General features: G+C 46.4%; 2 protein-coding genes and 1 non-coding gene across 3 annotated transcripts; 1 reads left to right on the forward strand and 2 right to left on the reverse strand.

Annotated features, from left to right (window-relative positions):
* Positions 1-11,916: 11,916 nt before the first annotated feature.
* On the reverse strand, positions 11,917-35,635 carry SELENON (selenoprotein N). The gene is made up of 12 exons (XM_056847011.1): positions 35,438-35,635; positions 30,268-30,385; positions 27,859-27,992; positions 26,204-26,416; positions 24,183-24,307; positions 22,869-23,006; positions 21,668-21,749; positions 18,352-18,540; positions 15,615-15,720; positions 14,781-14,893; positions 13,000-13,101; positions 11,917-12,087 (listed from the first exon to the last, which is right to left on the reverse strand). Exons 1-12 carry the CDS (start codon positions 35,633-35,635, stop codon positions 11,917-11,919), a joined length of 1,689 nt encoding a protein of 562 aa, XP_056702989.1.
* A 3,370-nt stretch (positions 35,636-39,005) lies between these two features.
* On the forward strand, positions 39,006-39,074 carry TRNAA-AGC (transfer RNA alanine (anticodon AGC)). Its single transcript has one exon. It is a non-coding gene; the product is annotated as a tRNA-Ala (tRNA).
* A 6,851-nt stretch (positions 39,075-45,925) lies between these two features.
* Positions 45,926-236,112, reverse strand: MAN1C1 (mannosidase alpha class 1C member 1). Its single transcript, XM_056846936.1, has 12 exons — positions 235,693-236,112; positions 170,104-170,200; positions 95,356-95,471; positions 87,036-87,116; positions 78,146-78,240; positions 68,612-68,735; positions 64,151-64,244; positions 57,816-57,931; positions 55,692-55,911; positions 51,147-51,319; positions 49,540-49,655; positions 45,926-46,084 (listed from the first exon to the last, which is right to left on the reverse strand). The coding sequence occupies exons 1-12, from the start codon at positions 236,110-236,112 to the stop codon at positions 45,961-45,963; spliced, it is 1,776 nt and encodes a 591-aa protein (XP_056702914.1). The 3' UTR covers positions 45,926-45,960.
* Between the last annotated feature and the right edge of the window lie 32,329 nt (positions 236,113-268,441).

The following is a 268,441-nucleotide window of genomic DNA, read 5'->3' on the forward strand; positions in this document are numbered from 1 at the left end:
CCACAAACACAATGCCATTTTTGAAAATTGCAGTCTTCTAAGTCTTAACTTTGGACGATGATCTGGGAGACTCAGGTTCAAGTCTCAATCTAACCTACCCCCACCCAGGGCTGCTGAGAGGACAAAATGGAGATGGGAGAATGCTGTAAGCCACTTTGGTTCCCCACTGGTGAGGAAAGTGGGCTATAAATAAAAAAAATAAGCAACCTTGACCACCTTTATTGTCAAACTTTGTTAGATTTGATGCTGACAACAGTTTTCTGTTGAGGTAGAAGGCTGGCGATTCAGAGGAGGCAGGCCCTGACTTCCATTTATTATATTTCTTTCCTGCTTTTCAGAGAAAATTGGCTCCTAGTGCAGCCCACAGAAATAAAAATAGTCAGAAAACAGATACTAAAACTCAATATGAATGTTCTTTAGGGAAAGCTATGATGGCCTGCAGTAGAAGAGCAAGAAGAAGCAGTGGAAGTAGCATGAAGAAGAAGAGTTGGTTTTTATATGCCAACTTTCTCTACCACTTAAGGAAGAAATCAAACTGGCCTACAACCACCTTCCCTTCCCCACAACAGATACCCTGTGAGGTAGGTGGGGCTGAGAGAGCTCTAAGAGAGCTGTGACTAGCCCAAGGTCACCCAGCTGGCTTCATGTGGAGGAGTGAGGAAACCAACCGGGTTCACCACATTAGCATCCACTGCTCATGTGGAGGAATGGGGAAACAAACCCGGTTCTCCAGATCAGAGTCCACCGCTCCAAACCACCACTCTTAACCAGTACACTACACTGGAGCCACTAGACTCAAATCATGCTCCTTAGAGGAAGGGGATCACAGGTGAGCTTCAAATATGATAAAGGGATGCCTGACCTTGCTTCCTGCCCTCCATCTGATACGCCCCATCACTGAAGGCTGGAAGGAGGGATCTCCCCTACAGTTGGCTCCAGACAGGATGAAGCTGTCGTGGCTCCTGCCCTCCCTTTTGAAGGCCTCATTTACAGAGTCACACCCTTCCAAGACCACTGACTTCACAGACTTAGAAGGGTGTAAGTCTGCTTAAAATGACAGTATGGGCTACCCCTTTGACCAGTTAAACAGAGATAAAAGCATTACAGAACTCCCAGAAGAGTATGAATGCTAGTGCATGAATATAATTTGTTATGGCATTCCCTTTTCATGTTCCCTCCCCTCAACCTGGAACTTACAAGACAACCAGAAGGGGCTCAGCTATTCCTGATGCTGAAGAAACTGCTGTCTGATGTCTCGTTCACCATAAAGGGGGGAAGAATATCGGTGGTCCAAAACTCGGTAGCTGTACCAGTGTTGATCTGCTTGTTCTAAAGATGGAAAACATAGGTGTTTAAGGAGAAGCAACTAAGTTTTCAAAAAAGAAAAAAGCAGTTTCCTGCTTCTGGTATTCATGATTATTCAACTCCTACAACAAACCAGAAGAGCAGTGTAAAATCTTCACAACCATAAAGTTACCAATCAAAAGTCACCAAGTTGGGAAGAGGCTGTGGCTGCATAACACAGCACATGCTTTTTTTAAATGTAGAAGGTCCCAGGTTCAAATCTCTGGCAACTCCACTTAAAAGGTTTTCAGAACTGGAAGAGAACTTTCCTCGGGACCTTGGAGAGCTGCTGTGAGTCCAAGTAGACAATACTGGGCTACACAGGCCAATTGCATCGACTGTATGCTGAGTCAGACATCTCTCCAAGTTTCAATGGATTCTGGACACCTATCATTTTTGCTTTGGAGGTTTGTCCTTGTAACATAACACATTTTGTAAACTACTTTCCTTTCCCCAGCCACTCAAATCAAGGATGGCTCTGAATTCAATCCCGATGGAAGTTGGTTTCAGATAACCGGCTCAAGGTCGACTCAGCCTTCCATCCTTCCGAGGTCAGTAAAATGAGTACCCAGCTTGCTGGGGGTAAAGGGAAGATGACTGGGGAAGGCACTGGCAAACCACCCCATAAACAAAGTCTGCCTAAGAAACGTCGGGATGTGACGTCACCCCATGGGTCAGGAATGACCCGGTGCTTGCACAGGGGACCTTTACCTTTTTTTTAACCACATTACTAGTGCAGCCAGCATATCAATTCCTAGTTCCTAGCCTCAGTTTATCTACATAAAAGAGGAGAACAACCAACTATATCATAGGTATAAAAAAGATTAAGATTATAAAGCAGATGCTCTATACAGCAATATTACTAGTTAGTAAGGTTTTTCAATAAGCTCTTCCCCAGTGTTGGCTAATGTCTTCCTATACAATGCTTCACTTTTACTGTGTTTGTTATAAAACCTTGCAAAGTAAGAAATCCAGCCAAGACACCTGCTGAGCAGCAACAAGTCTGACAACAACATTAGGAAGCCCACTCTTTAGTTGCCTCCTCTGGTGCAATCCAAGGTCAAGACACTGGCATACGCAGAGTAATGGTATTGCAGCTCATCTAACCAAGAATATACATGGCAGTGAATTGTTCTCTGAGAAGTTACTCAGCCAGAGTGGGAGATTATCTGTACCCAGCTGCTAACCGAGCATAAGGAAGAACTTGTCTGCCACAGGACCCTGCAGCTTATCAAAAAGAGAAAGGGAGCCAAAGAAGGATTTTTACAACATCAGCAACTGCAGATCAGAGATTAAAATCTATTGCTAAGGAAAACTCAGCTGCTATCTCAGCTGAAAAAGAACCATCACTCCATCACAAAGAGAGCAAGGGTATGTTTGTGTACTTAGAAAATGGGGGGGGGGGAGATAGAAAGAGAGGCTATGTTCGCCAACCCCCCTCCAGACCAATATGCAACGAAGCAATCATATAGTTTCCCATGAAAAACAAAACTTTCCCCCAAGATATCAGCATAAAAGAATTTTCTGACACCTCCCCCAAAAAACAATAGCTAAGACTAGGAGAACATCTGTTTTAGATTAAGTGTCAGAGCCAAACAACTCAATTTAAAGAGATACTGACAGCCTAACAAAGTTTATTACTAGTAAGCGTGCAACTCAGAAAATCCAAAGAGACTTAAACTATTCCCTGTGGGGTTTTTTTTTTTAATCCACAGTTGGATGAACACAGGTTTATTTATGCATTCAAATGCAGCTCCCTTCCCCTTTTATCAGAGTACATTCTCACCCCACCCTTCCTCCAAGCACTGCAGAGTTCCTCGAGAGAGAATAAAAGGAATTCTGGGCAGCATTCACAGTCAAGGCTACCTTTCCTTGCGAACTGTGCTGAATTCCTCCTCGAAGAAAGGTGTAACGTCCACTGCAACCATAAAAACTTGCCTAGGGGGAAAAAAATGCAAAGCAACTGCTTTGACCCTAGAACCCTTTCCTTACTTTACAAAAACAAACCCCTGATGCACAAGGCAGCGGGGCGAAGTCATCACAGTTAAAAGGAAGCGCACTCTGCACCGGCTCAGAGGGCACCTCTGTCCCTGCTCAGGGGAACCGCAACCCTGTTCCGCTTTACCGTTGTCCCGAAGGCGACAAGCCTAGCGCTGTTGGGAGTACGGGACTGGGAAACCCACCGCTTTATTTCCTAGCCGTGACCAATATGGTCCGCAAAGCGCCTGGACGAGGCAGACACTGAGCAGGGCGACCAATTATAACGGTACAGGGGCGGAGGCGAGCCAAGCCCGCGAGCGCGCCACCTCCCCAGGCCCGATTCACACGTTCGCCCGACACGCCCACTGCGTGTCTGCCTCTCCGTTCATCCCCCCATCTCTTACCCATCCCCCCCATTTCTTACCCTCCCCCCAAATTCTTACCCTTCCCCCATCTCTTACCCATCCCCCCCAATTTCTTACCCTTCCGGCGACCTGGAGACCACCACCACCACCGCCCCCAACCAACCCCCGCCCCTCCACAGAGCTGACCCGGAGGCGGAAAATGCCCCGCGAACCCGGCAGCCGCTTCCCAGGCAACCCCGCGTCGCTCTTCCGCCGCCGTCGGCGCCCACCCGCCGCCCCTTAGTACGCATGCGCGATACGACTGCAGGGGGGGAATCGCGGATTTCATCCCCTTCCCCCCCCATTCCTGGCTGGCGCCTCAAAATGGCGGGAAAGAAACTCCTCCCCTCAGGCGTCGGCACGCACGAAGATGCTGACAAGGGCCGTTGACGCACGGGAGGTTTTGCCTTGGGTTTGCCGCTCGCTAGATGCACGTTCCCCATCCCCCACCCCCGGTCTGAATTCTCAAAACTCTGCTTTTTGAAAATATTGTCCAAGGCTTTCACGGTCAGAGTTCATCGGTTCTTGTGGGTTATCCGGGCTGTGTGACCGTGGTCTGGGTATTTTCTTTCCTGACGTTTCGCCCGCAGCTGTGGCCGGCATCTTCAGAGGAGTAACACTGAAGGACAGTGTCTCTCAGTGTCAAGTGTGTAGGAAGAGTAATATAGAGTCAGAAAGGGGTTGGGTTTGAGCTGAATCATTGTCCTGCAAAAAGTATCAAAGGTAATGTGCTAATCATTGTCCTGTAAGTATCAAGAGAATGTGCTAATGAGGGTGTGGGATGTTAATATGGAACCATTGTATTCTGAAGTGATCTGTTAATGTGTGAAATCCAAAGCTAATCCGCATGGATTTCATACATTAACACATCACTTCAGGATACAATGGTTCCATATTAACATACCGATACTTTTTGCAGGACAATGATTCAACTCAAACCCAACCCCCTTCTGACTATATAAATTACTCTTCCAACACACTTTGACACTGAGAGACACTGTCCTTCAGTGTTACTCCTCTGAAGATGCCGGCCACAGCTGCGGGCGAAACGTCAGGAAAGAAAATATCAGGACCACGGTCACACAGCCCAGATAACCTACAAGAACCAATCTGCTTTTTGAGTTTTGAGAATTTAGATGGGGAAAATGTGCACCTAGAGAACAGCAAATCCAAGGCAAAACCTCCCGTGCGTTACATTTTTATTGTTACGGCTGTTGGCCAGCGCAAAAACCTCCCATGCACAAATGGCCAAGCTTAAGGAAGGAGCTCCCTTTTCGAGCATCCTTTCCTCATGGCTAATGGCCATTTATTCATGGGAGGTTTCGCCTTGGATTTGCCACTCTCTAGATGCACATTTTCCCCCATCTGAATTCTCAACTCTGCACGGGGGGGTGGGGGGGCTTATTGTTGTTGAGTTTTGAGAATGTGGGTGGGGGGAAATGTGCATCTAGACAGAGGCAGATCCAAGGCAAAACCTCCCATGAATAAATGGCCCACTCAGCCCTCTCCTTGTTGACTCAGAAACCAGGCAGGTTTGTGTGGAATGGTGTTTTTTACTTCCCAGTGAAATGTATGCAGGGTCGTCTGTTGCGACTGTTCAGTACTGGAGTTGCAGGCGTCAGGAATAGACCTGAAGAGATCCCCCCCCCACAATGCATATTTATTTGTTTAGGAAATATTTACAAGGAGCCTCTCCAGATATGGGCTCAAGGTGGCTCAGCTTTTGACATCCGCCTGTTATAAAGGGAATTCACCCTGTCAAAATAAATCACCCCGATCTGCAGCAAGCACAAATGAGTAATCTCATCTAACCGTTTAGTGTAGGTCATTGCTTCAAATGTGACCTTTTGTAGCATCTCCCCTCTCCTGCTTGTCAGTTGCCAGCGACTTTATCAGTGGCAATTTAAAGACTAGCAATATTTATTCCAGCATGAGCTTTCCTATCTCAGAGCTCGCTTCCTCAGATGCAATATTTTCTCTTCATGCACCTGAGCCCCGACTCACTTCCTTGTGCCATAATAAAAATTTTAAGTCTTTAAACTGCCAGTACACTTCTATCCAATTTTGTCACAACAGACTAACAGGCTACCCCTTCCAAAAATACAAGCTTTATTGAACATCCACTTTCTCAGATCGTTGTTGCTTATAACGCCTAAACATCACTTTAGAAGCTGTCAAAATTATGCTCTACGTTCAACGAGAACACATAAAGTTGGACTCTATCCGTAGATGCTGAACCTGTGCACGTTTTCTTGGGAATCATAGGATTCAAGGAAGGGTGTTCCTGAACTATGCATACTTAGGATTGATCTCCGTAACGAGTGGGGTGGGGAAAAAATCTTTCCCACATTAGGGCAAAGGCTGTTCCAGAAACATGCCTTCTTCCAATGAACCTTCCAGAGATCAGAGACAGCTACCATGCTGGCTAGACACTTATGAACTGGTAATACCCAGGGCTTTTAGGTGTTGGCTTTTAGTTGAAACACAAGCTTCATATGAATTATCAAGCTCTACCACCACATTTACAAAGCTCTGGTACTCTCTCCCCAGTGCGGTTTCTCTTTCCCCTTGTTGCCATCTTCCGCCAGCGGGTGAAGATTTTTTGTTTTGTTTGGCATTCCCTCAGTGGTCCCTCTTTTCTAACAAGTGTTTCAATTGTTGTTTTTATGTTTTATATGCATTTTAAAAGGGTTTTTTTTTTAATGTACGTTGATTTTAATGGGTTTAAAATCTGATTTTAATGTGCATGTTTTAAACTGTGTCCCTTGTAAGGGCAGGGGTAACATACAAACTTTGTAAACGGATACAAGTATCCTTCAGTATATGCTACAATTTCAGCCTTGCCTTTCCCACCTGCTCTGCAAAGACAGTGTAAATTTTTGCCTCCCCAAATATAAAACACGCAAACATTTGAGTTTTCCATTTTTTATTATTTGGGGAAAAAAACCAGTGAACGGGGCTGCTTCAAGGCAGCAATTCTGAGGCCATTCTATACAAGAACACACCTATGAGGTTTTGTTAAGACATTGAGTTAATGCTTGCTAAACTGGACGGTATGTTGCTACACGTAGGTAATGAAATGTGCCCTTGACTATTCAAATATGTAAAGCCTTTAAAAAAATTTAAAGGTACACTTTTAAAACACTGCACTGAACAATCACCAATACTTTTGCTGATGTTCAACTTCAAAGTAAACAGAACATATATGTGGATTTGGGGCAAAAAAAGGAATGCCCCAGGCTAAGACAATACATATATGAATATAAAAGCCAGGGTTTTTTTAAGTTTACAAAATATGTAGCGAGCCCATTAGTGGCCTTATATTTTCTGCATTTTCTTTGAAATCCTTTCAGTACTCTTCCTGTCCAGCACAGTGTTTCTAGTATCATTTGCAATTAGCAACACTGATTAGATCTGAAACATTCCCAATGTAATATAGAATGTACAGTATCTGAGGAAAAAGTCGCATCTTAAAATGAGCCATCACTACAAAATATACTTATGGCAAAAAATCAAAAACCTTTTTAAAAAGTAACTTTTTTTTTTTTTAGAAAAAAGAGAGAATGGAATAAAGGTTCTTTCCCTCCAAACAGCAACTGTCAGAGATCAGGCCTGACCCGTTCATGATTTAAGATCAGACCATCATAAAGAACAGATGATTTAGGAAGAAAACGCCTCTTTCAACTTTCTTCTCTTTGGATTTATCAAAATACCTATAAAATTCTTGAAATATAAAGGGACTATAAATATGAAAAGCTTGGCACAAAAAAAGGCAAGACATACACAAGAACCCTTATTAGTCGTCCCCCCCCCCAAGTTCTTTCTGGATGGATGTTCTAAGGATCTGTGTTGGTCCCAAGAAAAACCCAAGAGAAAAAGTCTTGTAATAACTTTTGTTAAAACTAACCACAATGACACAGAACAGTGAGCAAACCCTTCTAAACCCATGAATTAGTAACTCTGTTTAGGATTGCACTGTAATGCAGCAAGCAAATTGGGGGAGGGGATGCTATATGCCATGATCTGAGCAGCTCAGTAGGATGTGTAGAATGCCCAACCTGCTCAAACACTTAACCCCTCACCCCGACAAATCCAGCCTGATGAAGACTTCTGGAGTACCCAAAAGCTTGAATACTGTAGTGTGTCATTTTGGTTAGCCTTAATAAAGGATATTACGTGGCCTGCTGTTTCTATATGAAACATCCTTTCCCAAGGAGAAACTGGATTGTTTCCAGTTTACTTGCATCAGACACAGCAATACACCTGTCCCTCGTAACTGAAAGAGGTAAGGTCTAACCTTGTGTTTTTCCTACAATACTACTCATGAGGTCTGAAAAGCAGAAGCATACCATTACAACAAAATAGACATAGAACAGAGGTTGTGTTTTTGAACTGAAGGATGTTATAACAACACTCCTAAGAGGGGTGAGGAAAGACATGTATTATGCCTGGCGGCAATGTCACAAGCACCATCCAATAGGGCAGAGGTCCCCAACATGGTGCCTCTGGGCACCATGGCACCCACTGACATCTTTCCTGGCACCCACCAAGTTTTGTTTTTTTAGAAAGTGGGTGTGACCATGTGAGGCTCTTGCCCAGCAGGACTTCTGAATAGCCATTGGAGATCTGATTGAAGAAGAGTAGGTTTTTATACCCCGCTTTTCTATACCGTAAGGCATCTCAAAGCGGTTTACAATCACCTTCCCTTCCCTTCTCCACAACAGATACCTTATGAGGGAAGTGGGGCTGAGAGAGTTCTGAGATAACTGTGACTAGCCCAAGGTTACCCAGCAGGCTTCATGTGGAGTGGGGAATCAAATCTGGTTTTCCAGATTAGAGTCCACCACTCTTAACCACTACACCACACTGGCTGTGCAGATTCAAATAACATTGTTTCAACAGCAGCAATCATTGTAGTGTTGGTTTTATTCTCTTTCACTCCTCTTTCCCAGTGTATTTTTAAAATTACCCCACTTCTCCCCCTGCTCTTGGGCTTCCTTTGTATGTGTGGCTCCGCCTCCTGTGGCTGCCATTTTATAGTTGTGCCCAACCCCATGGGTCAGAGTTCCAAAGGTGCCCACAGGCTCAGAAAGGTTGGGGACTTCTACAATTGGGGCTTGTGGAACTACCATCCCAACAGCAAAACAGCAAGTGGGACTAGTCTTCAATGGTAGAAGCTCTGCATTGCATGCAGAAGATTCTTTTGTTCAACCCCTGGCACCACCAATTAGAAGAAGAGTTGGTTTTATATGCCGACTTTTATATGGCTTACAATCACCTTCCCTTCTCCTCCCAACAACACACACCCTGTGAGATAGGTGGGGCTGAGAGAACTCTAAGAGAACTGTGACTAACCCAAGGTCACCCTTCGTGTGGCTTCGTGTGACGGAGTGGGGACTCAAACCCGGTTCACCAGATTAGCTTTCGCCGCTCATGTGAAGGAGTGAGGAATCGAACCCACTTCTCCAGATCAGAGTCCACCGCTCCAAACCACTGTTCTTAGCCACTACACCATGTTGGTAAAACGACCTCAGGTTAGCAGATGCCAGGAAAGACCTCACCTTGAGACTCTGCCCTGTCGGGATAAATACTGCTAGGACAGATGGATGGTTTGGCACAGAATGGGGCAGCTTTGCATTACGAAACAGGAACAACAGCTGTAGCAGGAGTTGCTATTTTCCAGGAGTGTTGTTCAGTGGTCAGGAATGATGGGAAGAAGCGCACAAAGGCAGCACACCTGAGCAGACTAGGGGAAAAAATCTGCACTGTCCACGCTGCAGGAAAACCAGTATGCCTGAGGTTGGCATCCAGAGCAAAAGCTGACTGTTCCATTTCCAGATCTGCAGATGAGCTTGGACACTTCACTGATCCTTTGTTTGCAGATACAGGCTTGGTTCTTACGGAACATTTCCAAGCACTGTTCCCAGTCCCTCTTCCTCAAGTATATGCAGAATAAATTAGTTCCTTCCTGATACAGGCAAAATTCAGTTTGCCATGACATGACCGCACTGGCAAAATCTGGTTAGGCATTGGGTAAGTATAGTTTGGAGGACTGGAAATATTACACATGAACTAACCCTTTATCTGCCAATGTTTCATTAATATATTTTTTTTAAAAAACTTGGGACTTCAAAAAGCTGCAATCTCACGCCAACAGAACAACACAAATCAGTGTGAATGCACTTTGCTTGTATCATATGTGCTTCGGGGGGTGGGGGATGGTATTTTCTTGTTTGAGGCAACAGTCATTAAGAAATACTGGTGAACAGCTTAATGGTTCCAGTATTGGGCTGGGGAGACCTGTGTTCATCTCCCCCACTCAGCTAAGAAATGCCCTGGGACACTTTGGGCTGGCTAACCTTTCAACTTCATCTACCTCACAAGGTTGTTATGAAGATACAGTGGAGGAGGGGGAGAACACATGAAGCTGCCTTATACTGGTCTGTCAAAGTCAGTATTGTCTACTCAGACCGGCAGTGGCTCTCCAGGATCTCAGGCAGGGGTCTTTCCCATCACCTACTCACCTAGTCCCTTTAACTGGAGATGCCGGGGATTGAACCTGGGCCCTTCTGCATGCCAAGCAGATGCTCTACAAACTGAGCCACAGCCCCTCCCAGAACTGTATACATTGCCCTGAGCTTTTAGAAAAAAGGATGGGATAAACAAGTAACCGAGATATAGGTTCAGTAGCTGGAGGCCCAGTCCAGCCCAAAAGTAAGAGAGTTAATAAAAGGAGAAGCAGCTGTCGCTACGGAGAAAAGTTCACGACCCACTACCTTCCACCCTCCCTCTCCTGGACTAGTTGGCTGACCAGGGATGTCCCCTCATTCCCAGTTACGCCTGAAGGGTTAGAATTTTAGCCTAAAAGCAATTCCAAAATCTATAACCAAAAAAAGACCCTAATTTTGAACTTGGAATAGATTTGAAGAATGACAGACATGTGCATGTAGTGTTCTTAATGCGTATACTTCAGTTCAGTCACCATGTTTTGGTTTTTAATTCTGTTTTGCTGAATGGAAAAGGAAAGCAAGAGGGAGCCACTGGCATGTTGAAGCATGGGGAGGTTGCTATTTCAGGAAGCCCCACCATGAGATTCATCAGAATTTTTTAAAAATCCCTTCCCCAATACTGACTGCTAGAAATGTTTTCTTTTAAAAAAGACAGCATAGGGCCTTTCAGGACGATAGAGTTCTGGCAGTTGGGGAGGGGAGAAGAATGGTCAGAATAATGGTCCTCACTACATGGCTTATATAGAGCTACCTTCACAACTGCCACCAATTAAAACAGCCACATTTACTTTCATCCCCGGCATGAGGCCTACACTTCAAGGATAGCTCACAGCTTACCTGTACCTCTGGCAACAGCTGTTTCAGGTTGGGACCAAAGAGGCTCTCGTCTTAATGACAGAAGCACTCCATTTATGAATAAGGAGAGGCATCTTGAATCTCAGGAGGAACATGTGCACGGCCTTTGGTTGCCTGGTGCAAAAAATCTAAATGGTTGCTTAAAGGATTCCCCCGCCCTGTGTTTATGAAACAGCCCTTTTCAACACCAGTGGGAGTGTAGCTAACACACAGGACCTCTCTTCTGAACTAGAATTGCCAGTATGCATCCTGATCCCAAAAGGTACTTGTCATGGGGACCTACTGAAATCAAATAAGGCTTTCCAACGCAGAGTTCTGAAGTATGACGCTTCAGCTATGGACACACAGTTCAAGAGCCCTGAAAGAGGCCAGACTCCAGCTAGTGACCAAAAACACGGCATCTGACTCATAAATCAACACAGATGTGCTCAGACCTTAGACCAATGTGATGGTCCAGTCTTTGCTTGAGATAACAACTCCTCACTCATGCCCTGGTTTGGGAACCACAGCTATATCCCCTCCTTTGAGCTGCACTGTCCTCAATTTTCTAGCGCAGGGCACCTTGAGCACTCATTTCACTTAAGCCCCACCAACTCGTTGATAAGAGCCTGGCAACTTCAGTTCCTTCAAAGATACCCCTTCAAAAGAAAAATGTGTGCAACTACAGTTGTTACTGTTCTGTATTTTTCCAAGGGACACTTACTTAAGGAGGCCCTGGAGCCTACTCGTTCAAGAAACAGCGCTCCGCTATATAGCGTGGAGCAGGAGGAGTGGCCAGGAAACAAGGCCTCTGATCTTTGGTGATCTGCAGTAGCCTTCTCAAGTTAGGTCTGCAGGAGTGGTTTTGCTTTCTGAAGTCCTTCCTTCAGGAACTGGAGGTAGGTCGCTGTCGAGGGATCTTCAAAACTGGCGGAGAAACTGAAGATGCTGCTCTCGACTTCTTCGGGCTTCATAGAAGTAATATCCAGGAAGTGGTTGGCGTTGATGTGGTGTACCTGAAAAACGAGGGACGTCTTTAGGAAAACAAAGAGAGTTTCACACGCAGATTCCTCTCCCCCTGGGAGGCTATACCATTTCAATCTGGCAGCAGCTGCTCTCCCCTAAAAGGCAAAGGCATCAGATGCCAGATTAAATGACCCACGGCCGTTTTAAAACAAGACTGCTAATGAGGAGGGAAGATAGCGCTCCTCCTTCTTGGTCTAGGGTGCTCACAGGCCATAATGGCATTCAATTAGCAGCAGCTGCTTTGCTTAGCACAATGAGATGGCTTTTTGAGCCAAGAAGAAAAAATGCGTATTGGATGCTTAATTCCTACTGCAATTATATAAGGAGAAGGCAAATGGGACCCATTAATAAAAGAGAAAGGGAAATAGTTCTGTTTTGATGAAGTCTGGATACACATTCTCATAATTAACAAGAATCCATTTCTTCAAGAATGAGACTAGAGAGTTTTTTTCCAATTTTGTATAATCTGTTTTGTCTGTGAATTTGCCCAGCAGAGGGGAATTATTCTAAGGGCTAGTCCAGATTACACTTGCTGCTACTAAGAAATTTATTACCAGGTAACTTTTATAGTAAGCTGACAATCTGATAATTCAGTATAACCAGCAACGAACCAAGTGGTATCCTGAAAACCAATAATGACTTCAGTTCCAAAAGTCACTTATACCCAAATATTGTCATGCATGTAACAGTCCACCAATGCTGCCAAAAAATCCACAGGTAAAGCAGAAAATGAAATGATGTATAGCTATTTATCTGCAACCATATAGAAGTGAGGTGATTGTATTTACTTTCTAGTATATCTTAAGTTTACGTATATAAATTGTTTTAATAATAAAATGTATTTTAAAAGAAAGAGAGAAAGACAGCAGAACCAGGATGCTCAAACAGAACTAAGGTCATACCACAGTGCCATTGGGCAAGCAGATCATTATTTCCACCGGGAAACTGTATTTTTCAAGGTGCAGCTCTGCAAGTTTGCTGTTGAACGTGTTCTCTTTCTTGGCCTACGGAATAAAGAAAGCATGTTTTTAACTCTTACGCCGGCTTTAAAAACAGAACTAAATGGCATTTGTTTCAAACAGGAATCAAGGTAGTCATGTTTTGTTTTTTTTTAACTTGATGAATTGGACAATTACTTTAGTGTAAAAATAAATTATATCAGGAAATATTTTTTATCCTTTGGGGTACAAGGACAATATCTGAGGTCTATAAAGACCCCCATGCTAATTCCAAGGGGTCTCACAGACCCCTGACTAATGTAATGATCTTTTTAAACCCCCTCCTTATCTCAATTGCCATATCAATATAAAATAGCTGTTGTGTTGTCAAATGTGAGTTTTCACCATATTGGGATAATTTAAACCCCACAATATCTTATGTGCAGAGTTTAATTCACTTGAGTTGAAATTTAAATTGACCATGTAGCCCTTTTAATGAAACAATCAACTTCACACACACAAGAAGAAGAACACAAAGGGTGGGTTGAAACGCTACAGAACAGTTCACCTATTTCTGCAAAAGACACCAGGAGGTATGAAGTAGAGCAGTCTAAGGGTTTTTTTTTCATATTTTTTAATACTCCTCTGGGGTCAGTTATGATCCCAAAGTCAAGTAATTCTCAAAATTATAAGGCAGCGGCATGAACCCTGGTTCATCTCTCAAATTACATCTTGACCAGAATAAACGAAATACAATTTGACCCTTCCTACATGCTGTATGTCTTAATTGGTAAATTAATACTCTGAGGTTGATTAACTGGTAGAAGAAGAAGAGTTGGTTTTTATATGCCGACTTTAACTACCACTTGAGGAAGAATCAAATTGGCTTACAATCACCTTCCCTTCCCACAACAGAAGGTGAGATAGGTGGGGCTGAGAGAGTATGACTAGCCCAAGGTCACCCAGCTGGCTTCGTGTGTAGGAGGGGAGAAACAAATCCAGTTCACCAGATTAGCCTCCGCCACTCATGTGGAGAAGTGGGGAATCAAACCTAGTTCTCCAGATCAGAGTCCTCTGTTCCAAACTACCACTCTTAACCACACTACCCTGGCTCACCTTTGGGGTAAAAGGACAATGGTGGGAGCCCATTTTAATTGGAGAAGCTGTTTGGTATTTTTGAGGCTATTTTGATTCGAGTGGATTACTGTAAAGGATTTTGAAAAATTGTTAGAAAATAACTTTTCCTTTAAAACGCTGTAACTTTGCTTTATTAAGTTCTCTCACACACCTTTCAATACCTTACAAAAGCTGTCTAGGCGACACTCTTGGTGATGTTGAAGTTTATTTGCCCAGTTATTTAACTGGATGTTCTTCAGTCAACAGCATCAGCTCCAGTTTTTTATGGTATCTAGAAAGGACAGCAACTCAAGTTTGACCAATTTGGCCTGAGCTCTTCCGGGATTGGAGTGAAAAAGGGCTGGATGGGAGAACACCAAGGAAGACCTGGGTTGCTACACAGAAGAAGGCAATGGCAAACCACTTCTATTCATCTCAAGCCTGGAACACCCCATGGAAGGGGTTGCCATGAGTTGGTTGCAACTTGACAGCACATTCTTCTTCTAGAAAGGACCCTGGTGGAGAAGCTGCCGGAGACTTCACGGTTTTGCCATTCTGGGTTTGTACTGATGTCTGTGTCCAAGTGGCACCTTCTACTATCCCTGGATTCACAGGAATTAAATGCTTACCTGCAGGTCTTCTAGCTCCTTCACCAATGACCAAGAACTGATGAAACTCTCGTTTAGCAAAGCAAGGATGGGCGAACTTTCCAGGACAGTCTCCCGGAGAGTTCGCCCCGAACCTGGTCAGAGAGAGAAAGAAAGATGAGGGCAAGAACAAGAAAAGCTTGTGCCTGGGACAATTTCAGAGCAGATTTGTGATGCTTTATTTGAGTTATAGCATCGGTCCACATGCTCCCTTTGGGTGACAAGTGCCTAGCAGAAAATCTACTACATAAACTCTCAGCATGGATCCAAGCCTACAAACGTAGAAGACAGTGGGCACAGAAAGAAGTGTGTGCTTACTGAGGACTCCAAAAATGACTAGCAGGGTGAAGGAACCCAGGTCCCCTGAATGCACCCCTCATGGCTCAAACTTTCATAACAATTTGCCAAGGAGAGCATAGCTTTTGGGATTTAACTCCTTTATCTTCCACTCAGTTTTGCCATTCAAAACCAGATATTTTGCTTTATAATTAGCATTCTAAAAGGTAGGGGAGATGCAGGGTCCCCCCCCCCCTTTCGACCTGATCCAGCAGCGCTCTGCTTTGGTTTTTAACTCCTCCTAAATATAGCCTGGATGGCCCAGGCTAGCCTGATCTGGTCAGATCTTGGAAGCTAAGCAGGGGAGGCCCTGGTTAGTACTTGGATGGGAGACCACTAGGGAAGTCTAAGGTTGCTATGCAGAGGCAGACAGTGGCCAACCACCTCTCTCTGTCTCTTGCGGTAGGTCAGCTGCGACATGATGGCCCTTTCCACCACCGAAAATGCAGATGTGCAAAATACAGCACGGCAGCCTCTCACCTCAGCAGGACTGATCGTCCAGCGCTCCCCACAACAGTAAGGAGTGCACCAATTTACTCTCCGATTTCGCTCTTTCAAAAGCTTGCGTGAAAGGAAGGTAGGAAACCTGAAAGCAGAAAAAAAAGGGGCAGAAATTGTGTCATAGGTTTCTGCTAAAATTGCAAATAGTTTATTTATTTATTTTTCACATTTGTATCCTGCCCTCCCCAGCAAGCCGGCTCTGGGTGGGTAGCATCATTAAAAACGTAAGTTATACTCAATAATCATATAAAACCCTAAAAACCCCATATCAAAGATGGCGCACAAGATGCTAAGCTGTAGGCACCAGACAGGTGGCACCTTTTCCAGTCGATATTATTTATCCATGCTAGGAAAGGGAGGGGGGAGGCCGGAAATGATGGTATGGTTTCTGCGGCTGTCCTCAGTTGTAGGCCTGGTGGAAAAGCTCTGTCTTACAGGCCCTGAAGAACTCTTTAAGGTCCCACAGGGTCCTGATGTTACTAGGCAGAGCATTCCACTAGGCTGGGGCCGAGAAGGCCCTGGCTCTAGTCGAGCACAGCCACACGCTCTTAGGGCCAGGGACCACCAGCAAATTCTCTTCAGACGATCTCAGTGTCATTCGGGGGGTATACTATATAATATAGTTGGTATTAGGGGTATTGGTACACGTAGCAAGCAGCTCCTGATAGACCCTTGCTCCCCAGGGCATGTACTAGTAATGGGAAGACATGCGTACATATAATATGTGAATGCTACATATACACGTGGAACCATTAACCAAAGAACTTACTGTGTTCTGCACAGTCTGAGCAAACCAGAGGAACACTTTCCAAAGAGACAATTTTAAAATTGCTGGTATGGTCATTTTTAAAACAAGGCAAGGCACTTTAAAGAAATGTTTGGCTTAACTACAGTCATAGAAATGAGAACAGAGAGGCAGTTGTGGCCATTGGCTTTAGAGGAGAATTGAGGAAGAGACGTCTATCAATGCCTATTACAGTCATCATGGCTAAACAGAACCTACATGTTCAATAGCTCTCAATACCTGCTGCTGGGAGAGGCTTTGACCTCTGTGCTCTGCTCTTGTACACCTTTCAAGGACACCCGTCTGGCCACTCTGAGAAGTAGGAAATTAGACTAGATGGACCATTAGTGTGAACACATGAAGCTGCCTTAAACTGAATCAGACCTTTGGTCCATCAAAGTCAGTATTGCCTACTCAGACCGGCAGAGGCTCTCCAGGGTCTCAGGCAGAGGTCTGTCACATCACCCACTTGCCTAGTCCCTTTAACTGGAGAAGATGGGGATTGAACCTGGGACCTTCTACGTGCCAAGCAGATGCTCTACCACTGACCCTCGGCCCCTCCCCTGTTAGTCCAGCAAGGCCCTTCTTACATGCAGGCCCCTTTACAGCTACCTAGTCTTCTTTTAAAAAATGTGGCTATCATAACACAAGGAGAGACCTGCTGGATTGGGCCAGTGGTCTATCTAGTCCAGCATCCTGCTTCACACAGGATGCTGGACTAGTCACACATCCTGCTTCTTGCCTTGAAAACTTCACGGGGTTGCCATAATTCAGCTGTGACTTGACGGCAAAAAAAGTATAGGTATTCAGAGGTTTACTGCCACTGAACGAGGAGGTTCCCTTTAGTCACCATGGTGAGTAGTCATCGATGGACCTTTTCTCCTCCACGAATCTCTCTAATCCCCTTTTGAAGCTCTCTATGGCTCTCAACAACTTCTCCAAATGGCATCATTTTCCCACAGGCTCCTTCTCTGCCCCACCCCACCCCACCCCCAACTGATAGATTAGATAGGAGTGACACTGCCAGCTGCCATAGGGGAATATTAATTGCTCTCAACGACTCGCGCTGTAAGTTCACTCTTTGTTCCTAGAGGCTGAGCCACATGTGGCTTGAACGTTTCCTGCTGATAAGAAAAGAGCTGTTCTGAGACTGCAGAATGCCCTGCCCAAAGGGGGTCTTTGGAAACACCACTCGTGCTTGTCTCTTTTGGAAAAACGGTACCGGGGACTCCCGGCAGGGGAAGGATGGGTGGCAGGGCTCTTAAAGCTCCAGCTGCGCCCAGGAGATCTGGGCTCCGCCACAAATTTCCAGGGTGACCTCACGCAACCTCTGCATCAAATCTCAAAAAGACGGACCCACATGTTTATTTCACGGGATGCTGGGTCTTGGGCGAAAACCACAGAGATATTAGCAGTTATCAAAGAGAAAAACATGGTCACTTTTGCAATTTCCAAATAAAGCCGGTAGGCCCAGTTCTTTCATCCCAGGGCACAAACAGAATAATTCAGCCACCCAGGCTGCATCCTGAGGATCCGTTCCACTAAGGAATGGGGAGGAGCCGTGGCTCAGTGGTAGAGCCTCTGCTTGGCATGCAGAAGGTCCCAGGTTCAATCTCTGGCATCTCCAGTTAAAGGGACTGGGCAAGTAGGTGATGGGAAAGACCCCTGCCTGAGACCCTGGAGAGCCACTGCCGGTCTGAGTAGACAATACTGACTTTGACGGACCGAGGGTCTGATTCAGTATAAGGCAGCTTCATGTGCAAGCGCAGCGCTTTCCTCCAGCACAAGACTTCCTAGACACAATAGGCTTGAAGAGCCATTTACATCAGGGTGAGGCTCCTAGCATGAGAAGGGATGCTGCTCACAGAATCCAACCCTATGTACTTAACCCCTCTCCCCAAAAAAACAACTACACTGGGATGGTTCTCATACTTTCTTAAATGGATACATAGCAACTTCCAGCTTGTGCGCCACCTCTTCCCAAGTTATTTCTTGCTGCCAGGTGATCTCTTCAAATATGAACTGAATTGGTTCCCTTTCGGGGTCTCTGCTGTTAATCACGTTCCCGTTTTCGTCGTGGATTACAGAAGGGATGGACGGTCCCAAAGACTCCAGCTCCATCTACGAGACAACAGGAAGATAAGCCGTTTCAACACTCCTAAGACAACGCACTGGTCGCCAGAATGAAAGAGTAATGCAGGATCACGCCAGAGGGCCACCTAGTCCTCCACCGTTCTGTTTCCAGCAGTGGGTAGTAGGATGGCACAAGGAAGTCTGCACCCAGATCGCAGCCCTCCCCTGCTGACTGTTCCCCAGGATCTGACAATCAGGGGCACCCTGCCCCTGAACTCAGAAGCCCCCCTTCAGCTATCAGGGCTAACAGCCGATAAACCTATCCTCCATAAACGTGTCCTACCGCCTTTCAAGACCCCTACCTAAGCCCAGTGGCCATTCCAACACCTTGTGATGGTTTCTTTTGTAACTCAACCACCCTGTTGAGCCAGTGTGGTGTTGTGGTTAAGAACGGTGGTTTGGAGTGGTGGAGTCTGATCTGGAGAACCAGGTTTGATTCCCCACTCCTCCACATGAGCGGCGGACGCTAATCTGGTGAACTGGGTTGGTTTCTCCAGATCCACACATGAAGCCAACTGGGTGACCTTGGGCTAGTCACAGCTCTCTTAGAGCTCTCTCAGACCCACCTACCTCACAGGGTATCTGTTGTGGGGAGACGAACAGAAGGTGATTGTAAGTCGGTTTGATTCTTTCTTAAGTGGTAGAGAAAGTTGGCATATAAAAACCAACTCTTCTTCTGTGTGTGAAGCGTTGTTTTTTTTTCTGCCTTGAATCTATTGCTAACCAGTTTCATAGGGTGCCCCCTCACTTGCAGTCGAATATTATGGGAGACTGAATACACAAAAATTGTTACAGGAGATTTCCACACAGGTTGCCGTATTATGGTCCTGCCTTCCCCTAGGTTGCTGGTCCTGGATGCAGATCGCAACCAATCTTGAGATCACAACAAATGTGGGAAAACACATCAAGCTACAATTAGCATGGCTCCCTGATAGGCTTACTTCCATGGCTCCCCAGTTGACTAGATGGTTGATATAAATGACACAAATATAGGCTGGGTTTTAAGCTGTGATCTGCTGCTTAATTGTAAGGATGGGATGGGAGGGGCTGCACCTCTGTGGAGGGGGCATGGCTAAGCAGTAGAGCACCTGCTTTGTACAGAGAATGCCCCAGGTTCAAACCCTGGAATTGCCAGTTAAAATGTTCAGGTAGGAAGTAATACAAAAACCTCCCCCTTGAGGCCCAGCCAGTCAGAATGCACGGTAAGGACCTTGACAGATCAATGATCTGGCTCAATAGATAGTACCATCATATGTTCATGCTAAAAAGCATTAAATAAAATAGACAGCAACAACTATGGGGTTCAATACTGGGTGCTGGTTTGAACTCCACAGTTGCTGCTGTTTTATTTAATTGGCAAAAAGGCCAGGATCCTGCATACCTTGATTCTTCTGAGCAAAGATTCCCAACCCTCATTTTATAACACCCCAGCGCATTGTCAAGTATCTCTAAGGATACTGCAAGCTTCTCGACAAGTTCTCAAGACAAAATTAATTTTAATTTTTAAATAGCGCCACACAGCATTCCCACCTGCTCCTGCAGTTTTCAGAACAATAATTCCTAAGGATCTTTTCTGTTGCATCTAGAGCTGAACTGGGGGCGGGGGGGGAGGGAGCACAGAAAACTGCAGTGGGAAGGGGGAGGTCTGGAAAATGCTGCCCTGCAAAAAATAACTCCATTTGTTTGGCATATGTAACTCCAAGTGCAATACTACTTAAATGCTATTGTTCCTCATGGAATTAAATGCAATTATTCCTTTCAAATGCTTTCCTTTGTTTGAGACTGTCTTTAATTTCAAGTGTATTTTTCCTTCTGGGAGTGGGAGTATGTCACAAAATTAAACGACAGGGATGCACAACTTCAAAAAGGTTAGGGAACGCTGCTTTGCATTTTGTTTTAAAAATTTCCTATTATATTTCACAATTTCCGACAGAAAGTGATTGCACTACAAGAGAAATATTGCCCAGTGGAAAGGATTCAATCTTGCTCCCCCAAAATCAAGACAAATGAAGTCAGTAAGTTCAAGATAAAAAAATTAAAACAAATTACATAAAAGTTTCCCAGTACTGAGAAGTCTAGTTTCTCTTCTATAGCTCTTATGAGGTCTAAGAACATAACCACCATGGTGCCTAAACTATATTAATAATGCTCTTATTTAACTGAAGCCCCCTCTCTAGATTACTCCCGTGAAATATTTTCTCCTTTAGGACGAGAAAAGACGAGGTTTTCTATCTCAAAATGTATAGTATGAAAACGTCCTCAGCCTTTTCCAGTTTTTCCAATGGAAAAATTAGGAAATTTGGGGTGGAAACAGAATGAGTGAAATGTGTAGTATGAAAACATTGTAAGACAATCTACAGCACCAGATAATTATAATTCCTATGTATATTGTAAACAAATACAATATTTTCAAGTATGTTTTCTTTAAATGTAAATTCTGGCCATAATTAAGTCAGCTGTGACTTGACGGCAAAAAATTGATGTGTTTAATGATAATACATTATTAAAGAGTTCAGCGTTTTCAATGTTATAAAGTTTAACTTAACATCCAAATATGCTTGTAGTCCTACCTATTATGACTTTATGAGAGTTTCAGCCTAAGCAATACACTTTTTTGTTTTGTTTTGTAGTTTCAACTTGCATTTTTCCTACCTCTCAGATGGTAAATATTAAGATACATTTATCATGGTGTGCACCAATTTGCAACAGTACAAGCAATATATCTTATCTATTAATTTACAAAAATTACATTGCCGCCTCTCCGGGGAACCTACTAGAGTCAGTTTACAAAATAAAATATAATTTAAGAAATCATAACACATGAAAACGTATTAAAACTGAGCACTCAAATTTCTTATAGAAAATGAAGACATTTATACTATTTTGACATTTTGCTAGAATTTAAAAGTATAATTTTATATGCTAAGTAAGTTATAAATGATGCATGTTATTTCATTAAATCAGTGAAAGAAGTTTAAGTTTCATAGGAAGTACTGTATATTTCAATCCTTCCCATTTCGGTTTTGTTGTTTTTGTTTTTAAACAAAACACCACTTGTTTCTTCCATGGCTTCAACATTTCCAGAAGTTTCCCATCTCTAAGCCTGGTTACAGACCTGAGGCAGGTATCCTATATCCACCTCCATGTTGCTGCTCTCTCGGGCCCCGTACAGCCATTCCATGTCTACGTTGAGAGACCTAGAGAGAGAAAAAATAGTGCAGTGAGAAACAACCATTCAGCACAAGCTGTTTACACTGAAACAAGAAGCTTTAAGCCTGCTTCAAAGTGAAGCATAAGCAGGCCTGATCATATTCTGGAAGCAAACAACACACGTCACTAAATCACAGATTCTGGGCTCAGGCTAGACAAGACAAGCCAACTCAATCTATCATGCTTCCATATATTGTTTAAATGGAGACTTGTTTTGCTGCACTCATGGCACACCCCGGCCTAGGGGTGTGCAGCAAAACAAAACAAAAAGTATTTTTTAGCTCCAGGTATATTGGAGTTGAAAAATATTGGTAATCACAGTTTCCTGGGTTTCAGATACCGGTATGGCATTTTGATCTGGGTTCCTTTCGGGGTGGGAAGGTTCTGACATTTTTCTACTCCATTATTCCCTAAGGGAAATGTTTCCAGGAGGCTGGGGGGAGGTGTTTTTAAAGGTACTGGTGTCAAAATTGCAGGGTAGCTGCTGATGTCTGTCCTTTAAATAACCCCCACATTCCAAGTCAATTGGACCAAGGAGCCCAATTCTATGGGCCCCTGAACAAGCTGTCTTCCCCAGCCGTCTTCCATTTTTTTCTGTGGAGGAAAAAAATGTGAAAAAGAGTAAAACCCGAGACTCTCCTCGCCATGGGGTTATTGGAAGCTATTGTTAAGCCTAACCAATGTAAAAATGGGAGAATCTGAACCTATGTCAAACACAAGAATCTACACCTACATAAAATGTGAGAATCTCAATCTATATAGAAGGCAAGAATCTCAATCTATGTAGAAGGCAAGAATCTCAATGTAAAACACAAAAATCCACCAAAAATGGGGAACCCAACACAAACCAATTCCAGCAAAGCACAAACTTTTAAGAAACAACAAAAACACTTAAATTTCACAGAATCTTACCTAAAGCAGCCTGGCAAGCAGATATCAATCACCGGGAGATGCAGAAACCCAGAGGGGAGGGAGGGGAAAAAGAGGAAAAAACAGTCCTAGGAGCCTGCAACGCCAGCTCCCAATATTCCCAGTTATTCCCAAATATTTCCAGGACTTTTCAGGACCCATTTTTCAGCATCCCCCAAAATCCAGCTCCCCCTTACCTATTGTTAGGAACAGCCAGCTTGAATTCCCGAACGTGGGAGGAGTCTTTGGAGAGGACAATGTAGCCAGTGAACTGGGCAGGAGAAAACCAGAAGGGGAAATCCGGAGGCTCGTTGAGCTGGAATTCAGCGTGTATCCTAGGTGAGAGACAGGAATCAGCCAAAGTGCTCTCTAACGAAGGCGACGGAGCTGAGCGCAAGGATTCAACGTGCGGCTGACAGCTGTAATTAATGCTTTGTTATCTTTGAACATGGATGACAGGCCCGGGTAGGACCCAACAGCTCAAGGGTTTTATGCTGGACCATATTCTAGCGCCCCAGGTATTTTATTTCTACCGGCATTCCCTTGCTTTGAAACCCTGAAGGTTTGGGCTGTGAAGGCTGATTTGGTACTCTGTGTTGGCCATTCTACTAGGAGTCTAAGAAGAAGAGTTGATTTTTATATGCTGACTTTCTCTACCACTTAAGGAAGACTCAAACCGGCTTACAATCACCTTCCCTTTCCCTCCCCACAACAAACACCCTGTGAGGTAGGTGGGGCTGAGAGAGCTGTGACTAGCCCAAGGTCACCCAGCTGGCTTCATGTGTAGGAGTGGGGAGAGGAGCCTTGTGTATAGAATATCCTCAAGGAAGATGGAAACATCACAACAACCTCGAGACTAATTTAGATGTTATCAGAAGTCTGGCGGCATCTTAGAAAACAAACAAAATTAACTCTACCTTACATTTTCCTGAGTCAAAGTTCACTCGACTCACAAAAGCATACACTGGGTGCATTATGTTAGTCTTTTAAGGTGCCAATAGACTTCTGTTTAATTTCGGTGCTATAGATTAACTTGGGTGCCGCTCTGGAATGACTGGTTATCACTGAAGCACCAGTGCATCGATTGCTCCTGCAATCCTGCATCTCAGTCATTTGGATCTTGGGATGTCAGCATCCAGAGACGGAAGAACGGTTCCCTTCCCCTCCCCAAGACAAACACCCTGTGAGATATGATTTGTGATGCTGGCTAAACAGGGAGTTCTCAAGTGGTCATTTTTAATTAACTTGTACCGCGGTGCTGCTTTTGATTTTAAAATTCATGATCGATCGATCAGTGCATCAGCTTTAAATACCCAGTCTCTAAGCTGGTGGTTATCCGCTGAAATTCCTAGCAGATCATCAGGGATGGAGTATCGTGAAAGAATACTGTTGAGAAACACGAGGCGCTTCGAGTCTTTAGATAACAACAAATTAAAAGATTGAGGACTAGATTTGCAGCTCTTCACATTGACAGCAACCCCCCTTCTCTCCCCACCATTTCAGGGCTTTACCTGAAGGCTATCTTGTAATAGAAATCAGCCACTGCCTGGACGCAAGCGACAGCCCCCTGAGGAGCAAAGCGCGTCTTCACAAATGGCCGCGGATGGAACATACTCAAGAGCTTGTGAATGATGATCTGTGGAAAGAAGATCACAGCGCTGGAGGCAGTCAGCGAACATAAGAGCAGGAATCTATTCCCTGCCAAGGCCAGGTTCGATAATTAGCATCCTGGATCTGATTAAGAAGGGCCATCTTCTCTGTTTTCTTGGCCACTCTCAATAATTTATAGCCTTGGCTGTCTTGAATATTTCTTACAGTAATAGAAGTGTTGTCGGACTTTAAGACACCAGAGCCAATAATTCCAGCCAAGGTCGGGAAATTGATCTGCTCACTGTGCTTTTCCCTCCAGCTGCATTGATTGACAACATTTCGCTTGGGCTCTGATTTAGAGATCGCTGCGCTCAAAATATCGCACGCTAACCAGGTACTCTTTTCCTGCCCTGCAAAGGAGCCCCCGCTGCTCCCAAACCCCCAAAAAACAACCTGTCCAGGATTTAACAATGCACTCTGCACATCTAAAGTGAGATCCTGAAGAACAGAATTAGCCGCTACTCAAATGTGCCGTTCTCCAGTCACCCCAACCAATGCATCAAACTAGGAATAACCATACTGACCTACCTTAAAGGACTGTTGTAACTATTCCTGAAACAGAGGGTATGCACACTTGCAGCAAGAAGGGGAAACTGAGGGAAGAGGGCTGCCAGCTTGCAACATCTAGGCTGAGTGTTTTTTTCCTTTCTCCCGTTGCATGGGTTATTAGCCTGGGTGTGGCCGGGGCTTTGACTATGGTCTTGGCCAGTTGGGTTGACCTGGCAAACATCAGCACAGGATGTCTTTGACTACTTTCTCATGGCCCCATTATGTCCTGGCCTGGCTTTTATACACTGAGCCCCGGAGCAAGTTTTTGGCAAATATTTTTCTGTATTACAATTATTGCCCTGACCTGGATGACCCAGGCTAGCCTGATCTCGTCAGATCTCAGAAGCTAAGCAGGGTCAGCCCTGGTTAGTATTTGGATGGGAGACTGCCAAGGAATACCAGGGTTGCTGTGCAGAGGAAGGCACTGGCAAACCACCTCTGTTAGTCTCTTGCCATGAAAACCCCATAAGGGGTCGCCATAAGTCGGCTGCGACTTGAAGGCACTTTACACACACACACATTACAATTATCATCTGATGCTGACAGACTAATTTATTTGTTATCAGATATAGATCCTTGTATTTCTCAAAAAATGGCACTGTACAGCCTAGCGGCCAAGAAAATCAGGGAAAAGCAAATCGCAAAAGGTGGAATAACTAGATAGAGCCGAATGGGCGTACTTCAATCTTTTAACATTTGCATCCCTTTTAATGATATCGTATATGTTAATTTGCTGTCAAATTGTTTTAGGTCTGCTGTTGCAATGTTTTAGATTGCAATGGCCTATGGCCTCATACAATAAATTTGACTTTGATCTGCTTTCTCATGGTTGCTTGTTTTTATATTCTGTTAGTAATTTTTTTGTAAGCCACTTTCGGTCCCCAGCAGGGAGTAAAACAGGATAAAAATATATTAAATAAATAAAATAATATAATTGAAGAAGAAGAAGAGTTGGTTTTTATATGCCAACTTTCTCTGCCACTTAAGGCAGAATCAAACCGGCTTACAGCCACCTTCCCTTCCCCTCCCCACAACAGACACCCTGGGAGATAGGTGGGGCTGAGAGAGCTCTAAGAGAGCTGTGACTAGCCAAGGTCACCCAACTGGCTTCATGTGCCGGAGTGGGGAAACCAACCCAGTTCACCAGATTAGCCTCCGCCGCTCATGTGCAGGAGTGGGGAATCAAACCCAGTTCTCCCTATCAGTCCACCGCTCCAAACCACTGTTCTTAACCACTACACCACACTGGCTCCCACTACACCAAGCTAGCTTGCTTGTTGTTTAATAACACTATATAAATGCTTCTTTTAAAATAATAAACAGAGAGCTTTACCTCTTTACCCTTAGGAGCCGGAGGGTAAAACCGATTATTGGGAAGGTATCCAGTAAAAATGTTTAGTTCACTGGGAATTATCCACCAAGGATCTCCCAGTTCTAGTTTATTCTTTGGCGGGAGGAAGGCCTTGAACTGCTGGGCAAGCATCGTGCTCATAGGGGAAGCCGGAGCCGTCCAATTGCGAAGCCCAAAAAGGGCAACATGTGAAATCTGCAGACATAGAAACCTTCATTAGGAAACATCCCTAGGAAATGGGCTGTGGTTTAGCAGGTTTGAGGCCTGGGATACAGTTCAGCAAGGAACTGAACAAGGGGAGTCAGTTCCCCAGGAAGGGGTGAATATAAGAACGTAAGAAAGGCCATGCTGGATCAAACCAAGGCCCATCAAGTCCAGCAGTCTGTTCACACAGTGGCCAACCAGGTGCCTCTAGGAAGCCCCCAAACAAGGCTGCACTACTTGCAGCTTCAGTGTTCATTACTCAGCGTTAGGCTATCCCAAAGCCCAAGTCTTGAATCTAAGACCCAGCATGCCGATTCACACCGTTATTTTCGAAGTCTGTATATCGCCTCTATCCCTCACCTAAAATCAGTGTAAAAAAAAATCTTGTGGGCCACGTGCTAAAACACTATTAAGAAATTTTCAGTTAATCAGCTACCTTAAAAAGCTTGATTATACTTAATATTTACATTATTTAACAAACTTGATCATTTGCAACATTTAAATAAATAAAATATAGACAATGACAGGCAATAAGTAATGACATACAATTATAAAACTTGTGGTTCAATAAACAAAAGCTAACTGGCTCAAGTCAAATCTAACAGGACAACAAAAAGGGGGGGGGACTCTACCAAATGAGTTGAGTTTTAAGCTTTGTCAAGTCAAATCTAACCACAGTGGTTTGCCATTATATGGAATATAGAGCCCAAATCATGGGGAAAGCTTCCAAACATATGAACAAACCGCAGTCTAAGAACATAAGAAAGGCCCTGCTGGATCAGACCAATGCCCATCAAGTCCAGCAGTCTGTTCCCACAGTGGCCAACCAGGTGCCTCTAGGAAGCTCCCAAACAAGACGACTGCAGCAGCACCGTCCTGCCTGTGTTCCACAGTGCCTAATATATCAGGCATGCTCCTCTGATCCTGAAGGGAATAGGTATGCATCATAAGTAGTATCCATTTTTAATAGTAGCCATGAATAGCCCTCTCCTCCATATCTAAAACCTGACAACGTGATTTCATTTCTCGTCTTCTCCATACTCCTGTTCATACTCCATAGTTTGAGTAAACAGCCATTCAGTAAGGATTGTCGATTCAGACCCCACTGCAATCCCACAATCTGCACATGCCATGGTTTGTTGAAACCCAGGTTTGGCTTGTCAGTTCAAACGTCAAAGTTAATTAACCATCGTTTTGTATCATGTCTGGATCAAGCCACTGGGAGAAGCACTGTCTATTGTGTTATTTTCCCCTTCCCTATTCTGGCAGTACAAACAAACCAAAACAGCCTTAAAAGGAGAAACAACAATCAACCAGGCCCATTAACTCACAGTCCCACTGATCAATACACTCCTCTGCAGATTAGTCAACTGGCACTTCAGTTGATTAACCCACCGGATAGGATTTGCAGCCCATTTAAATGCAATACTCACTCCAAGGAACCCATCTTTGCTCTTTGTCATGGTTTCCATTAGCAGAGGCTGGAATCTTGCAACGACAGAGAGAATCTCCCCACTGGGATCCAGCACCTCCTCTTCTTCCTCAAGGACAGAGATGGGAGTAATGCCTGAACAGAGCAACAGTCATAGAAGGTTAAACCTGGGCTCCGTTTCAAAGGGTTTCATTTCATCTGTTCAGTCTGTTACTCCATCGACAGTCTTTCAAGCATGTATTCGGCGTGGCTCAAACTGCTCAAAATTTCTCCTGAGCAATTTCAGTTTGTTGCACACCCGTAACACCCTTCATTACTCTCCCCAACCAATGTGAGTCTGCGCTCTTAGAAAATCTGCTTTATGGGATTGTTTGCATAGCAATATGGCATAGTCAGATCATAGACTGGACTGTGGCAGAGGACACAACTGCTTCTTTGTATACCCAGCTCACAACACAATCCATGGGAACCACACGTGGGAGCCAGCGTGGTGCAGTGGTTAAGAGTGGCGTTTTGGAGCTGTGGACTCTGATCTGGGTTTGATTCCCCACTCCTCCACATGAAGAAGAAGAGGAGGAGTTGGTTTTTATATGCCGACTTTCTCTACCACTTAAGGCAGAATCAAACCGGCTTACAATCACCTTCCCTTCCCCGCAACAGACACCCTGTGAGGCAGGTGGGACTGAGAGAGCTCTAAGAGAGCTGTGACTAGCCCAAGGTCATCCAGTTGGCTTCGTGTGGGGGTTCACCAGATTAGTGTCTGCTGCTCAAGTGGAGTAGGGAATCAAACCCTGTTCTCCAGATCAGACTCCACCGCTCAAAACCACCGCTCTTAACCACTACACGATGCTGGTGGAGGCTAATCTGGTGAACTGTATTTGTTTTCCCTCTCCTGCACACGAAGCCAGCTGGGTGACCTTGGGCTGGTCACAGCTCTCTTAGAGCTCTCTCAGCCCCACCCACCTCACAGGGTGTCTGTTGTGGGGAGGGGAAGAGAAGGTGATTGTAAGCTGGTTTGATTCTTCCTTAAGCGGTAGAGAAAGTCAGCATATAAAAACCAACTCTTCTTCTACTTCATGACAAAGCAGCCAGAAGCAGGCTGAAAATCAGGCTGCGGCCTGTGTGGACTGAGCTACAGTGAAGGCAAATTGTACAATCCCTTCACAGCAAACATGGCTCAATTTTTTAAAAAAATCTCTGCCTGTGTAGATCTCCCTCCGCACTCCAGAGGGCAGCAGCAGACTGACATTTACAGGCTTCTGCCCTCCTTTCTTTAATCGAAGCTTATTTTTTGGAAAGCGCCCTGCTTTTGATTGTGCAGCAGTACGTGTGAGTCTATTGTTCCTGTGAAAAATTCTCTGTGCTGCTATGTGACACATTCCAAGGGAGATGTTAGGGTGCCAGCTAGCAGACTCCAGCTTCCATCCAACCCCTGCTGAGTCCATCCATGTCTTCTTCCACCCCCACTTGGTACCAGTCTGAAAGCACGCACTGCTGCTCTTAACTGGCAGGCACTATTTTGAACAGGGATGGATGGCAGCCAGGCATTTCAGCCTGGGGAACCAGACTCCGCTCTCTTAAACTGCTTAAACCAGGGAGGTTTGTGGTGCTTTATTACATTTTTATCCCAAGCATCCTCCCAGGAGTTCAGAGCCATGTGCATAGCCCAGTGTGGCGTAGTGGTTAAGAGCGGTGGTTTGGAGCAGTGGACTCTGATCTGGAGAACCGGGTTTGATTCCCCACTCCTCCACATGAGCGGCGGAGGCTAATCTGGTGAACTGGATGTTTTGCTGCTCCTACACATGAAGCCAGCTGGGTGACCTTGGGCTAGTCACAGCACTCTTTGAGCTCTCTCAGCCCCACCTACCTCTCAGGGTGTCTGTTGTAGGGAGGGGAAGGGAAGGTGAGTGTAAGCCAGTCTGATTCTTCCTTAAGTAGTAGAGAAAGTTGGCATATAAAAACCAACTCTTCTTCCATTCTTCACTTTGTTCTCACGACAGCCCTATGAAGCAGGTTAGGCTGAGAGGGTATGGTTAGCCCAAGGTCACCCAAGTTGATAATAATAAGCACTTCCCTGATACTGGTTTGATTTCAATCCCATTTAGGCAATGCTGGAAGATCCAACACCAGATTTTTGGCACATCCAGGGGAACAGCGATCATACAAGGAGAAAGAGGACAGTTTCAGAATTTGGAATTACAATTTCCCAGGACAGACAGAGCTGGCATCAGCAATATCCTCCTCCTTTCTTTAGGATGGGCTACCCATCCCTGGTGAGAAAAAGGTCCGGTCCAAACATACAGGCAGTAAATACATCAGACAAGCTCTGGTCAGATGGCTAGGTTAGAGAAGTTGCCTTTCAAGGAATATTGATTAGATCTTTGTGCTTTGAAGGATGTTAAATGTGTACCAGTGAGTTTCTCTGCGATTGGCTTGAACTCTTCAGGGCTGATGTACAAATCGTTGTTAGTATCCAGGGAGGAAAAGAGAAAGAGGCCTTCATTCCCCAGAGATTTCAGAGCCATCTCCTGATCGGGAAAAAGACAAAGAAGAATGATTTGTAAGTGAAGGTTAATTAAATAAACCACATTCTAAACAATCAGGGCTTAAAGCCACACAGCAAACTACACTGCTCCAATGTCAGAGCTGCACCAAACCAATCTGGACAAATATTTTCCAGTATGTACAAAAGAGGGGATGTTGAGAAGACCCAGGACACTCCCTCCAAAGACTTTTTGTTCCCGTGCAAAAAGAGCGCCTGTGTGCAAGTGAGCATTTAGGCATAACTTGCTTATAACTTTTAGCATTTCTTCAAAGCAACTGTTAAATAATAAACTGTGGATAGAGTAACAGCCTTCTCTTTACTAGACAGCAGACGGATCAAATGATAGTTGTGAGGACAAACGGGAAAGTGTGAAATCAATGGAGTAATAAGAGAAGATCCTATAGAAGAATATAAATCACAACTGAATGAAAAATGGGGAAGTGTTTCTGCCTTTGCCTTTCCACATGGGCAGACTCTCCGTTCAACCGGGCTGCCCAGGAATCTGCCAAATAATTCGTTGGGAGGTAAGTGGGCAGTTTGCAGAACTGCAGACGACTGGCCAAAGGTTGGCTAGCGAGCCATGGAGAATGACTGTGCTCCCACAGCATAGCTTACGTAACCAACCCAGTGCATGAACTATGAAGGTTACAGTCACATACAACTCTCACTGTTGAGTATACCCAAGCACAAAGCGACACTCTTGTTGTGAATGAGATAAGTCTGATTGCGCAGCATGTTCTGAACCCATGTTCTGTTGTGGGAAGGGAAGAGGCTCTTGGAAGATTTTCCAAACACAGGGTGTTGTTAAGGGATTACCGCCACTGGAGTGGGGTAGTGCTACAGTGAGAACAGGAAGATAGAATGTGAGTCCATCTATCCTTAAGACTAACAAGATAAAAGGAAGTATTTCTTCACACAACGCATAGTTAAACTGTGAAACTCCCTGCCCCAGGATGTGGTGATGGCTGCCAACTTGGAAAGCTTTAAGAGGGGAGTGGACATGTTGATGGAGGAAAGGGCTATTCATGGCTACTAGTCAAAATGGATACTGGTCATGATGCAGACCTATTCTCTCCAGGATCAGAGGAGCACGCCTATTATATTAGGTGCTGTGAAGCACAGGCAGGACAATGCTGCTGCACTCGTCTTGTTTGTGGGCTTCCTAGAGGCACCTGGCTGGCCACTGCGTGAACAGACTGCTGGACTTGATGGGCCTTGGTCTGATCCAGCATGACCTTTCTTATGTTCTTATGATAGCAAGGAACAGACTCCTGCCTCCCTAAGCCCATCAGCAGGTGAAATGTGTACATAGTAGCCGGCCTTACCCCATCCTCCATCCATTTCCATGAGGCTCAGAAGTCCCTACTGAATGGTGTCCACCATTTATATTCTTTCAAGCTGAGCTCACAGCTGTCGGGAGGCTCAACAATCCTTACTCTATTCAGTCCCTTTTGAGGATTTTAGAGTGATCCTCGACAATCCCATAAGTCCAGCAAAAGGAGAAGAGAATGCCCTCCAAGAGTTCACGGCTATTCAAGCAGGATGGAGGATTTATTTATGTTATTAAATTTCTACCCTGCTCTCCCCAACCAAGGCCGGGCTCAGAGCAGACAGCTCACCCACCAGGGTTGCTCTTTGTACTCTGCCTTCTCCCACGTACGGCACGAAAGCATCACTCTCCATCCACCACAAAGACCCAAGGAGCTAGAATGAGATTCCATCCCTCGGCGATGCCAGCTGCAGAGGTTCTGCATGCCATTAGTGGTCCCGGCGCTCTCCACCCCATTTATTTCCCATCTGCCGCCTGCTAGCCTAAAAGGATGCTTAACGCTGCCTGGAAGGCTTTGCTCTTGTCGATTACAGACAGCAAAAGCACTCGTGCCTCGTAGGGCAGAACCAAGACGGCACCAGGCAGATAAAGAGCTGGCAACAGCCTTGAAGCCAGGATTCAGAAGAGGCAGAAGCCAAGAAGGAACCAGAGACTTTGCCCCGTCAGGTACTCGGGGCCAAGAACTCGCACTAGGTGAAGCTACTGTGACTCAATTATTTAGGAAGAAGAGGAGTTGGTTTTTATATGCCGACTTTCTCTGCCACTTAAAGAAGAATCAAACCGGCTTACAATCACCTTCCCTTCCCCTCCCCTCCCCACAACAGACACCCTGTGAGGTAGGTGGGGCTGAGAGAGTGTGACTAGCCCACGGTCACCCAGCTGGCTTCATGTGTAGGAGTGGGGAAACAAATCCAGTTCTCTGGATTAGCGTCCGCTGCTCACGTGGAGGAGTGGGGAACCAAACCCGGTTCTCCAGAGTCCACCGCTGTGGACTGTATGATGAGATGCATGCTGCCAGCCTCCCTCGAAGAGTTCTTGCAGAATCCTGACAATACTCACAGAAGGAATCACCAGCACCAGAACTCAGAACCTGGCAGCATTCTAACGCACCCCTCTCGGCCTGCGACTTGAGTTTCATACAACTTCTACCCAGAAGAAAGCAGATCGCCAACTCTAGCTTTGCCCCGTTAACTCCCTGCCATTAATAAGGTGGCCCAAACTCACAAAAACACTGCACGGACTACATTTGCATGTATTACATTTCTTAAATGAAAGAACCGACAACCAGCTTTATAGCTTTGAAACAGATGGAAACCCCCAGCAACGCCTCCGCTCCCCCAAAATCCCTTTTGACTCCCACTTCTGCCCCCCCAAATCTTCTCTTCCCCCTCAACCCCCCCCCCAGTTCCTCAATGCCCTTCTTGCCCCCTAACTCCCCAGTCCCCTCAAGGGCCCTCTTACCCCCGGGGCCCAACTTTTCCCATTCCCAAGCCCCCCCTCCCAAATTTTCCCAAAAGGCCCTCTTGCTCCATTCCTTTATTCCGTTCTTTATGCTTGTGGACCAACAGGTCATGAGCAACAAATTCAATAATACAGAAATAACCAAACATACAAAAATACAATATCTGAGCAGTACAGTTAAAAGGAGGTATCATTAAAAATCACAGATAAAATTTTTACCACGGGAGATGAATTTGTGTTGAAATGGCAGTCTTTTTATGACCACTATTCATGTGACAAACAAATAACTTAAAAAATAAGAAATTAATGATTTATTATAAGAAAATGTAAAGTAACATTTAAGAAGTTTAAGTGCTTAAGATAAATGACAGAAGTTATGGTACTAGATTTTCTTACGTTTAGTCTATGCTGGGGCTTGAGGGATGAAATATTTTTTCTTTTTTTCCAGTGAATCCTGAGATTATTTAATGTTCAGGATGAATGATAGTCTAAACTTAAAAAGAATGTTGCCATAATTTCTATGTCGAGGCCAGGAGGACAAAATAAGTTTTACCTTTTCCCCCCTTCCCTTCTTTTTTCCTTTCTGTATCCCCTTTATATAAAATAAGATTTTTAAAAATTTACCACGGTGAGGGTTACATTTGGATCAGTTATCAGCCAACTGCTTTGCAACTATCATAGAATCATAGAGTTGGAAGGGACCACGAGGGTCATCTAGTCCAACCCCTTGCACAATGCAGGAAATTCACAACTACCTCCCCCACACACCCCCAGTGACCCCTACTCCATGCCCAGCTATCTCTTGCTTTAGGGCAGGCTCCAACCTCTGAATGTATACTGTGATCCATTTGCGCGGATTGTGCTTTTTACAACCAACAAAGGACGAACTCCCTGATCCACAATCCCAAAATCGCCCGGAAGGGGGACCGCTGAAAACCGGCCTGCTCACTCCCCCAATGGAAGTGCATTTAATCTGGCCTTGCAGAAAAGCACTCTGTATTTGGGAACAGTTTGCCCCCATCTCCCCCAAGCTTCAGGCCCACCACTTCCCTCCATCCCTACCCCCATCTCCCCCAAGCTCTCCAGTCCCACCACTTCCCTCCATCCCTACCCCATCTCCCCCAAGCTCCAGGCCACAACTTCTCTCCATCCCTACTGCATCCTCCCAAGCTCCAGGCCCACCACTTCCCTCCATCCCTACCCCATCTCCCCCAAGCTCCAGGCCACAACATCCCTACAACTTCCCTCCATCCCTACCCCATCTCCCCCAAGCTCTCCAGGCCCACAACTTCCCTCCATCCCTACCCCATCTCCCCCAAGCTCTCCAGGCACACAACTTCCCTCCATCCCTACCCCATCTCCCCCAAGCTTCAGGCCCACAACTTCTCTCCAGCCCTACTGCATCCTCCCAAGCTCCAGGCCCACCACTTCCCTCCATCCCTACCCCATCTCCCCCAAGCTCCAGGCCACAACTTCCCTCCATCCCTACAACTTCCCCCCAGCCCTACCCCATCTCCCCCAAGCTCTCCAGTCCCATAACTTCCCTCCATCCCTACCCCATCTCCCCCAAGCTCTCCAGGCCCACAACTTCCCTCCATCCCTACCCCATCTCCCCCAAGCTCTCCAGGCACACAACTTCCCTCCATCCCTACCCCATCTCCCCCAAGCTTCAGGCCCACAACTTCTCTCCAGCCCTACTGCATCCTCCCAAGCTCCAGGCCCACCACTTCCCTCCATCCCTACCCCATCTCCCCCAAGCTCCAGGCCACAACTTCCCTCCATCCCTACAACTTCCCCCCAGCCCTACCCCATCTCCCCAAAGCTCTCCAGTCCCATAACTTCCCTCCATCCCTACCCCATCTCCCCCAAGCTCTCCAGGCCCACAACTTCCCTCCATCCCTACCCCATCTCCCCCAAGCTTCAAACCCACAACTTCCCTCCATCCCTACCCCATCTCCCCCAAGCTCCAGGCCCACAACCTCCCTCCATCTCTACCCCATCTCCCCCAAGCTTCAGGCCCACAACTTCTCTCCAGCCCTACAACTTCCCTCCAGCCCTACCCCATCTCCCGCAAGCTCCAGGCCCACCACTTCCCTCCATCCTTACCCCATCTCCCCCAAGCTCCCCAGCCCCACCAGGGCCCTTCTCGCCCCCCAAGTCGCAGTCCCCAGCCCCAGAGGACCAGCACACCCCCCCCCACCCCCATCCCCATCCCCTACTCCTCCGCCGCCCCTGGGCCGGTACCTGCCGCCGGGCAGCCTCGGAGTCCCGGTACCACTTGGCGGCCAGCAGGGCGGCCAGCAGCGCCAAGGCCAGGCCCCAGCGGGGCAGGCGAGGCCGGGCGCCGCCGCCGCCATGGCCGCCGCGGCCTTCCCGCTCGCCGCCTCCTTCCCCGCGCCGCCGCGGGGCCTGGCCCGGACGGCTCCCTCCGGAGCGGCCCATCGCCCCTGCCGCCTCGGCGGCCGGGGAGGGAGGCGCCGCACAGGCAGGCGACGCCGCTGGGCCGGGCCGAGGGCGGCACCAAGGCCGCCCGGCCCTGCGCGGCCTCGGCAGGGACCCTCTGCCGCCGCGCCTCCGAGGATCGGGGCCCTCGGAGCAGCTCTACGCGGGGCGGGGCGCGGCCGATGCCGCCTCGCGGGGCCCGGAACCCGGCCCGGCTCCCCAGCGCAGTCCCAAGCAGAGCGGTGCCGTGGTCAGGCCTACGGAGAGAGAGGGAGGGAGGGGCGTCACTCTGCTTGGGGCAGGGCAGCCCTTGAACACACACGCAGCTGCCTTGGGCCGAATCGGACCCTCCTGGGTCCATCCAAGGCCGTATCGTCTACTCAGGCCGGCAGCGGCTCTCCAGGGTCTCAGGCAGAGGTCTTTCCCATCACCTACCTGCCTGGTCCCTTTAACTGGAGATGCCGGGGACTGAACCTGGGACCTTCTGCAGGCCAAGCAGAGGCTCTACCACTGAGCCATGGCCCTCCCCAAGTCAGTATTGTCTACTCTGACCAGCAGCGGCTCTCCAGGGTCTCAGGCAGGGGTCTTTCACATCACCTACCTGTCCAGTCCCTTTAACTGGAGACGCAGGAGGATTGAACCTGGGACCCTCTGCATGCCAAGCAGAGGCTCTACCACTGAGCCACAGCCCCTCCCCAAAAGTCATATGAACACATGAAGCTGCCTTATACTGAATCAGACCCTTGGTCCATCCAAGTCAGTATTGTCTACTCTGACCAGCAGCAGCTCTCCAAGGTCTCAGGCAAAGGTCTTCCACATCACCCACTTGCCTGGTCCCTTTAACTGGAGATGCTGGGGATTGAACCTGGGACCTCCTGCATGCCAACCAGATGCTCTACCACTGAGCCACAGCCCCTCCCTTAAACGGTCTCCATCCATTGAAATTGCCGGTGTTTATTAAAACAGATATTGCTGTTTCTCTCTGATGTAATGCATGGCATATTTTTGTGGTTGTTTTTTTTAATTGAATGTGAGACAGCAAGGTAGACTTCCCCTGACTATGGAAGATCCACTGATTTAGCAATTTGTAATAACCTCTTTTCCCCCCCCCAATAGGGAGCCCAAGCAGCTTACATTGCTCTCCTCTCCTCCAGAGCCAGCGTGGTGGAGTGGTTAGGCCAAGGGCATGTGACTGGCCCAAGTAGGGTTGCCAGGTCCCTCTTCGCCACTGGTGGGAGGTTTTTGGGGCAGAGCCTGAGGAGGGCGGGGTTTGGGGAGGGGAGGGGCTTCAATGCCATAGAGTCCAATGGCCAAAGCGGCCATTTTCTCCAGGGGAACTGATCTCTATCGGCTGGATATCAGTTGTATTATCATGAGATCTCCAGCTAGTACCTGGAGGTTGGCAACCCTAGGCCCAAGGTCAGCTAGCCAGTTTCCAGGCCAGAGTGGAGATTGGAACCTCACCAGAGTAAGCTTAGCAGTCATGGGATAAGAGGACCGGTCTGAATAGACAGTTCTGGCAATGGAGGGAAGGGAGCAGTTGGGGGTCCTGCAAGGATCGGTATTGGGGCCGGTGATATTGAATTTATTCATAGACGATTTGGAATTGGGGTTGAGCAGTGTAGTAGCCCGGTTTGCAGATGATGCCAAAATATTCACGACGGGGAAAGCTAGGGATGGTGAAGAGCTACAAGAGAATCTCTCTAAACCAGGTGAATGGGCAACTATGGGGCAAGGTACAGGTGAGGGCAACCAAGGGGAATGAGGGGTTGGAGCACCCTTCCTATGAGGAAGGCTGGAGAGACTGGACCTTTTCAGTCTAGAAAAAAATGCATAAGGGGAGACATGATAGAGGTTTACAAAATTACTAGTGCGGTAAAGAAAGTGGATAGAGTTTTTTTTATCTTGCGCGCATAATACTAGAACTCAGGGGCACCCAGGGAAGCAGGTTCAGCATAGCAAAAGGAAATAATCCTTTACTCAATGAAGATAATTCACAGTGGGTAGCCGTATCTGAAGAAGTGAGCTGTGGCTCACGAAAGCTCATACCCTGCCAGAAAATATTTTTGTTAGTCTTTAAGGTGCTGGACTCTTGCTCTTTCCTTTACTCAATGAGTCATTGAAGAAGAAGAAAAGTTGGTTTTTATATGCCGACTTTCTCTACCACTTAAGTAAGAATCAAACCATCTTACAATCGCCTTCCCTTCCCCTCCCCACAACATGAATACATTAAAGATCACCTGCCCCAATACCGATCCTTGCAGGACCTCGCCCTGTGAGGTAGGTGGGGCTGAGAGAGCTCTAAGAGAGCTGTGACTAGCCCAAGGTCACCCAGCTAGCTTCACGTGTAGGAGTGGGAAAACAAACCCACTTCACCAGATTAGCGTCCGCAGCTCATGTGGAGGAACGGGGGATCAAACCCGGTTCTCCAGATCAGAGTCCACAGCTCCAAACCACCGCTCTTAACGACGACACCATGCTGGCAAATTCGCTGCCAGTGGAGGTAGTGATAGCCACAAGCAAAAGGGATGGGATAGATTCGTGGAGGGAAGGTCTATCAGTGGGGAAGGCCTCGGCCTCAACGGCCTGTTCATTTGTCCCTCCAGGCCAACTGGTTGACCACTGTATGAAACAGGATGCTGCGCTAGATTGGCCATTGGCCTGATCCAGCAGGCTCTTCTTACGTTCTTAAGATTCAAACCTGGGTATCCCACATCCTAGTGTGACACTCTAAGCACTATACTGCTGGCCGTCACATGTTTCTTTCTATACATTTTTGCGGCAACAGAAAAAGGCTCATGAAGGCCCAGGGGCTTTCACGTATTCCCTAATGATAGCCTTAAAGTCCAGGGTTTACAATCAAGTATTCACTTGAAGACTTAAACACGCATGCAATCCTTCTGCACAGGAAGAACATAAGATTTCGCTCCTTTTTAAAAAGAGATTCATACCCTGGCCAATTTCTGAGGCTCAGGGCAAAGAACAGCCATGATTTCGTTGATGCAAGCAATAGTAGATGAACTTTTTAAAACCATCCAATCTCATTCAGAATCTCATTTCCCAAAAGCTGATTTTCATCCCGAGAAGGAAATTGCAGCTGTTGTGGCAGGATACAGCTGTTAAAGGTACATGGCTTCCATTGGAAAACCACACAGCTTGCACTATTTGAGGGGTGAAAGAGCAAATTGCTTTCCCACGGATGGATTGCACAAATTCAAAACAAAACAAATGTTTACACCCTGTCCAGGGCTTCTTCACACCTCCAGTTTCAGAATCACGCTATCACTGGCTGTTCCCATACGGTGAAGATTCTCCACACGGCTTTCCTAACCTAACCACAGGAAATGTGGGCTCATTCACAGTGGCAGAAGCTGTGGCTCAGTGGTAGAGCATCTGCTTAGCATGCAGAAGGTCCCAGGTTCAATCCCTGGCATCTCCAGTTAAAGGGACTAGGCAAGCAGGTGATGTGAAAGACCCCTGCCTGAGACTCTGGAGAGCCGCTGCCGGTCTGAGTAGACAATACTGACTTTGGTGGACCCAAGGGTCTGATTCAGTATAAGGCAGCTTCATGTGTTCATGTGTGTGTTCAATGTGTCTTCTGCACTATTTCCCAGCTTCCCTTGGATGCCTTCTGCACAGTGACTCTGCATTGGGTCTTGGGGTCATGGCTGTTGCAGCGGACGTGGCACCCCGCCACCCCCTTTCTTTTCATTTCCACGCACGTTGTTACAATTTAAAATAGGCCAGTGGCAAAAGATCATTATTGCCCAACGACGCTATAGCAATTGCCAATTTTTCAAGGAAGTCTTCAGCTGGCACAGCGAGGCAAAACGGTTGAGAAAATGATTCCCACGGGGGGAAGCTGGCAGGAAAATGGTTCTGGGAAGGCGAGCTGGATAAATGCGCACCATCCAGTCTAGCTTGCACGTTGATGTGTTCACGCTGGGTTCTTTTTGAAAATCTCCTGGAATTTCCCAAGTCTGAGTTGGCAACCCTATAATCTACGCTTCAACAGAGAACGACCAGCACACATCGGCTTCACAGGACCTAGGGACTGGCTCAGGAACAGCTTATTGTGTAGTTAGGGCTCTGGTACCATTCTACATTGGGTAGTATTCTACCATGACCACCCTTCCAATTACCCTTTTCCAGATCATCCATTTTGCTTGCCCCAGTCAGAGTCTCCTCGTAATTTCAACTACCCGTCTCTCCCTGCCTCTGAAAAGATTGTCTCCAACCAGCCTTTGATTAATTTCCTCCAATTATTCCCCATTATTATACTGCTTTCATAAGGCCCGAAAAACAATCCCCTCCCTTTCCTTGATGTTTGCGCTTGCTCGGGCCCTTGGGCTTGAATGTCACATCCCTTCTTAGCCAGTTGTTCGGCCAAGCGACACGTATTAAATTAATTTAATCTTTCTCCATAAATCACTGTCTCCCAAGCCCTTGGTCGGTCCCCCTGCCTATGAAATTCAAGAAGATTTAGTGCTTTCTCTGCTGGCTTTGGGGAAACTAATAACACCGAACATTTTCTGATCTCTTTATAGGTGGCAGGAAGTGGGAATTGAACTCTTTGAGGTGTTTATGGTTCTGACACCTGCTTAATTATTTTTGCTTTAAAGGGTTAAAAGGTCTATACCTTTTCCCTTAGCAATGAAATCAGAATCGCCTGCCTGATGCGGTGTTTTGCAGTTCGGCTCAAAAGAACCGGAAGGCTTTGGAGAGTTTATTATGAAGCCATGAAGACAAAAGAAGAGTTCTTCCGGTGATGGGTAATGTGTGGAACTCACTGTCACAAAACATACTGATGCCTATAAGCTTGAGATGGGTTTAAAAGGGAACTAGACACATCCATTGTGACAGGAAGATAGATTCCTTTGAAATGTGGTGTTGGAGGAGAGTGTTACGAATACTGTGGACTGCCCAAAAAACAAATAAATGGGTTCTAGATCAAATCAAGCCTGAACTGACCCTAGAAGCTAAAAGGACTAAACTGAGGCTGTTGTACTTTGGTCACATTATGAGAAGACAAGACTCACCGGAAAAGACAATCATGCTAGGAAAAGTTGAAGGCAGCAGGAAAAGAGGAAGACCCAACAAGAGATGGATCAACTCTATAAAGGAAGCCACAGCCCTCAATTTGCAAGATCTGAGCAAGGCTGCTAAAGATGGGATGTTTTGGAGGACATTGATTCATAGGGTCAAGAGTCGGAAGCGACTTGACGGCACTTAACAGACAGAGACACATCCACGGAGGATAGCACTATGAGTTCTTATGGAACTTCCATATTCAGAGGCAGTGTACCTCTGAATACCAGTTGCTGGGGGAGGGGAACTATAGGTGAGGTCATCCACTCTCATGCCCTGCTTGTGGGCTTCTGGTTGGCCACTGTTGGGAGACAGGATGCTGGACTAGATGGACCTTTCAATTCTGTGTGCATTCATTCACCTGAAGTAGCAGCAGTGTTGAGACACATTTAGACCCTAAGGCTATACCAAGTTTACGAGGCTCCATACATTACCCCAGAATGGTAATTTAGTAATTTTTAGGTGGGTTGTTTTTTTTAAATTTAGAGGTCCCCTCATTATCTGAAGCTCAAAGCTGCTTAGCTCGCACATAAATCCAGCTTTGATGACAACCACATGTTATCAGGAGCATTGCGGGTCATGGATACCCCCAATCCAGGCACCTGACAGGCCCCAGATACACATGGATGTGAAGGATTCTGGTCTCAACAAAATCTCAGAGCCACCTTATCACCCGTGGCCTGGCTTCCTTTCCCAGGCTCTGCCCCATTGCAAGAGATGCGCCTCTTGAAAAGACAGACCCCAGGATTGCAAAAGAGTCCCCCAAGGCCTTTCCAACAGCTCCTGTCCTGAGCTTTGTCTTCTGTGAAGGAGGATGGCCTGGGTTTGCTTGGGTGGAAGCTTCTCAGAGGGGTCCAGACCAGAGGATTCTGCTTGACTTTAAATCCCAGGAGGAGGTCCTTGGCTCAAGGTTCTCTTACTGAGGGATTCAGGCTTGCTGGCATCTCAGTTTAGCACCACTACAGCTGATGCTATTAGATGCTCGTCTTCTGAATCTGTGCTGCTCAGGATAGGTATCATGACAACTGTGGCTATACAGCCATGATGGTGAACGCTCTGCACATGCTCGGATACTCTGATTTCACAAGTTTCCCTAGTCTTACCCGGTTCCAATTGGACTCAGCTGCACAGTGGGAAAACTGGATTCATCTTTGCAATCATGACACAGTGAGAAGAAAAACCACCAGAAGCTTGCTCATAGGGGTGTTGTGGCTGAGCTTAACCATGACAAGGACAGTCAGCTTTCAAGTTGTTTGGGCACTGTTCCATCCCCATTCTGCCACAATCCAATTATATCATGTATAATCTGTACAGCCCCTGGCACTGAGCAATAACGGCTCTTGCTTTCTTACTATAGGAAAACTTCTATAGAAATGAAACTTTGAAAACTAGAAGTACCTATACTTAGGGTTGTCAGGTTCCTCTTTGCCATCAGCGGGTTTTTGGGGTGGAGCCTGAGGAGGGTGGGGTTTGGGGAGGGACTCCAATGCCATAGAGTCCAATTGCCAAAGCGGCCATTTTCTCCAGGGGAACTGATCTCTGTCGGATGGAGATCAGTTGTAATGGCAGATCTCCAGCTAGTACCTGGAGGTTGGCAACCCTATTTATACTGAACCAGACCTTTGGTCTAACACAGTCAGTATTAAAATATTGTCGAAGGCTTTCACGGTCAGAGTTCATCAGTTCTTGTAGGTTATCCGGGCTGTGTGACCGTGGTCTTGGCGAAACATCAGGAAAGAAAATACCAAGACCACGGTCACACAGCCCGGATAACCTACAAGAACTGACAGTCAGTATTGTCTACTCAGACTGTCAGCAGCTCTCCAGGGTCTCAGGTCAAGGTCTTTCACCACCTACCAATTAGCCCTTTTGCTGGAGATGCCAGGGATTGAAACTGGCTCTTTCTGCATGCAAAGCAGATGCTCTTCCACTGAACTATACCCCCCACCCCCACAAACCACAGCACATACCCCTTTCCAAAACCCATATTCTTACCCTCCTATTTCTCCCTTTGGAGAGCCAGTGTGGTGTAGCAGTTAAGAGTGGTGGTTTGGAGCGGTGAACTCTAATCTGGAGAACCAGGTTTGATTCCCCACTCCTCCACATGAGCAGCAGAGGCTAATCTGGTGAACTGGGTTGGTTTCCCCACTCCTCCACATGAAGCCAGCTGGGTGACCTTGGGCTAGTCACAGCTCTCTTAGAGCTCTCTCAGACCCACCTACCTCACATGGTGTCTGTTGTGGGGAGGGGAAGGGAAGGTGATTATAAGCCAGTTTGATTCTCCCTTAAGTGGGAGAAAAAGTCGGCATATAAAAATCAACTCTTCTTCTACTACTACTTTTCTTTCTCTTCCATTGACTGTCATTTGGGGGAGTTACGTACAATTTGGATTGGGATAGACTTGGGAAGGGATGGAGAACTCTCTTCTACCGATCATGCTGCTGCACTGCGCACAGAAAAATTAATCAAAATGATAAATTAAGAAACAAATTCCACAGAACTAGAATGACGCTCTTCAATTTGTGTCAAAAGGAAGCTTTTGATTTCCAGGAGCAGCACATTTTAATCCACTGTCAAATTACTTCAGGCTAAGCTTATTTCCCTGCAAGCAAAACCTCTCCACGGGATGATTCACTCCCAAAGCATTTACTTACCAACAACTCTCCTTCCAGGAGAAGATTATTTGTCAGACTCCTTATCCCCAAGATGAAATTAAAGTCCCCCATCTGACAGCTGAATTTCCCTTCGGGGTTGCAAGAGGTGTGAACGCGAAATGAAAATCTTTTGTCTTTTACAGATTGCTCGAAGTGCTTTCCTTCCTCCCAGACGACATACCCCGAGTCCATGAAAAAAGGACCACAAAACACATCTAAAAATCTCACAGTGGTTGAATGATTCAGAGTGGCAGAGCAAAAAGTCTTGTTTATAACTGTGAAACAAAATGATTGCACAAGGGCAGGACCTAACCTTAATGTAAACAGGCATGCGTCTGCTAGACAGAGGTCAGCAACCAATGTCTCTGCAGCCAAATGTGGATCAGTATGGAACCAGATATGGCACTTCTTTAAAAAGAAAAGAAAAAGGAAATGTACTTTTTAAGGTAAGGGGAGAGAAGGATTATGGGACTAAAAGGCTTCTTAGTGATGCTTTCCAGAAAGGGAAATGGTAGAAGGGAGCAGTTGCCTGTAATCCAAGTGCAAACCACATCCAGATTTATGCCAGCCCATTAGAACAGTCTTGCAAGGTGCTCCTTCTGTGAGACTACATTTGTGCCATTTCCTAATATAGGACTTGCAACAACCAGTGTTTGGGCTGCGGAAATGTCATGTCAATTAATCAGTACATCAATTATCAGTAATGTTAAGTTGTATGGTACCAGTTGTGCAAATGGGCTCGCTCTAGAGCCAGCGTGGCATAGTGGTTAAGAGCAGTGGTTTGGAGGGGTGGAGAACCGGGTTTGATTCCCCACTCTTCCACATGAAGCCAGTTGGGTGAGCTTGGGCTAGTCACAGCTCTCTCAGAGCTCTCTTAGCCCCACCTACCTCACAGGGTGTCTGTTGTGGGAAGGTGATTGTAAACCGGTTTGATTCTCCCTTAAGTGGTAGAGAAAGTCAGCATATAAAAACCAACTCTTCTTCTGAGGGGCACTTTGTTGATTTCTTGCTCTGAATTTTGATGTAGAATGGCTCTTTAGTTATAAAAGGTTGCTGACCCCTATGCTAGTCACAGCCTCATGCCTGCTGCGGATCCTGTATCTGCCTCTACTACTGTTGCATTGCGATTACCCCCCCTGCACTTGTTTCCCCCCTCTCTATTAGAGAATAAACCAATACATCTGCCACAGAACAACCCCACTGAAGAAGATAACAGCGGTTACCCAGACCTTGTTGCTGGTTGTGAAAGGCCCCCCATAACAGTTTAAGCTTCAGGGTCAGTGTGTTTCAGAGAGCCAGCGTGTAGTGGTTAAGAGCGGTGGTTTGGGGTGGTGGAATCTGATCTGGAGAACCGGGTTTGATTCCCCACTCCTCCACATGAGTGGCTGAGGCTAATCTGGTGAACTGGGTTGGTTTCCCCACTCCTCCACATGAAGCCAGCTGGGTGACCTTGGGCAAGTCACACTCTCTCAGCCCCACCTACCTCACAGGGTGTCTGTGGTGGGGAGGGGAAGGGAAGGTGAATGTAAGCTGGTTTGATTCTCCCTTAAGTAGCAGAGAAAGTCGGCATATAAAAACCAGGTCTTCTTCTTCTTCTTCTGGGTCCCAAAAATGTAGGTCCGCCACTGGAGGGAGGTATGCCTTCTCACCAGCTTCTGTGTCAAAAGCCCCAGGGGACCAGCTGGAAGTCTTGTGCCACCAAGTCTCCAATCCTTCGGCTTTTAAACATGCCGTGCCGAAAGAGAACCCAGTGACCCAGCCGCCCTTCTTATCAGACAGGAAATCTTTATTCTATTTCACATTTCTGAGTATTACAGAAACAAAATAATTACAAGTGCCTTGTAATATTTAAGTTCCAAAAAATATTAAAAGCAAAGAAAAACAAACAAAAAAAGCAAATGCTTCCCCCAAGCCCCAGAAAAACCTCCAACGTTAGAAAGCAAAGTCACACATGATGCAACTGACAGTCAACATTTTTTTTAAAAAAAGAGCACAAGGGGTAAAAAAGAAAAGAAAGAGTGATATAAAAATGACGTTTGGGATTCAGGATTTTGCAGACACCTCTTGATTCAGCGATGGCATTGATTCCATTTAGAATGCACGTGATTTTGAAAATATAAGTGATAAAAGTGATTACAAAAATCAACGTTATATTTAAAAAAAAGCAGATGGGGGAAGAGACAAAAAATGGCAAAAAAAAAAAAAAAAAGACACAAACACAACATGTCTATTTTATGGCAAACTCCAGATCCTTTGGCCCCGCGAAAACAAAGTCAGTGAGCTCCATATAAATCCTCTGTAGAAAGCAACGTTCATGATTCTCTATTATGGCCCATAACCAGCGTCTCATTACCAGGCTAAGTAAGGTTCCTCATAGAGGAAAAAACCCGAAGGTGCTTGATTCACAGTTTTTATACTCCCCGATAAAATACTGTCCGGAATTGGACGAATGCCCCCAAAAATACCTTTCCGGGAACATCACACATTCCTTTAGTGGAAAGGAAAAAACAAACTGAAAAGTAGAGAGAGAGAGAGAGAGGGTAGAAGTGACCCGGTGCGCCCCGCTGGGGAAGCTGGCCGCCTCTATTGCACGCTCGTCTTCAGGGCAAAGTCTGTGTGGTTCACGGGCAGCGGGTGGGCTTCCGTGTTAAATATCCAGTCCTCGAGAGACAGCACGTCATCTTCACAGAACAGAAGATACAGATACCTGCAGACGGGGGAGAAGAGATGTCAAGGCATGCCCAAAGGAAACAGCTTTTTCTGTCTTAGCCAAAGGGGCACTGGTTAAGTATCGCCGAGCAAGCTGAGCCAGTCACAGAATCATAGAGTTGGAAGGGACCACCAGGGTCATCTAGTCCAACCCCCTGCACAATGCAGAAATTTCACAACTACCTCCCCCAGTGACTCCTACTCCGTGCCCAGAAGGTGGACAAGATGCCCTCCCTCTCATCTTTAAACTGTATGGGATTCCTTGGAAGCACATCATGGGTTTCTCAGTAAGAAGGTCTGTAACGGTAGACATACTTCTCTGAAAGACAGCTTGCCCACCACAGGTGATTTGCTGCAACATGGGTTGGAGAAATTAAGAAGGGCAGGTCTATTGAGCCAGCGGGGTGTAGTGGTTAAGAGCGGTGGTTTGGAGCGGTGGACTCTGATCTGGAGAACCGGGTTTGATTTCCCACTCCTCTACGGGAGTGGCGGACGCTAAGCTGGTGAGCTGGATTTGTTTCCCCGCTCCTACACAAGAAGCCAGCTGGGTGACCTTGGGCTAGTCACAGCTCTCTCAGCCCTACCTACCTCACAGGGTGTCTGTTGTGGGGAGGGGAAGGTGGTTGTAAGCCGGTTGACTCTTCCTTCAGTGGTAGAGAAAGTCGGCATATAAAAACCAACTCTTCTTCTTCTTATTGCTGGCTGTTAGCCATGGTAGTTGAATGGGAGGCAGAATACCTCTGATTGGCTGGGAAGTAGTCAGCAGGTGGAGGCTGTTGCCAATGGGCCCTGCCTGTGGGCTTCCCTGTCCAGCATCTGATTGGCCACAGTTAGAAACTGGAGTCGATGGGCCATTGGTCTGATCCAGCACAGCTACTATTATGTTGCTTCAGAGAACGGTCGGATACGTTCTCGGATGGGCCCTCAGTTCATGCTGAGTGACGGTGAGGGCTGAACAGCCCAGCCAGTGGCCTGTTTGAACCACATGTGCACCCTCAAACGTGGTCTCAGAATCCTCTGCAGCACACAGGGGTTCCCTCAGCAGACAAGCTCATGTGGAAATGCTTCCTTGAAGGCAGCACTTTTTTTGGGGGGGGGGGATAAACACACTGGCTTACTGTAACATAAGAAAATAAGAAAGGGCATGCTGGATCAGACCAAGGTCCATCAAGTCCGGCAGTCTGTTCACACAGTGGCCAGCCAGGTGCCTCTAGGAAGCCCACAAACAAGACGACTGCAGCAGCATTATCCTGCAGTACCTAATATAATAGCACCGAATATAATAGGCATGCTCCTCTGATCCTGGAGAGAATAGGCAACACATCATGACCAGTATTCATTTTGACTTGTAGCCATGAATAGCCCTCTCCTCCATGAACATGTCCCCTCCCCTCTTAAAGCCTTCCAGGTTGGCAGCCATCACCACATCCCGGGGTAGGGAGTTCCACAATTTAACCAAGCAGTGTGTGAAGAAATACTTCCTTGTATCTGTTCTGAAGCTCTCACCCTCCAGCTTCAGCAGATGACCCGGCATTCTAGTATGATGAGAGAGGGGGAAAAGCTTCTCCCCGTCCACTCTCTCCACACCATGCATAATTTTATAGAGATCTTCAATGTCCTGATTTGTTTGCGAGTGTGAAAGTTTTCACCTAAGGCAGGACCATGCATCTTGTGGCCCAACCAGAATGCAGCCCACCACCCGCATATGGCTGCTCAGCAGGGACTCGGTAAGCCCCCTGTTTTGTTTGGTTCTCACTGCCAGTCAAAAAGAATACACCCCAAATAGAGAACACAAACCCAAGCCAAAAACGGAATTAGCTGCCACGAAGTTTGAGCAGGAGCAATGTTAAAAATTAATGAAACGAAAAGGATCAATTTATTATACAGTACACTTAAAATACAAATTAAAAACACAGGCCTTGAATAATCCAGAGGCTAAATTCAAAGCCTATGTTTAATTTGTATTTTAAGTGTGCACTGTGCGGTAAATTGATTTATTTTGTTTAATTCATTTTTAACATGGTTCTTGCTCAGCCGTGGTCCCTGGTTTTTGCTGCTTCCATTGGACACATGAACACATGATGCTGCCTTATACTGAACCAGACCCTTGGTCCATCAAAGTCAGTACTGCCTACTCAGAAGAAGAAGACCGGCAGCAGATCTCCAGGGTCTTAGGCAGAGGTCTTTCAAATCTCCTACTTGCCTAGTCCCTTTAATTGGAGATGCCGGGGATTGAACCTGGGAGCTTCTGCATGCCAAGCAGATGCTCTACCACTGAGCCACGGCCCCTCTCCAGGGGCAGGGGACAGGGAGAGGTTGGCAAGTCAAGCACCTGATAGGCCCCTGAACAATTAGGGGCTTCTTTAGTGTGTCTAATATGAAACACAGAAAAGGGTGTGGAGAGCATTTTCTTTTTACGTGAAAGACCGATCCTCTGCAAAGACTCTCCATCTGCTTGTCTTATGTAAATTGCTCAAACACGATTTGATTACAATATTTAAGTACCTAGATGTGAAGTGAACCGCTAGCTATTGAAGTGCTCTTTAATCTTGCAGGGGTTTCGTTAAGTCCTGCACACTGGGGTACCATAATGGATTTCTGCTCGCATTCATTGCTCAACTGATAACAAGAACCAACGGCCAGGAGTTAAAAGACATCTAACCCAAATCGGAAGAAACGTTCAGGATAAGCACAGAGTGTGATTAACGATTCGACGAGACTGTAAAAAGCACCTGGACGTAATCAGCCTCTCGGTGCAATATCCCTGCACACACTTAGTAATACTCATAACTATTACTTAGTACCTTTTATTGCCCACTTTCTGTGTTATGATATGCCGTGCCCTAAACAGGTCATTTTTCTTTTTCATTTGCGTTGTTATTCAATTCTGTAATTCTAGCCCGATCGCACTAATTGTTTTATATTCTGTATTCCACCTTGAGGCTCAGTGAGAGAAAAAACAAAGCAAGCAAGCAAATAAATAAATAAATACACCGGATGCGTATTGTACTTGCTGCAAGGTCCTTGAGAGAAGGGCCCGTGCTTGTGAAAAATCTATGTCCTGATTCACACATATAAGAAAATGAGGTGGTAACATGCAGAGGTGATAGAATGGACTGTACCCCATCGCTACAAATGCAGCATCCCATTTTGGATTGGCCCCTAGGCTAAAAACAAACAAACCACACAAGCAGAAAGTCAGCACAGCAAGTAAAAGGGGGGGGGCGCTCTCTCTTTGCTGTGCTATCTTTCTATCGGCGGGGAGTTTTTCATGTGAAGGAATCTTCAGAACGAGAATCCTCCATCTGCAGTGGGGTAGTCCACCCACCTCGTTCTCCAGTATGTGCAAACAAGGACTCAGGTTAGGCTTTCTGATCCTTGCCACGTCACCCACAAGGAGTAGGGGAAACAGCCTCTTTTGCCCAAAAATTTTAATGGTCCTTAGCAACTTACTTTAACGTCTCTGCCAGGAAAAAACTCTGTTGCATGTTGTCATGACTCGGGTTGGTGGTATAAACGTCCCGGATCCCGGAGAAACCAGCTTCTACTCGGCAATATTTCTCAAGTGCCTTGTGGGTGGGTGGGGGAGAGATGGGAGAGGAAAAGAAAGTCAAATTTCCTCCAGTTAGAGCAGTGAACAAGTAATTAAATTAATCATAATCAGCAAAAAAATTTTTTTAAGCCAGGCAGGTTTTCAAGTTTGATCCAGGTTTTATGGAGGCCTAGGGTCATGCAAATAACAACAACTGTAAATTTTGGGTTCAGATTTATTGGGCCCAATTTTATTCAGTAAACCCAGAATAAGCGAAATACCCATACCAGTAAATATGGGTATTCGGCTTATTTCCGGGTTTTCTAAAAAAATTCGGGCCCATTATGGTGATTTTTTTCGAAGATCCCGTTTAGATATTCTGTCTACCCAAAACCTGAATATTGCCAAAACGGATAATTTCAGGTTTATTTTTGTTTCGGGTATATCAATATGCACAACCCTATGTTTTTTTATGATTACCCTAGAAAATAGGCTAGCCTTGAGGAATTGTGAGCTGGTGGCAGGGAGGCTCTGACAAACGGCACTTTCCGTTATACCCAAAGTGCAACAGCCTTAAACAACGGGCACTGAGAAGAACTCTCCCAAAATGTGTTACCATTTTCTGGCAGTGATCTGAGTTAAGATTACCTCCAATAGGTTCGATGTCAGCCTGCACATAGTTCCGTGATCAGTGGTGGCCCAACCAGGAATGTCAGGATTATAACTGGGAACCCATCAGGGCAGAGTTCTCACACTACAGAAGGGGAGCCTGCTAGGGCTACAGGTGGAGGTCTTCCTTGGCTCTGGAGTGACACTGCCCACCCAGCCATTGGCTCCCCCTGATCTGGAAGAGCCATAAAAGCTTCCGGGTCAAGCTGGATCAAAACAGGAGACCAATGGCACTTTAAAGACTAAGGGAATTTACGCTGTCTGGTTTTTGTGACTTGCTTCCTCAGGCGCATGAAATGAACATCTGTTAGGCAGAGGACATTTACGCTACAAACTGCAAACCAGACAGGCAGGAGCGGGAGATGTTACAAAGAGAGGTCAGGCCGATCTCAAAAGAAATGAGGGGGGGATGGGGGGAATGGAAAATAATGAAGTGAAAACTAAAGGACCAAAAATGTGTGTGGAAATCAGGGGATAAATCAAAGTGGTATAGGGCTAGAACCGATAAAAACTCCATGCGGAAATGCCCTAAGTTTCTGGCCAGAAGATTTTGTCCCTTTTGCCTCACTTTCTGGCCCTCCCAGGTCCCTTCTGGGGCCTGCCAGCCCCTACACACTTGTCCTGACTTCCAAATTCTGAATCATAGAGGCCTTCACTTGCCCTCCTCACTTGGGAGGATCCACCCAGACCAGGCAATCAGCCATGGCGCCTGGCCCCCTAATCCTTCCAGGAGACCCTAGGCCCCCTACAAAATCACAACAGCAAATGCCCGTAACCAGCCATTTCACCACAAATGCATTCCTCTGTCAAGGAAAAGAGGGGAGGGGGTTAGCAAGGGACGCCTGGCGGCCGACCATACCTCGACAACTTCCCATCCCCACTGCCTGTACTTGGGATCGTGCGTCAATCTCCACATGTATAGGTAACTTTCGACCACTTCGGGGCGCAGGATGTAGTAGCGATCACTGAGCCGGGTGGCCACGGCTTCGGTGCCAAAATCAAAGCGAAATGCTTCTGGGCCCAGCTTGGAATCTAACAAAAGAAGACGAAAGGCGTTCAGAGGAGCTGGGAACTTTGATGCTCAAAAGCGTTGATTACTGTTTGCATGAGCAGACAATACACAGCGCAATATCCATCTATCTATCTATCTATCTATCTATCTATCTATCTATCTATCTATCTATCTATCTATCTATCTATCCATCTATCTATCCATCTATCTATCCATCTATCTATCCATCTATCTATCCATCTATCCATCCATCTATCCATCCATCTATCCAATCTGGAGAACAGGGTTTGATTCCCCACTCCTGCACATGAGCGGCAGACGTTAATCTGGTGAACCGGGTTGGTTTCCCCTCTCCGACACATGAAGCCAGCTGGGTGATCTTGGTCTTGTCACGGCTCTCTCTCAGCCCCACTTACCTCACAGGGTGTCTGCTGTGAGGAGGGGAAGGGAAGAAGATTGTAAGCCTGTTTGATTCTTCCTTAAGTGGTAGAGAAAGTCAGCATATAAAAACCAATTCTTCTTCTCTCTCCCTCTAAATCTGAGCACAACTGCCAAATACAAAACCTATCAGCAATCATGAGCCCTAGTCAAATGATGGAAACACAGCTTTTCTGCCATTCCTGTTTTCACTACGGTTTCTCCAAGAAATAGTTTCTTCTTTCCACAGCACCCATTAGCAGACTGCGTCATTTCTGATCTGCCCTGGGGCAAAGGGGATCAGTGTCAAGCTCCAGCCAAAAGCATCGGGACAAAGAGTTCCCAAAAGCCAGCGTGGAACTAGCAGGAGCCACCTTGATCCAACACCCCCGTAACGCCAACAGCCTAGAGCTACTTTCAACCTTCAGCCAAGCAAAAAAGGACAACCTGAACCTCCCCAGAGCCTGTCAATTTCCCTTTGCGCACTCCTGTTCCGAGCCCGTCTTGCGTCTGCTTAGCTGCTTCCGTCTTATCCCACAGGAAAAGGCCGGGAGGTTTAAGAGCTCTGGGAGCCGCTGAATATTTCATGAGCTCTAAAGCGGTTAACTTCAGACAGAGAAGGCCTAAGAAACATCCCAGTGGGGACCAGTCAAGACAGCTGGTGCGTTGCCTTCTATACCTGGCGTGGTGGGAGTTAGGGACAATGGGAGGCAATCAGTGACAGGGATGTTAACTAAGGCAACTCCACCTTTGCCATGGAGACTGTGATTAATGCATGCACCCGGGAACTATGCCAATGCCTTTGTGTGCCAAGCGTGGCATGTGGAACGATGGGCACCTCCTCTTTTTATACGAATGTCTGAGCTTCTGGGAACCCTGGTCCAATTGGGGTCCCCACATTTATTAAGTTTTTTCCTGTCAGGTCACAGCTGACAGGTGGTCTCCAATCCAAGTATTAAATAGGGCCAACCCTGCTTAGCTTCTAGATATGAGATCAGGCCATCCTGGGCTATCCAGGTCAGGGCTTCCCCATTTATGTACGCATATGTTTAATATCACACGTTTGTCCCATCACACGTTACGTGCCTGCTGTAGGAAACCCTGTGTAACACCAACATACACAAAACAACTATATTTGCCAATGTTACCTGGGAGGGGCTTGCTGCCTAGGGATTTTTAAAAATTCTAATACACACACACACTATCCGGGGCTACCCCAAACCTGTACCAAGAAAAGCTGGATTCCTCGTCAAACTGACTCTGTAAGTGTGTATTTATTGGTCTTTGACCTTAAATAAAATCTTGTCGAAGGCTTTCACGGTCAGAGTTCATTGGTTCTTGTAGGTTATCCGGGCTGTGTAACCGTGGTCTTGGTATTTTCTTTCCTGACGTTTCGCCAGCAGCTGTGGCAGGCATCTTCAGAAGAGTAACACTGAAGGACAGTGTCAGTGTTACTCCTCTGAAGATGCCTGCCACAGCTGCTGGCGAAACGTCAGGAAAGAAAATACCAAGACCACGGTTACACAGCCTGGATAACCTACAAGAACCAATTAAATAAGATCATTCATTCAACTGAATCTGTAAAAATAGATGTAAAAATAGCTGCCAGCACCCCACCAGGAAATTTCCTGGCAAGTTAAATGGCCCACTCCCACCCACTTCCCTTACAGCTGGAAGCTGACAGTGTAAAGCTTCTGGGATCTGGGCTCAGAGTGGTGAAGTGGGTTCAAGTGTTGGATTAGGATCTGGGAGGCCCAGGTTCAAATCCCCACTCCGCCGTGGAAGTTTGCTGGGTGAACCTTGGGCCAGTTATACATGCTCAGCCTGGCCTACCTCACAGGGTTGTTGTGAGAATTAAATGGAGAAGAGGAGAATGAGGTGAGCCACTTTGGATCCCCACTGAGGAGAAAGATGGGGTAAGAATGAAGTAAACAAAACAGCAACATTGACTTTTCAGTTTAAATTGGCCAGATAGGGTTACCAACCTCCAGGTACTAAATTAGTATAGGTCAACACAATGTATCATAAACATATAAAGACTTCAATTGCTATTTCAAAAATCATACAAAATAAACAACAACAATTCCAACTATCCAATATGTAACAAAAAGGATCCAAAACGGCAATTCTAGATAGTTCACTGTTTCCAATCTTGGACTCTATGGCATTGTAGTCCCTCCCCTCCCCAAACCCCACCCTCCTCAGGCTCCGCCCCAAAAACCTCCCGCCGGTGGCGAAGAGGGACCTGGCAAACCCTATGGCCAGAGGCCTTCTTAAACCCAATGCTTTCCAGGCAAACTGGTATCCTTTTATGGTTCATGTTAGCCCTAGCACAATTTTCCTTTTCAATGCAGGTCTTTTGGGATTTGATTTCTATGAAACTGAACAACTCAACAACACAGCCTGTACAAGTGTGTGATGGTTAAGCTGTTGTACAATTCTGAAGAATGATTTTACCTTTCTCGTCTAAGACAGTTTTCCACCCACCCTCTTTTTCTTTTTATCTTCTCTGCTCTGTGTGACAAACAAGCCGTCCGTTTTGTATTGCCCAAAGGCCTTAACGAAGAGAACTATATAAAGGATTTGTGTTATACATAAAAACAGCATCCATGCAAAATGAAAACTCAGCCATAACGCTTAATAAAACACCGACAGGAAAATTAATGGCTGCCACCCCCATCCAGTCCACAATCAACAGGACAACCGTCCAAAACAACTCAGATGGCTTCTGGTGAACCTGTTCTGGTAATAGCTTTGTTTAGATTTCCCAGTAGACAGTCAGTCATTTGAATAGATTTGACTTCAGAAGCTGCTGGAGAAAACAGCGAGTTTCCTCAGAGCTTGAGCATCTCAATAAGGGGAGACATGACAGAGGTCTATAAAATTATGCATGGTACGGACAGATTGGACAGGGAGAAGCTCTTCTCCCTCTCTCATAATACTAGGATGCAGGGTCATTTGTTGGAGCTGGAGGGTGAGAGATAAAGGGAAAACAGATAAAGGGAAGTATTTCTTCACACGACGCATAGTTACATTGTGGAACTCCCTGCCCCAGGATGTGGTGATGGCTACCAACTTGGAAGGCTTGAAGAGGGGAGTGGACATGATCATGGAGGAGAGGGCTGTCCATGGCTACTAGTAAAAATTGATGCTAGTCATGATGCATACATATTCTCTCCAAGATCAGGGGAGTATGCCTATTATATGAGGTGTTGTGGAATACAGGCAGGATAATGCTGCTGCAGTCGTCTTGTTTGTGGGCTTCCTTAGAGGCACCTGATTGGCCACTGTGAGAACAGACGGATGGACTTGATGGACCTTGGTCTGATCCAGCATGGCCTTTCTTATGTTCTTATGTAAGGCTTTAAGAGGGGAGTGGACATGTTCATGGAGGAGAGGGCTATCCATGGCTACTAATCAAAATGAATACTAGTTATGATGCACACCTATTCTCTCCAGGATCAGAGGAGCATGCCTATTATATTAGGTGCTTTGGAACACAAGCAGGATAATGCTGCTGCAGTCGCCTTGTTTGTGGGCTTCCTAGAGGCCCCTGGTTGGCCACGGTGTGAACAGACGGATGGACTTGCTGGGCCTTGGTCTGATCCAGCATGGACTTTCTTACATTCTTATGTTCTTAATAATTTCTATGTCTTCCATGAGCGACATCAGAATTGGACCGCCGAATAAATTATTGCCATTCTTCAACAATTACTTATACAAATATCATTATACGAGGAATAGAAGCTCTTCGGGGCAGGAAACTCACTTTCTTCCTTACTTATTCTATGTAGTAGATTGGTGGTGCCACACAAATTAATTCTAGGAGGCAGGCCCATCTGGGCAAGGCAGCACATCCACCTTAAAGGCAGCTGAGTGGGCACAGCTCCGCAGCCGAAAGAGGCAACTTGGATAATTTTAACGGGCAGCACGGTTTTGCACGGATCCTCAACTTAGAACAGATTTTGCATTTACCTGAACGCACGTAAGACTCGTGACAGGTGCGTGTGATTTCGGCAGCCAGGTCCATATAGTGCTGCTTCTGCTCTTCCACTGCGTGCTGCCCTCCAAGGGCGATCATGCCACCTGAGAAGCAAGCCAAGTGGCCCATCTTGTGGTCCAAGACGCCTCCTCGCCACTCGGCAATATAGGTCAGTCCACCGGCGGACTTCTTCACCAGGTTTTTTTCTATGGCCTACGTTTATCAAGGAAGAAGGAATAACATGCTGGATTTTTCAAAGGAAACAGAGGCTGAAATATATACTCCTGCCTGAGCGGCAAGATTCAATTTAACTGGAATACACGCATACAGGTCAGCTTTCTGCAAACTTATTCAGGACAACTGGAAATGTAGGGGCTTTTATGCAGGGACGTTTCCCCGCGGTCACCCCTGCCGACTGCTTAGGGCTTCCTTTGGATTATGCATGCCTTTTCCGCCTAGGATGCAAAAATCACACCACTGAGACAAAGCAAAAGCAAAATCTAAAACAGGAAGACCTATATGTAACACTAAGTGTGAATCACAATAAACACTCTTATAAACTCATGTAAAGAGTCAAATTCATTTACAATGCAGCTAGTGCACCAATTGCTGACTTTTCAAATACAACTGGGATAATAGATATCCACCACAAAGTGCCTGAATTAAGTCCATGAACTGAAGGCTCTCCACAGAAAATGCTAGGAGGAAGACACAGGGAGGAAGACAGTCTTCTAGAAGCAATCCGTTTCATGGTTAACTTCTTCTGTTCCAATTGCCTTCTCTTGTGCACTACATCAATCCTTAAGCTTACAATCAGCATACAAAATATGTGTAACGCCTTTCGCAAAGTTCCAACAATGGATACTTTTCTGCCTGTCAGAGGTTCCCACACGCTTTGCCTGCATTTTCCAGATGCTGTTTTAGCCAGAATCTGGAAAATGCAGGAAAAATGCATGGGGAGAGCAAGGCGACCTCTGACGGGCGGAAAAGGCACGCATGATCAAAAGGAAGCCCCAAAGCAGTCGGTGGGGGTGGCCATGGGGAAACAACGCTGCATAAAAGGCCTAAAATAAAAAGCAAAGTACAAAACAAAACCCACATTTTCAAAGTTTATCGCCCATTAAGACTTTTTTTCAGTCCATTTCACCCTTATTATCATAAGCTGCCTTAAGAGGCAAATCATTACAGTCCCATTTGACACAGAGGACAGCAAGTGTGAATGAAGGCAAATGCATGGGTTGCAGTGCAGACACAGCAGGTTCTTTGTCGAACAACTGTGCGCTACAGGAACAAGCTTCACCAAATCGAATGCTGGATCAGTTGTCAGTCTTTCCTCCATCCCCCCCAAAACCCATCAGTTAGATTGTGTGATTTTATTTTTATTTGTCAAAGTGCATGGGTATCTGTGTCCTTTGATTGTGCATGTGTGTGATGGCACAAGTGCAAGCCAATAGGTTCCCTGCACAGCAAGCTTTTCCTCCAGTTCGAATTCAATCACACTGAAAACTTGCAGATCTGGTTTTGCTTTTCCAGAGCTCACCCTGGGACAGAAGAAAAGAAGAAGAGTTGGTTTTTATATGCCAACTTTCTCTGCCACTTAAGGAAGAATCAAGCCAGCTTACAATCACCTTCCCTTCCCCTCCCCACAACAGACACCCTGTGAGGTAGGTGAGGCTGAAAGAGTGTGACTAGCCCAAGGTCACCCAACTGGCTTCGTATGTAGGAGTGGAGAAACAAATCCAGTTCACCAGATTAGTCTCCGCCATTCATGTGGAGGAGTGGGGAATCAAACCCGGTTCTCCAGATCAGACTCCACTGCTCCAAACTACTGCTCTTAACCACTACACCATGGCAGCAAGGGCCCCCACTACAAGGGCTCCAGCAAACTGCCCCCCCACTACTCTTATTATAAAAAGGTCACCACTGTCTTCATAGCAAGACTGAAAGAGGAGGGACTGCCCCATGGCTGACCAGTGATCTCCTGGCTGATGTAAGAGTTTCAATCCAAGCCTGGCGGTGGTTGAAGCGCTGCAAGTTATCCCCGGAATGACCTGGGCCTTCCATTTCCCTTCCAGAAATAAAGCAGCAGAAGCAATAAAGCCAGACTCCTTTCTTACCTCTAGCGCATGGTCATACATGCTTTTCGCTTCAGCGTCCTTCTTGTCTGACATCAGCCAAGATTTGATCAGGTATTCATAAAAACTGTCTCCGAGGCCACCAATGGAAACGTGGTCTGCAGTGGGGAGAAGAATAAAGCACAGCTGTGTGACTTCTGTGGCTGAAGAAGAGGATTAAGCTAGGGGCCCTTCCAGGTTATTAAAGCTTAGGATACACAGGGTCTGGTTTGAACCAGGAAAGAGAGTCTGACCCTGGATACCAGCTGAACTGCTACGAACTCCCAGCACATACTGGATCCCTCTTCTTCATCTGATTTCTTCGCAGAATAGGACAGGTAATCTCTGATCTTTCCCCTGATCTATCCCACACTATTTTCCAAACCACAATTCCCCATTTTCTATACATTTAGCTCAAAGATTAACTCCTGCTCCAGACTGGAGGAGCTGTGCTGCATATGTGTTAAGTTTTTGCCATATTAATTGGGATAAGGAATGTGTTTGTGCCTTAGTTTAGCACTGCTAGATTTGTTTAGGGTAGGTTCTCCCCCCACACACACACACACGCTATTGTACCAAATCCCTTAATAAAACCTGTATTCCTTTTAAATCAGGTCTCTGTCATCCTTTTCCTACTAAAGACTTGCTACTCACAGCCACCTCTTTAGGTAAAAGATCCTGGTTTACTGTGCCCTGCACAAACATGCAAGCTAATTTCCCATGTTAATCTAAATGTATGTTCATGGGTTTGTGGGGGTGCGGTAACTTCCTCATCTGTTGAATTTCTTGTCAAGTTATCTTTCCCCCATCTTTCAGGAAGCTGAGAGGACCATTTCTTTTGTGCAAAGCCGCTGCAATGGCTGGGTAGCTGGGATACCAGGTATATTGTACAGTTCCCTGAGTTTATGTAAATTGCGCTTCATTTTGTACAACGTTTTTGAAATGCTGCTGCTGTGCTTTAAACTGTCATGATTTAATTATTACTGATAATTTATTGTCATTAATTTTTTTTTATCAAGAGCCACCTTGGATGTCCTAACAGATTTACAGAATTCCTGCTAAATTCTGCAACAAAAACTAGTTATAAATGAGTATAAATTAAGTGTGCATAATGTCTATGATTTTGCATAAAATTAACTCTTCGACTGCTAGTTGTAGGCATGGCCTGAAGCCCCACTTTCTGACTACTGAAAAATTGCATCCTGCAACTTCTCTGGCTTCTGAGACTTTACTGGGCATGGCCCACATACTTTCAGTCACCATTACAACACTGAGGGCTAGAGATTTGAGGTAAAAAAACAAACAAACCACCACACACACTCCAGTACCACATTCTGAACTATTTCTGTGCTTCCCTAGAATAGAAGCATAGCCCTGCCTATTACTATCTATATACTAATAGCGAAGTCGGCCAAGTCTGAGGGTACTTAAATCCAGGGACTGGAGTGGTGAACGGGCAAGATGGATCTTTCTTCTACAAACCTGAACAATGCCCCACGTTTGCAGAAAAATCTGAAATCTAAAAAAAAAAAAAAAACATTGGCAGGTTTAAAAACTCCCAAAAGAATAAACAGAGTGCCTATAGCTTTAAGCAATGGATTCCCTCAGTGTCTGTTGCTAAGCAACCACAGACTCCAGGCTTTTTCCTCAGCAAAAGGCAGGGGGAGGGACAGAGTCCTTTCCAGGCCTATTTTAGCCTTTGAAGGAGGACTCATTAGGGCCAGGCCTGGCTAGGGTTGCCAGCTCCATGTTGGGAAATTCCTGGAGATTTTGTGGTAGAGTTTGAGGAGGCCAGGGATTGCGGGGAGGGGAGAGGCCTAAACTGGACATAATGACATAGAGTCCACCTTCCAGAGAAACCATTTCCTCCAGGGGGACAGATCTCTGTGGTCTGGAGTTCAGTTGTAATTCTGAGAGATCTCCTGATCCCACCTGGAGGTTGGCAAACCTAGGCCTGGCAGCAACCTCTGGGTGGCTTGATACCACCTGATTTGCATGACGCAACTAGGCCTAGCTGCATGCTATCGTTGAACAGCAGCCACTCTATGCAAGCCAGTGTGGCACAGTGGTTAGAGCTTCAGAGTAGAGTCTGGGAGACCCAGGTTCAAATTCCCACTTCGTTGTGGAAGCTCACTGGGTGATTTTGGACCAGTCACATACTTTCAGCCTAATCCACCTTACAGGGTTGTTGTGCGGATAAAAAGGAAAAGAGGAGAATAATGTAAGCTGCTTTGGTCCCCACTGTGGAGAAAGGTTGGGCAAAATGAAGTAAATAAGCAATAAATATAGCTCAAGATGTGAGACAAATAAAAGGTAGGTTGGTGAATGGCTGAGATGGAAAGAATGAGGAAGGGGAGGGGAACCCGGAATTACAAAACTGATCTCCAGATAACAGTTCCCCTAGAGAAAAGGGTTGCTTGGGAGGGTGGACTCTATGGCATTACACCCTGCTGAGGGTGCTTCCCTCACCAAACCTCCCAAGGTTCCACCCCCAAATTTCCAGGAATTTCCCGACCTGGAGCTGGTAACCCTAAGGAAGCAAGGAAGCAGGAAAAGGGGAGAGTCTATGGGGGCTTTCTGGGAAATAAAAAAGGAAACAGTGGGGGAGGGGGGAAATTAGATGCCTCTCACAAGTCCTTGTGTGTTCCCACGTGTATTTCCATATTGGCCCTCCCATTTTCCTTCCAGTGCAGAAACAAAACTGCAGACAATGAAGGAACTAGCATTTGATGCAAAGAGTCGCTGCGGAAAAACCAGGCTCTTTGATGGAATTGTAAGTTCAGAACCTCCTGGCAGCTGGCGAGGCTGGCTAAATGTATGCGGTTGTGATGCTTTGCCTGGAGTGATACACTCAAGTCCTGTGGAGGTTTAGACAGCCTTAGCAGATTGATGGGGTGGACGGTGGACCAAACGGAGCTATAATGCCAGGTGCGGAATGTGCCCGGAATACTGAAACGGCAGAGATTTGCCAAGGCTACCTGTTCAAACTAGAGCGCTCAGCAACCTGCGACGCAAATCACTACGGGAAACAGACATGCCTGACAGCAGCAGATTTCTGCCTGGGGGGAATTTGCCTGAGAAAGTGTAGGACAGATTTACAACTTTAAAGTGCACCAAGGGATTCTTTTTTTTTTTAATTTGAGCACAGATTCTTCAGGGCAACCAAGGTTGTGCAAATCATCTTTCAGAGAGACAGAGATAAAAAAAGAGAAAGAATGAGAACAAATTTATTCAAGACCTAGATGCAAGCACAAGGCATCTGAGCCTGTTTGTTTGTTCATGGATGCCTTCCATTTGAAAGGGAGGTTAAGATACAGGGGAAGACTCCAAAGGGTAGCAGGTGATCCCTGTTAAGTCCGCGTGGGGGAATACACGAGGTAGAGATCGAGTTCCAACACAACGCATTTATTGTGAACAGAAGAGAACTGGAGAATACAGTGAACCAGCCCTGCTTATATGCCCCCTGGCCGCCCGCGGCCACTCCCCCCCTGATCCGTGATAGGGGGGGACAACCTCCGGGTCACTAATGGCGCGTGCCGGCTTAGGGCCAACGGCGCGTGCCGGCTTAGGAGCCTTCGTAGGGGACTCAAGCTCCTAGGTTTTCCCCCGCTTACCGGCCTAACTATATACATACATGACAATCCCCACGAAAAATATTTCCTGTTTCCTAATTTCCTCCCCCAGAATTCAATTAAAAAGGTAAAGGTAGCCCCCTGTGCAAGCACCGGGTCATTACTGACCCATGGAGTGACATCGCATCTCAATGTTTACTAGGCAGACTGTGTTTACGGGGTGGTTTGCCATTGCCTGCCCCACTCATCTGAACTTTACCCCCAGCAAGCTGGGCATTTATTTTACCGACCTCGGAAGGATGGAAAGCTGAGTCAACCTTGAGCTGGCTACCTGAAACCAACTTCCATCGTAGGGATCGGACTCAGGTCGCGAGCAGATCTTTTGGCTGCAGTACTGCAGCTTACCCCTCTGCGCCATGGGGCATTCAATTACAGTATGTTAAAAGCCTGCAGCATGTTGTTTACAAAGTCCTTGCACCCCTAAAAAAGGGTCTTTGCTACTTCTTCACTCAGGAGGTGCCCAGGAAGTGAAAGGACCCTGGAGCAAGCCAATCTGAGGAGCCCCCACAATGGGAGACAATTGGTGAGCTGACACCAGTGACTGCTGCTGGTGAACCTAGCCAAATGAGGAGGAGGAGGAGGAGGAAAAGGAGGAGAAGAAGAGATGGTTTTTATATGCTGACTTTCTCTACCACTTAAGGGAGACTCAAACTGGCTGACCTGGATGGCCCAGGCTAGCCTGATCTTGTTAGATCTCAGAAGCTAAGCAGGGTCAGCCCTGGTTAGTATTTGGATGGGAGACCACCAAGGAATACCAGGGTTGCTGTGCAGAGGAAGGCACTGGCAAACCACCTCTGTTAGTCTCTTGCCATGAAAACCCTCCCCAAAAGGGGTCGCCATAAGTGGGCTGCGACCTGACGGCACTTTACACACACACAAACCGGCTTACAATCACCTTCCCTTTCCCTCCCCACAACAGACACCCTGTGAGGTAGGTGGGGTGGAGAAAACTCTAAGAGCTGTGACTAGCCCAAGGTCACCCAGTGGAGTGTGGAGGAGTGGGGAAACAAATCCAGTTCACCAGATTAGCCTCCACCGCTCATGTGGAGGAGTGGGGAATCAAACACGGTTCTCCAGATCAGACTCCACCGCTCCAAACCACCACTCTTAACCACCACACCACGCTGGCTCTCTATGACCCTGGCAGAAGTGGCTGGGGCTTGCCTCTGCTTGCTCTGGGTCACCAGCTGTCCTTCTAGGGCACGGGCTCAAAAAGGAGTTTCCCTGTAAATTCAATGGGCAGTCCACCCCTGCCTTCGCCCCCCAAGTAGTTTTTTGTAAACTTGTCTCTATAGGATACAGTGAAGCCTTTTTGATTTGCTGGCTTCTCTGTTTCTGACATGCCACGAGGCTTATCCAAAATTTGGAGATCCAGCCCTGAGAGTAACCCCCCACCACCATGCATTTTCACTGGCCTCAAAATGCAGTCAACCCTGACGACCAAGCATCTCCGCGGCAAAACAAACAACGGAGAAGTCAGTTTGGAATGGGTAAGGGAAGAGAATGTGTCATGAGCACAGGCTGTACTTTGAATTTAAAAGAGAGGAGCCGGTGTAATTCTAAATCGGGGCTCCTCTATGAACCCAGGAAGCAAGAGCGCCAGAACTGGGTTCTGCACGGAAGGTTCCCAGTGACTTTTCCTGGAGAAATGGTTCGATTCCAGCAGGGATTTTGACGGCCTCCGTTCCCTGCTGAAACAGCACTCTTTCCAGAGCGGAGGCTGGCGGCTTTGACTTGGAAGCTTTTGCATTTTTTAAAAAGAAAGGCAAAACATTGCCTGTGAGTACTCTGTGCTAAAATGAAAAGAAGTCTACCCAACAGGGAACTCAAATTCTGTGTGTTTAAATTGCACAATTCTGAGAGCATTCCAAGTTACAGTGGGGCTGTGGCTCAGCAACAGAGCCTCTGCTTGGCATGCAAAAGGTCCCAGGTTCAATCCTCGGCATCTCCAGTTAAAGGGACTAGGCAAGGACTATTAATGTAAATATTTAATTTTATTGTCAACATTTTATTCTAACTGATGTTTTTACGAACAGATATTGGTATATTTTTATACCTTTTAATCAAATCTTAACTCTTTTGAATATCTTATGAACAGATATATTGCCAGATTTTACTTTTTAAATCAATGTTAATTTCTTGAATGTTTGCTTTGCTGGTCAATGACCATAATAAATTGAAATTGAATTGACTAGGCAAGTAGGTGATGTGAAAGACCTCTGCCTGCGACCCTGGAGAGCCGCTGCAGGTCTGAGTAGACAATACTGACTTTGATGGACCAAGAGTCTGATTCAGTATAAGGCAGCTTCATGTGTTCAAGTGTTCAATCTTTAGGGACCTTCTGCATGCCAAGCAGATGCTCTACCACTGAGCCACGGTACAGGGACCTAAGAGGTTCTCTTTCTAAATCCAGGATTTTAAGAGATACTTGACAGGGAACAGAGCTCTTGGCTGTGGGAGACGACTCTGTTGACAGAATTAGTTCTGCATAATGAGGTCTACAATTAGCATCACCGAGGGTTTTAATCTGTCTGCTAATACTTTCTCTGGCTTGATGCTCCCGCATGTCTGAGCAGTAGCAGGAAGTCCGACACACACCTCAGTAATCGTTTCTCCAGCTCGACTTGAGGGATTTCTTAATAGTTTCGTTTAGATCTATTTATACACTGCCTTTCAGCACCCAGTCCCCGAGGCGGTGATACTCACGCTGCACCCAGTTCCCGGTTACCGGGCTGAGGAAGTTGGGATATAGCCCCTGCGGTTTCTCGACCCTGTTTAGAACTTTGCGGATGTTCATCACCTACAGGGCCAGAAAGAAAGGGAGGAGACACATAAGCCCCATTCTAGTCTTCCATTCAAAAATGCAATTAAAAAAACTAATTAACTCCCCCCCCCAACATTTAAGATGCCCAGTCATGCTAGTGTCTATCAGTTCTACAGACATTCTTGTCATTTGGTGGGAAAATTAAAGCAAGACATAAAAACAGCAGATAAAAGCAGTGGACAAGACAGCAGGAAAAGCTCTTACGCAGAGCTTTAGACACAGTTAAAGTTAAAGTGTGTTAAAGTGTGGAACTCCCTGCACCAGGATGTGGTGATGGCTATCAACTTGGAAGGCTTTAAGAGGGAACATGTTAATGGAGGAGAGGGGTATTCATGGTTACTAGTTAAAATGGATACTAGTCATGATGCATACCTATTCTCTCCAGGATCAGAGGAGCATGCCTATTATATTAGGTTGTGTGGAACACAGACAGGATGGTACTGCTGCAGTCATCTTGTTTGTGGGCTTCCTAGAGGCACCTGGTTGGCCTCTGTGTGAACAGACTGCTGGACTTGATGGGCCTTGGTCTGATCCGGCATGGCTTTTCTTATGTTCTTATAAAAGCCAACAGATAAAAATAGAAGGGCAAAAAGGGGGTGAAAGCCTGCAACTCAAGAAATTCACCCAGCATAATGCCTGGGTGATTAAAAGACATCTCCTGGTGCCCATTAGTTAGCAATTCAGGTGCCAGGCAAACTGCCTTGGGAAAAATAATCTACCACAGAAAAGGCGCTGAAGCATGATTTTTTTAAAAAATTCAGATATTAACTATTGCATCTTCATCATTATTTTACATCGTTAGCTACCTCTGGGATCCAAAATTTTCCAGCCTCTCCAAATGGTTTTAAAGACCACCGTTAACGCTAACCTGAGTTAACATTTCAACTGCATTAGGGCTGAAAAATTGACTTTGCCCATTCATCACCCCCTCCCACACAAACAACCATGACATACAGACTTCCACGAAGTCTCACGGGCAGGTTAATGACACGCCTGAACACGTAAAAAGTCCTGCAAGTCTCTGACTGTGAACTAATGAGTTCATCTACTTTTTTGGAAATCCGTTTCCATCCAGATGGCCGTTCACGACTGCCTCCTCCTGCGCTCTGTTTTGTCACTTGGCTTGAGCCATGCCCTACTCCATATCCTGGGTGGGCAAATCCATTAACAGGCAGGTTCTTACCCTTATTGATTGGCTCAGCTCAGTAACGGGAACAGGGATTTAACTGGCCTCTCTGAAAAGCTTTAAGCAAATGTCAACCCCACCCAGACCCCTCCCCACACTGAACAATACCTTAGGAACAAATCATTGGGGGTGAATCTAAGATTTCAATAAGGTCATTTGTCTAACCTTTCATTCCCTACCACCGGCTGGTTTTATTTCTGGTTTTGACTATGCAGCCGATTGCCTTTCACGTCTTCCTCTTTGCTCACACTCCCCCCACCCAACTTTCATTTTATTCTTCAGAGTACCTCATCAGACTTATGTAACCATTTTTACTCTGCTCTGCCTTTCATTCCTTATCTTTTCCGTTCTGTTTCCTGGGTTCCCAACTTTTCATTCATTCATTCAGCTACTTTTGTGCCTCATTCTTGATTCCCTGTTATCCTGGCCAGATTGACAATTGCAAGCTTTTTGCATCTTTTTTTGTTTTGTTTTTTAATTTATTAAGAGAAAATGAGAATATAACAATAAAATAAAATGGAAATATAACATTGCTAAAATGCTCATAATACAAATTCTTGAAAAGAAACTAAAACAGTGCTGCTAATATAACTAAAATACTCATAACAGTGAACCAAGCAATACTCTTATCTATTTATCTAAAATCCACATGATTATTACATCATTCCCTCTCTGCGATTTACACATTGGGGTGTTTTTTCCATCCTTGAAACTGTTAAATTCCAGCAAGTGTCCAGTTCTTTCGTATTGTTGTCGTTATTATATGTCAATTTGATTAAAGCATAGGTTTCTTTAACCTTATTAAGCCAATTATTTAAATCAGGGAATTTATTGCTTTTCCAATATCTCGCAAGATTTGTTCTAGCAACCGTTTCAAACCTCCCCCCCAACTTTTATGTTATTCTTCAGTGTACCTCATCAGACTTATGTAACAATTTTTACACCGTTCTACCCATTCGTTCCTTATCTTCTCCGTTCTGTTTCCTGGGTTCCCGACTTTTCATTCATTCATTCATTCATTCATTCATTCATTCATTCATTCGGCTACTTTTGTGCCTCTCTCTTGCTTCCCTGTTGTCCCGGCCAGATTGCCTCTTGCAAGCCTTTTGCATCTTGTTCCCTCTTCCTGCCAGGAGCCCCTCCCAAACAACCCCCTCCCCCACAGACGGCTGCTCTGCAAGCATCAGCTATACCCTGGGAACAGACTGTTCTCAAGCTGTTCCATTGAAAACCCAAGGAGGACACAATCGAGGCATTCTGTGCCACAAGCGGCGCCCCAACGGATCTGCTCCCCTCGGACTTGGCAAGTGGGTTCCGCTTCTAATTGGAGCAATTAGTCTCTCTCAGTGTGGGGTTTTTGAAGGAAGGGGCATGTGTGTGCATGCGAGCCAGCAATGCAATCCAGCGGCATATGGCGTTTCTCTCACATACGATTACAGGATCACTAGAATGAAACCGCAGGAGGAAAACCTGAGAGTTAGCAAAAACGCCAGTCATCCTGGGAAGGAGGAAGTGTCAAGATCCTCGGACCTAGTGAGCATCCAGGGCCTCAACCCTTACTCAAGGGATACTAACAATTCTTTCTGCAGCAGATGAGGAGACAGCAATACTCTGGCTTGCTCTCCATGTGGAAATGGCCCACTGCAAGTGAGCCATAAGAACGGCCATGCTGGATCAGACCAAGGCCCATCAAGTCCAGCAGGCTGTTCACACAGTGGCCAACCAGGTGCTTCTAGGAAGCCCCCAAACAGGATGACTGCAGCAGCACCATCCTGCCTGTGTTCCACAGCACCTAACATATTTGGCATGCTCCTCTGATCCTGGAGAGAATAGGTCTGCATCATGACTAGTATCCATTTTTACTAGTAGCCATGAATAGCCCTCTCCTCCATGAACATGTCCACTCCCCTCTTAAAGCCTTCCAAGTTGACAGCCATCACCACATCCCGGGGCAGGGAGTTCCACAATTTAACTATGCGTTGTGTGAAGAAATACTTCCTTGTATCTGTTCTGAAGCTCTCACCCTCCAGCTTCAGCAGATGACCCCGCGTTCTAGTATGATGAGAGAGGGAGAAAAGCTTCTCCCTGTCCACTCTCTTCATACCATGCATAATTTTATTGACCTCTATCATGTCTCCCCTCAACCACCTTCTTTCCAAGCTAAACAGCCCTAAGCGTTTCAACCGCTCCTCGCAGGCCAGTTGCTCTGGTCCCCTGATCATTTTGGTTTCTCTTTTTTGCACCTTCTCAAGCTCTGCCATATCCTTTTTTAGGTGTGGTGACCAGAACTGTACACAGTATTCCAAGTGTTGTCTCACTGTAGATTTGTACAAGGGCAGTACGACAGCAGCAGTTTTATTCTCTGTGAGCCGCTCACAGGAAGGGAAAATAATATAGGTGTGATCAAACTAGAGGTGGAGAGTGTGCTCCCTCTCTTTTCCAGAAACAGGGTCTTCTAAGAGCTTCACAGCGAGACCCTCCACGGTGTCCTGATGAGGCCGCAGTACAGACAGGAGTGTTGTCTTTGGCTGACAGACAGCCCCAAAGGCGCCTCAGTGCAACTGGCAGGGTTAGCCGAGGCTCTTAGCCCTGATGCACTCTGGGGCTGCCGGCACAGGGCTGACAGCTCCCCAGGGTGGCACGTCAGAGAGTGGCTGCCCTGCACTCCTCGAGACTGAATCACCCCCAAGGAGGCGATGGGGGGGGGATCGGCGCAGCGGAGCCCGGCGCCTGTTTGGCAGGGCGAAGCTCTAGCATCTGGACTCGAAATGAGCCCTGAACTCCGAAGCCTGGGATGATGCCAGAGCAGGGCAGGCAGAGGAGACTTGGGTGGGGAGAAACTGGAAAATTTGGGACTCCTTAGGTTTCTCCCCTTTTTTCCAAGCCCCCTCCCTTCCAATTTTTCCTCCTCAAATGTCTCCTAAATTGTTTACTTTTGGAATAAGTAAAATGCTTTTGGAAATGAGGTTTTACTTGTTCAAAAGACTTTCTAAGAACTGTTTAATATAAACATTTTAATGTAGGATATACAAGGGTAATTCCTGTGTATATCAGAGACACTCCATCTCCGTCCCCCCAAATGGCTTCTAAATTATCTGGAAAATTTGCATCTCTGGGGGTGGGGAGAAGGATGTGTAAGGAACAGGAAAGTACTTGCCTTTTCAGCATATACCGCATTCCCTGATAACTCTGAGAGGTGCAGGAATTCCAGGTGCAGGCTGCCGAATTCTGCCAAAATGCTGCTGCCCGCGGACGCCCATCCCCAGCTCCAGCTCAGGCCACTGCAAGGGCAGAAAAGAAAGCATTGAGTTCGAAGCACGCAAAAAAGAGCACTCCTGAATTATTCCCGTGCAAACCTGGAGTGGTCCTGGAGTTTGTCTGCTCCAGTCTCTACCTGAAGGGGGCAGTACCACCAGGCTGTAGGAGGGATGGCATCTTTTAATGTTCCCTCACGCGAAGAAGAAGAAGAAGAGGAGGAGGAGGAAGAGGAGGAGGAGGTGGTGGTGGTGGTGGTGGTGGTGGGAGTTGGTTTTTATATGCCGATTTTCTCTGCCACTTAAGGGAGAATCAAACCCGCTTACAATCGCCTTCCCCTCTCCACAACAGACACCTTGTGAGGTGGGTGGGGCTGAGAGAGCTTGAAGAGAACTGTGACTAGCCCAAGGTCACCCAGCTGGCTTCATGTGTAGGAGTGGGGAAACCAACCTGGTTCACCCAATTAGCCTCCGCCGCTTATACTTAGGGTTGCCAGGTCCCTCTTCGCCATCGGTGGGAGGTTTTTGGGGTGGAGCCTAAGGAGGGTGGGGTTTGGGGAGAGACTTCAATGTCATAGAGTCCAATTGCCAAAGCAGCCATTTTCTCCAGGGGAACTTATCTCTATCGGCTGGAGACCAGTTGTAATAACCAGAGATCTCCAGCTAGTACCTGGAGGTTTGGTAAACCAAAATTAGCGTGCTGTGAATAATTAGCAAACAGAAACAGCAACAACTGCACACAACAAAAAATACTTCTTTATGCTGTAAGAAGCATATAAGAATACAACCAGTATCTGGTACAATAATGGACAATGTCCACAATCATAGAATTGGCCACAATGAAAGGAGAAGTCCTAGAACGTAACTAGGAGCGTTTCTTTCTTTTCCAAGAGGTAAGGTGATGGTACAATCCTACAGAAGTCCGGTTTTCTTTCTGTTTTGGCTTAAAATAACAGCCTTCCTCAGGGGCCAACGCTAGCTGTAAATTACAGTGCTTCTGCGTTGGCCTGGAGGTTGGCAACCCTAAGCCACAGCTCAAAGTAACTAGGGGAAGGCAGTCCTAGGATACGTTTAGTCAGTTTTTACTTGGGCATCAGGGATGCTATTCCAAGGTATTCAGTCCCCTGCACATTCCAAATCGACTGGGTGCTTCAAACTGGAGATGGCCTAAATCAGACCAGTCCCTTGACAAAGACCAGCACAGGTTGGGTGTGCCGTGTCTATCTTTGGGCAACGAATGCATGAGGGCCAAGTGAACATGGGCATCTGCTTTATCCTGAGATACTTTCTGCACTCGTGAAGGTTCTGCTGGTATGGGACTCAAGAAAACAGAGCTGGGGGGTGTTTTGCATACCATAACCTAGTACCTGAGCCACGTGGTGCAGAGAGGTAAGCTGCAGTACTGCAGTCCAAGCTCTGCTCACGACCTGAGTTCGATCCCGACAGAAGTCGGGTTCAGGTAGCCGGCTTAAGGTTGACTCAGCCTTCCAACCTTCCGAGGTCAGTAAAATGAGTACCCAGCTTGCTGGGGGTAACGTGTAGACGATTGGGGAAGGCAATGGCAAACTACCCCGTAAACACAGTCTGCCTAGTAAACATCAGGATATGATGTCACCGTATAGATCAGGAATGACCTGGTGCTTGCACAGGAGACCTTTACCTTTAACCTAGTACAGATCAATCACAGATGCTCTTCCTAGCTCCGTGCACATCGTAACTAATTCTGCTGTCATGCAGACTTTACATGTGAACATACATCTGTGCAGCAGCAACTTACAAACCATCATGTTCAAGGTATGTACACAGAGACTTGCCAGCCATTGGAGAAAGCCAGTGTGGTGAAGTGGTCAGAGTGTCAGACAAGGATTTGGAAGACCTGAGTTCGAATCTCCACTCTGCCACAAAAGCTTGCTGGGTGACCTTGGGCTAGTCACATAGTCTCAGCCTAACCTACTTCACAGGGTTGTTGTGCGGATAACATGGAGGGGAGGAGAATGACGTAAGTCGCTTTGGGGTCTCCACTGGGGAGAAAGGTGGGATATAAATGAAGCAAATAAATAAATCATACCCCCCCAACTTTGCATTCCCAAGCAGATAGTAGGAACAGGGAGTTTACCATGGCCCTGAGGCTGCATCAGGGGCCTGGAGACCAAGCCCTATGAGGAAAGGCTGAGAGAGTTGGGAATGTTTAGTCTGGAGAAGAGGCGGCTGACGGGCGGGGGGACATGATGGCTCTTTTTAAGTATTTGAAGGGCTGACACTTAGAGGAGGGCAGGGAGCTGTTCCTGCTGGCAGCAGAGGATAGGACTCGCAATAATGGGTTTAAATTGCAGGAGGAAAGGTACTGGCTGGATATTAGGAGAACATTTTTTACAGTAAGAGTTGTTCGACAGTGGAATCAGCTACCCAGGGAGGGGGTGAGCTCCCCCTCCCTGGCAGTCTTTAAGCAGAAGCTGGACAAACGCTTGTCAGGGATGGGCTGTGGCTGATCCTGCATTGAGCAGGGGGTTGGACTAGATGGCCTGTACGGCCTCTTCCAACTCTATGGTTCTATGTATTCAGGTTGCTGGGTCCTCAAGGTTTGCAGGCCTGGAGCACAAGCATCGTTTTTTTTATGCATAAGTCTACACTCTCACACAGAACGCTAACACTGGTGGCCATTAAGGGTAGGGTTGCCAGCTCCAGGTTGGAAAATACCTGGAGGTTTTGTGGGTGGAGCCTGAGGAGGGCGGGGTTTGGGGAGAGGAGGGACTTCCATGGGGCATAATGTCATAGAGTCCACCTTCCCAAGCGGCCATTTTCTCCAGGTGAACTGATCTCTGTCACCTGGAGAGCAGCTGTATCAGCTGGAGATCTCCGGCCACCGCCTGGGGGTTGGCAACCCTAATTAAGGGGCAGCGACATGTGTCCCAAAACAACCTCGGAAAACCAGACAAGAGACTTTCACAGCTGTATCTGAAGCAACTTCAAGCTGCCTTCTCTACTTTGCTGGAATGGCCCTTTCTTCCTTAGGCACCAGGAACCTCTCAGGGTGCAGCTCCGGCGCTCAGACTTTGTACACCAGAGGCCAAAACCGCCTCTGGCTTTGCTTTCCGACTTGTCTGCTCCCATCTCCCAACACAACATTCTTGATTACAGCCTTTTAAAACCATCTCGGCCTCTCTGGCTCCTGGGCAGCGACCTATATCTTTAGGGCTTGATCTGAAAATAGCGTCCGCAGCTGCCAGCTCAGGAGAAGCTCAGCGGTTTTCATTTCAGGAGAGATGTGGGCCTGATTTTGAGATCTCTTGATTAGCATGATTGCGGGTGGCAGATTGCTGCTAAATGTTTTTGCTTGGAAGGGGGGGTGGGAAATAGGACAGAGGAGTATTGCTCCAGCTGGGGGGAGACTGTAGATGGCGCTAAAACACCTGTGCGCTGGGTTGTAAACTAAGATTGCTGGTAATTTGTTTTTTAACAAACCACTAATGCCCTTTTGCTGAAGAAGTGTCAGCTCTTTTCAGAGAAATGTGAAGAGAGGGAGGGAAAAAATGGAAGATGACATTTTCAGCTGCCGGATTATACCGCCGGCAGAACCAATCTACTTTCAAAAGGGATCACGAGGTCAGACAAATCCATGGCAAATAGGTCTATCAATGGCTATTTGCCTTGATAGCGGAATGGAACTTCCAGGCTCCAAGGCAGCGTACCTCAGAATACCAGTGGCTGGTGGGTAAAATGGTGTGCATGTGGGAGTTATCTGTGCCTTCACAGCCAGCCCATTAGGCTTGCCAACCTCCAGGTATTAGCAGAAGATCGCCTGCTATTACAACTGATCGCCAGCCGACAGAGATCAGTTCATCTGGAGAAAACAGCTGCTTTGGCACATGGACTCTATGGCCATTAATGCAGGGTCTTTTTTGAAGCTTGCTCAAAGCTCTTTTTTTAAATGCGACCTTTAAAATTACCAAGACCGATGCAAATGGAGAAATTCCACCCCACCCCACCCCCACTCGCCTGTTCCTTGTTTGCACAGCCATTAGCAATCACCGGTTGCATAGCTAACGCGCAGCTGTGATTTTGCATGTTTCTTTGAGGGAATTCTTCGCAGCGGCGGAGTAAACACAAAAGGTCGAGTTAAAGGGGCTCTTAAGTAATGCGAAGCAGGTATGCGCTGGCTTCGCAGTCACTTCCTGAACAAAGGTTCACCATGGGGGGGGGGGGGAAATATGCGGGGCAATTCAGCCTGGAACGCGCTGCTAATTACCGAGCATAAATGGCCTTAGGCATTGAAGTCCCTCCCTGCCCCAAACCCCGCCCTTCTCAGGCTCTGCCCAAAAAACCTCCCACCAGTGGCGAAGAGGGACCTGGCAACCCTACAGCCTGTGGATTTCCCAGAAGCATCCGTGAGTGTTGGATGTTCTTGTGGGCTTTCTCACCCACGTTGCTTCATTGCTGCCTTTAAGACAATGGTGCCTTGGGAAGCTATGGGGATTGTTTCTTTGGCCGAGCTTGGCCTGATTACTCTCAGTTAAAACAATGGCACACTTTCCTGAGAGTAAGCCCCACCAAGCACATTGGAATGAACTTCAAAGTAAATTGCATAGGACTGGATTGTTAGGTGTGCTACAGGCAGCAAGGCAGTTTTTATAACCTTGTGCTTAAAGGTAAAAAAAAGGTAAAGGTCCCCTGTGCAAGCACTGGGTCATTCCTGACCCACAGGGTGACATCACATCCAGACATTTACTAGGCAGACTTTGTTTACGGGGTGGTTTGCCAGTGCCTTCCCCAGTCATCTTCCCTTTACCCCCAGCAAGCTGGGTACTCATTTCACCGACCTCGGAAGGATGGAAGGCCGAGTCGACCTTGAGCTGGCTACCTGAAACCGACTTCCGTCGGGATAAAACTCAGGTCGTGAGCAGAGCCTGGACTGCCTTAAATTCTCCCTGTCATGAAAACAGAATCAAGGCCTTCACTTTCCTCCTGGTCTTAAACTACTAATTGTAGAACTGGCTTGTGACATTTGAACTTTCCAAATGACTGGCAGTGCCATCTCAGGCACACTTATACCCGTTCTAAGGGCCAGCGGGGTGTAGTGGTTGAGAGTGGCGGACTCCAATATGGATAACTGGGTTCAAATCCCCGCTCCTCCACATGAATCCTGCTGTGTGAACTTGGGCCAGTCACAGTTCTCTCACAGCTCTCTCAGCCCATGCTAGGATTGCCAGCTCCCGGTTGGGACTTCAGTGCCATAGAGTCCAATTACTAAAGTGGCCATTTCCTCCGGGTGAACTGATCTCTATCGGCTGGAGATCGCTTGTAATAGCGGGAGATCTCCAGCTACTATCTGGAGGTTGGCGACCCTAGCCCACGCAGAGGTAGGCAATGGCAAACCACCTCCAAACCTCTCTTGCCTTGAAAACCCTATAGGGTCTTCATAAGTCAACTGTGACTTGACAGTGAAAAAACCACGCACAAGGACTTAGATAGGCTTAGAAGGGGTAACTGTGTTTAGGATTGCACTGTGCATTACACTACAAAAGAGGGGTGCCCCCAGGATCCTAAGCAGGCCTACTCAATGGGGCTTACTCCCAGGAAGTCATTCTTAGGATTGCACTATGTGTGTGTGGTTTGTGTTGTGTAAGGGACCTAGTTACTACTGTGGGCCCTCCAGAACCAAAGCAACCAATCAATTCAAACACAAACCACAGATATGGGGCTCAGCATTTCAATTTTTTTTTTTTAGTATTTAGGATAGTGGTTGCCTAGCAATCCCCTCTCTACATCACTGCAGCTAAAGGAAGATTAATAGGGTCAAGCTATAAGAAAATTGTTGGGTCATAAATCCTAGCTCGGTTTGCCTTGAATAATAGGTCCTAGTTATTGGTTTAAAGTCGCCGAAAACTGAAAATGGAATTAAAAGATTGAGGCGGGTTTTTTTTTTTTTTTTTTGGTACCTCTTGGGTAGGAAGGACTGATTTCCTCTCTCTCCCATTTTCCTCCCCAGTCACCCTCTGGCTGCCAAATGATTTCTTTCATCCTCTTGGGATGATGTTCCCATTTAGGGCCGTTATCACTCTTGCAGAATCTCCCCTACTCTCTAATCAAGGCCCTATTGTGTTTCGGTTGTTGCAAAAATTTCAAGAATCCTCCAAATATTTCCATTTGCTAGATGTTAGCCGAGATTGCCAAACGAGATTCTGGATGATTTCTGAGCTCATCCTCTGCCTTTGCAAAAGGTTAGAATAATAGATTCATAGAGTTGGAAGGGACCACCAAAGTCATCTAGTACAACCCCTTGCACAATGCTGGAAATTCAAAACTACCTTCCCCCCACCCCGCACACCCCCAGTGACCCCTGGCTTCAAGTGTAGGAGTGGGGAAACCAGCCCGGTTCACCAGATTAGCCTCCGCAGCTCATGTGGAGGAGTGGGGAATCAAACCCGTTTCTCCAGATCTGAGTCCACCGCTCTTAACCACTACACCACACTGGCTCTCAGAAAGCTAAAACTCTCAGGCTTGGTGGATGTATATATCCCTTTAGGCACCTTGTGAGGCTGTGTTTTTAAAGAGAGATGTGGCAGAGAACACACAAACGGAGCTTTCCTTGAGCCGTTCCATCGATCGTCCCAAAATAGCCGGTACCCTCTGGCAAATGCTCACGGGCCAGCTGGCCATAGCCTTGCTGTTCTCGGGGCAGGGGGAGGCAAAAGCTCCCAAGCAGCTGTTGGGTTTCCGGACAGAGCCTGTGCTCTGGCTGCCCTTTCCTTTGCTAACAGAGTCCGAGACGAATTCTTACAAATGCCCATGGATCAGGGAAAAAAAGCACCCGGGAAAGAGGGGCAGCTGCCGCCCTCCCATCTCCAGAAGATACGAACTCAGAATTGAATCTCCCGCAGTAACAGCTTTCCCCTCTGTTTCAGGATGAAACATTATCAGCGTTCCAGCGTGGGTGTGATGGATCAAGGAACCCTTTCCAGGAAGGCAGTCTGCAGCTGGGGAGGGAAAGCTGGCCGAAGGGATGAATGTGGCGCGTTGCTCCAGCTTTTCAGCAAAAATGGCAGGTGGAAAGGGAGGCCCTGTTTCAGTAAAAGCTGCAGGCATGTAACGAAGCCTCTTTGTGCCTGTTAACGGCTATGACTGGCTGCTGTAGCTGGAGAATCCCCTTCCAGCTCTTGTCTTGCTCTGTGCTTCCTCACCGAATGAGTCTCCCAGCAGTCCCTCTTGGTCAATAAAAACAAAGAAAATCCTGCAATTTTTTTTGTTTTATTTCCTCGTTCTCTCTGGCAAGGACTGTTTCCTCCTTCCAAATAGCAGGCAAGGGTATAGAACACACAGTGGGGATCTACAAGAAATTAATCTGTGTGTGTGTGTGGGAATCATAGAATCATAGAGTTGGAAGGGACCACCAGGGTCATCTAGTCCAACCCCCTGCACAATGCAGGCAATTCACAACTACCTCCCCCACTCACCCCCAGTGACCCCTACTCCAGGCCCAGAAGATGGCCAAGATGCCCTCCCTCTCATGATCTGCCTAAGGTCATAGAATCAGCATTGCTGACAGATGGCCATTGAGCCTCCTCTTAAAAACCTTCAGGGGAGGAGCACCACCTCCCGAGGAAGCCTGTTCTGCTGAGGAACCGCTCTAACTGTTAGAAAATTCTTCCTAATGTCTAGATGGATTTAGAATTACCCCCTGCCTTCTCCATCCAGCCCCAATCTCTCCCCTCCATGATTCTCTAAGTTCTGAGGGCTTTAAAGAGGCTGATATCCCTACCTCCTTTCCCTCCCTTTAACAGACTCTCAATAGTTCTCAATATTCTTTGCCTCCTGGAGCATATTCATTCCCCATCAGGCATGGTGTAGTGGTTAAGAGTGGTGGTTTGGAGCGTTGGACTCTAATCTGGAGAACCGGGTTTGATTCCCCACTCCTCCATATGAGCGGTGGACGCTAATCTGGTGAACCAGGTTGGTCTCCCTACTCCTACACACGAAGCCAGCTGGGTGACCTTGGGCTAGTCACAGCTCTCTTAGAGCTCTCTCGGCTCAACCTACCTCACAGGGTGTCTGTTGTGGGGAAGGGAAGGTGATTGTAAGCCGGTTTGATTCTCCCTTAAGTGGTAGAGAAAGTCGGCATATAAACACCAGGTCTTCTTCTTTTAGATTGGGAGGAGGCTAATTTATAAACTGCATACTTGAAAACTTCCCAAAGTATGCGGAAACCCCAGATTTGTCCGTGGCTGCCCCATTGTGTGGCTTCTGTGATTATTATTGGGGCAAGCTGCTTTAATATCAGCAGTAATGTCATGAGTATCACTGGACACAGAAGAAGAGGGAAGAAAGATAGGATCTGGACACACACCCAATTTTAAACAATATTTTTATGCAGGCCTGAGCCCCTGCCCCCTGAGTATGCAGAAACAACTACCTTGTTTGGAGGTATTGTATTCCTTACCATAATGGGGGCCAATTACTTTATCATTAAAAGGAGGGGTGAAACTCCTACAAGAAGAGGTACACAAGAGACGTGGGGGATGGAAGGGGCATGGCTTAGTGGTAGAGCATCCTAGTTAACATGCAGAACGTTCCAGGTTCAATCCCCGGCATCTCCAGTTGAACAATACAAGTGATGAGAAAAATCTCTGCCTGAGACCCCTGAGAATCACTACCAGTCACAGTGCCATGACCATGAAACAATTTTTGATGATGAAGAAGAGCTGGTTTTTATATGCCGACTTTCTCTACCACTTAAGGGAGAATCAAACTGGCTTACAATCACCTTCCCTTCCCCTCCGCACAACAGACACCCTGTGAGGTAGGTGGGGCTGAGAGAGCTCTAACTAGCCCAAGGTCTCCCACCTGGCTTCATGTGTAGAAGTGGGGAAACCAACCTGGTTCACCAGATTAGCATCCTCCACTCATGTGGAGGAGTGGGGAATCAAACCCGGTTCCCCAGATCAGAGTCCACCGCTCCAAATCACCACTCTTAACCACTACACCACACTGTGTAGTGGTTCAGTGAGCAAGGCAGCTTCATGTAGTGATTCAGTGCGCAAGGCAGCTTCGTGTGGAACAAGTTCCACCTGGGGGGAAAATTTTAAAAGCTATGATTCCAAAAAGATGGCTAAGCAAAGGGTCATGTCTGAAGTGCATACAATCAAGGGCTTGAACTAGTACTGTAAATGCTTCAGTTCCATCCCAGTTTAGGTTCAGACGCAGCTAAAGGTGATCCAGTTTGGTTTCAGCAGAGCCTGGCAGCGCTACCGTAAACCTCTGACGGCTGGGGACACACCACAGGGCTGAGGGCCTTCCTGTCTTTCTCCTGACTTTGCAGGAGGCACTTGATGGGAAACAGGGAGCTGGGCTACATGGACCCTTGGTCTGATCTGGCGGGGCTATCCTTCCATTCTGAGTGCTGAAGTTGTCAAACAGAAACAGAGTAACAACATGTGCCTTGCCTGCCCAGGTTTATGACTCCCCGCGGGATACCCGTTGGCGTGTTAAAAGCTGGCAAAAGCTTCTCTCCCAGTTCTAGAGCTTTATTCTTGAAGACCTGTTTGGAGAAAGAGAGCAAGGATGGAGTGAGAAAGCTATTAAGAAAAGAGCCATTTGGAAATGCAAACAGCATCGGATTTCTAAATATAAATCTCCAGATGTACAACCCTTAAGAGGTACTTTACAGTGAATCACATTTTCAATCCATGTATATATATTTTTTATTTTTTTCTGCACCTGCACCACGTGAGCACCAATTGGCTGGATCCGGCAGACCCATTCCACTAGCTCAGGTGTTGTCTCCTTACATGACCCATTATGAGTGAAGATAGTAGGATTTTTAAAAAAAAGTATAAACACTGTGGGAAGCAATTCTCCTAGCGTACTACCAGCCCAGGAAGTCGAGAGTTACCATCTCCGGAAAACTCTGGTCGTTTATGCATGGGTATTTCCACTCACTTTCACCCCTGGTCTGTCTTGGTTGTTCCTTGGAGTTATGCATGAGTTTTCCCTCCTTTAGAGATGACCTCGCTGCTAGCCCTCACAAATCCCGGGACTTCCTGTCCCTCTATTAACCTGATTCTTCCCTCTTCCCTGAGCTCAGTCCGCTTGAAATCCCCATGCATAAGGCAAAGCGCGGGACACAGAAGCTTTGTTTCTCTCACAGCAAATAGACAGCCAATTACAAAGCAGCAAGTTTAGGGGTGGGGATTCAAATGCTTCCTGCTTCCTCAGAGTTCTTTCTGAGCAAAAGAAAGGCTTTTAAAAATTAGGCTTGGGTTTCTCCCCCCCTTCTTTTCAAATAGCTCCGTTTTTTGTTTTTGTTCTTAAAATGCTTTTTTAATGCAGCAATTGGGTTTGGGGGGGAACTTTTCTCTCACTACAGCCAATTACAAAGCAGCATTTCAAGGGGTGGGGATTCAAATGCTTCCTGATTTGTTTAACTGGGGCTTTTCGCCCCATTGAAAACAGCAAGGCTGTGCCTGCTAAATACCAGAAACCATAGCTGATGGGAATGTATTTAGTCTGGCCAGCATAAAGGCTCTGCACTGGGAGGGATGGACTAAATTGGAAAAATATTCAGCCATTGTTCTTTTTGGAAAGGAAAGGCCAAAAAGGCCTCCTAGACTCTTCATAGGAAAGGTGGGTAAGCAGGTCAAGGGTGGCTGCAGAGTTTAATGGACATGCGAGTAAAGAAAGGATCCCGACTCATCTGCAGGATGCGCGTGTGCTGCCTCGGCATCCGAACCCCACAAAGACCTACGGCTCAGAGCAAGCAGCTCATTTGCAGTAAATTGCCTACCCATCAGTCGCCTATATCTTCCTCTTCCCTCCCCTCCACCTTCCCTCAATGTAATTTCTTTTTTTACTGGCAAGCCCTGTGTTATCTGGGGAACTGGAAGATGAAGAGGATTACACAAAATGTTTATCTGATTCTGGCACAGAGAAAAAAACGTGGCGGCTCCTCGTGCGGAGCTGCTCGTCAGTCTCCTAAGCCGCCGGAGTTGCTCCTTTTAACCGTCAGAGTAAAGACAGGCGGCCTGAGCCAGGGGTTTCAGCTTCAAATCCTGGTGCCTGATCTGTGGCCAACTGAGAGAAGCTGGCTCATGATTTCCCCCCACATACTCTTACGCTACCGCCTTGGCAAGGCCCGCCTTAATTCTGCCTAGGGAAGTGTGCTGGGAGAACAAAGTTCGTTTTCTTGGCTGGAGAGAGGCAGGTGGTGATTGCAGGATGAGGCATCTGGGCTTCCCTGGGGACGTCATACTGGAGAAGACAGAAGCTGAGAGAGACTGGATGCTTTAAGCACATTCCTAACAGCTGCAGGGGTCAGCTGAAAATATATCTGCAGCTCGTGGCCTTCGGGTAAAAATTCCTGCCTCTTCAGGCAACAGGGCAAGGGAAGGCAGCATGGTATAGCCTGATCTCAGAAGCTAAGCAGGGTCGGTACTTGGATGGGAGACCGCCAAGGAAGGCTCTACAGAGGAAGGGGAAGAAGAAGAGGAGGAGTTGTTGGTTTTTCTGTACCAAGGGAGAATCAAACCGGCTTACAATCACCTTCCCTTCCCCTCCCCACAACAGACACCCTATGAGGTGGGTGGGGCTCAGAGAGCTGTGACTAGCCCAAGGTCACCCAGCTGGCGTAGGAGAGGGGAAACCAACCCGGTTCACCAGATTAGCCTTCGCAGCTCATGTAGAGGAGTGGGGAATCAAACCTGGTTCTCCAGATTAGAGTCCACCACTCCAAACCACCTCTGCTTCCCACTTGCCTTGAAAACCCCTTGCTGGGGTTGCAGTGAATCAGTTGTGACTTGCCGGCACATATGTATGTACAGGCAACAGGACCAGGATCAGGAACTCACCCTCCCTTTTATTTATTATTCTAGTTAATCTCAAAATCCAAGAATTAAAAGAACCCTCTGTGAATTACCCCACCCCCACCCTACCACACACATTTTCTACATTTGCGGATGACAGAATACAAGCAAACCACTTCAGATTCTTTTGAAGCTAAATTGCTAGCAACAGTAATCTGTGCTCATGAAATTACTCATGATCAAACAAGTCGGCTAAAGTTATTTAGGAAACTGAGTACATGCTTTTTACGTCCAGCCCCTTTATTGCAGTCCACGGCATCACCCAGGTATCTGTATAATTCTCCCAAAAAGCAAAAGAGAGTTCCGGGACTATGCAGGGGAAAGCGTCAGCTCTCCCTTCTTTTGCACTGTAGCCCTGATCCAACCTTCCTGCTGAAGCTGGAGGGCGAGAGATTAAAAAACAGATAAAAGGAAGTATATCTTCACAGAACGCATAGTTAAATGGTGGAACTCCCTGCCCCAGGATGTGGTGATGGCTAACAACTTGGAAGGCTTTAAGAGGGGAGTGGACATGTTCATGGAGGAGAGGGGTATTCACGGCTACTAGTCAAAATGGATACTAGTCATGATGCAGACCTATACTCTCCAGGATCAGAGGAGCATGCCTGTTGTACTAGGTGTTGTGGAACACAGGCAAGATAATGCTGCTGCAGTCGTCTTGTGTGCGGGCTTCCTAGAGGCACCTGGTTGGCCACTGTGTGAACAGACTGCTGTACCTTGGTCTGATCCAGGACGGCCTTTCTTATGTTCCCTTCCCTCCCCATGGCTACCCACCTTTGAAAAAACCTAAGGAGACAGCCAGACATGGATCTTCTACTTCAGTGTCTTGTTTGACCCTAAGACATACAGAAAGCTGGGGCCCATGAGACTTCCCACATGTTCAGCCGTCACCATGGGGCTAGAAATAGGGTTGCCAGCTTTATCTTGGGAAAATCCTGGAGGTTTGGAGGTGACACCTGAGGAGGCAGAGTGAACTCAGTGGGCATGTGATGCCACAGAGACCACTCGCTGAAGCTGCCATTTTCTCCAAGGGATCTGATCTCTGCCCTCTGGAGATCAGTTGCAATTCTGGGAGAACTCCCGGCCCCACTTGGAGGCAACCCTTGCTAGAGAAGATTTGGTTTGGGAGGCCATAAGGCTGACCCCACCAGGTCAGTCACCAATTGTATCTACAGCCAAGCTGTAACTTATTGGCGGTACACCCAGATTAGTAAAGGTAAAGGTCCCCTGTGCAAGCACCGGGTCATTCCTGACCCATGGGGTGACGTTACATCCTGACATTTCCAAGGCAGACTTTGTTTGTGGGGTGGTTTGCCAGTGCCTTCCCCAGTCATCTTCCCTTTACCCCCAGCAAGCTGGGTACTCATTTCACCGACCTCGGAAGGATGGAAGGCTGAGTCAACGTTGAGCCGGCTACCTGAAACCAATTTCCGTCGGGATCAAACTCAGGTCGTGAGCAGAACTTTTGACTGCAGTACTGCAGTTGTAACACTGCGCCAGCATGCTGATTAGCTTTGGATTTCACACATTAACAGATCACTTCAGGATACAATGGTTCCATATTAACATACCACACCCTCATTAGCACATTAACTTGATACTTACAGGACAATGGTTAGCACATTACCTTTGTTACTTTTTGCAGGACAATGATTCAGCTCAAACCCAACCCCTTTTTTGACTATATATTACTCTTCCTACACACTTGACACTGAGAGACACTGTCCTTCAGTGTTACTCCTCTGAAGATGCCGGCCACAGCTGCTGGCGAAACATCAGGAAAGAAAATACCAAGACCACGGTTACACAGCCCGGATAACCTACGAGAACCCTTTAGGTTTTCCCCACCACATTTGATGTCATCTATGAAATTGAACTTTATAACTTTTGTTCAATAAATCCAATAAACATGCCCTAGGAGGCATTTTAACCCCACATAAACTAACTCAGACAAGTTTTCCAAGAGACAGCAGGCCTATGGGGAAAAGGCTACCTCTCCCATGCAAGAAGGGAAGGAAGAGCTTCATGCTACCAAATCCATCAGGTTTCTTTCAAAAACAAAGCCAGGCTGTTATAGCACCTTTGCCTAAAACTCCTTGTTTTTTGGAATTGGCTTGCTGCAGCTTTCTCGCTTCCAATATGGAAGATTCCCTCCTGGTTCAGCGCGAGAGCAGTATGCCATTTGCTTCTCTCCCTGTCTTGGGTGTTTTGTGCAGCCTCCTTGATCTCTCTACACCTACCTTCACAAATATACGATACGTTCAGTCTCTGCCAGTACTCGGGAACACTGGGAGAATAAGGCAGAACTGTACTGCAGAGGAATTTTATCGCTGAGCGAAATTCATTTTGGTAGCGGAGATTAATCTTTGTTGGACTAGTGGCTGCATCGCCTTTAGGAAGCAGATGGCATTTACTCTTACATGGTTGCCAACCTCCAGATCCTGCTGAAGAAAACAGAACTACGACCCCAGGTCATATAAATAAATCACACAAGGTACTGGATGCTAAACCATCTTCAGACGGAACTATCCTATGATATATCTATGGACATTGGATTGAACTGTCATTGTAAATGTGCCAAGCAGAGTCCCAATTTCTATGTTCCAGTCTTATGCATATAAGAATGTACTGATCATATTGTATATGTATGTTGTTATAGTTTCATAGTTGTGATAGGTTATAGATAGTTTAATAGTAGTGTGGTGTATTTCTAGAGTAGCATTTCGGCTTCACAATATATTGGTTTAGCATCCAGTACCTTGTGTGATTTATTTATATGACCTGGGGTCATCGTGCGGTTTTCTTCAGCTATACTTGATATACAGCACAATCACATTTTGTGCCGATTTTTGCTAACCTCCAGGTACTAGCTGCTGATCTCCCACTAATACAACTGATCTCCAGCCGGTAGAGATCAGTTCCCCTGGAGAAAATGGCTGCTTTGGCCATTGGACTCTATGGCATTGAAGTCCATCCCCTCCCCAAACCCCACCCTCCTCAGGCTCCGCCCCAAAATCCTCCCGCCGGTGGTGAAGAGGGACCTGGCAACCCTATACTCTTAAGGAGCAGCCATCTTTGGAGGAGCACACCTTGGGAGGCTGGCATGGGCCGGGGAAGGGAGCAAATGTGGTCACTAAGCTGGATTTCTCTGACTCGGATCACCCCCCACCCAGGCACAAACCACATCCTCCGAATTTCAAAACTTATCGATTAAATTGCATCTGGGAAGGTGTTTTCTGTCCTCCAAATCAGATCGGGGACCCCGGGTCACCAGAGGAGGGCCAGTGCCTCGTGGCTGGAATACACAGCAGCATTTCCCTTTGGACCCGGCGCAAGCCAAAGTGTGTGTACACTGGATGGGAAGGTAAGTTGGTAACACCCTTGAATGCTAACAGGTTGTCTACCCTTCTGATTTTGAAAAGGGCCCCCATCTTTTTGTTATACCCTTGATGGCAACCCACCTTCATAGGCAGGAAGTCTCGCCATTAACCGGTTCAGGTTTGTGTCTGGTTGAGGCAAAGTGAAAGAAAGAACACCCCCCCCCCAAAAAAAGAGGAGAGAGAATGTACACTTGTGAGTTTGTGTGAAAGTGAGAGAGAGAGAGAGAGCAAGTGCTCCCATGTGGGTGTGGGCTTTATAATGGATCAGGAAGTTCGACTGTGTTCAGCTTGGTCTTTAGACGAAGCTTTTCTCACCCACAAAAGGTATTAAATTAGCTTGGAAGAAGGAGAAGGAGGAGAGTTGGTTTTTATATGCTGTCTTTCTCTACCACTTCCACTTAAAGGAGAATCAAACAGGCTTACGATCACCTTCCCTTCCCCTCCCCACAACAGACACCCAGTGAGGTAGGTGGGGCTGAGAGAGCTGTGACTAGCCCAAGGTCATGCAGCTGGCTTAATGTGGAGGAGTGGGAAAACAAATCCAGTTTACCAGATTAGTGTCTACCGCTCATGTGGAGGTGTGGGGAATCAAACCCGGTTCTCCAGATTAGCATTCGCCGCTCATGAGATGGAGTCGGCAATCAAACCCGGTTCTCCACATTAGAGTCTACCACTCCAAAACACTATACCACGCTGGCTCTCAAAGCTAGGAAGACTGCGTTATTGCCAATTACTGTGGTTGAGTTTTGCATGGAAGCATGACAGATGGTATCTCTTGCAGTGCACGGTCCCACTATTTACATTTTCCCCTGCATACCCATGTGCGAGTGTGCATCTATCCATTGACTACCTTACAAAACATTTAATGTGCCTGATGCAGTAGCCTCTAGTCCATAAAAGATGATGCCATCATAAATATGTTCCTTTTTAAGATGCCACAAAGCTCTGCCCTCATATACGGACACAAGTCTTATACATTTATATACATTTTGGCTTTGTCAGCCAGCCAGACAATGCTACACAGGGGACCAAACACAACCCTGGGCAGTAAACCCAAAACGACATGCCATAATGGTGGCAAAAATAATAAAATAAGCGACTCACAATGTGAGTCTGAACTCTGACTGAACTCCAAAGCCTGCCGTCTCAACCTATCTAACAAAAGGGCCAGGCCAAAGACAATATTCTTGCTATGGGAGGGGATGGGGCTTTGAGTGGCCACTCTGTCATTGTGTGAACTGAGCGCTGGATTTGATGGGCCTTGGCCTGATCCAGCATGGCTTTCCTTACGTTCTTACGATTCTGCTTCTTCCGATGGGCAGCCTCAGGGCAGTAAAGAATGCGCTGCTGGTGGGTACAGGGCTACTCACTCAGTGGCTAGCGCATTCACAAGACACATCTACTAGAAGGAGGAGGAGTGGGGAATCAAACCCAGTTCTCCAGATTAGAGTCCACTGCTCCAAAGCATTGCTCTTAACCACTACACCACGCTGGCTACAGGGGAGGGGATGTGTAATGATCTACAGGTTCAGAATCCTCCTCCTATCCAGTCCCAGAATTCCACTAAATAACAGGAAAGAGTATCTAATCTCTGAGTCAGTTGATAAACATAACCAAGATGCTATTTTAGCAAGCCCGTTTTATGATCTAAATTCTATTTAAGCTTTAGAACCTATTGGAAAAGGTAAAGGTAGTCCCCTGTGCAAGCACCGCTGGGGTGACATCACATCCTGACGTTTACTAGGCAGACTATGTTTATGGGGTGGTTTGCCATTGTCTTCCCCGGTCGTCTACACTTTACCCCCAGCAAGCTGGGTACTTGTTTTACCGACCTTGGAAGGATGGAAGGCTGAGTCAACCTAGAGCTGGCTACTTGAAACAGACTTCTGTCGGGATCGAACTCAGGCCGTGAGCAGAGCTTTTGACTGCAGTACTGCAGCTTACCACTGTGCGCCACGGGGCTCCATAAACCTCCGACTCACCCCCAAAGTCGCAATAAAAGTAGTTTGTGGCTTTAGATTATGGCTGCTATAAAAAGTTTGTGAACGTATTAATACTTTCATTACCAAGCTAGGCTATGCAAAAAGGGTGGAGTGAGGACATACGCACTTGTCCTGAATTGCTATTGCATAAATGTGACAAGAAAGGGAATGTGGCAGACCTGTGCCACTTAGTCCACACAGGTAGCCAAGATGTTTTTGGAGGGGGAAAGACCTATTCTGCTTTTTGCTGAAGTTCTGGCAACACCCACTAGGGTTGCCAACCTCCAGGTACTAGCTGGAGATCTCCTGCTATTACAACTGATCTCCAGCCGATAGAGATCAGTCCGCCTGGAGAAAATGGCCGCTTTGGCCATTGGACTCTATGGCATTGAAGTCCCTCCCCTCCCCAAACCCCGCCCTCCTCAGGCGCTGCCCCCCAAACCTCCTGCCGGTGGCAAAGAGGGACCTGGCAACCTTACTCCTGACTACATCACTGAGGATATACATCTTCTTCCTGATAAATGGAGATCCTTAAGCCGGGCAGAGTTGTGGTGGTTATTTGCCCCCAGGGTTACACGGGAGGGCACTGCCCTCCCTCTAGGATGGCGGAGGACCCTCTGGAGTGCACAAAACTGAGGTCAAGAGGCCCTGTCATGCTGTATTACTGCTCATGACGGTTTTTCACTCTTTTGGCAATGCAACTGAGAACAGCCGCCGCTATCCCACTGCAGCGTTTAGTGTGACCCTGAGGGGCCTATGAAAGTTCCTCTTTCCAGCATCAAGAAATTAACAAGTTCTGAAATGCAAGGCCAAGATCACAGCAAATGGCATTTCACAGCAAGGGACCAATGTACCAAACTGAAAAGCTATCTAGGAGAAATTGTCCACGGGAGAAAATATCTACACAAAATGATGGAGCCAGGCAAGGTAATCATGCGAGGCTTAATTAACAGCCATCATCAGCATTTCAATATTCATAAAAAAAGTTAGTTTTCAGCTTGTTGAGTTGGGGGGGGGATCGTTTTGAAGGGCTTGGTTTGGCAGGGCTCTCCAGGGAGACTGGCTGTCTTATGCGGAATTACACCCCTGTGTGTGAAATGCGCTGGAACAAACCTCTTCGCCGGTTAAGTAGAACGCAGCCAGCAACCCTCCGATGTAGCGGATGTTCACTTCGAACAAGGAAGCTTCGCCATTCTGCAGAGAACAAAAAAAAAAAAAAAAAGATTTGGTTCCAAACTGTGCATTAAATAAAAAAGTAAGAACGTGCTACAGGAAATCGGTACAAAGGAATGTTTTTTTCCCTCACACTCATAAAATTGTAAAGCAGAATTGAATGATACTGAGAATGCATGCCTGCTGCCAAAAACAAGAAGCCCTGTTTTTCCTCCTGCCCTCTCCTCAAATAAAGTCTAGCAACTTTCCATCATGTGACACTGCTAGGGTTGCTAACCTCCAGGTACTAGCTGGAGATCCCCTGCTATTACAACTGATCTCCAGCCGATAGAGATCAGTTCACCTGGAGAAAATGGCCGCTTTGGCAACTGGACTCTATGGCATTGAAGTCCCTCCCCTCCCCAAACCCCGCTTTCCTCAGGCTCCACCCCCAAAATCTCCCACCAATGGTGAAGAGGGACCTGGCAACCCTAGATACTGCAGGGTTGGGAAATTCCCTGCTTCCAATCCCCTACACTGGCTGTCTCCACCTTTCAGGGGTGAAGAAACTTTCAACATGATGATGATACATCATACGCTGGAAAGGATACCAGGAGAGAAGAAGATGGGTCTGTCCTGCTTGAGGAGGCAGGCAGCATTCTCTGTATTGCCTAGTTTTGCTTTTAGAGTGGGTTCTTTGTAGTCTATGTCACACTATGGTATGTATTATCTGTTCAATGTATGTATTATCTGGCTCTTACTACATTGTTTTCTACTTTTGTAATTCCATTTTCTGCAGTGCTTGATATACCATATCTGACACTTCTTTTGCATTGTTCCTAATTTGATATTCCTACTCCTACTGCGTGACTTATGGTATGTCTTGGGCTATTCGACTGCATTATTTTACACTGTGACAAGATGGGCTACAAATGAAGTAAAATGAAGGCAAGGTAACAAATGGTGCAGAGGAAAACAAATTCTTTAATACTTTTTATAACCCCAATGTGTTTTGCGTACAGATTCCTCAGGTGGAATCTAATAAATGAGAACATAACACAAAATAATAATATAAACATATATTATACATATATCCCTGGAGGTTTTAAAGCAGAGGCTAGATGGCCATCTGTCAGCAATGATGATTCTATGACCTTAGGCAGATCATGAGGGGGAGGGCACCTTGGCCATCTTCTGGGCATGGAGTAGGGGTCACTGGGGGTGTGGGGGGGAGGTAGTTGTGAATTTCCTGCATTGTGCAGGGGGTTGGACTAGATGACCCTCATGGTCCCTTCCAACACTATGATTCTATTAGTAAAAACATTTTCAAAAATTGTATAGAAAAATTATACATAGGACAATTCATAGAGCATGTACAGAGAGCAATATCTAATTACATCTTAATATTGAGATGAGAAAACGAAATAAACAACAATGTATACTATGTATTGTAAATTTGCAAAGAAATCACAAGCTAGAACCTATATGTGTACATTCCTGAGTATTTATTATATACTTCATTTATCTCCTGTCTTTCGGGGACCCAAAGCAGCCTACAACATTCTCCTCTCCTCCAATTTATCCCCTGAGAGGTAGGTTAGACTGGGAGTCTGTGAATGGGCCAAGGCCTCCAAGTGAGATTCCATGGCAGATCAGGCAGAGTAGGGATTCGAACCTGGGTCTCCCAGATCCTAGTCCAGCACTCTAACCACTACACTATGGTGGCTCTACAGCAGACGCCTTTTGTCAAAAAGAGGTATATGGGCTCCACAGAGGCAGGGATCTCTGAGATATGGATCTGTGCGCACAGATGTTCATTCCCTATCAGGATTACTTCTTCCAGAGGAGAGAAGATACATACTCACAATTTGCTCCCAAGCCTACAACTTCATGTCAGGGTCAGGTGCAAAGTGAAATGGCCCTTACTACTACTTATGTATGTAGAATTTTAAGATGTGAAAACCTTCATCTAATTGCTTTGTGCAACAGTCCTATGAAGCCTGTTTTTACAGCTGGAGAACTGAGGCTGTAACTGGTCAAAGGCCACCGAAGGAAAACATGGGTGTGATTGGGGGGGGGGGGAGAGAAGAAGTGAAATAGGACACACAACTACTGTGCTTCTCATAATAAGAACATAAGAAAGGCCATGCTGGATCACACCAAGGTCCATCAAGTCCAGCAGTCTGTTCACACAGTGGCCAACCAGGTGCCTCTAGGAAGCCCACAAACAAGACGAGTGCAGCAGCATTGTCCTGCCTGTGCTTCACAGCATCTAATATAATAGGCACGCTCCTCTGATCCTGGAGAGAACAGGTATGCATCATGACTAGTATCCATTTTTACTAGTAGCCATGAATACCCCTCTCCTCCATGAACATGTCCACTCCCCTCTTAAAGCCTTCCAAGTTGGCAGCCATCACCACATCCTGGGGCAGGGAGTTCCACAATTTAACAAATTAACTAATAGCAATGTTCAAAGAGAAACCCACCCACCCTTCCATGTTTCATAAGGAGTGGATAAATTACTGGCAGCCACTGTAACCCTGCTTACGCTGAGGAACAGCTCCACTGGAAACAGAAACGCGGTTTAAAGTAGATGTATTTTAGGACAGCCGGCAACAGCAACAGAGGCCTTGGTGGGTTTTTCTAGGGGCACTTGCTAATGTGGAAGACCGAGTCTCTCAGATAGCCATTTACCTGGAGCAAGTTATGCTCTATAATAATCCAGCTTCGGATCAGTGAAATGTCAAAGCAATTGCAGTCAAATTGCGCCTTTCAAAAATGTGCTCCTGGAGTCCAGCCTTGCATGCCAATTCAGTTTGGCTTCCTGAATAAATATCAGCTCCTCTCCGCACGTGCATACGTGCGCGCACACACACACACACAACCAACATCGCCCCCAAGGCACAACAGCTACGTCGGCGATAAGGAAGAGGCGGTTGAAGAAAAAGCCGCAGAAGCCAGTACCATAAACTAGCTTGGGGGGAAAGAGGCAGGCGACTCTCTTTCTATTGTGTGTGTAAAGTGCTTGACTTATGGTGACCCCTTTCTTTGGGGGGTTTTCATGGCAAGAGACTAACAGAGGTGGTTTGCCAGTGCCTTCCTCTGCACAGCAACCCTGGTATTCCTTGGTGGTCTCCCATCCAAATACTAACCAGGGCTGACCCTGCTTAGCTTCTGAGATCTGACAGGATCAGGCTAGCCTGGGACTGCAAAGGCCTGAAGAAAAGCTAGATTTTGGGAGCACAGTGTATGTAGAATTACTTAAGGAAAACCATAATATTTAGGTTTTATATAGCATTTCCCAATATTAATGGCACATTTTATACATTGTTATGCTGCTGTCCCTACAACAACCCGGAAAACTGGCTTAGATTATGACGTTGCAGACAGAGGCTGAGGCCAGGAGAAAGAGCAGTTTACCTGAGGCTACCCAATGCGTTCATGGCAGAGGACAGAGTCAAACCAGGCCCTTCGCAGCTCAATCCCTCAGCCATCACATCGCCCCAGGCATGGAGTTGCCTTCCTATGGAGAGCCATCTGGCCTCTGTTTGGCCTTCTTGTTAGAGAATCAGGAAACTTAGATTTAATCACTTGCACTTCTCCTCCGTGACACTGCACTACAGCCTCACTTTCTTGTTCCTTCGCTGGAGACAGGCAGCAGTTCTTCAGGGGCGAGGCTCCTCCATGGAGCTTCAGCCCACAGCCTCCCTGCGGTTTCCCTTTTAAGCTGGGGCAAAGGAAGTGGAGCAGAATGGTAAGCTGCAGTACTGCAGTCCACGTTCTGCTCACGACTTGAGTTCGATCCCGACGGAAGTTGGTTTCAGGCAGCCGGCTCAAGGTCGACTCAGCCTTCCATCCTTCCGAGGTCGGTAACAAGAGTACCCAGCTTGCTGGGGGTAAAGGGAAGATGACTGGGGAAGGCACTGGCAAACCACCCCGTAAACAAAGTCTGCCTAGTAAACGTGGGGATGTGACGTCACCCCATGGGTCAGGAATGACCTGGTGCTTGCACAGGGGACCTTTCCTTTTTATAAGGGAAGTGGAGCCTCATGCATTCTGCTCAGAAGAAGAAGAGTTGGTTTTTATATGCCGACTTTCTCTCCCACTTAAGGAAGAATCAAACCGGCTTACTATCACCTTCCCTTTCCCTCCCCACAACAGACACCATGTGAGGTAGGTGGGGCTGAGAGAGCTTTAAGAGAACTGTGACTAGCCCAAGGTTACCCAGCTGACTTAATGTGGAGGAGTGGCCATGGGAGGGGCCGTTTTGGGAACGCACCCCCGGGACTTTGCAAGACATGCCTCGCAAGTATTGGCTGGGAGCCTGGACTTTCGCCGGGATTACAACTTCACTCGGCTCAAGATTCCTATGTCATAGGCTAGGAATTATATGTGGCTTTGTTTACATTTTTTGGGGACTTTCTTTTTGCATTCATAAATGGTATATAGAGTTTTAAATGTATCCTTTGCTAATGATGTATATTAACTAACTGTGTATAGCTGTGTATGATGAGGATATGTCTTTGTCCGTAAAATGGAGTAGAGTACAATAGCTATGTATTTAGATTAGGGATTTATCACCTTGGATTAGAGATATATTGAATTATTGTAATGGTGGTATCCAATAGTTTTAACATGGCTGGTACTATATCGACTGCTGCTGGTCTTTGCAAATAAATCTGAACTGAATACAAGATGTCAGGATTTGAGCCTGCAGTGGTTCTTGAGAACTGAGAGAGGGCGTTTAGCCTCTTCCCCCCACCCCCAACTCTGACAAAAGAAGGGAATTACAGCAGGACCAGTTGTTACCCGAATTAGATCGTCTCCGCTTTAGTTGGGGGAATTAGCAGCGGAAGACTAAAGCTTTGAAAGAGGTCGGGTAACACAATGTCTTTTTAGCCAGTGTTTATGGGGACGAGCCTCTTTGGGAAAACTCTGAATAAAGAAGCGGCTTTTGAACAAAATGGGGTTTTTTTCTTGTAAAAATAGTTAAAAAACACACACAGAGTAAAAATCACGCACCCAATTCACACGAGGCCTAAGAAAATAACAGAGAGGAGGGGTGGGACACAAGGATGTGAGGGCCTGAGGTGATATTTACCAGTCCAGAAGAAAAGGGACGTCCATCAAAAGCAGCGCTGGGAAGGGAGAGAAACATCTCTCGGAAATAAAAGGACTTTACACAAAGGGCAACGGGTGGGTGTTTGGATTCAGAAATATGCACGCGACGAATGGTGCCACTATTTATAGTTAAAATGAGCCCTGAGGCTGCATGAGGTAACTGAGGAACAAAAGGTTTGCCATGGACAAGAGCCTAACTGCTTCTCTGGTAGCTCAGACAATGATTATGATGGGCATGATGTCATGTCGGGATGTTACAGAATGCCTGTGATAACGTAATTAATGGCCAGTGACTGCTTTAGTACTGAGTTTGAAACATGTTACGATGTCTGTGTTACGATGAAATGTGTTATGATGAGAAGTTTTCCCAGGATGGGTGTGAGTCAGACAGGAGATGGCTGATGTAATCTCCTCTGCATGTTGGATGAGGCTTGAGGATATAGCAGATATGCAGAAGGACTAGCCAGAGCTTTCTGAACAGCCTGTGATTGCGGATGGAATTAAGGTGTTTACTATGGCTATTTATGCATGGGAGGCTTTGCCTTGGATTTGCAGCTCTCTAGATGCATATTTTCCCCCATCTGAATTCTCAAAACTTTGCAGGGGGGCTTATTTTGAGAATTCAGATGGGGGAAAATGTGCATCTAGAGATCGGCAAATCCAAGGCAAAATCTCGATGCATAAATGGCCTATCAGTTCAGGTGTCTGCTAGGAGTGCTTAATTTAATATGCAAGGGAGGCTCTGCTTTATTCCCCATTGTTCTCTCAGCCTTCCCCACCTCAGGACTTAGGAAATGTTAAACGACCTTTTACTGCCTCTCAGCACCCAGGTTTCACCCAGGTCACAAAGATGGATTCCAAGATCCCTTGGAAGTATGCCCCACCTTTGTGGAGCTGTGGCTCAGTGGTAGAGCATCTGGTTGGCATGCAGAAGGGCCCAGGTTCAATCCCTGGCATCTCCAGTTAAAGGGGCTAGGCAGGTAGGTGATGTGAAAGACCTCTGCCTGAGACCCTGGAGAGCCACTGCCGGTCTGAGTAGACAATACTGACTTTGATGGACCAAGGGTCTGATTCAGTATAAGGCAGCTTCATGTGTTCATGTGTGACCTGCTAAGGCTAGCCTTGGTCCTATATGCCTTCCATGGCATATCAGGTAGCTTAGGGCAGTTCGGGTGCTGACACAGTGAGAGAGCAGCCCAGGATGCCCTGATCTCTATTGTGACAGCTTCCAGGTCATGCTTCCTTACAGGTCTGAGAAGCGAGGGAAGACAGACTTCAGCCTCTTCTTATTTTGTTCCCTTTTCAACTTTATGAATCTCAGGTGGGGGAAAACAAATTAAGGCATAGCAACTTAACATAGTATTTACTAGTGATAGTCATTGGCCCTATAAAAGGTGAGGGGCTGTGGCTCATCGGTAGAGCATCTGCTTGGCATGCACCAGGTCCCAGGTTCAATCCCCTGCATCTCCAGTTAAAGGGACTAGGCGAGTAGGTGATGTGAAAGACCTCTGCCTGAGACCCTGGAGAGCAGCAACCGGTCTGAGTAGACAATACTGACATTGATGGACCAAGAATCTGATTCAGTAGAAGGCAGCTTCATGTGTTCAGAAGTTTGCAGGTCAGTTCTGCTCTAAGCTAAAAGCGAACAAGTCATGTGCCCTGGAGAGCTATGACTGGTCACATTTGACGGCACTAAGCTAAACAGACCAGCAGACTAATCACTATAAAGCAGCTTCATATATTCCACACGAGGAGAAAGCTGCTGTTTTTCAAAGAATCAAAAAACTAGCCCCCCCTCCCCAGCTTGGAAAAGCTAAAGGCATTAATGCATCCAATTATCTTCTATTATAACAAAGCTTTCGTTCAGCAGAAGACTGCACCAAATTGCACACGGCTAAGTGTCAGCTTCATTTTAAAAAGCCAATCTGCTGAAGCAGAAGACAGAAGAATATATTTCTGGTTGTCAGATAACAAAGGTAAACTCATTTGCTCCTATGAGAACCAGAGTGGTACAGCTGGCAACAATTTAAGCCTGGAACTGCAAGACCCACATTCAGATCTCATTTATACTGTAACTTAGGATAGCTCTACGGTTTGGGGAAAGTTGTTCCTTCGGCCTCCATTCCCCCATACAGTGGTAACACTAATGCCCTATCTTGCAAAGCTGTTGTATGGCCTATTATAATGAACCCCGTACAGTTCTTAGCATGTCTAAATTACAAGTTGAATCAACAGCGCTCACATTTCAACTGCCCGGTGCCCACACCCGCTCTTGGTTTCTAAACCACTAACCCTGCCAAGCAGCAAAGCTCAGGAGACAGAAAAAGTTGGCACCTAAACTATAATAAATCAATCAATGAAGTTTTATTTTGATACAATATCAGCTCTGAGTAAAGATAAAAGTTAGGTTAAAATAATAAAGTAAAATAAAATAATAAAAGTTGATTCTGGGAAGGATGATTTGAAGAAGAGGAGGAAAGATCTTCTACGGGGAAAGGTTTTCAATTAGCCATTTACGAATCCTACTAGACTGGAGGCAAAATTTGGCTACTTGAGTGGTTCTCTCCCGAGAGGAGTCTGCTAGGAGAAGGGAAACGTTAGCTTCTTCCGATCTCCCAGGAAAGGATGACAATAGGGGGAGAATGTACTGCGATCTTATGTTGTTGTAGAAGGGACCTTGCAGCAGAACATGTTCTATGGTTTCCACTTTCTCTGTTTTGCATGGACATAGTCGTCGGTGGAAGGGAGTACGGCGATACCTGCCTTCCAGGAGAGCTGAAGGTAAGGCATTGAAACGCGCAAGAGTAAAGGCCCTTCGATATTTGGATACTTCCAAGAATCCAAGGTATCTAAACTATAAAGAAAATGGGCATTGATTGTGTTTTAGCCAGCTATAGAGGTCTGTGGTTAAAGAATAAGAAAAATCAAGGGCATCACCTCTTTAATATTTTGGTTCTTTGCTTCCCTGAATAACTGTGTTATTTTCCATTTTTCGGCTTCTTTGTACGGGTGTGTGTGTGTGGGGGGAGACAAAGCAACCCAAATAACAACAAACCAACCCGACGACAAAAGACCAACCCAAGGTCAGAACTTCAGGGTTCAAACACAGCAGGCAAGTATTTGAAGCAGAGAGAAACATATTTAAAGGGTGACTCACCACATTCAAGTCAAAGCTCTTCTCCACCCAGTCTTTGGCTTCTTGGAATTCTTCTTGCAGCTCCATCACATACAGAGTATCTAAAGCATCCACCACGGTAGCTCCTCGGAGACCTCCTGCATCAGCAGAAAACAAGGACCATTTGAGTGGATCTGTATTTCGTTTCTCTTGTGGAGGCATGGGGGGTAGGGGCAGCTTACATGTGGAATTTAGCATTGACACTGTTCTTGTTTGGTATCGAGATGGGCCCATCAATGTACAATGCCCAAGGCGGGTGCCAGCCGTTTCTGCAACCTAGGCAAGGCTAACTACCTGTGCCCCCCCACCATTGCTAACCAATTTTCAAAAACAGATGTCTTGCAGAAAAAATAAAAGCACAAAACTTTTTATAAGACATTATGACTAATTATATTCCATAGCATTGTTGTGGTACTTACCTTAAAAAAAAAAAACCCAAAAAACATAAATTGTCAGTTGCAATTTAAACTAATCTGTTTAAAATGATGCCCTTCAAGCCAGTTCTGTGCCCCTCTGAGGTCTGTGCCCTAGGCAACCACCTAAAGCACCGGCCCTGACAATGACCTTTACAGAGTTCCACAGACAACCACAAAGACTGTCTCCCTGTGGAGATTACAATCCAAAAGTCAAGGTGACACAAATGGAAGGAGGCGGAAGGAGACGCACAGCTAACTGAGGAAACAGAAGGGGCAAGGGAATGAACGTAAGCAAATGCAATTGCCAATACATAAGCTTCGCTTCAATTGGGCTTGAGGAAAGAGGGGTCAAGCTGGAGGTTTCACAGACAGGATGGGTTTGGAGGAGGGATCGTGGCTGAGTGGTAGAGCATTTGCTTGGCATGCAGAAAGTCCCAGGTTCAATCCCCGGCACCTCCAGTTAAAGGGACTAAGCGAGTAGGTGATGGAAAAGACCTCTGCCTGAGATCCTGGAGAGGCGCCGCTGGTCTCAGTAGACAATACTGACTTTGATGGACTGAGGGTCTGATTCAGAATAAGGCAGCTTCATGTGTAAATGAGAAAACACACCTTGTTATGGCTGTGCTCAAGGCCAAACTACATGTTGTGCTTTATATGAGCTGCCAATGGGGACTCTTAGCCATACTGAATCTGTAAATCCTCAGTGGCAACTCTTGGGGATGGAGAGGGAGAGGCAGGAAACTCTCCTCCACCTAAAATGGGAGGGGTAGCAAATATGGTAGAAGACAGAGCCAAGATGCAGGATGATCTTGACAGGCTGGAGAAATGGGCTAGAACTAATAAAATGCACTTCAACAAAGACAAATGTAAGGTTCTGCATTTAGGTAGGAAAATTCAAATGAATAATTATAGGATGGGGGAGACTTGTTTGAGCAGTAGTGTGTGTGAAAAGGATCTTGGGGTCTTAGTAGACCAAACACTGAACATGAGTCAGCAGTGTGATGCTGTAACTAAAAAGGCAAATGCAGTCTTGGGATGCATCAACAGAAGTATAGTGTCCAGATCACGCAAAGTGATGGCATCGCTTTACTCTGCTCTGGTTAGACCTCAACTAGAGTACTGTGTTCAGTTTTGGGCACCACAATTTAAGAAAGATGTAGACAAGCTGGAATGTGTCCAGAGAAGGGCAACAAAGATGGTGAGGGGTCTGGAGACCAAGTCCTATGAGGAAAGGTTGAAGGAGCTGGGTATGTTTAGCCTGAAGAGGAGAAGACTGAGAGGGGATATGATAACCATGTTCAAGTACTTGAAGGGCTGTCATATAGAGGAGGGTGCTGAGTTGTTTTCTGTTGCTCAAGAAGGTCGGACCAGAACTAACGGGTTGAAATTAAATCAAAAGAGTTTCCGTCTAGACATTAGGAAGACTTTTCTAACAGTTAGAGAGGTTCCTCAGTGGAACAGGCTTCCTCAGGAGGTGGTAAGCTCTCCTTCCCTGGAGGTTTTTAAGAAGAGGTTAGATGGCCATCTGTCAGCAGTGCTGATTCTGTGACCTTAGGCAGATGATGAGAGGGAGGGCATCTTGGCCATCTTCTGGACACTAGGGGTGTGGAGGGGGAGGTAGTTGTGAATTTCCTGCATTGTGCAGGGGGTTGGACTTAATGGTCCTGGTGGTCCCTTCCAACTCTATGATTCTATGATTCTATGCCATGGTCCTGATGTAAACTGGGCCCCTGCTGTGCTCATACAGGAGTTGCCACTGGGGACTCACAGCTGCAGTATGGCTGCAAGTCCCTATAGCAGACTCATGTAAAAGTGTAACATGTAGTTCAGCCCTCAGAGATGACAAATAAATTATGGCTTGGAAAGGATAAGAACAGGCCACAAAGTCCTTGAGGACTCCTCCCCCAACACACACATGGAGTCAAGATAGGAGACTCCCCGGTTGGAAAGAAACTGTTGTTTTTTCCTGGCTGACAAACAGGGGTTCGTTCCTGTTTAGAAGCCCAGCTTTTGGGTAAGAAACAAGCTGCGGTTTGTCAAAGGGGGACGGACGCTCTGGACATCACAGTGAACTGCAGCTGCTTTCCAAACCAGGAAGTCTTCAATCTGTGTTTAGGGGGAGCAGGGCCGCAACGGGGGGGGGGGACAAGGAGGGCAGCCACAGCCCGTTGCATGCAGAGGGGGCGGCAGAACTGCCTCTTCTACCCAGCCCGCTCCTCCTGTAGGAGAGGCAGTTCTGCCACCCTCTCTTCATGCCACAAGGGTGGTGGCTGCCCTCCTCGCCCCCCACCCCACTACAGCCCTGAGGAGGAGGAGGGAGTGTGTGAGCCTGAGGGCTTCCCAGATCCTTTTTCTCAGGAAGCAACAGGAGTTTGTTTGTCGCCATCTGAATGCAGCCTATACTTGAGATTTCAACTGGAACTCATCATTTTCAAAAACAAAACTTCAGATACATAGTATTTCCCGTCCCTTGTTAGGACTGTGTGTTTTAAAGAGCATTTTAAAGAGCACACTAATTAACAGGCCAATCGATCACCCTGGCCCCCTAGGCTGTCCGGCTGTCCTCAACCAGGGCCAGGGCCTTTTCAGCTCTGGCCCCAGCCCGGTGGAACTTTCTGCCGAACGAGACCAGGGCCCTGCAGGACCTAACTCAGTTCCACGGGGCCTGCAAGACAGAGATGTTCCGCCACGCATACGGTTGAGGCAGCAATGGTTAATAGTTCAGCTTGGCCTCCCTTAGCCCTCATCCCTGTCTCCTCTCCCTTGAAGGGTGTTCCCAGCTTAGATCATTGGGCCCTCTGCCTACGGCTGTGACAAGCTCTCCTCACGTTAGGAATTATTTATTGCATTAAGGGAAATTAGGCGGCCTTCTGTAAATTGTATGTTTTTAATCCTGTTGTGCTTAACCTATGTTTTAATTATTGTTTGAAGCTGCTCTGAGCTTGAGTTGGGAAGGGGCAGGCTATCAATTGAATAATAAACCAACCAACAAATAAATAAAGGAATGGAAACAGAGCTTAGACAGGTGGTTCCCAAAATGGGCAGTACCACCCTCGGTGGGGGGGATTACCCGGGGGGGGCACTAAGAAGCAAGGGGGCAGCCAGGGGGTGCTAGAGGTTGAGTTGTTGGATAGGGTAGGGGGCGCTGGGATTGAGTTTGTGGAACCAAGGGGGCGGTGGGCTGAAAGGTTTGGGAACCACTGGCTTAGACGAAGAGGGAAGCTAGGGAAGCACAGGCAGGTATTAGAAGTGGTTCACCTCCTCTTCTTTCCCTTCTGTATCACAAATGGGCCAAGAGACCCTCTACTGGGACAAGAGCCGCACCCCTGAAACAAACATCAAGTGCTGCAGAAGAATGGGCTATGTTGTGATGGTATGAGCTGTTCTGCCAAAGATTTCCTTCCATAGGATACTTCTCACAGGGATGTTATCCTATGCGAGGTGGATTCACGGGGATTCTAAGTATTGTACTTTTTTTATATCTACGACCAACTCTGTGAAAGAAATAGTCCAGGGGCTGAAAACACCCTCCTCTGTTTAACTGGCTCACAACCTCCTGGCAGCTTTTGGCTCTGCTAGCTATACAAAAGCAATGTGTCAACGCCTGCTGAAAGCAAATAGTGTGCTGGGAGGGAAACCAACTGCAACAGATGCTCGCTTCTGGAGCAAGACTGTCTGAAGAACTGCTGCTCGTTTGGGGGGAATTACCTAGCAGAATGCCAGGACGTTAAAGGAGAGGCTCACAGGTTAGAGACACTGAATCCCAAACGTGAGAGCGCTGCAAGGGAGCCTGATTTGTAAACGACGCATGGCTGGCCCAATAGCTTTTGAGGCTTGGAAGCAAAAATGTCAAATATGACCACCCACCAATTACATGTGACCCTGGAGAGCTGTCATTGGCAGTCTCGGTAGACAGCCCTAGCCCTGATAAACAGTGATCTCACTCGGAAGGCAGTGTTTCCTAGGATTCAGGCACACCCAGAAAGCCCTACTTTGGAGTATTGGATCTTCCGCTTTCATACATTCAGGTCGTTTATGCATGGGTACTTTCACGTTCACCCCTGGTCTGTCTCGGTTGTTCCTTGAAGTTATGCATGAGTTTTCCATCCATTAGAGATGACCTCGCTGCCAGCCCTCACAAATCCTGGACTTCCCGTTCTTCTGTTAACCCAATTCTTCCCATTCTCCTGAGCTCAGCCCAGGTGAAATCTCCGTGCATAAGGCAAAATGCGGGACGTACAAACTTGGTTTTTCTCACAGCCAATTACAAAGCAGCGTGTAAAGAGGCGGGGATTCAAATGCTTCCTGGGAGCTCTTTCTGAGCAGAAGAAAGACTTTTTAAAACCAAGGCTTGGGTTACACCCCGCCCCTTTCAGATTGCTCCGTTTTTTGTTCTTAAAATGGTTTTTTATGTAGCAATTGTTTTTTTTAGGGTGCGATTTTCTCTCATAGTAAGCATAACGAAGCAAGCCAATTACAAAGCAGCATTTAAAGGGGTGGTGACTTGATTTGAGCTTGGAGACTGCTGGTGCATAGATTCCCAACAGGAAAGTGTGGGTCAGAGAGCAACGAACCTCAAGTAAAACTCCCATGCATAAACAACCTCAGTCTCCACACTGTGCTGGTTTATGCAACCCTCAATGGCTGATTTCTAGAAGTTAGAGCACAAGCAGGGTAGAACACATATTTGAATGGACTCTAACAACCCTGAGGACTAGCATCATGCTATGGTCAGAACTGGCATGTTTGAACAGCTAATGAGCACAGATTTCAAGCTTTAAAAAATGAGCGAAGAAGTTCAGAGGAGTACAGAGTAAAACCCCCCACCAAAAGCAAAATGATGGTATGAAGCTGGAATCTGGTGCTTGAGTAGGGTTGCCAACATCTAGGTGGGGCCTGGAGATCTTGTGGCATTGCAACTGATCTCCAGACTACAGAGATCAGTTCCCCTGGAGAAAATGGCTGCTTTGGAGGCTGGAATCTATGCCACTATACCCTGCTGAGGTCCCTCCCTGCCCCCACACCCTGCACTCCTTTGGCTCTACCCTTAAATCTCCAGGAATGTCCCCACCTATGCTTGAGTTTAATGTGATCTGCTATTTATAAATAAGAATTTAAAAGAATGAATGCATTGCACAAAACAGCATTTCTACCTCTTTTCACCCCCACAGTTTCATAACAGATAGCATGCAGGCAATAAATTGGATCCCCCTCCCCTGCTAAGTCTTTAGAGAAGCAATTGTTCAGGGGAGGGGTTATATCTGGTTCGCATCAAAGCCCGCCGGAATCTTTCCGGACAAAGCGTCGCTTTCTCCACAGCTGCCCAGCGCGGGCAGGGAACAGCTCTCTTGCTGAGCTAGATGACGCCTGAGATCAGATAGCTCTCACAACGGCATATCGTTTGTGCTGTCGAACATCAAAAGTATATTTCCGGGGCAAAATGACTCACAGCTTTCCAGAGCCGATACAAATGCAAGAGATGACATCAGCAGGCAACAGCAGGATTCTAAACAAACCCTTCGGGTGTCCAAAACACCACATGTAACAAAAACAACCCCAGCATTGCCGGCTTAGCGAAGAGTGTACCGTTCCCCTCTTGAGCATGTCTAGACTGGTCGTTATTATAATTCTCCAGCAGGGGGCAACAGCTTATATCCACAGCAAGTATAATTCAATCGCAACTGCCGGGACTTCCATCTAAACAATTTCTGATTCCCCCCAAGCTAGCTGACCCCTTCCATTTTCTGCCTTCCTGGGACTGCGAGAGTATGCATGTGCACACATGTGTCAACAACCACACCAGGTGGCCCACAGGCCCCATTCAGTTATGCAAGCCAAACGTTGTGAAGGGCCAGCCTATGTAGTTTAACTTTTCAGCTATGCAGGAAGAATCAGAGCGGTGTAGTGGTTAAAGTGTCAGGCTAGGGTCTGGAAGAGGAAGATGAAGAGGAAGAAGAGTTGGTTTTTATTTGCCAACTTCCTCTACCACTTAAGGAAGGATTAAACTGTCTTACACCTTCCCTTCCCCTCCCCACAACTGACACCTTGTGAAGTAGGTGGGGCTGAGAGAGCTTCTAATAGAACTGTAACTTGCCCAAGGTCCCCCAGCTGGCTTCACGTGTAGGAGTGGGGAAACAAATCCAGTTCACCAGATTAGCCTCCACTGCTTGTGTGGAGGTGTGGGGAATCAAACCCGGTACTCCAGATTAGAGTCCACCGCTCTTAACCACTACACCACGCTGGCACGCTGGAGACTGAGGCTCAAATCCCCGCTCTGCCATGGAAGCTTGCTGGGTGACCTTGGGCCATTCATTCTCTCTGTCAGCCTGACTTACCTCACAGGGTTGCTGTGAGGATAAACCAGAGGAGAGGGAGTGTGATGTAAGCTGCTTAGGATTCCCCTTGGGGAAAAAGTCAGCATATGTATGAAGTAAAGAAATAAACCTCAGACAGAGTAGGGGGGGTGGGGGGAAGGTTTCCATCTTGCTCTGCAGTTGACAAAATGAGATGCAGGGAAGGGGACAAAGCCCAGCTCAGCCCTGAGGAGCTTCACCGAAGCCACCGGCTCTCAAACTCTGTTCGACACTGACCCACTTGCAGAGTAACTGTGAGTAGTTGGGGATGTAGGGACAGTGGGGGGGGGGGGTTGATTGCCAAATTGCATATTAGAACCTCCTCCCCCTCCCAGACCCACACAGGAGACTCTAAGACGGCGCCTTGAAACAGAGGCTGACATTTTTGTCCCGTGCTGTGAAATCTGTCACCTTACGGAGGAAGCAGGCAGCCAGGTAGCAGCCTTTCTATTACTCCACCAGACTTCCTTTTCACGGTGCGCTAAGAGGACATCTCCACTCAAAGGAAAAAAATTGGTATTAGAAAAATGGATAAAGCCTATGATAGAAGTTGTTGGAAATGCAAAGAAAAAGATGGGGGGAAAAGATTTTCATATGTGGTGGACTTGTAAAAAAAAGGGAAGAAATTTTGGGTTCAGATTCATCAGGAAATGCAGAAGGTCTTGAAAATCAACTTTCCTCTAGACCCTGAAGCAATGCCGTTGGGAATAGTGCCGGAGAAGATTGATAAAGACCATAGAGAGAGCTATATGATTACAGCTGAGAGACTAATATTGGCAACAACTTGGAAACGAGTAGAAATTCCAGAAATTGAGAAATGGCAAGATAAAATGGCAGAATATGTAGTGATGGCTAGATTATCTGACTTGGTAAATGGTAGAACGATGGAAGAATTTCAAAAGAAATGGGCTCTTTATTTTGAATATATGAGGCAGAAGTTAGAATTCAGCAAAGAAGGGTGGAGATATAGTAGTAATTTAGCAAAGAAGGGTGGAGATATAGTAATAAATATAAGAATAATAAATATCATGGTAGCAGAAATATTGTGTTTAAAGGTAAAGGTCCCCTGTGCAAGCACCGGGTCATTCCTGACCCATGGGGTGACGTCACATCCCCACGTTTACTAGGCAGACTGTGTTTACAGGGTGGTTTTGCCGTTGCCTTCCCCAGTCGTCTTCCCTTTACCCCCAGCAAGCTGGGTACTCATTTCACTGACCTCGAAAGGATGGAAGGCTGAGTCAACCTTGAGCCGGCTACCTGAAACCAACTTCCGTTGGGATCGAACTCAGGTCATGAGCAGAGCTTGGACTGCAGTACTGCAGCTTACCACTCTGCGCCATGGGGCTCTTAACATATTGCGTTTAGGTAACAGTTAAGTCTAGAATAGCAGATGAAGAACAAAAGTGAAGCATAGATTGCGAAACAAGAATTGTATTAAGTATTAAATATTAAGTATAGCTTTTATAGCCAGCTTGGAAAGTAGTGAAAATATGGATATTGGATATAAGCAGACAATTGATTACATGTGTACTAATTTAAAATGAACTCCCTGAAAGACTGCTTACACTGTATAGATACGAATGGTTGGGATAGGTATGTGTGTATGTTTGTTTGTATGTTTTTGAAAATTATAAATAAAAAAAGAATAGAAAAATAATAGACCAGGGTGTGGTGCTGGAGCACCTGAAGCTACTTCAACCATCCGCCTGGGAAGGTCTTCGCCTGAATGGGGGAGACTCTCTAGGAACAAGCACAGAAGCCGCTCTGAACTCTCAAAAAGAAGAACGGGACACGAGAATGACAAAAGTCGGATGACTTTGATACACATTGCTTTACTCCCACCGTAAACTGCATTCTTCAGAGCACTGCCACTTTCCCCTTCAAGCCTTCCAAATCGGTCCTAATTCTCTTTTAATGACTTCTTGTTTTAAGACCCCCCTGGTTTATTCCAGTACTAAAGCCACTGACAGTTCTGAGCTCGTCAGCACATTGCTGACTGCACACAGCATGCGCACAAACCCGACTGCAAGTTTTTATTGCCTGGCTTAAAAAAAAAAAAAAGATTGCTTACGCACACACACACAGTCCACACAATGCACCAAAAGCTGGGGGGCGGGGGGAAGAGAACCGCTACAATCGGTGGGAATTTGATCGTTTTTAGGTCTGCTTGCAGCGCCGCACCCAAGATATGTTTTAAGTGCGCACATGACAGAACGCTGTCACCCTACACAAGGCAGGACGGAAACTGGGTTTCCCGCCCAGGGAGACAGAAGTTGAAGAAGTTTTGGTCCTGCCTCCCTGGGCACGTGATGGTAATACCCACGAATGCAAGATGCCCTTCCACCCAGAACTGAGAACAATTCCACCTTGCACGCTACAGCCAGTGTGGTGTAGTGGTTAAGGGCGGTGGTTTAGAGCGGTGGACTCTGATCTGGAGAACCGGGTTTGATTCCCCACTCCTCCACATGAGCGGCGGAGGCTAATCTGGTGAACCGGGTTGGTTTCCCCACTCCTACATATGAAGCCGGCTGGGTGACCTTGGGCTAGTCACAACTCTCCTAGAGCTCTCCCACCCTCACCTACCTCACAGGTTGTCTGTTGTGGGGAGGGGAAGGGAAGGCGATTGTAAGTTGGTTTGATTCTTCCTTAAGTAGAAGAGAAAGTCGGCATATAAAAACCAACTCTTCTTCTTCTAAGTCCTCAGGATAGGGATACTGATCCATGGAAATGAGGTGGCATCAAAAGAGGATTCGTAGGGCCACATCAGAGGCAGCATAGACCCTACTGGACACTTTCCCCAGTGGAGTAATGCCCCAAAAAACAAAACTCTGCTCCAGGAGGTGGATCACTCACTCAAACCTCCCCATAGCCTGAGACTTACTAGGAGGCACTAGGCATGCCGTGCCCTCCAAGCCTCCATGCCCCCAGCTGCAATATGGGAGGGATAACAACAATACTGGTCTGCCTTACATGGCTGTTGCCCAGATTGTGGCGATCATTGCCTGAAGTGCGTTGAATGCTGAACGTGCTACACATAAGTCCCATGTTCTAATCAGGCATCTAGTCACAGTTCTCTTAGATTTCTCTCAGGCCCACCCACCTCACAGGGTGTCTGTTGTGGGGAGGGGAAGGCGATTGTAAGCCAGTTTGATGATTCTTCCTGAAGTGGTAGAGAAAGTCAGCATATAAAAACCAACTCTTCTTCTACATAGTGACATGCACCAAGGACTGGCTGTAGCTCCCCCACAGCTCATAAGCAAAAACCAGCTGCCCATCAGTGGTTTTATCTGGGCTCTCTCCACTTTGACCCTTCTGGTAGGTTTGCACCAGCACCTCCCGCTGGCTCCTGTCCCTGTCCTGCCGGTCTTACACACTTTCAAAACGCACAGGCTGCGTCTCCAGCGTAGTCTGAAACTATTTACAACGGGCCAGCGTTCGTTCAGACTCGGACAGTTAATCCAGTGACTGCTTCTGGCTCAGGCCCCTTTCTCCTGGTCTGCGCGCTCTTCATTTCGCAGCTCCAATTCTACACGGGCAGGGTGGGAAAAAACCTCCGCAGGGTCAGCTCAGGCCTGTGTGGGGAGGAGAGTGCATCGCTGATGGAGCAGCATCCCCCTCTCCCCCACCCAGTCCAAGTTACAAGTTTGCTCTGGAAAAGGCCGAGGCTCCAGCGACTTGTTTGTAAAGCAAACCGACCTTGAAAAACAACATCGCCTCAGCCAGTGCCGGCCTTTCCTTTTATCAGCTCTAATGACTCTGCAATATTAATGATTATGTGATTTTTATGCTCTTCTCTGTCAGTGGGAAGAGCACACCGGCTCCAAGCAACGGGGACCACGGGCGAGACGCCGGCAGAGAGTGAGAGACAGTCAAAGAAAACTCCACCCGGTCCCAACCGAGCTACGCCCGGAGGCACAGCCTATTACTGTGATATAGCAAAAGTAACACGCTAATGGGCTTGATTTAATTTGACGATATAATCCACAAAGCCCTTCAATAAAGAACACACACACACTTTCTAAAAGAGGTAGTCAGATCCCCCTAACCCACAACTAAACAGAGACCGAGCGTCAACACTGAGTTTGCCAGACTGATTAATTGAAATGAGGGGGGGGGAATACTGTTTGAATTTGTAAAGGGCTTCTATATAAAGTAAATGCTTTCAAACATACGCAATGCGCCGAGGGATTAGGAACCGGCTTTGCTCTTTTATCCAGCACAGTGAATGGCTTTGCCTTCCCCCGCTGCCACGTATTGTACACAGCAGAAGACGGGATTCACTGAAGGATTGTTCTTTGCATTGCACAAAGCGTTCCTCAAACGCTTAGTGTCCGAAGAATCAACAGCTGGAGGGCTGGTGTTTTCGACAAGGGGGCTTTCAGCAGGTTCCTTTCTTCTGCATTGTCTTTGACGGGATCCGTAAAAACATTCGTATGGGACAGAGTGGGTTACCCCCTCAAAAAAAAACCCCTAGGAGAATACTGTTATGATACATTCAGCATTGCACAGGGGGAGTGGTGCATTTCTAACTCTGAGTGTGTGTGTGTGTGTTAAGTGCCATCAAATTGCTTCTGACTTAGGGCGACACTATGAATAAATCACCTCCAAAATGTCCTACCCTTAACAGCCTTGCTCAGGTCTTGCGAACTGAGGGCCGTGGCTTCCTTTATAGCAGTGGTTCCCAAACTTTTCAGGCCACCGCCCCCTCCGTTCCACAAACTCAACCCCAGCACCCCCCTGTATGTGTGTAAAGTGCCGTCAAGTCGCAGCCGACTTATGGCGATCCCTTATGGGGTTTTCATGGCAAGAGACTAACAGAGGTAGTTTGCCAGTGCCTTCCTCTGCACAGCAACCCTGGTATTCCTTGGCGGTCTCCCCTCCAAATACTAACCAGGGCTGACCCTGCTTAGCTTCCGAGATCTGGCTGTACCATGCTGCCTTCCCTCCTCGCACCCCCCTACCCTACCCTATAAAAAGCATTATTCAAAATAGCATTATTTGCGTCACTCACTAAAGAAGATAATAACAATAACATTTCAAAGCAGTAGCAATTAACTGCACATCGACTTCAAATTCAAATTAAAACTTTTTAGTTGAAATTTATTCAACAAAACTGATGAACTTGATCCAGCGATACCAGCTCTTTGAAGTCTGGGGGAAAAATTCTGATAGTTTCCACTAAATTTGCTAACATGGTGCCATAGCTTGATCTATTGTAAATTAGTGAAAAACACAGTTGGAGGGACCCACCTCTAGCGCTCGCCTGCTGCCCCCTTGCCTCTTAGTGCCCCCCGAGGTAATCCCACCGCCCCCCAGAGGGTGGTACTGCCCACTTTGGGAACCACTGCTTTATAGAGTCAATCCATCTCATGCGGGGTCTTCCTCTTTTCCTGCCACCTTCAATTTTTCCTAGTGTTACTGTCTTTTCCGGTGACTCCTGCCTTCTAATTATGTGACCGAAGTACAATAGCCTCAGTTTAGTTATTTTAGGTTCTAGGGAGAGTTCAGGCTTGATTTGATCCACATTTCAAAAGAATCGACTTTCGTCCTGTCAGCTTTCTTCATTGTCCAACTTTCACACCCATGCATAGTAATAAAGAATACTATGGCATGAACTTGATCTTGGTCACCAGTGACACATCCCTACACTTAAGAATCTTTTCTAGCTCCATCATGACTGCCCTTCTCAGTCTCAATCTCCTTCTGATTTCTTGCAGTGTCCCTTTAGGTTGATGATGGAGCCAAGGAATAGAAAATCTTTAAAAATTTCAATTTCCTCATTGCCAACCTTAAAGTCGAGTAATTCCCCAGTAGTCATTACTTTTGTCTTCTTGATGATCCCATAAAGTGTAGCAGATTGACAGCCATTCAGAATTAGATCAACAGCTCTGTTTCACACTCAGAAACGGAGCAGAACATTTCCAAAAAGTATTGCAAGGCTCTCTCCCCCTAAGTAACCTCTGTGACAAGAAAGTTTCTACCAAGATCTACACATGAACACACGAAGCTACCTTCTACTGAATCAGACCCTCGGTCCATCAAAGTCAGTACTGTCTACTCAGACCGGCAGCGGCTCTCCAGGGTCTCAGACAGAGGTCTTTCACATCACCTACTTGCCTAGTCCCTTTAACTGGAGATGCCGGGGATTGAACTCGAGACCTTTTGCATGCCAAGCAGATGCTCTACCACATTACACAAAGAGGAAATGCAACACCTTTGAACAGTGTACAAAATCAAGGGACATTTCTTTGTCTGAATCGAAGTCAGAAGGACAACTCTTACAGCTGAAAAAAGATGTTGGTTTGTAGAATATGTCACAGTGTTTCTAAAAGGAGTCACTGTTCAGGGCTTGCCTCTGAGGGCAGGGAATTTTGCTACCTCTCTCCATTGGCAGCAAATGAACAATCTAATAGCTTGTAAATTTGCCAACAAGCTGGTAGCCACCCCCTTGTGTCTGCTGCCTGCACTTGGTATTGAGGTAAGCTGCCTTTGAACATGGAGGTTCCAATCAAGTTATTAAGTCTAACATATTTAGTCATATTTCACTGCTATACAGCACATTGTTCATAATTTGAAAAACAAAACAAAAACAAACCTAGTCCTCAACATCTACTCACCTAAATTACAAAGCCAAATAATTTTGGCTGCTCTTATCTGTAATTTTTCCAGTGCAGAGATATCCTTTTGAGCTTGGGGCAACCAGATTTTATTTATTTATTTAATCTCAGAGTTGGAAGGAACCACCAGGGCCATCTAGTCCAACCCTCTGCCAACACAGGAACTACAACTATAATATTTCTGAGAAGCAGGTATCCAGTTGATACTTAAAAACCTCCAACAAAGTACACAGTATTCCAGTTTTGATAGAGATGTTAAGAACATATACAAATACCAGAAGCTGCTTTATACTGTCAGAACACTGGTCCATCTAGTCCACTATTGTCTTCTCTGGTCCAGCAGTGGTGGGGCCGGAGCTCAGTGGCAAAGCGTTTGCTTTGCACGTAGAAGGTCCCAGGTTCAATCCCTGGCATCTCCAATTAAAAGGATCAGGCAGTAGGTAACGTGAAATACCTCGACCGGAGATTGTGAAGAATGGCTGCCAGTCAGAGTAGACAAGACTGACCTTGATAGGCCAAGGGCCAAACTCAATGCTTTTTTAAGAAGAAGAAGAGTTGGTTTTCATATGCCGACTTTCTCTACCAGCTGGCTTCATGTGTAGGAGTGGGGAAACAAATCCAGTTCACCAGATTATCCTCCGCCACTCATGTGGAGGAGTGGGGAATCAAACCCGGTTCTCCAGAACAGAGTCCACCGCTCCAATCCACTGCTCTTAACCACTACACCATGCTGGCTTGATTTATATCCCTCCTTTCTCCCCATGGGGGACCCAAAGCTGCTTACATTGTTCTCCACTCCTCCATTTTAACCTCACAACAACCCTGTGAGGTGGGTTAGGCTGAAAATGTGTGACTGGCCCAAGATCACCCAGCAAACATCCATGGCAGAGTGAGGATTTGAACCTGGGCTTACCCAGATCCTAGTCTGACACTTTAACCACTCCACCACACTGTCTTTCAGTAGAAGGCAGCTTCACGTGTTCATGTGGCAGCTTGTCTCTAACCCCTGCTACCTGAATTCCTTAATCAGAGATAGCAGGGACTGAACCAAAGACACATGAACACATGAAGCTGCCTTATACTGAATCAGCCCCTTGGTCCATCAAAGTCAGTATTGTCTACTCAGACCGGCAGTAGCTCTCCAGGGTCTCAGGCAGAGGTCTTTCACATCACCTACCTGTCTAGTCCCTTTAACTGGAGACGCCGGGGATTGAACCTGGGACCTTCTGCATGCCAAGCAGAGGCTCTACCACTGAGCCACAGCTCCTTCCCATCAAGACATCCAACATGAAAAGCAAACAAGCTACCATGGAGCTTGCAGGGCTGTCAGAAGCAAGATTAGGGGCTGCTAGTATCACTGCTTAAAGACTTCCTTGATGGGTGGTAGTGTTCCTTCCCTGGAGGTTTTTACACAGAGGCTAGATGGCCATCTGTCAGCAATGCTGATTCTATGACCTTAGGCAGCTCATGAGAGAGAGGGCATCTTGAGCATCTGCTGGGCATGGAGTAGGGGTCACAGGGGGGGGGAGGTAGTTGTGAATTTCCTGCCTTGTGCAGGAGGCTGGACTAGATGACCCTGGTGGTCCCTTCCCACTCTATGATTCTATGCTTAACACAACAAAGATTTTGCCTTTTTCACTGCTGCCACAGACTGAGATTTACCAACATCCTCTCTAGCTACAACCCAAGCTCTCCATCCTTGGTACCCGCACCCAACAGTCTCATACCCCGGCAAACCTGTATGCCAAGCTAGGCCATTCTCTTTTCCAGTGCACATCATTTGATGGTTTACAGTGAGCCCTCTTATATCAAGTACTACATAGCAGTTCAGAAGTGCGCATGATGTTTTTAACTCCAGTAGTGCTGTTCCATTCAGACTTATCAAGCCCAGCCATTCTATGCATCTCAGCACCAGGAAAGAGAGGCATTCAGCCGCAGACAAGAGGCCGGGCGCTTCAACTCATTCGCTTGCCTCGAACAAAAAGGCTTTGAACTATTTCCCCCAGTTGGAGAAGCTGGGGGATGTGGAATTACGGAAGGTATCGGAGCAATTTCCTACAAAATGCTAAACTTGCACAGATGGAAACTTGGTTAAGGCACAGCAGAGACAATACCGGGGCAGAAGGCGATTTGGCGATGCCTCCCTGGACCCTGACCAGCATCCCAGAGCTATTTTATTCCAGTTTAATTAACTTGGGGGGAATCACTTTTAGGGATTAGAACCACCGTTCTCATGCTTCAAAAACTCCGAGGGGAACCGTAACCTTCGGGCGAGTCCTTCCACCATTCGTTTACTAAGGCTCTATACCCCTTTTCTAATGAAACATTGAAAATGATATTCAAACAACCCCTCTATGCGGATTAAAATGATAATTTCGTTAGCCTGCATGGCTGCCTCCACACTACGCAGCAAGGCATCTGCGGAATCCCAAAAAGGGCCGCAACTAAAAAGGTTCATTTGGAAACGGGCTGGGCTGTGCCCTGGGGAGCATCTCCTCCCACTACTGTGGTAATTCACCCAGTCTTCCATGCACAGGAACTGCCACCCAGAAGCTGGGCACCCATGGGAGAAGCCCACTGCAAGGAAGCGTTTCCAAAACCACTGAAAGTTAGCAAGCCTCGTGATATTATTTCTGACAAAGGGGAGAAGCTGTTAAAAAGGTGGTTGAATCACTGATCTTTAGATAAGGTTTTCATTTGTTTAGAACATAAGAAAGGCCATGCTGGATCCATCAAGTCCAGCAGTCTGTTCACACAGAGGCAAACCAGGTGCCTCTAGGAAGCCCACAAACAAGACAACTGCGGCAGCATTATCCTGCCTGTGTTCCACCGCACCAAGCAGAATAGGCATGCTCGTCTGATCCTGAAGAAAATAGGTATGCATCATGAGTAGTGTCCATCTTTACTAGTAGCCATGAATACCCCTCTCCTCCATGAAGATGTCCACTCCCCTCTTAAAGCCTTCCAAGTTGGCAGCCATCGCCACATCCTGGGGCAGGGAGTTCCACAATTTAACTTCAGCTGTGCATGGGGAGGGGACCAGAGAAGAAGCAGTTTCATATAGTAGCCGTGATAGAGACTGTCCGTTCCCACACTAACTTCCAAGGGGAACTCGTACCATGCAGTTCTACGGCCTGTGCATCATTTATTCAACTAGTAACAAAGAAGAATGGACATACCCCAAGGAGCAAAACAAAGCAGCTCTGTTTAGTGTTCTACCCACCCTGAAAGCTTATCGCATATCTCTACTCAGTTCCATCTACTTTATAGAAATCCACACAAAGTTTTTTTTCAATGCAAGGCCTGTGAAAGGTGCTGAATGGACAGCTCTGGGGGCAGAACAATGGCACTGGCATATTTCAGAGCCGGCTGAGTCTGGATAAGTTGCCACAAACACAACAAGGAGAGGAGAAGGAGAACTGTTTTTATATGCCAACGTTCGCTACAACTTAAGGGAGCATCACACCGGCTTACAATGACCTTCCCTTCCCCTCCCCACAACAGACACCCTGTGAGGTAGGTGGGGCTGAGAGCTCTTAAGAGAACTGTGACTTGCCCAAGGTCACCCAGCTGACTTCATGGGGAGGAGTGTGGAATCAAACCCAGTTCTCCGCATCAAGAGTCCACTGCTCCAAACCACCACTCTTAACCACTACACCACGCTGGCTCTCATGAGTAGGAATGGGGAAACCAACCCGGTTCACCAGATTAGCCTCCGCCGCTCATGTGGAGGAGTGAGGAATCAAACCCGGATCTCCAGATCAGATTCAACCGCTCCAACCCACCACTCTTAACCACTACACCACGCTGGCACCTTAAAAAGGCTAACCGACTTATTGCGTCAGAAACCTTCAAGGGGCCAGAGCCCCAAGTGTCAGCTAAAGCTAGCCTGGAACAAACCAGAGTAACGGGAAACAGAACACCGAGGACTCAATGTCAGACAATTCAGTCAAGAGAACTGGCAAATCGAGGCAAATTAAATTACCACTGTAATTTAAGTAAGAGGAGAGGGGAGGCGAAGAGTGCTGGCATCAGAGAGAAGCCTCCAAAACTTCTCCCCAAAAGATAATTTGTTACTCCTGCGGCAGCTCTGCCCCTTGCAGTGCCTGCCCTCTGCTTCCAAGGAATGCCTTTTTCTTTAGTTCTGTGTTTTTAATCCGTTTTGGTAACTTTGCACATTCTTAAAAGATAGACAATTAGGCGGAAGGTGGAAGTGACCGCTGGCAACCCAGAACCCGGAAGAGACTTTTCCAACATCCACTCCTACAAATTAATGGAGCATTTCACAGTGCAGCTCTATTGCTGAGGAAAGTGGTATTCAGCCCGGGATTCCAGAAAACACTTTTGTTTCACGTTTTAAATGAAAATGGGTAAGCTTCTAGTCCTCACGGTTGTGAGAGTCAGTGTGGTTTAGTGCTCAGTACCACCTTTCTCCAAAGCTCCTCAGAACATCAGGTGAGTAACTATCACAAAAAAATAATCCAATAAAACACCAAAACGACGTACACAAAAATACATCGGGAAACCCAATCTAAAAATACCTTCTCCCCCAGGTGGCAGGGTGTTTCCCGCCTTTGTTCATGTTGTTCAGAAGTTCTCTGAAACAACTCTGTCTTAACAGCATATCTGGAAAGCTGGCAGAGCGGAAGTGCCCTGATCTCTTCGGGGAAGCTGCTCCACAGTCATGGGGAAGCCACCGAAGGAGACTCTTGTAGAGCATGTGGTAGACGAAGGGGGTACTGTTGGTAGGCCCTGCTGGGAAGAAAGAATCTGCTGCTTCACAGGAGCATGTGGAAAGGAGGGAAGTAGTCCTTCAAATGTGTGCCTGTGCTCTAAAACTGCTGTTAGTTTCTCTAAGGGAGCCAGCGTGGTGTAGTGGTTAAGAGCGGTGGTTTGGAGCGGTGGACTCTGATCTGGAGAACCGGGTTTGATTCCCCACTCCTCCACATGAGCTGTGGACGCTAATCTGGTGAACTGGGTTGGTTTCCCTGGAGGGTGGTGGGATTACCTAGGGGGGCACTAAGAGGCAAGAGGGCAGCAGGGGTGTGCTACAGACGGGCCCCTTCAACTGTGTTGTTCACTAATTTACAGTAGATCAAGCTCTTGCACCATGCTGGCAAATTTGGTGGAAACTATCCACCAAACTATTTTTTTCCACACTTTGAAGAGCTGGTACCACTGGATCAAGTTCATCAGTTTTGTTAAATAAATTTCAACTATAAAGTTTTAATTTGATTTTGAATAGATGTTCAATTAATTGATTGTTACTGTTTCAAAATGTAATTGTTATTATCTTCTTTAGTGCGTCACGCAAACCCCTATTTTGAATAATATTTTTTGTAGGATAGGGTAAGAGGGCGCTGGGGTTGAGTCTGTGGAACCAAGGGGCCCCGAAAGGTTTGGGAACCACTGTTTTAGGCAGAGGCCTTTTCTAGCCCTACACCCAAGATCCTTTAAATTGGAGCTGCAGGGGATGAAACCCGTGAATATGCACATGCAAAACCTGTGCATTTTGTTCCTCCTCTGAACATCGAATGTCTAGCCCAGAGTCTTGAAGTAAATCAATGAAAGCAGTGAAGCAAATCTAAAATTATAGCGAAGTATATGTCAGTATTATAATTTGGTATTTCCTGGCTCTGAGCCCTACACTCGATCACCTGTAAACAACTCTGTAAGAATGTGATTGTCTTGCATCAAAAGTGTTTTCCAAGACGTTGCGCTGTAGAAGTTTGTCTGAGTCTTGAGCCTGTTCTGCAGTTTTTGCATAGCTAAGAAAATAATCCCAAACTGCATGATTAAAGAGAGATTAAAATCAGTGGAGCGTGCTACCCCCTAGGAAACATCTCCTGCTGTGATTGTAGGCCTTAACACAGATAAGGGGATGGGTGAGAGGCAGATGCCAGATTCAGAGCTGTGAGTCTGCTGGACTAAAAAATAATAATCCTTGAAGTGGTGTTAGGTATAGATTTCAACTTCCTGGACATCTCAGCTTCCATTTCATAAAAAAGAGCAAGTTTCCAGCCCTCAAAGGGTTTATGTAAAGCTACATGGGCAATAATCTGCTGAAAAATGGAATGAAGAAGAAGAAGAGTTGGTTTTTATATGCCGACTTTCTCTACCACTTAAGGATCAAACCGGCTTACAATAACCTTCCCTTCTCCTCCCCACAACAGACACCCTGTGGGGTAGGTGGAGCTGAGAGAGCTGTGACTAGCCCAAGGTCACCCAGCTGGCTTCATATGCAGGAATGGGGGGGGGGAATCCAGTTCACCACATTAGCCTCTGGTGCTCCTGTGGAGGAGTGGGGGAATCAAACCCGGTTCTCCAGATCAGAGTCCACCGCTCCAAACCACCGCTCCTAACCACTACACCACACTGGCTGAATTAGATTTCCAGTGGCTGAAGAGTATACAAATTTATAATGAGTTAGAAAGAGATGAAGGGGAAGTCTTCATATTTTATTTTAGTATATTTGTATTTTCAACAATAATTCATTGCTTTTTATTTTTTCTTGATGATCTTTATCAATTGTTGAACTGTTTGTTTATATATTTGAAAAAATAATAAAACTTATTATAAACACAAGGATGTAGGTTCACTCATGGCAGCCCTGTATGGCCATTGAGAGCCAGCAAATGGTAAATGCAGGTACATACATTATGCTCATCTGGCACAGTTTATCCAGGCTACCTAATTTTGCCTTTCTCGATGCAGAATTTCGATTGCCTGAGACAGGGTTCCCCCAATGTGACACCCACAGTTGCCATGGCACCCCACCAGTATTTCCGTGGGCACCAGCCAAGCTTTTCAGAAAGTGGGTAGGACCATCGTAAGACAGGGCTTGTTATTGGCTGCCCTCATTCAAATAAAAGGGGTTTTCACAGTGGAGGATCAGGACTGGTGGGGACCTGGGCTTCCCTTAGTCTGTGTGTGGTTCCACCCCTCCCTTCAGGCTTTCCTTCTTCCCAGCAAGTGTGAGGAGGTATCCCATGTGTAGGGTTGCCAACCTCCAGGTACTAGCTTGAGGTCTCCTGCTATTACAACTGATCTCCAGACGATAGAGATCAGTTCACCTGGAGAAAATGACCGCTTTGGCAATTGGACTCTATGGCATTGAAGTCCCTCCCCTCCCCAAACCCCGCCCTCCTCAGGCTCCGCCCCAAAAACCTCCCACAGGTGGCAAAGAGGGACCTGGAAACCCTACCCATGTGGCTCCTCCTCCTGTGTCAGCCATTTTGGGTTTGGTTCCACCGACTATGGCAGACATTTTGGGGTGGTGCACACCACCCCCTCTCAAAATTCGAAAGGTGCCCACAAGCTCAACAAGGTTGGGGACCTCTGGCTTAAGGTGTAGAATTTAAGCCCAGAGTAAACACAACCCTGGCCAGAGATACATGCTGGGGGAAAGCCGACAGGAGCTGAGAAGCAACTGGTTTGGGCAAACTCAGTTCACACGGACAAAGGGAAAATTGCTTCAGATTGCCCACATAGGAATTACTTAGACATGAAAGGGAATTGAAAAAAATGATGGATAGCCACTTAAAGATGCCCAAAGGCACATGCCAGGCAAGTCGAAAGAGAGAAACAGTGTGGAGGTGTTTCTATGCTAATGCTAGAAGCCTCCAAGCAAAAATGGGGGAATTAGAGTGCATGGTTTTAAGAGAAAACATCGATATAGTGAGCATTACAGAAACCTGGTGGAGGGGAGAGAACCAGTGGGATAGGGCGTATTGGAGGGGGTGTTGCTATGTATATCAAGGAAGGCATAGTGTCTAATAAGCTAGAGACCATAAAAAGGGCAGACTCGTCCACAGAATCCTTATGGGTGACAATTCCGGGCCCCAAAGGAGATTTAGTACTGGGGACGTTCTAACGGCCCCCTGACCAAATGGCTCAGGGTGATCTTGAGATGGAAAATGAAATTAGGGAAGCATGTAAAGGTAATGAAGTAGTAATAATGGGAGACTTCAACTTCCCTCATATTGATTGGATAAATGTATGCTCCAGTCAAGCCAAAGAGATAAAATTTTAAGACATCCTAAATGACTGTGCCCTCGAACAGTTGGTCATAGACCCAACCAGAGGGGAGGCGATCCTGGATTTAATACTCTGTGGAGCTGCCACTGACTTAGTGCGGGATGTGGATGTAGTTGAGCCAGTTGGCAATAGTGATCACAATGCCATCAAATTTAATTTATATGTAAGTGGGAAAGTGACTGGGAAAGCTCACACAATTACCTTTGACTTTAAAAGAGGAACTTCTCTAAAATGAGAAAACTGGAAAAGAGGAAGTTGAAAGGAACAGTTAGGAGGGTTAAATCTCTTGAAAAGGCTTGGGGGTTACTCAAGTCCACATTACTAGAGGCCCACTAGCTTGTATACCGCAGGTCAGGAAAGGTAGTAATAAGTCCAAGAGGTCACCACCATGGCTAACGGGTAAGGTGATGGAAGAAATTAAGAGAAAAAAAATCTTCCTTCAGAGACTGTAAGGTTTGCCCAAACGAGGTGAACAGAAGCAAACACAAACTTGCACAAAGGAAATGCAAGCAGATAATTAGAGATACAAAAAAAGATTTTGAGGGGCATATTGCTAAATACATCGAAACAAACAATAAGAAATTCTTTAAGTATATTAGGAGTAGGAAACCAGCTAGGGAAGCGGTTGGACCATTGGATGACCATGGGAGTAAAGGAACTCTAAGGGAGGATAAAGCGATTGCTGAAAAACTAAATGAATTCTTTTCATCTGTTTTCACTGCTGAAGATACAGGGCAGATTCCTTCTCCTGAACAGAGATTTTGGAGAGGGGGAAATGAGGAACTGAGGCAAATAGTGGTAACAAGGCAGGAAGTCCTAGAACGTCTAGACAAATTGCAAACTAACAAGTCACAGGGACCAGACGGTATTCATCCTAGAGATCTTCAAGAACTCAAATGGGAAATTGCTGAACTTCTAACAAGGATATGTAATATGTCCCTTCGATCAGCCTCTGTACCAGAGGACTGGAGAATGGCCAATGTAACACCCATTTATAAAAAAGGCTCCAGGGGGCACCCAGGAAATTACAGGCCAGTTAGTTTAACGTCTGTTCCGGGTAAATTGGTGGAAAGCATTACTAAAGATAGAATTGTCAAGCATATAGAAGGGCAAGGTCTGCTGGGCAAAACCCAACGTGGCTTCTGTAAGAGTAGGTCCTGTCTCACTAACCTATTAGAGTTTTTTTTAAAGCGTCAATAAGCATGTGGAATGAGCCTGTGGATATTGTGTATTTGGATTTCCAAAAAGCTTTTGACAAAGTCCTCCACCAAAGACTGCTAAGCAAACTTCATAGTCATGGGATAAGAGGACAAGTCCTCTTATGGATTGAGAGCTGGCTGAAAAATAGGAAGCAGAGAGTAGGAATCAATGGTCAGTTCTCACAATGGCGGGATGTGAGCAGTGGGGTGCCTCAGGGATCTGTTTTCAACCTGTTCATCAGTGACCTGGAGTTGGGGTTAAACGGTAAAGTAGCCAAGTTTGCAGATGACACCAAATTATTTAGGGTGGTTAAAACAAAATCGGACTGTGAAGAGCTCCAGAAGGACCTCTGCGTACTGGAAGAATAGGCATTAAAATGGCAAATGAGATTCAATGTGAGCAAGTGTAAAGTGATGCATATTGGGGCAAAAAATCCCAACTTCACATATACACTGATGGGATCTGTGCTGGCAGCGACACACCAAGAAAGGGATCTTGGGGTGGTAGTGGATAGCTCAATGAAGATGTCAACCAAGTGTGCGGCTGCTGTAAAAAAAGGCAAATTCCATGCTGGCCATAATTAGACGAGGAATAGAGAATAAAACTGCTATCATACTGCCCTTGTACAAATCCGTGGTGAGACCACACTTGGAATACTGTGTACAGTTCTGGTCACCACACCTTAAAAAGGATATTACAGAGTTTGAGAAGGTGCAGAAAAGAGCAACCAAAATGATTAGGGGACTAGAGCAACTGTCCTATGGGGAGCGGTTAGGACGCTTAGGACTGTTTAGCTTGGAAAGAAGGTGGCTAAGGGGAGACATGATAGAGGTCTATAAAATTATGCATGGTTTGGAGAGAGTGGACAGGGAGACGTTTTTCTCCCTCTCCCATAATACTAGAACACGGCGTCATCTGCTAAAGCTGGAGGGTGAGAGATTCAAAACAGATAAAAGGAAGTATTTTTTCACACAAAGCATAGTTAAATTGTGGAACTTCCCGCCCCAGGATATGGTGATGGCTGCCAGCTTGGAGGGCTTTAAGAGGGGAGTGGACATGTTCATGGAGGAAAGGGGTATTCATATCTATTAGTTGGAATGGATGCTGGTCATGCTGCATACCTGTTCTCTCTAGTATCAGAGGAGCATGCCTATTGTTTTGGGTGCAGTGGAAAACAGGCAGGACAATGCTGCTGCAGTCGTCTTGTTTGTGGCTTCCTAGAGGCACCTGGTTGACCACTGTATGAGCAGACTGCTGGACTTGATGGGCCTTGGCCTGATCCAGCAGGGCCTTTCTTATGTTCTTTGCGGCTGTATTAATAATAACCAATAAAACTGGGTACCTGATTTTTTTCCCGTTGCCTTTTTCATTTTTGCCTTTAACAGGGCAGCCACTTGAATCAAAGCAGCTGAATCTTTGAAGTCCTTCCCAGGGAACGTCACCAGAAGAAAAGGTTTCTTTGCCCTGCGTCCCTGACCTGTCTCTGGCACCTCTGTGAAACCTCAAGAGATGAGATCAGATATCATACGGTAACAGAAATCCTTCTGAGACGAAGCAACTTGTTCACGTCAGCCGGTCCCATAGAAACAGCATCCAATTTTTATTCCAAACAGGGTTTCGGCACTAATTTTTGTTTTGACAAATGCAATTTGACATAAGCACTGTGGGAGTCGGAGGCCTTTCATTTTTGATCTGGCTTTTAAATCATTCGGATCCGAATTCTACTCTTCTCTCTCCCCCTCCCCGATCCCACCTTTTCAGTTGTAAAGTCTGTTATTAAAGTTCGCATCTAAATGCTATTTGCAAACTCTGTGCTGTAGCATTTAAGTGCCCTGTTATATGCAAGATTAAGTATGATGGCTTTTTAATGACTTAACGCTGTTCACTTTGAACATAGACAGAAAATGGATTACTGTATACTTTGCTCCAAACAGCCATTTCCCCCCCACCCATCCCTCTGTTCCTGGTTGGCGATTTTGTCCCACAAGAAAATCCCTATAGGGATATTTGTTATGGAGCCTTTCAGATCTTCTGGATTCTTTCTGTGCTGGTGAAAAGAGATGAGAATCCTTCTGTCTGGTGGTGGTTTTTGACTTTTGTTTTTTTTTGTTTTTGATGCTGGGGAGAAGATGAGGACAGGAACACAGGGGTACAGTGCTAAAGTGGGAATGCTGAAAACGGTTGAAAAGAAGTGGCAGTTTTCAACACTTTCAAACATGTCAATGTTATCGCAGGAAACTTCTTTTGGTTGAGCCCCACCCATCAGTCCATCTAGCCCAGTTTTGGTTCACCCTGACTAGCAAAGACTCTCCCAGGTGTCATAAAAGCGTAAGAAGAGCCCTGCTGGATCAGTCCAGTGGTCCATCTAGCCCAGCACCGTTTCACACGGCGGCCAACCGTTTACTGTAGAGGGCCAACAACCACGGCATAGAGACGAAGGTGCAGCCTCCAAGCACTGGGTTTGAGAGGTTTATTGGACTAGGATTCGGAGGTTCCCTTAAGTCATCATGGCTGACAGGCTGTTGAATCTGTCTAGCCCCCTTTTAAAGTCATGCTCCTTGTGGCTGGTGATTTGGGGAAAGATTCGAGCCTGGGGCCCTCAACATGCCCAGAACATAGACCATCACTGAACCATACCTTCTCCCCAAAGCTGACAAGTATAATTTTGGCCCTACGGGGAGGGCCTGTGGCTGAGTGGTAGAGCATCTGCTTGGCATGCAGAAGGTCCCAGGTTCAATCCCCGGCATCTCCAGTTAAAGGGACCAGGCAAGTAGGTGATGGGAAAGACCTCTGCCGGAGACCCTGGAAAGCCGCTGCCAGTCTGAGTAGACAACATTGACTTTGATGGACCAAGGGTATGATTCAATATAAGGCAGCTTCATGTGTTCATGTGTACCCTAGACATGCTTGCCTGTGTTGCGCTCCAGGGAATCCTGTCCAGATTAGTTCTTGTTCTTACTCTAATGCTAGACGCCGCGTTGGGATAGCAGCAGTTTTCCTCTCCCTTCTGTGCTTCCTCTGTCATGTTCAAATTATGTTGTCTGTACCAATCAGTGCAAATGTGAATTGAAGGATGGGATATTGAAGCACCCCCCTCCCTTTGGCCTCCCCCAACCCGTGATTACTTAGTGCTTTAGTGGCTTGATTACATGACAGCCTTACTTAGACCTGTTAGTGCCCTCATCTGCGCAGCTTGCCATGAGCTTTCCAAAGTATTCCCCCAACGGCCCACCAAGCACACATTGTACTTCCTAATGAGCCTCGGGCAGTGCGCGTTCCTCGCTGCTGAGCCGTCCCAGCGATCGGCCCTCCTGGATGCCGATGGTGGGCAGTCTCAGGAGAGAAGGGCAGGCTGGCAGAAAAGAAATCAGAACTGACGAGTGCTTATTAGCTGGTCTGGTTCAGAATTTCTTCCTGGCAGAGCTGCTGGAGAGGGAGTCGGGTTGAGCTTAAGTCTCCTGGTTCTGTGTTCAAAATCATACGCATTGCTAATGTTTGTTCAATGTGGAACATGCTCCATTCCCACAGATGTTTGGACACTAAATGGGAAGTTTGACAGAATTCGGCGACTACAGCAGGAGGAGTGAGGAGCAGAACACTTTCATAGAGTCATAGAGTTGGAAGGAACCATCAGGAAAAGGGTTGTTTAGCTAGCGGTAAACATAGGACTAGGACCTCTGTTGGTTGTATGTTTTCAGGCATATCTATACATTTTCTCCACCTTTCCACCAAGGAGCTTAGAGCAGCATACATGGCTCCCCCTGCGATTTTATCATCACAACTACCTTGCAAGGTAAGTGAAGCTGAGAGTGGGATTGGCCCAAGGCAACCCAGTAAGCTTTTTTTTTTTTTTTTTTTTAATAAAAGAGTTTTTTATTTATATGTTTGGGAGGGTACAGAAAGGGAAAAAAAGGGAAAGGTAAAACGTTATATATATAAAAACAATACAATATAGCATTTTTCATTGGATAATAAACTCAGTTAGATAGAGCTAGAATTTTAGTCAGTTATCATACTTTGGAACTGTCAGCGAGGGCATGCAAACGGACCCTGGATAGCGAGATGACTTTCGTTTCACCCCTCCTTCCCGTGGGAAAGAGAAAGGAGGAAAGAGGCAACAGCCAAAAGGCTCGAGAGATCTCCATTTCAAAGTGACTTCCTGATTGTAATCCTGCTCTGATCTTAAGGTGTGAATTCTCTCTCTCTTGGTGTTGGGGAACCTCTGATGTTTTGCATTTCAAAGCTTTTACTTGTAGTCATTCTAACCTGTGTATTCTATAAGAATGCCTTCCAAATGATTTTGCGCCATTGTAACGTTGTGTTTCATAGATTACTGTACCCTTCCTTTCAAATAAATTCTACTTTAACTCTCTGCTAACGTCTGGAGTAAAGTTGATGATTCCTGAGAGGCAACGGAGTCCTAGAATCTGACAGTACGTTACAATCCCAACCTTTTTTGTTTTCGGGTCAAAAGTAGTATTAGGATGTCTGTACCACCCTCGGTGCCGCTCAACGCGGGAGAGGAAAGTCGGCAGACTCCCGCTGATATTGAGGTTGGCCAAGGAGAAGCGACCCCGGAGCAGCGCCCACCCGGGCCTACCGATGTCCCTGGGAGGCTGACGTGGACCCCCCGACTCTCGGGGGCCGGGCAGCGGCAGAGAGCAGCGTCAGAACCAGGAGGCGACTTCTACCGGGGACCGCTGGCCGCTTGGTATGGAGAAGGGGAAGGGTGGAAGGACCCCACGCTCGCTCACACCCCTACCCTCACTGCAGAAGCGGCCACTCTGATACGCGGACAGAATCAGATGCTCGTTCTGCAGAATCGGGACCTGCAGACTCAGCTAGACACCTTGCAGCGGGATCTGGCAGCTGTTCTAGGGGCAGTGAGGGGGCTTGGACAGCCCGTGCAACCACCCCAAACGGATTCGCGGCCGACTACAGGGCCGCTTGTTGTTGGGGAGGCTCCCACGCCCAGACGCCCTACGGCCAGAGACCTGAAGGTATCTTTCGACGGATCCAGCTCACAGTTGTCTCACTTCTTACTCCAAATCTCTGGCTTCATGAAGGACCAGGGGGAGACCTTTGCCTCGGAAGAAGCTCGGGTCAGGTATGTGATCAGCCTATTGGAGAAGGAGGCAGTGGAATGGGCAGTGACGGCGGCAGAGACTATGCCTAGGGTTTTGGCATCCCTGGATGAGTTCTTGTCCGCTCTGCGACGGCGGTTCGAAGACCCCCACCGGGGGGAAAAGGCAAAGGTTGCGATGCGTCGTTTGAAGCAGGGAACCCGCTCAGTAAGTGAGTATGCACAGGACTTTTATTCTTTGTCGTGCAAGATACGGGAGTGGAGTGAGGCCACAAAGGTCCAGCACTTCCGCGAAGGGTTGCGGTGGGAAGTGCTGGAGGGCTGTTTGACTTTGGGAGATCCAGAGTCGGTAGAGGAGTGGGTAAGTCTGGCAGCCCTGGTGGAGAATCGCAAGCTTACCCTCCAGTTCTCCAAGGATCGTCCTTCGAAGACGATCCCTATCCCGCCCGCGAGAGGGGACAATGTAGCGGGCCCACGGCGAGAGGGAAAACATCGAGGAGTCTACAGTCTCGACAGGGCGCGTTGGTTCAGGGAGGGAGCTTGCCTTCAGTGTGGGAAGATGGGCCATTTTGCAGCAAAATGTACCAACACGCCGTCAGAAGGGACGAGCAACAGGGCGACACAAGAGCGGGAGGCGACACCACCTCGGAATCTGGAGCACAGGAGAGCGGAGGGGAGGAACGGTCGCAGTGGGGCGGCGGCCCTGCAAGCTGAAACCTCATCAGATCTCCACAACCGTTGTACCCGAGATAGTCTCCGAAGCCCCTCACCGGCAAAAAACGAGGACGGCCTTCTGTGAGGGAACCGGCACAGAGGGCACCCTCGGAAGAAACCAAACCGGCTCCATGTAGGGTGAGTGATCAGGGAGAGACATTACTGATACCTGTTGTGTTACGAAACCCCCGAGGGGGGGAACCGGTGGCCGTTGTGGCTATCTTGGACTCCGGGTGCTCCCGGACCCTAATTGATCAGGCGGTGGTAGAACGTCTGAAAATTGGGACTCGAGAACTGGATCAGCCCTTACATTTCCATCAGATGGATGGGAGTGACCTGCGGGGAGGGCCGGTTCATTTGCACACTCGCAAGATGTGGCTGGGGGTGGGAAACCACTGGGAACAGATCCACTTCACGGTAGTTCCTAAGATTTCCTACCCGGTGGTTCTCGGCATCAATTGGTTGGCGGGGCATAACCCGAGCATTGATTGGGAACAAAGGCGGGTGGTGTTTGGAGCCCCCCAGTGCGAAAAACACAGCCGGGAGGACTTACCCGGAGGTGAAGGGGGAAGCGCCGCTGCTTTGGAGGAACCCGCGTTGCCCCCAGAGTATAGTGATTTCGCAGATGTATTTGAGGGGACGGACTGTGACTTATTGCCTCCTCATCGCAATACGGATTGTGCCATCAAACTGATTAAGGATGTTAAACCGTCCAAGGCCCGAGTTTATTCCATGAGTCCTCAAGAGAAAGCAGTGCTGCGGGAATTTCTGGACAAGAACTTGAAGCGGGGTTTCATATGGCCGTCCAAGGCTGCATTTTCTTCTCCCTGCTTCTTTGTGAAGAAGAAAGGTACATCTGATCTCAGACTGTGTGTAGACTATAGGGGGCTTAACGCGATTACTGAAACTAATGCCTACCCCCTTCCCTTAATCCCGGATCTCCTGAGTGCGTTACAGGAGGGTTGTGTCTTCTCGAAAATTGACCTGGCGGAAGCCTACTACAGGGTCCGGATCAAGGAGGGGGATGAAGCTAAGACAGCCTTTTCCTGTTGTTATGGGTTGTTTGAATTTTTAGTCATGCCATTCGGTCTGTCTGGGGGGCCCTCGTGCTTCATGCAATTAATTAATGAGATTCTACACGATCTCCTATTTAAGGGTGTAATAGTATTTCTCGACGATTTATTGATTTACTCCAAAGATCCCGCAGAGCACAGAGAGTTGGTGCGGGAGGTGTTGAGTCGTCTAAGAGACAATCATTTGTATGCTAAGTTATCAAAATGTGCATTCAACCAGGACCAATTGTCGTTCTTGGGTTATGTGATATCCCCCCAAGGGTTAAGCATGGATCCGGGGAAGGTGCAGGCAGTGTTAGAATGGGAACCTCCCAGAACTCGCAAACAGGTTCAGCAGTTTTTGGGGTTTGCGAACTTTTATAGAAGTTTTATTCAGGATTTCGCTCAAATAGCTTTGCCTATTACTGATTTGCTTAAAACCAAAGGGAAGGGGCAAGAGGCCACCTTTGCACAATACCAGGTACCTTGGACCGCCAGGTGTCAGGCGGCTTTTGAAACTCTTAAGGAGCGCTTTACCTCTGAACCCATTCTGGCGCACCCAGATTGCTCCAGGCCATTCACCTTACAGGTAGATGCCTCTGACAAGGCGATGGGAGGCGCACTCCTTCAGAGGGATGATCAGGGGAGACTTAGACCCTGCGCATATTTTTCTAAGAAGTTCTCTGGCCCTGAACTCAACTGGCCTATTGGGGAAAAGGAGGCCATGGCGATTAAACATGCACTCACGGTTTGGCGACAGTTCCTGGAGGGGGCTCCCGAGCCCTTTGTGGTCTGTACAGATCACCGTAACCTCGAATCGATTTTGGGTCAGCGGAAGCTGTCAGCCAAACAAGTGCATTGGTCTATCTTCTTCTCTAAGTTTAATTTTATCATCAAACACATGCCTGGGAAAGAAAACTGCTTAGCAGACGGACTGTCTCGCATGCCGCAATATGAGTGTCAGGTTGAGCGGCCGGTGGGTTCTCTTTTCACACGGGAACACCTGGGTTTGACTCCAGAGGGGAATAGTGCAGGAGTTCTGACCAGAGCGCAAAGCCGCGCGGCGGCACAGGACTCGAGTTCGAGTTCCCCTCGTGAAGTGGTCGCTCCCACCTCCTCATCCCCAGCAGTCCCCGGAGAACTCTCAACCACTACCGCTGGGGAGGGGGGGGAATCTCCCAAATAGAGCGAAGGGACCAGGCTGAAGAGCCGGTACCCACCCCCTTGCCGGGGTCGGATGCTGCCATTCCCCGCCTCTGGGCAGTTCCAGAAAGCCTCCCAGAGGTAGTGAAGACGAGGTGGGGGGAGGCTCTTCAGCGAGAGCGGGAGGAAGAATCTATTCCATCCCAGGTGACGGACAAAAACGATACCTGTAAGAACAAACATTACGTGCCCAGGGAGCTGAGGCGGGAAATATTGGAACGGAGCCACAGTTCACCTATAGGGGGACATTTTGGGTTTGCTAAATCCTTGCACCTAATAAGAAGACAGTTTTGGTGGCCTGGGATGCGCCAAGACATCGAGGTCTTTATCAAATCCTGCCCTGTGAGCGCAACTAGTAAACGTTTGATGGGAAAGCCCCCGGGATTACTAAAGCCTCTAGAAACTCCCGAGGCACCCTGGCAAGTGATTGGGATGGACTTCATAACAGATCTCCCGTCCAGTCAGGGGAAGACTGTCCTGTGGGTAATCACGGATCTTTTCTCTAAACAAGTTCATCTCGTGCCGTGCGAAGGGATGCCATCTGCACACAAACTGGCCCGTTTATTCATACATACCATATTTAAACTACACGGATTTCCGAAGAAGATAATTTCGGACCGAGCCTCGATGTTTGTGTCTAAGTTCTGGAAAGCGTTCGTAGGACTTGTAGGTGTGCAGTTGGGTGTGTCATCTGCCTATCACCCCCAAACGGATGGGCAGACCGAAAGGGTCAATGCGGTGATAGAATGTTATTTGCGTTGCTTTGTTAATTATCACCAAGACAATTGGGTTGACCTGCTGCCACTGGCAGAATATGCCTACAATAACTCGGTACACTCTGCAACCGGGATGAGCCCATTCAAAGCGGTTTATGGGATGGATTTTGGACCATTAGGGGCTGTATCTACCCCACCAGAAGGCGATCCCCCCGAGGTGTCTAAATGGGCTCACACAGTGAGGAACACTTGGCCCTGGCTTGTAAAAAACCTGGAGCAGGCTAAAGACAGGTACAAAATACAAGCAGACAAACACAGAGCACCTCAGTGGGACTTGAGGGTCGGAGAGAAGGTGTATCTTTCCACTAAGAATCTCAGGTCTTTACGCCCGTGTAAAAAATTGGGCCAACGGTTTGTGGGCCCATTTCCTATCTCCCGAGTTATCAATGAGGTTACGGTGGAGTTGGAGCTACCCAACTCCTTACAAGGGGTACACCCAGTGTTTCACGTGAGTCTGCTAAAACCCTTTCTACAAGCACCAGAATGGCACCCCGAACCCGAAGCGGCAACTCCCATCATGGTGCAGGGCGAACAGCACTTTGAAATTTCCAGGGTGCTTGATTCTCGGAGGCGCAGGGGACGACTGGAATATCTTGTGCGTTGGAAACATTTACATTCCAGTCACGATGAGTGGGTGTCCGCTGTTCACGTACAGGCTCCAACCCTTGTAGCGGATTTCCATCGCCATTACCCTGACAAACCAGGAAATCTGGGGGGGGGGCCTTTGGGGAGGCGGAGTGTCAGCGAGGGCATGCAAACGGACCCTGGATAGCGAGATGACTTTCGTTTCACCCCTCCTTCCCGTGGGAAAGAGAAAGGAGGAAAGAGGCAACAGCCAAAAGGCTCGAGAGATCTCCATTTCAAAGTGACTTCCTGATTGTAATCCTGCTCTGATCTTAAGGTGTGAATTCTCTCTCTCTTGGTGTTGGGGAACCTCTGATGTTTTGCATTTCAAAGCTTTTACTTGTAGTCATTCTAACCTGTGTATTCTATAAGAATGCCTTCCAAATGATTTTGCGCCATTGTAACGTTGTGTTTCATAGATTACTGTACCCTTCCTTTCAAATAAATTCTACTTTAACTCTCTGCTAACGTCTGGAGTAAAGTTGATGATTCCTGAGAGGCAACGGAGTCCTAGAATCTGACAGGAACCCAGTAAGCTTTTGTGGAAGAGTGAGGATTTGAATCCTAATCTCCCAGTACTAAGCACTAAGTGGTACCAGCGTGGTGTGGTGCCAGCATGGTGTAGTTTTTAAGAGCAGTGGTTTGGAGCTGTGGACTCTAATCTGGAGAACCGGGTTTGATTCCCCCACTCCTCCATATGAGCAGCAAATGCTAATCTGGTGAACCGAGTTGGTTCCCCCACTCCTAAACATGAAGTCAGCTGGGTGACCTTGGGCTAGCCACAGCTCTCTTAGAGCTCTCTCAGCCCCACCTACCTCACAGGGTGTCTGTTGTGGGGAGGGGAAAGGAAGGTGATTGCAAGCTGGTTTGATTCTTCCTTAAGTGGTAGAGAAAATCAACGTATAAAAATCAACTACTACTACTCCTCTTCTTCTAAGTCAACCCTTTACAAAAGCTAATCAACCCTACACACATACACACACACATATAAGTTCCTCCCCCTGAAAAAATAAAAACGCTCAGACAGAAGCTGTGACGTTGTCCCCTTTCATGTTAACATGGCTGCGCATTGCCAACATTTGGCTGAAATCATTTCATGAAATGCTGCAAGGTGAATTATCTGCAAGGTTTTGGACGCTGAAAGTCATTAGCAATCTCATCCACAGAAAGGTGTAGTTTCTTCTCTAAGGAAGCATTGTCTGTGCAACCGTATAAGACAAAAAGCGCAAGAATTACGGTAGCTTTTGTGACAGGTAATGGGAAAGGAACTAATGTCTGGCCTGTGCAGGAGAACAATACAAGGAAAACAGGAATGAAAAACTACTTTATAAATATAAATCAGTATGCCCAATCCCCTCCCCATCCCCCGGCACACACAGGCTCGGATCCAGCAGTGCACATGAGGAAGCAAACAGACTTAGCACAGTTCTGCTTGCTTATAAGCTTGTGCAATACCTAGTGCTATGTGTTATATTGCCCAGAAACTGGTTGCACACGGTTTTGTGCAAGTGGAAACATGAGTAGGGATACAATATTTGACTCGGCACAAGTGGCTACCACAGTCTTTGTCTTGCATTTCCATTTGTGCAAGAGCTCTAGGCAAGAGGCAATGCTGTCTGGATCCCACCCACAATGTCCAATGCACTGGGGGGTTTAGAGAATGCCTTCACCAACATAAGCTTCCTGAGTATTAAGATCTCCTAGTGGGGACCAGATCTGAGAACACTCCCTGTCTAAAGTAAGGGGTCAGACCATGGACACTGATGCCATTAGGAGAGGGGCCATGGCTCAGTAGTAGAGCATCTGCTTGGCATGCAGAAGGTCCCAGGTTCGATCCCTGGCATCTCCAGTTAAAGGGACTAGGCAAGTAGGCGATGCGAAAGACCTCTGCCTGAGACCCTGGAGAGCCGCTGCCGGTCTGAGTAGACAGTACTGACTTTGATGGACCAAGGGTCTGATTCAGTATAAGGCAGCTTCATGTGTTCATTTGAGAGATTAAATCAGCCATTTAAAAATGCTGAGAGAGTGTGACAGGTCCAGGCAATCTTGTTCACACACCCCCATGTGCCTTTTCAAGTGCTGAAACAGCCCCTACAACTGCTTTGGCACGTGGAGACATATGGGGGGGGGGAGATTGCCTGGTCCCACCATGCCGCGGGCCCAACTAAGTCCTTGCTGCATTTTTTTTAATCAAAATTTTTATTATTTTCTTCATTTAATACAAAAAAAGAATAATAATTAAAAAAGAATATAATGACTTCCCCCTCATTCTCTTCCATCCAATAATTAATTGATTACACATTTTAATCCCTAAATTATTTAATTAATATATGGTTATCTTATCTTAACTATGGATAGTAATTTTAAAAATTAATACAATCAGACTACCAAATCTATAATAGAGATTAAATCAGAGAGTACCCTTTAAACGATCCCATTAAAAAATGCTTTTCACAATAAATTCTCCACGCCTCCCATTCCCCCAAAAATTGTGCATTATCAGTCTGATTTATCAAAACTGTAAGTTTCGCCATCTCTGTCAATTCCAACATCTTATTTATCCAATCATTTTTAGTCGGCAACTCGTCAGTCTTCCATTTAGCTGCATATATCACGCGTGCAGCCATGGTGGCATATATCAAAAAAGTTCGATGAGTAAAGACAGTATCTGGAATCATACTTAATAGCATCCTCTTCCATAAGAAAAGCTGATATGCAGCCATAACAGCCTGATAGTTTGCGATGCGAAAGCCTAAGGCATTAGCGGAGTAAGCTTTTCTACTAAGAGAATCAATTTTACGACTATCTTTGTCCACAGGTGCAGAATGACCACCCTGTCGCTGTTTAGAGTGAACTTCAGAAGCAATCAGCGACGATGGAGCAGGATGCGAGAAAAGAAATTCACAATCGGTAGGTTGGACTCTATACAGATTCTCCACTTTTCTTGCTGTGCAGGGGATGGACGACGGCTTTTCCCACAGCTTCTTTGCCATGTCCATAAAGTCACACAGGACGGGAAAGGCAATAGCTGATGGTGAATCGGAATACAGAGCTGATAGAATTTTTTCTTTAGGTTTTGGATTAGTTGGTTGGATAGAAATGTCCAAAGACTTAGCCATCCTAGACATCTGTTCTGCAAAAGATCTGTAATCGTCAGAAGGAGAAGACGAGGCTGAAGTACCCACAGCATCATCAGGGGAAAACTCTAGAGCAGCCTCTGACCCTAGCTCAGAGTAGTATGACTGTGAGCCATGCTCAGACTCAGTATCAGTTTCCTGAGTTGAAAACTGGGGTTCTCTAAGAGAACGAGAAGGAGGCTGGTTAACCGGCTGAGGAGGCAGGGCTGGCCCTGGCAGCGGTTGCTGTGGAGGAGGGTACCACGGATAGCCAGGGCAAGTAGGCCACTGCATCTGTGCAGGCTGAGGTGGCCAATGTGGTCCCCACCATTGCTGCAGCGGTAGGTATTGTTGCGCCGGCACTGAAGGCCCAGGCATTGCTGGATTCAACTGCGTTGGCATAGAGGTCTCCGGGGCAGTGGGCGGCTCAATGCAATCCACCAGCGAAAGATCTGGGAGGTCGAGCTCCGATTTCGACCTGAAACAGATGATCGGAGATGGAGTGCGCGGAGGGGGTGGGGTACACAATCTTTCACCCAACCATCGGATCCGATCCCTTCAGATCCGAGGGTTTTGGAACCGAGTGCTTTTTCGCCTTCTTGCCACCAGAGGTCTCAAGGTGTTCCAGCTTTTCCTTAGCTTTCTTATGCGTCGGTTCCGAGGTAGCCTTCTTCTCCTTAACCCCTGGAGATGCAGAGCGCTTTCTCTTCGAAACCGATGCCGGTTCCGACCGCCCGGAACCGACAGGCTCGGAACGGAGGGTATGTTCCTGCGCGACCGATTTTGACAAGGTCGGCAAATCGGAACACGATAAGGCTTTTTGATAAAGCACCGATTGTAGACATGCAGTTCTGTTCGAGCGGGCAGTCGGGGTAAATTGCAAGCATATCTTACAGGAGCCAACCTTGTGGGCCTTCCCCAAACAGATCACGCAGAGGGTATGATCATCCGTTTTAGATATCTTGCTGCCACATTGCGTGCACTTTTTGAAGAGTGCTGTGCGAATAGGCTGCGCCATAACCGCTACCGAACAAATTCACTTTTACTGTGTTTTTTTTTTTTTGTAGACTCACAGAAGCGAAGCTGAGAAGAACCTTTTCCAAAGGCGGCAGAAAAAGAACTGAGGGAAAGGGGGCGTCGCCCTCCAACGCCGCGCCGCTTGGGCGGGAAAGCTGGTGCATGCGTGGAGGCATCCTTCATCCTAATATCATAAAAGGAAATCATCACATCTCTTGGTTTAATTTTCTTCAATCTTGCAGGTAATGGTATTCTGTAGATTCTATTCACTGCATGATCCATCTCTTGTACATCAATTTCAGTTACATCTACCAAAGTCCTTATCAATGCATCACTTGTATCCCCCAAGTCTTCATGAAGGTTACGTATACGTAAATTGGATTCTCTAGTCTTCATGTCCATCATGGCCAGTTGATCTTTCACCGTGTCTTCCTGCACCAAAATTGCATCTATTTGTCTCTCATGGCTATCTACCTTCTTCTTGACATCTTTCTGATCTTCCATCACCTTCTTTAGTGAGCCATCCAATGTCTTCACATCTGTTTGAATTGCATTGACCTGGGTTTTCACTTCTTTATGGTCTTCTGTCACTGCATCCATTTTCTGAGTCATAGTCTGAGCTAAAGTATTCATCATAGTAGTCAATTGATCCATTTGTTTTCACCAATTGTGGGTAGTATATTAAATCATGCTAAACAAATTCGCTAGAAAGTTTTTCCAAAAACTTCAAGGAATAAGTAGAAATTAGATTTAAAAGTTTAAAGTACCAACGGGTTTTTTTAGACGCTCTAGGTCGGCAGGTAGCAGGAAGTAGGAAGTTAACCGGATCTAATGCAGCCGCAAACCGTCCGTCGTCCCCTTTTTGTAGTTTGTACCTTGTTAGATGATACACAGGGGCTCGCTTCCGGTCCTACGTGCTTCTGCCCTTCCCTTCTCCCGTCATCAACAGTCCTAGAGGTCTTTCGGAGCTCCAAAAGTAATTTCGAAGACGTAGCCGGCGGACCTTTCCCAACCTGGAAAAGGTATGTGAGCAAGGGGAAGGAGGGTTTTATTTCTCCTTTCCCCTCAAACGTCACGAGATCTTGTTGATACATAAAATGTCCATCAATAAGTCCTGTTGTTTTGTCTACCCACAGATCAACTTGATAGGGTCCTTGCCACTTTATCTGATAACTTATCTTGGCAGTTAGGTTTTTATTCGATGAGGGGGGAGAAGAGTGAAGTTCTCAGTTGTTTCTACCAGCCCGGTTAAGCTTTATACCCGGTAAAATCAAAAGCGTTCTCATTACTCACATAGACTTCGGAGAGTAAGGTACTTCTTATTTAAATAGTTCTTTAAGTGGTGATAGGTAATGGAGGTCCAGGCCAGTAGCCAAAGAAGCGCTCACAACGATGCTTTCTCCCCTCAACGCCTAGCGGGACAGCATCCACACCTCCGGAGGACTTAAAAAAGCTCCCTCGGAGAGTGCGGGAGTCACACTGCTTTCTTCGGGCTGCAGAGGAATTCCTGCATCCCAATCCACCATTTAGGATCGGGTTGGAGTGTTTAAAACACTCCAAAAGGAGCAGATCTTGGATTCCCTTTGGGAACTCTCCCAAGGGACGTGTGCCGGGACCAGCTCAGTTACCAGAAGTCTCCCTTGCTGCATTTTTTAATGGCCAAATGCGCACATATGAAGCTGTCTTATTCTGAATCAGATGCTTGGTCCATCTGACAGAAAACAATTCCTTTTTTAATTTCAATTGATCCGGGGGGGAGGTAATGTGTGTGACAATTTTATTTAAATTGTACTTTGTTTTTCTTTTTTTAAAAAGCTTATAATTTTAATAACGTTGCTGTCGAAGTATTCAAATGCTCTGGCTTTGATTGTTCACTTTGTTATCAGTTACCTTGTGGTTCTGTTGGGTAGGAAATAAACACATTTGACCAGCAACTCAATCCTATGCCGGGCAAACCACACATTGTGCAAGAGATCCATGACTAGCTTTGCTAGCCAGGGTGGTGTAGTGGTTAAGAGCGGTGGTTTGGAGCGGTGGACTCTAATCTGGAGAACCGGGTTTGGTTCCCCACTCCTCCACATGAGCGACGGACACTAATCTGGTGAATTGGATTTGTTCCCCCACTCCTACACACGAAGCCAGCTGGGTGACCTTGGGCTAGTCACAGCTCTCTCAACCCCAACTACCTCACAGGGTAGGTGCTGTGGGCAGGGGGAGGGAAGGTGATTGTACGCCAATTTGATTCTTCCTTAAGTGGTAGAGAAAGTCAGCATATAAAAAACAACTCTTCTTCTCCTCCTTCTCTTCTCTCGGAGAAATAATAGCAGCTGTACCAGCACAGAGCCTGAACTGGATCACACCCACAGTGCTGGGGAAGAAGGCATCAGCCTCAAAGTTTTCCTCATAGAAATCACCCCCTAGCCCCCAAGTAAAATTCCCTACCATGGCAAATAATTCTCTCCTCACAGAGCCATAGCCTCAATCCTGTTTAGCTGTCCCATCCTCCCCCCAAAAAGGAGACATCAAAGACTGCAGCAACTATCTGTCTATCACATTAATTTCTCTCATGAGTAAGTGATGCTCAAAATCTTACAACAAAGACTGTTACTATATATGGAACGAGAAATGCCTGATGTTCAAGCTGGATTCAGATAAGGAAGAGGCACTAGGGATCATATTGCAAATTTATGTTGGTTCCTTGAGTATGCGAGAGAATTTCAGAAGAAAATCCGCTTCTGCTTCATGGGTTACAGCAAAGCATTTGACTGTGTGGATCATGAAAAGCTATGGCTGGTTTTGTCTTTTCGGTCTGGAAAAGAAATAGCTAGTAGAGTCCATCACAGACAGTCTGCATAATAAGGCATTCTGAAACCACCAAAGCTCACTTTTGTGTGCACCAGATCAGATCTCAAAAAAACTTCAAACTTGTGAAATGCAGAGCCAGTACAAAGACTTTTTTAAAAGTTAATTGACTGGAGTGCATGAGAGGATGTCAGCAAATACTTACTGAAATACTTATCACTACTCTTGATTTAGAACTACTCAGTCCATCCATAAGAAAGAACACCACCAACATTAAATTACTTACAGTCGGGCACAGAAATTACTGAGGACACAATTTTTAATAAGTGACACGCTCCCACATTACAATACAGATATTCTGTCAAACTAGTTCTATCTTGATTATAAAGTTACATCTCAGGAAATCTTACATTCAGCATAGCAATGGAAGGGCAGAAAAGAAAGTCTAAAGTTAATGAGATCCCCAGGGGTTACCAATGTTAAGTAATTTTTCTTCTCCGCATCCCTCTTGAAATTTTTTCATCAGTGTTTTGCATTGCGCGGCAGTGTTTCAAGTCTGTACATCTAAGTGTGCTGCCTGCTGGGTAGTCTTGACCCATCGTTAATAGAAGTTGTAAGATGTCAGTGGTGTGTGTGTAAAAGTTTAAACCCCCCCCCCCATTTGCTAAGTGGTACCTGAATGGATGTGTAGAATCATGCGGTATTATTTGTGGAAGTCTGTACTCAAGCGGAAAGAGAAGCGGAAGTACCAGGTAAATTACGTCAAACAGCGTTAGGGGCTTCATAATCGGACTACAGGTACAATAAATAATTGCAGCCTATTAACAATGCAAATCTTAGGGGAGAGGGTGTGGCTCAGTGGTAGAGCATCTGCTTGGTGTGCAGAAAGTCCCAGGTTCAATCCCCGCCATCTCCAGTTAAAAGGTAGAAGGTGATGTGAAAGACCCCCACCTGAGGCTCTGGAGAGCTGCTGCCAGTCTGAGTTGACAATACTGACCTTGATGGACCAAAGGTCTAATTCAGTAAAAGGCAGCTTCACGTGTGATCCTACAGGTTAAAGCTCTTGGGGCTTTTTAAATGTAGGGGAAATAAGCCAGATAAGGGGGATGTGAGAATGAAGAGAGAAGTCTTCTTTCCTCATCATGATATTAATTACATTTCTGGCCTTTTGCTAAATGTAAGTTGTGAGAAATCTGTATTCAAACAAAAATGAAGGATCCCCCCCAAAGGAAGCGCTTCTGCACGAGTAGTTATCCTACAGAATTCACTACTGCTAGAAACGGTGACGGCAACTAGGTTAGATTGCTGTCAAAACGGATTACACAAATTCAGAGAGGACAGGTCTATCTACAGCCATGATTCACAATAGCTATAAGAGAGCTCCACATTCAGAGGGCGCAGACAACAGAAGACAGGATGCTGAAGATTGTCTTCAGGGGGACAGCTGCAGCCTTCATACTCTACCCAGGACGAATTATACTGGACTGGATTAACCTTTAGCCCGACAGAGCAAGGCTCTTCTTAGATCTTTATAAGACAAAAGTTGAGAGACAAATGCAAATCTGCAACAGCCCTAGAAAACATTATGCCTCTCCACCTCAAAATACACTGTGTCTCGTTTGTGTGATGGACTCGAGAAATGGCAACACTCAAGGGGGAAAAAATATACAGACATCTACCCATACGTTCATTTTGATTACTTTCTGCTGCCTCCAGATCTCTGCCTCTCCAGCCCCCTATTCGAAATCATAGAAACAAAAGTGCTACGTCTCTCCTGTCTCTCCACTCCGAGGATGGAGTCACTGGATTGAATTTGCTGCTGAAAAAAAGCCAACATTTCATGGCACTGCTTGATATCCCCCTCTCCCGGATTTACTATAACCACGAAGAGCTGCAGTGACTCACCCTGAGCAACGCAGACAGAATTCTGACTCAGACGGGGTTCGTGTATCTATACCCAGAATCGAGCGCACACAAATATGACCTGAAGTCAGGCAGACATTCACCTCTATCAGCAAGTACACATTACAGTTTTCTTACACCGGTGCTAAAAGAGTCAGAGGCAGATAACGACAGAGTACTGAGGATGGTGCAACGTGCCTGCTTCCTCCCATTTAGAATCTGGTGCAAAGCATTGTTCTTTTGGAAATATTGTGTTCAATTTTCATCTAAAATTGAAGTTACTAGTCCTGTTGATCTAATCAGAAAAGAGAGCACGGCTCTTACTAGCAAAGGAGCAGAGCGGGTTTGCCATGGGCAATATTACCAACGACAATAATAAATACCTTGGCAGCCTTCTGCCAAGAGAGCCAGCATGGTGTAGTGGTTAAGAGTGGTGGTTTGGAGCAGTGGACTCTGATCTGGAGAACCGGGTTTGATTCCCCACTCCTCCACATGAGCGGCGGGCGCTAATCTGGTGAACTGGGTTTGTTTCCCCCACTCCTACACATGAAGCCAGCTGGGTGATCTTGGGCTAATCACAGCTCTCTCAGCCTCACCTACCTCCCAGGGTGTCTGTTGTGGGGAGGGGAAGGGAAGGTGATTGAAAGCCGGTTTGATTCTCCCTTAAGTGGTAGAGAAAGCTGGCATATAAAAACCAACTCTTCTTCTCCTCCCCCTCTCTTGTATAGCTCCCTGAACTTATCCCTTGCCCCTGCAGCTCAGTTTTTGCCCCATGCTCTGCTGCCCACCGCAGTTGATAAATGCTCCAATATTAAAATCCAAAAACCAGAAACAAACCAAAGCATGCCACTTACATGGACAAGTCTTTCTATGTGTCACTATGGAAACTAAAATCTAAGGAGTACCCTCTGGATGATACAGTACCCTCCCCATATTACATCAAATCCTTCTGCCAAAGATGTACAGAGAGGCTTGCTCGGTGGCTGCCCGTGACTATGGAACGACCTCTGTCAAATCAGAGAGAACCACAAACACAAATGTAATAGTCACATTTGAATTGACAGTATTGTGTGAGGGTGTGCATGCATACGATTGAGTGTTCTTAAATTGTGCACTTTCTAATCTGTGCGTTTTTAAATGGTGAATTTGTAATCTGTACATCGTTTAACTTTGTTAATTGGACTGTTTTATGCCCTTGCAACTTAGCATTGCGGTGTTAGCTAAGAGTGTGAGGATAGATGAGGCAGATATGTTTAAAATAAACAAGCAAATAAATTTTAAAAAATTGGGGAGGAGCCACATTTGAAGATTAAGTTAATTCATGCCATCATATTCCCTATTACTATGTATGGGCGTGAAAACTTGACATTGAAGAAAGCTGATAGAAAGAAAGTAGAGTCCGCTGAAATGTGGTGCTGGAGGAGAATGTCACGGATACCGTGGATGGCCAAAAAAACAAATCAGTGGGTTATAAATCAAATCATGCCTGAACTGACCCTAGAAGCTAAAATGACTAGACTGAGGCTATCGTATTTTGGTCACATTATGAGAAGACGAGTCACTGGAAAAGACAGTCATGCCAGGAAAAGCTGAAGGCAGCAGGAAAGGAGGAAGACCCAACAATAGATGGATTGACTCAATAAACGAAGCCACAGCCCTCAATTTGCAAGATCTGAGCAAGGCTGTCAAAGATAGGACCTTTTGGAGGACTTTGATTCATAGAGTTGCCATGAGTCGGAAGCGACTTGGCGGCACTTAACACACACACAAACATATTTGAAAACTAAGTCTGTTTTAAAACTACAGCTTGTATCAAGAATGGTAAGAGAGAACTATACACAAATTGTTTCTAAAGTCTGTAATATTAAGAATGTGCCATTGAGTTGCAACCAACTCATGGTGACCCCACCTATGGGGCTTTCCAGGCAAGAGATGAGCAGAGGTGGTTGGCCATTGCCTTCCTCTGCGTAACAACCCCAGCCTTTCTTGGTGGTCTCCCACTCAAGTACTGACTGTGGCCAACCCCCTGCTGAGCCTGGGATAAACTGGACTATTCGGGCTGGACTGCCTGCTCTGTCTGTAATAGCATATTTTCCATACAGGAGTCTCAGATACCCCGATACCTAAACTCATGTATTTTTTCTCCATCTCAAAAACCTAGGAGGTGGAAATAATAAACCAGTTTTAATTGATTGTAAGTGCTGTAATCAAGATATCGCATCCCCCACGCACACTAACCCGTCTGCTGAAGTCATCCGCAGTGACCCTGCACTCAGCTGGCAAGGAAGGGCAGGTCTCTTCCGCTGTTGCATCTTCCCCGACATATTAGCTTGCTATCGGTTTTGGCTTCTTCCAGATACCAGGGGAAATCGATGCCACGTTGGGCTTCAGATTATTTGTTCGTTTTGTTTTCCAGTGTGTGGCTTCTGGTTGCTCACTCAGTTTTACTGTTGTCGCTGTTTTGGGTGCTGGATTGTTTTATACTTTTAAGCTTGGCTTTATTTGTTACAGGAGCCCCGTGGCGCAGAGTGGTAAAGTTGCAGTACTGCGGTCCAAGCTCTGCTCGCGACCTGAGTTTGAGCCCAACGGGAGTCGTTTTCAGGTAGCCGGCTCGAGGTTGGCTCAGCCTTCCATCCTTCTGAGGTCGGTTAAGTGAGTACCCAGCTTGCTGGGGGTAAAGGGAAGATGACTGGGGAAGGCACTGGCAAACCACCCCGTAAACAAAGCCTGCCTAGTAAATGTCGGGATGTGATGTCACCCCATAGGTCAGGAATGACCCGGTGCTTGCACAGGAGACCTTTACTTTTACCTTTTTAAAATTTGTTACAGAATTTGTGCTCAAGCCAACTTGGTCATTAATATGATGGAAAGACAAGATGTAAAAGAGAAACATTTCAGGAGGATAAGGGGTATTTAGAGTTCCTCTAACACAGAGGCGCCCAAACTGTGCTCTGTGGAGCACCTGGTGCTCCGCGAAACATCTCCTAGTGCTCCATGAAGAGATTGGAAAGAAAAATACTACTGTCATTCGGTTTAGGATATAGATGCTAAATAAAAATTAGTGCTCCGTGACAAATTCCTCTTTTGAAAAGTGCTCCGTGACTCCAAAAGTTTGGGAAACTCTGCTCTGACAGGCTGGACTGTTCTTCTCCTGTCATTTCAACTGGCCTGATTTTCTTCAGTCGTTTCAACTGAGATCTCAGTGGCCCTAACTTCAACTGTATAATTAAATTCTTAAATTTAAAACAACAACAACAACACACACACTTGTGGTCTGGGGGTTAACAACATAAGGTAATTAAAAGTGCAGCTCCAAGCAGAGTTACACACTTCTAAGTCCATTGACTTCAATGGACTTAAAACGACAGTCCTCTGTCTAGGATTACATTGTGATCCTCTGACTGGAGGAAAACACATGGAATATGAAATGGCAGTGTTAGAAAAATGTTTTATATAGTTTCGTAGCTTTCGGGGGAGAACTATGAGGCTGAGAATGAGAGTATTAATGAAATTAAGTAAAATGGATGCACGATTGCATGTCCAATCGTGCTGGGTACTCTTTTTGTTATTGTGAAATCTGGTCTATCCAGAACTGGCAAGCGGGTGCTGGTGGGAGTCCTACTGTTTTACATACTTAGCTTAAGGGTTAATCCGGCATTGCTGTCACACATCACCTGGCATGCCATTTCCTCAGTTTTACAGACTCCCAAGTCAGCAGAACTTTTGAAGAAGATGATTGGAGGCTTTTGGGAGGAGACACGCGAAGATGCTCCACTTCTCATTTCACCAAGAAGCAATCTTGAAAAGACAGCATTAACGAGATCTGTCCAGACAGCTGGCAGTAAGACGTCTCAATCTGTTTTGCCTCGTCAACAACAGCTCATCCCTCTGAATTCCAGGCAGAGCTAATTAATCACAATCCCCCCCAGTATTGTGCAAAGACAACCAGCCTACACACAGCACACAATCGCTGTCAATTTTACTAGCAGATTCTCATCAATCGCCACAGTGGAGAGGTTGATTTTTGGGGCGCAGACCTGAATGCTGTTGCAGGACCACAGCCGAGAAAGTTACGCATCCCTGACTCATGCACCATTCCTGCTTCTTCTGTCAGGCAGAGATAAGTTCAGAGAAACAAAGAAATGCTCCTTCAGAATCTCTGGCACCCATTTAAGGCCCATTTCTAACACCACGTGCAGCACGCAATAGCCTAGTCCTCATGTTGTCCATTTGTAAATCTAAATAATCCCACATTTTACTTTGACCAAGAATCTAAACCTAGGATAGGTTTATACAGATATCAGTAGCCTTGATTATCTCATTATCTCATAAGATGATGGAATGCCCCCTCTTTAAACACCACCGAGATAAATGGATCACCCCCATATTGGCGAGAATTCCTGCCCCCATAAGACAAAATAGTCCTCTTTTTGCTGATGGATATCCAAATATAACACTGTGTGTGTGTGTCTGTGTAAAGTGCCGTCAAGTCGCAGCCGACTTATGGCGACCCCTTTTTGGGGTTTTCATGGCACGAGACTAACAGAGGTGGTTTGCCAGTGCCTTCCTATGCACAGCAACCCTGGTATTCCTTGGTGGTCTCCCATCCAAATACTAACCAAGGCTGACCCTGCTTAGCTTGTGAGATCTGACGAGATCAGACAGAGCCTTGGTTACTTACCGTGAAGGCTTCTTCTGCTCAGAGGGAAGAAGGTAGCCTGGGCCATCCAGGTCAGGGCAAATATAACACTAGCCGTGGCCAAATATCTCTCCATCATATTTTCCTCTAAGAAATAACTGCTCAGGACCTATAGGTCATAGGAGCAAAGAAGGAAAGGAAAGTAGCCTTGATTCTCAGTGGATAGGGCCAGCAAGAGCAGAAAGTGAGCTTAGCCCCTACCTCAAAGGAGACCCCTATCATCACCTCTTTTCTTTCCTCAGTATAAGTGTACAGTCAACAGAAAATTCCACCACTCTAGTGCAACCAAGAAATAGAGTTCAGGAAGGGGGTACATAAACAAGAGTAGTCTTGATTTTAAATGGCTGCCACAAGAAGAGAACAGGTCCAGCCCCCTCTCCATGCCAACGATATTCCTCTTTACTTTCTATCACATAAGGGAATGGTTTCCATTAGCTCCCATGGGGGGAGGGCTGTTGAGTTCCACTACCCCGTTGACCAGGATCCTGGAAGAAGGCGCAGTGTGTTTATGCGCAAAGTGCCTTCCTCCCAAGGGAAAAAACAAGAGCCACCGTGGTATAGTGGTTAAGAGCAGTGGTTTGGAGAGGGGGACTCTGATCTGGAGAACCTGGTTTGATTCCCCACTTGTCCACATGAGCGGCAGAGGCTAATCTGATGAACTAGATTTGTTTCCCCACTCCGACACACGAAGCCAGCTGGGTGACCTTGGGCCAGTCACAGCCTTCTCAGCCCCGTCTACCTTCCAGGGTGTCTGTTGTGGGGAGGGGAAGGAAAGGTGATTGTAAGCCAGTTTGATTCTGCCCTAAGTGGTAGAGAAAGTTGGCATATAAAAACCAACTCCTCCTACTCCTACTCCTCTTCTTCCCCCCTACCATGCCCATCACAACAATGGGCGCATCCCTAAACAGATATGGGGATTTGTGATAAGAAATATTTGCACCAATTAAGAATGCACAAATCGAAACAAGGAACACTACGAGTCTTTATCGGCCAGTGGCCCTCAAGGCTGCTTTATTTTAGAGCGGGAAATTAACTGTACGCCGGTTAGCAGGTAGAGCAATCTGTTTCTTTGCTACACGTATCCCAAAGGACCCGTACAATTCTATGCGAGGCCCGTCCAAATAAGCGCCCGCATCCCATCTAAAACAATTATCCGTGGACTTCAAGCGCCTTAGCTAGTTGTTAATGAGCAGAAGCTGCTAATTCCTCTGAGCCAAAGAGAGAGAGAGAGGCTTGTGCCTTCGGCATCAAAAAGGAAGGGGGCACATCCTCCAACTCCAAAGGCTTGTTTCCGAAAGCAGCAGAAGATGTGTTGTGACAAGAAGAGGAAGCAAGCAGATTGCCGCTCCAGACAAATCCCCCCCGCCCATCCCCCCAGTGAATAATATTCAGAGGGATTTGGTCCTTGGTGACAACAGGGTTGCCAGGGGACTGCATCTTTCTTCCACAAGGTTCCAAAGGCTGGAAATGCCCCAGAAGAAAAGCATCAAATCCAGGAGAGGTGATGAGAGATAAACCCCAAATCAGGATGATGGCTTCCTCTCAGACCTGTGATGGAGAACCACTTTAAATGTAATTACGCTGGAGGAAAAGCATGCTCTCCGTAATGTGTGAATAGCGGCATGAGGGTCGTTTGTCCAGGACTGCCCCACATATTGGGATGCTGCTATGTGTATCATCTTCCCAGTATACGAATGAGGGTGGTGGGAGGGATGGGGTGGCGCTGACACTACTACCATTTAATACAGTATCATACAGCACACATTATCTGAATCAAACATTTATCTCCATGGTAGGAGGTAAATACAGACACCTTTCCTGTCAATGATAATAAGAAACTCAGGTGTGATCTTACTGAATATTTCGTTCAGCTTTCTAACCACGGACAAGAATCTGTGACCCAACACAGACTTTCTTTAAAACCACCCAAATTAGGAGATTCTGAAACCTCTGTTAGCATCTTGCTCCATCATTTTATAAGCGATGAGTTGAAACATAAAAATTCCCCGTTCTATTTTTCCATAATTCAAGTGACTTTTCCCCACCATGTTTAATAGAAGTTGGGAAACAAAGGATGACTATCTAGTCTGGAAACAATGCAACACATCTCATTAAAAAGTCATCTTTTTTGTTGGCTAAAATGCAGGAGGTCTGTCCATCCCTGTCTGCACCGAAAAAGGGTATCCAAAACTAAACTCCACAAAAAGAACTTCCTAGTATTGAGCAATATTGTTCACTCCCAAATTTTGTCATGATGCTCCTGGTTATGCAACCAAGAACGGTGCTGACGTGACATTAAAAAAATGAAACCATTTTCCCCAGAAAAACTTACTGACACTGTATATTGCAATGATTCCCCTATGTGGCTCTCTCCAAGGAGTTTCCTGGCTGTAGGTTTGGCAGAAGAGTACATCCCTCGTAACTCATGAGTAAGTAGCATTCCTAGTTACATAGTATTCTTCCTAAACAAATGTTTGATACTTTGGGTAGCGTACAAAAGGAACTGTCCTGGAGAAAAAGTAAACATTACCCAACATTAAAAAAAATAATAATCAGGGCAGCTCACCTCATTTGGCTACTTTGAGTAAACAGAAGCAGTATAAAACATGGTAAATCAGCAACAAATAATGACATTTTCATTTATTCCTTGGTCGGGGCAGGGGGGGGGGTTACATCCAACTCATACCAGGCAGGGGCTGAGCTGCTGGCTTCTCTTATACAAATGACCCTCATGCAGCTATTTATTTGTTTGTTTGTTTGTTGCATTTATATCCCACCATCATTCCCGGCATTCCTCATTCTTTCAGACTCAGAGCTCAGGAATGGGCTGCGAGTGTGCAACATGACAACTCTGATTTCCAATCTATTTTCAGATTAAAATAAACCCCCTTTGTATTGGGGAAAGCATATGCTATGGATTAGACCTTAATGAAAATACAGTATTGAGAAAAAGGCTGAACATGCAGGGATGTTTCCCCCTCTTTCTTTTTGACCAGCAACAGAAGAGATCTTTGAAAATGACCTTTTTGCCTTTAAGGTTCTACCAAATGTCACCACAAAACGCTGGAAGACCTGTGAACGGATCTCTAGCTCTTTCTTAAAATTGCCAAACGCCAGCAGCTGTTCAGCAATATCCACTCTGGATCAAGACAACAGTACAGCAAAGAGCTCAACTCTTTCCCCTCCCCTTTAAAATGCCCTGGAGAACTGCCGCTTGTGGGGGGGGGGGGAATAAAGAAATCACCTGCATGCTTCCTCCAGCACAGCCAACAGTAAAGGGATAAGGGAGTGTTATGAGGTCGGGAAAATGGAATGCGCATCACAGTCCTGGTCTGAATCAGGGCCCCTTTGCTATTATTTAGCAATTTTTTAAAAAATGCATTGGAAAGCCATTCATGAATCATAGAGTGGGAAGGGACCACCAGGGTCATCTAGTCCAACCCCCTGCACAATGCAGGAAATTCACAATTATCTCCCCCCCACACCCCAAGTGACCCCTACTCCACACCCAGAAGATGGTCAAGATGCCCTCCCTCTCATGAACTGCCTAAGGTCATAGGATCAGCACTGCTGACAGATGGCCATCTAGCCTCTGCTTAAAAACCTCCAGGGAAGGAGGGCTTACCACCTCTCGAGGAAGCCTGTTCCACTGAGGAACCGCTCTAACTGTTAGAAAATTCTTCCTAATGTCTAGACGGAAAGTCTTTTGATTTAATTTCAACCCATTGGTTCTGGTCCGACCTTCTGGGGCAACAGAAAACAACTCGGCACCCTCCTCTATCTGGAAGCCCTTCAAGTACTTTAAGATGGTTATCATATCCCCTCTCAGTCTTCTCCTCTTCAGGATAAACATACCCAGCTGCTTCAACTTTTCCTCATAGGACTCTCCAGACCCCTCACCATCTCACCTAGCTAGACCTCAAGACAGGGAAACGGCATAAGATACCACAGTCAAGAACTTGCACAGGATGCATTATTAGGAACTAAAGGGATTACCTTGGATAAATTAAGTAAGTGGTAAAATATATACAGAAGAATGCTATGGAGCTAGTAAAAATTAGCAAAGTTGAATATCAATGCTGTTGATTATTGGGAGGGAGTCTGAGCTGACTAAGTATTTAGCTTGTAGCCCCCAACAAATTGTAAAGTAAAGAACAATCCTCACATTGAAAGCCAGTGTTACATGATTAGGTCTGATGCTTCTTAATCTGTTGGAAATTCATTTAAACAGCAAAGATATGCAGTAGAGAATTACCAAGTTTTGGGGGAATGCATTATTCTGACAGGAAAATTCAAATTACCCAGGGGGGAAATAACCATTCCTGCTTACTTTTAATTCTTTGCTATGCATCGCCTCTTAAAATGATTTAAATCTAGCAAAGTGTTTCTTTTTTCTGGGTAGAAAAGAAAACATTATATGCAGAATTTAAAACTAAAAATGGGAGCGGAGCTGGAGACATAGAGAAGTCTTACAGAGAGAAAGAGGTTTTAAAACCCTGAAGGTAAAGGTAAAGGTCCCCTGTGCAAGCACCGGGTCATTCCTGACCCATGGGGTGACGTCACATCCCGACGTTTCCAAGGCAGACTTTGTTTGCAGGGTGGTTTGCCAGTGCCTTCCCCAGTCATCTTCCCTTTACCCCCAGCAAGCCGACCTCGGAAGGATGGAAGGCTGAGTCAACCTTGAGCCGGCTACCTGAAACCGACTTCCGTCGGGATCGAACTCAGGTCGTGAGAGCAGAGCTTTTGACTGCAGTACTGCAGCTTAACACTCTGCGCCACGGGGCTCCTTTTAAAACCCTACTGAAGGTCTAAAGGTGCTTCACTGTTTATGGTGTCCCCCCCCTCCTCTTTTTTGCATGGTTGCTCACATTCATTATTGGATGGGAAGGGAATGACTTGAAAAAAATAAACAGTAATGCCCGCTGGTATAAACATTAGGGTGAGATAAATTCTCAGATCGGATCAAAACATGACATTTTGAAGGAAGAAAAAAAAGTTCCTCTCATTGCTTAATTTTCAGCTGTGCAGGTTGAAACAAACAAAATACCAAATTGTTGAACGGGACTGTGCGATCTCCCTCTCTCATCATACTAGAATGTGGGGACATCTGCTGAAGCTGGAGGGTGAGAGATTCAAAATAGATAAAAGGAAGTATTTCTTCACACAGTGCATAGTTAAATGGTGGAACTCCCTGCCCCAGGATGTGGTGATGGCTGCCAACTTGGAAGGCTTCAAGGGGGGAGTGGACATGTTCATGTAGGAGAGGGCTATTCATGGATATTAGTCATGATGCAGACCTATTCTCTCCAGGATCAGAGGAGCATGCCTATTCTGTTAAGTGCTGTGGAACGCAGGCAAGAGAATGCTGCTGCAGTTGTTTGTGGGCTTCCTAGAGGCACCTGGTTGGCCACTGTGTGAACAGGCTGCTGGACTTGATGGACTTTGGTCTGATTCAGAATGGCCTTTCTTATGTTCTCCTGCATGGTCAAGAGTAGCAAAGGCCCTTTTGATACTAACAGAATTGCTCAGCATCTGCGTTGCCCAGACCATTAAACAAGCCTGACCAGCCTGATCTCGTGAGATCTCAGAAGCTAAGCAGGGTCGACCGTGGCAAGTACTTGGATGGGAAAACTCCAAAGAATACCAGGGTCGTGATGCGGAGCCAGGCAATGGCAAACCACCTCTGAACATCTCTTGCCTTGAAAACTCCACCAGGGGTCATCATAAGTCAGATGTTTATTGGATCGGACTTGCAATAATGGGTTTAAATTGAGGGCAGAAAGGTACCGGCTAGATAGTAGGAAAAGGTTTTTTACAGTAAGAGTTGTTCGACAGTGGAATCAGCTACGTAGGCAGGTGGTGAGCTCCCCCTCCCTGGCAGAGGCTGGACAATCACTTGCCAGGGATGCTCTAGGCTGATCCTTCCAGCTTTATGAGTCTATGATTCTATGTGACTTGCCGGCAAAAAGAAAAAAGAAAAATAAATAATACCTGACCCACACAAGAACCAGGGATATTCCATTTATTCAAGACTATACAGCACATTGGCTTTCAGACCATATAAGAAAGAGTTAGACCCACACTAGCCTATTAGTCCAGGGAGGGTAACTTGAGTCACCTTCTTGTAGCTCCCTTTTTTTGGCCATGCCTGGTTGCCTTATACAGAGTCTGGCTGAGCCAGCATAGTGTAGCGGTTAAAGAGCAGCAGACTCTAATCTGGAGAACCGGGTTCGATTCCCCACTCCTCCACATGATGCCTACTGGGTGACCTTGGGCCAGACACAGTTCTCTCAGAACTCTCTCAGTCCCACCTACCTCACAAGGTGCCTGTTGTGGGGAGGAGAAGGGAGTGTGACCATAAGCTGCTTGAGTCTCAAAGGTAGAGAAAAGCGGGATATAAAAACCGACTCTTCTTCTTCTAAGTGCAGTAACATCTACTCCAATGAGCAGTGGTTCTTCAGAATCCCAGGCAGTGGTCTCTCTAAACCCTGATGAGACACTTTCAACTTGAACTGGCAAGGACTGATGCTAATGCCCACAAAACAGGTGCTCTATTGACCCCCCCCCCAATTCACATCATGTCATAAAATTAAGGATCTTGTCATGTTATAACTGGTTGGGCAAGTTTCCCCAGTATTTCACATGGGAACAACAAGGCTGTTGTGAGAACAAATAAAAAGAGATTTCAAAACACTTGAGGAGTACCACCCTGCTGGATCAAAACAGTGGTCCACTGAGTACAGTATCCGGTTTCACACAGTGGCCAACCAGTTGCTATGGAGAACCAACAAACAGGGCAGATAGACCAAGGCAAACTTTCCCCTGAAGTTTCATCTTAGCACTACTATCTTCTAATAAAAGTGGTAATGTCTCCACTTGATCTATATTTTGGAGCAAAGAAAAAATTAAAAGATTTCTAGCCTCAGTAAAATAGTTGCATTCAAAAGTCACGTGATACAGAGTATCTACACTACACAGAGTGTCTACATTATCTACACCACAGTCACATACTCTATCAGAGTAGGGTATCTTCAGATACCTCCCTTGCAAGAGTCTAGATGGTAAGGAATTTAGACGCGCCATCATAAAGATCCGTAGCTCAGTGGAAGAGCATCTGCTTGGCATGCAGAAGGTCCCAGGTTCAGTCCCTGGCATCTCCAGCTAAAGGGACTAGGCAAGTAGGTAATGTGAAAGACCCCTGCCTGAGACCCTGGAGAGCCGCTGCAGGTCTGAGTAGAGAATACTTACTTCGATGGACCAAGGGTCTGATTCAGTATAAGGCAGCTTCATGTGTTCAAAGGCACGCCTATACTGAGGAACAGTCAAATATGAACAGTAGTCAGGAAGTTGGCCAGATGGAAGGATACCAACAAATTGGGTAGAACAAACACATCATGCTCTACAGATTGTAATAATAACTAAATAAACGTTTCTTAATTGCGCTCATAGTTTCCTGTCTGGTGACTGATTTAAGGGAGTCCAAGGAAAGATTGAGGAACTGAAGCCGTTGCTCCACAACTTTATCCCAACAGATAAACAATCCTCCCTGGTCAATCCAAGGTAGCCCTCTTGGGTGTCGGACTGTATAATTTTAACTTTAAGAGAAAAAGCCTTCATCCAAGACTTAGCACTGGCATTCTGAGGTTTAATGTCTCCTATTGCGGAAGTTCTTGCTGTGGACCAGTGTGGCTATTTGAAACATCTCTCTACTTTGAAAATACCTGAATTTAGCCAATATAAAAGTAAATGACCCGGGAAAAGACTGCAGTCTAGGTAACGTTACTCAGTTTCACTCCCATTGACTCTGTACTTAGATATCAAATTAATCACCAACACTGTGGATTGGTTTGCCTATACATAACTTTTGGCCAGCTAATGATGATCCATTCCCTCACACTGTCCCTTAATGCAGAAGTTCTTTCAATGGATCAATGTGGCTATCTCTCTACTTTGAAAAATACCTGAATTTAGCCAATATAAAAGTAAATGACCTGAGAAAAGACTGCAAGTCTAGGTAACGATACTCAGTTTCACTCCCATTGACTCTGTACTTAGTTATCAAATTAATCACCAACACTGTGGATTGGTTAGCCTATACATAACTTTTGGTCAGTTAATGATGATCCATTCCTTCTCTCAGTCTTTTAAGGGACCTGTGTGTTCTCTTTTGGTGTTAGAGAGATATCTGATTGACCACCATTTATATTCACAACTGAGGCTATTGTTCTCACCCTCTTCTTCCCACAGGGCTGAGGGTGCCCAAAACCTTCTCTGCTCAGCACCTTCTAAGCCTGCAAGACTTTCCCATCAAGAAGAGACTTAAGATCAAGGCCTGAAACATCCCCCCACATCCCCTTTTATTTTTTAACAGACTGATGAAGAGTTTTGAGGAACTCCAACGCTTGCACACTGTTTTAAGTATTTTGGTTGGTCTTGATAAATGACATTCCACGGATTTTGTTCAAAGATCCAACAGGGTAACTTGAGGGACTGCCCTAGCAAGGTACCATAAGAAGAGCCCTTCTGGATTAGACCAGTGTTCACCTCTGCCTGAGACACTGGAGAGCCGCTGCCGGTCTGAGTAGACAATACTAACTTTGATGGACCAAGGGGCTGATTCAGTATAAGGCAGCTTCATGTGTAGAGGTCTTTCACATCACCTCCTTGCCTAGCCCCTTAAACTGGAGATGCCGGGGATTGAACCTGGGACCTTCTGAATGACAAGCAGATGCTCTGCCACTGAGCCACAGCCCCTTAATCTATTTAGTTCAATAGTTTTGAAGTTTGCCACAAATGGGTGTCCACAGTTGGTCATCCTGTCACACCCACACCTAGTGCAAACACAGGGAACTGGTCTGGCCATGAAGACTGGTATCCCCCAGTACATTTCTCACTTCTTGCCTGTATTGCTTATAATAACTCATCGTTATCAAGCTGAGAGCTTATTTATTGATGGCAACGAGGTAACTCCAGTAGGGACAGGGAAAACTAATGACATAATGGTCCCGAGGTGCATGACCTTGGGGAGGGGCTGTGGCTCAGTGTTAGAGCATCTGTTTGGCATGCCGAAGGTCTCAGGTTCAATCCCCGGCATCTCCAGTTGAAGGGACTAGGCAAGTAGGTGATGTGAAAGACCCCTGTCTGAGACCTTGGAGAGCTGCTGCCGGTCTGAGTAGACAATACTGACTTTGATGGACCAGCTATAGGGACTAGGCAAGTAGGTGATGTGAAAGACCCCTGCCTGAGACCCTGGAGAGCTGCTGCCAGTCTGAGTAGACAATACTGACTTTGACGGACCGAGGGTCTGATTCAGTATAAGGCAGCTTCATGTGTTCATGTGTTCATGACGAGTGGTATGGCCGGGGGTGGAAAACTCAACACAGTTGATTGGCATCACCTTGGCTAATGCAATGTCTAGTCTAGCTCTTGGATACAGAAGCCGAAAGGATAAAACGAGGAAAGTTCCAAGAACAAAAACATGGCAACATTTATTATTATAACCTATACAGGAATGGCCAGCTTTAGACACAATACAGGATCCTTGCTACAGCTACTGAATTATATAACAGCATGGAAGATCACAGTTCAGCATACAATGTGAACCTTCATTCACTGAGCTAGAACAGTATGGATGTTCAACAAAAGGCAGGGGCTCGCAGCAGAAGAGGGCAATAGGATTATGCTCCTCTAATGATCAGCTTCAAGAACCGGAGAAGAAACTTACATCCTCCGCCCCACCCCCACCCCATCAAGAATGCAAAAGTGATGCCTGATACATAACTTTCGGCCAGTTAATGATGTTCCCTGTTTATCCTTGACAGATGAAAGGGGGCAAAAAAAAATGATCTAAGATAAATGTCAACTCAGTTTGGAATCATCTGACAAATACCTAATTACTTTGGCACCTGGATGAGTCAAGGCAAGCAGGTTTGCTGCGAACGAAGCAATAAAAGACTCGGGTAAACAAACCCAAACGGGATGTTTCAAAAGCAATATTCAGCCTGGAACTGGGCATCTTCTAAAGAAAAGGGATCAGCAGGCTATTGTTTTCCAAGAATGATGAAAAACGACTTTGCTCGAGCTGCAAGTGTGGGGAGAGGAGGATTTCTTCTGCAAAATGTGCAAACCAATTCCAAGTAATGTGGGGCCTGATGCTGAGGCTGGATTCGGCATGCAAATGGAGAACAACTTTCGATCAATCACAGAAAAGAACTCTGAGGTGCTGTGACTGCAGGAGCTTGAGAAACGAATCACGGACCCCGATTCCCCCATCCGAGCTGGGAAAGGTATTTTGACATTTCCTTTTCTCGAGAGTACAGCGGTGCCGATTAAGGTTTTTTTCCCCATCCAATTACCTTTCCCTGCATTATATACAGGCACATCAGTTCCCACTGCTTCTAATTAACACAAGCTTGTTTCCTAATAATCTTTAGCTGACTACTTGCAAAAAAAATAACTGACGGCTAGATGTTGGTTTCAGGTAGCTGGCTCAAGGTTGACTCAGCCTTCCATCTGAGGTCGGTAAAATGAGTACCCAGCTTGCTGGGGGTAAAGGGAAGATGACTGGGGAAGGCAATGGCAAAACCACCCAGCAAACAAAGTCTGCCTAGGAAATGTCAGGAATGACCCGGGGCTTGAACAGGGGACCTTTACCTTTTTTTTTTTACAGTGGTGCCGATTAAGGTTTTTTCATCCAATTATCTTTCCCTGCATTATATACAGGCACATCAGTTCCCGTTGCTTCTAATTAACGCAAGCTTGTTTCCTAATAATCTTTAGCCGACTACTTGCAAAAAATAATAATCACTGACAGCTAGGTGCAATAGCATAGAAAGCGGGCAGGAGGGAGGGGGAGAGGGGGTTGGTGACAGACACCGGTTGGCTCAGGGGACTGCTAATGAGACACACAGCCCTCTTATCTAGGTCACCCTTGTGGTGTGGTGGAACCACACTTGGACCAGCGTTGCATAATGGAGCTACATTTCAATTTGCCTCCCAGCCTTTTGTCAAGGTTCAGAGCGTGTAAACAACATTCCCTTTCCGCGCTCACCTTCGCCGCAACTCCAACGAGGGCTCGTTGCCGAGGTTCTAAGATTGAGGGTGGAGAGCCAGAAACGGCCAGCCGGTCACAGACGCAAAATGAAATTTACGGAATCGGAAAGAACCGGAACGTATTTCGGAGCTGCGGCAGGCGTGCGCCCATTGGGGAATCCATGAGGATAGATGCAGTTCGCCCACCGCGGCCTGCAGCTTGCCAATAAACCATCTGTTCGGCCAAAAATTAGGTGGTTTATCATGCCCCTGTTGGTCTCCATAGGTGGGATGCGCTTGGCGTGCCGCAAATTTCCAAAGCTTTAACAAATGTTTCCACCAGGAGAAAAGCTTAAATAAAAAAAATTAAACTGCAGAGTTTCATACACCTTTTTAAATAGAAAGAATTTACACGCCTTTTTAAATAGAAAGAATTTACACGCCTTTTTAAATAGGAAGACTTTACACACCTCTTTAAATAGAAAGAACTTCCCCTAATGAAGAGTTCATCATAGCTCAAAACATGTTTTTTGTCTTTAGCAGAGCAAGTGGCAACCATACAGCAGAAGCACAAAAGTTATAATAGAGTAGCCAGAAGATGTGACCCCCATTCTATTTGGCAGACCTTGCCAGATGTGTTAGTGAAAATAAAATAGGCTGGTTACTGGTGAGTCTGTACTGGAATCCCTAATGGGGAACACACTGAGAGCCAGCACTGAAAGCCCATATTTCTCCCCAATGGGGACCTACAGCAGCTTACATCATTCTCCTCACATCCATCCTCTGAGGTAGCTTAGGCATAGAGAGTGTATGATTGGGCCAAGGTAACTCAGCCAGATGTCATGGCAAAGTGAGGAATCACAGAGTGGGAAGGGATCACCGGGGTCATCTAGTCCAACCCCCTGCACAATGCAGGAAATTCACAACTACCTCCCCCACCCCACCCCCAGTGACCCCTACTCCATGCCCAGAAGATGGCCAATATGCCCTCCCTCTCATCATCTGTCTAAGGTAATAGAATCAGCATTGCTGACAGATGGCCTTCTAGCCTCTTCTTTAAAACCTCCAGGGAAGGAGAGCTTACCACCTCCTGAGGAAGCCTGTTCCTCTGAGGAACTGCTCTAACTGTTAGAAAATTCTTCCTAATGTCTAGACGGAAACTCTTTTGATTTAATTTCAACCCGTTGGTTCTGGTCCGACCTTCTGGAGCAACAGGATTTGAATCTGGGTCTTTCAGACCCTAGTTTGACACTCTAACCACTAGACCACACTGGCTAGAGATCTCTCAGTTCTGCAAGGCAGGTCACAGCAGGTTCATCTAGCCTCATGGCAACAGACACCTGATAGCATTGAGAGCATTCTTTTCCCTAAAAGAGTTAGGTACAGTGAATGAATTCCAGTGTTTTTAGCAAAGGGTGTATCAGCGTGCTTGGGCTGCCACAAAGGATATCTTTGTCTGCTTTATAAATCAATTACAGCTCTCCTGGTTAGTTGTGCACTTAAAAAAAAAAAAAGCAAAATTGCAAATTACTGTTAATAGAGATATAAAAATCACAGGTGATAAATGCTGCCTCAGAAGCAGCACTCCTTCACAAAAGGAAAGAGTGCTTTTCCCCAAATGGTGCCTACAGGGAAATGTGCATGCATAAGAGGAAAACTCTCAGAACCGTTGTTTTTTGCTCAAATGCAAATGTATGCAGATTTAATCAAGAGATTACCATACAATTAATTGACTGCCGCTTTTTAAAATAAGATGACAGCTCTAATGACATCCCATCGTGGAAACACAAGCACGGAACATTTTGGGAAGCTCTTCCGCCTTCTAGACAAGGACACAGCTTCGTCCTAGACACTCCGTGGTTTTCCAAGAACATTTTATCCTACTATCTTTAGGTCAGCGAAGCACACGCTCTGCTGCACAAGGCGTAGAAGGGGGGGGGGAACCAAGGAAGGTTGACTGCAGATCTCAAAAAAGCTCACATCTTTAGACTCTGCACGTTAACATCCTTGCCATCAAAGTCCTGCGGATGTGCCAGTTGTCAGGCTCAGCACAAGAGAAGCATGCAGGGGACTCACAATTTTAAGAGGCGGTGACAAGCTGCAACAACAACTTGTTGGGGAGTATAAGGCAGCTTCATGTGTTGGGGAGGGGCTGTAGCTCAGCAGTAGAGCACCTGCTTGGCATGCAGAAGGTCCCTGGTTCAATCCCCGGCATCTCCAGTTAAAGGAACCAGGCAAGTAGGTGATATGAAAGACCTCAGCCTGAGACCCTGCAGAGAGACACTGCCAGTCTGAGTAGACAATACTGACTTGGATGGACCAAGGGTCTGATTCAGTATAAGGCAGCTTCATGTGCTCATGTGTTCAACAACAACCTTGATGATGCTGGGAGTGCTCCTGATAACATCAATTTTAAACAAATGCAGTCTGTAAAGCTGGATGCGTGAGGGGCGGGAGAACCAAACTACTCACTAAGTACTTCTTTAACATAGCCTAGCAATATATAACCTAGAACAGCAATTCCCAACCTTTTTGAGTCATGGAGCACTTTTCAGGAGAGAAATTCATCATGGAGCACTAATTTTCACCTAGAACCTAAACTGAATGACAGTAGTATCTTTCTTTCCAATCTCTTCACAGAGCACTAGGAGATGTTTCGTGGAGTCCCAAGTGCTCAGTGGAGCACAGATTGGGAACCGCTGACCTAGAAGGTGCATCATTATAGATTCTGAAAATCAGAGAATATAGTCAAGACTACTCAGGTCCTATACTCTAACCTCCTGCCCCTCCACCGCCACCAGAATACAAAATGAGGCATCAAGAAAAGCTGTACTTTGTGCAATGAATAAAGTTATGCAGATTAAGCAAATTCACATGCAGGCTTTAATTCTGTATAATGTATCCTGACCCTGATAGCCTTTCTCTTGCTTTTGTAGAGTTCAACAGGCTTCCAAGAGTATTGTTGTAATAAGTGATGAAAACTTGTTTTTTCAGAAGCAAACACATGCACACACACATACCAGGAAATCTCAAGTTATCATTGATTCACAGGGTCGCCATGAGTCAGAAGCGACTTGACGGCACTTAACATACACACCTGGAGTAGATTTTATTGTACTAGGCCAAAGAGCATTACAAAACCAGGCCAGGTAAAACATGAATTACAGAAAATGAAAAATGAAAATGATCAGGAAGACTGGTAACCTATCAAACAAGATTCATCCTACCCAAACAAATACAAGTTCAATTGTTAAAATATCCCATGTTCTATAAAACAAAAAATGTTGGTTAAGAACTTTGAATTTCAGACACAACTTCTGCATGAATTTTCTTGGTAGCCAAAGCATATACAGCTACCATGTGGGTAACATATGGGTCTGCGTCTGCAAGAAGTAATGTTATTTTCTCCACAAGTTTGCATAAAGACAAATTTGCTAAAACAGCCGCAAGAAATGTATGACTCTGTTCCAAACATAAGAGGACAAAGCAGCACATACTGAGCAGAACATCCTCAGCCTCTGACACACTACAAATATATGTGCGCTAGGTGACCTGTTTTCATAAGAACATAAGAAAAGCCCTGCTGGATCAGACCGAGGCCCATCAAGTCCAGCAGTCTGTTCACACAGTGGCCAACCAGGGGCCTCTAGGAAGCCCCCAAACAAGACGACTGCAGCAGCACCATTCTGCCTGTGTTCCACAGCACCTAAGATAATAGGCATGCTCCTCTGATCCTGGAGAGAATAGGTCTGCATCATGACTAGCATCCATTTTTACTAGTATCCATGAATAGCCCTCTCTTCCATGAACATGTCCACTCCCCTCTTAAAGCCTTCCAAGTTGGCAGCCATCACCACATCCTGGTGGGATGATGAGAGTACTGTCCTGTTTACATGGGTTCTGCACTCAAGGGAAAAAAAGGTAGAGAAAATCAGCATATAAAAACCAACTCTTCTTTTTCTTCTTACGAATATAAAAGATACCCTGCCGTGCCAGACCAGTGGTCATTCTAGTCCCACATCCTGTTTTGCACAGTTGCTCTGGAGGGCCAACAAACAAGACATGGAGGTCAAGGTCTTCCACTGATGTTGCTCCCTGTCATTTATGTACAGAGGCTTACTGACCTCTGAACATGGAGGTTCCCTTTAACGAATCAATCCTATGCCCTTTTTAAAGCCATCTTCAGGCAACTGTGGTCCCAAATCATACAGAACTGCAGTCCCAAAGCAAAGTTCAGTTTTTGCTGGTTGTCGGCAGCCCAGGAAGAGGTAATGGAGTGGCAAACCCACATGGCCACTGGCCTGGTCCTTCTCGAATTGAGCCGTTCACATCTGCCGGTCTAAATTGAGCCACCATGCTGTGGTTGTGGGCTGGGTTCTGCACTCATTTCCTACAACCGCTTTTGAGCCCAATGGAGAACACAAAAGAAAAGCCCTGCTGGATCAGACCAAGGCCCATCAAATCCAGCATTCTGTTCACACAGCGGCCAACCAGGTGCTTCTAGGAAGCCCACAAACAAGACCACTACAGCAGCATTATCCCACCTGTGTTTCACAGCACCTAATATAACAGGCTCCCACTTAAGAACACCACCTTTGTATACCAGACTGCAAGAATGTGCAAAGAGATGTTTTCGCTGGCCCCCACGTAGAGCTGTTGAAAAAAAAACGGTATAGTTCGGCTTCGGCAAAATTCGGCCCGTTTTTATTCGGGCCGTGCCGAAGTCCGAACTCCCCCGCTTCGGATCCCTGGAAATTCGAAGGGGATCCGGAGTTCGGGGGGAAATTGGGCTCCCCGCACGCCTTCAGGGGGCTCCCAGCTGGGAGGGGCAGATCTGTTTAAAGGGCCCCCCACGCGCCTCCAGGGAAGCTCCCTGGAGGCGCGCGGGGGGAGGGGGAACAGATCTGTGCCTTCCAGCTGGAAGGCACAGATCTGTTTAAAGAGGCCAAATTCGCTGAATTTATTCAGGAACACCTCGAACTCGGCGAATTCGGCTCCCTGGTTTCCCCCCTTTTTGAGTTCGGTTCGTTCGAACCGAAAAACCGCCGAATTGCGGGAAATTCAGCTGTTTTTTGGTTCGGACCGAACCGAATCAACAGCCCTACCTCCACGCTCACTTTTCATGGAACTCCCTGGGGACTCAAGCCTATTCCTTAGAGGTACTGTAAAGGCTTGCAACGCCTTATGGTGCTAGGGTGAAGCCAGCAGGGAAGGGAGGGCAGCTTTTAATGGCATTTCAAATTCTGTTTTCGTGGAGGTTGTGTGCGTTAAGTGTCGTCAAGTTGCTTCAGACTCATGGTGACCCTATGAATCAATGTCCTCCAAAACGTCCTGTCTTTAACAGCCTTGCTCAGGTCTTGCAAACTAAGGGCCGTGGCTTCCTTTATAGAGTCAATCCATCTCTTGTTGGGTCTTCCTCTTTTCCTGCTGCCTTCCACTTTTCCTAGCATGATTGTCTTTTCCAGCAACTCTTGTCTTCTCATAATGCGACCAAAGTACAACAGCCTCAGTTTAGCCATTTTAGATTTGAGGGTCTGTTCAGGCTTGATTTGATCTACAACCCACTGATTTGGTGGGGTTTTTTTGGCAGTCCACGGTAACCATAACACTCTCCTCCAACACCACATTTTGTGGAGGTTACATTTGGTTAAACTGCTACCCCATTTCTATCCTTCGAGGCAGAACAGGCTCTGAGCTAAGCAAGCAAGGAAACACACAGATATGAGGAACAAACAACGTTTTTCGCTCTAACAGCACTACTAGGGTCATTTTCCTTCTGTGGGAAACTAGTCACGAGATTGATCTTGTCGACTGCCAAGCACAGCGCACTCAAAGAAACTTTCAGGGGTGGGGGAAATCTCGAGCATCTAAAAACTGCGCTGGATTACAGACTGTGACATATCAGACCTTACCTGATAAATTTTGTTGATGCCCCTTTAAAACAGAATTCAGCTCCTTTCCCCCCATAACGATATAAAATGCTGCCAGGATAAAGGGATTTAAAACGTTTTGTCAGAATAATAAGTAGATATGACAGACACAGGGAGCAGGCAGAATAATAAGTCTGTTGTATAATGGCAGTCATTGTGGTGACAGGTGCGCTTGAAATGCCTAGTCGGATAATAAATGTGCTTCTCTCTAGCACCTTTGAGGGAAGGGATAAAAAAAAAGAATCACAGTGCACTTTTCCAATAGTAATTTGCTTGGGCTACCACGCAGTGCTACTGACAGCGAGACAGTGGAAACGGACAGTTAAAAGCATCGAACTGAGTTGACCTTGGCAAAGGGGTAGGATGGGGTCAAGGAGAGATAACTGCAATTTGTAGGGGCCTTCTGTGACATCATGGAAGTATGCAGATGAGGTAAATTGCTAGAGCTAGCTCTAGGCATATGGATCAAAGTCTGCGTTCCCTCTCTTTCTCAGACCAAGGAAGATTTTGCAAGGCAAGGGTGGGCACAGCAAGGCAGGACTCCAGCAGGGATAAAGCAAAATACCCACACAACGGTAGAACTCATTTGACAGTCACAGCAGACAGCTTCCAAATGGGTCAGGCTTGACCGACCACCTTCCATGCTTTGGCCTGTGGCTTGCAAAAAGCTCCGTAGCTGGACTGTCTGCAATTTGCCTCTTTGTTCAGAGAGCTTGGTGATGATGTACAGGCCCAAGACTTGACATTCCTCAGGCTCCAGAGCGAAAGCCCAGGGCAGGTAAAGGTAGTCCCCTGTGCAAGCACCGGGTCATTACTGACCCATGGGGTGACATCACATCCCAACGATTACTAGGCAGACTATGTTTACGGGGTGGTTTGCCATTGCCTTCCCCAGTTATCTGCACTTTACCCCCAGCAAGCTGGGTCCTCACTTTACCGACCTCGGAAGGATGGATGGCTGAGTCAACCTCTAGCCGGCTACCTGAAATCAACTTCCGTCGGGATCGAACTCAGGTCATGAGCAGAGCTTTAGACTGCAGTATTGCAGCTTACCACTCTGCGCCTTGGGGCTCCTCCAGGGTAGGTACAAATCCCTAAGCTCTTTTACTTAAGACTCTCTTCATCCTCTACCTCCATTTTAGCTACCATTCTTACATTTCTCCCACAATCAGGGGTCTGGCCACCCTTTGGAGCCCGTTTGCTCATGCCCAGTACACTTCCAGCCTAGCAAATGGCGGGAGTGCAGTGATAGAAATCAGCAGACCCTGACTCAGCAGGCCAAGAGCCTGGCAAATCAACCTGCAAAGGTTCCTGTAATGCACCATCGATTCCACCCATCAGCTTTCTTGCAAAAGTCACCAAGGTGGCAAACGCTCGATGAACAAGCCATTAGAGGGTGTGACCCCTGAATAAGGAAAGCTGAATCATAAGTGAGCATTGTATGAACTGCTGGGGGGGAGATTGCACCTTTAAGGAACCTGACGATTTCACAGTCACACAAAACACAGTTGAAAACAGCCCCGGCGAGGTGTCCTCCCTCCTACGCCGAGGCAGCTGCAAACAAGTCCTTCCTAGAGGTGTTAAGATTGAGCAAAGGAAAGTACCATGACTGCCTGCACTAGCTACCCTTCCATGGCTCAGAATTTTGTAAAGCCACAGTATTGAGTAAGGTGTGTGTGATGAGAATGGGGAACAGTATGAACACATGAAGCTGCCTTCTACTGAGTCAGACCCTTTTCCATCAAAGACAGTATTGTCTACTTAGACCGGCAGCAGCTCTCCAGGGTCTCAGGCAGAGGTCTTTCCCATCACCTACATGCCTAGTCCCTTTAACTGGAGATGCCGGGGATTGAACCTGGGACCTTCTGCATGCCAAGCAGAGGCGCTACCACTGAGCCACAGCCCCTCCCCACATACCATGACTGCCTGTGCTACCCATCTGTGGCTCAGAATTTTTTAAAGCCACAGTATTGAGTAGGGTGTGTGTGATGAGAATGGGGAACAGTATCGCTCTAATTCAGTTAGTACTGTAGGGCCAAAAGTGACTCAGCAAGTGGATTGGCCAACTTCACCTTAAGTGCACATCTGGTGTGGTGGGCTGGCGGTGAAGAGCACTAAAAAGCAAAGGATGCACTCCAGCGCATCTGCTCTCTCCCAAATGGCTGCAAATTCTTCTGTTCCAAAAAGGCTTTCTCAAGAGCCCTCCAAAATGCAGTACAAGCCCCTCCTAAGTGCCATCAATAGCTTGAGCATGATAAACACATTAAAAAACCTCTCAAGCTCTTGTTCTGTTGCTGTCGTCATGTTCCTCTAGGAGTTTGGGCGAAACCCATCAGTGCATAAAAAAGAAGTTGCAAGATTCAGAAGTGGCACATACATCAGCCGTGTCTGCATGTGGACACCATCACATGTGAGGGAAGTGTCCCAGGGGGAAGGCAGGTCCCTTTTCTGCCAGGACACTCTTATGCTCCCCCTGCCCCTCCCCAATAGTATGCCCAGCTGTCAAGCACTGGTCTCCGGAAAGAGCAACATCGCTATTTGAAGCCTTTCAGATGGCATCTCATTTTAGTGCCTAACACTGCAGAGTCCAAGGGCTGACCATCTAAGCACTTAAATCAGAAGCTTGAACATCTGTGGTCGTTTCAAGCAAAAGTCTACAGGAAATTGAGCTGCTTTTAGATACAAACCAAAACCAAAAGCCACACAAATAAAGGGGGGAGGGAAAATAGTTGTCTAGGGTCCTGATGGGATGCGGAATGGTACAGCATAGCCTGATCTCATCAGCTCTTGAAAGCTAAGCTACTTGGAAGGGACACCTCCAAGGAAGACTTTGCAGAGGAAGGCAATGGCCAACCACCTCTGCTTAATCACTTGCCTTGAAAACCCCACCAGGAGTCACTGAAAGTTGGCTGCGACTTGATGGAACTTTACATGCACACAAGGTCCTGATCTTTTCTTTTCACCTTCCCTTATTTGTTAAACATCCTGCCTGATTAAGAGTTATAGAGAACTTGAAAGCCTTCATGCTGTTGTATGTCCTTTTGGTTGGTCCTAATAGAAGGTTATTATGTGGGTTTTTTACTTTAGGATCAACATGGCTACTTGCTTTAGATACAGGAGAAGTAATGGTCGTGCATTCCCATCCTCTATCCCACCCACCCCGACACCAGGCTGGTGTTTTGATTTGTTGAGAAGTTGAACAGCAGAGCATGTAATAACAAGGAGAAATAAAAGAGGGGAGGGGCTGTGGCTGAGTGGTAGGGCATCTGCTTGGCATGCAGAAGGTCCCAGGTTCGATCCCCAGCATCTTCAGTTAAAGGGACTAGGCAAGTAGGTGATGTGAAAGACCTCTGCCTGAGACCCTGGAGAACCGCTGCCGGTCTGAGTAGACAATACTGACTTTGATGGACCAAGGGTCTGATTCATGTGTTCATAAGGGCCACACCAATAACAGGAGATAAAAAAATAAGGCCAAGGCCAGTGGTATGAAATAGGTAAAAATACATTTTATTACTCAGAGCATCTAACCTATTCCTTCATACACAGATAGACCAGTGAGGAACAATCTCAGTTCCAACAGCAGTTACCTGTTCAGAAGTCACATAAGGCACCAGGGAGACAGGAGAGTTTCACATCCTCTGCTGGACCTACATCGTCCCTCTCAACTACTCATACGTACCATACACATACTCCACATCTGAACTGGGGAGACAGTCTTAATTCATAGAATCTTTCTCTGGGAAACAGGACGCTGGACTAAATGAGCCACTGGTTTGATCCAGCAATGCTCTACTATCTGGACAAGTGCATTCTGTGGCCAGCCACAGAGAAGACCCTATTTCTTGCTAATGTTGTCATGTCTCAGAATAACAGAATCTAGAATACAGCCCTTAGAGAGGACCTCAGGGGGCACATGGGCTCTCTTGGGTAGACCATGCTTTCTGAGGCATTTCAGTCCCAAGCCAAGTAGCACTTTGATATTCAAAACAGCATCTTGAACTAAGCATAGGAACACACTGCAATCAGTGTGTTCCTATGTGCAGCCAGACATAGCTCCAGGTAGATGTGTTCTCATCAGCCTACCCTGCCAAGATGCCGGTTGCAGAATTCCATATTAGCTGCAGCATCTGGACCATCGTGGTGTAGTGGTTAAGAGCGGTGGTTTGGAGCGGTGAATTCTGATCTGGTGAACCGGGTTGGTTTCCCCACTCCTCCACACATGACATCAGCTGGGTTACCTTGGGCTAGTCACAGCTCTCTCAGCCCCACCTCCCTCACAGGGTGTCTGTTGTGGGGAGGGGAAGGAAAGGTGATTCTAAGCTGGTAAGGCTGTCAATTCGGTTCGTCCCAAACCGAAAAACAGCTGAATTTTCCCCGATTCGGCGGTTTCTAGCTCAGATGGAACTGAATTAAAAAAAGGAAGAAAACAACGAGCCGAATTCGGTGAGTTCAGGGCAATCGCCTAATAAATTCAGCAAATTCAGGGACTCTGAATCAGCAGCATAACCATAAAGGCATTAAAAACACATTCGCGCCTTTCCACGGCTCTGGGGGGGCATGTTTGGAGGTAGAGGTCCCAAACTTTCAGTGTAGCTTCAGGGGACCCTTCTTGCAAGAACCGCCAAGCATTGTAAAGATTGGGTCAGGGGGTCCTGAGATATTGGGCCCGGAAGGGATCCCCCCCAAAATCGCCAATTGGAACAAAGGCATTAAAAACACATTCGAGCCTTTACGTGGCTCTGGGGGGGCATGTTTGGAGGTAGAGGTCCCAAAATGTCAGTGTAGCTTGAGGGGTCCCTTCCTTCAAGAACCCCCAAGTTTTGTGAAGATTGGGTCAGGGCCGCCCGAGATATGGGGCCCAGAAGGGGTTCCCCCCAAATCGGCCACAGGAATAAAAGCATTAAAAACACATTTGCACCTTTCCGCGGCTCCCTGGGGGCATTTTTGGAGGTAGAGGCTCCAAACCTTCAGCGTAGCTTGAGGTGACCCTTCTTGCAAGAACCCCCAAGTCTGGTGATGATTGGGGCCGGGGGTCTCGAGTTATGGGGCCCGGAAGGAGTCCCCCCACCCATCTGCCCATTACAGCCTTTAAAAACACATTCGAGTTGGGCCATACCCTTACCCCGGCCTGGGGGTCTGGTTGCCTCGGCAGCTGGGCCGTACCATTACCCTGGCCTGGGGGTCTGACTAAAAGGCAATTAATCCTGAGTTATGGGGTCCCCCCATCCACCCATTGGAATGAATGGGAGCAGGCAATCCTTAATGTGCATCTAGAGAGCGGCAAATCCAAGGCAAAACCTCCCGTGCCAGAGAGTAGGCATGTGTGAGTCTGCTAGAATCGTATTGGATTACTCCTGAGTCCTCCCAGTCCCTCCTCCTGATAGAAGAGAAGAAGACATCCACAGTAAGACCCATTTGGGGCTTTTCTCTATAATTCTCTATAATTTTTTTTCTGTGTATGTGTATGTGGGGGGGGGAGATTCTGTGTGTGTGTGTGTGTGAGGGGGGAAGCCAAAGGGGGGTGGGCTTGATTGCCTCTGTGTGGGACTGTGCTTTCTACTGTTTTCACTGGTTGCCAACTTCGTGTGGAGTTAACTGTGGGTCAGTGAATCTCTCTCTGGCTGGTTCCTATTGTTTCCAATGGGCTGTGCAGCCGCTCCTGTTGTTTCGAATGGGCTAGCCTGTCATTCGTTTTGAGAAAACATCCCCTGTAATGTATTTCAGTGGAGTCAATGCAAGTCAACCGACATTCCCCTCTCCCATTATCTTCAATGGGCTGGGCAGCCTCTCCCATTGCTTCCAATGGGCTGACTTGTCATTCATTTTAGTACATCCCTTTTAATGGCTTTATTCCAATAGGCAGATGGAGGGGACCCCTTCCGGGCCCCATAACTCGGGGGCCCCTGACCCAATCTTCACAAAACTTGGGGGTTCTTGCAAGAAGGGTCCCCTCAAGGTACACTGAGATTTTGGGACCTCTATCTCCAAACATGCCCCCCCCCCAATGTCTTTATTCCTGTGTGCAATTTTTGGGGGGACCCCTTCTGGGCCCCAAATCTCAGGACTCCCTGACCCAATCTTTACAATGCTTGGGGGTTCTTGCAAGAAGGGTCCCCTCAAGCTACACTGACATTTTGGGACCTCTACCTCCAAACATGCCCCCCCTGAGCCGCGGAAAGGTGCGAATGTGTTTTTAATGCCTTTATTCCTGTGGGCGATTTGGAGGGGACCCCTTCCGGGCCCCATATCTCGGGACCCCCTGACCCAAACTTTACAAAACTTGGGGGTTCTTGCAAGAAGGGTCCCCTCAAGCTACGCTGAAATTTTGGGATCTCTACCTCCAAACATGCCCCCCCAGAGCCACGGAAAGACGCAAATGTGTTTTTAATGCCTTTATTCCAATTGGCGATTTTGGGGGGGGACCCCTTCTGGGCCCCATATCTCGGGACCCCCTGACCCATTCTTTACAAAACTTGGGGGGTTTTGCAAGAAAGGTCCCCTCAAGCTACGCTGAAATTTGGGACCTCTACCTTCAAAAATGCTCCCCCGGAGCCGCGGAAAGGCGCGAATGTGTTTTTAATGGCTTTATTCGGCCGAATTTTCCCCCAAACTTGGAACTTGGTGCCGAATTCCACGGATCCGAATCGGGGGAGTTCAGACTTCAGCATTTCCCGAATCATAACGGGCCAAATTTTGCCAAATCTGAATTTTACCGATTTTTTTTTTCAACAGCCCTATAAGCTGGTATGATTCTTCCTTAAGTGGGAGAGGAAGTATTATTCTTCCTTAAGTGGGAGAGAAAGTCGGCATGTGAAAAACAACTCTTTTTCTTCTTCAAGGGCAGACTCACTTAGAATGCATTACAGTAGTAAATTGTGGAGGTTCCAAAAGCATAGAGAACTTGTTTGCAAAGGTCAGTTTGCTTAGGAGATTATACACAAATCACCTAAGTACAACCTTTTAAAAATGATGCTCTTCGGCGTCATTTCGTATTGTTTATGTAACAGCAGACACAAGAACATTTTCAAGCTGATCACGTCCTCCAGCAACGACACAAGCACACCATTGATAACTCGTAGCTCTCCCCTTTCCCAGAACATCCAACCATCCATATTGCAAGCTTTGCCTGGATTCACCTTCAGCTTGTTAAGCCTTCAAACCATCTGGTTCACAACGAAGACCATGGCTCCTGGCTGCTTAGTTAATGAAATGTAGAGCCAGGTATCATCACCATATAGGGTTGCCAACCTCCAGGTACTAGCTGGAGATCTCCTGCTATTACAACTGATCTTCAGCCAATAGAGATCAGTTCCCCTGGAGAAAATGGACACTTTGGCAATTGGACCCTGTGGCATTGAAGTCCTTCCCCTCCCCAAATCCCATCCTCCTCAGGTTCTGCCCCAATAATCTCCCGCCAGTGGCGAAGAGGGACCTGGCAACCCTATCACCATATCAACAATGCTTAGCCCCAGAGCTCTGGACCATCTTTCCTGGTGTCTTCTTATTAAACAACAAGTGGGGCAAAAGAGACATTCTCCCCAATAGCCATTTTTGTGATTGTCTTAATGACAGGAAACAAAGTCCATTCAGAGTTATAACAGTAACACCCATCAGATGCTCCAAATGGTGAAGCAAGAGGCCATGGTCTGCTATTCAAAACCATTGAAAGAGAATCAACAGGGAGAAGTCCCCCCTCTTCCTCCAGATACAGATCAATGAAACTGGTCAAGAAAAGTTGCATCGTTCAGGAAACCGAAGTTGCTCCGCCACCACACAGTCAGTAACTTCCCAGAATAAGAACATTCGAGATAGGACTCTTGCTCAAACTATAATGACACCCAGAGACTACGACTTTTGAGGATGGAAATCCCCCTACACTAAAAACTCTGTAAATGAGCTGAACTAGCAACCTATCCTAGAACTTGGATGGAAGATCACCAAGGAATACCAGGGTCATTATATAGAGGAAGGCAAAGGCATGGGAACATAAGAAAGGCCATGCTGGATTAGACCTAGGTCCATCAAGTCCAGCAGTCCAGTCACACAGTGGCCAACCAGATGCCTCTAGGAAGCCCACAAACAAGACGACTGCAGCAGCACCATCCTGCCTGTGTTCCACAGCACCTAATATAATAAGCACGCTCCTCCAATCCTGGAGAGAATAAGTGTGCATCATGACTAGCATCCATTTTTACTAGTATCTATGAATAGCCCTCTCCTCCATGAATATGTCCACTACCCTCTTAGCCTTCCAAGTTGGCAGCCATCACTACATCCTGGGGCAGGGAGTCCTACAATTTAACTATGCGTTGTTTGAAGAAAGACTTCCTTTTATCTGTTTTGAATCTCTCACCCTCCAGCTTCAGCACATAACCCCACGTTCTAGTATTATGAGAGAGGGAGAAAAGCTTCTCCCTGTCCACTCTCTGTCAGTCTCTTGCCTTCAAAACCCTACTGTGACTTGAGGGAACTTTGCGCAGCAACCTAACTGAACCAACCCAAAAATAGATGAGCCTAACTTGATGGGTAAGGCATAGATTGCTTATGAAGGTCTTCACAACTCCTGACAGCCATCAGCATCCCCGAGGAGCACCACGCTGAAGTGATTGAAGCAAACATAACAAGCAGCACCCCCTGAAACCCCCAACCTAAGTTCGGCCTGGGCAACAATGTCCAAACCAGCCTGGCTGAGCTGTTTTCTACCCTTCCAAGTTACTGCTGCCGTTTGCGAGATTTAGTCCAATCTAGAGACAACTGTCCAGTGCTAATCAGGTTGTTTATGTATGGGTATTTTCACTCACGTTCACCCCCACCACCCCTGTCTGCCTCGGTTGTTCCTTGGAGTTATGAATGAGTTTTCCTTCCATTAGAGATGACCTCGCTTCCAGCCCTCACAAATCCTGGACCTTCCTGTTCCTCTATTAACCCCATTCTTCTCTCTCCCCTGAGCTCAGCCCAGGTGAAATCCCCGTACATAAGGAAAAGAGTGAGACATACAAGCTTAGTTTCGCTCACAGTCAAATACAAAGCAGCATTTCAAGAAGCAGGGATCCAAATACTTCCAGCTTCCTGGGAGCTCTTTCTGAGCAGAAGAAAGGCTTTTTAAAACCAAGGCTTGGATTTCTCTCCCCACCCCCCGCTTCTTTTCAGATTGCTCCGCTTTTTGTTTCATGTTCTTGAAATGCTTTTTTATGCGGCAATTGGGTTTGGGGAGGGAGGGAACTTTTCTTTCACGACAGCCAATTACGAAGCAGCATTTCAAGGGGCAGGGATTCAAATTCTTCCTGATTTGAGCTTGGAGACTGCTGGTGCATAGACTCCCAACAGGAAAGTGTGAACCTCAGGTAAAACTCCCATACATAAACAACCTCAGAAGACTTGCTCAATCCAGTCTTTTTAAGTCAAGCCAAAAGTTGGTGACTTTGAGGTGGTGAGGTCATAAAGGAGGCCGCTCAGCAGACAGAAGAAGCAGACAGGGAACGAATGAAGGGGGGGGGGAGAGGGAGAGGGAGAGGGAGAGGGAGAGGGAGAGGGAGAGGGAGAGGGAGAGGGAGAGGGAGAGGGAGAGGGAGAGGGAGAGAGAGAGAGAGAGAGAGAGACGACATCCACTGTCTACGCAGCACAAGTATACAAGTTACTCAAAACACTGTAATCCACTAAAGAGAAAATTATACAAACCAGTAAGCTCACAAAGCAAAGCATTTAATATTGATTCCCATATTCAATATTTCATGAGAGCTACCCTCCCAGAAAACAACAGAGCTAGAGAGTGTCAGATCCAGACAAATGCTGCGGTTTTGGATACAGGGTGGGCAATTCAGATTTCTTTTTGGAAAGGAGCCCTTCTCTTCACCCCTCTTATACGGAGGTCCACAGAGACTCTGGGAGTGTACTGGCAGGGCTTCATCAGGACAAATTGCTTGGCCCCAGCATCCAAAGCAGTGGCTGAAATCCAAAGACCCAGGCAACCCATTTCTTGTGCCCAAAGGAGCACTGGGCTGGTGTTTCTCATGAGTAGGCACACCTCCTTCCCCAAACTGCTTTTGGAACTGAGGGCCAAACTAGAGGAGATGTTAGAAGATCTGTGAATGGGTCTCCCGACTGTTCCCCTATCGGCAAGTAGCAACAGAATTCAGAAAGCTCCCCTGGAAGAGCACTGAGCAGAGGTAACGATAAGGAATTTTTTTTTTCTCTGTCACTACTACTATCACAGTAGGGTACAGATGAGCTCTACTTTGTGATGTGTCTGATTTAGCTTGGTACCACTGGCATGGAGGATCTCAGTGGTAGAGCATCTGCTTGGCATGCAGAAGGTCCCAGGGTTCAATCCCCGGCATCTCCAGTTAAAGGGACTGGGCAAGTAGGTGATGTGAAAGACCTCCGCCTGAGACCCTGGAGAGCCGCTGCTGGTCAGAGTAGACAATACTGACTTTGATGGACCAAGGGTCTGCTTCAGTAGAAGGCAGCTTCATGTATGTATTCATGTAAGTATCCTTGAAGAAACTCCCCCAGCTCATGGTAGTGTTGCCATCTGCCTGCCTACTAATCCGCTCACGTGCTTGCTGATCCTTGTGGTAGAAAGAGTGTATGTAGAAGTTGTGTCTGAACCAAGAAATGATAGTGACGCTTCAGTAATTCCACCCACGTTTCTATGGATTCACAACGGAGGTTTGGGGGCTTCCTAGACTGTCACTCTAAAGTGACAGCACTTCTGGATAATCACGATAATCAGCAGGCCAAGCAGCCCTAGCTCAGGGGCAACATGGTGCCCACTGATGTATTTCTTGGCACCCACCTGCTTCTTCTACAAAGAGTCAATCGTGGTTTCTCCTTCACCTTACTGGAACAGGAGGTGCCTCAGAAGAGTCCCAGAGGCATCACCTTTGTGTCTGCAAGCAGCACCCATTCCAAAAGAGCTGCCTCCATCATAGAAGGGTGCTTTGCTTGGAGCCTCTTGACATTTTGTGAAACTTCCCAACATGTTATAATGGGACCCAGCCCACATGGCAGCCATTTTGTTGTTGTGCCCATTGCCTGTTATCAAATTCCAAAAGTTCCCACATCTTTAACAAGGTGGGGCTATGATAACAAGGGGGGGCTATGATAACATGCAGAATCCCTCTGCCTTTCAGAGGTATTCGTATAGGGCAACCTGTGAGGTGCTATCCTCCTCATGGAGCCAAAACTATGGAACTTCCTCCCCAGGGATAAGAACATAACATAGGCCATGCTGGATCAGACCAAGGCCCATCAAGTCCAGCAGTCTGTTCACACAGTGGCCAACCAGGTGCCTCTAGGAAGCCCACAAACAAGACAACTGCAGCAGCACCATCCTGCCTGTGTTCCAAAGCACATAATATAACAGGCATGCTCCTCTGATCCTCAGATATTAGTCTGTCCCCTTCTATCATGGTCTTCCACCACTGAGTGAAGACTTTTTTGTTTTGGAATTTCTGCAGTGGTCCCTTTTTCCTGCCTGTTATTTGCTGTCTTGTGTTTTATATTTGTATTTTTAACTCTGGTTTCAAATTGATTTTATGATGTGTTTCATCAGCTGCCTTAGTGGCCCTTAATGGACCGAAGGGTAAGATGTAAATGTTGTAAATGACATAAAATTAAAAATTTTTTGACTGAAACCAGTGCCCATTTCATTCCCAGGTTTCTCCTACACCCCCTCCTTGACCTCGGGACAAAGTTCTGTGCTACAACAGCTGAAAAGCAGCGAAGGAGTCATCCAACTGACGGCTACACAGTACAGCCAAATCTCTGCTCAGCCAGTCAAACAACTACTTCACAGTGACTGTGCATTGCATAATCTGTACTTCACCTCATTAGAGTGATAATTAATTGGCCCTATTTTAGGTTACATCTGTCAAAGAAAGCAGTCTAGATTAAAATCTGCAAAGGAGGCTAGACAGCCAGCCCATGCTGAAACTCAGCGGCTCTTTGTAAAAAACAAAACTAATTTCAGCGGGTTTTATATCTCTAACTCTTGCAACACCAAACAAACAAACAAACCCAACCTTGACATTACATGTGAATGTTCTTTTTTCTAAAATTCAGAAAGGAGAGAAACTATCCCAGCTTCTCCTGTCAAAAGACTTTGCCTCCTGCCCCCTTTTAAAAAGAAACGGAAGGTAAATTGAAACTCAGCTCACCAAACATATTACCGATGTGTCCATTCCTAGTGAGGGGCCGCAGTTCGTTTTTCCCCATTGCATATCGCTTGTAGTTATCCCAAGCAAACTTCATCATCTGTAAAAGACAGAGCGAGAAAGACAACTAGTCGTTAGCCAGACATCAAAACTACTGCATCAAAGCCTTTAATTAAAAGGAGAACAAAGTATCGGCCACTGGAGACAGGTTGAGCAGGGACCTAGATAAAAATCTCTGCTCAGGTTTGAAACCACAGGAGGGTAGATTCTAATCTGATTTTAGCTCCAAAACCACTTTTGTGTAGCAAGGTCCAAAGTAGTTACACATATTTGCAGCTCCAGAGGAAAAGCAAAGCAAAGGAAGGGCAATTCTTAGGAACGTATCTGTCTGCTGCATTAGATCTGGGCTGAACTTTCATTTCCCTTCCATTTGCAGGTACTAAACCCTAGGCACGGCCAGAGGTGTAAGCTGAAGGGCAAGAACCAAAGGGATCTTTGCCCTTGGCAGTCAGCCCTGGCTCACAGCTTGTATCCTTGAGTGAGCCAGTCCAGTGGATCTTGGACCGACCTAGAATGTAACTTGTGCACTCTTGTTTATTTAAATTGCATTTTTGTAAGTCCCTTTGGTGTATTGCTGGGGAGAAGAGAGAAGTAAAAAAATACCTAAAGGAACAGATATAAAAGATGCCAAAGCCCTGAGAGCCAGGAGAAGACTCACTGCGGAGGCTGGAGGAAGCTAGACGAAATCTTCAAAGAAAAACACTGCACAGGTTTAAGTAATGAAATAATCCAATGGTCCAGGCTGTAGCAAAGCTGCAGGCAAGGGCTCACATGATACCAAAACCACTCCTGCACTCAGAAAGGTAGCACACCAGGAAGGCAGCTAGGAGTCTTCTCCTTGATGCACTAGTTTACTATGTGCAAGGACTCTTTTGGAGGAGAGGCACGAAAGAGTACCGCGAGCTGAGCAGGCTAACTACTTCAGCAAGGATCTGACCACAATTTTTGCTTTCCTCTTAAGTCTTAACTAGACGCGCCCAGTGTGCCGCTGGAATAAAGCAGAGTTTAGAAGTGAGATCCTGCGTAGGTAGCCCAAAAGACTGGGCAAATGGGATGGGAGTGAGAACGTCCAGCACTAACAGTAATGAAAGCCATCCTTCAGGCGGGAACAACACACTGCCCAGCCAATTTGAATCTGCTGCCACTTCTTTGCGAAGAAGAGCTAGGACAGGGCAATCGGCAAGGGGAGCAGCAGCGGGAAATGGATGGAGGGCTTATCTCCTCCCCTGCCCACAAATTACTGTCCTGATGCTACTTTGCACAGGGAAAAGTGGACATATACGTCACATGTAGTTTCCCCATTTCTTCACACAACTCATAGTTAAACTGTGGAACTCTCTGCTCCAGGATGTGCTGATGGCTGCCAACTTGGAAGGCTTTAAGAGGGGGAGTGGACATGTTCATGGAAGAGAGGGGTATCCATGGCTACTAGTAAAAATGAATACTAGTCATGATGCATACCTATTATCTCCAGGATCAGAGGAGCAAGCCTACTATATTAGGTGCTTTGGAACACAGGCAGGATAATGCTGCTGCAATTTGTTTTGTGGGCTTCTGAGAGGCACCTGGCTGGCCACTATGTGAATAGACCGCTGGACCTTGGTGTGATCCAGCATGGCCTTTCTTATGTACTTATGCTCTTATGTCCTTCATTATTGTATGAAGACTTGGAAAGTGAAAGTTCTGAGTGTTTTTAAATAGAAAGCTAAGTGTATAGCTTGGCTTGTTTGCACAAGCCATTTGGGCAGAGGACTCTAGTACATGCTGTATTGATAATCCCACTCTGTCTCTTGCTGACTAACGGAACCCACTGAGGATCTCTTGCCTGCTCCCCCACCCTCAGTCCAGACGTCAGCATAGCGTGCAAGGCATTAAAAAGCCCTTGTTTTATGCAACTCTTTAATGTGAAATATAAACCCATTAGCTGAGACGCATATTCCATTTCTCTTCAGAATTCTCTTTCACACTGTCAGCCTTTGTATGTGACATGAAAAGCATGAGGCTCAAATGCATTTTACAAAAGAAGAAACATGTCTTTGCTTCCCAGTGAAACAAGAACGAGCTAATTCCAAGACACGAGCTGAAAGGGTCCAGAACTAAGGACAGGATTGTCAAAGCACACGCAAGCATCTCTGCCGCTCTCTCTCTCTCTCTCACACACACACATTCTGGATATAAAGCAGTGCTGAACATTAATCTTGAGCAGGTCACTGCCTCACTTTTTCGAAGAGGGGAAAAATGTGACATCAGCACTCCCGCCATTCAGCTGTTGTGCTGGGTGGACTACAATGAATTCTGAAAAATCTTTTCCATTGTAGCATTTTTAAGATCTGGTGCATACACAGACAGCTTTGTGTCTGGCCAAAAATAGGTACAGGTTTGTCCACATGCAAAAGTTAAATTCTTGCTTTCACTTTTTAAAAATTTCCAGTGCAAACATAGAGGAGGAGGAGGGGGGAGGGGGAGAACATAAGAAACGCCCTGCTGGATCAGACCAAGGCCCATCAAATCCAGCAGTTTGTTCACACAGTGGCCAACCAGGTGCCTCCAGGAAGCAACAAACAAGACGACTGCAGCAGCACCGTCCTGCCTGTGTTCCATAGCACCTAATACAATAGGCATGCTCCTCTGATACTAGAGAGAATAGAAGAAGAGTTGGTTTTTATATGCAGACTTTCTCCACCACTTAAGGAAGACTCAGACCAGCTTACAATCACCTTCCCTTCCCCTCCCCACAACAGACACCCTGAGAGGTAGGTGGGGCTGAGAGAGCTCTAAGAAAGGTGTGACTAGCCAAAGTCACCCAGCTGGCTTAATGTGGAGGAGTGGGGAAACCAACCGGGTTCACCAGATTAGCATCCGCCGCTCACACGGAGATTCTCCAGATTAAAGTCCACTGCTCCAAACCACTGCTCTTAACCACTACACCACGCTGAACACAGTTTGTTGCTGTGTATGTGCACTCCCCTTGTTCCTCCCTCCCTCTATGCATGGAGCCTCATTCCAAACTTCCTGTTTGGGTCAACCTCCAATTTGTCGTCATGTCCGAACACTGGCAAACTGGAGTGAAAATTGAGGGGGTAAACAGACTCCAACTTGCTGAGATTCCCATGTTTGGACGCCAGAGGACTGGAGTTTGGTCAAACCAGGGAGTCTAGAATCAAGGTCTACACACAAAGAAGGGGTAAACACAACAGCATAGCAACAAGCTGTGTTTGGGGCCAATCCCAGTTTCATTACAACTTGCTGAGATGTATGAATATAGCCATACAGAAGACAAATATCAGAGGTGCTTATGATAAAAACCTTAAGTTCCCTGGAAAAAATTAATATTCTGTCCCGAGTTTGACAGAGATAAGAAGCAATATTTTTTGTCACGCAAGTGGGATTTGTAAGAAGGAAATGAGTAGAAATGTAGTTTCCCCCGGCAACACATAAATGGTTCTCAGTCTAACAGGATGTTTGTAGAAGATTTTTGTACAGGGCGGCAACGGGCAACTTTTGATTAGGAAACCATTACTGTAGTAGGATTACCCATTATCTTAACTGACAATGATATTTTGTATTCATTGTTAAGAATGTCTCCTATTTTATCATGCTGTCTTTAAATTGGGGAACATTATTTCCCCATCTGAAAGTTCTCAGAAAATAGGGGGGGGGGCTCTCGCACATGTTAAGGGTTGCCATATTTTAATCATTTGCTTGCTGTCGCCCAACATTTAAATATCAGCTTTCTAAGGAATCTGATAAGAAAATCTACAGCATGAGTTTAAGAAGTTATTGGAGCATGTCAGCCACCAGCCCTCACAGAACTGGTTTTTCTCCTCACTTAATCTTGATACCGGTAACTAGTTATTCCATCGTGTGTGTAAAACCTCTTTTCAGCCAACAAATGGATTTGTTATCCCAATGGGTATCTGTTTTCCACCACTCACTAAATGGTGGTTTCCGGGATAACAAATTATAGCACTGCAGTGTGCCAGAATAGTGGAAGGGATTTACTGGTTTCCAAGTTCCATAAATTAAATGCAAGGCTAAAAGGATGACACATAAAACGAGGCATGGGGTAAACATGTATCAGTACAGAATGTCCTCTTTCTGGAAAGGTCCTTCTGGCGTTTTGGAGCTAAGAAAAAAGAAGGGTTGGTTTTTATACGCCGACTTTCTCTACCACTTAAGGAAGAATCAAACCGGCTTACAATCACCTTCCCTCCCCTCCCCACAACAGACACCCTGGGAGGTAGGTGGGGCTGAGAGAATGTGACTAGCCCACGGTCACCCAGCTGGGTTCATGTGTAGGAGTGGGGAAACAAATCCAGTTCACCAGATTAGCATCCGCCACTCATGTGAAAGAGTGGGGAATCACACCCAGTTCTCCAAATCAGACTCCACCGCTCCAAACCACCGCTCTTAACCACTACACCACACTGGTGACCAGTGGTTGGAGTTGAAAGTGTTTTGAAATAGAAATAGTGGTTCATGGTGTGTATCCTCACCCCACATTCCTCTCCGGGAAATGGGATACTGTATTGTTTCAACCCAAATAGCCCAGAGTAGCCTGAGCTCAGCAGAGCTTGGAAACTAAGCAGAGTCCAGCAAGGAAGACTCTGCTATGCAGAGGAAGGCAATGGCAAACCACTTCTGCTCATCTCTGGCCTTGAAAACCCCATGGCGAGTTGCGCCATAAGTTGGCTGAGACTTGAAAGCGCTTAATTATTATTAAGTATTGTTTCAACAACTTGTTCAGCCAAAAGAAATTCTGTGTGAATACCACAGGAAGCAAAGCCTCCCTCAAACCATATTCTTAAAGTGAACCCACGGAGCTGACTTATACCAAAGTCAGTCTGCTGGCCCATTGGGCTCAATATTGTCTGCTACAGTAATTCTCAGCATGGTGTCCCCTGACATGTTTCCGGGCACGCACTTCCTTCTTCCCCAATGCATCAAGCCAATCCTGGTTTTCCTGGAACAGAAGATGCTTCAGAGAAACCCAGGAGGCATCTTGCTCAGATCTGCAAGGAGCACCCCCTCAGAAAGAGATGCCCCCATCATAGGAGAACGTTTGGCTTGGAACCAAACATGATAAGACGTCTATAAAATTATGCATGGTATGGAGAGAGTGAACAGGGAGAAGCTTTTCTCCCTCACTCATAATACTCCAATCTGCTGAAGCTGGAGGGTGAGAGATTCAAAACTGATAAAAGGAAGTATTTCTTCACACAACGCATAGTTAAATTGTGGAACTCCCTGCCCCAGGATGTAGTGATGGCTGCCAACTTGGAAGGCTTTAAGAGGGGAGGGGACATCCTCATGGAGAAGAGGGCTATTCATGGCTACTAGTCAAAATTGATACTAGTCGTGATGCATACCTATTCTCTCTAGGATCAGAGGAGCGTGCCTATTATATTAGGTTCTTTGGCACACAGGCAGGACAATGCTGCTGCAGTCTTCTTGTCTGTGGGCTTTTTAGAGGCACCCAGCTGGCCACTGTGTGAACAGACTGCTGGGCTTGATGGGCCTTGGTCTGATCCAGCGTGGCCTTTCTTATGTTTGTATGTAACCTCCCAACATTTTGTACTTTCACACACACACACCCCATGGCAGTCATTCTGTGGTGGTCCCCACTATCCTCTCTCAAAATTCCCGAAGTGCCACACGCTCAACAAGTTTGAGACCCCCAGCCCATTTGACTGGCAGTGGTACTCCAGAATCTCAGGGGAACAAAGTAGAGTTTTTCCCGACTCTTGTCACCGAGGAGCCTTTGAGCTGGACCTTGTCAGGAATTGGTCCTGTGACCTTCTGCATGCAAAGCTGGTACTCTACCACTGAGCACTCCAGAAATGTACCATTTTAGTGCTCAACCAAACTGTGAAACCACATTCTGAACCATCTGCTTCCCTGAAATCGAGCTCAGGGGGAAACCTGTTCTTTCAACCGGCAGTTGAAGTTTTTGGTGGCACAGCAATGATTGGCACCAGGGCCAGCCAACCACAAAGCCATATTCCTCAGTGCGGTTTTCAACCATAAGCAACTTCAAAACAATGATAAAAATGAAATGGATAGCCTGCCTGAGAAATGGCAAGAGGGAAGCAAAGAATGGTAATCAGTCTTTGGTTCGGAGGCCGTGTGCCCTTTGAGGGGTGAAGGAGGGGGTAAGCAGAGATCACCCTGCAGCAGAAAAACCTGCCCCAGCTCCTGTACACAGCCTAAAAACCAACCATCTGCCCTCCACGTATGATCATGGGTTAGGCACGAGATCACTGGAAGACCTGTAGATAAGTCAACATGAGCTTTCCACAGGGAGACGGAGGTCATTTACGCATGGGTACTTGAACTCACGTTCTCCCCCCGTCTGAATCGGTTGTTCCTTGGAGTTATGCATGAGTTTTCCGTCCATTAGAGATGACCTCGTGCCCAGCCCTCGCAATGTCTGGGTCTTCCCATTCCTCTGTTAACCTGACACTTCCATCTTCCCTGAGCAAAGCCCGGGTGACATTCCCATGCGTAAGGCAAGGTGGGGGCACGCAAGCTTGGTTTCACTCACAGCCAATTACAAAGCAGCATGTCCAGAGGCGGGGATTCAAATACTTCCTGCTTCCTGGGAGCTCTTTCTGAGCAGAAGAAGGTTTTTTTTTTAAAAAAACAAAAACAAACCAAGGCTTGGATTTCTCCTCCCCCCCTCCTTTCGGATAGCTCCGTTGTTGTTTTTTGTTCTTAAAATGCTTTTTTATGTGGCAATTGGGTTTGGGGAGCAGAATTTTCTCTCACAGTAAGCCCTACAAGCAAGCCAATAACAAAGCAGCATTTAAAGGGGCAGGGACTTGATTTGAGATTGGAGACTGCTGGTGCATAGATTCCCAGCGAGCAACGAACCTCAAGTAAAACTCCCATGCGTAAATGACTTGGGACATGAGTTAGAATGAACAATAATCTTCAAGTCCTGGTGGGGGGGAAAAGACTTCATGACTTCTTAAAGATCCCTACTGGCACAAGCAGTTCCCTGACTCTGAACAGTGTGGGTGGGAAAAGACTTCCAAGTAATAATCAAATTGGCCTTCCTGGAAGGACGCTGGGGTCACTGACACATACGCACAAACAGAGGATCTTGCCTTCCCTTCACACGCTGGGCTCCAGCTGGCAGGGGAAGCGAAAATGACAAATATCCTTGAGACTTGAACTCTGGTTCATTTCCAAGCTTTCCCACCAAAACACAGCCTCCTCTTTTGTTTGTTTTTCCCTAAATGCAATCTGGTTGACAGAGAGCTCTGAGGTTGTGCTCCTCAACTAACCTAGGTCCAGAGAAAACTTAGAAAAGAGAATACCTTCACAGCAAGTGGCTGAACAATGCAACCCAAAAAACCAATTGATTGGCCCAATTAAGAAAATTCTATGCACGATTACAATGGCAAAAAATAACAATAATAATCACAGCCTTGGAGTCAGGGCTCCACATGCCTGGAATATTATTTGAATGTCCTTCCTCCCCATGTATGACTTCTGGGCCCCTTTACTAGGGTTGCCAACCTCCAGGTACTAGCTGGAGATCACCTACTATTTCAACTGATCTCCAGCCAATAGAGATCAGTTCTCCTGAAGAAAATGGCCGCTTTGGCAATTGGGCTCTATGGAAATGAAGTCCCTCCCCAAACCCCGCCCTCCTCAGGCTCCGCCCGAAAAACCTCCCGCTGGTGGTGACTTGGCAACCCTACCCTTTACTCACTGCTCAGACCATGCAAGAAATTATCTTGTACTGGCTTCCCATCTTCTTCCGTATTCAGCACAAACTTTAGCAATCTCAGCTGCCCAAAGCTCTTCTTACACCACTTTTCCCTTCTTTATGCCTGGAACTTCCTCCCCAAACACCAGTGGGGTCCCACCCCTTCTTTCAAACACCATCTCATATTGTCCACTTTCTGTGAACCTGTTGGCTGCAACCCTAAAAACAGTTTTCCAGGGTTGGAAAAGGAAGGGGGGACGGACAACTGTGGCAGGCTGTGGGATCCAACCCATTACGGTAGCAGTCAGTTGACACTTTAAGCCCATGCGTGCGTGAACCCAGCTTGCTTGCTGTGCTCACACATGCCTCCTTTCCCCCTCCCCTTTTCTTCCATGGAGAATCCTATTTAGAAACTAACTCCAGCTACCACTGATATATGAACCGAGGGATCTGGATTAGCTGGAATCAGCACCCTATCCAATACAAACCAGGATTTTAAAGAACATTTTGGGATGGTCAGGGGGCAAAATTCATGCCTTTATTTGTACATCAGAGTCAACAGGAGTTTGTTTCTAACCAGGATTCTCCACACATGAAGGGTGGGGGAGAAACGCATAGCAATGAGCCAGGTATGCGCATGGGTTTATTTGTGGTCAGTGTTAAGTGATGTCTCAATGCAGACTTTGCCTGTCAGTGAAGACAATAGTCCCAACATGGTGTTTGCCACCCATATACAAAATGGTAGGCATTTAACCCTTTCCCCCACAGTGAGAGCCAGTGTGGTATAGTGGTTAAGAGCGGTGGTTTGGAGCAGTGGACTCTAATCTGGAGGACTGGGTCCTCCACAAGAATGGCAGAGGCTAATCTGGTGAACTGGGTCGGTTTCCCCACTCCTACACATGAAGCCAGCTGGGTGACCTTGGGCTAGTCACAGCTCTCTTAGAGCTCTCTCAGCCTCACCTACCTTACAGGATGTCTGTTGTGGGGAGGGGAAGGGGATTGTAAGCCGGTTTGATTCTTCCTTAAGTGGTAGAGAAAGTCGGCATATAAAAACCAACTCTTCTTCTTCCCCTTCTTCTTCTTCCCATTCCCTCTGGAGGCTTTCCCTCCAATCAGGGTTCCTAGAAGTCTTTGGAAATTTGGTGGGGGGAAGTTGCCAGTGGAAAAAGGCATCACAGAGGCAAAGCAGTGTGTGGGAGAAGGGTTAGCCACCTCTCCCTTCTGTTCACTGTTTTCCCCGCAACTACATACAAATGCACAAAACCATTGTTTTTCCCATGCCGGTGGGAGATACAGAATTTGGAAACCACCATAAGCCACAAATATAAACTTTCTGCTCCAGACCTATCTCACTCAGTAGCCCTTAAAATTCAAGTCCAGCACTCCTCAATGCAAGATAAAAAACCCCTAACGGATTAGATAATATAGCTGATGGGCATGACGCAGCACTACGAGATTGTTGTTCTTCATTAAGCAACCTTGAGAACGCATTCATCGATTATTCCCATTAGTCCATGCAGATTCCCCAGTATATTGGGAGCACACAGGCAAGGCACATCCAGGATTCTTCTAGTTGTTTTCATTCCTTTTATGTTCTGTGATTCCCTCTCCAGCTGTCCACTTTCCAATCCTAGCATTACTAGCATCTGGCAGAACCCACTTTAATTAACACAGGTGCACGGACACAAAAATAACTATACACGCAGTATTTTGGTGGTTTTCTTCTCCCCCCCACCCCCGCCATGGGAGGAAAAATCTGTCTTCTCAAAGTAAATTTCAACCAAGTTGGGCACATGACAAAGTAAACATGAACAGTACGATCTGATACCACTCAGATGTCAAGGCCACCTCCAACAAGGAAGGGATTTTTTATTTCCCCCCCCCCCTTAAATAAGCCATTCAGATTTATATATCTGGCAGGGATGAATCAGTTTCTAGAATTTATTAAATCTCACAGCCTAATGTACTCTCTGACAAGAACACAACCTTCTGAGTAGGCTCCTAAGTACACGTCACTTATCTGATTCAAATTCCACCACCCCCACCCCATGAATCTATGCATAATGTTTTCTACTACAGCATTCATATTTCAGTAAAGGGCTGGCTGGGTTTTTATTTTATTAATTCAGACTTCCAAATAAAGTAATGAACCTTCATTTTTTCTAGCCTGGCATTACAGACATACATATGGCAGTCATTTGAGCCTAACAGGAACAAAATGCCCAGCTCTTTCAGATATTTTAATCTTTTCTTTCAGTGAGGTTAATCTCATGTCAGAAGTTTATTTTCCCCTCCTAAAACATCTACAGGTTGAGGATATTAATGAATAAATGTTGTTAGTCTAACGATGACAGTAGAGTTCTGTTTGGTTTTGCTACAACAGACTAACGTGGCTACTCTGGTATTAGTTATGCTACATTTTGTGTCCAAAAAGGGGACTAAACCGTTCTTAATCCCCTGCCATTTTACCTAATTTATAAACTGGAATAGAGCCCCGTGGCGCAGAGTGGTAAGCTACAGTACTGCAGTCCAAGCTCTGCTCACAACCTGAGTTCGATCCCAACGGAAGTCGGTTTCAGGTAGCCGGCTCAAGGTTGACTCAGCCTTCCATCCTTCCGAGATCGGTGAAATGAGTACCCAGCTTGCTGGGGGTACAGTGAAGATGACTGGGGAAGGCGCTGGCAAACCACCCCGTAAACAATGTCTGCCTAGTAAACGTCGGGATGTGACGTCACCCCATGGGTCAGGAATGACCCGGTGCTTGCACAGGGGACCTTTACCTTTTTAAATATAAACTGGAAAGGTTTCTCTTTTGGCCAACCAAACGGAAAACAAGGCTGAATTCCCCCTCCTATTATGGTAAGCCTTAGTATTAAAAAGTGAGTTTCTGAAAGCCACTGTACGGAGAATCATATGGAGGATGGATCACTTTCAACACGTTGCCTAGAGACATGGGAGAGCCAAATGTTTTCTCCCCTGTGTATAAAGAAAATTTCACTCACAGTTCTCATACATGCTGTTCTTACTCCATTTGTGTGTAGTTACACATCCGAAGATACTTTTTATCCCGCCCCCCACAGTCTTTCAATCACTGCTCCAAGACTGCCAGCATTTTCTAGTGGCAAAATTATTCAGGCTGGTATACAGATGCCACCTTTTCAACGGTTTGCCGCAGAGCATGGCGCTATATGATGGTGCTTGTGTTTCTTGAAAAAAAATCACAACTCAAAAGGCCCCTAATCAAATCTTGATTCATTCAAGGTTTGTTTTGCTTTACTGGTTAAGGTTAAAAAAAGGGGGGAGACGGAGACTGGAAGAGTCTTCAAAAAATATCAGCTCAGAATTTGTCAGGTGCAGTCTTAAATCTGTTTTCACCAAACCTTGTCAATTTGGCTTTTGTGAAGTTGACAACACTGTCGAAAGGGAGGAGCCACGGCTCAGTGTGCAAGCATCTGCTTTGCATGTGAAAGGTCCTCAGGGTCCGCCCCAAAAACCTCCCACCGGTGGCAAAGAGGGACCCGGCAACCCTACTGTATCATCTGAGGCATCTCTGTTGTGACTACCTCACTATCTGAAGGCCTAACTACGCAATCAGTTCTCCGCATGTTCACGAGATCAGATGCGCATTGCGAGTTCTATGCAGAAACTTTCGTTTCCAGACATGCACAGGCCCAGTTCAGATCAGGGGGACAGGTGCCTCAACCTGCACCATTTTCCCAACCTGAACTAGCCCCAGGGACCTGCTATTTGCCCCTTTAGGGAAGCCTGCATGCAATCCATCAGTACATGTTTTTCTAACATGGCTGTGGGGGTGGAGGCTTAAGCCCCTACTTCTTGTGCACCGTGGCCCCAATCCAAACTGGGCTATGTCTGCCTGGGAATTAAGTTGCCAGCATGGAACTCACAGACCCAGGGAGGACTCAAGGAAAATGTAACGTATAGTTAGATTCTGAGTAACCCCAGCTGAGGAACTCCCTGCTTCAGGGAGGTTCACACACGAACCTTTTAAAAAATTTACCCAAAACAGAGCCAGCGTGGTGTAGTTAGGGTTGCCAGGTCCATCTTTGCTACCGGCAGGAGGTTTGGGGGGGCAGAGCCTGAGGAGGGTGGGGTTTGAAAAGGGGAGGGACTTCAGTGTCATAGAGTCCATGCCAAAGCTGCCATCTTCTCCAGGTGAACTGATCTCTATCAGCTAGAGATCAGTTGTAATAGCAAGAGACCTCCAGCCAGTACCTGGAGGTTGGCAACCTTAGATGTAGTGGTTAGGAGCAGCAGACTGAAGAACCGGGTTTGATTCCCCAGTCCCCCACATGAGGCCTGCTGGATGACCTTGGGCCAGTCACAGTTCTCTCAGAACTCTCTCAGCCCCACCTACCTCACAAGGTGCCTGTTGTGGATAGAGTAAGAGACTGTGATTGTAAGCTGCTTTGAGACTCCTTAAGATAAAGAAAAGTGAGATAAAAACCATCTCTTCTTCTTCTACATTGGTTTCGTTAATCCTTTCGGGGCCTCTGAGGGATTTGTATGTTTTACGATTATTTTAAAATTGTTGTTAAATGTTCTATTGCCATCAATTGTTTTCATAATAATAGTATTTGGAAGCAGATACAGATTTTTAAAATGAAATAATAAATGTTTCTGTTCTTCCATAATGTATTCTTGCCGCTCCAAAGCAAGAAATCCAAGCAGTCCCCACTGATTTCAAGGGAAGCTGCAGTTACTTCATGGCGAGAAAACCGGAGTTGCTTAAACTCAACCAGACCTTAAAGCAATTAATTTATTCCTCTCCTGGTGTGAGAAAGGCAAGCCGTTAAGACCCAGGAAGGAGGTCCTTGGAGCATACGATAAAGAAGGCAGGTCAGCACTGAATTCTTTATCAAAGAAATGGCTTACCATCTAAAAGCGTACTATATGGCCCTAAGTCGATACTTACAAGAGTTGAAATCCTTGGGTTAGACCTACTGGTAACTGCATAAGCCATGAGCAGGGGAGACATGTCAAGCGCACGCACTTCCTGCAGAATCAAGCGATTAAGCTTTTCCTGAACTGCTCCTCTTTGAGAGGCAGATGGGATTTTACACTTTTGGTTGCACCCCTGCCCTCACGGAAGCCTTCCAATCCTAGCCAGTGTGGTGTAGCGGTTAAGAGCGGTGGTTTGGAGTGGTGGACTCTGATCTGGAGAACCGGGTTTGATTCCCCACTCCTCCACATGAGCGGCGGAGGCTAATCTGGTGAACTGGATTTGTTTCCCCCTCCTACACTAGAAGCCAGCTAGGTGACATTGGGCTAGTCACAGCTCTCTCAGCCCCACCTACCTTACAGGGTGTCTGTTGTGGAGAGGGGAAGGTGATTGTGAGCTGGTTTGATTCTTCCTTAAGTGGTAGAGAAAGTCGGCATATAAAAACCAACTATTCTTCTCTTCCTCATAGCAAAATAACACATATGCTAGCTTCTTCTGCAGACAGGGATATTATTGGGGGGGGGGGCACACAAACACACAATCCACCCACCCCCAGTGGAAGAGTCCAGAAAAACATCTCTGCCTCTCTATTTCCCATAAATTGGCACTCCCACTAGGGCAGTAAACATCAGAATGCCGTTGTGTCGCCAAACAGCTGCTGCATCGGTTTTATCCATCCAGGCTGGGCAATTAAAGCAGGCCTAAAAGATTAAAATTAAAGAACGCCAACTCATTAGCCTCTTTTCAAGATGTTCACAGGAAAAGGGCCTAAGACAAAATGTCCTTTCCTTTCTACTTTCTCTGCCTATCTTACTTAACTCTTGCTTTAGTTTGAACCTGCTCCTCGGGTTATTTTACTAGCTTTGATAATACAGAACTGCCCAAAGTAGCAGCATAACAGACAACGCCAAATCACTCCAGGCTTTGGACTTGAAGAAGAAGAAGAGTTGGTTTTTATATGCCGACTTTCTCTGCCACTTAAGGGAGACTCAAACCGGCTTACAATCGCCTTCCCTTCCCCTCCCCACATCAGACACCCTGTGAGGTAGGTGAGGCTGAGAGAGCTGTGACTAGCCCAAGGTTACCCAGCTGGCTTCATGTGGAGGAGTGGGGAAACCAATCCAGTTCACCAGATTAGCCTCCGCCGCTCATGTGGAGGAAATGGGGAATCAAACCCGGCTCTCCAGACTGTACTCCACCGCTCCAAACCACTGTTCTTAACCACTACACCACGCTGGCTCTCTTGGGCGTCACAACCTGCCTTTAATGCCAAGGCACCAAACAGGTGAAGGAGTTAGCGACTTCATTTTTACCCCGCCTTTCATGGGGATCCAAAGCAGCTCGCATAATTCTCCCCTCCTCCATTTTATCCTCACAGCGACCCTGTAAGGTAGGTTAGTTAGGCTGACAGGCTGTGACTGCCCCATGGTCACCCAGCGAGCTTCTGTGGCAGACTGGGGATTCAACTCTGTGTCTGGTCTGACACAGCAGCTCTCTACTAGAGTTACCTTCTAGAGCCAGTGAAGAGACCATAGCTCTATGGCTGATCGCACATTTTTTGTATGCACAGAATCCCAGATTCAATCTCTGGCACCTCCTGTGAACAAATGTCTGGCTTCTGGGAAGGACTGATTATGAAGAAGAAGAAGAGTTGGTTTTTATATACTGACTTTCTCCACCACTTAAGGAAGAATCAAACCAGCTTACTTCCCCTTCCCCTCCCCGCAACAGACACCCTGTGAGGTAGGCGGGGCTGAGAGAGCTGTGAGTAGCCCAAGGTCACCCAGCAGGCTTCATGTGGAGGAGCAGGGAAACAAATCCAGTTCCCCAGATCAGCATCCGCGGCTCACGTGGAGGAGTGGGGAATCAAACCCGGTTCCCCAGATCAGAGTCCACCGCTCCAAACCACCGCTCTTAACCACTACACCACGGTGGCTCTCCAGGATACCAACAGCGCCACCCCCACATGAGGTCCCTTCACGTTCCTCAAATCTCCTTTCCACCAGTTAATGACCTCATACCACCCATGCACAAATTCCTCTGCACATAATCGCAATGCCGGCTTTGTTACATAATACGACGTTTCTATGCAGCAAGGGAACGGTATTTCTTCCCTTTCTCCCGGTCCTCTAATCTTCAAGAGGGTCGGGACTGTTCTGGCCTTCGGACCAGCGCCTGGAAATATACTGCCCCTCTGAGAAAAACCGCGGCTGGCTGCCTCTGTTAATTTATGAGGGGAAAAGAGGCTCGAGCATACAGAGATACCTACTGGGCAAATTGTACATATGAGTAGGTGGGAGCCCCGAAGACTTTCGGGCTTTGCCACACAATTTCAAAGGCCGCCTCTGATCTCAGCTGTTACAAAATTGTGACATTTGACTAAAAGGTTTTGCTCAGCCAGGCAGGCGCTAACTACCACAGACTTATATTCCCTCCAATTTAAAAAGGCTGCGCCTGGCAGAACAGGCCCGGCACACCACAAGAGGTTACTAGGCAACACTCCGAAATGGACAGCAACACAGATAATCCATTCTAAAGTAATTACTTCTTTTTTTTTTTAATTAAAGATTACTGTAAATCCAATAGATCCCAACAGGAACTTGAGCAATTTAGACACACACTGGCTAACTTATCTGTTTTCAAGCAGTCGTATTAATGCCTAACTCTTAACGATAAAACACTAGGAAAATAGGAGAGATTTTAATTTAATGGGACTTCAAACAGACAGCCACTAGCCTTTCATTATTTAATGGCCTTTATGCAGATCCACCCACAACGTATGGCTACTCTCAGAGGTGCCGGAGTTTAAGCCTGGGGCTAAACCCAATCCACAGCTCAACTGGGTTTAGCCCCAGACTTTAAATTAAATTCCAGGCTTCCCTCTATGAAATGTGCGCTTTCTCTATTTATACCTGAGTATGTGCACAAGACAAGAGTCACTGGAAAAGACAATCATGCTTGGAAAAGTTGAAGGCAGTGGGTTATAGATCAAATCAAGCCTGAACTGACCCTAGAAGCTAAAATGGCTAAACTGAAGCTATTGTATTTTGGTCACATTATGAGAAGACAAGAGTCACTGGAAAAGACCGCCATGCTAGGAAAAGTTGAGGGCAGCAGGAAAAGAGGAAGACCCAACAAGAGATGGATGGATTCAATAAAGGAAGCCACGGCCCTCAATTTGCAAGACCTGAGCAAGGCTGTTAAAAATAGGACGCTTTGGAGGACACTGATTCATAGGGTCACCATGAGTCGGAAGCGACTTGATGGCACTTAATACACACACATGTGCACAATGGTAGTGGAAAGTGTCGCCAAGTCTCAGCCCAGTTATGGTATAGTTATAGAGGATTTTCAAGGCAAGAGGCATTCAGAAGTGGTTTGCCATTGTCTGCCTCGGTGTAGCAACCCTGGACTTCCTTGGAGATCTCCCACTGAAGTACTAACCAGGGTCAACCCTGCTTAGTGTCTTGGATCTGACAAGATTAGGCTAGCCAGGGTCATCCAGGTCAGGACATGTGCAGAATACCATTCTTAAACACTCATGTGCAACCAATTTCCTTTCATCAAGCACCTGTATTATTATTATTATCAACAACAACAATAGAGATTTCACATGGACACATGAAGCTGCCTTATTCTGAATCAGACCCTTGGTCCATCAAAGGCTGTTACCGCACTTGTATTCCCAGCGATGTATTAAGAGTTTGAAAACGTTATAAAAAATACTGTTCGCACTTTCTATGTATTCCCAGCGATGTATTAAGAGTTTGAAAACGTTATAAAAAATACTGTTCGCACTTTGTTTGGCCCCTTTAGTGAAGACGTCTTCCAACCATTTATAAGCTGTTGTATCCAAAAACCCTTTTAAAGCGATGCTTTTTACAACATTTTCAAACTCTTAATACATTGCTGGGAATACAAAGTGCGGTAACCCCCAAAATCAGTATTATCTACACAGACCGGCAGTGGCTCTCCAGGGTTTCAGGCAGGGGTCTTTCACATCACCTACTTGCCTAGTCCCTTTAACTAAAGATGTTGGGAATTGAACCAGTGACCTTCTGCATGCCAAGCAGGAATTCTACCACTGAGCTACAACCCATCCCCTAAAGGGGTGTGTGCTTCACGTAGTCTCTTTTGGGGTGGACTGCCAAATCATCTGGGGTCACAGCTTCACATACAATTAATATATTACTAATCAATATAAATAAAGCGGGGCAAGTGAAAAAAGATGTAATGCTACAGCCGGTAATATTACATTAGAATATTCAGTGTGGAACATTAAGAACTGGGCAGAACCTGATGCACTAGTTTTCAAAGTGCAACAGGTTTGTTTGTTTGACATAGGCGAGCATTTCAACATATAAGCAGCCTCCCTCCTATGAAATGGTATGGTCCCAGTACCTCAGTGACTCCCAACATGGTGCCTACGGGTGCCATGGTATTCACTCGCTTCTTCCCAAAAGCACCTCTCTCCCAAAGCAAAGAGCCAATCCTGACTTTCTTCCACCTCAGTGGAATGGAAGGTACTTCGGAAAACCCCGGGAGGTATCACCTTTGAGGACGCAGGGAACATTCAAAAATAGCAGTCCTCATCATAGCACACCTGGTTTGGCACATTTTGCGACAGCTCCGTAATAGCAGCCATTTTGTGATTGGTCTCACCATCCCATGGCAGCCATTTTTTGGTCGCCTACTAGTGTTTCGTGAAATTCCAAGTGCCCCCAGGCTCTACAATGTTGGGGACCCCTGCAATAGACCATTCAGCACAGACCTGCTTGAAAAGGTTTCCAGATTGGCAAGGTTTGTTCTGATAAAGACGATGACTATTTCTGTTAAATTATCTGCTCACTGTATATCGGGGCACACAAGATTTCCCTGTACACAGAACTCAGGAGTAGAGATGGGAAGGCCTGGAAAAAAACCGGAAAAATGGGGGGGGGGAATAGGTTTTTTTCAGTTTTTTCCAAAGGCGGTTTTTGGGGGGGGGGGGAACGGCTTTGGAAAAAACAGGAAAAAAACCAGTTTCCCCCCCAATTTTTCCGTTTTTTTCCACGCCTTCCCATTTTTACTCAGGAGTGCCAGGCATGTTCCTGTTTGTTCATCGGTCCTTCTCGCATTTGTATCCCACCTTTTCTACAAAGGAATTGGGGCTGAATTCCAAAAAGCAAGAAGAGTCCATGGTAAAATTAGATGGCTTAGCCATTTGGGTCAAGAAATTTCCCTAGATCATAACTCGCAAGTGAGATGGTCCTCAGTTCCACCTCATCTCCAAGCAAGTTGAAGTAACAAGAGCCATGGAAGGGGATGGGGTGGGGCAGTAAATGAACGTTTTGCTGTATCAGACCTGGGAAGTAGAGTTGGTTTTCATACCCTGCTTTTCTCTACCTTTAAGGAGACTCAAAGCAGCTTACGATCACGTTCCCTTCCTCTCCCCACAACAGATACCTTGTGAGGTAGGTGGGGCTGAGAGAGTTCAGAGAGAACTGTGACTAGCCCAAGGTCACCCAGCAGGCTTCATGTGTAGGAGTGGGGAAACCACCCCGGTTCACCAGATTAGAGTTTGTCGCTCTTAACCACTACACCACGCTGGCTCTCATTCTACTCATTGAGATATTCCTCACAGCACCTAGATTCCTAGACCCATTTACAGAATCTTACTTTAGTGCTTCTTCTTCCACCAAAGATATAGATGAATAAATCCTGAATAAGCCTTTGATAAGACGTGCAGCATCTCCAACAAACCAATAAGGGCCTCAGTGGAAATGGAGCACACATCTGGCACAAAGGTACCTTGTGATAAAACAGTACAATTGAATTTATCTCCAAAATTGATTCGTTTCAATAATATTTCCTTAGGAGATGACAGGAAGTTAATACATGAGAAAAGCATAATATCTTTTCTTGCCTCGGTTTTTCAAGAATACGGTGCTTCCCCTTCCCTCATTTCACGATGGGTGAAACCAGATGGGCAACTTCTAGTACACAGAAAGGATCAAACTACAATTCGTTTGCCAATTTCCTCCACAAATCACTTTTACAGAATTAACTGTAAGCAAGGAATTCCTCTTGTGTGTAGACACCACTCCCAGCACCATAATGCTAAGCAGTGCCTGTATCAAAGGTAATCTCAAAGGTAATCCATCTCCCTTTCGTGAAAGGGAAAAGATCTTGAGAAAGTAAAAAGGTAGTGTGAAAACTGGCAAGGTTAGGAAAACAAAAACCTTCTTTTTAAAAACTACTGCTGTCAGCTGAACACGAGATATGTGGTCATTTATCATCCCATAGAAAACTGCAAAACGTAGAATTGATTTTACAAAAAGACATAATTTGGATGCTTTCATGCAGTTGTCATAGTAAATCGAACAAGGTAAAATATTCATTTGCAATGGTGGCCACTTTACCCTGAAGAGAAAAATCGAATGCCTGTTATCTGTTCAAATCTGTGGTTATTTTAGTAGCACTATACCCTATTAACCTGAATTACCTTTGTTAGGGACCCAAATTCTAATAAGCTTTTATTTTTGGCTCATCAAAAAAGCTCAAAGGGTTTTGAACTTCATCTGATGTTCCAAATAATTCAGATTTATCCCAACTGATCATGTAGCCAAACACGGATCCAAAGTCCCTGATGAGATGCAACAGTTCAGATATAGATGGCTCAGGTATGGACAGAATCAGTTTTGTGTCATGGGTAGAGATGTGAAGGCCTGGGGGGGGGGGTCCCAAGGACTTTCCCCCCATTTTTCTGATGGAAAAAATGGAAATTTTGAGGAGAGCTGAAAAAAACTCCTATGAAATATTTTCTGTCTTCAAATGAATGAAAAGTTTTTAAATGCTTTGTAAAGGTGGACATAATGTAGACATACACACCTCTTAAATCTTCTGCACCTAGAAGGGTACCTGATCTTAATGAGGACAGCATGCAGGGCTATCATTGCTTTTCAATGGTTACCTACTGTTTTACTTTTGATGTGAGTTGTGGTTGACTTTTTCACCTGTTGGACTGTTTCTGTCCAAATAATACATTAATGTTCACTACAAAATTAATTTTCCTACTTCTCAGATGGCAAAAATTAAGTTGTATGTGATAAGGTAGAATGGAGTACAGAAGTTTGCAGTTCTCTCTCTCTCTCTTTCTTAAGCACTGGGTATATTTGCTATTGTGTTTGTACAAAACTAAGCCATTTATAGTTTAAATTCCATAAACAGGCCTATTAGTATAATCTTGTGTCCTAACTAGTTAATAATGAGGCATTTTATGTTGTTAAAGTAGTAAAACAAGTTTAGGTTCTACAGGAAAGTCTTGCATACATTTCAATTTTTCCCAAACTGTATGTTTTTTTCCACGGCCAAGTTTCTGGAAATTTTACATTTCTAATCAGCACCTTAAAATCATAACGTTAGCCTTGACTATACACTTAATGGTACCAAGGAGAGACCAAGGAGAATTGGAATGACAGAGGCCTGACATGTACCCCTCTGCAAATCTTCTGACAAAAAACTATCGACCCCTGCCCTTGACTTGGAGAATGATTAAACACAATTGACTTGCATCATACAATATGACCGAAATGGACAGATGGGTTTAAATTGAGGGCGGAAAGGTACCGGCTGGATATTAGAAAAAAATATTTTTACAATAACTGCGCATTCCTGAGGTTTTTGGCCGAAACCCCTTAGGAGGCGGCGTGACATCGCCGCCAGCGTAAGTGCGTGTAATCACAGATTTATACATACTTACGCTGGTGGCGAGGCCAGTCCCACCGGTGGCCAAGCACCGCAGGAGAGCGCCTCGCCCCTACACAGGCGCGGCCTCTCCATGGCGCAGACCACGGAGTAGATAGGCCACGGCGGCACAGGGGGCGTTCCGGGGGCGGGGCGGAGGGAGGATCCACCGGTTAGGTGGCTTCCTATCCCAGTTCGGCCCGGTACGCCGGCATCAGGAATGGCGGTGCTGCACCTGCTTTTTAGCAGGCGCAGCCTCGCTGTTCCCTATGGGGCGAAAGGCCCTGGTTAAACAGAAAAAAGCCGCGAAACGTTTTTTTTTGTTTAACGACGTACGTGAAACGGCTTAGGAGGAGGCGCAGCTGCACCTCTTCCCCGCCGTCTCCATACGCCGTCAGCTCAGGAATGGGCTGTAAGAGTTGTTAGACAGTGGAATCAGCTACCTAGGGAATGTGGTGAGCTCCCCCCTCACTGGTAGTCTTTAAGCAGAGGCTGGACAAGGACTTGTCAGGGATGCTCTAGGCTGATCCTGCATTGAGCAGCGGGTTGGACTAGATGGCCTGTATGGCCCCTTCCAACTCTATGGTTCTATGGAAAGAGAAAATGGCCAAATATGCAGTGATAGCCAGGCTGACACATCTGCTGAGCAAAAGACCAATGGAAGAAACTGGAAAGAAAATGGAAACTTTATTATGAGCACACAAATATGTAATCCATATAATCCGTATAACTTGGATGTATCTTCCTATGTCTTTCTTTCTTTTTATTATCATGGTAATAGTAATAGCAGTCACAGTAGCAAAAAATGATTACTCTAGAAAAACGTTAATAAGAATATTCACAGTGGGTAGCCGTGTTAGTCTGTTTGCAGTAGTCAAAAAGGGCAAGAGTCCAGTAGCACCTTAAAGACTAACAAAAATATTTTCTGGTAGGGTATGAGCTTTCGTGAGCCACGAAAAGCTCATACCCTGCCAGAAAATATTTCTGTTAGTCTTTAAGGTGCTACTGGACTCTTGCCCTTTTTGGTTAATAAGAATGTAAAGAGAAAAGTTATGCCAAATGCTTATAATATATATTAAGCAATAAGCGATACGGGATAAAATATAACATTAACAGCTTAATATAGATGTTTAAAATTTTAGCTATGGTAAAGTAATAAGTTTTTTCTTAACATAGAATTAAATTCAAGTTTAATGATTAACTTTAAATGTTTATCTTGGAGAAAACAAGAAATAAGGTTGAATAGATGGTAGAAATATAAATTGTTTGAATAGAAGATAAATTTAGGATAAAGTAAGGCACATTTATGTTTTGTAGATAGAATGTATGTTATGTTTTATTTTGTATTTTCTGTATCTGTAATCTTAATTTTTAAAAATTTCAGAACAAAAACAATAAGTAAGATCAATGGACTTTGTCAAATGCTTTCCCAGTGTCCGGAGCTGGGGAGTGGGGAAGAGGGAACAATACGGAACCCCCCTCCTCTGGACTCTCACAGGCCCCAGGAGAGGCTTCCCAATGCCCTGCAGCAGGAAGGGGACGCAGTAAGCACTTATCCGGCAAGAAGAAGAAGAAGAGTTGGTTTTTATATACCAACTTTCTCTACAATTTAAGGAAGAATCAAACCGGCTCACAATCACCTTCCCTTCCCCTCCCCACAACAGACACCCTGTGAGTTAGGTGAGGCTGAGAAAGCTCTGAGAGAACTGTGACTAGCCCAAGGTCACCCAGCTGGCTTCATGTGTAGGAGTGGGGAAACAAATCCAGTCCAGCAGATTAGAGTCCGCCACTCATGTGGAGGAGTGGGGAATCAAATCTGGTTCCCCAGATCAGAGTCCACTGCTCCAAACCACTGCTCTTAACCACTACACCACACTGGTGTAGGGGGAGGGAGGGAGGCTCAAGATCACCCACTACATATTGCCTTGATTCTTCCTGGGCCACTCCAGAATGCTTCTACAAACAGAAACAAACACGTACACACCAACATGGAAGCAAGCCGACATGGAAAAATAGGACTGTGACCTGTAGGGTCATTTGTTATATTGGGGTGGAGTGGGTAACTACCAATAGTCAATAAACTGCAGACTAGGCGCTAGTCTGTTGGAAACAGGCCAAAATAGACTGCATACAAAGGCCTCCTACTGAAACGGACCATTGCAGCCTTCATTTAAAAAAGAATCAAGTTTCTAGACAACATGAACTTGGAGAAAACACAAGGATGACGCACTCTTCAATATCAAAAATGAGAAGCTAGAAAACAAAACAAAACCCAGAATCAGATCACACTACTAAGAAGCCTATTTAACATGCTGAGTAGCTGGATGAACATTAAGGCTTTTGAACACACTGGCCAACAGAAAATCTTCACTGAGGAGGGATGACATTTCTCTGTCTGTCACAAGCTGTTTTCCTACAGTGAAAGGTCAGGAACAGGACAGAAACTCAGATACGTGGCTGATGTAGCGCAACAGCAGTGAGGAAATCCTCAAGTCCATGAAGATGCCAAAACAACATTTGGGGTTGTTTTCTGATATATATTTTTTTGCAACATTTCTAAAAGCTGATTGCACTCCAGGAGTCTGAGGGAGGAACCCGACGTCTCTATCAAGCAAACATAATGAAATGCAAGGGCTAATGAATGCACAAGTCAGATCACGCTGCATTTCCAAAAGGCCCACAACTGCAGAACAAATTCATGTTTGCTTCACAGTGTGCTGCCATTTCTGTTTGTCTTCCCAGCATCCTACCCCAACTATTCTAGCTTCTGACTGGGCACAGCTTCTCGGCTTCTAAATCTCTTGCCATCTTCTTGGTTCCTGAGTAAAAATGGGGATCAGAAATTCAGTTTTATCCAGCTTTGGCAGCTGTTCCCTCTCAAGATTAAAGGCTCTGAGATGATGCATAACAAAAAGGGTGGGGTGGGGTTCTAGAAAGAGCTCCCATAGAATCCAAGCTCATTTATTTTAAAACAAAAGCTTCTAGCTCCCATGATCTAGTTTGCACCTCAAAGTGTGTCAACAGCTTCTATGGAAGACTCAGGGCTCAGGGGAACAGCATTAAACAGGAGAAGGCATGTTTGAGCATTAATCCTACCTCCTCCCCACAGGCAAATTTATGCATGGGAAGTTTGTGTTGAGTTTGCCGCTCTGCAGACGCACGGTTTTCTGATCTGGAGAGGAGGCTGTGGTTCAGTGGTAGAGCATCTGCTCGGCATGCAGAAGGTCCCAGGTTCAATCCCCAGCATCTCCAGTTAAAGGGACTAGACAAGTAGATGATGTGAAAGACCTCTGCCTGAGACCCTGGAGAGCCGCTGTTGGTCTGAACAGACAATACTGACTTTGATAGACCAAGGGTCTGATTCAGTATAAGGCAGCTGCATGTGTTAATGTGAATGTTCAAAACTCTATGCACGGGAGCTTATTGCCCCAAAGAAATTCCAGGAGTACCAGAAGTAAATTTCAGCAATGAAGGATGATCATGAGAACCCTTGCCTGCATATCAGTGTTATAACCTTGACACGGTTTTACAAGTTCTGTGGGAATTTGTCCCATGAGTGTCCAGGACTGCACTTCTGTCTGCTCCATTCCTCCCTTGCCCAGCAAGACGAGGGGGGACGACCATATGCACGCACCCTTCTGTGGCATGTTGACAAAAGAGCCATTGGTAGGCTGAGTTTGTCGGTCGGCACATCTTTGGGGTGGTCCTCTGGTCCAATGCAGAGAGTTGGGGTGGGCGGGAGAGGGGATCAGTTCCCTGCAATGGCGACCCTCATCTCACAGCCCCACCTTTTCCGGGCCTGTCGGCACGCGCGCCTCCCTAGTGCGGAACACGCACCGCCGTCCACACACGCCTGTCCCTGCCTGTATGAGCATTCTCTCTCTGCCCACTTTTTCACTCCCTGTCTGAATCAGTGCAGCTGTTGCTGTGCAGGCTGGCATTGGAAGGGGCAAGCCGGGTGGCTGCGGACTCCCAGAGTCAACAAGGGCCGCCAACAGCTGGTAGGTCCACAGCCATGGCAGCAGTTGCCCAGCCCTTTGTCGAGTCCTGGGCCCCTCCTCCCCTCAGCTGTTGCCAAGCCAGTGAGAGTGCTGCTGGGCATGTTCTTATGGCGGCGTTTGTGGGGGCTTGTCCTCCAGTCTCCTTGCCAATTGCCCAAGCGTGTATGCAGCGCACACATCAGCGGGACAGGCTGCTGCAGTGGCCCCCCTTTGCCCGCACCCAGTTGAAACTGACCAGAGGCACCAGAGAGGATGCCTATGAAGTATGGGGGGGGGAGGGGAACAGCCAGCTTAATTCCCCCAATGCTATTTTAGTGAGAAAACGCTAAAATGTTAACAAATTAAGTGTTTTATCGCTAAAACAGCACCGTAAAACAAACAAAAACCCTGCTGTAGCTCCCCGCCGGAAATTCCGGCCCAGCAGCCTGCCCATATATCGCCAGCCCCCCTGCTAGCCCAGCAGCAGGATTCTTTCATTTGATTTTCTCTGTTTCCAGAGATGTTAGCATGCTGATGAAACTGACCAGAGAGGACGCCTATGAGGCATGGGTGGGGGGGAGCCAGTTCCCTTCCTGAGATCTTTTTGCTTGTTTGTTTTTTGGTAATTATTTTATTTTTCTTATAAGGGTACAGAAAGAATATTGTCGAAGGCTTTCATGGTCAGAGTTCATTGGTTCTTGTAGGTTATCCGGGTATACCAAGACCATGGTCACATAGCCTGGATAACCTACAAGAACCAATGTACAGAAAGAAAATTAGGGAAAAGGAGGGGAAAATAATAATAGCATCTGATATCTGTGTCCTAGTGGTTTAGAACATTACATACATGCATCCTACATCTGCCCCAAGAAGACATTACTTTATTAAGATCTGATGAATATCTTTCATATAAGGGCTGCCACCTGACCAAAATGGCTTCTCTGAGAGGGCTTGGATGAGGGCGGAACAAGGGAGAATGGGAAGGGGAAGAGAAAGCCGAAGTTAAGACTATTCACACAAATCACCTCAACTGGTTTCACTTTGGGATTGAGGCAAAATTTAAATTCATGATAACACAGGTTCCTGAAACCATGAGACAAGTGCAGGGTGGCCGTGAAGTCACTTCTGAAGGTCAGAAAAATCATGAATAACTCAAAAGAAGCCCCGAAGCAGTGCCACGGGAATTGTGAGGCTAATAACCCAAGCATAGCCTTTCTGTCCCTTTCACACGGGCATCCTTTTGCCTATCAAGGTCTGTAAATACACATTACCTTTCCCCCTAATAACCATTACTGAAGGGGTGGGCTTTTTTGCAAAGAAAAATCAAATTTCCAAGACAATACTGAACTCATTTATATTTGTTGCCCTTATCTGTACAATTTCATTTCAACTGTAGAATTCAGTATTTCTGGCAGCAGAATTTGGGCCCCACTACTCAAGCTCAGAAGAAGAAAATCTCTCAAGCCGAACTGTTCCATTTCTGGCAATGAACAAGCTAAGCATCATCCCACACCAAAATCAGATCAGTCATTATACTTTGAAATCTCTTGTAAGAGAATTGCAAAGTTGTTATTAAATTAAACCCCACCACGTGTGCGGCCAAGGCTAATTTCCCTTCCCGTTTTCCAAACGGGGGAAGCGTTAACAAGCAGGAGAGTTTCGTTAGCCGAGGTCAGACCTAGCATCAGTAGCAAGACTAGCAACAGTACCCAAGAGACCTCCCGACTCACCATCCCCCCTGCCCCGAAAACTGAAATGCAAGAAAGAATCTCTCAAAACATAATTTAGCTAGCTTCCAATTAAATGCCTAGCAGAACGAGATAGAACCATATCAAATTGGCATGTATGTGCGCGTTGTTGTTGGGGGTTTTTTTAGTCTTAAAACGGGGGCTATATTAAGCATTAATCCCACAGGTACCTAATTTGGGAAACATCACAGCGGAACCGGTTGACTTCACAAGTTATTCTTTCCTAATGAGACACGAAAATGCAAGAGAGCAGCGATGGATTCTGAAGGTGAAACGGCAAGGCTAGGGGCTAACCGGGGAGGGCTGTAAGGAAAGGCAGAAGCAAAGGGACCTTTCAAATTGCTTAATTAATACCTACAGATAATTCTATTAGTAGCCGAAATGTTTGGGTTTTGACCTCCCCAAGGCTGCAGGAACAAGAAACCCTCGATTTGCTTCAATCCCAATCAACTAATTTTGCCGAATCATATTATAGTGCAAGGCACACACAAAAATCTCATTCTGCATCACACAAGCTTGCAAATGTGCGAAAATAATTGATTCTTCATAGTGCCATCTTCTTTCCTGCTTCTGTTCTTTGGTAAGGAGTGGAGATGTGTGCTTGGATACATCCTGTCCAAATGTGTGTGTGTGTAAAGTGCCTTCAAGTCGCAGCCGACTTATGGCGACCCCTTTTGGGGTTTTCATGGCAAGAGACTAACAGAGGAGGTTTGCCAGTGCCTTCCTCTGCACAGCAACCCTGGTATTCCTTGGTGGTCTCCCATCCAAATACTAACCAGGGCTGACCCTGCTTAGCTTCTGAGATCTGACGAGATCAGGCTAGCCTGAGCCATCCAGGTCAGGGCCGAATATATAACCCAAAAATGCCTTACCTGGTGTTTTTTGGTATATTCAGGAATCCAGACAGTATTTAGGATTTTTCAGGGTACTGGAAAACCGGGTCCCAAACATTCTGGAAATATTCGGATACATACAGGAATATTCAAAGCTGCCATTTTCAGTCTCCCAGGGCTGTTTTTCTCAACATTTTTCTTCAAGTTTGCAGGACTCCCAGGCAACAGGATGGAGAGGGGGTAGCTCTCCCAGTCAATGGGATCAGACCTTAGGGGGAGCACAAACTGTCTGTCCAATCATGACGATTCTCTCATCCCTCCATGGGTCAGGACAGAAGGCTCATAGCTAGACTCCATTTCATAGTTAGACATTTTGGAATAGGCTGCTCTGGTCTCTGCCTTGGGAGTCTTGCCTGCCAGGGAAGATCATCTTATTCTTTGCTTGGCTGGACAACTTCAGAAGTGGTTTATCTAATGTGTTTGTTTTAAAATATTATTTCAATTTTTCTGTGTTGTTTTTTTTTTCTTGGAAGGGGGCTGTAGTTGGGGGGAGGGAGGCTATTTCCCCCCCTTTCAGGTTCTTTAAAAATAATTTTCCTTGGTTTTGTTTCGCGCTGTCTTTTGTGCTGTTTTCTTGTCTTGTTTTAGCACTGCTTTGCATTTTCTCGGTTTCTAAAAGGTTTTTGATTTTAAAGGGTTTGGAGGAGGGGCTTTCCCAAGTTGTTACTGTTTTAAAAACTGTATCTTCTTACATTCTCCTAATTCTAGTTTTACAGTTGTTGTTCTTCTATAGTTGTTTTAAAGATCTTTCTTTGTTGTGTATTTGTTGAGTTTTGGTATGTTCCCATTGGTTTTTTAAAAATCTGATTATTGCAGCAGGTCCTGAAGAACATTTCTGGGTAGGTTTTTAATAACAGTTAACCATAGGTAAGAGTTTGTGTGTTTTTAAAAACATAAGATTGGCTTGGCTCGGATTCTCTGGTTTGACATTGGTTCTTCTGGGCTTGTCAGTTGTAGTTGGAGATTTTCAACCACTAGGTTGCTCTTGTGTATTTCGCTATTGATTTCTTTTAATCTTTCCCCCCCACAAAAAACAACGGAGACCAATAGGATGGCTGGGGGTACCTTGTTTAGGGGCCTGTAGAATTGGATCCCTTGCTCCAGTTTGCTCAAAACTTAGAGAGTCTTTATTGGACAGGCAGCACTATGCCCCCTGCAAATTTGGTTGAAAAAGAGCCACTCCAGCCCCCAAAGTGCCCCACAGGGAATAACAGAACCTGAATAATTCTGAAATCTCAGGGGGAGAAAACAAATTGGTACTGGGGAACCCAAATACCCCCAAATACTGGTATTTATGCCCTTCTTAAAATCTGAATTTTTAAAAGCCTGAGATTTTTTTAAGTGCACTTCCCTAGTGTGAACAGTTTCTAAGCATTCCCCATTTGCACACTGCCAGCTTTACTGTAGAGAACAGAGGTTTTCAAGCATTCAACCCTTCAGGGAACCCTTTGCTGTTGCTGGTGTTACCCTTTGCTCTGAGTTTGGCCAAATGTCTCTCAAAGCTAGGGCATGGTTGTTTGCTTTTAAGCTACAACTTAAGTTGGGGTTTTTTTTAGCACTGAGGGGTACTTCGTTTCTCTGAGGCGTGACTCATATAGATCCTCATGGCAAATAATCTTTGACAAGAAACTCTCACTGATGGGCGTCTCGTGGGATATGTTATCAGATCTTGGAAAAACAGAAGCTTTCGCTACAATAAAAAAGCGTATCAAAGAGACTGATTATGATAGAACATCTTTTCATGCTCGTCGTGTATGCCCATCACAGTTTTTCGGAATACCACCACCCCATGGTTTGCCTGCCTATACCTACTTTTTGACAATTCCTCGCTTCTCTAGAGCCTCCTTTCCACAATAACTTCAATACCAAGGAACCTGCCATGGAACTCTCTGGATGATGCAGGAAGTTTTGGGATACCATCAACATACACAGAGAGCTGGCCAACTTCACTATTAATCCAGGTGAACCAAGAGTGCACCCTCCATTCCAGGACGCCATGGATGCAATCTCCTTCCACGACAGTTTGTTGCATAAACCCACCAGTAAGCTTCTGAAGACCTCCAGGACTCCAGTTTGACTACACTAGGCCCAGTTTCTCAGGCATCCTTTAACATTAGGGGAAAGGTTCCCCTCCTTCCTCCCCTCTCCTATGCAAATTCCTCCTTCTCCCGTCAATATTAACCATGGTGTAGTGGTGCATCTGCACCAATGCCAACCAGGGTTCACAAATCAGCATCAGATACTGGTTTCAAACCCAAGTTCACAACTAGACATTAGCCATGGGTGTTACAATGATATCACACCATGGTTAATGCTGACAAGGGAAGGAAGGGGGAAGCACGTGCAGGAGAAGTAGGGTTGCCAGGTCCCTCTTCACCACCGGTGGGAGGTTTTTGGGGTGGAGCCTGGAGGGCGGGGTTTGGGGAGGGGAGGTTTTGGGGGCGGAGCCTGAGGAGGGCGGGGTTTGGGGAGGGGACTCCATAGAGTCCAATTGCTAAAGCAGCTATTTTCTCCAGGAGAACTGATCTCTATTGGCTGGAGATCAGTTGTAATAGCAGGAGATCTCCAGCTAGTACCAACCCTAAGGAGAAGGGAAGGAGTGCACGACCCCATGGCTCGCTCTCCTGATTATGGTTATGGGGTCAACAGCATTGTATCAGTACCAAACCCTATCAAGCACAATCGCTTCAGTCCTAACAGAGCCATTCAAAGAGCAGCACAGTTCGCTTCCAAGTTCACACCTCAATGTACTTTCCGCCATACATTTTTGTTCTTATTGTTTTTTAAAAAAGCTGAAAGATTTCTTGGCAGCAAATATCAATGAGTGTAAGAGAAGGGGGAGGAAGAATGCAGCTTTTATAAGAAATGAACCAGAGATCTCAGAGATTATTATAATCAAGGAGAAAGTAATCATTAAAAAAGATGAGTAGGCAGCTCTCTGAAAAACATTTTTTCTTATGAAAGAGGTACAAAAGAGCTGCAATGCAAGTTTTCATTGCTGTCAAGAATTCAGCCTCTTCTACATCATATTCATAGCACAGCTATTTTGAAACAATTTTTTTCCTTTTTGTTAAAAATGACCACAAGGTAGATTGTTTCTTTAGAACATTCCAGATGATGACTATTGCTAGATCACTCTGAAGGGGTTTTGTACGTTTCTTTATTTTTTTAAAACCCAGAGTGATAGTTATTAAAATGTTCAAATATTTCATTTGACAGTTGTCAAAACTTATCTCACATTCTTTACTACTGTCTCCCAGTCCAACCCCAGATATGAAACACGCATTGCCTCTTTATTTAAAAAAAGGCATCCCTCCCTGTCTCCATCTCTTTGTCTAGCACTGCAAACAGATATAAGATTATAAAAGGAACAGATGAACTGATTCTCAGATTCATTCCCCTCATCACTCGCTCAGCGCTTCCACACAAATTCCCCTTTCCATTCCATTTATTTTTAAACAGGTGTATCAGTTAGCATGAACCACAATTAGTGCAAAGACTGCCATTATAACCACAATTTGTAGCGAGGGTTTAAAGTGGACTTACAAACCCAGCAATAGGGCAATCCTGCTTCCTGCTAATGCAGATGCAATGCTATACCATGCTTAAAGAAATGTTATTCCATGGGTTTGTACCCACCAATTTCCCCTGCCTGCTGCAGACCTCTGATTTGCCCTTTATGCAATTCCTGAGGGTCCCCTTTCCCCCAGGAACAGCCTTTCAGGGAGATCAGTGGGCTGCAGTGGCCGGGCGGGGTGGGGTGGGGGGAGGAAGTTCTGTTGACAAAAGGCCTTCCATTTAGGGAGAAATTTAGTCTGGATCTAACCCCATGGAAGGAACTCCATTTGTGGCGCAGAGTGGTAAGCTGCAGTACTGCGGTCAAAAGCTCTGCTCATGACCTGAATTCGATCCTGATGGAAGTTGGTTTCAGGTAGCTGGCTCAAGGTTGACTCAGCCTTCCATCCTTCCGAAGTCAGTAAAATAAGTCCCCAGCTTGCTGGGGGTAAAGTGTAGACGACTGGGGAAGGCGCTGGCAAACCACCCCGTAAACACAGTCTGCCTAGTAAACATTGGGATGTTACGTCACCCCATGGGTCAGGAATGACCCGGTGCTTCCACAGGGACTACCTTTACATTTACAATTAGAACCAATTCAGTATTATTTAAGGGAGGGGGGATAAAGACCTATTCTGTACTTCTAGAGAAACCAGAGTAGATTTCTTTTATAAATGGTGTTTTTATGAAAGGTGTTGTTTTTTAATCTATAATCAGTTTTTTTTTAAAAAACCTAGTTGAAAATGGAATTTGAACTTGAGGCAAACTTATGCCTCTTGCATAAACTTTATGAAGAAAACCATTTTCAAAGAAATGAACTGTGGGAGAAACGTTCTTAATCATCATACAGCACAACAGTTCACGTGATTATATTGAGACTGGGGGCCAAGGATCAGCAAGTCACCACAGATGACATCTACTGATCCCATCTGGGTGACTTTTTATGCCAGGAACTATTTGATCTTGTGATTCAGTACTTCAATTATAAATATAAAATCAAAGAACATGGACATTTACCACCCATACCATGGAGACAACTGTCATCAGCAATAACATCAGGCTAAAATTATTTACTGAGGGTGGGGTGGGGAGGAGGTAAGAGCAGACCAGAAATGAATATGGGAAAGAAGATCCCCTTGGTAATGTAGATTCCAACCAGCACGTATCTTCCAAAAAAAAAAAAAAAAAAAGACAGAGAGACAGATAGAGAGAGATCATGGCTGCAGGTTGTTAAGAGAAAACCTATTAGGGACCATAAACATTAAACTATCTAAAAAACGGACAATTTATTGTATACCTTTTTCTAAAATAACACACATATTGTTAAATAATTAAGAAACATTCAGTGTACTTCTGAGGCCATATGAAAGCTTTATTCGGTTTTTAAGTCAGTATGTTTTTATGGTTATAGCAACCAATTAGCATGCGCTTCTATTTAAGTCTCTAAATATTACATGGAATTTTTTTCTCTAAATCAATCAGCCTCCCCCCCCCCTTGCCGATTTAAATCTCCTCAATTAACAATCCACCCCAAGAAGCAGCACACAGAGATTGATACTGAGGCAGCAAGGGAGCAAAACTGAAACAGGTGGGGACACAAACCTGTTTTGGGGTGAGAGGGGCTTGGTCTTCCATCCTAGTCCCCTGTTCTAGAAGTAACTGGGGATGGTAAAGGATTCTACTTATTACTCATTCATAAAGATCTTAAAACCTTCTTTCATTCATGCTTCCCCCACCAAACAACCCTGTAAGAGCACAATTACTATTCCCATATTATAGACTGCAAGCAACAGTTTAAGGCCTTCTAGTAAAGAAGAAGAAAAAGAAAAAGAAGAGTTGGTTTTTATATGCCAACTTTCTCTACCGCTTAAGGGAGAATCAAACCGGCTTACAATCACCTTCCCTTCCCCTCCCTGCAACAGACACCCTAGGAGGTAGGTGGGGCTGAGAGAGCTCTAACAGAGCTGTAACTTGCCCAAGGTCATCCAGCAGGCTTCACGTGTAGGAGTGGGGAAACAGATCCAGTTCACCAGATTAGCCTCCGCCACTCATGTGGAGGAGTGGAGAATCGAACCCAGTTCTCCAGATCAGACTCCACTGCTCCAAACCACCGCTCTTAACCACATAAACCGCTCTTAAACAGCTATCTGAGCTGGGTTTTGAACCCAGGCCAAGTCCACCAGACTACCCTTGTTTTCCATGCATACATAGAGTAAAATAAATAATCCTGGGGGGGGGATTGTGCATACAGCAGGTGAGCATGTGAAGGAAATGCAAAGCTAAGTAGTGCTTAACAAACCGAAAACACATCAATGCGGGGATATGGCAAGGTGGTACTAAAGGCAGATTAGACAGTCCTGTAGTTGCCCACAGAGATGGATGCAGGTCTTCTAGAGTTACTAGAACACAATAAATAAGAGAGATTTCCTCTCGCATCTGCACAATTCAACAAGCCATCAACATTTATAAACCCAACCTTAATAAAGTGCATATTTTCAAAAGTTTCCTGACATCCCCACAAGCTAAACACTATAGGAAGCCTTGAGACCACTCCTAAAATAGGGGAACCGTATGCATAGGAGGTTCAAGAAAAATATAGGAGAATCAAATGTTAAGGTATAACTGGAGAAAAATGGATGCAGGAAGCCAAATGCTACTTATAGGGTTGCCAGGTCCCTCTTCACCACCGGCGGGAGGTTTTTGGGGCAGAGCCTGAGGAGGGCGGGGTTTGGGGAGGGGAGGGACTTCAATGCCATAGAGGCCAAAGCGGCCATTTTCTCCAGGGGAACTGATTTCGGTCACCTGGAGATCAGTTGTAATAGTGGGGGATCTCCAGCTAGTACCTGGAGGTTGGTAACCCTAGCTACTTAGTATCAGCATTCTGATGGGCAGAGTAAGAAGATGGGTAGAGAGCGGTCCTGTGTATCTCAATCTTTATTTAAAAACAGTCAAAGACCAGCACAGCTCCTCACAATTTACCACTAAAACCCTTAGTATTAAGCTCTACCCACAAGTTTATACAAATAGTAAAAAAGGTTATTTGCACTCTTTGCAAACTATAAATACTACTCTTTAAGAGAGGTCCTGTGTGTTTTGAAGAGGAGGGGGAGGAGGGAAAAAAGCTTTGATCCCAGAAGCAGTATTTCACATAGGAGCAAAACATCAGTTTCTCACACTTATATGAGAGAAAAGGGACTCGAGACATCACAAGTAGAGGCCCAGTCTGACTTTGCTCCAGAATAACTCAGTTTCTTAGAAGAAGCCTTTGCCCCTCCCTCACACCCTCTTTGCAACTGCAACCTATTACTTTGCCCCAGGGAATATAATAAGGGTTGCCAACCTCCAGGTACTAGCTGGAGAGCCCCTACTATTACAACTGATCTCCAGCCGATCGAGATCAGTTCCCCTGGAGAAAATGGTTGCTTTGGCAATTGGACTCTATGGCATTGAAGTCCCCTCCCCTCCTCAAACCCTGCCCTCCTCAGGCCCCACCCCAAAAACCTCCTGCCGGTGGCAAAGAGGGACCTGGCAACCCTAAATATAATGAGAGTCACTGAAAGATGAGCCCCTTCACCTACACAACCCCACTCCCTCCTGCAGTGGGTTTTTGTTGTTGTTTTTAAGACATGCCAGAGCCCAGTCAGTAGAGTGAGGGAACTGGCTAGACTCTCTTTGGTCACTTGTGTGTGCATGTGCAGCTGTGCGCCATCAAGTCACAGCTGACCTATGGCGACCCCGTAGGGTTTTCAAGGCAAGAGATGTTCAGAGGTGGTTTGCCATTGCCTGCCTCCCCGTGGGCTGAGAGAGCTCTGAGAGAACTGTGCCTGGCCCAAGGTCACCCAGCAGGCTTCACGTGGAGGAGTGGAGAATCGAACAACTCAGTTCTCCAGATTAAAGTCCACCACTCTTAACTACTACACCACGTGGCCTTTCACTTAAAGGGTAAAGGTCCCCTGTGCAAGCACCAGGTCACTCCTGACCCATGGGGTGACGCCTCATGCCGTCTTTTACTAGGCAGACTTTGTTTACAGGGTGGTTTGCCAGTGCCTTCCCCAGTCATCTTCCCTTTACCCCCAGCAAGCTGGGTACTGGCTTTCACTTACAAACATGTTATTTGGCCAGGCTTTACTGGGGAGTAGCTTCCCCTTCCCCCCCCCTTTACTTCCCTTGAGCATTATGATGCTTTCATGTACTGTCTGGGTTTTCCCCTTCTTTTCTGCAATGTTCCCCAAACCTGCTTTGCAACAAAGTTCTGGGAAAGCACGCAGCAAAGCTAGGCTGGCTGCCTTGTGGACAGGAACATCTGGATTTTCCCAGTCCTGCCCACATCAGTTCTATTTTCACTTCCCCAGATCCTGCAGCAGCCACCCCCACCCCCCCATCCCTGTGCTGAGGAGTTTCTGATTATGTTTTTTTTAAAAAAACTGACAGTTAACATAGTAGATTCCTTTGAAATGTGATGTTGGAGGAGAGTGTTACGGATACCATGGACTGCCAAAAAAACAAATCAGTGGGTTATAGATTAAATCAAGCCTGAAGTGACCCTAGAAGCTAAAATGACTAAACTGAGGCTGTTGTATTTTGGTCACATTATGAGAAGACAAGAGTCACACTGGAAAAGAAAAAAATGCTAGGAAAAGTTGAGGGCAGCAAGAAAAGAGGAAGACCCAACAGGAGATGGATTGACTCAATAAAGGGAAGCCACAGCCCTCAGTTTGCAAGATCTGAGCAAGGCTGTCAGAGATAGGACATTTTGGAGGACACTGATTCATAGGGTCACCATGAGTCGGAAGAGACTTGACGGCACAACACACACACAACATAGTGATATCCATATGTCAATTTCCAATATAAAACCTGTGAAAATGTCCCCTTCTGGTGGCATGGGGTAAAATGGCTACCAGAGGGGAAACCATCGAGTGGAAGTACTGGGGCTTCCACAAGAAAGCATCACCAGGAGGGAAAGGTCTAAGTCTCTTGAGTACCTTTCCCCCCCTTCCTCATTCTCCACACAAAGAGGACAGTAATCTTCAGCACCTGTTTTGACTCCGGGGAGTTCAGCTAAGTCAGAGAGGAAATTCCCCTGCCTCTCTAGCTGCTTGGTGCTGAGAAATACCTGTAGGCTGCCTCAAGGGCTCTGCCAGGGCAGCCCAGTCTTTTCTCGAAGGAAAAGCAAAGTTTCTCTGACGCTTCTAATTAGAAAACAAAAACGCCCCACAAAAAAGCCACCCTATTTCCATAAAAATCTCAGCATGCCCTGCACAAAATGCCGCCTTGGTCCTGCAGAATGCTAAACACCCTGCTACCAAACAAAAACAAACAAACAAAAACTACCAGAATCTTTTCCTGTACATATAAAGCTGCCTCCTACTGAATCAGACCCTTGGGCCATCAAAGTCAGTATTGTCTACTCAGACCAGCAGCGGCTCTCCAGGGTCTCAGGCCAGAGGTCCTTTCACATCACCTACCTGTAATAACCTGGTTGGCGTAGGACCATGCAAGCTTTCAAATTACAATAAGATATTCTTCAGGGAGATATTCTTCGATGGCCATCTTGGACAAATGTGGTGGTGGTGGTGGTGGTGATTGAGATTTTGAGGAAAGAAGCAACCGGTGTAAAGAGGACTGTATTCTTCTCCTCCCCACTTCTCTTCCCCAATAGTAGCAAGCATACATCTCAAAACCCTAGCTAGGGGGAAACAGCTGGGAGAAGAAATAGGCCTTCTTCCCCCACCTGCCTGGTCCTTTCCAGATGTCCAGATTTGGGTCTCTGCTAAGCATTTAGTTTGGGCCTCAGAAACAAATAACATTACAGACAGCATCAACAATTGCCTAGGAATCATACATCCCAGCATTACTGCCTCACATGCATGTATAGATACAAGTTAAACACACACACACACACTTTACAGGAATGACATGAATCTGAAAACAATGGGTGTGCCCATTCCTGCAGTTTCAGCAGACATCCCTCTTGCTTATAACCCTGCCATAAAATGAGCCTTTTACAGGACCTTCACATTTGCTAGAAGCCTGATTAGTCCAGTTTGGGTTAAGCTCAGCAGGGCTTGGGAGCTAAGTAGGGTTGAACCTGGTCAGTACTTGGATAGGAGACCAAGGAAGACAGGCGTCACTACATGGAAGAAGGCAACAGCAAACCACCTCTGCGCCCCTCCTCCCTGGAACGCCCCATGGAAGGGGTTGCCGTAAGTCTCTTGTGAGTTGACAGCACGTTCTTCTTCCCACATTCATTAATCTCTAGGGTTGCTAGGTCCCTCTTTGCCACTGGCAGGAGGGTTTTGCCAGCTCCAGGTATTTCCCAACCTGGAGCTGGCAACTCTATTCTCGCTAGTCCACATGGAGTATTCTGTAGCACACGGAGAAGCAAAAACAGGGAAATAACTCCAGTGCTGTTTCATAGCTGGAAAGCAGCTTGGGGGAAAGGCAGGAGCTCTTCCTTCCACTGCGACACTGTTCCAAGCCCAAATGGGCTGTGCTTTTTTTTAAAATAGTCATTCCCCGCAGGACCCAAGTCTAAAAAAAAAAGTCTACTTTTGCACTAAATAAGAGGAAAGAGCAGGGATCAAGGCCTTTGCCCTACAACAAGCAGAGACGTTTTCACTGGTGGCCGGTAAACAACCAACTCTCAGGACTACACAAGCATCCCTCTACCTGGAATGGGTCTCTAAAAATCAAAGTAATTGTTCTAGAGGCATAATCATTCCAGTCTATGAGGTATGTCCCAGGTAGTACTGCTCAAAACTGGTCAGAAAAAAACCCGCACATGTACAGTATCACTATAGTAGCATTCTTAGTTGATCCGAGAAACTGAAAGAAGACATAAATTCATGGCCACGTCATTTTATCAAAGAAGTCTTAGTCAATCATATTAGCTTGAAAAGATTAATTTATAGGCATTCGCATATGAACATAATAGTACAGCAGGCACCACCTTGGAAGAGGCATTCCCTCCCACGCAACAGAGAATGAAAGATGCCAGCATGGTGTAGTGGTTAAGAGCGGTGGTTTGGAGCAGTGGACTCAATCTGGAGGACCGGGTTTGATTCCCCACTCCTCCACATGAGTGGCGAAGGCTTTTCTGGTGAACTGGATTTGTTTCCCCACTCCTACACATGAAACCAGCTGGGTGACCTTGGGCTAGTCACACTCTCTCAGCCCATCCTATTTCACAGGGTGTCTGTTGTGGGGAGGGGAAGGGACGGTGACTGTAAGCCGGTTTGATTCTGCCTTAAGTGGTAGAGAAAGCTGGCATATAAAAACCAACTCTCCTTCTCAGAACAAACTCACCACCCATGGATTTTTAATTGCTTACATCCAAAATAATGAAGCTTTTAAAAAACAAATGTATTGCCAGCTTAATCTTTTAATCAACAGATCAGTAAATAATTCAAGCAAACAACTAAATGCGCCAGACTTTGCAGCCCCACTGCTTTGCCTTATGTGCACTCGCTGGAAACCCAGCCATGCCTTCCCAAAACCGACACTTGCATGATCTCAATACATGACTGCATATGCAGATCTTTTCCTGCTCTCTCCTCCCCTGGAGGTTTTTAAGCAGAAGCTAGATGGCCGTCTGTCAGCAATGCTGATTCTATGACCTTAGGCAGATCATGAGAGGGAGGGCATCTTCTGGGCATGGAGTAGGGGTCACTGGGGGTATGTGGGGGAGATAGTTGTGAATTTCCTGCAACGTGCAGGGCTGGACTAGATGACCTCGGTGGTCCCTTCTAACTCTATGATTCTATTCTACAGTACTTGGCTGGTGGCCATTCTAAGAACTATCCTTACAACATAAGCTTTTGGGGGACATAGATACCTGTCCCCGCAAAGGTCTTCTATTATTTTTATTTATTTCCTTCCTTTATATCCCACCTTTCTCTCGAAAAGGGACCCAAAGTAGCTTACATTGTTCTCCTCACCTCCATTTCATCCTCACAACCACCCTGTGAGGTAGGTTAGGCTGAGAGCTTATGATCGGCTGAGAGCTATGCTCCCCTCCAACCTAGCTCCTCTCCAACCCCACCAGGGGAATCACCTTCGCCACAGACTCAACAGGCTGCCGTCCACGCTGCACCCTCACGCCGCATGTGAGCCGCCCTGCCGCATGTGACAGGGGAGGGAGGAAGCGCTCCCATTGGGCTGCTGGGCAGAGGGGCGGGTGATGTGAGAAATGCCCTTAGGCGCGCGTGGAGAGGGGGAGAGGAGCAGCCTGGCCCCGCGTCCCTCTGGCTTTCTAGTAACGAACTCAGGTGAACTCTGTGCTGGGGCGACGGCGCGCATGCCCACAGAGAGGGCTCTGAGTGCCCCCTCTGGCACGCGTGCCATAGGTTCGCCACCACTGCTCTAGGGAAGCAGTAGTTAAATCTGTTAGATGGACTTGCTTAGACGTCACCCTGATGGTGTTTGCAATCTTAGGCTGACATCAGTTCTTAGGTTACTTTCCAGGGAGCACAGAGAAGCTCCTGAAGGCCACCAAAAGCCAGGGAACCAGGGCATAACAAGAACCACCTTGTTTTTAAAGACTCTCGTATCAAGAAAGATAGTGCCATGGTTTCAGTTAACAGAAGAGAAGTCATGCTATCACCGAAACCAGAAACTTGAAAAGGAAATGAAAACATCTGGAGATATTAGAAACTGAAATTCTCTAGAGACACACCGAACAACGGATGTTTCCATGCGAGATTAAAGCCTTGTCCCGTTTCATCTTGCCATCCTTTTTGTAACCAGTGATCAGGTGAACACCCAAGATGGCTAGTTAAAGCCTCCCTCTAATTACCTCCCCCCCTTCCAATGTAATTAAAGGCCAATGACACTCACTCTCGTCACTTAAGTCATAGAATCATAGAGTTGGAAGGGACCACTAGGGTCATCTAGTCCAACCCCCTGCACAATGCAGGAAATTCACAACTACCTCCCCCCCAACATCCCTAGTGACCCCTACTCCATGCCCAGAAGATGGCCAAGATAACTCGCCCTCTCATCATCTGCCTAAGGTCATATATCAGCATTGCTGACAGGTGGCCATCTAGCCTCTTCTGAAAAACCTCCAGGGAAGGAAAGCTTACCACCTCCCGAGGAAGCCTGTTCCACTGAGGAACCGCTCTGTTAGAAAATTCTTCCTAATGTCTAGACGGAAATTCTTTTGATTTAATTTCAACCCATTGGTTCAGGTCCGACCTTCTGGGTCAGCAGAAAACAACTCGGCATCATCCTCTGTATGACAGCCCTTCAAGTACTTGAAGATGGTTATCATATCCCCTCTCAGTCTTCTCTTCTTCAGGGTAAACATACTCAGCTCCTTCAACCTTTCCTCATAGGACTTGGCCTCCAGACCCCTCACCTTCTTTGTTGCCCTCCTCTGGACACGTTCCAGCTTGTCTACATCCTTCTTAAATTTTGGTGCCCAAAATTGAAGGGCTAAAAAAATGAAAAAGGGCAGGAAATTGTGTGTGGGGGGGAGGGGGAATAATTAGGACTCACAAGGAATAGTTACTGAAGCTTATATAATATATATCATGTGTAGGAGTGGGGAAACCAACCCGGTTCACCAGATTAGCATCCGCTCCTCATGTGGAGGAGTGGGGAATCAAACCAGGTTCTCCAGATCAGAGTCCACCGCTCCAAACCACCGCTCTTAACCACTATACCATGCTGGCTTAACAGCATCTTCCCCAAGCCCAAATCTCCACTTCAGGGACAGCATTAAATCTTAAGGACTTGAACAAACCAATTCCCACCCATCCCACCATCTCTCTCTTTCCCTATCCCTTTCACTGACACTAAATTACCTTCAACATTCCATGCAGGCTCAGTCCTCATCAGGCCACCTGGGGGGGGGGGTGTCAGTGAGAGGTATCACCAAGCTAATATTTTCCTTCGTATGTGAAAAGTTGCCCTGCTTTGTCTGTTGGAGGCCCCATCTCCCTATCCTGGTGATAAACACCTGTTTTTGCTGACTGTTTTTGCTGCTAAAGGAGACAAAACCCATGAGGCATTGCAGCAGGGATACCGGGAGGAATAAAGTATTAGGAATTTTCACACACCCACACTAAATTTCCACTTCCAGAATTCCACACATTCTCATGGACTCTGCGCCACGGGGCTCTTACGACAGAGTAATAATGAGGGTGATGCTGATGGCTCAGTGACTTAAGAAATGTAAGCATGTGTATGTAGAGCATCCAGGAAACCACTGGGCTGCTAAAACAGAAACTATGCAGAGAGGCAGACAGTGTGGTGTAGTGGTTAAGACCAGTGGTTTGGAGCGGTGGACTCTAATCTGGAGAACCGGGTTTGATTCCCCACTCCTTCACATGAGCAGCGGATGCTAATCTGGTGAACCAGGTTGGTTTCCTCACTCCTACCCATGAAGCCAGCTGGGTGACCTTGGGCTAGTCACAGTTCTCGCCGAGCTCTCTCAGCCCCAACTACCGCACAGGGTGTCTGTTGTGGGGAGGGGAAGCCAGTTTGATTCTTCCTTAAGTGGTAGAGCAAGTCGGCATATAAAAACCAACTCTTCTTCTTCTACCCATGCATGTTAACGGCATGCATTAAAGAGCTCTTTCACATCAGCATGTGTAATACTTAGAACCAATAAGATGCGAAGAGAAACTATCTGCCACAGCCTTGAGAGATGGGAAGAAGTCTGAAAGTCTAACAAGCCCAATGAAGCACAATAGCGGCTTTCCCGCTAGATACTGCTTCCCAAACCAGTCACATAGGAAGCTGCGATGAGCACGCAGGCCTCTGTAGCTTAGCTCTGGAATTCTCTCTAATCAAAACATTAAGTGTATGACGCATACATATTAGAGCTGTCAACCAATTAAAGAGTTTTGGGTTGACAAATTATCTGCCTTTTAAGCCTATGATTAATCAAGCTTAAATAACTGTGCTTATGAAAAATATCAATACAAGCACTTTTCTGAGATACTGAAGGAAATGCAAGGTAACATTCGATTAAAAAAACAGCTACCATAGTTGAAAGGACACACCAACTTTCCCCCATTACTTTTTCCAGTAATTCCCAGCAACCAAAATTGCCTAAACACCCAACAGGCATGTCCTTACCTCACTGGTTGGAGGACAGGAGAGGTCTACTAATAGGGTTGCCAACCTCCAGGTGATGGCTGGAGATCTCCCGCTACTACAACTTATCTTCAGCCGATAGAGATCAGTTCACTTGGAGAAAATGGCCACTTCGGCAATTGGACTCTATGGCATTGAGGTCCCTCCGCTCCCCAAACCCAGCCCTCCTCAGGCTCCGCCCCAAAAACCTCCTGCCAGTGGCAAAGAGGAACCTGGCAACCCTATCTAAAAACCGGCTGTTAGCCATGAAAGCCAAGTCTCAAAGATTTGGGGCAATGCCGTTTGTTCTCATGGGGTTTGTTGTACTGATCCCGCTGTCCCATAGCTCCTTGTAAACGACAGGCTAATGTGTGCCCCAGAAACCCCACTTAATCACGGCCGGAGCTTACATTAAGTCATTAGCAGCAATCCCTCAGGAGCGATCCATACCCCAACAGCTTGGCGTTTATATGAATAGCACATTGTCTTGCACAAACAGATGCCTACAAATCAACATTAAAATCAAATACAAGAGTATCCGAGAGCAAATATTTGTCAACAAGTCGAACTTTCCCAAAAGACTGGCCTACATTTCAATGGAAGATGCTGCTGCGCTGGTGGTACCTCACAGACTAGAAGGTGTTAAGTACGACCTCCTGTGTTGTTGTTGGTAAAGGAAATCTGCATATACATTAGGCAATCAAGCATGCAGATGAACAGTGCGAACACATTTTAGCTCTATTACTCATATGCACCAGAGTCCAACCACCCCCTACCCCACAAGAGACTGTGCAGTAATGCCAGACAGGTGAATTCTAAAACCGTGTTGGCATGAATGCACCAGAGATTGATGAAGCGCACAGTCCTAATGTGTGTGTGAGGGGGAAGGGGACAGGGTAAAAAAGAACTGTGCCTGCAACATAATCTATTCTCTTCACTCAGCTTGGAGAAGAAGAAGAGTTGGTTTTTATATGCCAACTTTCTCTATCACTTTTGGAAGAATCAAACCGGCTCACAATCACCTTCCTTTCCCCTCCCCACAACAGACACCCTGAGAGGTAGGTGAGGCTGGGAGAGCTGTGACTAGCCCAAGGTCATGTGGAGGAGCGAGGAAACCAACCTGGTTCACCAGATCAGAGCCCACCGCTCCAAACCACTACACGACACTGGCTCTCTTGTAGAGAGCATCACAAAGTACAATCTATTAGACTTCCAAATATATTTAAAGCTTCTCTTCCCCCCTCAGGGATTGAAAAAGGAAATATAATCACGATTCGCTATTCACGGGGGGGACGACTGGTGCTTTCAGTCTGTTTTCTTTGGATAAATTTGGACATTTTTTGATAATCCTAATTCACACTTGGGTCAGTGAATAACGGGCCTGAAACAGTAATGTCACTGCCTGAACGGCTGAACCTAGCTTACCTGGGAATGTGTACTCTCAAGCCTCAAAGCTCTTTTCGGTATAGAGGGGGGGAGGGAACTGCAACATCGGACTTTGCGATTGTCAGGCAGTATGAAGCCACCGAATTGGCCAGGCCTGGTATACATCCTAGTATCCCGACCTATTGCATTTCAAGCTCTAGCCCCAACCTTTGGATGAAGCCACTAATTTTATCAACTGACTTTGTGGATCCTGGATTACAGGACGCACCAGGCCGGGGTCCCCCAACGTGAGTCCCATGAGCACCATGGCACCTGCAAACATCTTTCCTGGCACCCACCAAGTGTTTTTAGAAAGTGGGTGGCGCCAGACGGGGCTTTAGCCAAGCAGGGCTTCTGAATGGCTGTGCAGAATTTTTTTTTAAAAAAAAGTTGTTTCAGCAGCAGCTGTCACCGCAGTACAAGGATCTTCACTGCATGACTGAACGTAAACTGAGTGTATACAAGAAAATATTTTAGAACAATGTGTTTTAAAAGGCATTTTGTTAAACAGAGGTGCTGCTTGGAATGTTGAAAAGTTACTATTCCAGTTACGCACAACCTCCCACCCTGACATGTTACCATTGGCTCCACCCCCTGAGCCGGAGAGCCAGCGTGGTATAGTGGTTAAGAGTGGTGGTTTGGAGCGGTGGACTCTAATCTGAAGAACAGAGTTCGATTCCCCACTCCTCCACTTGAGCAGCAGAGGCTAATCTGGTGAACCAGGTTGGTTTCCCCACTCCTACACATGAAGCCAGCTGGGTGACCTTGGGCTGGTCACAGCTCTCTTAGAGCTCACTCATCCCCACCTTCCTCACAGGGTGTCTGTTGTGGGGAGGGGAAGGTGATTATAAACCAGTTTGATTTTTCCTTCAATGGTAGAGAAAGTCGGCGTATAAAAACTAACTTCTTCTTCTGGCGGTCATTTGGCCACTGCACCCACCACCCTGTGTCAGAATTCCAAAGAGGACCACAGGCTGAAAAGGACTGGGGATCCCTGCACCAGGATACTACAGCTGCCAGCAGGCTGGCCTGACTTTGACAAACTTCCTCTTAAAACACTGGTATTCAACCCATGGGTGAGACACTGTGGAAACACAAACATTATTTCTGCTGAGTTTTGGAAAGACCTGCCATTAATATGTACGAACAGAGAGCAAGGGTGCCACACACTCTTTGCAAATAAGCCGAGAGGAGCATCAGGATGGCAGGATGAGGTCACTCCACTGAAAGTGCTCCTCTACAGCTCCAATACTTGGCTTCTTCCTCACCATGATATACCTCCTGGTGACTGATCCGTGTTCTCTACCTGGATCTCTTGGTCTGCCACCCACTGCCCTGACCGGGATCTCAGTGAGGTCATGACTCTGGCCCCCTCCTCTTCCTGTCACATGACCGCAATATCACATATTTCCAAGTTAGCAATTACTATGCCACTGTCTAAGGATTAAAAGCAGGTGGCCAGATCTAGAAAGGCTGAAGACTATTGTCTCCATGGGCAAGGGACTAAAACCAAGCAACTACTATGTGGGAAATACATGGTTACCCACAGGTATGCATTGAGTGTGCTTTCAGAGATAAACCTAAGCTTGCATATGAGTTAACCTAAGTTTGCCTTCATGAGTTATGAAGGCATATTAGTCCAAATCCAGTCTCCCAACCAGCCAGAAGAACTGTCTCCAGGTATCTTTAGGTCTGAAACAAAACAGTCAGCATGACGTAGCGATCAGAGTATTGGACTAGGATCTGGGAGACCCAGGTTCAAATCCCCACTCTGCTATGGAAGCTTGCTGGGTAAACCTTGGGCCAGTCACACACTCTCAGCCTAACCTTCCTCACAGGGTTGCTGTGAGGATAAAATGGAGAAGGGGAGAACAATGCAAGCTGCTTACATTGGGGGAATGGCGGGGTATAAATGAAGTAAATAAAACAGGTAAGACTGGAATCCAAGTCTCCGAAGGCACTCAAAAGCCAAAGAAACTAGCAACATCACCAAAGAAAGAAGAGACATTCTTTGGAAGATACACAGAGCAGGAGCAGAAGACTAAAATGACCTTCAGAGTATCAGTTTACACTTTAAAGGTTATCAGCATTTGTATTATACTGCATTAGTATTATTGTAAGCCGATTTGAATCTATGCAAGAAAGTAAGGGTAAAAATTGTTTAAATAAGAACAGCAAACTTTGGACTACTGGGGGCTATCATGAATTCCCACAAAATCAAAAAAAGAGCCAGGATATCTGGGAAGAGAGTTCAAATGAGAACAGCTGGCAGGGTACAGCTATGACAGCGGATGTGGGAAACAGATTTCGGCAGCAGTTTTCCATCCCATTTACTCATGGCAAAATAAAAAAAACCTGCACACTTCACAACAGACGAATTATTTTCCTGCAAGCAATTACCCTCAAGCAGCAAAAACATCATACACATAGTCATCTTCAAGCAATTCAATGAAGAAAAACTCCATGCTGCCACAAAGGTATCCCGCACAATTAATTGCCCGCTTAGGACAGAACGACACATGTTGAGAAACGCAGAGCTGCCATCAAAAATGTCAGTTCCACTTCAAGTCCCTCCCCTTCCTCTGTAATTTTAGTCAAAATATCATCACACAGTGTGCTTCTCTCCCTGCCCCTCCTTCCGCATCACTGGCTGCCACTGGAAGGGGTGGGGGAGGTGTCCTGTCTGCTAGCACCGTATTATTTCATTTTGTTAAATCTATTTAACATCAAGATGTGTGGGTGACAAGCTGTAACTTTGGCCTTTTATGCACGGGTTGTTCCCATCACAGTCACCCCCAAACTTCTTTGTGGCTTCGTTTTCATTATGCATGTATTTTCTGACCTTCAGAAGTCACCTAGCTCTCCCCTCACGTTTTCCCCGTGTTTTCAGGAAGATGTTTTACCCTGAGTTTAAAGTGCATATTTATCACTTCAGATTTTTCTCCCAACGCCGTTCTTCTCCTTCCCAAGTGTCTGTCTCCCTCATCTAACCCCTCCCCTTGAAGTCATTATCGAGTTCACTAGCAAGAGAATAACGATGGAATACCATGGAACACCGTGAGGCTGCTTATTTGGTCAGTTTCACAATGAGAGTGGGTCAGTTTCACAGCAAGTGTGGGTCAGTTTCAGTTCTCGGCAGGATGGAACAGAGCCAGACTGATTTGCTACCCTGATGTGTGACCAGAGCATGAGCCCTCCATGTTGGCTGCAGGGTCACAACGTCCCCACCCCTAAGCTATTTAATGAGACTCTTAAGCATCATATACCCATTTACAGAACATAATCAATATAGGCTCCAATCCTAAGAACACTTTCCTGGAAGTACGCCCAGTCGAATAAATTTGGATGGACTTCTGAGTATGCCTGCTTAGGATTGCTCTCACATAGCCGAAACTAAGCAGGTCTGGGTCTAGGCCCGGAAGCCTTTCATGCATCAGATTAATTCCAAGACAGAAAAAGGTGGACTAGAAATAAAAATCAATAAAATATGTGAATTCCAGCTTCAGCTTCAATCCAGGGGTGAGCGGCGGGGAGTAAACCAGAGGAGAAGAATACTTCAGCAACTTCCTGGTTATTTGGAAGCAATTCAGGCACCACGTTGAGGCTGAGGGGGTGAGAGAATAGTGAGCCTTTCTCAAACTAAACAGTGACAAGCTGGACACGCAGCACACATCTGATTTCACTGCCTGGATGACTCAGGGAAATAAGCAAAGGCACAAGCCAGAATTTTTCATTTTCCAAATGCCGTCTGGGAAAAATGTCCAAACATCCTTTTCCAAATGTTCAGTGAAACTTATGGTCAATGTCACCAATCTCCATAACAGCTCAGGCCCCTCTCCGAGTTACCCTAACTGTGAGGACAACAAGCTGGTTAATTAGACAGCCCACAGTCAAGGAAACCCAAGACCGCACAGCACTTCTGTGTGGATTCTAATCTGGAGAACCGGGTTTGATCTCCCACTCCTACACATGAGCAGCGGAGGCTAATCTGATGAACCGGGTTGGCCTCTCCACTCCTACACATGAAACCAGCTGAGTGACCTTGGGCTAGTCACAGCTCTCTCAGTCCCACCTACCTCACAGGGTGTCTGTTGTGGGGAGGGGAAGGGAAGGTGATTGTAAGCTGGTTTGATTCTTCCTTAAGTGGTAGAGAAAGTCAGCATATAAAAACCAACTCTTCTTCTTCTTCTGTCTGAAGGTTTTGTCCACGCTCCCAATCTTCAGTGGGACTCCTGCTGGCCTCAGGGCCCTGGCAGCCATCCCCACCTTAAAGCCTTCTAGAGCAAGCCATTAGGATATCCTAAATTGTTTCCCCACCTCCTCCCACTCCTCCACTGGAAAGACCCCTAAAACAGCTGAGCAAGAAGATGAAGAATGGTACCCATCACAATGGGTGAAGATGTGGATCAGTTGGTTTTTATATGCCGACTTTCTCTACCACTTAAGGAAGAATCAAACCTGCTTACAAACACCTTCCCTTCCTCTCCCCACAAAAGACACCTTGTGAGGTAGGTGGGGCTGAGCTCTAAGAGAGCTGTGACTAGCCCAAGGTCACCCAGCTGGCTTCACGTGGAGGAGTGGGGAAACCAACCTGCTTCACCAGATTAGCCTCCGCTGCTCATGTGGAGGAGTGGGGAACCGAACCCGGTTCTCCAGATGAGAGTCCACTGCTCCAAACCACCGCTCTTAACCACTACACCACGCTGTCTGTCTGGCATGGGGGTGGAGCCAACGGCAACACTACACCACACTGGCTCTCAGGGGACATGGGGGCAGGGGGAGTTGTTTATTCCCAGTGATTCTCATTGACTAATGCAATTCTTACAGCTGGGCTTCATTGCAGATTGTATGGTCCCCTGAAGTTTTTTTCTAGTGGTCTTTCTTTCTCCCCAAGACGTCTCACTCAACACTATGAACTCTGCCAAGACAACGAGCTGAGAACCATTTCTGCCTCATCCACTACCAGCAAAACTATCAACTCAATTCCAACTGCAAAAAAACTTCATTACGGCTTACGATGACACAAAGGGCAGGAACAATAAAGTCACTTTTTCCATATCCCTGGTTATTATTCTCCAGAGGTGGCAGCCAGAAGGAGGGGAAAAGCCAATCATGTTGACTCGCAACCCAAGTGTATCTGATCTGGAAAAAATTCATCGGGAACATAAATATAGAATCCCAACTGTGTAATTTTTATAGTCACAAACAGACGGCAGTTGTCGAACGTTAATCACTAGTATTTGACACTTCTTAAAAATTAGATTTTCCCTGAAACTATGCACTACCGTTCAATTATATGACTGCCAGTTTCCACAGGCAAATTCAGGAGATGAATTATCCTGCATGTGTTTCTTTGTTTTGGGTGTGTGTTTTCCATGGTCTCCGACATATTGCTAAGCTGATATTACAGTGGTTTACTTGTTTAGGGTATTTACATCCTGCCTTTTGATCCATACGGATCCACAAGGTTGGTTCACAATAATTTAATACATAAGAAAGCAATACAAACATACAGTACAAACAAAATCAAGCAAGAACCGTCAACAAAAAACCCAAAGAACAGAACTTCTGTAATACCGTTCAGGGTTCAATGAATTAGCACCCAGAAGCTCTCTGGAACACTACCATTTTAACTTGTCATCTGAAGGGGCCATGGCTCAGTGGTAGAGCATCTGCTTGGGAAGAGGAGGAGGAGGAAAAAGAAGTGGAAGAAGAGGAATAGGAAGAAAAAGAAGAGGAGGAAGAGGAAGAAAAGTTGGTTTTTATATGCCGACTTTCTCTACCACTTAAGAGAGAATCAAACCAGCTTACAATCACGTACCCTTCCCCACAACAGACACCTTGTGAGGTAGGTGGGGCTAAGAGCGCTCTAAGAGAGCTATAACTTGTCCAAGGTCACCCAGCTGGCTTTGTGTGTAGGAATGGGGAAACAAACCCAGTTCATCAGATTAGCGTCCGCCACTCATGTGGAGGAGTGGAGAATCAAAGCCGGTTCTCCAGATCAGAGTCCACCGCTCCAAACCACTGCTCTTAACCACTACACCACACTGACTCTCAAGGGCTCCCAACCCACATCGCAAGAGCAGGGAACCTTCAACAATCTTACTCATATTTGATTGATGAAGTGCAACTATTGTATCCTATTATACCTGGAATTCTTTGTACTTAAGAATAAGGTTCTTGGGAGGGAAGGTGGCCCGGTATAGCCTGATCTCGTCACATCTCAGAAGCTAAGCAGGGTTGGTACTTGGGTGAGAGACCACCAAGGACGGCTCTGCACGGGAAGCCAATGGCAAACCACCTTGGCTTCTCACTTGCCTTGAAAGCCTCTTGCTGCAGTGACCATAAGTCACTTGTGGCATGATGGCATTTACAGATGCACATGATTCTTCTCTCTGATCACCTGGGGCTAACAAGCTCTGAACCCCCACCTGAACAGTCCCTCTTTACCCTTGCAACATCAAGGGGATATGAATTAGATATGTCTGCGTGTTAAGCGCTGTCAAGTTGCTTCCAACTCATGGCGACCCTATGAATCAATGTCCTCCAAAATGTCCTCTAACAGTCTTGCAAATTGAGGGTCATGGCTTCCTTTATTGAGTCAATCCATCTCTTGTTGGGTCTTCCTCTTTTCCTGCTGCCTTCAATTTTTCTTAGCATTATTGTCTTGTCCATTGACTCTTGTTGTCTCATAATGTGACCAAAGTACAATAGCCTCAGTTTAGTCATTTTAGCTTCTAGGGTCAGTTCAGGCTTGATTTGATCTATAATCCACTGATTTGTCTTTTTGGCAGTCCACGGTATCCATAACACTCTCCTCCAACACCACATTTCAAAGGAATCTACTTTCTTCCTATCGGCTTTCTTCATTGTCCAGCCTTCACACCCATACATTGTAATAGGGAACACGGTGGCATGAATTAACTTGATCTTGGTGGCCTGTGACACATCCTTACCCTTAAGAATCCTTTTCCAGCTCCTTCATGGCTCATCATAAACATAGGTTCGCCATTCAATCTTACCCCAAAGAGAGCAGCAGCCAATCCCAGCTCCTTGATGACCCTACCTGTGTGTCCACTTCACAGCTTCTAAGTGTACATGCAAAGCTGTTGTAAGTCTTTCAAACAGGATATGTCAAATCAGCCCTTATCCTCATTCAAGGAAAGAACAGTCTGGACTGATTACTCCCCCTCACTATATTCCAATCACTGTATTCCACTGCAAGGATTATTACAAAAAACCTTCAAAAGCCATGCCAATTCATTGCATAAGAACTTCTGAAGAAACCGCTTTCGTACTTCTGTGACTGGACAAACAGCTCGCTCAGCAGATCGGCCAGTTGCCCCACCAACACGTCAGCCTTTTGCCAATTCCCTGAAGTTGCGTAACATGCAATAAACAAAATGGTGCTCTTTAACCTAAACATTGACACAGGCCTTTGCTGCTTCCTCCTCTCTTCCGTAAACTTTTCACTAACCTTTGACACATTTCCTTCTTCTCCTCTTTTACAATTGTTGCAAGCCAAACTATCTGTTTGAAACTTCCTGTTTTCCACAGATAACTCCCTAGCCTTCTGATTCAGCAGCTGAAAAGGTGGGGGGGGGGAGAGCATTTAAAGCTATGTGAAATTTATGGTATCTTAAAGACTTAACTTTGTGGTTAACATCAACAGCACGTGTATTTAAGCAGAACTTGAATATGGGGTCGTCTCCAAAACTTGGCTCGGTGTTAAGAATTTAAGATCTTTTTTTCCTGCCACACATGTGCCCTGCTGATGTACTCATATATACCATATCCAGAAAGGACCTGTCCTTGCTCTTCTGGCTCTGTTGATTCATTAGCTCATGCCCTTTTGGAATGCCGCTAGTATAAGGATGTTAGATCACGCTATATCTTTCCCCTTTTAATATATAAATCCAATGCCTCTGTGTCCAATGTAATGCCTTTTTTATTAAGTGACAGGGATCCCAAGAATACATTGTCAGTGGCAAGATTTATTTCAGTCCTTATATTCCTCAATGCTGAGGATACTACATTACTGGCAGAAAATAGTGAAGACTTGAAATGACTACTGCTGAAAGTTAAAAGAGAAAGTGCCAAAGCAGGACTACAGCTGAACATCAAGAAGACAAAAGTAATAACTACAGGAGAATTACACAACTTTAAAGTTGACAATGAGGAAATTGAAATTGTTCAAGACTTTCTATTCCTTGGCTCCATCATCAGCCAAAAGGGAGACTGCAGCCAAGAAATCAGAAGGAGATAGAGACTGGGAAGGGCAGCCACGAAGGAGTTAGAAAAGATTCTGAAGTGTAAGGATGTGTCACTGGCCACAAAGATTAAGTTAATTCATGCCATCATATTCCCTATTGCTATGTATGGGCGTGAAAGCTAGACATTGAAGAAAGCTGATAGGAAGAAAGTAGATTCCTTTGAAATGTGGTGTTGGAGGAGAATGTTATGGATACTGTGGACTGCCAAAAAAACAAATCAGTGGGTTATAGATCAAATCAAGCCTGAACTGACCCTAGAAGCTAAAATGGCTAAACTGAAGCTATTGTATTTTGGTCACATTATGAGAAGACAAGAGTCACTAGAAAAGACCGCCATGCTAGGAAAAGTTGAGGGCAGCAGGAAAAGAGGAAGACCCAACAAGAGATGGATTGACTCACTAAAGGAAGCCACAGCCCTCAGTTTGCAAGATCTGAGCAAGGCTGTCAAAGATAGGACATTTTGGAGGACTTTGATTCATAGGGTCGCCATGGGTCGGAAGCGACTTGACGGCACTTACACACACACATCCTTCAAACACTAGATTTAAAATTATGCTGCTCAAGATCAATTGAATCAAGGAGCGTCTAAGGGATAAAGGAAAGGAAATGATGTACTCATAGCATCGAAGGGGGCTCTTCTCCCTGTACCCCAGCCTTCTGAAGTAAGACTAACAAATCTGAGGAATACTGGCCTTTTCAGTGGTGACCAGGATTTGGGTTTGTATGTTTAGAATGGCTCTCCAGACCTTATTTTTCTGTATGCCGTCAAGTCACAGCTGACTTACGGTGACCCTGAAGGGCTTTCAGAGCAAGAGACGCGTGGAGGTGCTTTGCCATCGCCTGCCTCACAACCCTGGTGTTCCTTGGAGGTCGCCCATCCAAATACTCACCAGGGCCGACCCTGCTTAGCTTCTGAGATCTGACATGATCAGGCTAGCCTGGGGTTATCCAGGTCAGGGTAGACCTAGGTAGGTCTAGGTAGGTGCAAGCACTGGGTCATTACTGACCCATGGGGTGATGTCACATCCAGACATTTACTAGGCAGACTATGTTTATGGGGTGGTTTGCCATTGCCTTCCCCAGTCATCTACACTTGACCCCCAGCAGGTTGGGTTCTCATTTTACCAACCTTGGAAGGATAGAAGGTTGAGTTAACCTTGAGCCGGCTACCTGAAACCGACTTCCGTCGGGATCAAACTCAGGTCGTGAGCAGAGCTTTTGACTGCAGTACTGCAGTTTACCACTCTGCGTCACAAGGCTCCTACGTGCTCCCCCCTCCTGGGATAACCTGGGGCTATCTAGGTCAGGGTAGACCTACTTACACATTAATTTTGGAAACTTGGCAGAAGCATTTCTATTTCAATTGGGACAAATTGTGTTAATCCACAATATTTCTTTGCAAGAAAGGTAAAACAATAAATGAAATAAATACACAAATAGCCTACCTGCTTTTTATCAGGATCAAAATTGTTTGATATTTTATTATTTCAAACTGGAACTTCCATTATTTACTTTTAGGAGTATTTTTACTGCAAGACTGTTTAGAGCTAGAACAGCCGAATATACACATTGAAAAAAATAATTTTAAAATATCATAATTGTATAGATAGACTGATCTGTCACACATACTTGGATACAACAGATGTATTAAAGAAGCCTGCTACCGAGATAAGAATTGTATTACAGGTGTCACACTAGTCCCTATTTAGATGACACACAGCTTCGGTTAAGACACATTTCTCTCCTCTCTCCCATCCCAGTCAACCGCACCTACACAAAACTGATCATTTGAAACAGACTAACAAATTTCCCCCAAAATACAAGTCTTCCAAATGCTGCCAAAATGGTTGCGTGGTGGTGGGTGGAAGAATGGCTTCTGATCATGGGCTTCTATTGAAGTAAATTGTGGGGGAGATAAAATAAACAGACTTCCACTTGCAAAAGATTTCCTTACTGCCTAGCTAACTTCTGCTCTATTCCAATAATCCATTCAAAAACTGTGTTTTCTCTTTTCTGTATTAGATATTACCGGTAGGATGCTCTCCCGTCTCCTTTATAAATTCAGGGTTAAGTCTGTTTTAAATTCTGGAATCGTCTGCAGAGGGAAGCAATGCTAGCTTTTCCAGCACTGGATGAGAATGGTTTCATCCCACCTTGAATTAGCTGCAAATATTACTTCTCTGGAACCATTTCTACTTCAGTAAAGCACAAGCAGAAAAAGAGCTTACATGCATGGAAATGCACCACCACCCCCGTTCCAGATTTTCCACACATACAAAACTAATCCACAAGAAGACCAAACAAAACCATACTCTTCTAAACCCACTGATTTCAATGGCATTCAAAGGGCACAACTCTGTTTAGGATTGCAGTGTGAGAGCCAGTATGGTGTAGTGGTTAAAGGGGTGATTTAGAGTGGTAGACTCTAATCTGAAGAACCGGGCTTAATTCCCCACTCCTCCACATGAGCGGCGGATGCTAATCTGGTGAACCGGGTTGGTTTCCCCACTCCTCCACATGAAGCCAGCTGGGAGACCTTGGGCTAGTCACAGCTCTCTCAGCCCCACCTAGCCCACAGGGTGTCTGTTGTGGGGAGGGGAAGGGTAGGTGATTGTAAGCCGGTTTGATTCTTCCTTAAGTGGTAGAGTAAGTCGGCATCTAAAAACCAACTCTTCTGAATGAATGAATAAATAAATAAATTTCTCTGTTACATCAAGACTAACGGGGGAAATAGCTCGAGAAGACCCTTGAATGCAAGGTTCTGAGTAATGGCAGAGGCAAAAAAAATAGTTCCTTTGACAGTCTTGACTAACCTGCTCTTAATATCTGGGACAAAGTACCATGCTGGATGAGGCTGCATGTGAAAAGTTGCTGGAACCAAGTAGAAAATGCAGACACTGTCACAGCTGCCAAGCTGAAGTGCGACTAACTTGGAGATACTCCGTTTCATTCTGCCCAGAGCAATGCCCCCTAGCTCTTCCAGCATACCGCGGTCACGGGAAGCCTGCAACATAACAAGGACTAAATGGGAAACCTCAGCTCCCAAAAGAGACCAAGGCATTTGAGGTGTGTGGGGGGAGCAGCACCTCTTACTGCTGACTGCAGGGCAGCCGACAAGCAGAGCTCAATCTCATCTACGTCTGGGATCATAAAGCAAGCGAACACCCTGGGTGCATTTCATCTCATTGCCTGGCAAAATAGTTGGAATTTTATCGTTACTGCGGCTTTTTGTTTGCAAGATTTGATTTACCGGGGGTGGGGGGTGGGGTGACTGTCTCAGAATCAAAAAGACTATTTTATTTTTCTTAAGTATATGTCTTATAAAAAGCTGGGTTGTCACCATGGTATTTGCCACCCTTAGTTTTCATAACGCATTTGGTTTACAATGCTTCCTCTCTGTTCAGCCTAAGAGTATACATGCAGGAACTGACCCAGGAAATTAACACTTGCTTCATTAGGTCTATGTGATTTGTGAATCACCATCTATTACCATCCTGAGGTTTGCTCTGAGCAGGCTAGCCACTGTGGCAGGAGATCCTAAATGCGACAGCCAATCTGAAGCTCTTTGGTTAAACTAGGTCACCCACCGCTCTGCAACACTCGTGAAGCTGCCAAACAGTTCTGTATGCACAAACCGTGGGCAACGGGCCAAATTCCATCCTCAGCCTGTCGGCATGGTGTAGTGGTTAAGAGCGGTGGTTAGGAGCGGTGGACTCTAATCTGGGGAACTGGGTTTGATTCCCCACTCCTCCGCATGAGCGGTGGAGGTTCATCTGGTGAACTGGGTTGGTTTCCCCGCTCCTACACATGAAGCCAGCTGGGTGACCTTGGGCTAGTCACAGCCCTCTTAGAGCTCTCTCAGCCCCACCTACCTCACAGGGTGTCTGTTGTGGGGAGGGGAAGATGATTGTAAGCCGGTTTGATTCTTCCTTTAGTAGAGAAAGTCGGCATATAAAAACCAACTCTTCTCCTTCTTCTATATGTGTGAAGCCCCTACAAACAAGACCCATTGCTCGGGGTCTCACACATTTGATGGAGCTTGGACAGCTGTTTCACAAAGCATTCTGTCCTCCCCGCTTCTTCAAATGCTCGATGCCTAGAGGGAGAGGCCCTGTTGAGGTCCCACTATATAAATGTTACCTACAGGACTAGATTCAGATTCCTTTATTAATACGGCAAATGCCATTTTAAACATTCATATCAGTTACAGAATTAAAATTGGAGAATATACAGTAACTAAAACTATAGGATATACGATTCATAGACAGTTTATATAATTTAAACAGACCTCTGTTTTATTAATTCTTCTCCATTTTAAGTTAAGTTACCAAGCCCCAGCTTTGTCTGACGGATCTTATATATTGTGGCACAGAATTTAGCTACTTGCTTCACTCTCTGGTCTGATCCTTCCCATAGGAGTCTCCTCAGTCTCCCTTCCTCGTAGCTATCCTTTATTAGGAGAGGGGAAATTAGCTTGTATCAGACTTCCTGATAGAACGAGCACCTGAAAAAGACATGCGCAGTAGATTCCACTTCACCCACTCTTGCAGGGGCATCCCCATTCTGATCTTGGTAATCTCCTAGATCTGCCTTCTAGGATCGCCAAGGGAAGGACCGAGCTTCTAGCAAGCGAAAAAGCCCTTCTTTGTTTGTTCCACCTATAGGACTAGGAATCAAGGATTGCCATAGCCAGACATATGCTAAAATGAAGTTTTCTCCTAAGGGAGCAAGATGAATGGGCTATGCCCCCATGCATAACTTCTTGCCAGTTACCATGTTTGGTGCCAGAAAGAATTTGGTTACAACTCAAAGAGGCAATGGAAAATCTCCATCTTTCACAAAACATGCAAACTTTATCACTTGCTGAAGCTGCGCGCCCTACAGGCACTTGGCTGTGATGCTCTTTGCCTGCACTATGCTCATTTACAATGGATAATCCCCTCATCTGGTGGGTTGTTACCCTGAAATTTGTTTGTACTTCTAATACTAGCAGCAGCATCTCAAGAGGTGTTTTTTTTTAACTTTCATACTTAGAAGGCAAGTGGAAAGAAAGGAATAAATAGGAGGATGCAGGAAAGAGTCAAATAACAAAAGACAGAGGGTAAAAGACTGATATATTAAAAAAAACAGAAAATTAGAATTTGGTCTCATGGTACTAGTTATAGTCCATGGTAGGTCACAGCTCTTAAAACTGTGAGAGGCTGATGTAATAACTACCTTTCAGGAAGACGATGGGCTTTTGGTGACCCTCTGGTCCCTATCAATTTTTGCAATTTCAATCCAGGTTTAGTTTTGTGCAGTTCTATGGACCAAATCTTCACTATTTCCCAAGAGGCATTTCCATTTCCATACTACTTTCTCTCAGCGTCCAACCCGAAAGCTGCTTTGCTCGGTTTAATTTTATTATTATGCCCTGTTACAGCCGATCAGAATTCTTTCACATTTGATCTGTGTAAAAACGAAGGGGGGGGGAAAAACCCGCTGGAGACATGCGAGAGCCTTTGAAGAGCTGAGGGGAAGGACAGCTCCTGAACAGGAATCCTAATTCAGTATTAAAAAAGGATGTTGGTGAAGTTATGTGGGTAGCAAAAAGAAGGATGAAGAGAGCTAGAGGTGCAGAACAGGGTTACCGGTATCTGGGAAAGCCAGTGAAATACAGAGAAAGGGTAACTAGGAATTGCTTCACCAAACTCTCAATATGCTGCAATATCATTAATCAAAGGAAGGAAAAAGGATCCACAGGAAGGGAGAAAACAATAACCGTGGTTTTTTTTGTGATTTTTAATGGTTTTTCAAAGACCCAAAAATGGTGCCGGAGAATCATCATAGCCTGTGGAATTCACACAAGTCCTTTTTATGGCCTCTGGTCACGCAGGGTTTTGTAAATTTCAAGACGTCGGCACGAGGAAGGGGCAAGTTCGCGGCGGGCAGCCTACTGCCCGGCCCTCTTCTCTGAAAAGCGATTACTTACACACAGCGTAAGAAAGTGTGAAAGAATAAAAAGGAGAAAGCTTAAAAAGGAAGGAAATACTGAAAGCCGACATGGCCGGGAAGAGTACAAAACCAAACGGCCAGGCGGAGGGAGGCTTGCTGAGGAAAGACGATAAGGGTAGATGAACGAGGCAGAGATCAATACAGCGTGAGAGGTGATGAGAGGGGAGAAAGGTAGATGAGCAGCACAGACACACAGGAAAGAATAAGCGCCTGTTCTCACATTGCATTTCCTTACACACAGCTCCATGCGAACACACAATGGCTGTGTGTTCTTTATTGTGTGGGAAGAGCCTCACCAGTATATTATCTGCTGCCTGCACCTGCTTCCTCACATACATCCCCACAACCACACACACAAAAAGACAGTTTCAAACTGAAACACTGTTCCCTGAAAGACACTGTTCCCTGAAATAATATTGTAGATGAATACTCAATTGGGGTCTGTGTTTGGGCTCCTATCAACACAGCTGTGACTCTACATCTGTGGAAATGTAATGTAAGAATCTGCCACCCTGCAGCCTGAGGTAGTAAAACTGGGGTGGGGAGAGAAAATAAGGTTCATAGAGGCACGAAAAGATTGAAGGAAAAAATCAAAATGAGTCATTCAAGCTGCAATCTCATGCCAATTTACCTGGGAGCAAATACCACCGAAATTAGGAGGACTTCCAAGTAAACATGCTAGGATTGGTTACGAAGATACGGAGAAGTGAATGGAAGGTGAATAGAAAAATGGCTAAGTAGGAAACATTATAAGGAAGGACTGCAAGTGAAAATAAAGAAATAAAAGGGGGGGAAAGGAATACAGTAAAGGTGAGGAGGTAACCAGCAGAATAATAAGTAACTGAAGCTTGAAAGGGCTAATAGGGTGGGTGGGTAGGAAGGCATAACGAAAGAGCAGATGGGTTGTTAAAATGAATTAGGAAGTAAAGGAAGTAGGTACAATCTTAAAAAAAAAAACACGTTTGAGTTACCGTTATAACAGGTTTGCAATACAGCCCTACGGAGTACACCCACCAAAACTGGCAACCTCTGTGGGAATGTGCAAGCTGAACAAAAAAACCACCTCACGTCCACCACGGAAACACACCACCAGGAGCTGCAATCGCCTCCAGCAGTTTAGAAAGGAAGAGAGATGCGCTTCGGGGGTTAAGGCTATAAGCCGGACACATCATACAACTTACGCCTGGCAAAAATCGGAAGAGTCCTAAACAACACATTTAAAATTGCTGTTGATTATACCCCTTTCTGCACATACTTTTGAGCAAAGGTATGGTATCCAATCTAGATAGGCTACCGCAAACAGTGAACCAAGTTATAAGCCATAGTAATTTCATTCAGAATTAAAGGATGAGGAGGGCAGAAACAAAAATTCGAGAGTGGTAGCCCTATCACTTTGCCGCAACAAAACATACTCAAAGAATGAGTGTGAGCTCACTTTGTCAGAGACATGAAGTGTGGATATCCAGACTCTGGAGAGGGGGAAAAGGAAAACAAAAGTGTAAACAGTTGAGTGAAAAAGAAGCAAAATGTAAGAGGGATGTACAGACTTGTGACATTTCCATACAAGGCTCATCTGTATACTGCTCTTATCTTCTGAGAAGTGACAGATCATACCATTTGCATTTCATTGCCTTTCAACCTCTTCTGTTCTTTGAACTTCTTCCATGTGCCAATAGATATCTGCCAACTGAGGCCACACTTCACGCTGCTAACAAAGCAGGCTGTAGCCCGCCACAGCTTCTGCCACAACACATGCCAGTCTTTGAGGCGCTCCCTGTTCTTTGGGCATGAAGGATGACGCGCTCTACACAGAAGCCAGGTTTGCCAAGGTTTGGCGATGGAATGAGCAGGGGGCACACGAAGAAGCACACCCCTGCTCTCTCCTTACAAATCAACGACTACAGATGTGTTTTGTAGGTGAGGAAAAAGAGCTGGCCAGACTTTACAGGGAAAGTTCCTTGCAGGCCCTAGAGGGCCATCGGCAGCCGGGGGGAGGGGGGACTGAGCTAAGTGCCAGCACAGAGCTCAGACTCAGAGAAAAGGACTGGAGTCCTTCCCACTATGCAAGTAAAGTGGAAAATAAAGTTTTTTTATTTTAAAAACAATAATGACAAATGTGTCCACTTAAGGTTTTTTTGTTAAGGGTTCTTTGCTAAAATAACACATGTTACAGTGTAATTCTATGGAGGGCTACTCCAGTCTAAGACCATTGAAATCAAGGGGCTTTGACTGGAGTAACTTGAGCATACGATTGTGTTGTCAAGCTAGAGTGGATCCAGGAAAGGCAATATTGTTATTATGGTCAAGCAGGTCCTGCAGCAGCACAGGCTGTGTAGCTTGCTCCATAGCTCTTCTTTTAACATCATACTCCAACCTTGCTCTATGCCTAGCGTCTCTTTCCATTGCCTCCCCAGAAAAGAACTGTATATTGTATGCCCCTCAGGGCAGGGATCAGGATTCTTCTGGTGACTAGAGCCACTTCACGTCAACTGGATCATTACACAGTCGTAGAGCATCTGCTTGGAATGCAGAAGGTCCCAGGTCCAATCCCTGGCATCTCCAGTTAAAGGGACTAGGGAAATAGGTGATGTGAAAGACCTCTGCCTGAGACCCTGGAGAGCAGCTGCCGGTCTGAGTGGACAATACTGACTTCGATAGACCTTGATGGTTTGATTCAGTATAAGGCAACTTCATGCTTTCAAGTTTTTAGGTTGGGTTTTCTTCCCCTCCTTTTTTTCTTCCACATCAGTATAAGGCAGCTTCATGTGTTCATGTGTAATGGTTTGGGGAAGGGCTGTGGCTCATTGGCAGAGCATCTGCTTGGCATGCAGAAGGCCCCAGATTCAATCCCTGGCATCTCCAGTTAAAGGGACTAGGCAAGTAGGTGCTGTGAAAGACCTCTGCCTGAGACCTTAGAGAGCTGCTGCCGGTGTGAGTAGACAATACTGACTTTGATGGACCAAGGGTCTTATTCAGCATAAGGCAGCTTCATGCGCTCAAGTATGCTAGTAATGATAGTGTGTATCCAACCACCTACGAACTTTGTGAAGCAGGCCCTTCCCACTTCCACCTCCTTCTGCAGCCTACTGAGTGCCCCAAACTGTTGACGTCTGAAATCTGTGAACCCTCAAGAAGAGCCCAAGTTGGAAAGTGGGGCTTGCAATGGAGGTGGACGGGGATGAGCAGAAATCCCTGCTCTCCCCCCTTCCGCAGGCGGAAATGCCATCAGCTGAGTATACTACCCCAATAACTCCCCTAACACAAGTAACCAGAACCACCCAAACATTAATACCACCCATAAGACTATTAACACTGATACCACTGGTGGTAATACCCCACCACTAGGAGCACTCTAACATGTTTAACACTAATACTACCGCAGTACTAATATACCAATAACACCGCTAATATTACCCCCAACAACAGCAGCAACCTGATACTACACCCAACTATACCCTAATACCATAATTAACACTAATACTACCAGTAATACCGTGGACTGCCGAAAAAACACATCAGTGGGGGTTATAAAGCAAATCAAGCCTGAACTAACCCTAGAAGCTAAAATGACTAAACTGAGGCTGTCTTACTTTGGTCACACTATGAGAAGACAAGAGTCACCAGAAAAGACAATCATGCTAGGAAAAGTGGAAGGCAGCAGGAAAAGAAGAAGACCCAACAAGAGATGGATTGACTCCATCAAGGAAGCCACGGCCTGAGCAGGATCTGAGCAAGGCTGTTAAGGACAGGACGTTTTGGAGGATATTGAACATAGGGTCCCCATGAGTCCGAAGTGACGGCACTTAACACACAATACCCTACTTATACCCCCCCAAACCTCCACAGCACAAATAACACTACGGTCTTCACAGAAACGTTGTTAATCTTTAAGGTGCTACTGGGACTCTTGCTCTTTTGTACTGCTGCTGACAGGGCTACCCATTGCGATCTAACACTACCCCTAACACACTAATACCACCCCCAACACAATCAACACCACCAATACTCCGTGGACTGCCAAAAACAAAATCAGTGGGTTATGGATCAAGCCAAGCCTGAACTGACCCTTTGAAGCTAAAATGACTAAACGGAGGCTATTGTATTTTGGTCACGTCATGAGACGACAAGAGTCACTGGAAAAGACAGTCATGCTAGGAAAAGTTGAGGGCAGCAGGAAAAGAGGAAGACCCAACAAGAGATGGATGGACTCAATAAAGGATGCCACAGCCCTCAATTTGCAAGATCTGAACAAGGTTGTCAAAGACAGGACATTTTGGAGGACTTTCATTCATAGGGTCGCCATGAGTTGAAAGCGACTTAATGGCACTTACACACACACAATAATACCCCTCCAAAGCCTCCCCAACCCAATTAGCACTGACACCGCTGGTAATAATACCCCCCCAAAGCCTCCTCAACTGAATTAACACTGACCCTGCCGGTAATAATACTCGACTAATGCCCCCTGTGAGGTTCTCCAGCCAACCTCGGCAATCCCAAAAAGTCACTCGCTCAGACAGGCAGGTCTAAAGCAGGTAAACGTTTATTCAGGAGCCGCAGGATACAGCATGAGCAATCTACAGTTTCAAAGCTGCTAATGACAAACCAAACTACAAAGCATAACTTTAAGCATGGAGTCATCCCAGGTGCAAAGCTAAGTGGCTTGGGAACTACGAGATAACAGTGCCTGGTAGGAAGCAGGGAGTGAGTTAACCAAAATACAGTAGTTGCCGGCCAGAGACTCAAGGTCAGAACAGGGGGGGGGGCGCGGAGGGAAAGGAGGGAAACAGCCTGAACAGAGAACCAAAACCTAAGAATACCATGGGAACAGGAATGGGCCCAACTCATGTCAAGAGCCTGTCTGACTCCTGACCGCTTGAACACATTGGAGACGCCGAATACATTGGATACACTTGAACAGAATGATATACAGAAGGACACACTTGAACAGAAACAAGCCTGACCCATGGCAAGACCCTCACACACACACACCCCTTCAGATTCACCATCAGCACCACCGAAAGACAAGACATTTTGGAGGACACTGATTCATAGTTCACAGTGGGCAGCCGTGTTAGTCTGTCTGCAGTAGTAGAAAAGAGCAAGAGTCCAGTAGCACTGATTCATAGGGTCGCCATGAGTCGGAAGCGACTTGATGGCACTTAACACACACACACACACACAATAATACCCCTCCAAAGCCTCCTCAACCCAATTAGCACTGACACCGCTGGTAATAATACCCCCCCAAAAGCCCCCTCAACTGAATTAACACTCACATTGGGTAGCCGTGTTAGTCTGTCTGCAGTAGTAGAAAAGGGCAAGAGTCCAGTAGCACCTTCCAGACTAACAAGAATATTTTCTGGTAGGGTATGAGCTTTCATGAGCCACAGCTCACTTCTTCAGATACCTGAAGAAGTGAGCTGTGGCTCACGAAAGCTCATACCCTACCAGAAAATATTTTTGTTAGTCTGAAGAATAGGTATCTGAAGAAGTGAGCTGTGGCTCACGAAAGCTCACACCCTGCCAGAAAATATTCTTGTTCGTCTTGAAGGTGCTACTGGACTCTTGCTCTTTTCTACTACTGCAGATCTGAAGAAGTGAGCTGTGGCTCATGAAAGCTCATACCCTGCCAGAAAATATTTTTGTTAGTCTGAAGAATAGGTATCTGAAGAAGTGAGCTGCGGCTCACGAAAGCTCACACCCTGCCAGAAAACATTCTGGTTAGTCTTGAAGGTGCAACTGGACTCTTGCCCTTTTCTACTACTGCAGATCTGAAGAAGTGAGCTGTGGCTCACGAAAGCTCACACCCTGCCAGAAAATATTCTTGTTAGTTTTGAAGGTGCTACTGGAATCTTGCTCTTTTCTACTACTGCAGATCTGAAGAAGTGAGCTGTGGCTCACGAAAGCTCACACCCTGCCAGAAAATATTCTTGTTAGTCTTGAAGGTGCTACTGGACCTCTTGCCCTTTTCTACTACTGCAGATCTGAAGAAGCGAGCTGTGGCTCACGAAAGCTCACCCCCTGCCAGAAAATATTCTTGTTAGTCTTGAAGGTGCTACTGGACTCTTGCCCTTTTCTACTACTGCAGATCTGAAGAAGTGAGCTGTGGCTCACGAAAGCTGACACCCTGCCAGAAAACATTCTTGTTAGTCTTTAAGCTGCTACTGGACTCTTGCCCTTTTCTACTACTGCAGATCTGAAGAAGTGAGCTGTGGCTCACTAAAGCTCACACCCTGCCAGAAAACATTCTTGTTAGTCTTTAAGCTGCTACTGGACTCTGGCCCTTTTCTACTACTGCAGATCTGAAGAAGTGAGCTGTGGCTCACGAAAGCTCACACCCTGCCAGAAAATATTCTTGTTAGTTTTGAAGGTGCTACTGGAATCTTGCTCTTTTCTACTACTGCAGATCTGAAGAAGTGAGCTGTGGCTCACGAAAGCTCACACCCTGCCAGAAAATATTCTTGTTCGTCTTGAAGGTGCTACTGGACTCTGGCCCTTTTCTACTACTGCAGATCTGAAGAAGTGAGCTGTGGCTCACGAAAGCTCACACCCTGCCAGAAAATATTCTTGTTCGTCTTGAAGCTGCTACTGGACTCTGGCCCTTTTCTATTACTGCAGATCTGAAGAAGTGAGCTGTGGCTCACTAAAGCTCACACCCTACCAGAAAACATTCTTGTTAGTCTTTAAGCTGCTACTGGACTCTGGCCCTTTTCTACTACTGCAGATCTGAAGAAGTGAGCTGCGGCTCACAAAAGCTCACACCCTGCCAGAAAATATTCTTGTTAGTTTTGAAGGTGCTACTGGAATCTTGCTCTTTTCTACTACTGCAGATCTGAAGAAGTGAGCTGTGGCTCACGAAAGCTCACACCCTGCCAGAAAATATTCTTGTTCATCTTGAAGGTGCTACTGGACTCTGGCCCTTTTCTACTACTGCAGATCTGAAGAAGTGAGCTGTGGCTCACGAAAGCTCACACCCTGCCAGAAAATATTCTTGTTCGTCTTGAAGCTGCTACTGGACTCTGGCCCTTTTCTATTACTGCAGATCTGAAGAAGTGAGCTGCGGCTCACAAAAGCTCACACCCTGCCAGAAAATATTCTTGTTAGTTTTGAAGGTGCTACTGGAATCTTGCTCTTTTCTACTACTGCAGATCTGAAGAAGTGAGCTGTGGCTCACGAAAGCTCACACCCTGCCAGAAAATATTCTTGTTCGTCTTGAAGGTGCTACTGGACTCTGGCCCGTTTCTACTACTGCAGATCTGAAGAAGTGAGCTGTGGCTCACGAAAGCTCACACCCTGCCAGAAAACATTCTTGTTAGTCTTGAAGCTGCTACTGGACTCTGGCCCTTTTCTACTACTGCAGATCTGAAGAAGTGAGCTGCGGCTCACGAAAGCTCACACCCTGCCAGAAAATATTCTTGTTAGTTTTGAAGGTGCTACTGGAATCTTGCTCTTTTCTACTACTGCAGATCTGAAGAAGTGAGCTGTGGCTCACGAAAGCTCACACCCTGCCAGAAAACATTCTTGTTCGTCTTGAAGGTGCTACTGGACTCTGGCCCTTTTCTACTACTGCAGATCTGAAGAAGTGAGCTGTGGCTCACGAAAGCTCACACCCTGCCAGAAAATATTCTTGTTCGTCTTGAAGCTGCTACTGGACTCTGGCCCTTTTCTACTACTGCAGATCTGAAGAAGTGAGCTGTGGCTCACGAAAGCTCACACCCTGCCAGAAAATATTCTTGTTCGTCTTGAAGCTGCTACTGGACTCTGGCCCTTTTCTACTACTGCAGATCTGAAGAAGTGAGCTGTGGCTCACGAAAGCTCACACCCTGCCAGAAAATATTCTTGTTCGTCTTGAAGCTGCTACTGGACTCTGGCCCTTTTCTACTACTGCAGATCTGAAGAAGTGAGCTGTGGCTCACTAAAGCTCACACCCTGCCAGAAAACATTCTTGTTAGTCTTTAAGCTGCTGCTGGACTCTGGCCCTTTTCTCCTACTGAATTAACACGGACCCTGCCGGTAATCATACTCGACTAACGCCCCCCCCTTCAGAGTCACCATCACCACCACCGATAGGACCACTACTCCGGATTCACCACAACGCCTTTGGAGGGGGGGGGCAAGGCGGGCGGGGAAGGGCCGCGGGGTCGTCGTGTCCCCCCCCCTTTCCCCGGGCTCACCTCCTTGACCTTCAGCCTCCTGTCGCGGAGCTCGGGGGTCTCGTGGGCGGCGCCCCTCCTCCTGCCCAGCACGGGGTGCCGGAGCCTCTGCACGAAGGCCGGGTGGTCGAAGCGGCTGGGGGCGCGGGTGTGCGGGAGGGGGGCGGCGGTGGGGCGGCGGGGGTCCTCGGGGGGCGGGCTGGGGGCCTGCTGGCGGCGGGGGTGGGGCGGGAGGGGCGAGGCGCGGGCGGGCTCGGGCTCGGCGCCGCGGCGGGGCAGGAAGAGGCGCCTGAAGCGGGACGAGTCCGGCAGGAGGAAGAGGGCGGCGAAGCAGAGGGTGAGCAGGCCCGAGAGGAAGAGCAGCACCGCGAACTTGTGCGGCAGCCGCAGCCCCACCGACCACGACGGCGGCCCGCCCGGCAGCTTGCGCAGCAGCAGCATGGGGGCGCCGCGGGGCCCGGCCCACCCCGCCGGGAAGCCGCCGCCGGACCCGGCTCAGGGGGCGGAGAGATGCAAACCCCGGGGGGCGGAGAGGAGCAAAAGGGGTCCAGGTAGCTGGAGACGGGGTGGTGGCTTTTTATTTAAAAAAAAAAAAAAAAAGTAAAATAATCTAAAGTGTCCAGGGGATCCCAGGAAGCTGCGCCGGATCCCGGGGAGCGGAGAGGAGCAAAAGGGGTCCGGATAGCTGGAGGTGGGGTGGTGGCTGTGGTTGCTTTTTATTTAAAAATAAAATAAAATAATCAAAAGTGTCCAGGGGAGCTGCACCGGATCCCAGGAAGCTGCACCGGATCCCGGGGAGCGGGATGGGGTGGTGGCTGTGGTGGCTGTTTTTTTTTAAGTAAAATAATGAAAAGTGTCCAGGGGATCCCACGAAGCTGCACCGGATCCCGGGGAGCAGACAGGAGCAAAAGGGGTCCAGATAGCTGAAGATGGGTGGTTGCTTTTTATTTTTTTTTAAAAAAGTAAAATGATCTAAAGTGTCCAGGGGAGCTGCGCCGGATCCCAGGAAGCTGCACCGGATCCCGGGGAGCAGACAGGAGCAAAAGGGGTCCAGATAGCTGAAGATAAGGTGGTGGCTGTGGTTGCTCTTTTTAAAAAAAAAGTAAAATAATTAAAAGTGTGCAGGGGAGCTGCGCCGGATCCCAGGAAGCTGCACCGGATCCCGGGGAGCGGAGAGGAGCAAAAGGGGTCCAGATAGCTGAAGATGGGGTGGTGGCTGTGGTTGCTCTTTTTTTTTAAAGTAAAATATCCAAAAGTGTCCAGGGAGCTGCGCCGGATCCCAAAAAGCGAGAGGAGCAAAAGGGATTAAAAAAAAAAAAATCCTGAAGTTGGGGTGGTGGCAGTCGTAAAGTAAAATGATTAAAAGTGTCCAGTTCCCTTCAGTGAATCCGAGAAGAAAGGGGGGGGGGAAGGAAGTTTTCCTTTTTAGAGTTGAAAAACGTCAGTTGCTAAGTTCTTTTTAGAGGAGGATTTTTTGGAGGGGGAAGAGTTGGAAGGGGGGAAAAAAGAGATCCAACTTAATTGCCCCGCTTGATTCCCCAGCCCCTTTCTAGCGATCCCGGGCCAAGCAGACGACACGTGTCTCCGGGACCGGGCAGCGGAAGCAGCAACGCAGACCGAGCAGACGGGCAAGCCGCTCCGTCGGGGCCGGCCTCCTTCGCCCCGGTGCTCCCGGCTCCTCTTCCCCCGCCAGCTCCAGCCCGCCGAGCACGGGTCTGGCCCGAAATTGAGGAGTTGTCGGGCGAGATGCTGGGCGACCAAAACCCCCCCAAAAAAGATTTCAGCCGCCGCCTCTTCCTTCCTGCATGCAAACCCCGTCCGCAAAGAGGAGTTTCCCTTTCCTGGCCGCGACCTCCTGGGGTCCTGAGATAACAGCCAGACAGAAAGGGGCCTGGTGGTGGTGGTGGGGAGGGGTGTCTTCTTTTGTGGGGTTTTTAAAAAAAAATCCTCCTGCACGCCTCGCTCCTTTCCCTTCCTGCAGCTCCTAGCAGGCGCAAGGGGTGCTGTTTCCAGGCTGCTTCAGGGCCCGATCCGGACGGGCGACGGGTTCATGATGCAGCATTTCTGCAGGCGGAGCAGAGTGGGGGGGGGGACACACCGGAGCTGCTGGCTCTCCGCACGAGGGGGGCTCTGGCGTCCCGCCGCCGCCGCCCTCCGCCGGCCCCTCTCCGTCCCCCATCCACGCCGCCTCTCCTCCTCCTCCTCTTCCTCCTCCTCTCTCCCCGGACCGGCCGTCAGCTCGCGACTCCGGCCAGCTGCATCCTCCGGGCTTCCCAGACTGGGCTCTTCTGGTAACGATCGGCCGGCTGTTTGGAGGAAAGCCGGGCATTCGCCTCCTCTTCCTCCTCCTCCTCTCCCTCCCCGGCTTCCCAAGAAGGGGAGGATCCACACAGCCAGAGGAGGGGATTGGAGGGAAGGGAGAGACACGCAGGCACACGCGCGCACACACACACACACACACGCGAACTGTGACAAAGCGGAGAGAGCCCTCTCTGGGTAGATCTCCCCAGAAATCGCCTCCTATTCTCCTATAAGGGCGGCAAATAAATAATCCGACGCAGAGTGGTGTTTTCTTTTTTGGGGGGGGGGGGCTTGTTTTAAATCGTCAGGCTTTCTTCATCTCGACCACCCTCTGGCCAATTTCAGCCGGACTTTCTGAGCCCCCCAGAAAAACAACAACAACGATTCACAACTTCCCCCCCCCTTTTTTTTAAACACAGAGAATGGCTGAAGAAGTGAGCTGCGGCTCACGAAAGCTCACACCCTGCCAGAAAATATTCTTGTTCGTTTTTAAGGTGCTACTGGACTCTGGCCCTTTTCTATCTCTAGAGAAGGTCTACAGCGACAATCTGGATTTCCTGCTTCTCCTTTAGAAGGGCACCCAAAACAACGCATTGCATCCTTTTATCTCTCTGCCGGAGACCCTGGAGAGCCGCTGCCGGTCTGAGCAGACAACACTGACTTGGATGGACCAAGGAGGGCCTGATTCAGTCTAAGGCAGCTTCATGTGTTGGGAGGGACTGTGGCTCAGTGCCAGAAGGTCCCAGGTTCAATCCCCGGCGTCTCCAGTTAAAGGGACTAGGCAGGTAGGTGATGTGAAAGACCCCTGCCTGAGACCCTGGAGAGCCGTTGCCGGTCCGAGTAGACATACTGACTTGGATGGACCAAGGAGGGCCTGATTCAGTCTAAGGGTTCTTCTCGGGTGGCCAATTCTGGGCTTCCATCCCTCCTTCCTCTGCCTCTTATCCGGCGTCTCGGGCAAGCGGAATCGCAGCCTGCCTTCTGGCCTCTCGCTATTGTCTGGTGCGGGGAGGGGGGAGCGGAGGGTGGGTTTTTTTTGGGGGGGGTTCACGCCCTGCCGCGCCGTTTCCTGCCGGTGGATGGATCTCAGAGCCCATTAAACCGGGAGGCGAAAGGGCTGCTGCCAGGCAAACTCTCCAGGGGGGCAGCGGCCCTCGCTGCCCGCCGAGCAATGAAAGGCTTGGCACCACCTAAGCGTGCCCAGGCTCATCGAGCGCGGTGACCACCGTCCACCAGCACGCTCCTAGGAGGAGGAGAAGCGGCTGCCGCCTGCTTGCATCTGACCTGGAGCGCCAGCAGCAATGCAATGCCGCCTCCCCCCTCCACGGCTCGGCTCTCACTGCGACAGCAAGCGCCTCCAGCTTCGCGCGGCCCCGCCCCCTACGGCAAAGCCACGCCCCCAAGCATGGAGACAGCGCCTCGCTCGCGCCTCCCTCCCCTCCAGGCCACGCTTCCTTCCCGCGGCCGATGCTTCGCGTGGGAGGAGTGGGAGATGCGCGCGCAATCGCTGCCTGGGTTCGTTCTCGGTTTCTCCCCCCCCCCCACCTTCCTCACCCGCTATTGGTCCGTTAGCAGGGGACTTCTCGGGACTGGTTGGAGGTCCCGGGCTGTCGCTCAAGAACGCGTCTCCCTCCTTCCATCGGTGTTCGTCTCAGAGCGCTTTCCAATCGCGTGCTGCGGGTGGTCAAGCCTCTCTGCTCTGATTGGCTGGGGATCCCGGGGAGGTGATGGTGGTTGGCTCGCGCAGGATTGTCGGGACGAAGTGTGCACGTGAACGCATGAAGCGGCCTTATGCTGCATCAGACCCTCGGTCCATCACAGTCAGTATTGTCGACTCAAAAAGGGCTCCATGACTCAAAAGGTTTGGAGACCTCTGGACTACTCTAAACAATTTTAGTATTTTGCCCTTTCAAAAAAAACTTTGAACCCATGAACACATGAAGCTGCCTTATACTGAATCAGACCTTTGGTCCATCAAAGTCAGTATTGTCATCTCAGACCGGCAGCAGCTCTCCAGGGTCTCAGGCAGGGGTCTCTCGCATCACCTACTTGCCTAGTCCCTTTAACTGGAGATGCCGGGGATTGAACCTGGGACGTTCTGCATGCCAAGTAGATACGTGCATCATTTTTTTGTTTTTCTCGTTTGCCACTGGTCTAACAAAAAGGTTTCTCTATAAAAACAATCAGGTTACTTTTCTTTTATTGCAACAAAATTATGTATTAACTTTGTCTTATTAAGGCCACATTACAACAGTTCAGCAACCCCACACGACAACTGGGGCAGGAAGATGAACAAAAGCATTTCACAGTGAATCACTATCTGGCTCGACACCCTATAAAGGCTATCAACATTTCATCCCAGCACAAACCCTCATGGGTTAGTGCCCGTTTCTTTAGCTGCTATGAAGGGGATCTTTCCTATGTTCCCTTTTTCTGTGCAAGGTTTTTGCATCAGGTTGATGGACTTCCACTCCATAGGACTAAATGCAGTGCCTCCCATGGTGATAATTCCAGAAGTGACAGCCATGTAACAGACTAACCTTGGAATTATTACCATGGATGGCACTGCATGTAACCTTATGGAGTAGAACTCCATCAATCTCATGGGGGGTGGGGACTTGCTCAGAGAATTGCATGGTGAAGATACCTTCTGTTGCATCTAATCCACAAACTTTATGCTGGAATAAAATGTGCTCATCATCTGCTGAAGTTGGAGGGTGAGAGATTCAAAACAGATAAAAGGAAGAATTTATTCACACAACAAATAGTTAAATTGTGGAACTCCCTGCCCCAGGATGTGGTGATGGGCGGCCAACTAGGAAGGCTTTAAGAGGGGAGTGGACAAGTTCATGGAGGAGAGGGGTATTCATGGCTGCTAGTAAAAATGGATACTAGTCATGATGCACACCTATTCTCTCCAGGGTCAGAGGAGCATGCCTATTATATTAGGTGCTTTGGAACACAGGCAGGACAATGCTGCCACAGGACAATGCTGTCTTGTTTGTGGCCTTCCTACAGGCACCTGGTTGGCCACTATGTGAACAGACTGCTGGACTTGATGGACCTTGGTTGTGATCCAGCATGACCTTTCTTATGTTCTTAAGGTGCCACAAGAGTCCTGTTTATTTTTTAGTTTGGGACCAGGACATCCAAAGGGCTCCCTTCTCCCATATGTACTTTGGGATCATCAGCTGAGTAGTTATGCTGAGTAGCTATTAGGAACAGGGCCCTTTCAGTTGTGGCATCCCAGGTGTGACATGTCCGTTCCTTGCCCCACAGGATGCAACACCCTGCTTCAGATGCCAGATTTGGGCATATCACAAAAGAATAGCATATTGTCCAAGACTGAGTCATATTCCTCCCCTCCCCAAAGGGAGCGATTACCATTTAGATTTCCTGCCTCAGATTCCAAATATCTTGGGCCATTTATGCTGACTCAGCACAATGTGACCATTATTCCTGTATCATGTTTAACAGTCAAACATCTGATTCATGTGAGCTGTTTTAGGAGCCAAGCACAGTACAAACGATCATTACCATCCTATATAAAATGCTCATCAAGGAGCAAATTCTAAGCTGAGCTGGATTCAGGCAGGGCGGAGGGGAAGGGGTCTGATACCCTACCTCGCGGATAGAAACTAGAAAGCGGAGGGCCACTCACAACTGCATCCAAGCAGCCTGGCTTCCTGCTGGTATCCTGGGTTGGAAGCTGGAGCCTCACGTGTTTAAAATGCTGAAGAGGGAAAGATAAAAGCTCAATGGCTAGAGTTCAGCAAGCCTGTGTGGAATAGTGGTTAAAGCAGGAGAGGTTTGGCTCTTTAAAAAAATGAAACTTTAAAGCTAAGGTATATTGGAGGGGTAGGTGGAATGCTAGGTGGAATGGCAGGAAAAGGGTTTTTTATGGGACTAAAGGGCCTCTTAAAAGATTTTTTACAGAAAGGGAAATGATGGAGAGGAACGGTTTCCAGAAATCCACATGCAAATCAGATTTATGCCAATGCATTAAAATAATCATATTGGGTGCTCCTGTGTACTCAATGATTTATTTTTGTGAGTCCCTGTGGAGACCACTTCCTACTAAAGGACTCACAACAGCCTGTTTTGGCACTATGGAAACTGTATGGATTATTCATGAACATCAATTTATCAATTATCAGTAATGTAAAGTTGTACAGTTTTAATCATGCAAATGGGCTTTCTTAAATTGGCTCTTTGTTGATCTCTTGCTGTGAATGCTGAAGCCATTTGGCTCTTTCATTGTAAAAGGTTGCACACCCTAGGTTAGAGTGCTGGACTAAGACCGGAAGACCTTGATTCAAATCCCCACTTGCCATGACATTTAACTGCATTCTCTTGGGTCAGCATTCTCAGCCCAACCTTACCACGTAGAGATGTTGTGAAGATAAAATGGAGGAGCAATAGCATTGCCAACCTCCAGGTACTAGCTGGAGATCTCCTGCTGTTACAACTGATCTCCAGCTGGTAGAGATCCATTCACCTGGAGAAAATGGCCACTTTGGCAATTGGACTCTATGGCATTGAATCCCTTCCCCAAACCCTGCCCTCTTCAAGCTCCATCCCAAAAACCTCCCAACAGTGGCAAAGAGGGACCTGGCAACCCCAAGGAGCAAGGAAGAACCACATCCAGGACTCTAAGCCGATTGGAGGAAGGATGAGATAAAAATGCCCTAAATAAAATCAAGTTCTGTCAACAGCTGCCCCATTGAAAGGAACATCAGCTGATGTGATGCCCAAGGGCAAAAGCCATAACAAGTAGGCAAGCATTAGAGGGCTTTGCACAGCTACCCACAATTCCCAGCTTGCTGGGAACAGGCCAGGGTTTATCTGCATGACCCTCACTGAAGTCTTTCCAAGACAAATGCCATGGATTCTGCCTTTCTGTCATGGATTGAAGTAGTACAGTAGTCTAAAATAATTATTTAATACTTAAAATGTAAAGGTAGCCCCCTGTGCAAGCACCGGGTCATTACTGACCCATGGGGTGACGTCACATCACGACATTTACTAGGCAGACGATGTTTATGGGTTTGCTATTGCCTTCCCCAGTCATCTACACTTTACCCCCAGCAAGCTGGGTCCTCCTTTTACCGACCTCGGAAAGATGGAAGGCTGAGTCAACCTTGAGCCGGCTGCCTGAAACCAACTTCCGTTGGGATTGAACACAGGTCATGAGCAGAGGTTTTGACTGCAGTACTGCATCTTACCATTCTGCACCATGGGGCTCTTTTATTTAAGACTTAGCCTTTATATATTGCTTTATATGGCATATACAGTATTTTGTAATCCATACAGCATACCTATAAGGTAGGTAAAAGATAAAAGTAGTCCCCTGTGCAAGCACCGGGTCATTCCTGACCCATGGGGTGACGTAACATCCCGACGTTTACTAGGCAGACTTTGTTTATGGGGTGGTTTGCCATCGCCTTCCCCAGTCGTCTATGCTTTACCCCCAGCAAGCTGGGTCCTCATTTTACTGACCTCGGAAGGATGGAAGGCTGAGTCAACCTGGAGCCTATAAGGTAGGCCATTATTATTATTAGCCCCATATTGCTGATCGAAGGCTGAGACAGAGCGGCTTACCTAACAAGAACATTTGTGGCAAGGATGTGAACCAAGAACCTTCTATCTCATTATTCTTTACTACCCTGGTTGCATTTATTACATTTCTATCTGCCTCTGCCTTACTTCCCGGAAACGTGCAGCAAAATCCTATGCAAAGTTACTCCAGTCTCAGCCCATGACTTGCCTGCGGTCAACCAGTCAGAGGCACAGCTGAGCAGGGATTTCCTGTGGCCTGACCCAGCATTTTCACCATGGCAATGCAATGTGCGGAACTGAAGATTTAAAGCAAAATTGCTTTGCTCTTGTGGCAAAAGACTGGTTAGGCATTGCAGAGCTGAAAGAAAGGCAGCAAACAAATGAGTAAACAGGAACAGGAACAGGTATTTGGTTGACGGCGTGGCAAATGGAGAATCACCTCTATACAAGAGAAGTTGCATATTACTGAACGTTGCTATACGCAGCACAGAAAAGGTCTGGTTTAACTTACTGGGAAGTTTCCTGGTGGGCAGCTGGCAGCTAGGAGCAAGCTGAATTAAATGAGCCCTGCTGCAGGGGTCGCTCCATTTTGACCCGGACAGTGGCCCCGATCAGAACTGGTGTAGAATCATAATCAGCTCAGCTTGTTCCAGGGCTATTTTAATGTCCCTGACCTGCTCCCTACCAAAGATGCTGGAATGAAAGAGACTGTTTTACGAGACTTGCTTTTAAGCTATAGCCTGTTTTAAGCTATCTTTATGCTCTTGCTGGGTTTTTAATGCTGGGTTTTTTTCATAGTTTTAATGATTTTTATGCAGTTTTATGTTTTTCTTTGCAAGCTACCTCAAGCAGATTCTCTGGAGAGGCAAGCATAGACAGTGCATAAATATTTAAAGATACTCCTTTCTAAAGGTAGACCACTGTCCTCAAATTAAATCTACAATTACATCTGTAAAACTATTTAGTATGAAGAACAAAGCACAGAGCTCCAAACCTCCTCATCCGTGGCTGTAATATTCAGTTGAGGCAGAATCCATGTAAAACTGATAAATTGGCAAAGAAAGAGAGAAGAGGCCAGAGTTTAATTACAGAAAAGGTGGAATTTTATTGTATTATGAGGTTTATTTTTAGTAAGGCTGGCAGAAATAATGTTGAGAGTACTTTTCGATAGCCACAAGAGGTGGGAAGACCAGAATTTAATATCTACTCTTAAGGGGTGGGAACAGAAGTGTGATGGATAGAACCGGAGGCAAAATACTTTGGCAAGGTAATTAAGTTTATTTGTAAAGCCTCAGCTTGTCTCATAAAGAGAGACCTGTATTTTTTGTTGTTGCTGCCATTCTGGAAAAACACTTCTTTCTTCACTGCAGGAAGAGGTCGAATCTGTCTCACGCTAGAATCTCACTGTGGTATATAGGTAATGAGCTGCCTCACTCAAAACCGCAAAGCCAGTGATTTCTGGACACTGCAGCAAGACACTAAAGGAAAGCAGATGGAACAAAATATTTGTACTATTGCTAGATAATCTTCTCTGCTCAGTATATGGCATCATGGGCAGCGGCCCCAGTGCACCTGGAAGGGTGGGGGGCACAGTTCCCGCACATTTAACACAACAGTACACTTAAACACCAAGAAATGGTAGCACCTTAGAGCCAGATGCTCTAAGATGTTCCTACAGAACGTGCTGCCTTCCAGCAGCTACCAGAATCAAAATTGTTACTGAGAAGGGGGTGGGGGGAGAGGAAGAAGTAAGAGAAAGGAAATTACTGCTTTCATCGGATTGATTGCTGCTGTTGAGAGGGTTTTAGCTCTGGAAGGTCACGGGAGTCTTCAGAAAACAGGTGGAGGGTCAAATGACCTCCACGAAAAGCTGGTTTACTCAAATGCAATATCACACTTTCAAAAAAAATCTCAAGATTTGCTAAGGAGTGTGCAACCAGGGTTTCAAAAACAAAAACACTCAAGGTCAGATTTACGTAGTGCATTTCAAGTGCACAAAGCACACTTTGCATGTACTATCTGAGTCAGGCATGCCATAACTTTGTGAAGTGGGCAAATACTATGACCCCGATGTTAAAGAAAAGAGGGGTGCTGGTAACAGACCTAAGGTCCTTCCAAGTCATAATTTGCAGAGATACTCTTTTCACATTTGGCAGAACCAGGTGAGCACAGGGATTTGTAGCTTTAGAAAACCCATTTCACATTGATAGGGTTGCCAGATCCCTCTTCGCCACCGGTGGAAGGTGAACTGATCTCTATCAGCTTGAGATCAGTTGTTATAGCAGGAGATCTCCAGCCACTACCTGGAGGTTGGCAACCCTATACATCTGCCGGGGGCCCACTCCTCCTTGCAGAGGATGATGATGATGAAGAAGAAGAGTTGGTTTTTATATGCCGACTTTCTCTACCACTTAAGGGAGACTCAAACTAGCTTACAATCACCTTCCCTTCCCCTCCCCACAACAGACACCTTGCGAGGCAGGTGAAGCTGAGAGAGCTCTAAGACAGCTGTGACTAGCCCAAGGTCACCTAGCTGGCTTCATGTGGAGGAGTGAGGAAACCAACCCGGGAGATAATCTAAGGCAGAAACACAGAGCTAAGAGTGTAATTTAGAGCACCCCCAATGTTTCTCAGTGTGTCTGCTGCTTAAAGACCCCCCCCCCCCAAAAAAAAAAATTCTGAGAGCTTCCTTCCTGGGTTCAGAGTTAAGTAACTGCTAGAGGCTGGAGAGAGTTCTGATATTGGTTCTTGTAGGTTATCTGGGCTGTGTGACCGTGGTCTTGGTATTTTCCTTCCTGACGTTTCGCCAGCAGCTGTGGCCGGCATCTTCAGAGGAGTAACACTGAAGGACAGTGTCTCTCAGTGTCAAGTGTGTAGGAAGAGTAATATATAGTCAGAAAGGGGTTGGGTTTGAGCTGAATCATTGTCCTGCAAAAAGTATCAAAGGTAATGTGCTAATCACTGTCCTGTAAGTATCAAGAGAATGTGCTAATGAGGGTGTGGTATGTTAATATGGAACCATTGTATCCTGAAGTGATCTGTTAATGTGTGGAATCCAAAGCTAATCCGCATGGATTTCATACATTAACAGATCACTTCAGGATACAATGGTTCCATGTTAACATATTGATACTTTTTGCAGGACAATGATTCAGCTCAAACCCAACCCCTTTCTGACTATATATTACTCTTCCTACACACTTCACTGAGAGACACTGTCCTTCAGTGTCACTCCTCTGAACATGCCTGCCACAGCTGCTGGCGAAACGCCAGGAAAGAAAATACCAAGACCACGGTCACACAGCCCAGATAACCTACAAGAACCAATGAACTCTGACCGTGAAAGCCTTCAACAATAGAGTTCTGCTATGTATGAATATATAGATATATGAAGCTCCCTAATACCGATTCAAGGCATTGGTCTCCCTATTCTGATTGACAGCAGCTCTCCAGGGCCTCAGGCAGAGAAAGATATTTCTGAACACCTAGTATCTGAGGGACGGTGGGGAGTTCTATGATTGATGCGCCCAGATATTATAAAAATCCAATAGTTATACACACAGGATCCAATTCTGATCAGGACTGTGGTGCAAGGGGAAGGGGGGGGGTTAAGTCTTCACCTTCATTAGTGCTGCCAACTCCAACTTCAGAAATCCCTGGAAATTTGCTGGGGAGCTGCTGGGTAAAGGCAGAGTTTGGGCAGGGAGCTCCACCCTTTGATGGTACCATTTCCTCTAGGGGAGCAGTCTGGAGGGCAGTTGTAACACTAGGAGAACTCCAGGCTCCACCTAGAAGTTGGCAAGCTTACCCTCCATGCTGTTTTTCCAACATGAGACAGCCCTGGGGAGTAGGGTCGCCAACCTCCAGGTAGTGGCTGGAGATCTCCTGCTATTACAACAGTTCTCCAGCCGATAGAGATCAGTTCACCTGGAGAAAATGGCCACCTTTGGCAATTGGACTCTATGGCATTGAAGTTCCTCCCCTCCCCAAACCCTGCCTTCATCGGGCTCCGCCCCAAAAACATCCCACCGGTTGTGAAGAGGGACCTGGCAACCCTACCGGGAGAAAATGGCCGCTTGGGCAATTGGACTCTATGGCATTGAAGTCCTTCCGGTCCCCAAATCCCGCCCTCCTCAGGCTCCACCCGAAAAAACTCCCACTGGTGGCGAAGAGGGACCTGGCAACCCTTCTAGGGAGTCTCACTGGGGAAATGGGTCAAATAGCCACTTTCCTGGGATTTCACATTTGGCAGATTCAGAAGCCACAAGATCTCCTGGATGAATTATCCTGGCTGAGGATCAGCAGCTGTGGATCCCTTAACAGTGGGGTCGAGGGACCAGAACACAACAAACTCCCCACAGTGGGTAAGGAAAGAGCAGGCAGATAACATTGTTCTTTTTGTGTCTGCATTTTTTGGGAACAAATAATCAGAGCAATCCATGTTTGTAAACCTCCCTTCACCTAAAGTGGTTATTAAGCATCTCAGTAGGCTTTTATCAGCGTCTCTAAATAACAAACTAACTCCCATTCCAAAGAAAGGATTATATTTTAGACAAGCATCTAAATAAATTAACATCCTTGCAACTAACGTGTTTTATTTTTTTAACTTCACATTTCTTCTTTAGAACATCTGAACAGCCAGATTTCAAACTGAAATCTAGGACTACATAACTAAGACCTTGCTTAGAATTCAAATGCCATTTATCTGCAAAGAAAAGAGATAGGAGTGTATATGATATCTGGGTTTTTTTTTTTACTGCTTTCTTTATCCTAGCAGCTTTATCAGGTCAATAAGCCAAAACTAATCAGAGTCACAGTTAGCATTACAAAAAAATCTACATATTTCTCTTAACTCAGAATTCTGCAGAAATTAATGGGGCGGGGGTTGGGGTTGGCGAGAGGATGATTACTTATATGTTGTATAAACCACACACACACACACACACACACACACACACACACACACATATGGGTTGTGTGTCTGAACAACTCCCTTTTGTCTCCTGCCCTTTCCCACAGAATCGGTGCAGAGAAACAACACTAATGTGGAAGCTACCGTATATAAGAACTGAGAGGCATCTGGGGAACTTCAATTTCAGCGACCAGTGTAATGGTTCACTCTCTTTTGTCTTTTATAGTTCCGTAATAAAGAGCATTGTGTCTGGATTCTTGGCTGCCAAATCAAAAGGGACCAGGGATAGCGGATGCCTTGGATTATGGCTCTCTGCAGTTAATACCATCTGGAGCGGATACTGCAAGGAGAAAATGATGCTGCCTCTGACCACAGCAGGCGCTCAGCCAGGGCTGGGCCCAACAGCGTGTTCCCCTCACTTAAGGTTGCCAACCTCCAGGTACTAGCTGGAGATCTCCTGCTATTACAACTGATCTCTAGCCTAGAGAGATCAACTCACCTGATGGCAGCTTTGGCAATTGGACTATGGCACTGAAGAATAAGAAGAGTTGGTTTTTATATGCCGGCTTTCTCTACCATTTAAGGAAGAATCAAACCGGCTTACAATCACCTTCCCTTCCCCTCCCCACAACAGACACCCTGTGAGGTAGGTGGGGCTGAGAGAGGTCTAAGAGAATTGTGACTAGCCCAAGGTCACCCAGCTGGCTTCATGTGTTGGAGTGAGGAAACAAAACTGGTTCTCCAGATCAGAGTCCACCGCTCCAAACCACCACTCTAAACCACTATGCCACGCTGGCTCTTCCCCTCCCCAAACACCGTACTCTTCAGGCTCCACCCGAAAAACCTCCCGCCAGTGGCAAAGCGAGACCTGGCAATTCTACCCTCACTGCTCAGGGCAGAACAGAAGCCTGAACTGGAAGCTTTTGGGACAAAAAATACCAACTTCAAGTATTGGCTAATGGACTCTGAACTTGCTGAGACTGAGAGGGGAAAATATGTTGGGGTCGTAGTAGATCAATTAAATGATCAGTTAGTTGAGATCACTTGAAGGGTCAACTCAGTGTGCTGCAGCAGTGAAAAGGGCAAACTCTATGTTAGAGATTATCAGGAAAGGGATTGAAAATAAAATGGCCAATATTATAATGCCCCTGTATAGATCTATGGTGTGGCTTCATTTGAATACTGTGTACAGTTTTGTTCACCGTATCTCAAAAAGGACACCACAGAGCTGGAAAACAGTACATGAGAGGGCCACCAAGATGATTAGGAGGTTGGAGCACCTTTCCTATGAGGAGAGGTTGAAGAGTCTGGGACTTTTCAGTTAAGAAAAGAGACGACTAAGGGGGCACGATAGAGGTTTATAAAATTATGCACGGAGTGGACAGAGCTGACAGAAAGAACTTTTCCTCTATCTTCCTAAATACTAGAAGTCGAGGACATCCAATGAAGCTGATGGGCAGTAGATTCAGGATGGAAATACTTCTTTACACAGAGAGTGACTAAAATGGGAAATTCACTGCCAGGTAGGGTTGCCAACCTCCAGGTACTTGCCGTTCTGTGTTGATTTCAGGTTAGCTATACTATTGAACACAGTGGTGTCATATTTTGTGTCACTTCCAGGTACTAGCTGGAGATCTCCTGCTATTACAACTGATCTCCAGCCGATAGAGATCAGTTCCCCTGGAGAAAATGCCCGCTTTGGCGATTGGACTCTATGGCATTGAAGTCCCTCCCCTCCCCAAACCCTGCCCTCCTCAGGCTCCGCCCGAAAAATCTCCCGCCAGTGGCAAAGAGGGACCTGGCAACCCTACTGCCAGGGCATGTAGTGATGGCCGCAGACGTATACACTTTAAAAGTGGATTAGATAGATTCTTGGAGGATAAGTCTATCAGTGACTACTAGCCTTGGTGATTGAAGGGAACCTCCATATTCAGAGGCAGTCAATCCCTGAATCCCAGTACAAGGAGGCAACATCAGGGGAAAGCCTTAACCTCTATGCCCTGTTGTTGGCCCTCCAGAGGAACTGTTTGGCCACTGTGTGAGACAGGATGCTGGACTAGATGGACCACTGGTCGGATACAGCAGGACTCTTCTTATGTTCTAAGAGTCACAATGAGTCACATGACCTCTTCTGGCCTATTGATGTAAAGAAGCTACTTTAGCAGGTTTGGCTTTTGGCCAGAAGGCGCTCAGTCCCAGATTCGAGAACTGCTCCATGGTAGAATCCCGACACCCTTTTGCTGAGTAGTTATAGCCTGCTATATTCATGGCTAAAGACCTGAATTCTGCTCCATGAAAAGTTTGTGTTCACACTGATATACCTCAAACAAACACTTCTGTAAGAAGTTAAGGCCTCATTACTATGCCGTTCATTCATGCACAGATTAAAAACACTCATGCATATTCATAGAAGGATTATTTTATTGGGATAGTCTTTTCAAGTCGGCATTCTAATCATAAACCTTCAAATTCACAAAGTGTGTTAAATTGTTCAAAGCATTCTACGTGCATTAACTCAGTGATGCTTACAACGACCCTGCAAGGCTGGCAACTCCTGTTTTGATCAACTGGCTGTTTTAAAAGGATTTTATTGCTGCCTGAAAAAACATTGGCTCCCAAGATCATTCATGCATAAAAAAATTCCAACAATAGCACAGGAGACTGACAACATTATCAACTCAAGAGCAGCGTGCTCCGACCAGTAAAAGCAGGTCCTGAAAAAAACTAGCAACCAGTTATGCAAGAGGAGGGAAGAAAGTACAAACAAAGCAGCAATTAACCCAATGCCCTAGAGAATAAAACTATTTCAATTAGTGTCTGAAAACTAAGAAGATCTGGTGCCAGGCAGATAGCTGCTGTGTGTGGGGTGGGTGGGGGCTCTCATACATGAGGAATTAGTATAGAGAAGGGTTTTCTTTTCAAAAGTGGGCACCCACAGGAAAACACAGATAGGTTAAATAATAGTGATTAAAATATCAGACTAGGATCTGGGAGACCCAGGTTCGAATGCCCACTGCATAAACACACATGAACGCATGAAGCTGCCTTCTACTGAATCAGACCCTTGGTCTATCAAAGTCAGTATTGTCTACTCAGACTGGCAGCATTTCTCCAGGGTCTCAGGCAGGGGTCTTTCACATCACCTACTTGCCTACTCCCTTTAACTGGAGATACCAGGGATTGAACCTGGGACCGTCTGCATATCAAGCAGATGCTCTACCATGGAAGCTTGCTCGGTGACCTTGGGCCAGTCACATACTTTGAGCCTAGCCTGCCTCTCAGGGTTGTTGTGAGGATAAAATGTAGGATGGGGGAATGATGCAAGCTGCTTTGGGTCCCCACTGGGGAAAAGGTGGACTATAAATGAGATAAATAAATACTTATGGAAGCATGTGTGGTCCTTTAAGTGCCCTGGTCCCTGAACACTTAAGGTTTTAAAGGTGACAACCAGCACTCCAGTTGTGACCAGATGCAAACAGGCTATCTTGTAGTTTTCTTTACTCCATGGAGAGAGAGGTACCCGTCTGTCTATCATATTTTATCCAACCTTCCTCCAAGGAAGTCAGGGTCCCACTTCAGAAAGTTTGAGAGTCACTGATGGAAACTCCTTCCTTGACTGGAATAGCAGCAGATGGGTAGCTTGCTGACATCCCTGCCCTGGACTGACCCTTTCCCACAACTGTAGGGTTGCCAGGTCCCTCTTCACCACCGGCAGGAGGTTTTTGAGGCGGAGCCTGAGGAGGGTGGGGTTTGGGGAGGGACTTCAATGCCATAGAGTCCAATTGCCAAAATGGCCATTTTCTCCAGGGGTACTGATCTCTGTCGGCTGGAGATCAGTTGTAATAGCAGATCTCCAGCTAGTACCTGGAGGTTGGCAATCCTACACAACTGGAAGTGTTGTGGTTCCAAGTCTTGGCCTGGTTGATTCGAACAGTTCCTGGATACAGACCTACAGTGTACTCCAGACATTAGCTTCTGGCAGCAGGATAGCAAAAGATGGGGGCTGGTTCAGGGGCGTACTAACGTGCCTTGCCCCTAGGCAGATCCCAAAAGCGTATGTTTGCTACTGTTGTAGATTTCCCATGGACTGGCCTTTTGAGAGCTGCGAGTGAAACAAGGTGAGCTGTCAAGAATTTATTGGAAGGTGACAGAGAAGAGTCCCGATGAATATCTTGGGGGGGTGGGAATGATCCGTGCATAAGAAGCCACTAGGCAGAAATAGCAGAATGGAGGTGTAGAAGTTTATCTTTTTCTTAAAAGTTAGAAGAAGAAAGAACACACCACAGCCCACTAAAGGGAGACGAAAGGATTATCCCCTTCTTCCGTGTTCCTCCTTGGGGATTCCCCATAACCTCCACGGGAGGAAACTCTGGGTACCCTCTTTTCTCTTGAGACTTCCTCCTTTCATCTAGAGCTCCCCCTTTCAGGACCCCCCTCCCGCCCCACCAAAATGCCGACAAGTGCCTTATCATCTAGACCATGCGAAAGAACAGTCTCCTTTTTTCCGTTTCAGAGAAAAAACAAAATTCTTTCCATCCTGCTCTGCGTTTGGGCCAACAGCGAAAAGCGCTGGTACGTTTTTATGACCAGCCTCGAAGGGCTTGTGGTTTATGTCAGTCCCCACGACCAATGATCTGTTTCGGATCCAGACTGTGAACTGTCACTTTTCCTATTTTATTTAGTGTGTAATGGGGCTCGCATTTTCATTATGGCCCCTGTAAAGGAAAGCGAGGTATGGTTAACCACTCCAATGTGTGTGTGTGTGTGTGTGTGTGTGTGTGTGTGTGTGTGTGTGTAAGGGGGGGATGGGTTTCCACCAAAGAAGAGAGCTGTAGGTTTCTCATAGCAGATGAGACTTTTCCAGCTGAGAGAACCAGGGACAGAAGAGAGAGGCGCAGGGTTAGATTTTAATATCATGAGTCCTGCTTTGTTCAGCCCTGGGGCAGTAGTAGGGTTGCCAACCTCCAGGTACTAGTGGGAGATCTCCTGCTATTACAACTGATCTCCAGCCAATAGAGATCAGCTCACCTGGAGAAAATGCCCGCTTTGGCAATTGGACTCTATGGCATTGAAGTCCCTCCCCTCCCCAAACCCCGCCCTCAGGCTCCGCCCCAAAACCCTCCCGCCAATGGCAAAGAGGGACCTGGCAATCCTAGGCGGTAGTGGGGGTGGGGAATATGATGGTCTTGGCTCAAATCAACGCCGAAAAGCCAGTCGCAAAAAGCAAAAGAAAAGAAAACGTTTGAACTGTGCCTCAGACTTTTTATTTGGACCTCGATGAGAATCAAAAGTAAAATAAGAGTACAGGCAATGGAGCGGTCACCTGACCGTCTATCTAGGATTAGTTATTATAACCAAGGAGATAGTACTGATAACTGCAAACTTATATAGACCGTATTTTTCACAGATCACTCGAGAGGACTAAAAATGGACCAGTGAATACCGAGGAGGAGGAGGAGAAGAAGGAGAAGAAGGAGAAGATTTGGTACCTGACCTACTTTGGCCTACCGATGCAAACATGTTTGTTTGTTTATTGTATTTATATCCCGCTCTCATTCCTGGCCAACCGGGCTTAGAGCGGGTAACAATATGATAAAACATTAATTAAAACATAGTAAAAACAAATTAAAACATACTATAAAATCATATTTCATTATATTACAGTAAAAAATAGCATTCCTTTTGCTTGCCGCCACTAAACAGGCCTGGTGAACAGTGGACCCCCAATCTAGTTGGGGGAAAGATGGGGAGGCCAGCAGGAAGATGAAAATGAGGTTTCCCTGGGTCAGGGGTCTCAAAACTGCGGCTCCAGAGCCGCATGCGGCTCTTTGGCCTGTTGAGTGCAACTCTCCGAACTTGGTTTGGAACCCCTGCTCTTGCGCCCGCTTGCGCCGGCACGCCTGAGAGAGAGAGAGAGCGGGCGAGCGGGCGCGCTGTCTCCCCCCCCCTGCCGTGGAGAATGGCCGGGTCCCCCTTTCCCTTGCCCTCAATGGTTGGGAGGCTAAAGCCTCCCCTCCCCTCTAGTCGTGCGATTGCTGGGAGGGCGGCTCGGGGGTTCCTTCCCCCCCCCGCCTATCAGCTGTTGGGCGGGGCGGGCTTCCTTTGGTAGACCTGGCCTTCGGCTGAGTCCCATTGGGAGGCCATGTCTACCCACTGGCTTTCTTGGCGGTAGACCTGGACTCCGAGGAGGAGAAAATCCCCCTTCAGAGGCCAGATCTACCAATTGGCTTCTATGGGCCTCCGGAGGCCAGGTCTACTGCCAAGAAAGCCAATGGGTAGACCTGGCCTCCCAATGGGACTCAGCTGGAGGCCAGGTCCACCAATAGGCTTTTATGGCGGTAGACCAGGCCTCCAGACGAGGACTCTGGACGGGGAGGGGGAAATGGCAGGGACTTAGAATTTAATTTTTATCAATAAATAAGATCACTATTAAGTATGATATCAAGTTTTATTCAGTGTACCTATAGTTTAATTAAGACTTAAAACTTTAATTAAAGTTTATTAAGTAAATAAACAGTGTACCTACCTATATAGATTAAGTAAGAAATTTGGCTCTCAAAAGAAATCTCAATCGTTGTACTGTTGATATTTGGCTCTTTTGACTAATGAGTTTGCCAACCCCTGCCCTGGGTGATGCGGATATGTCTAACTGCCCTGCAGTTCCACCTTTTGGCCTGAGTAGAGTGGTGGCAGCAGAGGGACAATGGCAAATTTCACAAACATACCATTTCAGTTCAAAAGCTTTTGCCAAGGTTTCTCCCTGCTCAGGACAAAACATCTTTTCTCCCCAACTACACTGACAAAATTGGATGGAAAGGTTTCTGTCAAATTGTGCAAAATGCCATAAAAATAGCCATTAACTCATAAATGGTGTTACGGTGCTGCAGAAGAACAAATAGATTGAGAACACCAGCAATAAAAAATGGGCAAAGCAAACAGAATCACAGTGAATAAAAACAAAACAAAAAAGTCTTAGTTCGGTTTATTTTGATGCAAGATCAGCTCAAAAAGGTATTAATAAAAACAATAAAAACTGTCACGTTAGGGTTGCCAACCTCCAGGTACTAGTTGGAGATATCCTGCTATTACAACTGATCTCCAGCCGATAGAGATCTGGAGAAAATGGCTGCTTTGGCAATTGGACTCTATGGCATTGAAGTTCCTCCCCTCCCCAATCTCCGCTTTCCTCAGGCTCCACCCCAAAAACCTCCCGCCAGTGGCGAAGAGGGACCTGGCAACCCTATGCCACATACAGTACCAAGGCCAACAAAAGGGCTTATAGACACTATTATAATTCAACATTCCAAAATTCTCTCACACATTTCACAATAGAGGGGGTTAGTTATTTGCTTTTGTATTGCAGATGCTGTTATATCAAATTTTGTGAACGTTACGAGTTACTTCTTTAGAGAAGTCTGAAAGGAGGAAGGAAGTGTACAATTGTTGCTGATCTTCCTGAGGAATGTATTAACACCGGAGTAATATATTGGAAACATACCCCAAAAAGGGGCATATCCCTGCCTCTCCCTGAGTCATCAGCATAGAGATAAGAAAGGGACGGGGACCATAGGATAAGGCACACCCTAAACATCTGGCATGAAACAAAGCCACCACCGGCCTTCTGTGCCTCCAGATAGGGGTATCACCCTGTTCCCATGTTGTTATGGCAGAAGGCCTGTAGGGTGGCACTAACCATTAGAACAGCCACTGGTTCAATTTAATGCCAAATTGTCAATAGGATCACCGCGTAAAGCTGAAGGATGTGCTTCAAATGCCACACCAGTTAGCAATCAGATTTCACATTACCTGAGTGTCTGGCCAAACATAGAAAACCACCTTCGCACCTTATAAAGGAGGCAAGTTTCACCCCACAGTGCAAGGATTCCTCAAACCTTGCCCCTGTGCAAAAGAAACCCTTATTCTTTGCAGAGGAAAATTAGATGTCCTTGTTTGCTCTGGAAACAGCTACATTAATTTCACCTTAATTATAATGTACTATTCAAAAGAAAATCGCCAGCTGAAAACACCACCCAATAACTGCTCCCTGATTCAATCACGGTACAAGGGAGATGTCCAAAGGATTTTTTTAAAAAAAATCTAAATGGTTTGTTCCAAGGCAGGAAACAGCATGTCGGAGTGTTAAATGCAGGCCTTTCTTGGGGGACCGCTAAGCCTTTGCTAACAGCATTTGTCATCCATGCAGTAATTCCATCTACAGGGCAACGTGGGTCAAACGGGATCCTTTGGGCAATTATATGAAGATGGATATACAGCTCCGAGGCTATTTTACAGCTACCAGACAGACACCATCAAGCTCTTTTCTCCAGCGATCTCCAATGGCCAGGATATCGATTAGGGTTAAATGTCCTGACGTCATGTATGCCTACCGTACCGTCTGGCGAGGAACCAAGGGGCTAAGGTTGCCAGGTCCCTCTTCACCACTGGCAGGAGGTTTTTGGGTTGGAGCCTAAGGAGGGTGGGGTTTGGGGAGGGGAGGAACTTCAATGCCATAGAGTCCAATTGCCAAAGCGGCCATTTTCTCCAGGGGAACTGATCTCTATTGGCTGGAGATCAGTTGTAACTGCAGGAGATCTCCAGCTATTACCTGGAGGTTGGCAACCCTACAAGGGGCACTCCAAGCCCAAAGATATCCAGGGTAAGCAAAAGGGTTCCAAAGCTATTAAAAATGCATTGGTAGGGGGCATAGGGCCGCCAACCTCCAAGTTGTGGCTGGAGATCTCCAGCAGATAGAGATCAATTCACCTGGAGAAAAGGGCCGCTTGGGCAATTGGACTCTATGGCATTGAAGTCCCTCCCCTCCCCAAACCTCGCCCTCCTCAGACTCTGCCCCAAAAACCTCCCGCCGGTTGCAAAGAGGGACCTGGCAACCCTAGAGGGGCAGGGGAGGCAGGTTAAGGTTGGCAGGGCAGAAGTTTGAGTGTGCGTGTGTATCTACCTATCCACAGCAGGGGTCCCCAAACATGGTGCCCATGGGTGCCATGGTTCCTGCCAAGTGTTTTTAGAAGAAGAAGAAGAAGAAGAGTTGGTTTTTATATGCTGACTTTCTCTACCACTTAAGGCAGAATCAAACCGGCTTACAGTCACCTTCCCTTCCCCTCCCCACAACAGACACCCTGTGAGGTAGGTGGGGCTGAGAGAGCTGTGAGTAGCCCAAGGTCACCCAGCTGGCTTCACGTGTAGGAGTGGGGAAACCAACCCAGTTCACCAGATTAGCTTCTGCCGCTCATGTGGAAGAGTGGGGAATCAGACCTCGTTCTCCCGATCAGAGTCCACCGCTCCAAACCACCGCTCTTAACCACTACACCATGCTGGCTCCCATGCTACACTGGCTCCCAACACCACGCTGGTTGGGGCCAGGCAGGGCTTTTGCCCAACAAGGGTTTGAATCGCTACTGGAGGTTTGATTGGCTGGGCACATTTAAAAAAAATGTTGCTTTGTCAGTAGCCGTCACAACAGCACAAACATCTTCACTGTGTGACTCAAGTAAAGCTAGGCCAATCATTTTGTTGTGGCAACCCATTTTGTGGCTGCGCCATGCCACCATACCATGTCAGAATGCCAAAGGTGCCCACAGGCTCAAAAAGGTTGGGGACCCCTGATCTATAGCTACAGATATAGATAATTTTATTCCCCACAGAGGATAATAAAACTTGTGAAGCACATAGCATTGCCAAATGGGGAAATTACCCCTTTCCTTCTCCAGACATTAACCACTAGAATAAAACCCAAATGCCAATAAGCCCATATTGCAGGAATAAAGATCTCTGCCTCCAGGTGTTCTCATCTAGACAAAGGATTTTCCTTAATGTTTTAAACAGCCATGGTTAACGCAATATTTTTTTGGGGGGGGGGATCTGATAGGAGCCTATTCAAATTACTGAAGCATCCTTCCCGACATCTAAACAAATTTTTAAAACCCGCCAAAGGTATATTTGCCATCCGTTTATGAGATAATTGGCCAGATAAATTGCCGGATGATATGCTTTCTTCAGTTTTATGACCATCTTTTCAATTTAATCCGTCTGTTTTAACCGTGCTTCTTTGGAAACGAGGCCCGTTGGGTTTTGGTGAGATTGGCCCAGAGGCGGATCTACTGTGAAACTAATGAAGCATAAGCTTCAGGGCCCCTAATCCCGGAGGGGCCCCCTGAAGCAACTTTTTTTAATTAGTGAATTTCTCAACAAAATCGATGGAGATTTTTAGTGACCGAATCATAAACCAATGGGTTGAAGTACTTAATACTGACTTTAGAATATGCTCTAATACCCATTTCATATGGCCTCAAAATGTCCCTGTAATTGGTCAAATTTCAAAAATTGCAGCGCTCAAACCCTCAGCTGTAAGGGCTCACTGAGCTCGCCAGAATCTATTCACAGCCTACATTTTGGCAGCTGGATCCTCAATAGTTCTGTAGTTTTATTTCGTCACTATATGGCCCATTTTCAAGGACTCCACCCCACCCCCCTGTTCTCCGCCATTTGGGCCTCTAGGTCCTCACAAGGGCAGCAAGGCCCTTTGGCCCTTGTTGGATGTTGCCCTGTTGGTGCTGGTTGCGAAGGGGGGCCCATAACAGTTCAAGCTTCAGGGCCCCAAAAATGTAGGTCCGCCACTGGATTGGCAGGTAAGTTTAACATTGCCAACTTAACCTCTGAAGCAATCGCACTGCAGGTAAACAAAATGGAACCACCGCAGCCTGATCCGATGGTCCTTAGATCCTGGGATGCCTGGGAGAAAGGCGAGTATATAAATATATTCAATAAATAAATAAATAAATAAATAAATAAATAAATAAAATAACCAAGGCCTGCTTCTGCATATTCCTACCCACTAAGGTTGCCAACCCCCAGATATTGGAGTTCTGCTATTACAACTGATCTCCAGCCAATAGAGATCACTTGGAGAATAATGGCCGCTTTGGCAATTGGGCTCTATGGCATTGAAGCCCCTCCGTTCCCCAAACCCCGCCCTCCTCAGGCTCCGCCCCAAAAATCTCCAACCGGTGGCAAAGAGGGACCTGGCAACCCTACTACCCACCCACTGGCTATTCTCTTCTCTGCTCTGTGCCCCTCAAACAAAGCACCAACCAAGAGGTCTCTTTGATTGCTTCTGTTCTCTATGGTTTCTAGAGCAGTAGTGCAATTCTAAGCAGAGCCTTCTAAGTCCACTGAAAAGTTCTAAGATAGAAGAAAGTCCTGGGCCTCGTCTATTCTTCACCGCTTACTCTCTTTGGGGTATGGGGAGCACTTCTCCTGGACAAAGTGCCTAACAGTGCCATCCTAAGAAGAATTACTCCAGTCTAAGCCCATTGAAGGCAATGACCTTAGACTGGAGTAACTCTGCAGAGAGTCCGTGACATTCCTGTGTCTGCCCCGGACCTCAGATCGAGGAGGTTCCTTCCAAACCGTGCCCTCCTCTTCCCACCAACAAGATGAGCCACCACCGTGCATCCTTGCCTCTGAGCTTCTCCTCTCTGACTAGGGTTGCCAACTTCCAGGTACTAGCTGGAGATCTCCTGCTATTACAACTGATCTCCAGCCAATAGAGATCAGTTCACCTGAAGAAAACGGCCGCTTTGGCAACTGGGACTCTATGGCATTGAAGTCTCTCTCCTTCCCGAACCCCGTCCTCCTCAGGCTCCACCTCAAAAACCTCCAGCCAGTGGCGAAGAGAGACCTGGCAACCCTATCGCTGACCTGTGCTCTGGGGGCTAGATAGCCCAACACGGGTCTCATGCTCCTGAGATTCCAATTCCAACTTTGAAGCTTCACACTGAGGTCTCATGAGACTCCTGACCAATCCCTCTTCCCGGCCACATCTTGGTTATTTTCTGGAAGACTCCACTGCCCCCTGAGAGTTCAGCCCTTTTACTGTGGAGACCCAGGTTCAAATAATCCCCACTCCATCATGGAAGTTTGCTGAGTGACTTTGCGCCAGTCACACACTCTCAGCCTAATTTACCTCATACAGCTGCTGTGAGGATAAAATGGAGAAAGCTGCTTTGGGTCCCACCGAGGAGAAAAGTGGGGAATAAATGAAGTAAATATAAAATGCGAACAAAAGTTACCTTGTGTTTGCAAGGCAAAGAGAACTGGCATGATAAGAACCTAATAAGAACATAAGAAAAGCCATGCTGGATCAGACCAAGGCCCATCAACTCCAGCAGTCTGTTCACACAGTGGCCAACCAGGTGCCTCTAGGAAGCCCACAAACAAGACGACTGCAGCAGCACCGTCCTGCCTGTGTTCCAAAGCACCGAATATAATAGGCATGCTCCTCTGATCCTGGAGAGAACATAAGGAAAGCCCTGCTGGGTCAGACCGAGGCCCATCAAGTCCAACAGTCTGTTCACACAGTGGCCAACCAAGTCCCTCTAGGAAGCCCTCAAACAAGACTGCAGCAGCATTGTCCTGCCTGTGTTCCACAGCACTTAATATATTCATGTGTGTGTGTGTGTGTGTGTGTGTCCCCAAGTGAAAGGCTGCACCCCCCAAAATACAATCTGTCACATTCTCCTATCTCTCAGTGCTGCAGAGGTGCCTCTCTGGCAAAGCCATTCAGGTGGAGAAGACAGCCAGACAGAGTTATGGGCATGTTGGATGTTATTAGAGAAAGTGCAATAGCTCCCCCATGAACACCGGGAGGCAGTTTAAGCAGGTGTTGCATCAGATAACTTTCTATGACTCAAAAGCAAGCAAGCAAAAAAAAAAAAGAGAGAGAGAGAGAGATGTCAGAATCTGAAATCTATCAGTCTCTGCTGGTCTGCTTGCTGGGCAGGGCCCAGAAGCAAATCAAATAAGTAAATAACAACAACAACAACTGACATGACATGGCAGGTTAAGACTTGCTTTGTTTGATTGGCATTGCTGTGCATTACCGGTGCATGGCTATGCTACACCGATTTATTTATTTATATGTCACTTTTATCCCCGGGGTGACCCAAAGCAGTATATGACATCATAAGAACATAAGAAAGGCCCTGCTGGATCACACCAAGGTCCATCAAGTCCAGCAGTCTGTTCACACAATGGCCAGCCAGGTGCCTCTAGGAAGCCCACAAACAAGACGACTGCAGCAGCACCATCCTGTCTGTGTTCCACAGCACCTAAGATAACAGGCATGCTCCTCTGATACTGGAGAGAACAGATATGCATCATGACTAGTAAGGGGACCACATCACTAGTAGCCATGGGTAGCTCTCTCCTCCATGAACATGTCCACTCCCCTCTTAAAGCCTTCCAAGTTGGCAGCCATCATCACATCCTGGGGCAGGGAGTCCCACAATTAACCTAACATCATTCTGCCTTCCTCCATTTTATCCTCACAACAACACGGAGGTAGATCAGGCTGTGAGTGTGTGCCCGGCACAAGGTCACTCAGCGAGCTTCCACGACAGGGCGGAGATTTGAACCTGGGTCAACACTATAACCACTATACCATGCTGGCTCTTAAACAGGGCAGGAGACACATCAGTGGTCCTTTGTTCCCTCCTTTCAGCCCTGTCACATCCAGTGGGTGAGGGACTTCCTTCCTGGCCAATGTGCCAATGATTCCCACAGCAACAACACTGCGCTTGGGTAGCCGCAGCGGTGCCATTTTGCATGAATCTGCCCCCACAACCTTGTTCTCCGCTGAAATTATGCAGCACCAACAAAGCCTAAATTAATATATGCATATGTATATATGCACACGCGCACACATATTTAAAACTGTCGGGCGATACCATCACTGACGCATGTCGCGGACCAATCAGGAAGCCGCTCGGAGAAGAATGCCAGGCCATTCGAGGGAGAAACAGAACAGAATGGGGCGCATCAAGAGCTAATTTCGCCCCAAATTGAGAAAGGGGGGGGGGCGTTCATCCTAGTTTTCTTTAAAATACATTACCTGGAGGATTCCAACCAGGGAACAACAGCACCGTGTACAAGTGGATGAACAGAAATGATATACGTTGTTCTCCTGCATGCTGATAGAAATTGGAAATCGCCTGCTGCAGTAATAATTCTTTGGGTACCCGGAGTCATCAATATTGCTTTTGGGCCTCGCGCTGTTTGTGGCACGTTTACTAGACAGTCTGAGGGTCCTGCGCAACACATTCAGTGAAGACAGAAAGTACCCGCTGAGTACAGCCTTTAAGACTGTCGCACAAAACAAGGATTTGACCCGCTCCTGGTGGCAGACATTCATCCTTAATAATTACCTGCATTGTGCTCACCTCTTCTCCGCAAGAGTGAATTAAGGAGCAAAGAAGGGGGGGTTGAGCCGGGATAGCTAGAAGGTCGTTTCCTTTTAGGAGAAAACGCAATGTCACCTTCGTCGATCTTGGAAGGTGCGCCGTTTTGTGTCGGTTTCAATTTATCAAATAACTCTCCACTTCACGGCAAGTCTCTCGCTTTGAAAGAGCTTCAGGGAGCCACCCAATCTCTTCAGACAGTCACCATAGGGGTAAAAGTTTGAATACAGTAAATACACCCGATTAACCACCTCGGTGGCCATCGTAGGGTTGCCAACCTCCAGGTACTAGCTGGAGATCTCCTGCTGTTACAACCGACCTCCAGCCGATAAGAGATCAGTTCACTTGGAGAAAATGGCCGCTTTGGCAATTGGACTCTATGGCATTGAAGTCCCTCCCCTCCCCAAACCCTCCCCTCCTCAGGCTTCACCTACTGGAGACTAGAGACTTATGCTACGACGGATCCCCTGACGATAGCTGCCTTGGCAGCTTGAACTTCTTCTTATGAAGATCTTTTCGTAGTGTTTTTCAACGTCTACTTTGATAAGATGCCGAGTGTGCTTTAATTCGCTTTGGTTTTGAGGAGGGAACAGCTGGGGTATAGGAAGGGACAGAGCCTCCTATACACTGTGTTTTATTTTTTATTTTTAAATTATCAATTTATTTTATTTAATTATTATTACTTGTTATTACTTGAGAGTGGAGCTTAGCTGGCCTGCCTGGCTGAGAAGGGTGTTATTAAGCTCTCCGCTCTTTTTTGGCTTAGTTGGGTTTTTTTGTTATCTGGGCGGCGGTGCTTTGCTGGGCTCCCCGAAGAGGGAGCCTTCTTTTATTATTATTTTATTTATTCTCTTTGACCAGCTGATTTGGGTTTGTTTTGTTCTGTCCTAGGATGGCTGCCACGGCAGACTAGAGCTCCTTTTCGTGAAGATTGGATAAGATGCTGAGCATGCCTTAGTTAGCTTGGTTTGGGGGAAGGAACAGCTGGGGTAACTACTGTTGTAACTACTTTTGTAGCACGAATTTTGTATTTATTTTACCTGGGGTATAGGCGGAGACAGAGCCTTCCTCTGTTCTATAGTTGCAGGCTGTATACTGTGTTTTATCTAATTTTTAAAAACGTTTAAAACTTATTTTACTTAATTGCTGTTATTTTAAAGTGGAGCCTAGCTGGCTCGGCTGGCTGAGAAGGGCATTCTTTGCGCTTTCAGCTCTTCCTGATTTGCTTTTGTACGTGTTTATGTTCCTCGTAGAGACAGGTTTTTTTGTGTTACAAATTGAATGAAGGATTTATACGACGCCTTGGTTCTTTTCTTCTGCTTGCTTTGGATGGCGGACACTATTGCATGATACACCACCGAGGTCCCTCCCCTCCCCAAACCTCAACTTTCCCAGGCCCCACACCCAAATTGCCAGGAATGGCTCGCCTGAGAGTTGGCAACCTTAGGTATAAAGCCATAAGAGTTCACCTTCCAAGGCATCCATTTATTTCCAGGCAAATTGATCTCTACAGCTTGGAGGTCAGTTGGAATGGAGGTTCTTGCATATTACTGTACTGTTTCATAACTCTCCTGGCTTACCTGGGGACCTGTTGGTGCCTATTGGATTCTGAACATTTCCGTCTTTTGGAGGGCCAAGATGTAGCGGAACGCTAAAAACAAATCTGAATCTAAGCATGTAAGTGTGCATTTCAGTCACTTTGAAAGATTCACTCCAAGATATGCACATTTGTGCAGCCCTTGGGGGAGATATGCCGATACAGCTCCTGGAAATTCCTTGCTCACTATCCCGCTAGGAATCCATTTTTTGCACATTATGCAAATCCTATTACATTTTATCTGGCTCTTCCTCAAAGAAGCTCTGGAAAGAATACATCAGCCTTCCATTGTAAAACACTGGCAGGCACGTAAACACATTTCCATAACTGGTGAAGGAGGCTTTGCATAGAATCAGGGGCAGCTTGGAAGAGGAAATGCTGTTTGTGGAGCGGACTCTCTGCCTACTGCTGCCCCTGGAACAAAAGGCTGTGGTAATTTCCAACTCTCCCAGACACAAAACCTGATCGACCAGAGGCAACAGTGAGGCAGAAGAAACTTCCACCACATTGGAAAGTGAAGCCTCTCAGACCACTTCCAATTCTTTTAAAAACTACGTTCCGAATCCTAACAGTTCCCCCATCCTTCCTCGCATCTTGCATCTCTCAGAGAATCGTGCCGTTCTGCAACGCAATGTTTGCAAGCGAGAGCCAGAAGTACACTTAATAAAACTTCATTGCTACAATGAGTAACAGACCGGTTCAACTGTGTTTAATTAAAATGGCAGGGAAGAGGAAAGTCTGGATAAACTAAAGCCATCTCGATTGGAGGAGGATCTCAGATTACAATTATTGCTTTGCCAGAGGAGAGTTAAAAAAAACAAACATGTTTTCAGTTGAAAGAGAGTGGCCGAGAATCAGTCACCAACACTCAGTTGGTGGTGTACCTCTGGATTTCTCCTGCATTGTAGCTCGATTCAATTGTATTGAAGGTCCTTTGACAGCAGTAGCTGTGTCTGTGCTGACTGACTCGGACTCGAGAGCTGTGATAGATGGCTTTGACGCTTAGGGTTGCAGCGAATGGGAATAAATGTAGAGAAAGAAATAGTAGTTTTGTCAGTCTGGGGCTTGGGAGACCTAGGTTCAAAACTCTACTTGGCCATGAATAGGGTGGCTAGCACATCCTCAGCAAATGCCAGGAAGAAGAAGAGTTGGTTTTTATATGCCGACTTTCTCTACCACTTAAGGCAGAATCAAACCAGCTTACAATCACCTGCCCTTCCCCTCCCCACAACAGATACCCTGTGAGGTAGGTGTGGCTGAGAGAGTGTGACTAGCCCAAGGTCACCCAGCTGGCTTCGTGTGTAGGAGTGGGGAAACCAACCTGGTTCACCAGATTAGCCTCCACCGCTCATGTGGAGGAGTGGGGAATCAAACCTGGTTCTCCATATCAGACCCCACCGCTCCAAACCACTGCTCTTAACCCCTACATCACGCTAGGTAAATGAGGTATTGAGAGTTTACAGAGAGGAGACTGTGGAACTGCAGTAGTAAAGCAGATACTCTGCACCTGCCCAGAGGCAAGGCCTTCTTTCTGATTTGTTTGTGTTTTCCAGGGCTTAATGAGCAATTCAACTAAGGCCACAGAGGCAACACTGTTCTGCCAGCTGATCATTTAAAGAATGTCAGCTGTCCTAATGGTTAACTCCACCGTTCTTGTGAGCCCTGCATTCTGTCCCCAAGAGAGATGCAATTAGTCAAACTCCTGGATCAGAAGAAAGCATACAGCATGCAGGGTGCTTGACTGTAATAGCCTACACGCCGGCTGACCCTGTTTACCAAGGGCAGCCCGTATGTTCTGGTCCCTGACAAACCACTGTCCCCAATTTTTGCCTTTGGGAGATGCCATGTTAAATTTTCGTTAGTGTCAGAAGCCTGCACAGGCATTCCTTCAGAGTTTAGCTCCCTCTTCCGGGTCCAGAAATTACAATTCAGTTTGTCTCTCATTAGGAAGTGGATGCATTGTGTCACTAGCACACACAAATGTCAACACTATGCGCATGAACACTAAGGCACCCTGCAGGCCACCGCCTGCCATTACGCACCCTGCAAGCTACTGAAGTATATTTTGAATGGCTGATAACCTTTTGTGGGCTAATGGTGCTTTTCTAGTATATCTTCACCCAAATTACCTTCTTGGATTTTAAAACAGTTGAGCACACTGCAGATCAAATTCATACAGCACACAGAAGGCAGAACGGAGCCCTCGGCAATGTGTATCTGGGCTGGGCAGTGATGCTTTGGTTTGAGAATTTGGGGTGTTACAAGCATGTCCGCATCTCCATCTGTGAAATGTTAGAGAGTATGCAATAGGGTGCCATTTTTTTTTTTACAAGGGTGCCACACATCAAGTATAATACAGTGCCCTTAGCTTAAATCTATACAACCGCCTTTAGAATAATAGAATCGTAGAGTCATAGAACTGGAAGGGACCACCAGGGTCCAACCCCCTGCACAATGCAGGAAATTCAAAACTGCCTCCCCCCCACACCCCCAGTGACCCCTACTCCATGTCCAGAAGATGAGGGGGAACCCCTCCAGGATCCCTGGCCAATCTGGCCTGGAGGAAAATTACTTCCTGACCCCAAAGTGGCAATCAGCATTACCTGGACATGTAAGAAAGGGCCATGAGAGCCAAACACTGACCTTCCTGCCCTCCCTCTCATGATCTGCCTAAGTTCACAGAATCAGCATTGCTGACAGATGGCCATCTAGCCTCTGCTTAAATACCTCAAAAGAAGGAGAGCCCACCACCTCCCGAGGAAGCCTGCTCCACCGAGGAACCGCGCCATCTGTCAGAAAATTCTTCCTCATGTTTAGCCGAAAGCTCTTTTGATTTAATTTCAACCTGTTGGTTCTGGTCCGACCTTCTGGGGCAACAGAAAACAACTCCGCACACATGTCCATTCCCCCGTCACCTTTGCCTCTGCTCCTGGTTAAAACAAAGGGGAGAACAAAGGGGAGAAAAGGAGTGAGAAGGTCACCGAGGATGGCAGCAGCTCAGGTGGGAAACACAATCACAGGCCTAGCTGTTCTTCACAAATTGGGGGGGGGGGGAAGGATTCGTACACTGAGTGTTTATACTGAGCTGCAGACAAGCTGTGCAAATGTGGTTTTTGCCTGGAGCCAGAGCGGCACAAGATGTCATCCTGTCACATCTCACCTGCTAAAAAGCATCAAGAGGGGTCAGTATCTGGATAGGACACTTCAGCAGAGATGATGTGTTTGTTCTCCCTGGTTGCTCCGTATACTTTGGAACGCCTTCCCAGAAAAACTCTCAGCTATGTAACACGCGTGGGTGAAGTGCCGTCAAGTCGCAGCCGACTTATGGCGACCCCTTTTTGGGTTTTCATGGCAAGAGACACACAGAGGTGGTTTGCCAGTGCCTTCCTCTGCACAGCAACCCTGGACTTCCTTGGTGGTTTCCCATCCAAATACTAACCAGGGCTGACCCTGCTTAGCTTCTGAGATCTGACAAGATCAGGCTAGCCTGGGCCATCCAGGTGTGCTTGCACAGGGGACCTTTACCTTTTTATGTAACACAAGGTAGAATGACGTGATGCATGGAACATGGGAATGCCACTCACAATTGGCATTCCTTGCACCGAGTGTTCCTACCCCTCCACCGAGTGTATAGCATTCCTTGCTCGGGAGTCATCATGTGGCCGGTCTAAAACCCCCTCCAGTGACAGTGGAATCAGGGGGATGATGCCAAGGTGCAAGTTAAGTGACCTATGTATTTCGTGGTAGAGCTCAACATATATATATGCCTTCTTTTAGTGGATCTCTGTTTAGCTCTCCTATCAGATGTGACTCTCCTATCTGATGAACCCTCTCCACCCAGCAGAGTATAATGCCAGAGAGTCCACCCTCCAAAGCAGCCATTTTCTCCAGGGGAACTGATCTTTTAAGTCTGCAGATCAGTTGTAATTATGGAAGATCTCCACTAATTGGAGGGTAGCCAACTCTGGAGGACCTCAGAAGCAGTTCTGGGGGGAGGAGGAGGAGAAGAAGAAAAAGAAGAAGAGTTGGTTTTTATATGCCAACTTTCTCTACCACTTAAGGGGGAATCAAACCGGCTTACAATCCCCTTCCCCTCCCCACAACAGACACCCTGTGAGGTAGGTGAGGCTGAGAGAGCTCTAAGAGAGC

The sequence above is a fragment of the Euleptes europaea genome, chromosome 3 (assembly GCF_029931775.1).
Source record: "Euleptes europaea isolate rEulEur1 chromosome 3, rEulEur1.hap1, whole genome shotgun sequence".
Lineage (NCBI taxonomy): Eukaryota > Metazoa > Chordata > Lepidosauria > Squamata > Sphaerodactylidae > Euleptes > Euleptes europaea.

Bases quoted from the DNA above. Each gene is read 5' to 3' on its own strand.
- MAN1C1 (XM_056846936.1), bottom strand. From the start codon at position 236,112: ATGCTGCTGCTGCGCAAGCTGCCGGGCGGGCCGCCGTCGTGGTCGGTG. The intron at 95,472-170,103 runs GTGAGCTGAGTT...CTGCTGATGCAG, and splicing joins ACACATCGGTAATATGTTTG to GAGGTCTCCGAGGAGCTACC. The intron at 46,085-49,539 runs GTAAGTTGCTAA...CCCCGTCTGCAG, and splicing joins TTCCTGGCAGAGACGTTAAA to GTATCTGTATCTTCTGTTCT.